Source organism: Martes martes (genome assembly GCF_963455335.1).
Source record: "Martes martes genome assembly, chromosome: 7".
Lineage (NCBI taxonomy): Eukaryota > Metazoa > Chordata > Mammalia > Carnivora > Mustelidae > Martes > Martes martes.
The window spans coordinates 70066449-70311729 of record NC_137894.1 but is presented as its reverse complement, the minus strand read 5'-3'; the positions used below and the strand labels follow the sequence as shown (position 1 = coordinate 70311729).

General features: G+C 40.0%; 2 protein-coding genes, 1 long non-coding RNA gene and 1 pseudogene across 7 annotated transcripts; 2 read left to right on the top strand and 2 right to left on the bottom strand.

The window, feature by feature from the left end:
• Positions 1-7654: 7654 nt before the first annotated feature.
• On the top strand, positions 7655-27623 carry ARPP19 (cAMP regulated phosphoprotein 19). Of its 2 annotated transcripts, XM_080808333.1 has the most exons (4): positions 7655-7745; positions 7955-8009; positions 20232-20354; positions 25107-27623. In XM_080808333.1, exons 2-4 carry the CDS (start codon positions 7965-7967, stop codon positions 25275-25277), a joined length of 339 nt encoding a protein of 112 aa, XP_080664459.1. In that variant the 5' UTR covers positions 7655-7745; positions 7955-7964; the 3' UTR covers positions 25278-27623. The 2 variants fall into 2 exon arrangements, with proteins under 2 accessions (XP_080664459.1, XP_080664460.1); XM_080808334.1 differs by lacking the exon at positions 7655-7745 and having other exon boundaries at positions 7754-8009.
• Positions 27624-33301: 5678 nt separating this feature from the next.
• On the bottom strand, positions 33302-33773 carry LOC308345817 (ubiquitin-ribosomal protein eS31 fusion protein-like; annotated as a pseudogene). The gene has a single exon. The product of its transcript is annotated as a ubiquitin-ribosomal protein eS31 fusion protein-like (transcript).
• Positions 33774-45428: 11655 nt separating this feature from the next.
• MYO5A (myosin VA) lies at positions 45429-225888 on the top strand. The gene is made up of 41 exons (XM_080808332.1): positions 45429-45543; positions 104935-105045; positions 108476-108647; positions 110615-110759; positions 126960-127116; positions 131719-131862; positions 134549-134630; positions 134955-135062; positions 137082-137188; positions 143477-143742; positions 144489-144570; positions 148971-149111; positions 151160-151285; positions 152471-152554; positions 157067-157228; positions 158408-158505; positions 160462-160548; positions 160637-160745; positions 163513-163724; positions 164613-164769; positions 168207-168446; positions 169471-169719; positions 171850-171943; positions 174235-174383; positions 178831-178944; positions 186534-186677; positions 187121-187174; positions 191150-191377; positions 196058-196158; positions 199724-199804; positions 201615-201813; positions 204131-204205; positions 205461-205554; positions 211381-211527; positions 214098-214252; positions 216261-216350; positions 218344-218494; positions 221032-221314; positions 222999-223173; positions 223857-223937; positions 224195-225888. The coding sequence occupies exons 1-41, from the start codon at positions 45517-45519 to the stop codon at positions 224345-224347; spliced, it is 5634 nt and encodes a 1877-aa protein (XP_080664458.1). The 5' UTR covers positions 45429-45516; the 3' UTR covers positions 224348-225888.
• Positions 190619-201760, bottom strand: LOC308345816. Of its 3 annotated transcripts, none has more exons than XR_013967109.1 (3): positions 201596-201759; positions 197355-197483; positions 190619-191158 (listed from the first exon to the last, which is right to left on the bottom strand). It is a non-coding gene; the product is annotated as an uncharacterized lncRNA (long non-coding RNA). The 3 variants fall into 3 exon arrangements; XR_013967110.1 differs by lacking the exons at positions 190619-191158; positions 201596-201759 and adding exons at positions 196144-196543; positions 200559-200629; XR_013967108.1 differs by lacking the exon at positions 190619-191158 and adding an exon at positions 196161-196543 and having other exon boundaries at positions 201596-201760.
• Positions 225889-245281: the final 19393 nt, after the last annotated feature.

The following is a 245281-nucleotide window of genomic DNA, read 5'->3' as shown; positions in this document are numbered from 1 at the left end:
TGACACAGAGAGAGAGATCACAAGTAGGCAGAGAGGCAGGCAGAGAAAGAGGGGGAAGCAGGCTCCCCGCTGAGCAGAGAGCCCGATGTGGGGCTCGATCCCAGGACCCTGGGACCATGACCTGAGCCGAAGGCAGAGGCTTAACCCACTGAGCCACCCAGGCGCCCCTAAAAAGTTTTTTATTTACTTATTTTGGAGAGAGAATAAGCAGGGAGGAAGGGGAGAAGGGGAAGAGAGAGGGGGGCAGACCCCCTGCTGAGCAGGAAGCCCAATATTGCTCAGTCCCAGGACCCGGAGATCATGGCCCGAGCCAAAGGCAGATGCTTAACCGACTGAGCCACCCAGGCACCCCCAAATTTATCACTTTCTTGCTCAGGGTCACAATGGAAGGAAGGCATTTGGCAACTAGGAAAACTCCTAAGCAAGGGAACTTGGCTGAATGCAGCAAAAGCCCTCCCTCCATCCCCCTTAGAAAAGTGGTTTTAGATGTTTGTACACTGACAGTGGACAATAGGAGATCAGACAACAAGGCACAGATAAAATACCAACAGGGCACCTTGGCCCAGTTGGTTAAGCATCTGCCTATTGGTTTCAACACTGTTCATGATTTCATGAGGCTTAGGTCAGGATCTCATGGGTTGAGAGATTGAGCCCCTCACTGGGCCCTGTGCTCAGCAGGGAGTCTGAAGATTCTCTCCCTCTGCCTCTCCCGCTACACATGAGTGCACATGCTCACTCGCTTTCAAATAAATCTTTAAAATAAAATACCAGCTAAGAGAAAAGGCTATTGGTATTCCATAAAGCTTAAAAAAAAAAAAAAGTTGTCAATGGCACAAATTTGTGAAGATTTATTCTTAATTTTCAGACCATGGAAGCAACATGGAATTAGGACCCAGAACATTTGGATTGTAGTCCCAGCTCTAATAGTATCTAATAGGACTGACTCCAGGAATTCTCTAAACTTTTTCTGGATCTGTGTGATTGAGAAAATGGGGTGAGAATATTGATAATATGCCTGCTTATATTCTGTCATCTGATTGTTGGAATCAGTATTCTAATATATATATCTTGATTTCTTACACATTGACCTAAGTAAATATTGGTAATTCTATATAAAACCTGGAAAAAAAAAGCATTTAAACCATCAAAATACCTTTTTAAAAATTGTTATTGTTTCTTTGACCTCTCCAGTAATCCAAAAATTAGTGATGTATTTTGTATGCAGGTGTCTTTTTACATGGATACCTCACTGTAACCTTTCTAGAATTATTTCTAATAACATGGTTTTCCATGTTTCTGGGCATTTTTTTCCTTTTGTAAGGAAAAAAGAGAGAGAGTGTGTGTGTGTGAGAGAGCAGGAGGGAGAGTGAGAAGCAGACTCCCCGCTGAGAAGGGAGCCCCATGTGGGGCTCAATCCCAGGACCCTGGGATCATGACCCGAGCCAAAGGCAGATGCTTGATCAGCTGAGTCACTCGGGTTCCCCTTTACAGGCATTTTAAAGAAAATTTTAAGATGACTGAAACATCTGGGTGCATCCTGTGCTCTTGCTGGCAAGTTTGTGCAAGGGAAACGTACCGAAATTTTGTCCCTCTTTTTAGGACCTCTTAGGCCTACATTGTTTTTTCCAATTGAGATATGATCACCCAGCACCTGTCTGCTCTCAACTTGCCCTGGCACTATGTCTAACGTAATAGTTGTTTTCCCACCCTTCTGTCACAAGCCGAGACTTGACCACACTTCCCATGTCATGCCTCTTCGTATTGACAGATCTTGTCACTAGATTGAGTGTTGGCATGCAGGTAAAGCTACCAGCAGGCAACCAGTTCACCTGTGCTAGATAATAGAGATCTCTTCACTTAACTGCAGGATTACTGGGCAGTTTTGCAGACTAACAAAATTAGTCATTCTGTAATTTGCTTTACAAAGAAACTCCAGGAGCACCTGGGTGGCTCAGTCAGTTAAGTGCCAACCCCTGGTTTTGGCTCAAGTCATGATTTAGGATCGTGGAATCAAGCCCCCTGGAGCCCATGTCAGGCTCCAACACTCAGCAGATAGTCTGCATAAGAGTCTCTCCCTATCCCTCTGCCCCTCCCTCTTCAAGATAATATCTTTTTTAAAAAAGATATTATTTATTTGAGAGAGAGAGCACACAAGGCGGGGGGTGGGGACAGGAAGAAGCAGAATCCCTGCTGAGCAGGGAGTCTGACTGGGAGAAGGGGGGCTCAATCCCAGACCATGGTATCATGACTCGAGCTAAAGACAGATGCTTAACCAACTGAGCCACCCAGGTGTTCCACAAGATAAATCTTAAAAAACAAACAAACAAAAAAACCCCCGCCAGGTCACAAACAACCTGCACAAAGTCAGGAAATTTTCTCATGAAATGAGAGTAAGTGATGAAATGGGGATTGAATAGAAAGCATCCAAAAGAAGATTCCCTTCTGGGGCCCCTGGGTGGCTCAGTTAAGTGTCTACCTTCAGAGGTCATGATCTCAGAGTCCTGGGGTCAAGCCCCATGTCAGGGCTCCCTGCTTAGCGGGGAGCCTGCTTCTGCCTTTCCCTCTGACACTTTCCCACCCCACTCCTACCCACTATCCCCAACTCCTGCTCTCTCTCAAATAAAAATCTTTAAAAAATAAAAATAAAAAGATTCCCTCCTGCCATTTCCCCCCACCAGGACTTTGTCATTCCCAGAACGAAAGGAAAACCTTTTTCTTTCAAGGCTTCATTCTAAGGATTCCCACTCTTTGCTAATTAGTTTTGTGAATGAAGCAGTGACTTTTTCAAACTTAAAAGATTCATGCAGTACATGTTCATTATCAGATTTTTTCACACTACTTAATTATGTAAAATAACTATGTAAGCCCCTTTCTCTGTTCACCCTTTCAGCTATAACTTTATAGAGGTGGTCACGTGAAATTTTGGTATTTGACACTCATGGTCTATTAGACCTAGGAATACAGTGTCAGTCTAGATGGGAAGAAGGCTTTTCATCATGGTAGGAATTCATTCTCAATTCCTAAAATTATATATGCATTGGAATTGGCCCATTCTACTCCATCATGGATTATCTATGAGAAAGATATCCTCTCTAAAAATTTTTATTGTAGTAGTTTGTGAGATACGTATTTTAAACTTGGACCCTGGGAGGAGGAAGAGAACATATGAATGCCTACTATGAATGTACCAGTCAGTGTAAACAATTTATATGTTATTTAACACTTAAAGCCATACTGCAGAGAGTATAAATCTATTCTATAATGAAAGAAAAGGAAACTTGAAGAGCCTGCCCAAGGTCTCACTGTCAGAAGACTCAGGATTCAAATCTGAGAAAGCTTAAGTCTTTTCCGTTCTACTACACTGGAATTTTGCCTCTTTCTTCATTCTTTTTCCACTAAAAATTACGGTCTGGCATAAAATAATATGTTCATCAGGGCGCCTGGGTGGCTCAGTGGGTTAGGGCCTCTGCCTTCGGCTTGGGTCATGATCCCAGGGTCCTGGGATCAAGTCCTGCATTGGGCTCTCTGCTCAGCGGGGAGCCTGCTTCCTCCTCTCCCCCTCTCTGCCTGCCTCTCTGCCTACTTGTGATCTCTATCTGTCACAAATAAAAACTTAAAAAATATATATATACTTTCATCAATATTCTTGGCATTAAAGTTTATAAGTTGTGTGTGATGAGTGAGATATATAAGGCAATGCCTATTGATCATTAGGGAAAAAAGACTTAAAAAAAAAAAGTTTTGGGACTCCTGGGTGGCTCAGTCATTAAGCATCTGCCTTTGGCTCAGGTCATGATATTAGGGACCTGGGATCGAGCTCTGCATTGGGCTTCCCGCTTGGCAGGAAGCCTTCTTCTCCATCTCCCACCCCCTCTGCTTGTGTTCCTTCTCTTGCTGTCTCTCTCTGTCAAATAAATAAATAAAATCTTTTAAAAAAAGGACTTTAGGAAGGAATGTCCTAAAGCTACTCAGAGGCCATTCAACTTAGTATACAGTCAGAAAGCATGCAAATAAAGTTGAGGGAAATTTTAGAAACACACTGTGGTAAATATTTTAAAAGATTTTATTTTTGAGAGAGAGAGCAGGTTGGGGGGTTGGAGGAGTAGAGGGAAAGGGAGAGAGAGAATCTCAAGCAGCCTCCATGCTGAGTGAGCAGCGGAGAGCCCGATGTGGGGCTCAATCCCACGACCCCAAAATCAAGAGTTAGGTGCCCAAACAACTGAGCCACCCAGGCACCTCATTTTAAGAAATTTTAAAGGTTTTAAGTTTGTGGTGTCTCTTCCAGACCCCACCGTTCACCATTCTTTTCAACTCATTCAAAATTTTCCTGTTTGTACTTTTAATTCATATAAAGAAGTGGCATCCACCAATTTCTAGGTTCCATTTCTGACACTGAAGTTTTTGAAACTGCTCTCTCTTTACAGTTAACTGACCTTACTCAGGTAATGTTTGTTCCCTGGGCTTAGCTCACAGAAGTCACCATTTATATTCAGGGTTTTGGCTTTCTTTATCTCACTTGGCTTCCTGAGTTGATCTTCCAGACTCTTCCTCTATCTCCTTTCATAAATGTATTCTGTTCTTGGGGTGCCTGGCTGGCTCAATCGGTGGAGTGTGCAACTCTTGATATTGGGGTTTTGAGTTTGAGCCCCACATTGGGTATAGAGATTACTTAAAAATAAAATCTTTTTAAAAAGTAAACTGGTGCCGCTGCCACTGCAACTAAGATGGCCAGGAGACTCAGTCTTCCTCAATGATGCTTGGACCAGGGGGCCAGTGCTGGTGGCGTCCTTCACCATGGCAGGCGGGCACACTACAATTCTGCCCACCCTCATCCCCTTCACCAGAAACAACACCATGATCAACCAGGCCACACCCTACAACTATCCAGTGCCCCCTCTGAGATGATGGGGACATACCTGACATGCCCAGGTCTCTAGTTTGGAATGGCTGAAGAAATTGTGAGCCGCTCTGGTGGCATGGAGAAGGCTCCTTCCCCTGTGGACAATACAAATGTGAAAAGCTACTCCAGGGGGAAAAATGTATTCTGTTCTTGATACTTGCTACAATATCAGCAATGATGCAGGTGGATTTCCTCTTTCAGATGCTTGAGGAATGGTTGGGGTGGGACATTATCTCCTTTACTGCTATAAACTCTTGAGCTAGGGCACCTACACCTCTAAAAGACCACTGATCTTTTTTAAGCATTTATACACCTGCCAAGTTTCAAGCCTGAAAAGTCTTGTGCATGTGTGGATCAGAACCACCAGGGGGAGCTTTGGTTAAACAAAAATACTTGAAACTTGCTCCATACCTAATGAAAATCTGTTAATAGGGTTTCTCAGTGATTCTAGTCCCTGTGGCTAATTTAATTAAAATTAAATAAAATTCAAAATTCAGTTTCTCAGTTGCACTAGTCACGTCTCAAATGATTGGTAGTCAAATCAGAGTCATTGTTCTTTGTTTTTTGTATTTTTTAGATGGGGGATAGTGGCAGAGGGAGAGAGAGAATCTTAAGTAGGCATCATGAGCTGAGCAGAAATCAAGAATTGAACACTTTGGGACACTTGGATGGCACAGTCAATTAAGCATCTGCCTTCAGCTCAGGTCATGATCCCAGAGTCCCAGGACTGAGTCCAGGGGTTAAGCCCTGCCTGGGGATCCCTGCTTAATGGAGAGTCTACTTCTCCCTCTGCCCCTCATCTTGCACAATGCACGCACTCTCTCTCAAGTAAATTAAAAAAAAAAAAAAAAAAAAGGAGTCAGACAACTTAACCTCCTGAGCCACCCAGGCGCCCCTGTTCCTTGTTTTTTGTTTTTGTTTCTGTTTTTAATGTATGCTCTATGTCCAGCATGGAGCCCAACACAGGGCTTGAACTCATGACCATGAGATCAAGACCTGAGCTGAGATCAAGAGTTGGAGGCTCAACCAACTGAAACACCCAGGCGCTCCTGACTAGTGACAATTGTATTGGGTAGCACAGATACAGAGTTAGTTCCATCATCATAGAAAGTTCTATTGGACAGCACTGGCCTGGAATATATAGATAGCACCTAAAGCTATGAAGTAGAAGTGATCTGGAGAGTGTAAAACTTGAAAAAGAAGGGGATCCAAGGACAGAACTGTTAGAATCCTCCAATTAAGAGAAAGGTAAAGACTCAACAAAGGAGATTAAGAAGGAATGGCCAGAGAAGTAGAAGAGAATAAAAGAGTAGTATCCTAGAGGTTGTTGTTGATCAGAGTGTGATTTTAAACATTAAGGTACATGGTTAAGGATGCCAAAGAGTGATACCTGGGGAAGGATGGCTTCTCAGTTCTCCACAATGTGGCACTGACCTTTGTAAATTTCCCATTGACCAAAGTCTGCCTCCCAGAAATCCAAACTTGCCCTCATGTGTGTGTCACTATCTTTCAGAAAGAGAATCTCTTTATCCAAGATCCCACATACTTCTTTTTTTATATATGTGGTCTCAGATTTTAACTCAAGCTCACAAATACATTGATACAAGATATATTCCAGAATGCTAATTTATTAATGAAAATACAACTGTTGGATGCTTCACTTAGCTTAACTAGTGCATTATCCTTTCTTCCTATAGCTCTGTAGGAAAGAAAGGCAAATTTTCAGTAAGTTACTTTGCAATTATGGAATGAGAACCAATAGTTGATCTTAAGAAGTTTCTCAGTTGGCCCAGCTCAAAACACTCTCAAAGGATATCTTCCTCAAAGAGCTGGCGTCTTAAACTCTTGTGTTCTAAGTACTTGCTTGCCTGACAAACATCTTCCTTCTTTTCTCTGAAAAGACTGCAGTATAAGATTTTGTTTCTCCGGTTGCAATCCCAGTGCAATTCTCCCTGTGTGAGATTCTTCCTAGGAAACTCTGAACGTTTTAATGGTTTCCAAACTCCCGCAGAATTGCATTCATTATCTGTTGCTGTCTACTAGTTTAACTCTTAGATGGCAACCTGATTTCCAGGTTTCTGAGAGACACTTCACGGGAATGACCCTGTATAGTATTGCCGGTAGCTATTCAGATGTCAATTAGAATGAGGATTAAAGGTAAAGTCAACAGATACGGTAATTAAGAAAGTCATGGATGAGTTTGGTGCCAGGGGTTTCAGTAAAGTTGTGGGAGTGGACTCCCGGGAGTAGACAAATAAATGTAATTTTAAATCCTTCATTAGATATTTATTGAACATCTAGGACATGCTGGGCTCTGGGAGTAAAATATGAGCAACTGTGGACGAGGTCCCTGCCCTGATGCGACTTCTCTGAGCAGGAAAAGTGACATCAATAGAGTAATCATAACAATTAATGTCTAATGATACAGTGTGTGTTGCTGGGGAGCTATACAGAGATGTGACCCGACCTCGTGTTGGCTCGGAAAAAGCACGAGGCGATGACGCAGAAGGGGGGATGTGAAGGATGAATATGGTTAAGTAGGCAAAGCGGAGCGGGGAGAGACTTGTGAAAGAAAGCAGCACAGAGCTCTGGAGCGCCCAAAAGAAAATACGCATGGCTACAGTGCGGAGAGCGAGTAAGAGAGTCGGAGCGGGCGAGTCCGGAAAAGTCGAAATAACAAAGCTTCTGCAACAGGCCGAAAAGGGTGGGGAGTGGTGGCTCCACTTATAAACTACAATTCCCAGGAAGCATCGGGCCCGACGGATGTGAGGTGAGGCGCGAGCCGCGACCTTTGAAGGAAGAGAGGAAGTGCTTCGGCGTCGCAGAGCCGGAGGAGAGGGGTCAGGTAGGTAGGGGCGCGGCGCGGGAGGGGCGGCCGGCCCGGGCAGGTCGCAGTCGCGGGCTGCCGAGCGCGGCGAGGCTCCGTGTCGTCATAAGGCGGCGGCCATTTTCGCGGGAGCTCGGAGAGCGGGGACGGGCGGGCCTGAGGCGGTGCGGCGGCCGGGCGGCCTCGGCCACCCGGAAATCGCATCTTCTCCCGGCATCTCGTTGCAGAGGGAGCAGTATGTCCGCGGAAGTCCCTGAGGCAGCCTCCGCGGAGGAGCAGAAGGTGAGTGAGTGTGCACGGGGAGCGGCGCCGGCGGCTCGGGAGGCCCAGAGGCGAGGTTGCCCGGGGCTGGGCCTGCCGGGCGGCCTGCTCCCGCCGCGTGCGGGAGGAGCGTCCGGAGTGGGCTCGGGGCGCCAGGTGCGGAGAGCGGGAGGAGTCGGTGCTCCTCGGCCTGCCCGGCTGTGCTCTCTCCCACGTCGGCTGCCCACGGGAGCTGTGGTACCTGCGCCAGTGTGGTGGAAGTTTGAACACTGGCCACGTCCTCGCTGAGGCCAGCCTCTCCTAGCGCTTCGGTGTGTCGCGGTTTTTCTTAGGCGCGACTACACAGACGAGCAGTTTCTGGGCGTGGAACCCAAGTTTCTCCGTGAGCTTCACTTTGCGTAGGAAGTTTTATTTCTCCCTGGGAGAACTAACTCTCCAACTGCTGGTATTGTCTGCATGCTTTTAACTCGTAAGGCGGCGTCTCGTGTTGGGACGGTGAGGTAGACCCGGGCGGGCATTTTAGTTCCAGTCTTTGTCGGCCTTGTAACCTTGATCGGTTGCTCAGCTCGTTAGTTTTCAGTTTCATCGGTAAAGTAAGAATAATCGTACTTCCTGTGGTTGTTGTGAGGCTTAAAGGAGGTAGGTAACAAAGATTTGGCGCCGGCTCTGCGCAGAAATGTGAGCCACTGGCATCTGCATGTGGCACGGGACTGAAAATCAAAAGCTTGGATTTTAAAAGATTCTTACCAACTGGGTTGGTCTGGATTTTCGTAGAAACAGGAATGTTTTGTAAACTCACTTGCAATATTGAAGGAAAATATGCCACAAATCAGTATAATTCAAATTATGAATATTAAGCCTTTCTTTTTTATCTATGCTAGTTCTTAACCTCTTCCACTGTCATTATTTCTGCTGCCCTACCCTCCTAGGTACTTGTAGCCGGCCTGCAAAGGCCCATGATATCTTGTTTCTTAAATTGTTTATGGAAAGTTACCAGCACTTTTTCTTGAAAAATCAGAGGGCGTTATCATAAAAAGATTTGGCCTAATGCTTGGACTTTGTAAGGGCTTCTGCTTAATGTTACACCCATGATCCTAATCAGGTTGGAAATTTGATTTAGTGTATTAGTGTTCTAAACCCATGCAGTATGTTCTTAATCATACTAATTTTTCTTCAGTTGGATGGTTTTGTTATATTGTAAATATTTTTTAAAAAGAAAATAATACCATAAGTAATAGGCCAGGTTACGATGTTGTTCAGAAATATTCCAATGAAAATTATGTTGGAAATTTTTTACACTTAACAAAACATGGCAAAAAAAATATGTATCTCTTCTTTCACGCAAAAAAAATATATATATAGCTGAAAGATTACAGTCTTAACTGTAACAAGAAATGTTATTAACTGAAAAATATTTATCGTGCTGTTCATAATTGGTTGGGATTTCAGAACTCAGAAAAAAAATACAAACTGTCTGTGCTGTCTTGTTCTAAACACTGAAATCAACCTCAGTTTTGACCTCTCATGTACAGTAGTGTGCTATGTAATTTTCTTTTATGAGATTTGTTAGTGTGCTGCCAGAGTGTAAAGTGTTGATTTCTATAGTGTAAATGCTTTTACTTGGAACAGCCTAATATTCTGTCCCTGACAGTATTAAACATGTCTTGAATGTTTTTTCTTCATGAATATCTACATTAAAAATTTAATTCAAGTCCTTTGGTTTTAGGGCTGCTGTCATTAATACCAAAGTGTGTGGGTAATGTAGTGTCCCTTCTTGAATTAGGGATTGGCTGTAGATGTTAAGTGCCGGTAGCATGGATACCATCCCTAAACATGAGGAGAATGTGCAGAGTCACTTCTGTGTTCATATGGGCCAAATCACCTGTTTCTTCCACTTGGAAGAATAGTTAGATGACCTAAAAAATTGGATTGTTCTCTAGGTACCCAGTTGACCTTTCAATTAAAGTCAAAGTATTCAGCTAAAATACTTTTTTAGTTTTATGACATATTAGCCTATTGCCTCTGAAAAATTAAGATAAAGAGATGAGCCTGTATGGAGTAAAAGCTAAGTCACTGTTTCTCTGAGTGCTCCTTGTTACGCGAAGAAAACTGTATAGACCACTGGTTTTTATTGGGATATTAATTAAATATGTAAAACATGAAAATAAGTATAAACATCTGTCTCTTTAACATTCCTTTAAAATTAAAGTTGGCATCTGAAAGACTCAGTTGGTGGAGAATGTAGCCTTTGATCTCGGGGTCGTGATTTGGAGCCCCACACTGGACGTAGAAATTACTTTAAATTTTTTTTAAATTAAAACAATTAAGTACAGACAAAATTTTTGTAAATTATTAATTCATTGTGGCATAGTATTTTGCTGAAAGGAAACTTCCAATGTATTGGGAATGTGGTAGCAATTCTTAAAGTGCAGGAACTCTTTGAGTATGGCAAGTTAATGCTCCCCTGGTCATATGATACTCGGTTCTCCTTTTTAAAGACTAATCTGTGTGATCATTTAACCCTCAGGTTAGAAAAATTACATTTTAAATTCAGCTCTGTTCTTTTTTCATCTTGACAGAGTACTGCTTAGTCTCATCATAAATGAAAGCTCAGATGAAACTCATGTAGCACTTAGATATGAGATGGCAATTCAGATGTGCTAGTGTATGGTTATATATTTTTTCTTCTAGATTATCACTGAAGTGAAAACAAAATATTAAAAAAATTTAGCAGAGACCTCTTAGATCTGTCACCTGTGAATTCCACTTTGAATAACACTAAGCGCAGTCAACTGGTATGCGCTCTTGTCCTCTGGTGAGAAGAGGCATGTGGAGACTTAAAACATGTAATTCTGTTTTCATTGTGAGCGTCTTAAGCAGGGACCCTCCTTTATTTTTTCTCCCATAGTATCTGTCTTACCTGATTCATTCCATTCATTTCATTTTTCAGAAAATGTTGGTTGAATGAATATTCTCAGAAATTTTCAGTTGAAACCATTGTCAAAGTACTTTATCAGTACAGATGACAATGTTTGTACTGCAATTTAAAAAGGGGAGAGATAGACTATAGTCATATAAAAGCCTTTGTTTAAACCCACTTAAGAAATCTGAATGAAAGTAGAGGAGAGTGTGTGTGCGTGTGTGTGTACACACATATATATATATTATATACTATGGTCTTTAAGTTTTTTATAAAAGATCTCAATAGCAGGTTTTCTAGAGATTTTATTACAAGAGTCATCAAATTAAGTTAGGTGTTTTGGAGGAAGCTAACTCAAGTAGAGCTCTCAATTAAAATATTTTTGTCAGTTTCTTTCCTTTTTTTTTTTTTTTTAAGATTTATTTATTTATTTCAGCGAGAGAGGGAACACAAGCAGGCCTCCTACTGAGCAAGGAGCCCATGTGGGACTTGATCCCAGGACCCTGGGATCACGACCTGAGCCTAAGGCAGAAGCTTAACAACTGAGCCACTCAGGCACCCCCTTTTGTTTTGTCAGTTTAAAAGATAATGTTTGGCTGGGACACCTGGGTGGCTCAGTCGGTTAAGCATCTACCTTTGGCTCAGGTCATGATCCCCAGAGTCCTGGAATCAAGTCCCACATGGGCTCTTTGCTCAGCGGGGAGCCTGCGTCTCCCTCTTCTGCCACTCCCCTTGCTTGTGCTCCCTTGCTTGCTCTCTGACAAATAAATAAATAAAATCTGTAAAAAATAAATAAATAAATAAAAGGTAATGCTTGGTGCTTTTGCAGGTAGAAGAAAAGGAAGAGAAATGTTGCATAAATTACTTCCATGTTACCATTAAAGAGTGGATACAAATTGCTTTCCTATTTTCCCAGTTTTTAAGGAATTGGCATTAACACTGGCATTTTCTGGGTCTATCTTAACACTTCGTTTGGTAACTAAAAAACTCAAGCTGGGATGCCTGCGTGGCACAGTGGGTTAAAGCCTCTGCCTTCAGCTCAGGTTGTGATCCCAGGGTCCTGGAATCGAGCCCCGCATAGGGCTCTCTGCTCAGCAGGGAGTCGGCTTCCTCCCATCACTCTGTCTACTTGTGATTTCTGTCTGTGAAATAAATAAATAAAATCTTAAAAAAAAAACCAACAACAAAACTCAAGCTAAACTAAAAAACTTTTTTTTTTTTTTTTTTTTTAAACAGAGAGAGATCACAAGTAGGTAGTGAGGCAGGCAGAGAGATGGCGGGGTGTGTGGGGGGAAGTAGGCTCCCTGCTGAGCAGAGAGCCCGATGTGGGACTTGATCCCAGGACCCTGAGATCACGACCCAAGCCAAAGGCAGAGGCTTTTTTTAAAGATTTTATTTATTGAACAAAGATCACAAGTAGGCAGAGAGGCAGGCAGAGAGAGGAGGAAGCAGGCTGCCCGCTGAGCAGAGAGCCTGATGCGGGGCTCAATCCCAGGACCCTGGGATCATGACCTGAGCCGAAAGCAGAGGCTTTAACCCACTGAGCCACCCAGGTACCCCAAAAACTCGTATTTTTAATTTTTAATTTTTAAATTACAACCTGCTGGTCTGCTTTGTGTGCAACCCTTGATTCTTAGCAATCTAGAGGCAAACCTCAGAAAAGTTTAAAACCTATCTCTTTGCTATCTTAGCAAGTGTACATACAACAGTGTTTTAGGCTTGTCTCTGTTGTTAGATTTTTAATCCTGAACCTGTGCTACTATAACATGAAATGTTTCAAAGATAAGATGATGCTTGCACAGGGGCCATGCTAATCTTCTCTGTATCGTTCCAATTTTAGTATATGTGCTGCCTAAGCGAGCACCAAAGATAAGATGATGGTGAAACTGTCAGGTGTTACAAAGTTTCTTAGTTTTAGTGAAACAATTGGAGTACACTGTGTTCATTCAGTAGGTTTTTATTGAATGCCTGTTAAATGCCAGGCAATGTGCAAGTAGTAAGGACTTAATTGGACCACAGTATTTTTCCCTAGAGGTTGATAACAGTACTGATACTTTCTTGGCAATATCCCGGAGGATTTGTTGGCTTTCATTAATCTTTTCTATTTATTCATCAGTCAGTACATCAGTGAACATATTGCTGAGCAGTTAGAGAACTTGCTTAGAGTGATCAGATTTTTATTGCTGATCTTGCTGTGTAATGTTGCTGAAGGCTATAAAGTGGTATCAATCATTCAGATTTATTAGCAGTCCGTGGCAGTCTACATAATCCCTAACTCAATGTTCTTTTCTCTGTATGTTTTTATACTTTATGCCCTGCCTACTTACAAAAAGGGTATCTAATGTATTTCAATAGACTAGTTCACAAAAATTCAGGTGCCTAACAATATTAGGCTGTGTGCTAGATATAGCGTATACAGTGAAGATAAATTTATGTACTTGTCGAGGATAACCCTCATTTAAAATATTGTTTTTAGGTAATTTTTTGGTACATGATAAGCCTATATCTTTGTTACGATAATCCTGGGTTTCTGGTTTCCTGGTTTGTAGCTAGAGTAAATGTTCCAGAAATCTAATGGTCCTTCTGAACTTCTCCCCACCGAAGGTATTATCAGCATAGAAACCACTTAGGTGAGTGAATCCACTCACATACTGGCATCTGTTCTATAAAGTAGTAAAATTGCTGTATGACATGAAAGTTTCTTGGAGGATAAAATTTTGAAAACATATTTGAATTTTTAAAAATATTTCTTGATTAAGCCTATCATTCCCCTGTTTTGTTGATCCTCTCTATTGTATCTTTTTTTAAATCTCATTAATTTCTGCTTTTTATTTTCTCCTATTCTGTTTGGGTTCCCTTCTTTGTTTTCTGTAGTTGGATACATAGCTCATTGGATTTTCGTTTTTTCTTTAAATATAAGCCCTTTTAGAGACCTTTGTTGTATCCTCCACAAGTTTGGTTAGTACAGAATTTTTATTATCAGTGAGTTCCCTGTGGTTTTTTTAGTTCCCATTATTTTTTTAACCATCAGTTATTTCTTTAATGTGCTTTTTAAAGTTTATACACTTTGCAGTTTTAATGAGTTAAGGTATTTTAGTAATGTATGTTTTTTAAGTATTTTATTTGTTTATTTGACAGAGATCACAGGCAGAGAGGCAGGCAGAGAGGGGGAAGCAGGCTCCCTGCTGAGCAGAGAGCCTGATGTGGGGCTCCATCCCAGGACCCTGGGATCATGACCTGAGCGAAGGCAGAGGTTTAACCCACTAAGCCACCCAGGTGCCCCTTAGTAATGTATTTTAATTTCCAAATAGTAGGGCTATATAAATTTTTTTATTACTGACTTTTAATTTTATGAATTATAGTCATAGATGGTGATCTGGATGAAAATGGTTTAGACTTGCTTTATAGCCTAGTACTTTGTCAGTTTTTCTATTTGTGCTTGAGAAGAACACATATTTCCTAGCTATTGGGTACAGAAGCAAAATCTGGTATCTTGACTGCTTTTTCTTTTTCACCTGTCAGTTACTGAGGAAGGTGTGTTAAAATCTCCTCTGCTGATAGACGTGTCAGTTGTTACTATAATTGTCAATTTTTGCTTTATATATTTTGAGGCTTTTTTTTTTTAAGATTTTATTTTTAAGTAATCTCTACACCCATCATGGGGCTTGAACCCACAACCCTCAGATCAAGAGTCACATGCTCTACCAACTGAGCCAACCAGGCTCCCCTTTTGTTTTGTTTTTAACCTGATACATTAAGACATTGAAATTTGAAAAGGTAATGTGTCAATTATATCTCCACAAAGTTGGGGGGAAGTTACTAAAGTGACTTGTCAGTATACATGAATGTATGCCAATTTTTTTGCTATTACTTCCTAAATCTCTAGCCTTTTTCAAGATTTATTTTCATTCTAGCCAAAATAAATGTTTAGGAAGTACTTTAGAGGATGTCCAGAAACAGGGAATCACCAAATTTTATGTGCCCTTTTGCATTTTTTTAACATGACCATAGGGATGAATTGCTTATTTTATGTAATATTATCAAAACCACTTTGGGTATTTAAAACAGAAAGGGATGTGATGTAGGGAATTAGGATACAAATTATTAGAGGAAGGGTGAAGGAATAAAGAGGGAAGATGATGATGTTTCTTGAGGGGAGGAATTGCAGAAAGCTGTTGACTCTGCACAAGTGAGCACTATTCTGAGCCCAGCATCCTCTATGTATACTCTCATGTGGCAGCTTCAGTAGCACCTGATTATCAGCTTGATGTCCCTCTGCAGGAACTCCTGGGCTACTGCTCATCTTCACATTGTTGGTGGCCCATCACCAGGAAGAGTGAATTCTTTCTCCCCTGCCTTTTAATCAGGTGTAGGTGTCATTGGGAGAACCTAGTAGGAATTCAGCTGGGTAATGTAGCTTCAGGCTTCTAACTGGTGATTTAGGGGATTGTTTTAAAGAAGGGTAAGTGTGGGGGCGCCTGGGTGGCTCACTGGGTTAATCCTCTGCCCTCAGCTCAGGTTGTGATCTCAGGGTCCTGGGATCACAACCTGAGCTGAAGGATCGTGCCCTGTATTAGGCTCTGTGCTCAGCGGGGAGCCTGCTTCCCCTTTTCTGCTGGCCTCTCTGCCTACTTGTGATCTCTCTCTCTGTCAAGTAAATAAATAAAATCTTTAAAAAAAGGGGGGGGTTAAGTGTGAGCTGAATGCCAGTAGACATAGTCTGCCACCTGACGTATTTTTTATACTTAATACTACAAAGCCCAGGCATTTCAACTTCCTTATCAGTAAGGTCCCATAACTCTACATTTCCAAAAAGTTAAGAATGTTTCTGTGTGATCCATGAAAAGTATCCTAGATGTCTTTATGGTATGAACTATGTTTTTAAAATGTAGCTTTGGTCGTATTTTTCCCCCTTTTGGTGTTAAATGCAGCTGAAATTCTGAGACACTTGTTCTTGTGCTATGTATTTGGCCAGAAAGTTAAAGAATTAATTGTTTATCTAGGACATACTATAAATCCATTCTAAACCTAAATGGTATTTTTTTTCTGTAGATGCTGTTGCCCAAAACATTTTTTATAGTAAACTATTTTGATTTTATTGAACGTGCTTAATATTATATAAATATATACGTGAATATATTCCTTATTTAGAAAATAAGGGAATGCCAGGTACAGTGTTATATTGTATACAACTTTCTTGCCTTCTCCTGTGAAGGAAAACTGCAGAAACACTAGAAATTAGGGAAAGTTGCTACCTCTATACCAGAAACTTTACGGAATTTCTCTTACAAATAGAGAACTGATAATTCAACTCAAACAAAGGAAGTGGAGAGCCCAAGAAAGCTGGATGGTTTTTAGTGGAAATGTAGAGGACTTTGTTAACACCCTTTAATTAGAATGTGTGAGGACTCAAAGGCTATGATCAAGTTATGTCCTTTTCAACTAACATCCAAATTTAATGCTAACCAGTTTAAAAAACAACTGTATAGGGGAACCCAAGAATAGGTTCTTTCTCCCAGTTCCCCTAAGTAGCACTATTGTCAGTACAGCTGCACCTATAGGAGATGCCTACAGTGACGGCTGAGCCACTGAAGAGAAATTCCAGCCCATCTTTCTGCAATAAACTGGTAATCTTAAATTTATATTTCTTTAGTGTTTGTGATGAATACAGTATAGTCCTACCTTATATAGTGGTTAGATTCTAAAGTTAGTAAGGCGGGAATCGCATATAACTAAAATCACCCTTGAAAAACCCCGGTGAAGTCATAATCATAGTGGAGACAGTTCCATCAATTCTCAATAGGATGAGTAGTCACTTTTTTAATCTAGTGGTTGAACAGATGTCTGGGCTGATTCTTCTGTTAATTGACAGCTTCTGTATTGTAGGGGCTGAGTTTTAAAATACTAGAGTGATAAACAAAACATTGATTCTGAAATTCTTAAATTCTGAAAGGAACCCAGGATTGAGATCATCATGGGAATAGCAGGTTTGCATCACACACCTTACACTTGAGCTCTCTCTGGGGCATACTCTTCTTGAATGGAATGACTGGCAGAATCACTGATACTATTTAGAGTCTCTGTCTCTGGCTGAACACACGTAGTTGAATTTTGTGTATATCAAGTGAGTGATGTGACCAGTTAAAGAGACTGAAAATATAAATAGATGCATGAAACTGTAGCATAAAAGGAAGGTAGAACACTTGGAGCCAAAGGGAGCATCCATACAAAGGAAGCCCCATAGAAAAAGTATGTTTGACAGTAGCAGCAGCTTTAATCTCAAAATACTGCAAGACTGAAAATGAGAAGATGTACTAACACATGAGGAAGCTAGTCAAGATGAAGGAAATATTGACAACGTATAAGCTGAACAGAGCTGATTATAAAGCGTGTATGAATATAATTTTAAGGAAAATGCATCCAAAAATCATAAGTCATTTTGGGCATAAATGATTTGCTGGCTGTACAGGAACAGGAGGCTTGGCATTTATGGATAATCATTCATTTTTGACATTCATAAATAATCTGGAAAAATTGAGATATGCAGAGGTATGTGATTTTGCCTAGCTGGTATGCAGAAATGAGTCCATTAGCTGGAAGGTGCCTTTTGCCATTGCCCAGCATTGTCTATCAGGGAAACTTTGTTTTTCTTGATTCATTCTTCTTCAGTACTTACCATAAAGTGATAAACACTGTTCCCCTATAAAATATGGCTCTTGGAAAGAAAGTAGACTGTATCAAAACTGGTGTTAAAAGTCAGTAGGCTTGAGTGGATTCCTCCTTTCGGTCCTGCTGCCCTAATCTGCAGGCGGGTACCAGATACATTTGGAAGAGGTTATATAGAGGAGTTGAGAAGAGGAGAAAGAATAAGGGGAAGAGACAGGACCTTTTTCAAAGTTTCAAATAGTTTCTGTTGACCATAAAAGGATGGTTAGGACACTGCAGTCACTCCAGAGTCTATAGATGGGATCTTGGGAAAACTGACAAAAGTCAATGCAAGAAAAAAGTCCCTTCTTAAATGCCAGTGGTATGAGCAATCATACTGTATAGAGACCTAATGTAGGAGGTATACCACCATGTCCTGAAATAAGACATGACTTTTGAAAGGACTGACTTATTCCCAGGACTGAGACGGATTCAGTGTGTTATGGGATAACTCAGTTTTTGGACTGTGAAACTTCTTGGGAAAGTTTCAGTTGGGGGAATGACAGGGTTTAGGACATGCTACCCCAAAATATGGCAGCTTATGATTTTGGATATTATAAGCTAAAGGAATTTGAGAACTGGTATATGCAGGAAGGACTTCTTGACCTTCCCCTGAAGCGGGTCATAAGATCCTCAAATGAGAGGTGCTGCCTTCCCCTATAATCCGAGAGAGAGGGACACTGGTGTTTTCTTCCATTTACCACTTTCATCTCATATTCCTTTTTGTCCTGTTGTTGTTGTTTTTTCATTTTCTCTGTACTTTTGATTAAACCTAATATAAAAATCAGGTTTAACCATATCTTTGGTCTTCAGCCTTACGAAGCCTCTTGTATGGCATAAAATTTGTATTAAGTAAATGTTATGCTTTTCAAAAAAAAAAAAAAAAGTGATAGGCTTAGAGGCACCTGGCTGGTTCAGTTGGAAGAGCATGCAACTCTTAATCTTGGAGTAATGAGTTTGAGCCCCATGTTGGTTGTAGAGCTTTCTTTAAAAAAAAAAAAAAAAGGGACACCTGGGTGGCTCAGTTAGTTGAGCCGCTGTATTCGGCTCAGGTCATGATCCCAGCATCCTGGGATCGAGTCCCACATTGGGCTCCTTGCTCAGCAGGGAGCCTGCTTCTCCCTCTGCCTCTGCCTGCCACTCTGTCTGTCTGTGCTCACTCTGACAAATAAATAAATAAAATCTTAAAAAATAAAAAAAAAAAAGCACCTGGGTGGCTCAGTTGGTTAAGTGCCTGACCAGCTCAGGTCATGATCTCAGGGTCCTAGGACTGGCCCTGTGTCAGGCTCTCTGTTAAGTAGGGAGGGGGAGTCTGCCTTTGCCTCTTACCACTCCTCCTTTGCCTCTTACCACTCCTCGCTTGCTCGCTCTCAAATATATAAGATCTTTTAAAGGGAAAATTGAATAGTCTTAAAATACTGACAGTCATTAGGTCAGAAAATACATTTTTTTTTCTAAAGATTTTATTTATTTATGCGACAGACAGAGATCACAAGCAGGCAGAGAAACAGGCAGAGAGAGAGAGAGGAGGAAGCAGGCTTCCTGCTGAGCAGAGAGCCGATGCGGGGCTCGATCCCAGGACCCTGGGACCATGACCTGAGCCGAAGGCAGAGGCTTTAACCCACTGAGCCACCCAGGTGCCCCACAGAAAATACATTTTGATACATTAAAGAATGGGACCTTTGGCATGAGCAGTATTTGTCATCAAATATGGGGGGAATTTTAGGGAATAATATACACTGATATGAAGGTTGACAAATACTTTTTTTTTTTAAGGATTTTATTTATTCATCTGTCAGAGAGAGAGAAAGTGCACAAGCAGGCAGAGTGGCAGGCAGAGGCAGGGAGAGAAGCAGGCTCCCTGTTGAAAAGGAGCCCAATGTGGGACATCATTGATCCCAGGATCCTGGGATCATGACCTGAGTCAAAGGCAGCCGCCCAATGGACTGGGATCCTGACAAAGATGTTTTTCTTTAAAAATACAAGACTGGGTGCCTGGCTCAGTTGGTGGAGCATGTGACTCTTGATCTCAGGGCTGTGAGCTTGAGCCCCATGTTAGGTGTAGAGATTACGTAAGAGAAATAAAATCTTTAAAAAAAATAAAAGTACCAAGGTCTTCTATATTGAGTTAGGGAAAATCTGCTGGTAAGTAAGCTGTTGTTAATTCCTGTTAAAGAATCTCAGAGCTTCCAGTCATACATGAATTTGGATTAACAGGAGATCATCTTTTTTCTTTTTTTTTTTTGTATTTTAACAGTATTAAGATGGTTCTCTAAATATAGGCAAGGAGCTGATGAGTTCCATGGAAGGTGACTAACTATAAATGTATTATACATGACTAGAAAGTAATGGCAAGCAAGACTTCAGAGCTGAGTTATCTTGATATTTTTATCCAGTGTGTGGGGTGTACACATGCATCACAGCTATAATAGAGCTATCACATGGATCATTTGAAAAACAAGACAGAGATGTTTTAAAAGCTTCTGTGCTTGATTTCTTAGTCAGATGCTGCATTATTTGACACTCGACAACTAAAGTCAGGATCCACATATTAAAAGGTGAATTATTTTAAATAAGTGGATTATAATAGACAAGTAATTTATTTTAAATTATTTCAGGAAATGGAAGATAAAGTGACTAGTCCAGAGAAAGCTGAAGAAGCAAAATTAAAAGCAAGGTATCCTCATCTGGGACAAAAGCCTGGAGGTTCAGATTTCTTAAGGAAACGATTACAGAAAGGGGTAAGTTCTCATGTGTAATCTTCAAATGCTTAAACCCTGTGAACGCAGTGTAATTGCAATTATGAAATGCGTGTCTATGTATATGTAACTCTGTACCTTACCAGATATAGCTGTATAGAGAGAGATATAATTTTTCTAATATTTTATATTGTTCATTGTATAAATATGTATGATAAGAATGAACAGCACATCACTTTAAACTGTTCCAAGCATGTAGAAAGTATAGATAATATAGCAGAACCCATGTACTCACCACCCAGATTTAGTATGTTAATGTTAATAGTTTAATCTTTGTAAGAAAGAAAATGTTGTAGATAATGGTTGAAACTTGCCCACGTGTGTGTGTGTATATATATATCCTTTCCCCCTTCTTTCCAAAAGCTGGTATATATCCTCTGCTCATATTTTTTTTAACTTTTACCTGTAGACTGAAAATATTTTTTATTTTTATTTGGATGAAATGGTCACTTTTATAAAAGCAGAGCTTATTATTTCCTTTACATAATACATTTTAACAGAGTTACTCTAAATTCAATTTATACATGGTAATTTTAATAGTTCATATTAATGAAAACATTTTTCAAAATCTTACCAATTCTTGGGGCGCCTGGGTGGCTCAGTGGGTTAAAGCCTCTGCCTTCGGCTCAGGTCATGATCCCAGGGTCCTGGGATCGAGCCCCGCATCGGGCTTTCTGCTTAGCAGGGAGCCTGCTTCTTCCTCTCTCTCTGCATGCTTCTCTGCCTGCTTGTGATCTCTGTCTGTCAAATAAATAAAATCTTTTAAAAAAAAAAAACAAAAAACTTACCAATTCTTTGTGTGGTGGAAACCATTATTGTTTAATAATAAGATCTGAATTGAGATAATGCTATTTGTTCATTCCTTAGGTTTTCTTTTCTAACCACTTTGTAAAAAATTAAAGGACTCCATCTTTGGTTTAAGTACATTTAAATGATTTACCACACATGGACACCCGGGTGGCTCAGACAGTTAAACGTCTGCCTTTGGGTCAGGTCATGATCTCCGGGTCCTGAGATTGAGCCCCAACTGGGGCTTCTGGCTAGCTCAGCAGGGAGCCAGCTCCCTCTCCCTCTGCCTCTCTGCCTGCTTGTGTGCGCTCTCTGTCTCTCTTGCTCTCAAATGAATAAATAAAATCTTTAAAATAAAATAAAATTAAATAAATGCTTTACCACACAGAGAAGAGGGAAAGATGAAGGAATTTATTAATTGAATCAGGTGTCAGATCATGTTTTTCCCTTAATAAATACCTTGAACATACTGGTATCTGCTGTTTGGTTAAAAACACATGTCCATATGTATGTGTATAGGTATTGGCTATAGTTATATATGGATTATTTTCTCAAATCAAACTGCAAAAGGATATTTTTTTCCAGCTTTATTGAGATGTTATTGATATAAAACATTGTGTAAGTTTAAGGTGTACACCATGATGATTTGATACACATACATGTTATGAAATGCTTACCACTAAGGTTAGTTAACACATCCCTTACCTCACATAATTACCATTTTGTTGTTATGGTGAAAACATTAAAGCTTTACTCTTCATAGAAATTGTCAAGTATACAACTTACTGTACATTAGATCCCTGGAACTTACTCATCTTATAATTGAACGTTTGTGCCTTCTAACCAGTATCTCCCTATTTCCCCCACCCCTTAGCCCTGGCAACCACATTCTGCCGTTTCTATGATTTTAATGTTTTTAGATTCCACATGTAAGTGAAATCATATACTCTTTTTCTTTATACCAAGAGAGTATGGTAGTGTGGCACCTGGCTGGCTCAGTCAGTAGAACATGACTCTTGATCTCCAGGTCTTGAGTTCCAGCCCCATGTTGGGGGTAGAGGTTACCAAATAAATAAAAAATAAAACTCACCTAATAAAAATTCTAACAAAATTAAAAATAAATAAATAAAAACTTATTTTTGAAAGTGATAAAATACAGAATTTTTTTGTTTTATATGAAAGAATAATGTTCACATCTTTGAAATACTAGGGTGGAAGGTAGGAATTAAACCAAATATATAAAGACATAAAACCTCTAAGGGACACCTGGGTGGTTCAGTCAGTTAAGCGGCTGCCTTCCGGCTCAGGTCATGGTCCTGGGGTCCTGGGATTGAGTACTGCATCAGACTTCCTGCTCAGTGGGGAGCCTGCTTCTCCCTCTCTTCCCTGCTCACGTTCTCTCTCACTCTGTCTGTTGCTGTCTCTCTCTTTCTCAAATAAATAAAATCTTTTTAAAAAATAAAAGCATTATTACAGAGATAGTGTAATGTAGGGAATAAATAGAAAAGCAGAATGAGAAACATGTTCGTTACGAATATAGCTATATGGAATGTATTTATATCAAGTCTAATTTTGAAATGGTTGACTGATGTGGTTTAGTTATGAAATAAATTATGTAATCATCTCTTAAATTATTAATTAGATTTGATTACTGAGTGTTTAGGAAACTTTTTTCCTTTGCTGATCTCCAGCATAATTTATTCTGACAAGCTTTTTTCCAGCGTTTGGGCTGTTGTCTTTGTAATTTTTCCCTAGTTCCAACTATTTATGGCTTTTTAAGAATCTTCAAGTCAGAATTCATAAACATTGTATCTTGTAGTCGGTATTATAAATAGTTGGGAAAGAAAAAATGCTGCTTGAATCAAGAAATAATTATATAGAATTTGAGAAGGGAACTCTTGAATGATCTTGCGTTATACCAAATGTCAATGAATAACCACATATTAAGGAAATGAAGTCTTTTTTTTTTTTAATTTTATTTATTTATTTGACAGATCTCAAGTAGGCAGAGACACAGGCAGAGAGAGAGGAGGAAGCAGGCTCCCCACTGAGCAGAGTGCCTGATGCGGGGCTCAATCCCAGGACCCTGGGATCATGAGCTGAGCCGAAGGCAGAGGTTTTAACCCACTGAGCCACCCAGGTGCCCCTGGGAAATGAAGTCTTATATTCAGCTGTATCATTTCTTACTTTTTTAAAAGGGTTTTTGTTTGTTTGTTTGTTTTAAAGATATCTGGATCACAGGGTCTTGGGTTTTAGTTTTTAAGTTACCTCAGTATCTTTAAACAGTTTGTTCTTCATTTGGGAGGGTTTATTACTGTACTTGTTAATGTCATTACATCCATTTTAGGCTTTTCACCGTGTGGGTTGTATATTGTTACATATAGACTGTTAAAGCTGGGAGGGATATCAAGGAGCAGTCTGGCCCATATTTTTTCATATTTGTGGAGTTTGTGAAGCCCCAGAAAAACTTGAGGATTCAGTTTTTGTTGTTGTTTAAGATTTTACTTATTTATTTATTTGAAAGAGAAAGCATGCATCGGGGGAGAAGGAGAAGTCCAAGCAGACTCTACACTGAGCACAGAGCCTGACATGGCACTCCATCTCACAACCCTAGATCATGACCTGAGCCGAAATCAAGAGTCAGACGCCTAGTCCACTGAGCCACCCAGGCACCCCAAAGATTCCGTTTTGAGAAAAATGACCTTAAAAGTTAATTTGTCGGGAAGCCTTAGCATTGAGTGTCCTGGGAAAAGGTCTCAGTGGTTGCATCCCTCAAGGGACTATTCTTTGATAAGCCAGATCAGGCCTAAAGCCAGAGGGCTTCACTAAGCTGTGAATTCTCATCTACTTTATTTACCACAGAGCTATCTCTGAAGTCTCGGAGAATTTTTTTTTCTCCCTTCACCTTTTGTCCATGAGGCCATCATCTCATTTCTGGATTATCCCCTCCTGCCTACCCTAGAAAGGTTAGGTTACCCTCCTTTGGGCACTCACAGCACCTTATGTACTAAAAACAGTATAATGGTTGGAATCTTTGTTGTGCATCTTTGTATCTTTTCCAGGACTCACACGGTGCCTTAAGAGGCACTCAGTAAAGGTAGGTTAAACATGATAGATGGAAGTCAGAACCCAGGCAGATTTGTCTGTTTTTACTCTGAAACAGGTAACTCATGTAGATCAGCTATATTAAGGTTGATCTTTAGCTCTCCCTGCAATTTCTATTTCAGTGATAAAGGGTATCATTATTAACTTACTCATCCCTTCACTAAAAGTGATAGTTGTACTTATACAGTGTCTTAAGTGAAAAACAGGTGTAGGATAGGGATGTACAGTTTAAGTGGTAATTTCTAAAGAGTTTATTTCTTCTGTTACCCTAGCATTTATATATATATTTTAAAGATTTTATTTATTTATTTGACAGACAGAGATCACAAGTAGGCAGAGAGGCAGGCAGAGAGAGAGGAGGAAGCAGGCTCCCTGCTGAGCAGAGAGCCCGACGTGGGGCTTGATCCCAGGACTCTGGGATCGTGACCTTAGCCGAAGGCAGAGGTTTTAACCCACCAAGCCACCGAGGTGCCCCCCTAGCATTTATATTTTAACCTTACTTTTGATTTTAGTGAACTGCTCTAATTCAAATAACTGATTTTAAATCCTTGCAGAAATGTTCATCCTAGATATCAGGAACTCTAATGGTTTTAATAGTACAAGGTTAATTGAAAGTGTGGCACATTCTAAATGCAAGTTGGTGATTAAGTGTTTTTATTTTCAAAATAATTTAAGCAAAAATTTCAGTCTGGTTTTTCTGCTAGTACAAGAAAGCTTTGCTATTTCATCTATATTAATGTTGTTTAAATTTTTTTAGATTAACTTATTTTATCTACATGTTAAATCGGTGTGGTTGCATATGTAAGTTTTAAATCCAGTCTCAATTTTTTTTTCTTGTAGCAAAAATATTTTGATTCTGGGGATTACAACATGGCTAAAGCAAAAATGAAGAACAAGCAGCTTCCTACTGCAGCTCCGGATAAGACAGAGGTCACTGGTGACCACATTCCCACTCCACAGGACCTTCCTCAACGGAAACCATCCCTTGTTGCTAGCAAGCTGGCTGGCTGATTAAAAGAGCTGAACTGCATGAATCTTCTAATTCCCATTATTTCTCCTTAATATGTTACTTCTCTGCTTTTTATTTCCTTTCATTCACTAAGTCATTTGAGAATGACAGCTTTGCAGGTAGCGGTAGTGTGTGCTGCTATTATAAGGGAATATTCGTGTGTAGAGTTTTGATTAGTTTTAACAGTGCACTGATAAAGAGAACATGTTAGAGCATCATAAAGTAATCTACTTGAAAATAATTGTATATATTACCTAACTTCTAGTATAGGACTGATTCAACAAGTAACAAGCAAGTTTTACAATTGTAATCTTTTGGCTTTCTTTAATTCATCTTAATTATAGCTTTGTATGTTACTCTTATTTAATATAACCTTTATTGTATTGATTTCTTCTGTATTTTCCTTTTGGATTTTGTAAAACAGAAGTTTAAGACCACAAGTTGGAAAGAAGGTCACATTCTTCAAACAAAAATAGATGGGGTTCTGAAAGATTTGTTTCTCTGTGCTTGAACTTGAATGGCCTTAAACCTGTTTCAGCTTTAACAATAGAATTTTACTTGGGCAATATTTGCCCATTCTCGTGTAACTTATGTGACTCTAGTGCTTAACAGCTGCCGTTGAAGCTAGTATTCTTACTCAGTTCTGTAGTGTTAGAATATCTTTTGTTGAAGATGTGAATGAAGTGTGCATGTGCATCGACTGTTGAATTCACTTTTGTGCCATTTTTGTAAATACAATAGTTTTGCACAACCTCTCACAAATGTCTGTATTAATTTCACATATTAAAAAGTAGATGATGTGCCAACCAGAAGCACAAGAGTTCCTACACAAAACTCTGTATGTCATTAGAGCTTTTGTATAGTAAGAGTAGTTTACAATCTTGGGCTTATAGAATACCAAACAAATCTTTGCTTAGTCTGTCATAGACTTAAGCTTTTTCATTTGTTATTAATATCCATACATTCAGTGGCCTTGTGCAGATATGATATGTTGCTTAGGCATATCTTTTGTCCTATGCAGAACATTTCATTTTGACTTTTATGAAAATTGCAATTCATGTAATTTATATAAACTTTTTTAATGTAGAAACTTTTTACTTCCACAGTCAATTTGGGGACACTAGAATAAAAGGCTTCGATACTCTGCCTCCTATGGCCCCTCCCTCCTTTTTTTCTTGCTTCTTTGACTCAAATCGTGCTCTGCTGTGCTGTTTAATCTGTTCAGAAGCATAGGTATATATCCTCACTCTTGAAATTTGCTCTGCTGAATGCTATATTTTATAACAGAATGATGTTTTTCTTATAATTTCTCAGTTGTTAATTAACCACTCTTAATCCTGTATTATTACTAATATTTGACACTTGTTTAAATAAAAGGAACTTTATACTGAAACAAATACTTGAGAAGACTGGCCCAGGAACCCGTGTCAGGCTGAGATGAATTCTGGTAAATAATTTTAAGTAAGCTAAGTGAATTATACTTGTGACACTTAGAGTCATTTATGTGGTAGGTGGAACATACTCATACTAAAATATTTAGATATTTTACTTCTATAGAGTCACTTTAATAATCAATTTAATTTTACTTGTGGTTTATCTAGTTAGTAAGAATCTTAATTAACAGACTTTAGTGGGATACATTTACTGCTCTTTTAAGAGCCCTTCCCATAGGTGATACAATGCTATAGCATGACAGTGAAGATCAGTAACTGGAGATGATAGTATTTTTTTCTTTATCTTTGACTTGCCTCCCCTCTTGTTTGATCCAGGCATCTTTTCTAGATCTTGGCTCCATCTGTATACTTGCTTTCCTGTAACCCCAAATCATTATAAATGGTGCCTTGAACATAGCACCTGCACTTAAAGGCTGCCTAGTGCTCTACAGGCTTGCTGATTATCTTCCTGTTCCACCCACCCCAAAAGGCAGAAAAGCAATGAAATCAATAATGTAGTTTATAATTTTAAGGATCAGTTATATATAAATATATTTGTGATGGGAGCAAGTAGATGATTCCACAATATATATATAATCATTATAGGATCCATTTAAGAATTAGGAAATACCCCAAAGTAGAATTTCTATGTCTAGTCTTTTTTTGGTGAATATTTGCAAGCTGTCAACATTAAATTTACACATCAAAGACGATTAATCTAAAAGATCACAGAGACCATGTTTTTCTTGACCATGCTAGGACTCCTGCTGTAGTTTACAACAAGTGATATAACCTTTAAGTTTTATTTGTAAAATACAATGCTGATATTTAACCTACCTCAAAACTTGTTGAGGATCTGTGAAATACTGAGTAAGTGCCCAAAATAAAATACTGTTGATTGTCTTTTTATTAAAAGTAAGTTTCCTCATTAAACCAGCCTGCCTTCTATAAAGTCACAGTGCTTAAAATCTCAGGATTTTCCATTAGGGAAAGACCTGTCAATAAGAATTTTTAGGTATAATTGCTTAGCCTCCATTATTGGTGCTTGGGATACAGAGGTTTTTAATTTTTCTATTTTTTGTTCTGCCTCAAGTCTCAGTTTATTGAAGACATATTTTTGCACTGTTTCACCATTGCTTGAATGAAGATGTTGAATAGATGAGTTTAATTCTTCATTTCTCTAATTTGAGAGTTGTGGTTTGAAAAATGGCTGATTTTAATTGTCTTGTTTATTATAAATGAATGTTGGAGTGAACTGAAGTTCAGGGTAACAAATATTTCATGAAAATTGGCTAAAGTCTGAAATAAATTACCTGTTTGATGTCCAGTAGCTCCTACATTGGTAGAGCATTTTGAGAAACATTTCATTTTTGAAGGCTACATCTGACTAAAACAATTACAGTTCTTGGCATGTTGGGATAGTAAGAATTACTGGATTGTTTTGATGAACTGGCAGCAGGATGTTTGCAGTCTATTTACAAGTTAATTCAATACTCATGTGCTGCTGACCTAAAAATAAGTCAACTATTCATCAAGGCAGGCCGGGTAAGGCCTTTCTATTTGTTTTTACTTCAAAAGTTGGAATTAGTTGCTTTTTACTTGATGTAACAAAACCATACCTCTAAATATTTATGGATACTTCGTACTGAATCAGCTGTGTATTCTTTTTCAATCCGAATCAGTGACGTTTTAGCAAAGCTGAAATGTAATCTCTACTTAAATTGTGCTGTAAATTTGGTGTTTGGTGATCCAGGGGCAGGTAGCCTATAGGAAGAGTACACCTGAGTGGCAACAAAAAGTAAGTTTTTCTGGTGGCCTTTTCACACTCCCCAGCCTTTACACATTTCTTGTACTTTTCATTTTCCTTTTTCACCTCCTTTTACTTCACCTCCCCCATCCTTGCTTACTTCTTAAGCCTCCAGATGGCATTCATTAAATGATGTTTAAGGCTGATGAATTATCAGCCTTGAATATCCTTCTCAGTATGTCACATTTAGGACACATTTTTAATTTTCTAAAACACTATCCTAGTCTGGATGACTAAATTGAGCCACTGTCCCAACTCTGCAACTCAGCATGCACTGCCATTTCCCCCCCCCCCACCCGCCCTCGCCCACCCACCCATATCCTTTCTTCCCCTGACTCCCCACCACACCTTATAAAATTGGGATCAAATAAACCTCATTCTGGTTGTTAATCTAAGGATTTAAGAACACCAACTTTAATACTGTTTTACTAGTTTGGCCTTTAAAGTAGGTAGACTTAATGGGTTTTATTTTGCAAATTGCTGGTAGTCATGAAACCATTTATGTATGTTTGTATTATGTTACTATCAACCAAATAGCATTTGGAAGAAACACCTAATTTCTTTAATAAGCCCTCAGATCTGTTACTGCATCTCTCATTTGTGATGCAATAGAACACTTTGCCTGTATTAAAGGGCCAAGAGTAAATGCTTTTGTTGAACATGTCTATAGAGTTGGCAGTTAATGCTGAAATTTGTCAAATAGCCCTTCCAAATTATACTTGTGAAATATACAAAAAAATAAATTGATCTACTTAATTTCTATTCACTTAATTTGCAGTTTTTGTCTTATTTAAATTTAATGTTTTTCAGAATATTTTCTGAAGATACTGTTAGGTTTCAGTTATTACTGTATGTAAAAAGAATTTTCTGTTCAGTCTTTTAACTTCATGTATGCTGATGAGATCCTAGCAATCTTATATTTGTAAAGGCTTTGTGATTAAGGTAACATTAAATGGTTGCATATTTTGAGTCTTCATCTCATTTATAAAGCACTCTAGTACCATATGTCAGAAATGGATGAGACAAGGAGCTTACATTCTGAGAAATTATATAATACTTAATGCAAGGTAGAAGATGTTACATTCCTTATGAGAGATAGAAATAAAGTTCCAGTAAGTCTAAAGGAATGAATTATTCAATTTAGGGGATAAGTGGGATGAGTGGTAGAGGAAGGACTTTTGAGAGGTGGGTTGCTGAGGGCATGGTGGGAGGCAAGGGAGATAGAAGAGCGTTCTAGTAGAAGGATTCTTATTTTCAAATAGGCAAGGACTTGGGAAAATGTGGACTGATAAAGGAAGTTTCGTTGGAGAGTATAGCCCTGTGAAGGAAGGAACTCTTGATTTTTCTCCTTAACATTGTCCTTTCTTCCTAGCCTTTAATTCAGTAAATGATATACCACTATGCATTTACCCACTCAGATACTCAAACCAACCTTGGAGTCGTACTTGATTCCTTAAAGGCAGTGACCAACAGCCACCAAAATATACTGAATTTGTTGATCTCTCCCATTGCTGGCCCCATTCCCCAAGCCACTAATATTTCTTAGCTGGACACTTGGCTGTGGTTCCTAACACACTACTTTCCACTCCTGTTACCTCTCCATGTTGTGCTCCCTTCCATCCCCCACGTCTCCCTGCTTCCATTCTTTTTTTTTTTTTTTTTTTTTTTGACAGGCAGAGATCACAAATAGGCAGAGAGAGAGGGGGAAGCGGGCTCCCTGCTGAGCACAGAGCTTGATGTGGGACTTGATCCCAGGACCCTGAGATCATGACCTGAGCCGAAGGCAGAGGCTTAACCCACTGAGCCACCCAGGGGCTCCCTTGCTTCTATTCTTAAAACAATTTAAAAATGTTCCAAACTTAATTCTGCCTGTATTTGATATATTTCTTTTCCATTAGACATTTCCCCTGATTCATAGCTTGGTTGACTCTTAACTCATTCTGATCTTGGTTCAACTTTTAACTTCCTTATAGGGAGATCTAATTAGTTACTGTATCCCTAGTAGTTTATACATACTCAAATGCTTATTGAATGAATAAAATGAAATGTAATATTAGGTTGGACATGTAATTGGGAAACCAGATTAAGGACATGGATGCAGGGAAAATACAGTCTCAGCTGTGCCTAGCCATTCCTTCACTGAGGTAGATCTTTATACTTTGTTCTCTGAATGAGGAAGTGTCAAAGTGTTATAAACCCTCACATCACTGAAATTGGTATACCTGATTTCCCATAGCAAGGGTGGGTTAGGTAGGTGTTCACTGCTTCTCTGCTCTTGGCTTGAGATCAGAACCTTGCAGGCATTCTCCATGTGATATCCAAGGCTCTTTACTGCCCTATTACCAACAGCAGGCTAATTAGTGTATTGTAGACTTACTGTAAACTAATGTTTCCAACGAAACATCTTTCTCTACAGATGTAAGATTGACCCTTGAATAATGCAGGGATTAAGATGCCCGACCCCCTGCACAGTAGAAAATCCACAAACTTTTGACGTCAAAATATAACTACTAATTAACTGTAATTTTTTTTTTAAGATTTATTTTTATGGGATGCCTGGCTGGTTCAGTTGGTTAAGAACCTTTCACTCAGGTAATGATCCCAGGGTCCTGGGATCCAACCCTGCTCAGCAGGGAATGTGTTTCTCCGCCTCCCCTCCCCTCCCCCTGCTCATGCTCTCTCGCTCTCTCAAATAAATAAAATCTTCTAAAAATTTATAAAGGGTTTATTTGACAGAGGGAGTGGGGAGGGGCAGAGGGGAGAGTCCTGAAGCAGACTCCCCACTGATTGTGAAGCCCCCTGCAGAGCTCCATCCCAGAACCCTGAGACCATGACGTGAGCCAAGCCGAAATCAAGAGTTGGCTCCTCAACTGACTGAGTCACCCAGGGGCCCCAAATTAAGCCTACTTTTGACTAGAAACCTTCCTGATAACAGTTGATACACATTTTGTATGTTATGTGTACTACATACATTATTCTTAGAGTAAGGGGAAAGAAATTGTTTTTAAAATCATAAAGAAAATACATTTATAGTACTATGTTGAAAAAGTTCACATATATAGAAGTGGACCTGTGCAGTTCAAACCTGTGTTCAAGGATAAGGGTTACTGCAGAAATGATCACTGTAGAGCAGTCATATTTTAATTTAAGGATGAATATCAGAGGCAGATACACCAGTGGGCGGCTTTCTGCCAGGCTATGCTAAGTTACAGAACACAAGGGGCACCTGGGTGACTCTGTCAGCTAAGTATCTAACTTTGGCTCAGGTCATGACCTGAGGGTCCTGGGACTGAACATCACCCACCACCCCCACCCCAAGGCTCTACACTGGGCATAGATATAATAAAAGGATAAAGTGTGGAGTTTAGCAGAGCAGTGAGAGTGGGACCTGAGGAAAGGCTGATAGACAAGGAAATTTGTAGGTCTGGTCACTTAACAACAGTTTCAGTAGAGAAGGTATGTATCCACATGGGGCTGAGGAATAGAAGAGTCATGAGTTAGTGGTAAGGGTGTGGTTCTTTTGAGAGATTGTGAAGCATGTGAAAGAAGGTACTATTTTTGGATTTGCTTTTAACTGGAGGAAAGATATGAGTTTGGTTACAGGCAAAACAAAAAGAAAAATCAAAGATGTAGAGGAGGCAAAAAGGCAAGAACTAGGATGAAGAGCATGGCTGAAGACATCCTTGACATGTCTTTTCAGAGTCAGGTGGGTAAAGGGACTCAAGTTCAGGTGGGTAAAGGGACACTAGAGGAGTTGGCTCACCAAATGACCTTAGTCCCATTCATGAGAGGTGGTGAGGTCTTTTTTCTGGGGGGTATGAGAGAAGAGGATGGAAGTTTGAGACCCAGAAGGGTCTTTACAACTTCGTAAAAGCATATATGTATATTACTACAGATCTAGAAAGGATCTAGAAATTTAAAAGTGGTTTCATTGGGGTCATTGCTTAAATTTGTAACTTCTTTAAGAGAACCAAATGGAGCAAATGCTATCAAGCAGGGCATCAATCATAGGATAAAAATAGGGAAAAGAGCGATAGAAGGAAAATTTGGTTCTAGACTGTTATTAGATTTCTCTTTCTATTCCTTTTTAAATTTTTTAAATTTTATTTTTATTTATTTGTGTATGTATATTTATTTTTTAGTTCATGTCTTTTTTTTAATTTTTAAATTTTTATTAACATATAATGTATTATTAGCCCCAGGGGTACAGGTCTATGAATCGCCAGGTTTACACACTTCACAGTACTCACCATAGCACATACCCTCCCCAATGTCCATTACCCAACCACCCTCTCCCTACCCCCCCACACCCAGCAACCCTCAGTTTGTTTTGTGAGATTAAGAGTCTCTCATGGTTTGTCTCCCTCCCAATCCCATCTTGTTTCATTTTTTCCTACCTTAGCCCCCAAACCCTGCACGTTGCCTCTCAAATTCTTCATATTAGGGAGATCATATGATAATTGTCTTTCTCTCATTGACTTATTTCACTCAGCATAATACCTTCTAGTTCCATCCACGTCACAAATGGCAGGATTTCATTTCTTTTGATGGCTGCATAGTATTCCATTGTATATATGTATACCACATCTTCTTTATCCATTCATCTGTTGATGGACATCTAGGTTCTTTCCGTAGTTTGGCTGTTGTGGACATCGCTGCTATAAACATTCAGGTGCACGAGCCCCTTCGGATCACTACATTTGTATCTTTAGGGTAAATACCAAGTAGTGCGATTGCTGGGTCATAGGGTAGCTCTAGTTCATGTCTTTTATTAACCTATATACAATTATTTGTCTTCCGGTTTGTTGAAGCAATACGATGGACAACATTTGCCACAGTAACATCCGTCCAAGTGGCTAGCCATAAAAACTCCAGCACCACTTTCATCTGAAGGGCACTCCCCATGAAGGCAACTGATTTTGGCATTCTTATCCTCCTGGTAGTATTTCAGGACAGCCTGTTTAATCTTCTTTCTCTTACGTTTATTCTTCTTAGGAGTGGTAGAAGACTTCTTCCTTTTCTTAGCACCACCACGAAGTCTCAACACAGATGAAGAGTGGATCCTTTCTAAATGTTACATATCGTCAGATAAAGTACATCCATTTTCCAGTTGTTTGCCAGCAAAGATTAGTCTCTGCTGATCAAGAGGAATTCCTTCCTTACCCTGACTCTTCGCCTTTACATTTTCTATTGTACCTGAGGGTTCAACCTCGATGGCAATTGTCTTCCCCGGTAAGGGTTTTCATGAAAATCTGCATCTTGGTGGCAATTCCACCTGAGGTCTGGAGGAAGAGGAGGGACAGACTTGGGGACATACGAGAAGGCGTTGGGTAGGCCGGTGGCCAGAGAGAGGCCCAAGAGCACACAGTCCAGTTTTTCTTTTTTTAAATTAAAGTTATGCTTGTATGTGATTCTGAAGTCAAGTAGTATAGAAAGGACATGAAAAACTAAGAATCACAATATAGACCTCTACCAGCAAGTTTAGCTCCCCAGCGGGAGAACTACTTGAAACACTCAGATTTATCTGTTTGCTGGCAGTTCCCTCCATACCTCTCAACGGTATGTTTATATCACCGTTTCTTGATTTATTTTTTTTTAAGATTTTATTTATTTATTTGACAGGCAGAGATTACAAGTAGGCAGAAGCAAAAAAAAAAAAAAAAAAAAAAAAAGCAGGCTCCCTGCAGAGCAGAGAGCCCGATGCGGGGCTTGATCCCAGAACCCTGGGATCATGACCTTGAGCCGAAGGCAGAGGCTTTAACCCACTGAGCCACCCACGTGCCCCCGTTTCTTGATTTCTTAATTTTAGGTGTAAATTAATAGTTTTCAAGACTGATAAAGATTTGGTTTATGCTTCCCACCCTCCTTTGAGGATTATAATATCACTACTCTTGATTCCTTTATACACTTCCTTTACAATGTCTAATAATATTTTTTTACTTTTTCTTTCTTTTCTTCCTTCTTTCTCTTTCTTTCTTTCTTTCTTTTATGTATTTCACACACAGCAGGATCCCTTCTTGGGGCTCAATTCCAGTATACTGGGATCATGAACTGAGCCGAAGGCAGACGGTTAAATGACTGAGCCACCTAGGTGTCCCAGCCTTAATTTCTTATAATGGCTGTCAACGGTAATTCTTGTCTCTCTGGTAGGTAATATGACAATATTAATGCCCCATCTTTCCTCTTCACTATCCTTCCACTGTCCGTCTTTTGTCATCTGTGTTCTTATAGTTACATTGTCAAAGTTGATTACATTTGCATTCTTTTTTATTACTACTGTTAATAGTTAGCTTTATTGATCGATACAATTCAATGCAGATCACAGTTTATACTAGGATCACATTTCTTTATTTAGTATTTTGTTTTTCTTGATTTTTTAAAAAGATTTTAATTATTTATTTGACAGACATCACAAGTAGGCAGAGAGGCAGGCAGCTAGAGAAGGGGAAGCAGTAGTTGTTTGTCTCTCTTTTTCTCATTTCTTGATTCTCCTGCATTTGGTCTTCTATATCATTAATTCTCTCCTGCTTCATTTATCCTAGCAGTTTGAGCCTCTATTTTTTATTGCACCTCATTAACAGTCTTTTTGATTTCCACTTGGTTAAATTTTATTTCTTCAGAAAGGATTCTATAGTATTTTCTATGCTTTTTTCAAGCTCAGCTAGTATCTTTTTAATCATCATTCTGAACTGTAGTTCTGACATCTTACTAATGCCCGTATTGACTAGGTCCCTGACAGTTGGTACTGCCTCTTATTCTTTTGTTTTTTTTGAGGTGAGTTTTTCCTTTTTGTCATTTTGCCCAGAGAAGAATAGATGAATGAGAGAACAAAATGCTAAAATGGTAAGAACGACCCCAGAAAAATATACACTAAATAAATCAGAAGAGACTCAAAACCAGGGAAAAAAAGAGAGGAAAAAAAATGATCAGGCTGGTGAATAGAACAGAGCCCACACAATGGATTTTGGGTGTATTTTGGTCTGTTAGAAGAAACTGCCTCCCGAAATTTTAAAGAAAGAAAAACATACATGTACAAAAATAAGGGTAAATACAATGAAGGGATGGAATAGGATTGTAAAAATGAAATTTTTAAAATTAATTTATTTTAATAAACATATAATGTATTTTTATCCCCAGGGGTACAGGTCTGTGAATCGCCAGGTTTACACATTTCACAGCACTCATCATAGCACATACCCTCCCCAATGTCCATATCCCCACCACCCTCTCCCCAGCAACCCTCAGTCTGTTTTTTGAGATTGAGTCTTTTATGGTTTATCTCCCTCCCAATCCCATCTTCTTTCATTTTTTCTTTTCCTACCTCCCCCAACCCCCCCACATTGCATTTCCACTTCTTCATATCAAAGAGATCATATGATAGTTGTCTTTCTCCGATTGACTTATTTCGCTAAGCATAATACCCTCTAGTAAAAATGAAAATTAAGAAAGAGTTTGAAAAAGGAATTGATAAGTTGGTTCAAAAAGGAAAGAAGAAAAAATTTTTTTAATTAGAAAAAAATTAAGAAAATTTGAAAAAGTAACTTTGAAAGACTAAAGAATCATGGGGGGAAAGCCATGAATTCTATGTGCTGTATTCCCCTTGCACTGGAGTTTTGCAGTGCTCGTTGATCAGTAACCTAGGTCTTGGCTGGATGTTCTTGCTGGTCTTCTGGAGGAGAGGCCTGATGCAGTGATTCTCAACTGTCTTTGCCCGAGTTGGAACTGCACCACCTTGCCAGGGGCCAGGCAAAGCAATCTGCTAGGGTTTACTTTTGTAGCTTTTGTTCCCTGTAAGCTTTCCCTATAGATTTTGAGGATAAGAGTGAAAATGGCAGCCTCCCAATCTCTGGCCCTGGAGCAGCCGAGAGCTAGGGCCCCACTCCTCAGTGAGCCCTCAGAGAAAACCAGTCAATCACGCATTTCTCCTTGGTCTCTGGCCCCGCTCCATGCTCACCCAGCCTTTCTGTCTCCAGCACACGGCCCCAAGTGGAGTCTCCAAACCCGCCAGATTCCTACACCGTGCTCCCGTGCTGCTGCTCCTATGGGAGAACGGGGAATGTCCCTGCATCTGCCCCTTGTTGGGCCCCTATCCCAACTGTGCCACAGATCCCAGTTTATGGCAACCTCAAGCTGAGGGCCCACTACTGGGCTTGTGTTTGCAGCCGGCTTCCCTGCTCCAATACCTAGGAGTTCTGCCACACTCAGGCACCCCTGGTCTTTCTGGCAACCCAAGGGTCATGAGACCACACTGTCCCTGTGAGGATTCCACCCCTGCTTAGCTGCCTGAGTGATGTCCCTCACCAGAGCAGACTTCTGAAAGTTCTGATTTTGGGCTCCATTGCTCTATCACTTGCCAGTAGCCGGCTGATGGAGGCTCCCTCCCCCTGGGTCTGTCTTCCCATATAGCACCTGGGACTCACTTCTCCTCACATCCTACCTTCCAGAAGTGGTTGCTTTTCTGTTCATAGAATTGCTGCTATTTTCTTCGATCTCCTATTGAGTTTGTAGGTGTTCAGAATGGTTTAATAAATGTCTAGCTGAATTCCTGGGGCCAGACAAAATTAGGTCTCCCAGTCCTCCATCATCTTGCTAGCCCTCCAGATAGTAGTTTCTAATACTATTCTCCAATGAAAGGAACCAGAGCTTCTCAGAAAAATGGCTAATTCTAGGACTGGAGAGAAAATATACAAGATGAATCAGTAGCATCTTGTAGTGCTAGAAAGTGAGGAGGTGCTTTGAAAAAAAAAGCGAAACAACAACAACAACAAAACCCACACACAATTATGGAGGTTTGTGTCAAAAGGACACAGGAACCAACTGAAAGCTCCCAGTGGCCAAAGCTTGATCAATTTGAGCGACAAAATTAAGAGGTATTAGATTATAACCCGGAGTATAAAGTAAGTATCCATGAGTTCATGGTGATATAAATGATTGAATGAATAAGTGGGGAAGGTGAGACAAATTGACCATGCAAAAGAATTCCAAATTTATGTAAGTACTCTGTCCTCAAGAAGGTGCCACATAACTTCCCACTCCTGAAGTATGGGCTCTATAGAGTGACTTCATTCAAGAGTATGGAAAGGGGGGGCGCCTGGGTGGCTCAGTGGTTTAAGCCTCTGCCTTTGGCTCAGGTCGTGATCTCAGGGTCCTGGGATCGAGCCCCACATCGGGCTCTCTGCTCAGCAGGAGCCTGCTTCCCCCTCTCTCTGCCTAGCTCTGATTTCTCTCTGTCAAATAAATAAAATTAAAAAAAAAAAAAGAGTATGGAAAGGGGTCTGTGTGTTAGTTTGCTAGGGCGGCCATAACAACGTACCACAGACTGCATGGCTCAACAACAGATATTTATTTTTTCACAGTTCTGGAGGTTTGAAGTCCGAGATCAAAGTATTGGCAAGTGTGGTTTCTTCTGAGACCGCTCTCCTTGTCCTGCAGCTGTGTGTCTCCTCTGTCTTCACATGGTCTTCTCTCTGCACATGTTTGTGCTCTAATCTCCTCTTCTAAAGACACCAGACCTTGGATTAAGACCCAACTGACCACATTTTAATTTAATTACCTACTTAAAGACACTCTCAAGATATAGTTACATTCTGAGTTACTGAGGGTTAGAGCTCAAGGTAAGAATTTTGAGTAGATACAATTCAGCCTGTAACAGGGAAAAGAGTAATTTTACAATGGAAACACTCGGCAAACACTACCTCAGCCAGATGATCTAGGTCAACAAACAGGGAAGTCACATTGACACTGTGTCCCTTGATTTGATGTAATGAAAATGGCACCTTACCTCATAAACCCCCCGGTCTAATCAAGACAAATCCTGAGGGATATTCTGCAGAGTGCTTGACCTGCACCACTCAAAATTGTCATCAAAAAAGGAAAGGGAAGAACTGATAGTAAGAAGATCTGAATGAGATAATTAAATGTAATACAGGATCCTTGAACAGAAAAGGAAATGAGAAAAAAAAAAAAAGAAAGAAAGAAAAGGAAATGAGGTAAAAACTAAGAACATCTGGGGGCGCCTGGGTAGCTCAGTAGGTTAAGCCTCTGCCTTCGGCTCAGGTCATGATCTCAGGGTCCTGGGATTGAGCCCCGCCTCGGGCTCTCTGCTCAGCGGGGAGCCTGCTTCCCCCTCCCCCTCTGCCTGCCTCTCTGCCTGCTTGTGATCACTCTCTCTGTGTCAAATAAATAAAATCTTTAAAAAAAAAAACAAAAACTAAGGGCATCTGAATAAAGTATGGACTTCAGTTAATGATAATATGTCAGTATTCGTTCATTAGTTACAACAAATATACTATATTAAGATGTCAGTAATAAGACAAAAAGGTTGCAGGGTGTTTTAACCTGTTTAGGCTACTATAACAAAATACCATAGACTGGATGGCTTATCGACAGAAATTTCTCACAATTCCGGAGTCTGAGAAACCCAAGTGCTGGCACATTGGGTGTCTGGTGAGAGCACACTTCCTCACAGGTGTCTCTCATCTCACTGTATCTTCACAGGGTAGAAAGGTGGGAGGGATCTCTCTGGGGTCTCTTTCATAAGGGCACTAATGCCATTCATGAGGGCTCCACCCTCAAGACCTAATCACCTTCCAAAGGCCCCACCTCTAATACCATAACCTTGGGGGGTTAGGATTTCAACATATGAATTAGGCAGGGATAGGTGACTGGGGCTGGGAATGGGAGGGTGGCAGGGGCATAAATATTCAGTCCACTGAGCAAGGTATGTAAGAATGCTGTATTATCTTTGCAATTTTTTCTATAAATCTAAAACTTTTAAAATTTTAAGTTTATTCAAAAACAAAAACAAAAACAAAAACAAGATAAAAGAAGGCTCACATGGGCTACATAGCTTAGTGCCATTAGAACTAGAACCAGAATCAAGGTCATTTGAATCTAAGTCATTTTCACTTCCACCAACTACCACATGGAAGTCAGGTGTGTGTCTGGTTGTTGAAGGTGCAGGGTGAAAGTGGCTAGTAAGTACTTAAATTCAAGTAATTCAGGGAGAGCAGAGCAATATAAAGCAAGTGAGTGCTATGGATATGAGCAGAAAGTTCTTTATGATCCAGAACATCAACTGATGGGGGAATCAGGTACCAAAGAACCAACCATAGAGATGCAGAAACTGCTCAAAAGCTGGTGATTAGGGCACAGGCAGAAGACTGGGAACGAAGGGCCAGAGATCATATAGATATTTTAGGACATACAAGATTAGAATCTAGAATTAGAGTAATAGGTACTGGGATTAAAATAATTGTACCTTTTGAGTTAAGGACTATATTTTTAATCCTTGCCCTGGGAGCCTTAAAGTGTGGCTAGGCCTAAACTCACAGGTGGGAGGGAGCTAGGTAAACTGGCTGGAGTTGGAGAAGCAAAAGGGTGGGGAGTCAGTAGTTCTTGATGCCTGCCTTCCATCTTTCAAAAGACTTTAAGGTCAGTCTTACTCTATCTTTTTTTTTTTTTTTTTTTTTTTTTTTTTTTAAGATTTATTTACTTGAGGGGGGCAGGGAGGGACCAAGGAAGAGGAAGAGAGAGACTCAGCGCAGAGCCCAATGTGGACCTCGACCTCACAACCCTGAGATCATGACCCGAGCCAAAACCAAGAGTCAGTCACTTACTGGACTGAGCCCCCAGGAGCCCCAGTCTTACTCTATTCTTAACTTTGGCTTTTCTGTTTCCTAGCCTAGTTCCCTCATGCTGTTCCCTTATATATCCTTTGATAATAAATGGCCTCCCCGGGGCACCTGAGTGGCTCAGTTGGTTCAGCGTCTGCCTTCATCTGAGGTCATGATCCTGGAGTCCTGGGATGGAGCCCCGCATTGGGCTCCCTGCTTGGCAGGGAGTCTGCTTATCCCTCTGCCTGCTGCTCCCCATGCTTGTGCGTGTGCTTTCTCTCTCTCTCTCGCACATTCCATCTCAAATAAGTAAATAAAATCTTTTAAAAAAATAAATAAGTGGCCTCCCATACATAACATTATTTAGATCTTTCTAACCCTATTTAGGGTTCTTCCCCACCCACTCAAATGTCACTCTTGCCTAGTATCTAATCCTCTGAAATACTAAATATTAGGATATGTAAATGCCAACTAATTAACCAGGAACAGTGCTTTGCCTCTGCCTCTAGAATTGGACTAATCTTTTTTTTTTTAAAGATTTTATTTATTTGACAGAGATCACAAGTAGGCAGAGAGGCAGGCAGAGAGAGAGGAAGAAGCAGGCTCCCTGCCGAGCAGAGAGCCTGATGCGGGGCTCGATACCAGGACCCTCGGATCGTGACCCGAGCCGAAGGCAGAGGCTTTAACCCGCTGAGCCACCCAGGTGCCCCTAGAATTGTGCTAATCTTAAAGAATTAGAATCAGTAATGACCATGCAGCATGGACTGCCCCTTCCCCTACTCCTGCAGCTACTCATTACAGTGCTCTCCTAGGGCAAGGATCATATTTCATTCATTTCTATCTTTATTATCTCAAGTGCTAGCACAAATAGACCCTCCAAAAAGTAATTTTTTTTCAATGTGAATAAAGCAGTGGACACCCTACTAAAATTGCTGACATGTTTAGTTTTAGTTTAGTTTTTCTCCATTGCCCACAGTTATGGGCTGAATTGTGTCCCCCCTCTCCATCCCCAAAAGATGCTTAAATCCTTCCCACCCCCAGTACCTGTGAATGAAACCTTAATAGGAAATAAGGTCTTTGTAGATGATCATGTTAGAATGAGGTCATTAGGGTGGCCCTAATCCAACATGACTGTATCCTTTTAAAAGGGCAAAATTTATGGGTGCCTCGGTGGCTCAGCTGTTGGGCATCTGCCTTCAGCTCAGGTCATGATCACAGTGTCCTGGGATCGAGCCTCATATTGGGCTCCCTGCTCACTGGGGAGCCTGCTTCTCCCTTTCCAGATCCCCCGTGCTTGTGTTCTCTCTCTTGCTAACTCTCTGTCATAAATAAATAAAATCTTTTTTTTTTTTTTTTAAAGATTTTATTTATTTATTTGACAGACAGAGATCACAAATAGGCAGAGAGGCAGGCAGAGAGAAAGGGGGAAGCATGCTCCCCGCTGAGCAGAGAGCCCGATGTGGGGCTCGATCCCGGGACCCTGGGATCATGACCTGAGCCAAAGGCAGACACTTAACAACTGAGCCACCCTGGTGCCCCAAAATCTTTTTTTTTTTTTTAAGATTTTGTTTATTTATTTGACAGAGAGAGAGATCACAAGTAGGCAGAGAGAAAGAGAGGAGGAAGCAGGCTCCCTTCCAAGCAGAGAGCCTGATGCGGGACTCGATCCCAGGACTCTGAGATCATGACCTGAGCCGAAGGCAGAGGCTTAACCCACTGAGCCACCCAGGTACCCCAATAAATAAAATCTTAAAAAAAAAAAATATATATATATATATATGTATGAGCACCACACACACACACACACACACACACACGAGAAAGGGTGATATTTAGACACAGGCACGCATGCACACAGGGAGAATGCCAGGGGAAGACAAAGACCAAGACTGGGGCGGGCAACAGAATCCAATGAATGCCAAAGATTGTTAGCAAACAATTCGGATGTAGGAAAGAGGCCTGGAACAGAGTGTCCCTCCCAGCTTCCAGAAGAAACCAACAGTGCCAACACTTTGATCTGAGACTGCTAGCCTCCAGATCATATGGCACATTACAGTTTAAGCCATAGTGTGTGGTACCTTATTGCAGCAGCCCCAGCAAATGAATACTTGTCATCTTTACCTTCTACCTTTACAATTGTCTCCCTGATTAGAATGTAGGCTCCATGAGGTCAGAGATTTTATCTGTTGTTCATTCACAAATCCTCAGCACGCAAAACAGTTTCTGGTACATCAAAACTCTCAATATTGGTTACAAAAAAAATACCCATGAATGCTTTGGAGGAGAGGGATTTTTCACATTAGCTTGGACATTGTTTTTATTTGAAGATAACCTACATGAAAATGTTCCCAATTATAAAGTGATAATTGAGAACTTTATTGACTTAAAGACAATGACATCTGGCTACTCTTTGGGAGGGGGACATCCTAAATCCTGGAGAGTTGTAACTATTGCTGGTTTCCATACTTCACTAATGACAAATTGCTTGGGACTGTGAATATACATGGTTAAGGTAAGGGAGGCAGCCATCAGGGTTCCTTGTCACTTTTTTGTTGTTGTTGTTATGTGTGTGTGTGTTTTCTTAAGATTTTATTTATTTATTTGACAGAGAGATACACAGTGAGAGAGGGAACACAGTCAGGGGGAGTGGGGGAGGGAGAAGCAGGCTTCCTGCTGAGCAGGGAGCTGATGTGGGGCTCGATCTCAGGACTCTGGGATCATGACCTGAGCTGAAGGCAGAGGCTTAATGACTGAGCTACCCCGGTGTCCCTTGGTTTATTTTTTAAGTCTATTCTTTTTCTGAATGAGGTAAAGTCAAGTCAAGGGTAGAGAATCCTTCTCCTCTTCTTCATCCCTACTACTTTTCTCCTACTATGGCCTACTTTTTTATCCTCCTACTTTTTCTTCCGGTCCAAAAAAAAAAAAAAAAAAAAGTCACTGATATCCATAAGACACTTTTTAAAAACTTTTTGTCCAAATAGGGGAAGTAAAAGTTTTCCTTAACTCTCTAAAGGTCCCTGGCTTGGTCTGAAAATTAAACTGACAAAGATAGATTAAAAGGAGAAGCAACATATATATTTATATTGTTTTATTGTGACACAGGAACATTCATAATGAAATGAATACCCAGAGAAATGACAAAATCTGCTTGCTTGTACATTGGGTTAAACAAAGAGAGGCAATTGTGGAAAAGTGACTAAACTATGTGGGCAGGAGAAGGGAAGATAAGAATTATTTTAACAAATGTCTGTTGGTATAGAATTCTTTTGATCTCAGCTTCTCCTTGATGATAACAATGTTACTTTCCTTCTGGTATAGGGAAGACATCATTCATTTCCTGCTTTTAAGAAAAAGAAGGAAATCACAGTGTTTTTTTCTTGTATTTGCTGTTTTTCAAGTCCTCCAAACTCTATGCCAAAGCAGTACACCCTGGGGTGTATGCCCTGAACTCGTTCACCAGCATTTCCCAACAGTCCTGAGAGGTAAGAATTATCTGAGGGTGAGAAAGCAGTGGTTACCACCTTACACAAGGCTTGAAGAAATTATAAGAGGTAGAATTCAAGCCTCCAAAATCTCAATCCAGTGTTCTTTTGTTGTACTGGTCATAGCTGCACATTTCCCCTTTTTATGTCTGGACAAAGAAAGGGTGGGACCCCAAAACATGAAAGAGATGTGATTTTAGAATTGGAGGGAACAGAAAGAATTCTTTGGGTCTTTGGACTCTGTAGCCATAACCAATGGCATCTCTGAGGGGATTGTGGGCAGTGAGCAAGAGAAGGACAGGCTTGAATTCCAGGGAATGAGGACTGGTGCCAAGTGTCCCCACCCCCCATAGCAATGGTCTTCTTTCACATACACATGCAGGATACACACACAACCAAGGGGCCAGTGTTGAGGCCAGTCTTGATAGAAACCATCCCAGATTGCCAGGAAGGGCACTTGAGAGTTCAAAGAAATAAGAGGCTAAGATGAACAAAACATGGAGTTTAGTCAACCAGGAGTGAAAGTATGGCGGGTGCAGAGCAGGTAGAAGGTGAAGATAGGATGGGGTCAGAGGTGGAAAGACCACATTCTTGAGCTTGATGTGCAAGGATAAAGGTGAGCAGATTGAATGCCACTCCTGAGACTACTTTGACCTTTTCTTTCTTTCTTTTCTTTTTCTTTCTTTCTTTCTTTTTTTTTTTTTTTTTAAGATTTTATTTATTTGAGAGAGAGAGCGTGAGCAGGGAGGAGAGGCATGAGGGGGAGAGAGAGAAGGCGAGGCAGACTCCCCACTGAGCAGGGAGCCCACCGCTTAACTCGATCCCAGGACCCTGAGATCATGACCTGAGCCGAAGGCAGTTGCATAATCTACAGAATTCATTCGCAGTATGGACTTTCCACAAAAGTCCTCTGCAATTTTCGGGTGGCTTCTGGATAGCTTCCATGGCACCATGGAATCGATCATCACTCAGAACAGGAGGAGGAAGAGGACTGGGGCAGTAGGGTAGTGGTATACGTTTGCAGACATATAGGTCTAGGAGAGGTGGGCGCCTGGGTTCCCCCCCTAGGGGCATCTTGTTTTAGATGCCCAGGTTTTTAGGGTGAATTTGGTGATCTTCTATCTCAGATTACTGGTCCTCACTGCTCAGCTCCCAGACCGCTGCTCCTAACAGGATTCTTCTGGAGTTCTAGGCTGTTCTATTGACTTGAAAGAAGACTTCTCCCAAACCCTTTCCCTAGAAATGCTCAGAAGAAGAGGAAAAGCAGCTGGAGACTCCCAGTGATTTACCTGGACACGCGCAGTGCCACCAGCTATCGCCGCCCCTCTCGGTGGCTGGGCCGTACTGCGCAGTCCAGGGCTCGCTTAGGGGAGAGGGGCGTCCGGGGTGTGATGCGCCCCCCGGGCAGGTGTGCCGCGCAAAATAGGTCGGGGGGGCGGGCTTCGGAGCCTCGGCGGCGGCCGAGCACGCGGGCAGGCGAAGGATGCTCGGGGCCGGCCGCCGAGGGGAGGCCGCGTGCGCCGGCGAGCGCCGGGGGCAGCCGCGGGGGTAGCGCCGGAGCGCAGCCTCCTCCCGCTCCCACAATGCACAGGGCGGCGGCGGCGGCGGCAGCGGCGGCAGCATCACCGGCCGCCCAGGCGGCTGCGGCGGCGACCCCGAGGACCCCGGGCACGCGGAGCGCTCGCGCCTGCTCGCGGCGCGCGGGGCAGTGATGGCCAGGCCCCCGCGGGCCGCCCGCGCCTGAGGCGCCCAGCCCCGCCCCGCCCGGCGCCCCCGCCCCTCCCGGCCCTGCCCCGCTCCCTGCCGGCGGCTGCCTGGGCGCTTCCTAGTCGGCGCGGGCGGCCGCCCAGGCGAGGTGCGGCCTCCGCTCAGGCGGGGGGGCGTCGGCGCCGCGGGGCCCCGCCATGGCCGCGTCCGAGCTCTACACAAAGGTGAGGCGGGCGGTGCCGTGGGGAGGGGGCCGCGCGGCCGGGCGCCGCCGGCTGTCAGGCTGGGGCGGGGCGGGGCGGGGGCGCGAGGGCCCCTCGGCCGCAGCACCCCGGTCCCCCGCGTTTCGAAATCCCCAGCCCGGCCCGCCTGCCGCAGAGGCGCCTTCCTCTTTCGGGCGACGGCGGCGGAGGGCGGCCTGCCTCGGGGGGCCTCTGGGGCCGCTGCCCCGCTCCCCGGGCGGGCGGCTCGGCGGGTTTCCGACTGGGAAGGGGGCCTGGGTCAGGGCTGCCCCGCCCGCCGGCTGGGTTTGGGAGAAATCCTGGCCGCGGGAGATGCTCGATCGGCGCGATGAGACGGTCCCTCCCGTGGGGACGGGCGCTTGGAATAACGCCTTGTGCTGGTATGCGGTGCCACTTCTGCCACCAGCCAGCCTTTCCGTGCGGCTGTTGGGAACCCTGCAAACGGCCGCCAGCCGCTTCTCACCTTCAGCCGCCGCGTTTCAGATGGCTTCCCGGGGGTGGCAAGCCCTTGGGGAGGATGCAGCCGGCTGGATGCGAGATGATTCACGGGCTGGGTTGGTCGGCTCTCGTTGGTCCCCGGGAGTTGCTACCTACGTGTAATCCCTCCGAGCCTTGTTACACTCCATGCCTTCCCCGTCCGCTGGGGCGAGCCTTTTCCTTCAGGGTTTAGTGTAAGGACAGCGGCAGCCTTTTCTCTCTTACACCGACATTCGTATTTTCTGGGTCTGCTAATCTTTGCACGAATGGCCTATTTTGGAGAACTGTCCCTTTGAAGACTTCTGAACATTTGGCTTGGGCAGCGGGTGGTGCTCTGTGAATGTGTGTCGTCATGGCACTTTATACTATAACTCACTGTACGTAGGTGTTTTGCCAACTATTAATTACCTTCAGTTCCAGTTAACAGAATGGGCTTAACTTTCCAAGTTCGTGTTAGCCGCAGAATCTCCATTTAGGATCTTAGAATCATTGTTTCCAAATGTGACCCAAGTAAGCCCAGGACCCAAGTTGCAGCATGTTTTTAGAAGTGTGGACCTGCCATCAAGAGACCTGGATTCTAGCCCAGGCCTTTTCACTTACTGTATGACCTTGGGCAAGTCACTTAACTTCTTTTGTTCAGTTGTCTCTTATCTGTAAGTGGAGTTAATTATACCCGCTCTGCATCTTTCAAGGCTCTTGTGAGGATCAAACCTAGGAATTAGATGGGAAAGCTTTTGTAACCCATGAATTTCTCAAGAAATGGGTATAGGATTAATTTTACCATGAGAGGAGGGAGTGTGCATAGAACATTCTTTAGGACGCCTTTCTAGCCACAGACTTAAAATACTGCACAATTGGAACTTCTCTCTAAACCTGGTCATTTTCTTAGGCATTGTAGGTCTCTAATGTATGAATGAATGTAATTGGAAACTGATTTGGCTGCTTTATTAATAAACATTAATACAGTGCTAACTATGTGCCAGGTACTACTCTAAGTGCTTTACAAATATTAACTCAGTTAATCCTCATAATGATGGTATGAAGTGGGTACTGAGAAATATCAGAGGAATTTTCCTATGAAGAGATACAGGTCTGTAAACATTCCTTAGTTACTTTGTATAGCCCTCCATTCTATACTGTGCACAGTGAGGAGTCCCTCCCTGAGTTGTCTGACTAATTGTAGACTGCTTAACTAGAGACTGATTGGATAATAAATTGTTCTTGGTCTTGGATCAGCTTTTTTCTCCCAAGATAATTTTTCAGAAAAAAATTTTTAAAAAAATAGTATGATTTTTAGGGGCATCTGGGTGGCTCAGTGGGTTAAGCCTCTGCGTTCAGCTCAGGTCATGATTTCAGGGTCCTGGGATCGAGCCCCGCATCAGGCTCTCTGCTTGGAGCTTGCTTTCCTCTCTCTCTCTGCCTGCTGCTCTGCCTTCTTGTGATCTCTCTCTGTCAAATAAATAAATAAAATTTAAAAAAATACTATGATTTTTAAATCTCAAGGTTTTGGCTTTTGGTCATAGCTTCATCACACGCTCCTAAAATTCACCATGTAGTCATTGTAAAGACAGGCTGGTTTAGACATCAAGAGTAAGTTGAGCTTAAATTGCCTTTTAAATACATTTATGCCCAAGTATATTCTAGTGTCTTGGCTATTTGTTGACTTAATTCTTTTTGTGAATGGGCCTTCGCTTAATGGTGGGTTAAAATATTTTTTGAGGACTTCCCGGGTACTAGGTACTCTCCTTAATATTGAGAGGTTCTAACAATGAACAAGACACAGCCCTTTCCCTCAAAGGACTCACAGTCTGTTTTTTATTTTCTTGACCTACTTTGAATATCTGGGAGCTTAAATAACCTGTTGTTACCTCCACAGCAGGCAGACAGCTGGTGTGATATTTATAAGTAGAAATTAGGGAGTGGGTCGGGACATGGGGAAGGTTGGAATGATTCTAGAGGTAAAAGCTTGGGTAGTGATTACTAGAGGAAGAGGGAAATCATTAGAAGTTAAATCAATGGATAAACACAAGGACTTTTTTCCTCACAGGGGATTATGGGGAAGGAAGTTCTGGAGTAGATTACAAGGAAAGATGTATTAGTGACATGTCATAATTATGGTATTCAACATAGTGGTTAAATCTGAAAAGTACCCTTTTAAAAAATGTCATTCAGAGCTTAAAGGCAGATTTTGATGTGTGATACAGATCAGCTCCCATTACCGTGAAAGGAAAGAGACCATTCAGTTTATTTGTAGCTAAAATGATAATGGTTTTGTCACAGTACTTTATCAGGGCTTCCATTTTGTAAATTTTTCCAGCAGTATAAACATTTTAAGGGCAATAACTAGGTTCCTAGGATATAACATTTCTGGAAACTAACATTTTGGTTAAAATATGTTTGTTGGTTTTTAAAGTAAAGGCTTTATTAAGACGTAATTTACATACCATGCCCTTCCCAACTTAAAGTTTATAGTTCAGTGGTTTTTAGTATATTCACAGAGTTGTGGGCCAATTTGTTTTTAGATCCACCTGGCTTGTTCCCAAAAGAATTGAAAGTGGCTAAGATCTCACTGCTTTTGATTTTGAAAATATTTGCTAGTCTTGACTTGCCAGTGGCTATCTGAATTATAATGTCACCCATAGATGCTTTCAGTAACTTCAGAGGATTCAGCATTTGTGGAGGAGAGTTGGAATGATAGTCCTCCTTACATGAACTTCCCAAACATGGATAACATACTACAGAATGGCCAAGATTACCTGAAGTTGTTTAATTAGGAGTCCCACTGTGTATCAGGATGCTGAGTTTTGTAACTGTACAAAAACTGCTAAAACCCCTGCTCAAGAAGCCATGTAAACTTTCGTAGATGAGACAGCAGTTTAGGCCAATAGATTGTATATCTGTACTCTTCCTTTCCTACCATATTCCTTCATACCTACTGAAGCCACATGGCCTAGATTTTTTCTGGGAAAGTTCCTGTTTTATGTTCTGTGCCTCTTCCCCTTTACCATCAATCCTGGAAATTCTTAAATTTTCGTCTTGAAAGTACATTTTTCAGACTGCTTTCAACATCTGAAAGCAGGACAGAAACCTCATCTCTGATCATGTGCCAGATTTGGGGTTTAGTAAGTACATTTGATTACTCAAGTATCCTGTCATGCCTCTTCTATCTGTATTTCCTCCTGATGTCCCTAATAGTCTGTCTCCTGTAAATAATGGTTTAGGATGACTAGTCTCCTTGTAGGAATGAAGTAGGGTATAAAGAAGTGATTAAACAAGTAAGCACGTTTCCAGGCAGGTTGAACAGGATGAGTAATAGAGAGGAGAGCTGGGAGCCAAGGGAAACCAAAGAAACTGCTGCAGGAAACAGAATAGGAAATGATGTCCGGTAGACTGAGGCACAGGCAGATGGTAAGGGAAGGAAGGGGACCAATTTGGGAGACAGGTCTCTATGATGGATGAGGTATAGGGTGGGAAGGAGAGGGAACAGTGTAAGTTAACACCAGTAGCTCTAGCTTTGGAAACTGGAAGTTAATTCCCATTATACCATGAATTTTTGCGGACTGTGGAACTTGTAAGCTACTCAGAAATACTTCAGACTGCTTGAGCAAAGAAGAAAGCTCATGACTTCCTCTTGAAATTTGTTACTGTCTCTTGAAGTGTGAATGTCTGGTATATTGCCCAGTGGGTAAAAGAGTACAAAGAGGTTTTAATTTTCATGAGGCTACCAGAAAAACATTTTAAATCTTCCTGGTGCTTTTAACTGTTCAAAGTAGGGAAACTAGGGTCTGTGAATGGGGTTTCTGGGATTTAGCTACAACCTCCAAAGGGTTGGGGCAGGGTGGTGGGGGCACTATAGGAAAGTGTGGGAGAGGAGAGAAAACCCCTCTTACCTTACATCTTATCTCAGAAGGTAATTTAGCTTCTTTGTTTTTAACTTTATAATGGATTTCGCCTCCATTGGGAGAATCTAGGGGCACATGGCCCACCAGAGGATAGACTGATTTTTTTTGTCTCCACTTTTGGCATTTCCTAATGGAGTGTAAGATATTCTCAGAAGTAGAAACTCCTGGGTGATCTATGGAATAAGGCCTGGCCCTAGGTAGAACATCATGTGGGCAACCCCACTCCTCCCATCCTATCCCCGGGTGACATGTCTTCTTTCCGTAATGTCTTTCCAGACCTTTAGCATTTGTCTCCCTGGGGAGTTAGTCTTCTCCTTTCCTTCCAGCTTTCTCTCTCTATAATAAACTTAGGTAATAATTTATATGTAATAAAATCCACTCATTTCAACTGTGTAGTTCAGCAAGTTTTTGCTTTTTTGTGTTTTTTTTTTTTTAATCCAGTCTCTGTGGGGCAAAGTGCCATACCAGTTTTGCTTTTTTAAGATTTTATTTATTTATTTGACAGAGAGCGAGAGAGGAAACACAAGCAGGGGCAGTGGGAGAGGGAGAAGCAGGCCTCCCACTGAGCAGGGAGCCCAATGCGGGTTTTGATTCCAGGACCCTGGGATCATGACCTGAGCTGAAGTCAGATGCTTAATGACTGAGGTGCCCCTAGTTCAGTGAGTTTTGACAAATATATTCTGTCATGTAACTACTACCATAAGCAAGAATTAGAACATTTTCATCATCCTCAGGAGTTTCTTATGCTAAACTTCTTCTCTTTCCCAGTTTATTCTTTGTATAGCTAAAATGATAATTTTTAAAAAATATTTTATTTATTTGACAGAGATCACAAGTAGGCAGAGAAGCAGGCAGAGAGAGAGGAGGAAGCAGGCTCCCCGCTGAGCAGAGAGCCGGATGCGGGGCTTGATCCCAGGACCCTGGGATCATGACCTGAGCCGAAGGCAGAGGCTTTAACCCACTGAGCCACCCAGGCGCCCCTAAAATGATAATTTTTAAAATAAAATCCAGTTTACTAGAGTTGTGCTTAGCCATTGGGACAGCAGGAAGAATTATTTGTCTGTTTTTAAAATATATATTGTGGTTTCACCTTAACCCAACCAGTAGAGATACTTTTTAAAAAAAATTTATTTATTTATTTTAATAAACATATAATGTATTTTTATCCCCAGGGGTACAGGTCTGTGCATCGCCAGGTTTACACATTTCACAGCACTCATCATAGCACATACCCTCCCCAATGTCCGTATCCCCACCACCCTCCCCCGGCCCCCCTCCCCCCAGCAACCCTCAGTCTGTTTTTTGAGATTGAGTCTTTTATGGTTTATCTCCCTCCCAATCCCATCTTCTTTCATTTTTTCTTTTCCTACCTGCCCCCAACCCCCAACCAGTAGAGATACTTAATGTAGAGGACTGAGCTGGGGTGTCGCTCCTGTGGAGTTTCATTCACAGTGGGAGGTGAGAGTGGATGGCAGAGGTATTTAGGTGGTTTATTTCATCTTTGCTTCACATGCTTACCCCTGTGTCTGCCTTTGATGCCTTGGGTCCTTAGGTCCTTAGTGTGCTAAAATGCCCTTTGGTCAATTGTCCTGTTCTGTCTGCCTTGGTTGTAATGTCATTCTGGGTTTGTGGTGGTAACAGATTTTTAAGCTGCAGAAACTTATCCCTGGCTTTTTCTCCATTTCTCTTCGAGGCCCTCCTCAGCTGGAAGTCCCTTAAACCAGCAGCCATTAGCATTAAACATCTCCCTGTACAATAGAGGCTTTTTGCCAATTGTGGAACTTAGGGATGGTATGATTATGTTTTGGTTTCAAAATAATGGCTCCAAACTTGGTTAAAATCCAGGGGGAAGTACATCTATCTACAACTTTTGGCCCAATGTGCTGCTATGGCCAAAAACATGAACACATTACTGAACTGGAGGGAGGCCGGACACTAAAAAGATAAGTTTTGTCTCTCCTTAGTCACTCATACAGAAACTTGCATTTTCCATCGGACAGCCTCTCCTTTGCTCTTCTGCCTGCTGCTCCCTTTTTGCAGTGTAGTCAATAAACTAGCTCCTTTAAAAAGAAAACAAACAAAACAAAACAAAACAAACTTGCATTTTCCTGGCCAGGAATCCTCTGTGGATGGTTGGGGTTTCTACTTCTTGATAAAAACACACTGAAACTAAAGGAATTTCAGAATGGGAGAAATAAAATGATTGTGGCAGTAAAGTAGGTAGATTAGAAAGGCAGAACTCTTTAATTTAAAAAGGTGAAGGTGGAAATTGGGGAAGTATTTGACATCAAGAATAACAAGTTTGTAACATCAGACCTCAGTAGGGATACTTGTTAGATCTTGAAATAAATGTGTCATTTAAAATGAATTTCTTCTTTAAACATTAAGTTTATATTTATGAAACTTATTACCTCAAGTTATGCTGACAGCTAAGACGTAGTAGATTAAAAAAAAAGGGTCTGGATAATTCATGCATCATAGTTCTGAGATACCGACTTAACAAACATCTCTTTGGCAGTGTTAAACAGTTTACCAGCCAGAGCTGTTTCAGTTGGAAGTAACAAACACAACTCAAAGCTAAAAAGGATTTTATTTGCTTCTATGACCTGGACGCGCATGCCCATGGATTCAAGGCCAGAAAATGGTCTCTGAGGCTCTATGTCACTGGCTTTCATGTCAAATTGTGCTGTCTACCATTGGTTTCATCCACATGACAGCTCTTTTCATGGTGAAAAAGATGGTCAGTGGCACCTGCAGATCACATGATCTTCCAGTTCTGGGGCTGGAGGAAGTCTGGTAAAAGAACTCTGGTTGCCTTTGCTAGGGGTCATGTGCCCTCTCCTTTCACTGTGCTGTGTAAGGGGCGGCGGGGGATATTATGCATAGTCAAGCTCATCTCAAAGATCAGGCGGAGGACAGGACATCATAATTGATAGCTCCACTCAGACCTGGTGGGGTGGCTGAAAGCTGTTGCCCATCAGAAAGAATGGTTAATATCCACCATGAATAAGTTACCAAAAATACAAAGCAATTGAATTCTGCCCCTCCTTTTGCATGACGAGAAGGACATTGGAAATCTCTCCCTCCCCTGCTCCCGCAAACCATAGAATCATTTTGAATTAAAAAAAAAAAAAAGCCATGGAGAATCCATATAAGCAAATGTTACTGAAATCATATCAGAGATTGAAGATTTGAAAAGTATTTTTCATTTAGTCTTGATCAGGGGGTTATGAACCCTATGTCTTCTTCCGTTCTGATCTTTTTCTGCCATATATCCTTAGTGTTTTATTTCCCCTCATTTCCTTCATGTTTTTGTTTGAACACATTATTCTTTTCCCCCATTTCCATCTACAGATAAGTTGTAAAATTTGTTATTCCTGTTTTATTCATTTCCAGTGTTCTTTTTCTGCTTTCTTGCCTTCTACACTGTTGTCTGCTCCTAGACACCCTACTCCTATATTTAATCTACTCACCCTAATGCTCTGTTGTGCTTTGTTATACCCAATACGCACGCGTGCATGTGTGCACACGCACACACCCCTAAAATGGGATAAAATAAATTCTTATGAAGTGAATTGTTATTTAGTGACTTCTTAGATTAAGGAGGGAACTTGATTTCCTCAAATCCTTGTACTTTTGCTTTACCACTCCCTGAATCTGACATCACAATAGGAAGTAACTTCTCATGAGTTTACATAAATTATTTTCTGTGTATCGAAATATCTATATGTCTTAAGCAAACATTTTTGTGTTAAACTACACTTAGACTAGACTAGACTAGTTAGACTAGACTAGTTAGAACTTAGTTTTGCATATTTTATTTTGTATATACTGGAGTATATACAATAAGGGGACCAGCTATTTCTTTAAGGATATGACCTCACTTTAAAACATTTTTGTAGCAGTCCTTAAAAAACTTTTACCCAGAATTAGTCTCTATATGCTCAAGCTGAGAAAAATCTTACTTCTGATTTGACAAGCGTCATGCTCATGCTGGGAACAGAAGTCCTGGAGATGTTTTTCATAAAATCAGGACATCTGTATTTTAATATGGAATTTGGGTCAAAACCTGGATTAAATGTTTATCAAGTCAGAATATATAGATAGATAGATAGCTCTGTCTCTTTCTATGTGTGTGTGTGTATATATATATATATATATATATATATATATATATCTTAGTATAGAAGTAAAAAGTTAAACCCACTAGAGTTAATATTGTATTTTTAACCCATTCTTCCTGTTCTTACTAATATTTTTTCATCTTAGACCAAAATTTCTCAATTTATGCGCTATTGCCATAGTAGGCTAGATAATCCTTCCTTTCTGTGGGCTTTTCCTGTGTATTGTAGGATTTTTAGCCAAATCCCTAACCTTTATCTGCTAGACCCAGTAACATCTCTCACCCCCAGTTGTAATAACCAATCCATATGGTCTACAGACATTGCCAAATATCCCCAGGGTGGGGGTCAAATCCGGCCCCCCTCTGCCCCACTCGAGAACCTCTGCCCTAGACCTTAAGGCTTAGACTAGGGTAAGAAAAAGTGGGAAAGAGTTAGAAATAGAAGCAGAAATTTTTTGGAAGAAACTTTTAGGGGTGCCTGTGTGGTTCAGTCGTTCAGCGTCTGCCTTAGGCTCCGGTCATGATCCCAGGGCTCTAGGATATAGACCTCCATTGGGCTCCCTGCTCAGCAGGAGGCCTGGTTCTCCCTCTCCCACTCTCCATGCTTGTGTTCCCTCTCTCGCTGTGTCTCTGTCAGAAAAATGAATAAAATCTTAAAAAAAAACTTTTAAAAAATAACTTTTTGGTAATTTTTTTTCTGCTTAGAGAAATCGTGTATCTCAGACAATTCTGAAAATACAGAAACATAATAAAGAAAATTAAAAAAAGAAAAAGAAAATTAGAAATAAACTAATAATACCCAGAGATAATAATTGTTCATTATTAATTTATTTCCTTAAGTCTTTCATCTATATTGATACAGTAATTTTTAAGATTTTTTTAACTTAATACACATTGTGAGAATTTTTATATTATTAAACATTCATTGAGAATATTTTTAGTGGTTGGATAATATTCCATCACCTGGATGTACCCTAATTTATTTACTGCTGGGCATTTTCACTATTATAAGATAGGTACTATGGTGAGCATCTTTATACATAAATCTTTGAATTAGTTTTAGTCAATTTTATATTCTAAGTCTCTTTGACAAGTGTTGATACTTACGTTTATGCTGGGGTAGGGTATTCACATTTATTTCGTTTTAAAAATAGCATTTTTTATGTACATTGCTTCAGGGCTAGGATGACCAGATGTCCTGCTTATGTGAGATGCTTTCTGCCATCCAGTGCCTTTATTGTGTTTTGAGAAATGTTCTTAGATAGAAATATATAAATTTACTTCAAAAACCTGACCTTTTGGAAAGCTAAACTATTTCCTTTTCTTGATCATTTTCCTCATTGTTACTCTTATTCATTGTTTCTCCCTGACTTGGGGGGAATCTAGGCCAGATAGAATTATTAAATTAGAGAGAATTAAACCAACCAACCATGAAGCCATTGTCTTAAGGGCATAAGCAAAATACCATTATAACTTGGAAATTACCTGGAAATATGTTATCATTTTATTGTAGACAACATGTGCTCCTAGTTAGAACAAATTACCATTTGTCAGAGGCTGAGTATGTTTTCAGGGGATAGTCAAGAACCTGAGAGATCTTCAGCATCAATTCCTGCTGTAAAGCAAGTAGAATGGAGCAAAATACACCCAGTGTTAAAGATAGCACCCTGGAATGGAATCTTTATAACACTCAGAAGGTATCTAGGGGCTTGTGGGGGAGGGGGGCTGTGAGTCATTGCTGTGTACTGCAGCCTTCTTAAGGACCGGTAGCCACAAATGTGGTTGAAAGTTGATGGTGTGTAAACTTAGATATTGAAGCTATAGGAAACCGAGTAGAAGTTGGAAGTTTCTTTGCTTTCTTTCTCTATGAAAACCTTGATTTTTACCTTCTTTAGTTGTCATTTGTTTTCTTCTAAGAACCGTGGCTTGCGTAAACGCACAACTCCATAGCAGTACAATGATCAAATAATAATGGCTGGTGTTTACCCAGGTCTCACTGTGGACCAGACACTTCTGAGAATTTGGTTACAACTGTTTCCGTCCTTGGCTTCCGCCTCTCCCAGTGCCTGAAAGAGCCGCGGTGTATCCCAGCTGTCAAGCATGGACTCTTTACTTAGTGTTTGCATTCAGGTTTGAATCCTGGATTTGCTCTTTGCTTTCTGTGTGACCTTGACCAAAGTACTTAACTTTCCTGTGCCTCAATTTCCTCCTTTTTGAATGAGAATAATAATACTCAGCCCACGTGGTTTTAATGGTGACTAAATTTTTTAATATATATAAAAATGCGTAGAATGGTAACTGATGCATACTACAGCCTTAACTGTTGTCTCTTGTTATTGCTGCTCTTTGGTTATAACTATTGTTCTTTCTCTCTGGCCACTTGGTCTTCTTCATAAACTCAGCTGCCTCTTCTAACCTCCCGGATATTGGTGCTCCTAGGTTCTGCCCTTCACCTACCCTCCCTCCCACTGTGGCCTGATCTGCTCCTGAAAAGTTAGGTATGAACCTGTGTTGATGACTTCCAGATCTCTGTTTCCCACCTCCTTGTTCTCCTCACAAACCTAAATCCCTGCCACAGCTCCCTGTGGGCATCTTTACAGGCCCCTCAAACCTAGCATATTCGACGTTAAACTTGTCATCTCCTCCCTTCCTCTTTCTTCCTCTCTACCCTACTTCTTCGTGTCTTACTTTCCTCATCTAGAAGATGGGATTATAGTAATACTGACTGTGTAGAGTTGTTAAGGGGATTTAAGTGACATAGTTCATGCATAGCACCTAAAATAATGCCTGGTACACATTTGAGAAATGTTAGCCACTATAATTGTTACTATTTGTATTCCCTGTCTGGTGAATGGCATCAACATCCATCCATGTACCCAGACCAAAAACTTAAAATTGTCTTGATTTCCCCCTTCAGCCAAACACACCCCCGACCTCACCGCCCCCCCCCCCGCCCCCGCCCCGCCCATCACTTACCATTTCCTGGTACTATCCTTATTTTGTTTGGACCCTTTTTATTTCTTCATTGGATCCTGTAACAACACCATAAGCAGTTTTTGGTCTTATCTTCTATAATCTGTTTTTTGTTCTGTTACCAGAGTTATCTTTATGTAAGGAGCATATCTGATCATGCCACTCTCTGACTTAAATTCCTCAGTAATTCCCTATAGGATTGTCTTGAGAATAAATATATTAGTGTAGTGCTTTCCAAACTTTTGTGTCCATCTGAAATCACCTAGGAATCTTGTCAAAATGGAGGTTCTGATGTAGGTCTGTGATGGGGCCTCAAGACTTTCTAACAACTTCTGGGTGAAACCAGTGTTGCCAGATTGAGGACCACACCTGGAGTAGTGAGACCATGATACACTGGCCTTTTCCTAATCTGCCTTCACCCTGGGCCAGTCTCCTGTCTCATTTTCAGTCTTGGCATTCAGGTCTTCACTTTAAGTCAAGAGCTCTCCAGGTTGCCTTCTTCCTGCTTTGCTGCATTCCCCGTACCTGGCTTTTCTCCACTGTTCATGAATTATGTCTTTCAGGTCCTAGTCTGTCTAAGATGTTCCTGAGTGTTCTTATAGAACACTCTGTCTACATCTGTCCTGACACAACACTGCATTGCAGACGTTTTTCTCCTGAGGCGGGGGAAATCTCACATTTGTTTTGTTTCAGTAACAACTTCATTGAGATATCATTCACATACATTACAATTCATTCATTTAAAATGTGTAATTCAGTGGTTTTCATGTTTTTTGACCTAGCATGTGGACTAGTGTTTAGTACATAGTGAGTAACACCTCCATGATTGAATGAATGAATGAACTAGAAGGCATTAAAGTACCATTGAAAAATTTTCTCCAGATCTTCCTCTTCTTATCTATAATTTTGGGCTTTAACATTTCAGCATTCAAGGGGCACCTGGGTGGCTCAGTGGGTTAAGCCTCTGCCTTCGGCTCAGGTCGTGATCTTAGGGTCCTGGGATCGAGCCCCACGTCGGGCTCCCTGCTCCCTGCTTCCCCCACCCTCTCTCTCTGCTTGCCTCTCTGCCTACTTGTGATCTCTGTCTGTCAATTAAAAAAAAAAATTATTAAAAAAAATTTTAAAAAACTCAGCATTCAAGTCATCTTATTTATTCAACAGTAAGTCTTCCTGAGCTTCTTTCTTTCACCTCCCTTTTTGGCACCAGGGTGGCAATCATTCTCTTGGCCAGTTTTAATGCATCATTATAGATCACTTTCCTGAATTCTTCAGTGCTTCCAATTCTCTTTTCCACCTCAGGCTGTAGTGAGCAATACTGAGCCAAAACACAGATCTTAACACACTGCTCTCTCCAGCTTAAAATCTCTGGCTGGTCCATAGCCCCTTATCCCCTGCCCTATTTATTTACTGTAGAATCAACTCATTCCTTATCTTGACATTTAAGACTCTTGATTTTTTTCTAACCCTATTCTCTTGGCTTGATCTTTCACAACATGGGTTTCCCAGACTTTATATATAGCAATCATCTGTAATTTTAAAATGTAAATTTCTGAAGGGCACCTGGGTGATGCACTCAGTTAAGCATCAGACTCTTGATTTCTGCTCATGTCATGATCTCAGGATTGTGCGATTGAGCCCCAAGTCAGGCTCCATGCTCAGCGGGGAGTCTGCTTGAGTTTCCCTCTCTCTCACTTCCTCTGTACCCACCCCCCCATAAGAAATAAATAAATAAAAAAGAATAAGTAAATTCCCGAGTCTTGCTTCCAGAGACTCTGAGTCAGTAGGTTTGGGAGCCCCAGGAATTTGCATTTTTTTTTTTTAAAGATTTATTTATTTATTTGTCAGAGAGAGCGAGAGAGTGAGAGCGAGCACAGGCAGACAGAGTGAGAAGCAGGCTCCCTGCCGAGCAAGGAGCCCGATTCGATCCCAGGACGCCGGGATCATGACCTGAGCGGAAGGCAGCTGCTTAACCAACTGAGCCACCCAGGCGTCCCAGGAATTTGCATTTTTAAACTAATCTCTTGAAGGATTCTGATGCAGATGGTGTGTAGAATTCCACTATGGGACATAGAACCAACCTTGCTCCTTGAGCCTGTGTTCCAGCTTTCCTTGACTTGGACTTTGTCTACCATATTTCCCTCTTATCAGAATCCCCCAACTAATAAATACTCAGTAAGAGTTAGCTGATTTATTTATTTTATTTTATTTATTTATTTATTTTTAGATTTTATTTTTTTATTTGACAGACAGAGATTACAAGTAGGCAGAGAGGCAGGGAGAGAGGGAAGAAGGGAAGCAGGCTCCCGGCCGAGCAGAGCCCGATGCGGGCCTTGATCCCAGGACCCTGGGATCGTGACCTGAGCCGAAGGCAGAGGCTTTAACCTACTGAGCCACCCAAGCACCCAAGTTAGCTGATTTAAACTATTTGTTCAGTGATGGTGGTGGTGGTGAGTCTTTTTAAAATTATAAGACTATATTACTGTAGATACATTGTGGGCCATTTTTCCCCTGGCTATCCTTAATGTTTCACTTTTAATAGAATATGTGAGAAAACCTGGCACATGGAAGTGACCCAGTAAATCTTTTTGCTATTTTTAAAGGCGACTGGAAAAACTGTCTCTCTTATATTAAAACTAAATTGAGAATCTTCTATGGTGAAAGATGTTCCATTACCTTTACTAATAATAGATGTGAAATAGTATAAGAAATGACTTGCAAAATTACTTTGGGAACTATTTTCCTTTTAAAAAATTCTTTTTAAAAACTATAAAAATAATAAATATTCAGTGCAAATCTTTGGAGAATTCAGAAATACAAAAGAGAATTGCATGTAATTGCATTGTCCTCACATATATATATATATATTTTTAAGATTTTATTTATTTATTTGATAGACAGAGATCACAAGCAGAGATCACAAGCAGGCAGAGAGAGAGGAGGAAACAGGCTCCCCGCTGAGCAGAGGACCCAATGCGGGGCTAGATCCCAGGACCCTGGGATCATGACCTGAGCTGAAAGCAGAGGCTTTAACCCACTGAGCCACCAGGCGCCCCTGTCCTCACATATTCTTAATATTTTGATGTATGTCCTTCTATTTTTTCCCTATGTGTATTTTCTCCAACAAAATGGTTTATTTTGTGCATACTATTCTGTAGCAAGATTTTTTTTTCTCAAAGTAGTTTATTAGGAACATTTTCCATGTCAATACATATTCTTCTACAGTATCTTTTTAATGGATTCAGAATTTTATATTGCATAAGTCAGTCATATATTAGTCAACTAGTCCCACTGTGGTAATTTCCAATTTTTTGACAGTTTACATTTAAATTGAAGAGAACCAAAAGCCTTTGTGTGTTCCTTTAAAAAGAAATCAATAGTAGTTAGTGAATTTGATTATAATTAACAGAACATCTCATTTTCCTACATAATAATATTGGTACAAAAACTTGGTGATTATCATATCAATGTTAAGGGGATTATTCTTATTGTAAGAGTTTAAAAGGACTAAAAAAAAAAAAAAAGAAAGAAAGAAAAAAAAACCCAAACCCATAGGAATATCAAAGCACTCAGGAATAAATTCTTAAACATTTGAGATCTCAGAGTGTGCCAGCCACAACATCCCACTGGAAGGAAATTCCCCGGACTATGGATGTAGACAGATTCAGGTTATTAGTCAGTGGGCTAGGTGAATAGAGCTGTAGGTTAGCTCCCTTCCTCAGCCAGAATTTTGGAAGCCATATCATAGGTGGGATGAATTGTAATGTAATCTACACATTGATATAGTTGCTTTTTCTTGTTAATCAAGGAGACTATCCCTGATAATAAAAGCCATTCAGGATTTGTTAAGCTTCTACATCCATATTTAATGGCAGGATAGACAAGTTACTCAGAAACTGTTGACTGTAGAAATGAAAATGTTGGTTTAGGTTAAAGGGAGAAGAAGTATAGCAAAGGTTCTTATTCAAGAAAAAACGTATTTACTCAATCAAGAGAAGTAATGTGGGAAACAATCTCTGAGACATTAGATTGAGCTCTTAAAAGCTCTGAAAAGGAGTCTTTTCGTTACCGTATTTCAGTTAAGTCCCCTTGGTTTACAAATACTATAATTAAATGTGTCTTAGAATGAGCTTCTTTCTTAAATGTTTGGGATATTGACCAGGGATCCTTAGGGGCCCAGTTCTCGAGATACCCAGTCCCCTGGGGCAGAGGTAGCACCTCCTTGGTCCAAGGGTTTTCTGAGTCTGTGTCAGGAACAGTGCCTTAGTCCTAGAATAATCAGTGGACCATACGGAATTTCCTTTTCTATCACTGCCTGCTGGAGTTTGAGATCTAGTTTGTCTTCGGAGCTGGAGCCTCCAATGTGGTGCGTTTAACAAGGATCGGGACAAAACCTGTCATGTGCAGCTTACCTGGTGAGAGCAAGGATTGGGATGTGTTGTCTGAGTTGATGAAAATCTATGTGTTGGGGACATTTAAGTCATTATCAATTTAGCAGATCTGTAAGACTTAGTTGTGATTGTACCATTCTGTATATTAAAACTAGATTCTTAAAATAATAATGTTCATAAGGTCAATCATCTCCTGTATTATTTTTATTTTTTTAAAAGATTTTATTTATTTATATGGCAGACAGAGATCACAATCAGGCAGAGAGGCAGACAGAGAGAGAGGAGGAAGCAGGCTCCCCTCTGAGCAGAGAGCCCAGTGCAGGGCTCGATCCCAGGGTCCTGGGATCGTGACCTGGGCTGAAGGCAGAGGCTTTAACCCACTGAGCCACCCAGGCGCCCCAATCTCCTGTATTCTTATTTGGCTTGTTTGTCTATTGGTTGTTTTTTCAGGATTTTGTTAAGTTAACTGTCTCAGATTATGGTGAAATTTAATAAATCTGAATGAGTAGTGGCCAAATTATTTTAAAATATTTGGGTGAAACAGATGGAGAGGTACCACTATATATGATTACAGCTTGAAAATGTCTACTGTTGGGCAGCAATTAAGGTTTTATAACTATGAAATTACATAGATTGAGTTTATTTAGAATGTGGTCAATTTATAGACCAACACGGTCTCAAGAAGAGCCCTGCAAGTGCTTTTGGGCATGCTTTACACTTTAGTCAACTCAGTTCCTCTGGCTTTCATTCTTCCTTGCCATAGCACAGTGACATCAGATGCAGCTGGAGCTTAAAGAAGAAGGGTCATGTTAATTAATTCCAGTGAAACAAAAACTGCCTCAAATAATTAATGGAATAACAGTCTCTTTAAAAGACTTCAGAGCTTTTTTTTGTGGGGGGGCTTCCCTCCTCCCCCCCCCCCCCCCCGCCCTGGGACTAGAGAAGGAGAATGGCACAGATTGTTCACTTGAGATCATTCTAAGCTATTGATGTGTCTTACAGCCCTCATCTGATGTTTCTGATTTCAATATGAATTATTCAGCCCATGTAGTGATTTTTTCTTATTTTCTCTTTAGGCTCTCTGACTTCAATTACAGCTTTCAAGAGAGCAACCCCATGAACTTTGACTTTGTCGGAATCTAAAAATGCTCTCCATTTTATTATTTTATTTATGGTTGTCATATTTCAGTTTAAATACAGTTGACCTAGCAAGTAAAAATTTGTGTGTACAAGTAGGGTGGCAAATACCAGGTCAGGCCACCTGACCTGCTGGGTTATTGGAGGGAAGAAGAGGTTATGTATGTTCCCATCACTGTTTTCTTCAGTTGATCTTGCCATTATGAGTTTTGATTTTGTTTGTTTGTTTGTTTATTTGTTTGTTTGCTTTTTATCTCCCAGATAGTTAAGGAAAAAGGGATTAGTGGACAGAGATAGCCAGAGTTAGGGAAAACCAGGTCAGGAAGTAAGTAGGAAGATCCTTTCCCATATGTGATTGTCTTTGTTTTCCAATCCAACATTAGAAGTTTTCATCTTGTGACCTAACCTTCAAGGACACCGCCTTCAAGCAAACTAGAAAGTTTAAACTACTTATAATTTTAGTACGTAAAAAGGGAGTAAGAGGAGATTAACATATATGATGTATGGTTTTTTTGACAAATAAAAAGGTCTAGATTTTATTATGTGTTGAAAATATGCTCAGGATCTTATGCATGTTTAGGAACTTAGTTTCTCAAAGCATGATAATAAAGATGTAAAGAAAAAGAAAGGAAACAAAAATGTAAAAAAAAAAAAAACAGGTGGGGGGGGCAAGAAAAAGAAAGGCTAAAAAAGGGGTGGTTTGTGATGGGGAGATTTGGGTATGAATTACCTGGATGTGTATTACCATGTATGTGTGGGGCAAACAGGGTTCTGTCCTAGGAAGGGAAATAGCCCAATAACTCAGGGAACCAATGACTTGTCTATGAATAATATTGGCCATTGTGCTATAGAGGTGGGAAACTCAGAGTAGGTGAGACACAGGAGGCATTAGAATAAACAGGTTGCATATAGATGTATGGTTATATTTTTGCTTTAGTCTTTTGTACTTTATTTTTGTGTTGTGATGTCTATTTTTGTTGGTTGTTCTCTTAAGTCAGTTGTAATTTTTATCTAAGATTTCTGAAACTAGCTACAAAATCTGTATTATCTGACTTTTTAGGTTTTTGAAAAATGTGATTGAAATGGCTTTACCATGTAGGTGTTTGTGTGAACCACATATACTGGGAAAAGAAAATAGAGAAAAGACTATTTATATCATATGTAAACAGGAGTTAAACTTCATGCTCAGAGGCAGCAGGGGGGTTGGTGGCTTCAATGAAGAAAAGTGAGAGTTTCAGATTTCATCTTGACTGGAGAGGTTTTTGGTGCCAAGGGTCGCCATGTCCGAGAAAAAGCAGCTGGGGTAGACTTGGGTCTCTTAGAGGCAGACAACAAGTTTGAGGAGTTCTCAAGGAAGACTCGGCTGCTTTAGATAAAGATGAAGATGCACACATCTGGGAGGATAATTGGAATGATGACAACATAAAGGATGACTTCATCCAGTCAGTTACAAGCTGAACTAGAGAAACATGGTTAAAAGGTGGAGATGTCATGGCATCCAGAAGAAGGGTTGAAGCAATCTAACCTTGAACTGTTTACTAAATTCTAGGACAGAGAACCCCGGATGAGAAACTTAAAACAATATGATTATTTCATTACCTGCTTGGATTTATTTTTGTTTTTGTAACACAAAAAAATGAATGATCTAAAAAAAAACAAGTTAAACTTCATGAATCCAAATGATTAAATAACAAGTACATAAAATGAATGGGAAATACTTGAGAACAAATAAAAAGTAGCAAATAATAATGTGATATGGTTAAAAGCATGATCTCCTGTTTTAGGCTTAGCTTCTTCCTGTGTGATCTGGCAAATTAGTGAATGTACTGCCCTCATAGGGCAGCTGAGAGGTTATATGTATATATGAATGTAAATCACACACATATATGTGTAAAGCACTTAGTTTACTACTTGGCACATTGTAATGGAATCTGTGAATATTAAGTCTTTTTAAAAAATTATTTATTTATTTTCAGCGTAACAGTATTCATTGTTTTTTTGTGAATATTAAGTCTTAGCTGGTATTATTGGCTTGTCTATTTTTTTTTTAAGAGCGAGAGAAAGTGTGTGGGGGGGAGCAGGGGGGGTACACGGGCAGAGGGAGAAGGAGAAAAAGGATCCCAACCAGTCTCTATGTTTAGTGCAGAGCCTGAAACGAGGCTTGAACTCACAACCCTGAGATCAGGACCTGAGCCGACATCAAGAGTCCGATGCTTAACCAACTGAGCCATCCAGGCACCCCTATTGGCTTGTCTATTTTAAATGATTTGTAAAGATTCACTGGCTTAAAAAAGAAAATTGTCATAATAGATCTCTCCTTATTATACTCTTTATGCTTTAGGAGGGTTTCAAGACATGAATTATGAATACTAGTACAATTTTCCCCTTACTTTAGATAGGGTTTGGCTAACGATTCTCTTTCACATACAGTTTGTCTGTATCTCCACGTTGTCAGCATCATCTGCCATGGCTTTCCCAGTCCCTTCTAAATTTCTCCATCAGTATTCTCAACCTTTTTTTCCTGCTGGAAAGAGAAACTTATTCTAAATAAGGGCTATTAAAGGTCCTGCACCCTTTGTAATTAATTGGATAGCTAGCACTTTATGCATAATATAAACATGCATCATAAACTATTGATTGAATCTCAAAAGCCAGCCCCAATCCCTTTTCTTTTGCCAGTAGGGAGGTTTATAAGACAAACATTCCCTTTTCTCGTTTTTTTTTAAATTATTTTTTATATTTTATTTTATTTTTATTTGACAGAGAGAGATCACAAGTAGGCAGAGAGGCAGAGAGAGAGAGAGGAGGAAGCAGACTCCCCCAAGGCAGAGAGCCCGATGCGGGACTTGATCCCAGGACCCTGAGATCATGACCTGAGCCGAAAGCAGAGGCTTTAACCCACGGAGCCACCCAGGCGCCCATCGTTTGTTTTTGTTTTTTTTTTTTGTTTTTTTTAGATTTTATTTATGTATTTGAGAGAGAGAGACAGTGAGAGAGAGCACAAGCAGGGAGGAGAGGGAGAAGCATGTTCCTGGTGAGCTCCTAGGACTCTGAGATCATGACATGAGTTGAAGGCAGACGCTTAACTGACTGAGCCACACAGGAGACCCACACTTTTCTCACTTTTGTTGGAAGTTGGAGCTAGTTGTATAATTCAGTTCTGGCTAATTTGTTATAACCAGAAATTTTTTTCGAGGGCCTCTACAAGAAAAAAAATTGCTTTTCTGTTAGAAGGAAAAAGCAAGAGAACAGTTTGGATGCATATCCTTTTCTTTATTCCGTTCTGAAAAACAGACTATGATGTACGGCGCTGTGGCGGCAAAGTTGCAATCATGAGGCAACATGCTTGAGAATGAAGTTAATAAGCTGAGATGGTGCAGCAGAAAGATGAAGAGTCTGTGTTCTTAATGTTATTATCGAGCTGTCAGAACAACCCTGAGAAAACCTGCTCTGGAATTCTTGTTTCATACATTATTAAAGTCCTACCAGTTTAAGCTACTTAGTTAGATTTTCTGTTCCTTGTAGCTGAAAGCATTCCCAACTTAAACAAGTTGTACAGCTTTAATGTGAATAAAGGTAACATAAATTTGGGAGACATTTATCTAATCTCTACAGGGTTACTTACACACAAAATAAATGCAGGTAACATGGGAATATGACTGAATCCAAGAGGTGAAACATCTTTTGACATTGCAAACCGGGGTAGTAATATCAAATAATCTAGTCCTAGTCATAATTTTTAGGTTGTATGGCTACCTCCGGAGTCATTTCCCACATTTTCTTTTTTTTAACTTTTTCTTTTTAAAGATTATTTATTTATTTATTTGACAGACAAAGATCACAAGTAGGCAGAGAGGCAGGCAGAGAGAGGAGGAAGCAGGCTCCCCGCCGAGCAGAGAGCACAACGCGGGGTTCGATCCCAGGACCCTGGGACCATGACCCAAGCCAAAGGCAGAGGCTTTAACCCACTGAGCCACACAGGCGCCCCATTTTTTAAAAATTATTTTTATATTAACATATAATACATTATTTGTTTCAGGGGTACAGGTCTGTGATTCGTTAGTCTTACAGAATTCACAGCACTCACCATAGCACATACCCTCCCCAATGTCCATTACCCTTTCCCACATTTTCTGTGGCTTTTCAAAGTCTTGCTTTCCTGAGGCTTAGAATCCTAAACATGACAGAGGCAAGGACTGAAGTTTGAGTAAGAAGGGAAAAGCTGGGTCTGAGTAAAGGTAATCCAGCCTGTCTTGTTCCTCGGGTGTCTTGAAGATCAGCATTCAAGAATTTCAGTGGGAGAAGAAGAGAACTAGACATTGAAAGAGAAGAAGCCTCTGCAGCCGTCGCTGCCTTGAAGGCCTAGAAAATGAAAAGCCCCTTCTTCACCTTTGGGGTTCACTTCTACTTGTTCTCTCAACCTTTACATGCACTTTATGGTAAAACCACCCTAACCAGATGCTTCACCAAGTCTTTCTAAAATTTAGGTTATCTAGTGGCATTAAGATTTTTGGTAAGTTTGTCCTTTTGATGTGAACACTTGAAGTGGAGGTAGTCAAGGAAGGGAATACGTATGAGAAACTACAGAGAACTCCTGCGGAAAAAAGTAGTTAGACGATTAAGAAAATTTGATCATCTAATGAGATGAGCATGAGTGATATTTTCCACTGAGGCTGTATCATTTGCTGAGACTCCCAAGTCCATGCCTCTTTTGGATCTTTTAAAAGCTAATCATAAAAGAAAACACTAACTCTTTGTGTAACTGAGGAAATAAATAAGCCAAAATATTGTCTAGCAATGGCACAATGAGAGAATTATGTTTTGAACGGAGGCTGACACATGTAACCCCTATACATGCTCTTCTGTCTCTTACATGGACGGGCTGGCATGGCAGCTTCGCTGTTCTCTCATTCGATGCTTTGGAAATGGCTGGCCTAATTGACCACATATTTCTGTAGATGCAGCATGACCAGAGGATATGTTATTTCTGGTACAGGGTGAGAAAGAGCTTGCACAAGCACTGTGGGCAGGTGTGAGAGGGCTGTAGTCACTGTACTGTTAGATCTAGACCTTACGTAGAAGAGACACAGAGTAACCACAGGCTTGGCCTCCCACTCAGTCCTCATTCTCTTGGTCAATATTAGACTTTGTGCTTTTGATCTTACCAGAATCCATTCTGTCTGGTTTTCTGTGAATTTAAAAAAAATTCAGTTTTAGATTACATATATAAATTCTTTCTTGATTGCTATTATAAAAGATAACAGCATTTCATATTGACGTGAATAGAGGTACTAGATATAGTATTAAATAAAAAAACCAAAATGCAATATATGTGCATGGATGTGTGTGTATATGCCTGTGTTCTGGAAGAGTTTATCCTAGACTGTGTAGATTGTTGGAAACAGTTATTTCTAGAGGTGTAATTATGGGAGACTTTTCTCTTTCTAATCTATCCATATCTATAATATTTAGATTTTTATATTCAGTATGTTTCTTTTGTAATTAGAGAAAACAAACATTTTCTTTCTTTTTTTTAAGTAGTGTAAACATAAATGTTTCAAAGAACATTTTTCAAGTTAAGAAAAGGTGTCTGATGATGTACGTGTATATATAACATATTAAAATAATTTATAATATATCTTAACATTGTTCTGTGCTTTCAGAACTGAGATGTCTCATTCCTGATCCTTTCTTAGTGTTGGAATTAGCATTTTGGATTCGATTTGAACTGAGCACATTTTCCAGGTGTGGGGAGAGAAGGAGGAAGTCTGCCTATGCAGTTTGATTTGGAGGGTATTGAGAGGATTTACAAATAAAAGAAAATCCACAAAGAGCTCTCCCAACTCCATAAACTAACAAGCAACTTGATTAAAAAATAGGCAAAGGATTTGAATAGGCATTTCTCTAAAAAAGATACACAAATGGCCAGTAAACATATGAAAATATATTCAACATTATTAATCATTAGGGAAATACAAATCGAAATCACACTAAGATAATACCTCACATCCGTTAGGATTTCTGTTATCAAAACAAAAACAGAAAATAGCAAGTATTGTTGGAGAGGATACGGACAAATTAGAACCCTTACACACTCTGGATGAGAATCTAAAATAGTGTGGCTGCTATGAAAAACTGTATGATAGTTCCTCAGAAACATTAAGCATAGAATTACCATACAATCTACTAATTCCACTTGATACATAATGAAGGGAATTGAAAACAAGATCTTAGAGAGATATTTGTACACTGTTGAGCAGAGAGCGTGATGCCGGGCTCGATCCCAGGACCCTGAGACCATGACCTGAGCCAAAGGCAGAGGCTTTAACCCAGAGCCACCCAGGCGCCCCAAGAATATAAACAATTTGAACTCCTCTGCAGCAACAACAAAATTAAATGCTGTAAATGACATCTATGTACAGTCTTTAAAATTTGTTGAGACTTGCCATCCCACCCCCCACTGTACCTGCCACTGGTTACTTATAAGGCTTTTCTCTTTGTTTTTAGTTTTCTGTGTTTGTTTGGCTTTACTGTGATGTATCTACACATAGTTTTCTTTTCATTTAGTCTTTCCTGGGTCCTTAGAACGTCTTGCTCTAGCTTAATGTTTTTCATCTGTTTTGGAAATTATTTGGCCAGTATCTCCTCAGATACTAGGTCTGTCCTATTCTCTCTGTCCTTCTGAGACTCAGTTACATGTAAGTTGGACAATTTCAGTTTATTCTGTATGTCTCTGATTCTCTTCTCTATTACTTTTTCTGGTTTGGCTCAATATAGTTATTTTCTGCTGATCTTTCACTTCGCAAGTCCTCTCTTCTGCTGTGTCTAGTCCTCTAGTTCATCTACTGAATTCTTTAATTTTAGTTATTGTATTGTATTTTAAAAATTCTACTTGCCTTTTTAAAAAAATTCAAATTCTTTGGAAAAATTATCAACTATTTGCATATCTTAAACATAGTTTAAGGTTTTTTTTATTGAGGTATAATTAACTTATAACAGTTTCACATGTACAGCATAATGATTCAATATTTGTATATATTGGTAAATGACCACCACAGTAGTCTAGTTAACCTCCATCACTAAGTGCAGTTACAATTTGTTTCTTGTGATGAGGACTTTTTTTAAAGATTTTATTTGTTTATTTGATAGAGACACAGCAAGAGAGGGAACATAGCCCTGGAAGAGGGAGAGGGAGAAGCAGGCTTCCCACGGAGCCGGGAGTCTGATAAGGGGCTTGATCCCAGGAACCTAGGATCATGACCCATGACCTGAGCCGAAGGCAAACGCTTAACGACTGAGCCACCCAGGCGCCTCATGATGAGGACTTCTAAGATCCTCTCTCAGCATCTTTCAAATATGCAATATAATATTAACTTAGTCACTATGCTGTACATTATATCCCCATGACGTATTTATTTTGTAACTGTAAGTTTGTACCTTTTGATCCCCTTCACCCATTTTACTCCCCCTCACACTCCCTTGAGGCAACCACCAATCTATTCTCTGTATTTATGAGCTTGGTTTTCAGTCATAGTTCTCATAAAGTTTCTGTTTGATCACTGCAGTATCTGGATCCCTGGTGGATCCTTTCCTATTGTCTATTCTGTTGGTTTTTGGTTATTTCATCTTTTTTTTTCCATTGGCATGTCTACTAATTTTTTGTTGAATGAAGCATATTCTATATGAAAAATTATAGAGGATCTGGATGATATCTTCTTGTAGAAATGATTTAATTTTCTCCTGGCAGCCAGACTGATAGCCTTGTCCAGTTAGGGATTTAAGATGTTTCACTGTTTCAGGCTTTGTAAGGGTAGGCTTGGCTTGAATCTTAGCATATACTGTTTTAAGGATATCGAATGAAAGCTGGGATATATCCCCCATACCTTTTTTCCTTCCTAGCCCTGAACTCCAATTTTTGTTTCCTCACCACTTGGGATGACATGATTTCATTTTAAATGTTCATCTTCTTACTGGTTGTTTTCTGCTTGGTTTCTCAGCCACTTTTCCTGCACATCTATAATTTAGAAACTGACAAAATTCTCCAAAGGGAGATTGTGAGCAACTACTTCTTTTTCTCCAAAATCCTGGCCCCCTCTAATCTTGGAGGTCAGGGCTGCTGGTATAGCCAAGTTTTGTCTTTTCAAACCTGTGAGACTGCCACAAATTCTCGGTCAAGACACAAAACTCAGCCTCTACACCCAACAGTTTGAACTGGCAATGGCCTGAGGGAAAGGAGTAGTAACAAATGGAGGGCTTATCTAGGTGCATTTCCCTTTCCTCTGGGATCTTGGCCCCTCAAATCATGATTCTTTAGTTGCTCTCCAGCACCTTTAATCTGCATTTAAATTTTTTTATTATATTTTTAAGATTTTATTTATTAATTTGACAGAGAGAGCATAAGCACAGGGAGTGGCAGGCAGCGGGAGAAGCAGTTTCCCCACTGAGCAGGGAGCCTGACCTGGGGATCATGACTTGATCGGGAGGCAGATGCTCAATCAGCTGAGCTACCCAGGCCCCCGTTTAGTCTACATTTTATCCAGCTTTCTTGGTTGTTCTCAGTGCAAATGTTATTCTGATGCAAGTTACTTCATCTTATTTAGAACCAGAAGTCAGGGGCACCTGGGTGGCTCAGTGGGTTAAAGCCTCTGCCTTCGGCTCAGGTCATTGATCCCAGGTCCTGGGATCGAGCCCCTGCATCGGGCTGTCTGCTTAGCAGGGAGCCTGCTTCCTCCTCTCTCTCTCTGCCTGCTTCTCCGCCTACTTGTGATCTCTGTCTGTCAAATAAATAAATAAAAAATTTAAAAAAAAATGGTTTAGAACCAGAAGTCATTTGGTAATCTATTTTATAAGTATATAAGTACTAATTAATCTTATGCAGATGCAGGAATTTTTCAGATGGCTCAATATAAACTTTTTAAAATCATTTTTAAAGAACCATTCTGGTAGGTAAAATGACGATTTTTAAAAACTTTATTTCAGGGGTCTTATCAATCATTCCAAGGATGTATAACCCAGCAGATGTGTGTGTGGTTGTAAAGTAAACCCTAAAATAGGTTTCCCATTTTTTAAGGTGGACTCCTTTTTTCTTATATTTTTGGAATTTTCACATTTTTGTTGCTTGTATGGCATGCAAAATGAAAACCTAATTTTGGCTAGTAATCAGTTTATGATGTGTTTATGAAAAAGTTGCTTTGCTTTTTAAAATTATTTATTTTAAGATTTTTTAAAAAATTTATTTGACAGAGAGAGACAGAGAGAGAGAGAGAGAGAGAGAGAACACAAGCAGGGGGAGTGGGAGAGGAAAAAGCAGGCTTCCCACAGAGCACAGAGCCTGATATGGGGCCCGATCCCAGGACGCCCGGATTATGACCTGAGCCAAAGGCTGACGCTGAACGACTGAGCCACCAAGGCGCCCCGTTTTGCTTTTTAAAAATAATAATGTGTCTAAGAGATCAATTTGCATTTGTTTTAATTTTAAAACTAACCAAACCTGGGGCGCCTGGGTGGCTCAGTCATTCAACATCTGCCTTTGGCTTGGGTCATGATCCCAAAGTCCTGGGATTGAGTCCCACATTAGGCTCCCTGTTCCGCGGGAAGCCTACTTCTCCCTCTCCCATTCCCCCTACTTGTGTTCCCTCTCTCACTGTTTTTCTCTCTGTCAAATAAATAAATAAAATTAAAAACAAAAACAAAAAAACTAACCAAACCTTAGCTAACGTGTGTGTGTGTATGTGTGTGTGTGTGTGTGTGTGTATTTCTGTAACTAAATTTTCTATATACTAAGTTACTTCCATTAAGCAAATTTATTTTATATTATAAGTATACTGGCTATAAATCCTTTAAAATCTTTACTAAAAATAGGGTTGAGGCACCTGGGTGGCTCGGTCAGTTAAGCCTCTGCCTTTGGCTCAGGTCATGATCTCAGGGTCTTGGGATTGAGCCCCTTCTTGGGCTCTCTGCTCAATAGGGAGTCTGCTTCTCCCTCTCCCTCTGCCCCTCCCCCTGCTTGTGTGTGTGTGCTTGAGCTCTCTCTCTCTCAAATATATACATAAAATCTTAAAAAAAAAATAAAAAAGTTCTAACTGGGGCACCTGGCTGGCTCAGTCAGAAGAGCATGGGACTCTTGGTCTCAGAATCATGAGTTTGAGCCCCACATGGGGTGTAGAGATTACTTAAATAAGTAAAAATTTAAAAAAAGAACAGAGTATAACTCATTTTTTATTTGGAAAATATGGAAGACCCTGGTGAAGAATTTAAAACTAAATAAATAAACAGCTATTCTCCAAAGACAACAAATGGTAGCTTTTGGGTGTAGTTTCTGTTGCAGACACTGTACTGTACTGCCCTGATCTGTCTTGCTACTGTAAGGTTGTTGGGAACCCCCTCAGGTTAAAAAAGCCATTTGCCTAAAGACATACTCTTTGTTAGGGCAGCCTGTGTCCAATGATTAATTGATGCAGGGTGTAAACACCCAGCCTCATTGTGCCATTTCAGTTTTGTAGCTCTGTGTGAAGTTGACTGAGGTCTTCGTTAGGTCTGCATCGTAGTTCAGCTTCTCCTGTGCCCAGTCCTGTTTTCTCCCCATCCTCCTATAGCTGTAGATCCCAAGAGCACTCCCTGATAAAGTGCCTTCTTACTAATCTCCATCTCAGAGCATGCTTTCTGGAGAAATCAAACCGTGACAGTTCCTTTCTAGCCTTTTCTATTTTTTTTTTTTTAAAGATTTAATTTATTTATTTGACAGAGATCACAAGTAGGCAGAGAGGCAGGCAGAGCAGTGGGGGACGGGGTGGGGAAGCAGGCTCCCTGCGGGGCAGAGAGCCCGATGCGGGGCTCGATCCCAGGATCCTGAGACCATGACCTGATCTGAAGGCAGAGGCTTAACCCACTGAGCCACCCAGGCACCCCGTTTTTTAATATAGTCAAGATTATTTTATATAATGCATTTCTCATCTATTTATGCAGTGCTTTTCACTATTTATGGCATAATTATTTTTTATTATTTAAAATTGTTTATTTTTCAGATTATGATATGGATTAGACAGTTTATTTAACCTTTGCTTTATCACTGCATATGTAAGTTATTTCTACAGTTTGAGTATTATAAATAATGTTTTGAATATTCAATATATTTTTGTATTTGTTTTGGACTATGTTCATAGAATCGATTCCTAAAGATAGAATTGCTGAATATGGGAGCGCCTGGGTGGCTCAGTGGGTTAAAGCCTCTGCCTTCGGCTCAGGTCATGATCCCAGGGTCCTGGGATCGAGCCCCGCGTCGGGCTCTCTGCTCGGCGGGGAGCCTGCTTCCTCCTCTCTCTCTGCCTGCCTCTCTGCCTACTTGTGATCTCTGTCTGTCAAATAAATAAATAAAATCTTTAAAAAAAAAAAAAAAAAAAAAAAGAATTGCTGAATATTTTTAAGGTACTTAAAAAATATATGTAATGCTAAATTGCTTTCCAGAAAGGCTATACCTGTTTATACTCCCATCAGCAGTATATCAGTGTCCTTCCTGAAGTGTTCCATTAGTGTAAGTATTATTGCTCCTTCCCAAAGAGATGATATTGAATATAACTTAAACTCTTATGAGTAATAGGTCATCATAATAAATGTGACTAATAGTGCAAATAGTACTTTGATGTTCTCATAGTCTACTAAGGTGTGTAGGATATTTGCCCATATGCTAATACATATTACCTCAAGTCAAAAGTTTTAAAGGGCCTGCATTGTTCATTATGAGACTATAAAATCTTATTTTTTGCTACTCTCTAGTTCCTAGAATTTTTGCAGCTTCTCTTCTGCAATGAATACTCTTTGGAGGGTCTTCCTAGGTTGGGGGGAACCTTCTTTCGTCTTCAGCGATTTTGTATAACTTGATACCCTCTCTTGCCTCAGCCACATGCAGCTAGACCAGGGGTGGCAACACCTCCTACTCTGGCCATTCCATGTCCATTTCCTGGAAGTTTCCCAGAGGAGGGCAGCTCACTCACTGTGGTTAGACCTATAGACGTGAAGCTTGGGAGCTACATGGTGGGCATCTTTCATCAGTCATGGGGCCCAGAAAGCAGAGGTTGCAGATATGAACGGAGGAGCAGAGATAAGAAACTGAGAGGGATTGATTAGCTTCCCGAGCCCTGCTTCCAGTTTTGTCTGAAGGCTTATTCCTGTCCTTAGGCTTCCTGAAGAGCTCCATATCCTTAAAATCCTCCTCATCTGCCTAAGTTAACTCAAATTAGTTTGTTACTTAGGACATTACTTACCTGTCTTTAAACTGATGTGAACTTGGAACAGATAAAATTGTAAAGTAAGACTACAGGTAGAGTCTGAATGAAAACTTAAGGGATTCTCCTTCAAGTAAAGCTTTAGCGGATGCAAGAATTTCTTCTCTTTTGAACACTCAGAGGCTATTTTTGCCTTTTATTCTGGATAGTGTTCTGGATAGTTGTATTTTAGCTACTTTGTAAATCAATTTAAATTTTTTAGTACTTTAGGCAGAAATGTATTTTTTATACATAGAGCTCAAGAGGGATTATTGGCGAACCCTGGCTTTTGTAAATAGCATAAGGAATACTGACTTGCCAGTTGGATTTTATTGAGCGCTATGTAATTGTCAACATTTAACATTTATTTAAAAGTCTCTAAATAGTTGGTTTTCTAGGTATTGAAGTGCTCAGGTAGATAAGTTCAGCTGAGTCGTTAATACTTGCCCAGAGCTTGGCACCTGGATAACATTACAAGAAGTAACATTCTATCTTTTATTTAATCAGGGTAAGTTTTGTCTTTTTTTTTTTTTTTTAAGATTTTATTTATTTATTTGACAGACAGAGATCACAAGTAGGCAGAGAGGCAGGCAGAGAGAGAGAGAGAGGGAAGCAGGCTCCCTGCCAAGCAGAAAGCCCGATGTGGGGCTCGATCCCAGGACCCTGGGATCATGACCTGAGCTGAAGGCAGAGGCTTTAGCCCACTGAGCCACCCAGGCGCCCCTAATCAGGGTAAGTTTTGTCTTGACAACAGTTATCTGGAAGGAATTCTGACCCAATACTGCAGTGTATTGTAACTCACTGCTAGGTGATGGTGTGCTTTATACAGTTGATAAGCTTTTCCATTGGTAGGAAAGCTTTGAGAGGGTTAGTACAGAATCAGGGAGACCTTTGGCCCTTTCCTTGTTCATTTGTAGGTTTTCTTCTTTTTTTTTTTTTTAAAGTTTATTTATTTAAGTAATTTCTACACCCAGCATGGGGCTTGAACTCATGACTCTGAGATCAAGAGTTGCATGCACTTCCAACTGAGCCAGCCAGGTGCCCCTGTAGGCTTTGTTCTGGTCCCCAGCCCAGAGATTTCATTTTATGTTTTCGGTAGTACTAGTATTTGGATTATAGTGTGGATGCATTAGTGGAAAGCCATTCCTACTAATCGGGAATGTTTTATTGATGATGAGTCATTGAAGGTGAGTAAAATGTCTTTTGTTTGGAAACCAGGGATGGCACCACTTAGTGATGAATGCATGTTTTCATCATATGAGAAAGGGAATTTATATGAGTGTGTTTTGCTGATTTGGGCTGGTCCTCCCTGCCTCATTCTGTTCTATTACAGGTTGAGCTGTCATATTGTGGGTGTTGGAGCAAGGGGCCAGTCAGTGAAACTTGTTATGGTAGTAGTTCACCATTAGGCGTCTGGTTATTTTTTCCAACCTTACATAATGCAAGCTAAAACTAGTTTCATTAAATTGTGTTACAAATAATTTATTATTAAATACAGACTATTTGTAGTTTTAGTGGAAAGGATATATTTTTACCCATATTTCCTCCCACCTCCTGCATACCCCACCTAAGTAAACCAAAATTTAATGATGTCTGTCGAGGCTGTGTAGCGGTGAGTCAGAATGCTCAATATCTCTGGGGTTTGGAACTATTGCAAAGGTTTTAGTCACTCTGAGGAGCATAATGTTTTCCAGAGATAATATTTAAGTAAATAGCATGTTTAACTGCTAAAGAACACATTTTTGAAATGGAAGAAACATTCTCCATTCTTTGCTAATGTGTTATAGGAAAGAGTGACTACATATTCACTTTATGGCTCAGTAATTAAAGATTAAAATTATAAGAAATCTGACCTGCAGACTGTATAGATTAAGATCGTTTGCCAGCCACTTAATTGGTGGCTACAATTAAATCACTCTCAAAATTTTGGCTCTGATATATAGTTTGCCTTGGACAAGAGGCAACCCTTTTTGTCCCTTTCTCCCAAAACATGTTAATTGACTCTTGTGTCAGGGTTCAAAGCCTATTCACATGTGACCTGGGATAAGCTGTCTTCCCTCAGAGCTTGGTAGCAGCCCAAGGGTTCTACAAGCTCCAGTTCTCATCCCATCTCATTTTCTTGATTCAGAGCCTAAGCATTGGTTATGAGTTTTCTTCTATTATTAAAACCAAATGCAGCTTTTTCTTATGGAAAAATCTAAAACATATACTAAAGTAGGAAAAACAGTACAGTAAGTTCCTGCATGTCCGTCCTTCCAGCTTCAACCACTGAATTCATGGCTAATCTATCCACGCCCAGTTCTGCCCTCCTATATTATTTTGAAGGAAATCCTGGTCATTTTGTCATTTCATCCCATGTATTTCAGTGTGTATCTGTGCAGAGAAGAGTGATCATATCAGGCCTGACTGCTTTTCTTTGAAAAGTCTGCTTAAAGTCTGGCCCTTGGCTGGCATCTAGGAACTTAGATTTCAGGAGGATTCTCTCACCACCTTAATTGTTAGCAGCTCATTATGCCTTGGTTTTGTGTACAAAAAGCAGCCGAACAGCTCCTTTCCTTCTGGGAGTCTATAATGTTGGTACATGGTAGGCAGAGAGGGTTCGTGTAACCAGCCCCCAATAAAATGTTGGGCACGGAGACTCTAATGAGTGTCTCTGGTAGATGACATTTTAGAACTCATTGTTGAGGAAGTTAAGCACATCCTGTGTGACTCCACCGGGAGCTTGCACCTGGTTTCCTCTAGACTTCACCCTATGTACCTTTTCCCTTTGCTAATTTTGCTCTGTGTCCTTTTGCTGTAATAAATCCTAGCCATGCATACAGTATATATTGAGTTCTAAGAAACTTCTCTAGATCACTGAACCTGGGAGGGGTCATGGAGATCTTTGAAACAATATCTCTAACACAAGCACTTAAAATATCCACAGTACCATTTTATATATAAAAATGTTCATAATCATTCCTTGATATCACATTCAAGTCAGTTTGCTTTTCCAGTTGTATCATAAATATTATAATCTTTCTTAGTTTGTTTGAATCAAGGTTTAGATATTGCAGTTTGTTGGTGTTTCTCTAAATCTCAATTTATAGGCTCCCTCTCCATCTCTTTTTCTTTTTCCCTTGAAATATATTTGTTGAAGAAATTGAGTCATTTGTCCTATAGAATTTCCCACAGTCTGGTTTTTGCTGATTATATTGCCATGGTGTGGTTTAATGTGTTCTTCTGTCAATTGGTACTTGAATCTAGAGACTTTTTGTATGAATTTTTGATCACCAAGGCCTTCATGTGCCCTGAGGCTATGCCTTAATTTCCATTTGATTAATGTTTGCTGTGTACTTTGAGGTACTTGGATGAAAGAGTTCTAACAGAAAATATCTTTGTTTTCGTTAGCATGAGACTAGATCTTTTGACACTTGGAGCCTGACTCACTGTCTTTAGAGGAATCCAGTTAAAAGTATATGGCTTAGTGTTCTTTACCTGTCTTTCAGGTATTAAACCTGGCAGAGTTCCCTGAGCTAAAGCTGACTTTAATTATCTAGGGCCTGTACAGTTCTATGCTGACCAGATATTATGTGTAGGTGGAAATGTAGTTTTAAAAAGTGTATCTTACTATTTTTTTAGGGCCCTGAAACTTAAAATAGAAAACATCAGAACCCGGTATGCCTGGGTGGCTCTGCTAGTTGTAACAGTGTCTGCCTTTGGCTCAGGTCATGATCCCAGCGTCCTGGGATCAAGTCCCACATTGGGTTTCTTGCTCAGTGGGGAGCCTGCTTGTCCCTCTGCCTGCCTCTCCCCCTTGTGCTCTCTCTCTCTCCACACTCTCTTTTGGACAAATAAATAAATAAAATCTTTAAAAAAAAGAGAAGAAAATATCAGAACCCTACTAAAATCTGTAAACTCCAACATGTAGTAATTTGCTATGCAACAGAATCCTTTAGTATCTCAGTAACTAAGTTCTAATTAATGGGTAATTAAGTTCTTCTCCAACTCTGTAGGAATAATCTGACAGCAAGGTTCCATTGTAATTATCATCTTTGGAGATATGCCTTTTTGAAATGACTATGTGTTTGGGCATTTAATAAATATTTAGAATACAGAGATATACTTAAAAAATTTTTTATTTTTAATAAAATACAACATAAAATGCCCCATCTTAACTGTACAGTTCAGTAATTTTAAGTACGTTCATATTGTGCAACCAATTCCTGGAACTCTTTTCATCTTGCAAAACTGAAACTCTCTACCCATTAAACAACAACTCCCTGTGTCCTCCTCCTGACCCTGGCAACCACTTTTCTACTTTCTGTCTATGAATTTGGCTACTCTAGGTACCTCATGTAAGTGGAATCATAACAGCATTTGTCTCTTTGGCTTATTTCACTTAGCATAATACCCTCAAGGTTCATCCATATTGTAGCATGTTTTAGAATTTTCTTCCTTTTCAAGGTTGAGTAATATTCTACTGTATGTATACACACATTTTGTTTATCCATTCATCTGTTGATGGATATTTGGATTCCTTCCACCTTTTGGATATTATGAATAATGTTGCTATAAACATGAATGTACAAATATCTCTTAGAGACCCTGATTTCAATTCTTTTGGGTATATATTGTTTCTGGATTAGATGGTAACTCTATGTTTAATTTTTTTAAAGATATTCCATACTTTTTTTCCATCATAGCTGGAAATTTTACGTTCTCACCAACAGTGCACAGGTGGTCCAGTTTCTCCACATCTTCTCCAACACTTGTTGTTTTATGGTTTTTGATAGTAGGCATCCTAATGAAAGTGAAGTAGTATCTCATTGTGGGTTTGATTTGCATTTCCCTAATGATTAATGGTGTTTAGCATCTTTTCATGTGCTTGTTGGCCATTTATATATCTGGTTTGGAGAAATGTTTATTCAAGTCCTTTGCCCATTTTTAGTCACATTGTTTCTTTTTGTTGGTATTGAATTGTAGGAGTTCTCTATATATTCAGGGTGTTAAGCCCTTATCAGATATATGATTTGCAAATATTTTCTCTCATGCTCTAGGTTGCCTTTTCACTCTTGATCATGTACTTTGATGCATAGAAGTTTTTAATTTTGTTGTCCAATTTATTTTTTTCTTCTGTTGCCTGTGCTTTTGGTGTCATATCCAGGGAATCATTGTCAAATCCAGTGTCAGGAATCTTTTCTCCTGTGTTTTCTCCTAAAATTTTTATTGTTTTATATTACATTTAGATCTTTGATTCATTTTGAATTTATTCTTAGATGTGATGTAAGGTTAGAGACTGACTTCACTCCCTGCAGTTACACTTTTGCACTTTGGTTTAATGACACATGAGCACATTATCTTGAAGGTCGGGGGTAGGTCTCTCAAGGTAGTTACACTATTGACAACTGATTGCTGTGGGAAACTTGCCTTAATGCTCCTCCTGTGGGCAGTTGTTACTGACCTGTCTCATTTTTCCCCAAAGAATCTTTCTGAGTTTTAAGAAAGTAAAAATAAATTTAAAATAAATTGTTAAATAATACTTAATATTTATTAAATTGTAATATTTGTAATTTTTAGTTAGACTCTTAAACTTTTTTTTTTTAAGATTTTATTTATTTATTTGCCAGAGAGAGAGAGAGAGAGAGAGAGAGTGAGCACAGGCAGACAGAGTGGCAGAGGGAGAAGCAGGCTCCCTGCGGAGCAAGGAGCCCGATGTGGGATTCGATCCCAGGATGGTGGGATCATGACCTGAGCTGAAGGCAGCCGCTCAACCAACTGAGCCACCCAGGCGTCCCGACTCTTAAACTTTTTATTATAAAAACTTTTCAAACATAAACAAAGAAAAGAGAATAGTATAACAAATTCCCAAGCACAGAGTTTCAACAAATGTCAGCATTTTGCACATTTTTCTTCATTTATTATCTTTCCCAACTGTTTTTCTTTCTGGAGTATTTTAAGGCCAATCCAATTATTTTATCATTTCATTACTTTAATATGCTTAATGTAAACATACTGATTTCTGATCAGATACGTAGTATGTTAAAGTGTACTTTTCCTGTACTTTATAATAGGATACTTGCATAGTTGACCCTTAAGCAATGTGGGGGTTAGTGTCACTGACAGTCCACACAGTCAAAAATCCAAGAATAACTTTTGCCTCCCCCAAAACTTAGAGGCTAATAGCCTACCGTTGACCAGATGCCTTACCAATAAACAGTTGATTAACACATATTTTGTATGTTTTATGTATTATATAATGTATTCTTCAGTAAAATAAACTAGAGAAAAGAAAATATTCTTAAGAAAATCATAAGAAGTGGGTCGCCTGGGTGGTTCAGTGGGTTAAAGCCTCTGCCTTGGGCTCTGGTCATGATCCCAGGCTCCTGGGATCTGCTCTCATCGTGCTCACTGCTCAGCAGGGAGCCTGCTTCCTCCTCTCTCTCTGCCTGCCTCTCTGCCTACTTGTGATCTCTGTCTGTCAAGTAAATAAAATCTTTAAAAAAAAATCATAAGAGAAAAAATATTTTTTTGAAGAGAAAATATATTTACAGTACTGTATTTATTGGCAAAAATCCATATATAAGTGAACCTTTGCAGTTCAAATCTGTTTTGTTCAAGGGTCAACTGTATAATCAATTTGTATTGTTTCAAGTCCTTGGCCTAGGATCAGCAGCATAATTTTGATATTTGAAATTGCTTTAGAGTTTTTTAATTTTGCATATTTACTCTGTGGCATTTCTTTGATCATATCTGCATTTAATATACTGCTGAAGTCTCAGGAACGCAGACTTAAGTTATAGCATTGCTCTTTTGGAAAAACTGCTTTTACAGTTCTGCATGTTAGATTGTGGTTTCTAAGAACTTATTATTTACAGATACCAACTACATATATTTATTAACTGCTATAATGAGAGCTCACAGAAAAGATAACAAAAATATGCTGCTTCTTTTTTTCTTTCTCCCTCAGTGTTTTGAGTCCTAGTGGACATTATGTAATAAGACCAACAACCTTTATTCTTTCAATTCTTTATTCTTTCAATTCAATAACCATTATTCTTTCAAACTCTTTTCTTTTTTTTTCTTTTTTTAAGATTTATTTATATATTTATTTGACAGACAGAGATCACAAGTAGGCAGAGAGACAGGCAGAGAGGGAGGAAGGGAAGCAGGCTCCCCACTGAGCAGAGAGCCCAATGTGGGGCTCGATCCCAGGACCCTGAGATCACGACCTGAGCCGAAGGCAGAGGCTTTAACCCACTGAGCCACCCAGGTGCCGCTGCTTTTTTTTTTTTTCAAACTGGAGAATTTAATGAAGTTCAGTAAAGTGGGGATTTTTTTGATATAGAGGAAGCACTATGTGGAAGTTAAGAATTCAGAAACATATGACCATTGAAATGAAAGATAATCAGAGACCTTAACAACAGTTAGAGTTTTCTTCTTAGTCCCTGTATTGCCTGATTGCCCAGTGCTACTGGAACCTGAAGGTGGGCTCCAGATAGGTCATCTCCTCAAGCTGTTTGAAGTAGGGTTGTTGGGTAATTTGGGGGGATAAGTTTGAGTGAGGCCAGACGTTTTGAGAGCTCTTGCTGGATTAAGTAAGTTAGTCCCTTCAATCCAGGACATATTAAAACTATATGTATGGTCTGGATTCCCAAGAATGATGAATGATAATGCAAAATCGAAATTGGGAAAAACTAGGTGTAAGACCTATTTTAGCCTGCTGCTCCATACATGCCTCAGATAGTTTTGTGTCTTTTAACCTATTTCTCCTCTGTGAGAGCCTCAAAATTTTTATTATTGAGGTAAAAACTCCCATCGTAGTCTTCTTTAAAGGTATTTAAGAAGCATTCATACATGACACAAATACTAACATAATACTTTTCTAAGAAAGCCCACATCCCCATGCTGACATTTCAAATTCTGAATGTCTTCTACTTCACCCACATGCCTAAAAGGGTTTATCTTTGTTGGGAATCTTCCACAGAGCCTCAGTTGTGGACATCTGATGATTCCATGCGCATGATGGCCGCCAAATGTGCACACTTGGCCTTTAGAACTGGCCCCCACTCCTCTTAGCCTTTTAGTAAAGCAACAAGGGAGAAAGTATACTTCTCTTTTTCAACATCATCCTTATTTTTGTCTGTGCTGTGTATCATTTCCTTTTTTCTCTTGTTTTTGGAGAATTTTATCTAAGTTACTATTTGAAAAAAATCTGTAAAAGACTTCATTTGTTTTCAACTAGAAAAGAATTTCATGATTTATTAATGGGTCTGATCTCTTTAAAAATATGAAGAAAATTAAACTATACAGAGAGAATGCCTCTCAGAAGGTGACATTTGAGCTGAGGTTGGATAAGAAAGCTACTAACAATGCTGTGTAATGGAGAGAGAACCAAAGTTGGTCTAGACATTCTTGGGTCAGGTCCTGGCTCCTCCACTTAAAAGCCATTGTCATCTGGGCCAAGCTATCTTACCTCACCCAACCTCAGTTTTTTTTTTTTCAATCTGTAAGACAGGGGTAACAATGCCCCTGGGCAAAATGGACCTTGGTTTTTTGACCTCTTTGACCTTGATCAGGAAAAGAGGCCTGGACCTGGGAAGGAATAGATCATACAGTGGCCTCCTTTTTCCACTCCCTCCCTTACTCCCACCCCAACTTTAACACAGAACCTTATTCACAGAGGGACTCAATGAATACATATAGAGTTAAAATTTCATTTGAAAATGAATAGAAAAGGGATGCCTGGGTGGCTCAGTCAGTTAAGTGTCTGCCTTTAGCTTCCGTCATGATCTCAGGGTCTTGGGATTGAGTCCCGCATCAGACTTCTTGCTCGGTGGAGAGCCTGCTTCTCCGTCTGCCTGCTCTGCCTGCCGCTCCCTCTGCTTGTGCTCTTTCTCTCTCTTTGACAAATAAATAAATAAAATCTTTAAAGAAAAAAAAGAAAAGAAAAAATGAATAGAAAAAAAAATGAAAAGCAATTTACCATAAAAATGTTGATAAGACTATATCCTCTTGTCTATTTTTACAAACTTGTTAATTTAATTTTTTTTCGATTTTTAAAATTTATTTGAGGGAGAGAGAGAGCATAAGCAGGGAAGAGAGGGAGAAGCAGGAGCTCTATCCAAGGACCCTGAGATCATGACCTGAGCTGAAGGAAGCCGCATCACTGACTGAGCCACTCAGGGGCCCCTCCTCTTTGTTTGTTTAAGACCCCTCCTTGTCTGTTTATGATGACAATGATCAATTTAAAATAATTTTATGTAGCTACTTAATACTAGGCTCTTGAAATCATTTCTGAGGTTCAGCCCAAAGGATTTTCTGTAGTGTTTTCAAAAGAACAACATTCAGAGCTGACAAATAGATTTGCTTGTTGTTATGGAAAATATTTAAGAAATTTAAATATTATTATCATAATGCTAAAAAAAAGGACAACAATCTTTATTCTTCTATGTTAAAGTTGTGGGGCTTTTTCTACTAAGAATTTTTATTATTTTTTGTGTGTTTATTTCACCATTCCACTTCCTGGTTTTGGTGTGTAAAATTACGTTCATATAGTAGAAGCATGTTAGTACCCATGGAAGGGGTTACTCAATAACTCTAAAAAGAGAGACAGTGTAAATGGTACACTGATTTACTTTTTTCTTTTTATATCATTTTAGTACATTGTTCAGTACTACCTAGGGTAAGAATTCCTAAAAAGACACCTCGTTATTCAAGAATTCAGTATCTCATGATCTGATCGGAGGTTTCATGTGGGAGGGGCAGAGGAAGAAGGAGAGAGAATCCCAGACAGGTGCCATGCTCAGGGCCGAGCCTGATGTGGGGTTATATCTCATGACCATGAGATCACGAACTGAGGCAAAATCAAGAGCTGGATGCTTAGCCCACTGAGCCATCCAGCCGCCCCTAGAGATCAGCTAATTTCTTTTAAACTAGCTACTTAACTCATGTGACAAAACTTGAACTCTCTAGGAGTTCCCTTAATTCCAATAGTATTTGAAAATGTGCTCTATGTCAAAAACTAAAGATGTACTATATGTTGGCTAATGGAACATAATAAAAAAAAAGTGCTCGATTGTGTTCAAATTCAACACCCAAAACATTTTTTGGCATTGAAATGATTCATCACCTGACAACCTTTGTTCACATAGCCAACTCTATTTTATTCTTTTTTTTTTTTTAAAGATCAGTGTTTTGTCATTACTGATCGTTAGTAGAGGAGGAGTCATTTAAAGTATTAGGAACTTGTATGTCAGTTGAAGACTGATTAGAAATAAAGATCATTTTTAGTGATGGGTATTTCTTAGCTGAGAAGAGTTCTGTAATTATTCAACTCAGTCTCTTTATTATGATCACTCAAAAAGAACAGATAGTTTAATCAATTAAAAAAAGACTATTAAATCAGAAAGTATATGGAGAAATAAGGATATAACTGCAATTTTCGTTTCTATCTACAAAGTTGTTTATTAATTTAGGAATATAAAAATACACTGTATTCTGTGGCATCTCTTATAATGACCACTTTGGAATATTTAAATCTGCAAAAGTCTGTGAAAATTGAAACAGTGGTCAGAGTTAAAGCTTACCTCCTGCCCATCTTTTTCTGGTAATAGAAAGAGCTAGGAGAATACAAGGCCTTTCCCCTGAATATTCACCTCTTCCCTCCCCAGGTATGGAAACAGGGGCATGTGTGAGTGTGTCTGTATGTGTGTGTTCTACTGTAGCTCCACAACTAACTACTCTTGTGTTCCAGTTCTTTGAATTCTAATTCAACTATACTTTTGAGGAAAGTGTAATGTGCGGAAAGGAGGCACACATACAAAATGTTCAACTTCTTATAATTGTTGTAGAATACTTTTGATTCTGCTTGTATAGTTATTTAGTCATTTAGTGAATGAATCTAATCAGTTTAATTTTTATTAAAATGCAGTGTTAAGGGTTAGCAACCTGTTCCCCTAGCTCACATGTCTGTGTGTCAGAGCTCAACAGTCCCCTTATATACTAAAACTGTTGAAGAGAGGTTTAAAACGTAGCCTCTCTAGTTCTGACTGACTTCCTAGGGTGGCTTCCCCATGCTTCTCCTGTTTGGGAGAGGGCTGCCCACAGTTGCTTTCAGAAGAGATTAATACCACCAGAAGCAAGGCTTTTGGTCAGGACTGCTCATTTCTGGAGTGTGACATTAGTCATTTTTCCAATTACTGTGTTGTGATGCTTAAAGTTGAAGAACCACAGTTAAGGTTATGATGAGGATGTGGACACAGCCATAAGCTAAGGAAAAGTTTCATCAGGTCTGGGAATGGGCCTTCAGATCCTTGCTGCTGTGTCTTTTAAGGTCATTTGCTCAATTAAAATGCCTTCAGAACCTAGAATATTGGGTGGGGGGCAGATGTTTTTCTAAGTTATGGGATTAGAGTAAGTGGGAAGAAGTGCTGGGTGCTGAGGATGGATTTTTTAAAATATTTTATTTATTTATTTGACAAACAGAGATCACAAGTAGGCAGAGAGGGGGGTGGGAAGCAGGCTCCCTGCTGAGCAGGAAGCCCAATTTGGGGCTCGATCCCAGGACCCTGAGATCATGACCTGAGCTGAAGGCAGAGGCTTAACCCACTGAGCCACCCAGGCACCCCCTAAGGATGGATTTTTCAGGATCGTCTAGGTGTTTCTTGACTGCTAAAGGCCTCACACACATTGCTTTTTCTATTATTAAGTCTCTGATGCCACCCAGATGTTACTTTTTCCATTTCCTACTCCCGAGACTTCTGCCAGGGCATTGCCATCATCAGTGTATCATAAATGAATTCACAGTGCTTACCACACCCACAGTCTCCTCAAAGGGTAACTTTAGCCCTCCCCACCACCCAGCACTCTGGACTCCTGCTGAGAACCAGATGATCCAGCCCTTCTGGGCAAGCTGACTGGGTCAGGGGAGGCCCTGACCCCAGGCTAGCTCACTCACAGGCTGGCCAGGGTCTTATGATGTTGTCTCATCTCAAAAGTTCAGTCTGAACAGAGGCAGTAGTATTTAACTGAGCCATTCAGATATTCTGTTTTGGGAATTGCAACTGAGAAGGATAGAAAAGATAAAACAGAGAAGAATGGTATAGACATGTGGTGGTACCATTGCAGTGGTCCGTCAGAAATGCTACAGATCCTGGGGTCCCCTGAGGGCTCATTTGGTTAAGTTCAGGTTATGATCTCAGGGTCCTGTGATCAAAGGAGTCTGCTTCTCCCTCTCACTCTCCTTCTGCCCCTTCCACTGCTTGTGCTTTCTCTATCAAATAAATAAATAAAAAATATTTTTTAAAAAATGCTGCAGACCCCTGTTGTTGAGCTTCCTGGGCCTGCCTTGGAATCAGCTATGCTTCAGTACTGGCCTCTATGAAACTCACCCTTTCTCTGGTTCCTTATTCTTTGGTTTCCACTGTGTTCTTTTTTATTTTTTTATTTAAAAAAAAAATTTTTTTTTTAGGATTTTATTTATTTATTTGACAGAGAGAGATCACAAGCAGATGAAGAGGCAGGCAGAGAGAGAGGAGGAAGCAGGCTCCCTGCTGAGCAGAGAGCCCGATGCGGGGCTCGATCCCAGGACCCTGGGATCATGACCTGAGCCGAAGGCAGAGGCTTTAACCCACTGAGCCACCCAGGTGCCCCTCCACTGTGTTCTTAATATATGCTCTTCCTATCCTTCACTTGAATGAGCTTAAGTGACTCTCAACCCCTTATAATTACAAGCCCTTCAATGCCTGAAGAAGCAAAAAAATGGTGGGCAATTTAGGGACATCATGGATCAGAGCCACAGCTCCGGAGTAGGGGATCAGCAACTTGGGACTCAGTCTCCCAGTTATGAGCTGCTTCAACTTCTGTATAATAGACAAGTTTGGGGGTTTTTTGGACAAATTTCATTAAAAAACAACACAAAACCCCAGATTTTATCATTTAGAGCAGTTTTAGGTTCACAGCAGACTTGAGTAGAAAGTACAGAGAGTTCCCATATATCCTTGTCCCCATACATACACAGCCTTTTTATTTAAAAAATATACTATGAACAACAACAACAACAAAATCAAAGATAAATTTCACCTTGTTGAGTTGTTTTGGATGTTAGTGTATTGAAAGGTTTTTATTTTTCTTCCTCTCTTGTTAACTTCACTGCTTCTATATTCTTATACTTATTGAAACTCCACCCTGATTTAGAGTCCTGTGTGTTTCAGTATGGAATTGTTAGGGTATGGCTCGTGTTGACTTCCTTCCCTCTCAGCTCTGGGTACCCTCTTTCCTTTTCAGCAGTAGCAAAGAACTCGAGCCCACACACAAAAGACAACTATTAAGGATATGAGTTCTACTCTTTTCCAGTTCAGTTTCCTCCACGTGATGCCATGAAGAAAGGCAGGCAGAGTCATAGACCCTTGGCTTATTTATGTTGGTTGTGTCTAGGCCAGTGGCAGAAAAAAGTGATGGTTGCTATATCCAAGAAGCTCACAGGTTCTGAACAACCCCCTTTTATCTTTCTCCATATGATCTTTGCCTGTGTCTTCTGTGCAGACACACCCTGGGTCTTCCCTTTATTGTGGTCATGGGAATATCAAAACTGTCCAGCCATTTCCTCTTTAGGATGCCTGTATTTCCAAGTAACATGCTGAGTGAGCCATGTTTTTGCTGACTGTGTCATGTCCTTATAATTCTACTGATGTATTATATTTTGTTTCTGCTAACAAAATTAATATATAAAATATGCCCAACATGCATAATTGCATACTTATACCTTTTTCTTGATGAAAGTTCTAGACAATTCCTTCATCAAGTACTTCTTACACACCTACTATGTGCCAGGACTTTCATGATCTGAGGTCTGGGTATCTCTCTGGTTTCCTCTCATTTCTTGTTACAGTGATTCTAAACTGCTTGTATTCCTCACAAATATTTCATTATCTTGTCTTCATTCACCCCTTTGGTCTCTGTGTAGAACATGCTTCCCCCATTTGCCTGGCTAACTCCTATTCATGTTACCTATTTATGTTCCCCCTCCTTTGGAAAGCCTCTCTGTGCTCTCTTTGCGCAGGCTGGGTGATGTTTGCCTCCTCTGGGCTCCCCCACCACCTTGTGCATACCTTCACTTACCATGTCATAGTAAGTATCTTTACATACTTTATCTAAACAGATAAATCTGTTTAGTCACACGTAAAGGAAACTATGGTTTGGCACTTTGTAGCTCTGTGGATTTTGATTGTGCTGGAGGCACAGCTAAGGATCGAAGCTAAGGCGAAATGAAGCTAAGGAGAGTATTTTCCTGTGGGCCTCACTGTACCAGTCTCCAGCCTTTACTCTGTCTGCAAGGGGAAGGGTGTGGGAAACTGAGCTGTGCAGTAATGAAGTATAGTTTTCGCTGAGTCTTGATTTTGCTTTCCTTACACCATTTGTGCAGCTGTACAATTTCTTACAGATCTATTAAGTCTGACTCAGAGAGAGAAAGAGAGAGAGAGATTTCAGTGACAAGGAGAGCCAGAGGAAGGGGGAGGGGACACAGGTGGAGAGCAGGAGGGCTGGGGGTAGAGAGACAGAGAGAGAGAGCGTGCGCACGCAAGAGCGAGCCCACGAGTGAGAGAATGCTTACACTGAGCCACTGAGAGACCGAGAGGCAGAGAGGGGCCGAGCCAGAGGAAGCAGAGAGACTCTCAGATCCTGAGGCTCAGGGCATTCTGGGTCTGGTGTTGGGTCTGGTCTGAGCCAGCTTTGCAGTCTAGATGTATTGTCCTTGGGGTTTTAAGTTTGCTTATGAATGAGATGTTTGGATCAAATAATCTTTAACTTCTCTCTGGTTCTAAAATTCCACACTTTGTTTGTGGTTTGAAATAGCTAGGGGTTTTCCTGAATTCTGCAGGTGTTTCCTGGGTGAGTTAAAAGCTGAATATAAATAAATCAAATTGTAGATGGTCTAGGTGAAGTTCTTTGAGTTTTAGCTGAAGACTCTGCAGTTGTTTGATAATCAAGTTTCCATGGTGATTAGTATTTAGTTCTTATTTCTTCCTTCACACATGAAAAACAAAATAGACATGCTATAAAAGATTAAGAGAACTCATTTTTTTTCCTGTCATAATCACTATTAATTCCTAGAATCAACTCTGATTGTATGGAGATAAGCCTCATTTATATAAAATAACAAATTTTGGGAGTGCCTGGCTGGCTCAGTCAGAAGAGTGTGAATCTTGATCTAGGGGTTGTGAGTTTGAGTTCTCTGATGGGTGCAGAGATTACGTAAATCTAAATAAACAAACAAACAAATAAATAAATAAAATGACAAATTTCAACTAAGTGCCTAACTTTTTTGAAAAGACTTTATTTATTTTTTTAAAAAGATTTTTATTTATTTATTTGAGAGATAGAGATAGCGTGAGGGAGAGATCATGAACAGGGGCCTGACCAGGGAGCAGGGAGCCTGATTCCAGACTTGTTCCCAGGACCCTGGGATCATGACTTGAGCTGAAGGCAGAGCCACTGAGCCACCCAGGAGCCTGAAAAGACTTTATTTATTTTTTAAAAGATTTTATTTTATTTATTTGACACAGAGAGAGATCACAAGTAGGCCGAGTAGCAGGCAGAGAGAGAGGGGGAAGCAGGCTTCCTGCTGAGCAGAGAGCCCGATGCGGGGCTTGATCCCAGGACCCTGGGATCATGACCTGAGCCAAAGGGAGAGGCTTAACCCACTGTGCCCCAAGACTTTATTTTTTTAAGAGCGGTTTAAGGTTCACAGCAAAATTGAGGGAGAGATACAAAGATTACTCATATGCTCCCAGCCCCCCAAACATGTATAGCCTCCCCCAATATCAACTTCCCCCACCAGAGGGCAAATGAGGTACCTACATTGATACTTCATAATTATCCAAAGCCCATAGTTTACATTGTAGTTCACCCTTGGTGTTATACATTCTGTAGGTGTGGACAGATGTGTGTGACGTGTAGCCATTGTTGTATCACACAGAGTTTTTTCACTGCCCTACGAATCACCTGTGTTCTGCTTGTTCATCTCTTCCCCACTCCCACCCCATCTATCACTGATATTTTTATTGTCTCTGTCCATACTCTTGTCTTTTCCAGGATGTCCTATAGTTGGAATCGTATAGTATGTAGCCTTTTCAGATTGTTCCATGTGTTTTCATGGCTTGATATCTCATCTCTGTTTAGCACTGAATAGTATTCCATTGTCTGGATGTACCACAGTTTATTTATTCATTCACCTACTGAAGAGCATCTTGGTTGATTCCAAGTTTTGGCAATTATGAATAAAGCTGCTGTAAACATCTGTGCTTTTGTGTAGACCTGAGTTTTCAACCCCTTTGTGCAAATACAGGGTTTGTGATTGCTGGATCATATGGTAAGAATATATTTGGGTTTGTATGAGACCACCAGATTGACTTCTGAAATGGCTGTACCATTTTGCATTTCCACAAGCAATGAGTGAGAGTTTCTGTTGCTTCTCATCCTTGACTATGTTCTGAATTTTGGCCATTCTAATAGGTATATAGTGGTACCTCTTTGATGTCTTAATTTGCATTTTCCTGATGATATGTGATGTGGAGCATCTTTTCATATACTTATTTGCATTTGTAAATCTTCTTTGGAGAGGTGTCTTTTAAGATCTTTGGTCCATTTTTTTATCATGTTGGTTGTTTCTTACTGTTGGGTTTTAAAAATTCTTTGTCTGTTTTGGATAATAATCCTTTATCCAATGTGTCTTTTGCAAATATTTTCTCGCAATCCAATTTCTTACTGTTGGGTTTTAAAAATTCTTTGTCTATTTTGGGTAATAATCCTTTATCTGATGTGTCTTTTGCAAATATTTTCTTGCAATCCAATTTGTCTTCTTATTCTGTTGACGTTCTCTTTCACACAGCAGAAGTTTTTATTTTTAATGAAGTCCAACTTATCAATTATTCATTTCATGGGTCATGCCTTTGGTATAGTGTCTAAAAAGATACCACCATACCGAGTCATCTAGATTTTCTCCTGTGTTATTATCTTCCAGGAGTTTGGAATTTTGTGCTTTACATTTTAGATCTGTGATCCATTTGAGTTTATTTTTCTGAAGGTGTAAGGTCTGTGTCTGGATTCTGTTGTTTGGGGGAGTTTTGTCTGTTTGTTTGCTTGCTTATTTTGTATGTGGATGTCCAGTTATTCTAACACCATTTATTGAAAAGACTGTCTTGACTCTATTGTATTACCACTGTCTTGTTCTTTGTTAAAGATCAGTTGACTCTATTTATGTGGATCTATTTCTGGCTTCTCTGTTCTGTCCCATTGATCTTTTTGTTTATTTTATTATTATTATTATTTTTTACCAATATCACACTATCTTGATTACTATAGCTTTATAGTAAGTCTTGAAGTCAGATAGTATTAGCCCTTCAACTTTGTTCTTCAAGATTGTGTTGGCTCTCGTGGGTCTTTTGCCTCTTCATATAAACTTTAGAACCATTTTGTCGATATCCATAAAATAATTTGCTGGGCTTTTGATTGGAATTGCATTAAATCTGTAGATCAAATTGGGAAGAACCGGCATTTTGACAATATTTAGTCTTCCTAATCATGAACATGTAATACCTCTCTATCTATTTAGTTCTTCTTTGATTTTATTCACCAGAGTTTTGTAGTTTTCCTCATATAAATCTCATATATGTCTTGTTAGATTTATACCTCAATATTTCATTTTGGGAGGGGTTATTTTATTTTATTTTAAAGATTTTATTTATTTATTTGACAGAGAGATAGATCACAAGTAGGCAGAGAGGCAGGCAAAGAGAAAGGGGGAAGCAGGCTCCTTGCCGAGGAGGAAGCCCCATGTGGGGCTCGATCCCAGGACCGTGAGATCATGACCCAAGCTGAAGGCAGAAGCTCAACCCACTGAGCCACCCAGGGGCCCCTCATTTGGGGGGGGGGGTTAAAGTAAATGGTATTGCATTTATAATTTCAAATTCCACTTGTTCGTTGCTGGAGGTAGCTTTTTATATAGTGTGCTTAATGTCTTATCCATAATTATACAGACATACACATACTATTCATTCTTATGCCAGGCTGTGCTGGATGATAGAGATGATACAATACACAAAAAGAGACATGATGTAGCTTACCAGGGGGAGAGAGAAAAATGTCAAGTCCTACCTGTACTGAGTGCTGTAAAGGCACACAGAGCAATGGGAGCTAATCAATGAGGGACACTTTTCAGAAAAAGACCAAGTTGATGTTTGAAAGAAGCCTAGTTGTTAATCAGGGGAGGGGGGAGAATTCTAAGCAGGGGGCACAGATTGTGAGAAGTCTTTTGATGAAAAGAGAGAGTCTGGCATCTTTGAAGAACTGAAAGAAACAAGTGGAGCTGGACCACGAAAAAGCAAAGAAGGAGTGTGGGGAGAGATAAAGCTGGAGAGGAGGGCAGGGGTTGCGCCCCAGCAGACCAAGGCTAGGTGGGCTTTGGGGACCTGGGTAGAGGAGACAGTGTGGGGTTAGAACAGTCACTTTCAGAGACCGCTACATAAGCTTCACTTCCATCACAGGTGTGAACAGGTGGCTTTCTTTCACAGCTCTGTCCTACAAAGAAAGTTTCCTATCTCTTCACGAGTGCACACACAGACTAATGGGGAAGAGCAAAGTTACACTGAGATAGAGTCCTGGGCAGGGCCAGACCTGCTGTCCAGCTCTGCTCTCCCTTCCCCAGAAAGGTCTCAACAACGGGTGTCACTCATTCATGACTAGGCAAAACGGTCAATGCTCAGATGCTGTGGACTTTCAGCATTGGTCACAAAGAGTGTAAACCCTGAACGCACATCTGTGGTGTCAAGCTGCTCCACTATTGGGATATATGAATATACATTGAACAGATTTAACCACAAAATGATGCTGTTTCACAACTTGCCTTTTTTCAATTAACAGAATCTTTCTATGTCAGTACACATAGACCTACTTTATTCTTTTTTAGTATTCCACTTAAAGATGCACCTTAATCTGTTAATTATATATTACTGTAGTTTTATTAACCCTTTAACTAATATAGATGTATACTAACCTTTGTGTCATTTCTAAATTTTCACTTTTACAGACAATGCTGCAGAACAACTTTGGAAAGAATTATTTGTATTTTCTAGTATCTCATGGGGCAAATTTCTAGATAGAGATTTTCTGAGTCATGGATATGCTTTTTTTTTTTTTTTAAACTTTTGGTTTTATCAAAAAAGTAGCACTTACAAAAAATGTAAAATATAGAAATACATAAAGTGCAAGATCAGAAGTCTTCCTTTCTCCCAGTTTGGTATGCATCCCTGAAATATATATTTTACATTGTAAAAGAAGTTATCAAATTTCTGTTTAAAAACCTTGTGCCTATTAAAAAAACAAAAACAAACATTGTGCCTATTTATCTTATCACCAATGCATGAAAACACCTGATTATCTCCTTTCTTCCCAATCCATATTATTATCAAATTCAATACATGAAATTTTAAATTGTGTTTTAAATTTGCATTTTTTAAAGTAATAATGTGATTAAACATCTTTTCTTATGTTTAATTTTTTTTAGTGGTGCTTTGGTGATTTTTTTCCCCTAAGATTTTATTTATTTATTTGACAGAGAGAGAGTGAGAGAGGGAACACAAGCAGGGGGAATGGGAGAGGGAGGAGCAGGCTGAGCAGGGAGCCTGATGCAGGGCTAGATACCAGGACCCTAGGATCATGACCTGAGCTGAAGGCAGATGCTCAACAACTGAGCCACGAGGCATCCTGCCTATTTTTTTCTTTTGCCTGTTTTGCTATGGGGTTGTTTGTCTTTTTCTTATTTAATTTGTAAGAGTTCTTTATACATTAAGAGGATTAGTTTGTTACAGATTTTTTGGGGCCAGTTTGCATTTTGACTTGGTTCATGATGCATTTTGCCACCCAGAAGTTTTTAAATTTTCTGTAAACATCTTTTGGGCCGGCCTTTATTCCAAATATAGGGCCTAGGTCAACTTTTATACCTGCTTTTTTCCAACTAAAATTGAGCTAAAAGGATACTTAATAAAAAAAAGGAGGGGCTGATGGAATAAGGAGGCAGCCTGGAACCCCAGAGTAAACATTTGTGTTCTTTTCCTTAGGTGACCCAACCAGCCTGCAAGGTATCCATTTGCCCTCTCAGAGTTTGCTCACTACAAGGTCGACCCACCCCCTTGCTCCTACCCTCTCCCCGTTTCTTACTCCCAAGGCTCTTATTTCCAGGGCAAGAATCTCCCCTCTTGCTCCCATCATTCATGAGGCAATACCAGCTGAACTGCCCTCCCAGCCCCTGCTCTTAGGGAAAGCTGACTCCCAGTCCCTTCAAAGCAACCCCCATTTGTCTAGTATGAATGACATTTTGGGAGCAGTTATGTGTATACTAGATAAATCCAGTCTACAGGCAAAATGTGAATGATAGTAGTATATGCATAATTGGGGGAGGGGAGAACAACTAATCACAAGCAGAAGTAGTACAAGATGTGCTTTTTTTTTTTAAGATTTTTTAAAATTTGTTTATTTGACAGACAGAGATCTCAAGTAGGCAGAGAGGCAGGCAGAGAGAGGGGGGGAAGCAGGCTCCCTGCTGGGCAGAGAGCCCAATGTGGGACTTGATCCCCGGACCCTGAGATCATGACCTGAGCCGAAGGCAGAGGCTTTAACCCACTCAGCCACCCAGACACCCCTTGACTGGCTTTCTATATAACATCTTTCACATTTCAAATCTGTGGAAGGTCTGTGGCTCCTAAGGACTCATCTATTCATTTATTCATTCTCTTGACAGATGTCTCTTGAGAGACATCTTAGCACCAGTGCTAACCGCTGGGCCACATATGGAGGTGATGCCAGTGGATAAGTCACAGATCTTGTCCTCAAGAAGGTCACAATCTAGTTAAAGAGATGGGCATGTGAAAAGATAATAATAATCAAATGTGGCAAGGACATAGACAGAGATAAAAACCAGATTTGTGGATGGTCCAAGCAGGAGCCCCTGCTTCCTGGAAGTCATAACACTGAAACTGTTTTTAAACTGCATTGTATTTTTAAAGTTCTGTCTTAATCAATAAAAGCTACAAAAGTTTCTTTTTGACAAAGTCTTTATAATTAGAAGAAAAAAGTGCAGAGACATAAAAAAGAGGAGGAGATATGAGTAAGAGCAATGTATATAATAATGATCTAATGTTATTTACTCCATTTTGACATGCACAATTTTTTTTTTACATTAAGAATGCATCTTGTCATTGGTGGTGTCTTAGACTGGATGAAATTGGACCTTCATTTATTCAATAGATAGTTGTTGGGCATCTGTTACAGATCAGACACTATATTTAGGCTTGGGTATCAGTTTGGAGCAATATAAACACGGTCCCTGTCCTCATAGTCTTTATAGTGAAGAAAATGTACAGGATTATATGAGAAAAACATAGCAGAGGGGCTCAATTTAGATAGAAAGGTCAGGGAGGGTCTTCCCAAAAAATAGATATTCAAGCTGAGATGTGAAAGATAAGTAAGAATCAGTCATACAGCCAGTTAGGCTAAGGGTCCCAAGCCAAGGGAAGCATGAAGGAAGGTCTTGAGGCTTGAGGCCACATGACTTGTTCAAGTAGTTGAAGAAAAACCAGTGCAAATGGTCCTTGGTAGAGTGGAGAGAAGGGCTAAGCAATGGGGTAGTGGAAACTCTCCTGAGATGTGGGTGGTTCTCCAAAAATTACAGGTGCCCAGTAATGCAAGACCCTAGAGTCTTATATGAATGCTTTATCCTGAGTTATTAAGGGTTTTTAAAAAATATTTTAATTATTATTTATTTGACAGACAGAGATCACAAGTAGGCAGAGAGGCAGGCAGAGAGAGAGGAGGAAGCAGGATCCCCACGAAACAGAGAGCCTGATGCGGGGCTGTATCCCAGGACCTTGGGACCACAACTTGAGCCGAAGGCAGAGGCTTTAACCCGCTGAGCCACCCAGGTGCCCCCTGAGTTATTAAGGGTTTTAAGCAAGGGTGAGACATCAGCAGATTTTTCCATTTCAAAACAACCACTCTGACTGCTGAATTGGAAATGCGGAAGAGAGCTTGATAGAGAGCTATTTCTAGCATCAGGGTAAGAGATGATGGTGCTAGGACTTGGGTGTTGGCAGTGGAGGTGGGGAGAGATGGAATGAAGGTAGTTGTATGTTAGAGGTAGGACTTCATGATAGATTTGATATGAGAGTATAGGAGACTATCAGTTTTCTCCCAGGAGCAGCTAATTAGCTGGGTGGAGATGCCTGTCTGTTACTGAAATGGGGATACTGCAGGAAGGACAGATTTAACAGCATGTGGAAACAAAGACTTCTATTTTGGGCTTATTAAATTTAAGATGCCTATGAGATTTCTAAATAGAAATCTTAGGGCGCCTGGGTGGCTCAGTGGGTTAAAGCCTCTGCCTTCGGCTCAGGTCATGATCCCAGGGTCCTGGATCGAGCCCCGCATGGGGTTCTCTGCTTGGCGGGGAGCCTGCTTCCTCCTCTCTCTGCCTGTCTCTCTGCCTACTTGTGATCTCTGTCTGTCAAATTAAAAAAAAAAAAATCTTAAATAGAAATCTTAGATAGTTATATGGGTTTGTAGATCTGGAGTTCAATGGAAAGATCTGGAGTAGAGATAGAAATTTGGGGAAATTTTGCATAGAAACTCATGCATAGGTGGAATACTGGGTAAATATAAAAATAATAGTAGTGATAGTAATATTAATATTAATGAAGATGCCTGATGCTTATGTACTGCCTTCTATGGACTAAGCACTGTTCTGAATACTTTACATATATTAACAGGTCTAATCCTTATGATAACTCCATTTAGTAGGCATTATTACTACTCTCATTGTCAATGAGGCACAAGAAAGCCTCAGAGCTAGTACATAACAAAACCCAAACAGTCTGGTCCTAAAGCCTGACTGTTAGAAGAGAGAACAGAACCACCTCAGGGATCTGGGCAGTTCCAACATTTAGAGGGAGGACAGAGAAGGAGGATCTTGCACAAGAAATTGAAAAGGAGTGATAGAGAGTGATTTGAGGGAACCGTGAGGATGGGATGTCTCAGAAACCGGGCAAAAAATGTTCCGGGTAGACACCTAGGTCAGTGTCAAAACCTGCTGAAAGGTGGGCACTTAGAGGACACATAGCCATTAAATGGGTGATGAGGATGGGGAAGGGGTTTCCCAGACTTGGGGATAACAGGAGTAAAAGAGGTAGATACGGAAGAGCCACATGGTGTTTGCAGTTGTTAGAGGGTGAAGGACAAGTCAGGAATGGTGAGAAATTAGCCTGAAAAAGTTGGCAGGGGCCAGATCATGAAAGACTTGTAATGTGTCCCAGGTTAGCATCAGACCATGATCTTAGCCAGAAGTGTCTATCCCCAAAGCTGGGAGCAAAACAAAGGGAGCTACCAGTTCCTAATGGGAGGGAACTACATCCTGATGTCTGCTTATCTATATTGTCTCATACAGTATATATGTTGTCTGATTCATTCAAGACTTACCATGTTGGGACATTTTATTTGAGATTTAAAAATTACCCATAACTTCTTTCAGCACCAAATCATTGATCAGAATGATAGATATTCTGTGTATATAGATATGTGTATATAGATGTATATATGTGTATATAGATAGACAACTATCTATATACAGAGGCCTGTACATAGTTACCATGACCGTGTACCCTGTTCTCTAAATTGGGAGCAAGTGTTAAAAATGGTAGGAAGGTGTGAGGTTTGCTTAACTGGGCAACTTTGGCCACAATGAGGAGAAAGCATTTAATTTGGATTATGTTGGTCTTATTCTTCCTCATTCTTCCTAAGCATCTTGAAGTTCAGGGTCATCCTGGGTTTGAATCTTGTCTCTGTTCATTTATTAGCTGAGTGATTTGGGGGCCAGTTATTTAACCTCTCTCAGGCTGTTTGTTGAATGAAGAACCTCTTTAATAATAATGATTATAAAGAGTATTGCAAGAATTAAGTAAAAGACAGAAAAGTGAAACAAAGCCTAGGGAAACAAAGGCCTTGTGATGAAGATGATCAATATGGTTCCTTTCTTTGTTGGTGATTATGTTTTACCTTTGATTATTTTACTTGTTTAAAATTTTGTAATTTATCCTCAAGTACCACTAGCTAATTATAGATGGAAATAGTCATTTTTCTTGATGTGCATATAAAGACTGTGCTTGTAAAGTGAAACCTAGTTCCAAAAATAGTCTTTACAGCAATGTTAAAGAATGGCAGTGTCTAAAAATATTCATTCCAAAGCTCTGCCATCTTCATATAAAATTCTAGAGAAGTAGGATTATTTAACTTTTGCTCATATCCAATAATTTGAAGAGTTTTTATTTTTTTCAAAAGTTTCAAATAATTTCAATGCCTGCTAGAAGCTGACAAATTCAGTTTACTTTTAAATCATGCACATTTGGGGGCATCTGGGTGACTCAGTTGGCTAAGCATCTGCCTTTGACTCAGGTCATGTCCCCAGGGTCCTGAGGTGAGTCCCACTTTGGGCTCCTTGCTCAGAGGGGAGCCTGCATCTTCCTCTCCCTCTGCCTGCTGCTCCTCCTGCATGTGCTCCCTTGCTCTCTCACATGCTCTCTCACATGCTCTCTCTCTATCTGACAAATAAATAAATAAAATCTTAAAAAAATAAACATGAATTTTGAAGGGATGGAGACATGGGTTTGTGTTGTGTGGGAGAGGGAAGAATATTTCATTACTTCTCTACTCCCTACATGTATGTCTTTTTTCCTTCTATCACACCATGATTTCCTATGTAGCTGAGCCATCTAATGTTGCTTACATCTTTCTCTATTTCTGGAAATTATAGACCTTTGCAGAAGATTCTGAGAGCCTCTTTCCCATACTTCTTTTAGTGTGCCCTCTTAGAGTATAATGTATGAGGCCAAGAACACTTACCTAACAGAGGTTCATGCACAAATTATTATAGACAGGCCCTATGTTAAGTGCTGAAGAGACAAGGATAAAGAAGATAGACTGCTACCCCCAAGTGTATATATATACACTTCACAGTTGCTGAAGGGATATTAGGCACACAAAGTTTTCATTTAGTGGGATGAGAATTCTAGTGAAGATTTTATGAGGTAATGGGGACCTTGAGAATGGAGTGCCAAATGATGAGGAAAGAAAGGCTTCTAAGGAGGAGGTGGTACTTTAACACAGATATGAAGGATAAACAGGAATCTATTGGTTGAAAAAGGGAGGGATTGTGTTCCAGAAGTATATATTTATTTCCTCCATCGGGAACACAATCTATATACATAGATATGTATATATAATATATGCATGTGTGTATGTGTAATATATATATATATGTATATGTATATGTGTATATGTGCATTATGTGCTTTAAGGTAGTAGTTCCTGATCTTTTCTTACACCAAAATATGTCATAAGGTTTATTGAATTACTTGGAACCATATAGAGCATCAGTGTTACTATCAGGATTCCGAGGAGGGGTTGTTGATAATTCAGAATTTTTCTCCTGCTTCAGTGCATGTCCTAGGACACTTACTGTTTATCAAAACCTTGTTTGAATTGTCACATAAAGCATTCACTTTTTAAAATTTTATTTATGTATTTGACAGAGAGAGAGAGAGAGATCACAAGCAGGTAGAGAGGCAGGCAGAGAGAGGAGGAAGCAGGCTCCCTGCTGAGCAGAGAGCCCAATGCAGGACTCAACCCCAGGACCCTGAGACCATGACCTGAGCTGAAGGCAGAGGCTTAACCCACTGAGCCACCCAGGTGCCCCTAAAGCATTCATCTTTGCAAACATGCAGGAACCAAGGCAGATTCTATGTTGCCAAGCTGCTTGTGACTTAATAGGGGAGCTAGGAAAGATGTGCACATGTGCTGTATGAAAAGTGAGTAAGAGATGTGGGAGTTTGGGGGAGGGGAGAGAATCACATGGGTCAGATTTTTTTGGGACTCAGGGATTGGTCATTTACTCAGTGCTGTCAGTCTTGTTCCCAAACTGTCTGAGGCTTCAGAAAAACTGCTCATGGTGCCCACACCTCAGAGCTCCTTGACTGACAAGTGCAAGTTAGCAAAATTTCTAGTGAGTCATCTGCATTAATCAAGAACATCTTGAATGTTGTCATTGTGAGAGGATACAAAAAGAAAGATGACTGGTGCCTCCTTACATGTACAGAGATGGGTGTAATCCGAAGAAGGTAGGAGGGCCATGCTAGGCTGAACCAGCTCTGTTTGTGCCCCTTTCGGGAAGTACCAGTGCAAGCCTGTCTCCCAAACCTACCTTTCCAGGGCTCTGGCATTAGACCATGTCATTATTACCTCATCATTGCCAGGCAGGCCTTATTAAACTGTACTGTAGACAGACAGATGGTTTTTATTTCCCTTGTAAGCTATTACACAACTTAACTCTGTGCTAGCATTATTTACTAGATTTTGCCTGTTATCATAATATTTAGCTCATCTCCATTTTGTCCTTACTCTCCTTTCTCATCAGGAGTTCCTTTGAATTGTCCTGAATCTTCTTTCATGTGTTTACATTGTAATGTTAGCTATTTTAAGCCTGTTTATGTTTCCTTCATCTCCCACAGTTTTTTTGGCTGTAGTCACAGTACCTCAGACCCCAAATCCTTGCTTTCCCTTCTGGTTTCTACAGCAGTTAACTCTGTCGACCACTTCACAGATCTCTCTTCTTTTGGCCTCTGACTCCTTCCCCATTTTTAGTGTGCTTTGTGGACTCAGGGAAAATCCTGAAGTAGACCTGTGATGTGCCTCTGCACCTCTCGGCCCAGTTCTCCCACCTTTTCTCCATACCTTGTCCTACCTTTATCTTAGATTACATCAACACAGTTGTGCTGCTCACCCACCATGGGTAAGGGAGTTGACCAACCTTGGAGAGGATTCCCGGGTGCCTTTAAGGAGTATATAGTCTGGCGTGGGAGGTAGATAGATCTGTAAATAGCTAAAATAAGGTCTGAGGTATCCTAAATGTGATACTCAAGAGACAAAATTGGAGTAGTGTGAGTAGGAGAAAAGAATGAGGAGCATTGCCGGAAAGTCTCACCCTCTACTAGCTAATTATGAGACCGCAGCCTTGCATGGCATTGGACCCTCCCTTGTCTTGCTGGGAGCTGTGTCCCTTCTGATTCACTCTTTTGCTAACTGCTTCTGTTTTCCCTGGGAAATGCTGAGCAGACGTAGTGGGTATGTGTGTCCACCCCTGTTTCTGATTCCTGCCTGACCCTTGCTGTTGTGTTCCATTTCCAGGTTTCTCTTATGATCTTGGGGCCTTGTCTTGCCACTGCAGTCTTCCTGCAGTCTCCCCACGGGATGTGGCTGGACAAGTTCAGTCCTCTTTCTTGGGGCTGCTGTGTGTGTTCTCACTGGGGGCCTAGAGTAAAAGAAGAAAGTAGGGTTGGAGGTGACAGAGGCGATAGGAAGGGCATTGTCAGATTGGAATTTCTCTCGGTTGCAGCAACTAAGATATATATATATATATATATATATATATATATATATACACACATACATACACACACACACACACACACACACACACACACACACTTCCCAGACTGACCCAGTTCCGGTAGGGTTGTTTTTGCACAGTCACCAATCTCATCGGTTAGGATGGAAAAGAACCATAAAAAGACAATGGTAATAATAGACTGAGTTCTGACCTATTTCTCCTTGGACACTTTCCCAAGAGACAGAGATAGGATAATGGGGGATTTGGTTGTCAGGATGATGTTTGGTGTTTAAATACCTTGCCTGTGGTGAGTGTAAGGTCCGTAGCCCCCCTGTACTATCTGTAAGTGTTGTTAACTCCCTGCTCTTGGAAATCTAGCCTTTGGCAAAGTATGCACTCAGGGGGCTGAGTGCATATCACTGATGCAAATCACAGGAAGGTGCATATTTCTAGATTTAGTTAAAAATCTCCTCCTGTTCAGAGCAGGTCAGTCATGCTTCTACAAACTCACGTAGATCCATTTTGCTTTTTTGTGCTTTCATCAGTCAGGGTAGTAGGTCATTTCATGACTCTGAATCTCACATATCTCTTCTGGAACCAGTAGACCTTTCCAGAGAAAGTTGTAGAAATACTGGCTCTCTAAAGTGAGCTTCAGAGTGGGAGCAGTTGGTACACAGAAATGTTTATTGAATGAATAACAGTTTAGTAAACGTTTGTAAAGCCTTAGTAGCCTCTAGTAAATTTACTGACAGCTGTTACTCAGTTTGTGGACTGTGTAACTGGGAAGAAAGTAATAAAACAAATTTCAGTGACATATTTACAAATAATATTAGCAATCATTTTTTTTTTAAGATTTTATTTATTTATTTGACAAACAGAGATCACAAGTAGGCAGAGAGACAGGCAGAGAGAGTGGGGGAATCAGGCTTCCTGCCAAGCAGGGAGCCCTACGCCGTACTCGATCCCAGGACCCTGAGATCATGACCCGAGCCAAAGGCAGAGGCTTAACACACTGAGCCACCCAGGTGGCCCCTAGCAATCATTTCTTATGGAATATACACTTGGTAGCAATCTCAACCTGTACTTACCTATTTGTTTATGCTTTTCACAAAGTTTCTATGTATGAAAGCCCTTGAGATGATATAAGTGAGTACTGCTGTCATCCCATTTTACAGATGCCTGAAATAAAGGCTAAGATGACTGTAAGGTAGTCCTGGGATTAGAACTCATAACCTAGTTCAGTACTCTTTCCTTTGCAAACCGTTAAGACAAAAGGTTTTCATGAATCTGTAATAATAAGAGAAAAGTAAAACAATGACACATTTTTTAAACCATTTTACTTTTATTCAATTTATGCCCTTTATGCTGAGATTCTTTCATTAAATACTAAGTGCCCAGCTGTGAACCAGCTATGTCCACAGGTACTTAATACAGTGTTGAACAAGGCAGACGTGGAGTGTATTCTAATGGAGGAGGAGAAATAATAAATAAGTAAACAAGCAATCACATAATAGTAAGTTCAGGTAGTAATACGAGCTTGAAGAAAAGAAAGCAGAGAAAGGCTGGTGGTGGTATTATTTTTATATGTGATATATTCCTGAAAATGAACATCAAAGTTTAATGTACATAAAGGGAGATTCCTTCCTGAGGAACCCAAGCAATCATAAAACATTTCTTCAGTGTGGTGTTTGGAGGACTCATTCATGTTAACATATATTTTTCTTTTTCTTCAAAATTGACCTAAAGTCCAAAATTGTCTTAAGTCCAGAAGTGTCTGGTTGAGGCTAAAGATCTGCTGCTTCGGGATCCCCTAATGACTGATTACCAGAACTTTCATGATATTGAGGCTCTGAGAGCCAACTTATTGTTGGTCCAATATACCATTTTCACTCATCTTTATTTAACAATGAAGACAAATTACTAGACAACAATGCTTTCTTAATTTTTTTCTTTTTAATTAACAACAGAGCTTTCCTCAGAGAAAATTCCAGATGCCCCGTCTATAAAGCTACTGTGGCTCCAAGCTACAAGCTTACTCTCCTCTTTTCCACACCTTAATGGCCCCTGAGGAATTCACAAAATCTTTGCAGAACACAGGATGAAAACCACAATCAAAGATTAAAATTGTAAATCCTATCATAAAAAGATAGCTGTATTGTTGAAGCTGGCAGAGCCACCATATCAAGCTTCACAATCATGTTTTGAGATTTTTGAAAGTCCATATTCAATGAAAAAATAGATTTATATGTATAATTTTACCTAAAATTACATCCCTGGGTGGCATTTACTATATAAAGCAAATTCAAACTTTAATTGTAGCTGTTTATTCAGAGCATACTTTCCCCTCCAATTTTGTTGAGATATAATTGATATATGGCACTATATATGTTTAAGGTATACAATAGAATGATTTTATTTACATGTACATTATTACAATACAGAGCATGCTTTTTATATAATGTGGGCATGATGGTACTACTGGGACTGAAATACTTTTGTGCAACTATTAATTTAAAAAGTAAATTTCATATTGGCCAAGATTTATTCTTTTATAAATTGTTTCATCATAAATAAATCATGATGTGTTAACATATTATTGTAAATGAATTGATTTGCTAGTTTAATTTTTTGTTTATTTGTCTTCTAGTTTGCCAGAGTTTGGATACCTGATCCTGAGGAAGTTTGGAAGTCAGCAGAGCTGCTCAAAGATTATAAACCAGGAGATAAAGTCCTCCTGCTTCACCTTGAGGAAGGAAAGGTAAAAATTTTGCTTTTATTTGTTGTTATTGGCATAAAGTGAAGTGAATTCAAAAGTGTGAGTTTGCTCTGACATATCTGACTTCATTTGGAAGTTAAAATTTTGAATTAATCTAATATTTTCACTTACTAAATTTAAAAAAATAACAAAAGAGCAAACTCAGTTTTCTATCCCAATGGGTTAATGAAAATGTCAGAACTTTAAAAATCCAGTATTTTGGGCTATGAATTTGTTATGATTAGGTTTAGATTCACTTCTAATCCTCCCAAAGATGTGCCTGTTTACTTTGCTTAGGCTAGCATTAACTTCATGGTAACTAAGAGAACATTGCTTAAAGAGCCAGTCTGAGATTTGATATTTACTGGACCTAATCATTTGAAAAATGTTTACTGACAAAGTATTACATATAAAACAGTTTGTTAGCAGTCAGAAAAACACAAAACCAATTGCTTCCCTATACTTTCCTGTCTGCATTCATTGCATGGATAGACACGTCCTAGTTCTACCTATTTGACCTCTCCATGGCATTTGATAAGGCATGTCACACTGTTTTTTTCAAACACCTATGTGACATTAGTTTTCCTTATATAACTTGTAGTCTAGCCAGGGAAACTAGATACAAATACATGAAAAGTTACATAAAGCATAGAATCTAAAGAGTAGTTCAACACCACGATGTTAAAGATATCAAAAGGTTATGACGAACTATTACCAAATGAGTAGTGCTACCTGGGAGTTAGCATGTATTGAACACTTACTTTGTGCCAGACATAGTTCTAAGTGTTTTACTTGCTGTAACTCATTTAATCCTCACAACAATCCTATGAAGTGGGGCTGTTGTTATTACCACTTTATGGATAAAGAAACTAGAGCTCAGAGGGATTGTTCAAGATTATACAGGTATTAAGGGATGAAGCTTGGATTTTAAGCCAGAAAATTTGTCTTCATGATTTGTGATCACAACCACTCGCTATGTTGTAAAGATAGTAATGACTTTAGGATGCCTAAGGGGGAAATTTCATTATGGGTTGCTTTGTCAGGGAAGGAGTTGAGGAGGAAGAAGAATTTTAACTAACCTTAAAGGTAGGATAAAATTTGGATTGACAAGGAGAAAGGGGTAGACCCTATGAGCAGCAGAACATATTTTGGTGTTAGTGAATATAACAAGTTGATTGGAGCAGAGATTTAGAAAGATGTGTGTTCTAGTTCTAGGCTCACATATTAAAGTTTCTGCTATATAGCATGTTAAGAAGTGGCAAAAGGTGCACTCTGACATCAGTGTTAGGTAAGAGAAATAGATATATTTATGAATAGTGCGACATGATATAACAAGTAAAAGCCAGGAACAGAAGTAGAACAGAGTGAGGAGTGGACAGACGGGTGAAGGTAACGGATTGGGAGGCATGGTGTAAAGAACAAATAGATGAGGGGAAGGGCATTTCAGGAATCCAGAAAAGCCCATGCAAAGGCAGGGAGGTGTGCACAATAACGTGCATTTGGGGAACTAAACAAGTTCCATGTTGTTAGAATGTGAAGTAAGAGTACAGGACTGGCAAGAGGATGGGGGCTGGGACCACATCACAGATGGCCTGATTATCATCCTAAAACTTTAGGACATCAAGTGATATGTGATGGGGAGTGATTGTAGTATTTTTAAACAGAGAAAGGATGCTGAATTTGTGTTTTAGAAAAGACTCATTGGTGGCGGTACAGAGGATGAATTTCAAGAGAGCAAAACAGAGGCAAGTTTAGTTGGAAAGAAGGCAGGGAAGAACTGGGCCATATTAGAGGAGGGCCTTGAGTGCCAAATTTAAAGAATTCAACTACTCACAGCATTAGACACTGTGAGCTATATTTTCTCAGGTTAATTCTCACAGCAACCCTGCAGATTGGTAGGTAATATAACTATTTTCCAAATAAGGAAGCCAGTGCCCAGAGACATTAAGTAGTTCTGCCTGAGATTGCATAGCCAGAAGTGGCTTTTATGTAATACAGGGATCAGTGCAAGGACATTACATCCATAATAAACAGACAGGGAGAGGTCAAGGAGCAGAGGGTAAATTCTTCTCCATTTAGCATAGTTCCTTCCAACCTATTTTGAATATATGACATCCGTTTATCTCTGCAATGTTAAGAAAAGTGGCTTTTTACAAAACCAGCTAGTCCTTTTCTACAGTTACATTTCATTTTTTTGCCTTTTTACTTGTAATATGTTATTGTCCTTAATGCCTCTTTGAGTGATAATTTGTATGCTTGGCTTTGCCATAAAGCCATAATTCCTTGGTTTTAAAGTGAGTAGTACTTATTAAATTTGTAAGCCAATCAACCTCATTAAAGAAAATCAAATGAAAACTAAGGACTGTCTTTCCAAAATATAATACACATATGTGTATATATTTACACATATGAATATACACATTTACACTTAATTTCAGGGGATTCTTGGACCTCTCAGCGTTCAGGGGTTCCCAGGTACTTCTACATGCCATGCATTGCCTCATTTAATTTTTTTAAAAGATTTTTTATTTATTTATGACAGAGAGAGATAACAGAGAGAGGAAACACAAGCATGGGGAAGCTGGAGAGGGAGAGGCAGGATCCCCACTGAGCAGGGAGCCTGATATGGGACTCGATTCCAGGACACTGGGATCATGACCTGAGCTGAAGGCAGATGCTTAACGACTGAGTCTCCCAGGCACCCTGCCTCGTTTCATTTTTATCACACCCCTGCGAGCTACTTTTATTATGCCCTTTCTACCAATGAAGGATTCACATTGAATAACTTATCCAAGACCACAAAAGAAGTACCATTTTCAGGATTTAAACCCAGGTTGATCTGGCTCTAGAGCCAAGCTCTTAACCATTCTTTATTGTTCATTCACTTATCACAGGTGAAGGGAGAGAGAGAGAAATGTTATTTAAAGATTAAAAACTTCTGGTTCAGGGGTATCTGGGTGGCTTAGTCCGTTAAGCATCCTACTCTTGATCTCAACTTGGATCTTAATCTCAGGGTCATGAGTTCAATCCCAGCGTGAAGCCTACTTTAAAAAAAAAAAAATTAAAAACCAAAACTTCTGGTTCAGTAATTGGGTTAAAAAAGTCTAAACTTAGTTCTGAAACCAATGATACATTATATGTTAATTAATTGAATTTAAATTTTAAAAATGGGAAAAATGAAAAAAAATTTTTAAATGTCTAAACTTCTCAAACTGTATTACAAAAATTCTTAATATTTGTATTAATTTGTTAATACATCTAGTGAAAAAAGAAAACCATTTCCACCAGTTTCTGTGGCTTTTGAAGGTGTCAGGAAAAGAATGCACTTAATAGCTGAGAAGCATATCAGGAATAGGAAATAAGCAAAATGTATGGACCTGTTTTACTTTTATTGCTATGATTTATCCAGATTCTATATCTTGTGTACTTTCAGGATTTGGAATATCGTCTAGATCCAAAGACCAAGGAACTGCCTCACTTGAGAAACCCTGACATACTTGTGGGTGAAAATGACCTCACAGCCCTCAGCTATCTTCATGAGCCTGCTGTGCTCCACAATCTCAGAGTCCGCTTTATTGACTCCAAACTTATTTATACATATTGTGGTAAGTGTGCCTTGCTGTCTGAGTGGACCGTGAACTCCTTCCTCTGATAGACATAGCCACGGAATTACTGTGCATGGGGAAAGAAGGCTGCAGTTGGGTTTCCTGCTAGAGAGAGAATCACTAAAGAGTTATCAAACAAGATTTACCATGTTCATTAGCTAGTTGCATTTTGTGCTAAATATGCTCTTTTGTGAACTTACATAATTTTGCTCAGGAAAAAAAAAAAAAAAAGAACTGAACTGGGTCCATCTTTTAAGATTTTCTTCCTCCCAAAGAAGTCATTTGACAATTCAGTGACCGGTTTGCCAGTGACTTTCATCTCGTACAAGGACTGCTACTCAAGAAGAGTAGATGTCCAAAGTGCGGGTTCAAGAAGTTCAGTGTTCTCTTGTTCTCAGTGCAGGACTGAGGACTCTAGGTAACTGTTCTTGCCTGATGTGCTGGCCTGGGCCCATGTTTGTTGCAGTATTAGCTGCCAGTGACTCAGCTCAGGATTCTTTTTCTTTCTCTTAGATATAAAGCACCAGGTACTTTGGGATTTTTCCCCTTTTACTTCTTTTGTCTCTCTTTCTCTCTCTCTCTATTTTTTTTCTAAATCTTATTTTCTACCTTGTCCCTGGCTCTTTTCTCTATTGACCTCTTATCTTTCTTTCCCTGATAACTCTCTTCTGGGCTCTGGTCTAGGATTTCATTCATTTTCTTCTAAGTCTGTTTGCTTGGGTGACCAACTCAGCACGCATCATTTCTTCCTTATTCCCCTGCTTTGGATAGAGACAGCTATCTTCTCTTCATAAAGGAATTTATACCTCTTGCGTCCTTGATACTAACTCTTTTTCTTCCTTATCTATGAACCAAATACTTCTGTTTCTCAATTTTCGTTTTTCCATTTATCTTTTTCTTGCATGTATGTTACCTCCTTGGTGAAGCCTCCCACGCTTGTCTTATCTAAATCATAAACCCCTACTCCACTCCTTAGTTTCCATCTTCTTTCTCTGTTTAATTTTTCTCCTTTTTCCTTTCTACTATCTAACCTGTGATATTTATTTTTTCTTGTTAATTGTCTGAATTTCCCACTAGAATATAAGATCTATGAGAATAAAGCTTTGTCTTTTTTTGTTTGCTGTTATAAACCTAGCACTCAGAAAAGACTTGAGACATACTTGGAGCTGAATAAATATTTGTTGATTGAAGGACTTCATTAAGTCAGTATACACCAACTATAAACTTTAAAGACATACAAAAAAGTATAAAAAAGGAAAAATAATTACGTATAATTCACTATTGAAAAATAACCAGTATTATGTTGATATCTCCTATATGTGTGTATATGTGAGAAAGTATAAATAGATATGAAATTGGAATTAATCTGTATATAGTTTTGTGTCATCTTTTGCTATGACACTTAATATTCTCTAATAAAAATTAATTTGTGGTGGTAGCATAATAGTCTGTCATATGAATGTAACAAAATATTTCGCTACTCTTCCTTTGTTATATATTTTGTTTGTTTCTACTTTTCACTCTTGTGAATAATATTATGATAAACATCTTTATGAAAAAAAACCTTTGCTTGAATGTCTGATTATTTCATTTGGATAAATTTCTAGTAGTAAATTTTTTATTTTATTTTATTTTATTGAATATTTTTAGTATTTATTGAATATTGAATGTTGAATATTTTCAATTATTGAATATTGAATATTGAAATATTATGAAAATATTTAAAGTTCTTTTAACATTGCCATAGTTTTTATTTTTAATAGCTTAATGTTTTAAAATGGAGTTTTAGTTAGGTCTAGGTATAACAGGCTCAGAGCAAAGGCTATGGTATATTTTGATCTTTAACAATTTGTTAGTTCAAGATTAACTGAAATTGAAATTTGTGTTGACTGTGATTCTCACTTTACCAAGTTTATATGTCCATTAGTATATCATTAACTTCTTTTGCTTTTTTACCCCTCCCCCAGGTATAGTCCTAGTAGCTATAAATCCTTATGAACAGCTGCCTATTTATGGAGAAGATATTATTAATGCATATAGTGGTCAGAATATGGGTGACATGGATCCGCATATCTTTGCAGTAGCTGAAGAAGCTTACAAGCAAATGGCCAGGTTGGTGAAAGCTCTATTTTTTTCATGATTCTTACTAGATATGATTGTTTCTTCTCTGCCAAGTCATAGATATTTTAAAATATAGTGAAGAGGGGCACCTGGGTGGCTCAGTGGGTTAAGCCTCTGCCTTCGGCTCAGGTCATGATCCCAGGGTCCTGGGATCGAGCCCCGCATCGGGCTCTCTGCTCAGCGGGGAGCCTGCTTCCCCCTCTCTCTCTCTCTGCCTGCCTCTCTGCCTACTTGTGATCTCTGTCTGTTTAAAAAAAAAAAAAAATATATATATATATATATATATACACACATATATATATAGTGAAGAGCAGCTGGTAAATTATTATTAAATAAGCAGCCTTGACTATTTCAAATGGTCTACATTATTATTTTAAAAACCTCGTATTTATAAAAGGACATACAGTCTTAAAAACTGCCTTTGGGGTTGCTGGGGTTGAGGGGAGTAGGGAGAGGGTGGTGGGGTTATGGACACTGGGGAGGGTATGTGCTATGGTGAGTGCTGTGAAGTGTGTAAACCTGGCGATTCATAGACCTGTACCCCTGGGGCTAATAATACATTATATGTTAATAAAAAAATTAAAAAATTAAAAAAAAAACCAACTGCCTTTGGAATCTCCTCCTGCTGCTGTGACTATGGGAGGACAGATGCTATGTTTACAGAGGAGAGGATCGAGGATGGGTGGTGTGAAGTCATGAGCCCACTATCCTTCAGCTAATGAGTGGCAGACTAGAAAGAAAAGGCCTGAGAAGAAGATGAAATCTGTCTGTATCTTAGAGAATTAAATACCAAGGAAACTGTAAATTTAATGTTACTCTTATGTTCTAGAGACCAGTGATCCTGAACAGCATCCGTAAAATGTCTTTAATATTAACCATGGAAACCTAACATTTTGAAAGTAGAAAACCAGAGGAAAAAAAGCTACTTTCAAGACTAGTTGTGCTGTTAATAATGTAATATAATGAAAATCAAAACCATGGATCTATAGAATAGTATACATTTAACTCATTGCTCCAGTCTTCAGGTACGAACCAGCATACTATAAATATGCTGTGGGAAACCCTGAAGCAATTTATGAAGTGGAGAGAAAAAAAATACTGCGGAGGTTTTATTTTCTCCTTTCCAAGCAAGGAGGGTGTTTGTTTGACATAATTGGGCCAGCACATAACAGAATTTTAGAAATATTTCCCTGCCAGAGTCCATAGAAGTCATTATGCCCTTTTATTAATGAAATATTATTGTTCTAATAATCGTTAAGACTTATTAAGTACTCTCTCTGTGCAAGGCACTGTTTAATTGCCTTCCATTTTGTTAAGTAATTTTATCCTCCTAACAAACTGTTGAGGTTGGAGTTATTATTAATCTTCATTTTACAACTGAGAAAACTTAAGCACTTGAGAAGTTATTTAACTTTCCTAAGGCCACATAACTAGGAAGACTAACTTTCAAATTCCATTGGTCTAACACTATAAAATATTATCATATTAAATATAAAATGACTAAATATAGTTTTGTAGTACATAATATGCTGTATTATAGCAGATTCTGTTATAAAATGGAAATAAGTGTTAAAAGTGTAAGAAAGGGGGGTGCCTGGGTGGCTCAGTGGGTTGATGCCTCTGCCTTCGGCTCAGGTTGTGGTCTCGGGGTCCTGGGATCGAGCCCCGCATTGGGCTCTCTGCTCGGCAGGGAGCCTGCTTCCTCCTCTCTCTCTGCCTGCCTCTCTGCCTACTTGTGATCTCTCTCTCTCTGTCAAATAAATAAATAAAATCTTAAAAAAAAAAGTGTAAGAAAGGTTACATTTTTTTTTAAAGGATTTATTTATTTGAGAGAGAGAGTTGGGTGCATGCGAGTGGCGGGAAGGGGCAGAGGGAGAGAATCTTGAAGCAAACCCTCTGCTGAGCACGGAGCTCTATGGGGGGGTCTCAATCCCACAACCCACGAGATCATGTCCTGAGCCAAACTGAGAGTCGGCCACTCAACTTGCTGAGCCTCCCAGGTGCCCCAGAAATGTTATTTTTTTTTTTAAAGCTTTTAAATTCCATCTATCAGCACAATTTTTTCCCTAAAATGAGAAAAGCCCACCAGTATTTGACGTGTATGGCACTGGAGCATTCGATAAAATGTTAGCACCACACAAGTACAGCCAGAGAACTACTAGGCTGAGAGGGAATTGCAGGGAGTGCCAGGACCTAAAAATTGTCTCTGAAAAATGTTATACTGCTCCTAGAGAATGATATGACTTCTTTAAAAAAACTAATTTTAAATACGAAAGTTTGGTTCTTAGCATTTTGTGAGAGAAACCCAAGAATAGCGTTAGATTTATGTGAGTATTTCTGGCTTTTAAACCCTGGATTTACTCTGGTTTCCTAACCCCCCCCCCCGCCCACCCCCCGAATTATTCCTGTGACTCAGCCCGTCAATGCGATTACTGCAGGTTTGCCTGCTGCTTTCCCCTTTGCTCAGTTCTGTTTCTGAGCCAGTTTTAAAATATGCTCCTAAGTCCACCATGTATATGAGTAAATCTGTGCACATAAGATGTGCTGCAGCCGCTAAACAGACCATGGCTCTTAGGCATACAGTGGGAGCTAGATATTGCAGGATCTTTCTTACCATCTTTTCCTTACTGAGTGGAGATGTGCTGTATTCACCACATGTGAGACCTGGTACCCTTAGAGGCCCCTACAACTTCAGGGAAGGTAATAGCTACTTGTTCAGTAGACCTTTACTGAACACCACCAACACACTGTCCCAGGCATGGGGGACACAACAGACAGGTGAGACAAATAGACAAAAATTCTTACCCTCCTGAAGTGAGGCATGATAAACAATAAAAGTAAATAAGATACACAGTTTGTCACATTAATAAGTGCTTTTCGGGAAAATAAAGTTAGAGAAGTAGATAATGTTAGGTGGGCCAAAGGGCATATGTGCTAGGCTCAGGGAAAGCCTCCTTGTAAAGCTGTCTCCTCCCCCACCTTTTTTCTTTCAAACATAAAAAAAAACTCTTGAACTTAAGTGTGGAAAAACAGTGCACAGAGGTACCATATACCCTACATCCAGCTGTAGTAAATAATTGAAACAAGGAAATTCACATTGATATAGTACTATTAAGTAGTCTAAAAATCTTGATCACATTCATCATTTCCCCTCTGATGTCCTTTTTCTGGTCTAGGATCCAATCTAGAATCATACATTGCACCTAGTTCTGTCTCCTTAGGCTCCTCCTATCTAGGACCATCTCTTAGTCCTCTTTCCTTTCATGGCTTTGACACTTTGGAAGAATGCTGGCCAGCTATCTTGTAGACCCTGAGGACACAGCAATAGAAGAATTAGGCAAAACAGACTGCGAAAATCCTTCCCCTTCTGAAAGTTTAAGGTTTTCTCTGGATTAGATCGAAGCTAGCCATACATTTGGGGCAGGAACCTCACAGAAGTGGTATGCCCTTCATCATAGAGAGGAGACACAAGTTGCCAGTTACTGGGGATGTTAAGTCTGATCGCTTGGTTATGGTGGTATCTACCAGATTTCTCTACTATAATTACTTATTTTAAACTTTGAAATTAGTAAGTATATTATAGGAAAATACTTTGAGACTGTGCAAATATCCTGTTTCTCATCATACTTTCACTTTACTAATTTTAACATCTATTGACATTGCTAGGTCAAAATCTAGGTGTAAATGTAGTTTGTAGGTATTACCAAATTCCCTCTAGAAGATTTGTACTGGTTTGTATTTCTGCCAAAAATGTTCAAGAGTCCCTGCTTCCCTATAGCCTCATCAACAAAAAATGTGTAGTCTTTCTTTTTAGTTCTTCACTATCCACTGGTATCTCAATGTTGTTTTCATTTGTATTTCTTTAAATATGAGTGAGTTTACATCTTTACATGTGTTTAAGAGACTTTTTATTGATGTATTTTTTTCTTTGCTTATGTGGTAAACTGTCCATTCATGTCTGTTTCAATTTTTCTATTGTGTTTTTAGTCCTTTGATCCTCAATTTTAAGCATTTTTAAAAATACGTTATAGATATTAGCCCTTTGCCTATGGTATATATTGCAAATACTCCCCATCCCACTTATAAGTTTTCTTTTGATTTTGTTTATGCTGTTTTTTTCCCATGCAAAATAATCAGTCTTTTTTTTTTTTTATTGCTCTGGATTTTGAGTCATTGTTAAATGCCTTTCCCTATACCAGGATAAAAGAGAAATTCATCCATGTTTTCTTTCTTTCTTTCTTTTTTTATTTTTTTTAAGATTTTTTATTTATTCATTTGTCAGAGAGAGTGAGCACAGGCAGACAGAGAGGCAGGCAGAGGCAGAGGGAAAAGCAGGCTCCCCGCTGAGCAAGGAGCCCGATGCGGGACTAGATCCCAAGACCCTGGGATCATGACCCGAGCCAAAGGCAGCTGCTTTAACCAACTGAGTCACCCAGGTGTCCCTCTTTCTTTCTTTTTTTAAAAGATTTTATTTATTTGACAGAGAGTGACACAGCAAGAGAGGGAACACAAGCAGGGGGAGCAGGAGAGGGAGAAGCAGGCTTCCCATCGAGCAGGGAGCCTGATGTGGGACTCAATCCCAGGACTCTGGGATCATGACCTGAGCTGAAGGCAGATGCTTAATAACTAAACCACACAGGCGCCCCTCATCCATGTTTTCTCCTAGTCTTTGTATTGTTTTATAATGTACCTTTAGATCCCTGATTCAATTGAAGTTTATTCTTTTGTATGATATGAGATATGGATCTAAATTTATCTTTTTTCCAAATGGCTACCTGGTTATCCCAGCATCACTTATTAAGAAACCCATTTTGCTCCAGTTCTTTCAGATGCCATTTAGCATATCCTAGGTTTTCTTATGTTTTTGGATCAATTTCTTCTCTCTGTTCTTTTCACCTCCCTTTATCTATTCGTGTCCCAGTACCATACTGTTTTAATTATAGTGGCCCTGTAGTTTTTTGTTTGTTTGTTTGTTTTAAATGGGCTTCAAGCCCAATGTGGGGCTTGAACTCATGACCCTGAGATCAAGACCTGAGCTGAGATCAAGAGTCAGGCACTTAATCAACTGAGCCACCCGGGCACCCCTTCGTAATATTTTTTAATGTTTGGTATCATTAAACCCTCTCATAGTTTGTCCTTTTCATTATTTTCCTGGCTATCCTTAGATGTTTGTTTTTCCATATACACTTTGGTATCAACTTATCTACTTCCATAAAAAATAAAGCTGTCTTTTGAGTAATTACACAAAGGAAAAGATAGAGCACACCATTCACATATCTGAGGAAGAATATTCCAGGCAGAGAGATCATCAACTGCAAGGACCCTACAAGGCCATGTGGGGTATTGTAGCAAATTTGACTTCTTCTCTGGGTGTGAGTTTTGAGCAGAGGAATGGCCTGCAGCTATGATAAAAATCAACCATAGATTGCTGCCAAAAATGCATATCCTGAATCTAATTGGGAAGAAACACCAGAAAAACTGAAAATGGAGGGACATTCTCCAAAATAACTGTATATACTCTTCAAAATTATGAAGATCGAAAAAGTCAAAGAAAGGCTGAGGAACTGTTTAGGATTAAAGGAGATGAGCATTATATGCTAGTTAAGTGCAATGAATATTCTGAATTGAATCCTTGGTGACTGGGGAGGAAAGGTAACTATGTAGGGAACAACATTGCTGGATGGTTGATAAAATTAGAGTATAGACCGTAGACTAAATACTACTACTATATCAATACTACATTTCACAATTTTGATTATTGTAGATAAGTAAAAGCCTGTCACTGTTCTGAGGAAGTATATTACTCTAAATTATATAGGAGGCATCATGTCTGTAACCCACTCTTAAATATTTCAGAAAATATTAAAATAAAAGAAACAGACAGGTTAATAAAACAAACAGGCAAAACCTAAACAATTGGTGAATTTGAGTAAAGCGTATATGGGAGTTCATTTTATTAGCTTTGCAATTTTCCACATGTTTGAAATAGTATCAAAACTAGTTAGAGAAACAAGCAAAAATTAAAAGAACAGTTGGTGTTGGGACACGGGTAGAATCCAGAAGACTAGTTAGGAGATTTTTGTATTGATCCAAGCAAGAAATAATGATAATCTAGTTAAAGAAGATATTTATGGAGAAGGTAAAAGTGAATGGATGGATTCTGGATGTATTTTTATTTTTTAAGATTTTATCTACTTATTTGTCAGAGAGAGGGCACAAGCAGGGGGAGCATAAGGCAGAGGGAGCCTGATGTGGAACTTGATCCCTGGATCCTGGGATCATGACCCGAGCTGAGGGCAGACGCTCAATTGATAGAGCCACCCAGGTGTCTCTCTGGATGTATTTTTAAGAAAGAATGGACAAAGACTTCCTTATGTGAGGCTATGAGAGAAAGAGAGGAGTCTGGGATGGTGGCAAGGTATTTGGTCCAAGCACCTGAAAGGTGGGAGTTGCCATTTACTGAGACAGAGGATATTGAAGGAAGAGCAGGCTGTATATGTGGAGTGGGAGCATGGGAGGAGGAAGGGTTGGAGTTTTATTTTTGATATCTATCCTCCAAACAAAGCTGACAGAAGTGTTTCTTCCCCAGTAGCTATATGTCCAATGAGAGTAGCAATAACCAGGATGCTTGACTCGGGACTCCTTTCTAAGCATGTCCCTTATAGAGAAGAGTGTCCTCATAGAACACCTTCAGAGTCAGGCCTCTTACTTTAATAGTCTTGTTGACTTACAGAAGAGAAAATGTCAGTGGACTTCTCTGTTTTTCTTCTTATATTCTTGTGTCCCATTTATATCAGTCTTTTCTCATGCTGGAACTGATTGCTCTTTGGTAACTAAATGACAATATTACTTTCCTTAAAACTAAAGCTTTTTTTCTTTTGTTTCCTTAAAACCAGTATTTCTTAAATAATTTAATGTGGTATTTTTTTTTCCAATTGGGAATGGTAAATAAATTTTTTCTACTAAGTTTCGTTTATGGGTTTACTTGAAATAAATTAGATACTTACATATATGACCTTGGTGTAATGAAAAAGTTATCTGTATGAATCACAACTGCATCAGTAAATAACTACACAAGGTTAAATCTCCTTGTCTGCCTTGGTCTCAGTTTTATTGCCGACACAATGGAACAGTTTCACTGGCTGGTTTACCTGGACACTTAACGCTGTTGTGTGGTGTGCACTTGTTACCTTTCTGTTCCATGGAGACCAATTAATAAGCATGTTGCTCTTCCTAGTGGAGAGCAGACTGGTAAGGAGCTGTGTAGCAGAGCAGAAGGAGCATGCTATACTTTCTTCTTGGAAACCAGGGGATGCGGTATGTGACGTCATTCATAGAGCCCTGCTCTAAACTTAGATAACCCGTCTAACTAATAGTAAATAGTATATTTTCCATAAAACGGAAAAAATAATGTCTGTCGTGCTTACTTCAAAGGTGAAAATTATCTTAAATGATAAACATAAAAGCACTCTGAATAGCGTAACAGAGAGAGTTACTGAATCACTATGTTGTATACCTGAAACTAAGGTAACATTGTAGGTCAACTATACCTCAATAAAAATGTTAAAAATACACTCTTTTAAAAATGTTAAGTATTGCAGTATAGGCGTCACTGTCATCAAGTCTTCATCACTATGGCGTTTTATGTCTCCATTCTCTTCTCATCCACTTCAGCCTCTCATCTAGTTGATTACTCTTGACTGTTCACTGCTAGGCCTTTTCTGAGGGTGGCTCCTTCTTTCACATGGCTGGGAGTCTGCATGCATCGCTGTCCAGAGCTCCTGAGGGCTGGTATTATAAAAGCTCCCCTGATACCAATAGTGACTCGGCTGCCCTGTGGTACCAAGTATCCCATTTATGCAAATAGCCTTGAAGTAATATATGCTATATGATGAGGAATCTCATGTATGATCTATAAAGGTGGATTAACTTACATTAATTAATAGATGCCATGTTTCAATGCCTGCTGTGTCCAAGCATGGTGTCAGGCGTGTTTCCTCTAATCTTCCTCATATCCCTGGGAGCAGGCATCATCACCCCTGCTTTACAGGTGAGGAAACTGAGGAAAATAACTTGTCAGACTATCATGCTAATAAACAGCATCTGGAAGTGGAGATGTGGTTCTCGCTTTGAGACCCCAAAGCTTTTATCCTTTGTCATTTCATTTTCTTACTTTCAGCTACACTCCCCTCTTCTTAACACATCTATTCCCTCAAACTAACATTGCATATTTGTATTTGTGCACATTTTAATCAGTCTAGAATATCCTTTTCTGTGCTTCTTCATCTGCCTGATTTTTATGTATTTTTCATGATCCCACCCAGGTTTTAGTTTGAGACTAGCTTAGTGCCTGGTATATGATTGCTCTTCAGGATTCTTTACCTATAAATGTGGCACTTAGTGGGCACTAGTTACCCCATAAGGCTGTGGAAGGAATAAAATACGGGTACTATGAGTCTATAAAAGTCACAAACATATGTAACTGCATATTTCTGTTATGGCCTCGTTATGTTAATCTTATAGGCTCTGGAGTGATGTCACAGAGAAGTCAGTTTGACCAGAGAGGATCTTAATGCGATGTGAGTGGTTCCTCAGTAGGAACTGACTGACCTTAGTACGTATCTCTAGGGAACATTTCTTTCCATTTCCTGAATAGTGTCTCTGCCTCTCTAAAGCACAGTTTTCACCAGTCTGCCTGCACATCTTTTTAGAGGAAATATTTCACTTCAAAAATAATACTAAATATTGTCATTGTGAAGTCATTGTCTGATGTCACCTTTAGAATTTAAATCTTTTCTTCTTGAATGGATGGAGCAAGGGAGTATAATGCTAATTGAAATAAGTCAGAGAAAGACAATTGCTATATGCTTTCACTCATATGTGGAATTTAAGAAACAAAACAAACAAACAAAGGGAAAAAAATAAGAGAGAGATAGACAAAGCACGAAACAGACTCTTTTTAACTATAGAGAACAAACTGATGGTTACCAGAGGGGAGGTGGGTGGGGGTTGGGTGAAGTGGGTGATGGGGTGGAGGAGGGCACTTGTGGTGAGCACCAGATGATGTTACAGAATTGTTGAATCACTGTATTGTATAGCTGGAACTAATATAACACTGTATGTTAACTAACTGGAATTAAAATAAAAACTAAAAAAAAAAAGTTTTCTCGAGATTCATCAAAACCAGAAATCATGAAAACACAGAGCATAGCAGCTTGATTTTGATGAGTGATAATGATGTAGAAAAATTTAACAGCTCTTAACAAGAGAGATAGGGATTAGAGTCTCAAGTAAAGCCACGTAATCACAGTAAAGGCACGGCATTGGAAGAAAGCTTTATATCACATGAACTTAGTATTTTCTCTTTTTAACAAGGGCTCAGATAAGGGAGAAACAATTAGATTGATTGCCTGAAAAAAAGTAAAACTTGAGATTTTGTTTCATGCACACATGTTCACTTATAAGCTAAAAATTAGATGTAAGTGCTTGTATACTTAACTGAGGTAAACAGCAATACCCAGTGGTTATCAGAGAGTCAATATCAACATGGGTGGAAATATTAAATTGTGTTCCATATGAGTCAGGCCTGAGGTTGGCATTACTTAGTTTAGTCTTGAGTGATCAGGATGTGACTGAAAAGTATGCTCATTAAATTTGCAGAGAACAAGTTGATGGTCTTAGAAAATACGAGTAATATTCAGTATGACCATGATAGACTAGAGAGATTACATTTTTTTAAAGGATAAAGTTCAGAAGGAAAGTCTGTATACACCTGATGTAAAATGAAAACTGAGTAGTTATAAGAAAAGGCTGGACAGACCAATTAGATACAGATATACTGAATAAAAGGACCGAAGACCAACGAAGGAAATGGATTAAAGTTAAACTCTTGTCTTTCATCAACCCAGAGTGGATATTCTGTTCTTGAATAAATTTTTCCTGAGGTTTCAGGTGCCACTACATAGTTTCATTCCCATTGCATCTTCCCATACAACCTAGTTTTCTCCTAATCATCATGTGAAAGTTAATGAAAGCATCACCTTTTTAAGAAAGCATTTCCTGACATCCCCTCCTCTCATCTCCCACCACTTCCATCCAGGGTGGTATCCTGGGTAGACCTCCTTGTTAAAATGGAGTGAAGTAATGAAGTGCTTCATTTTAACTATACTTTCAGTCTCTCTCAAAAGGCTATGATCCCAGAATCTTTTATCTTCACAAAATGATTGGCACATTGTGACTGCTCATTACATGTTTGTTGAATAAATGAATGAAGCAGTATTTTTAGGTGGGGGCTTTTAGTTCACTTTAGAGCCTCTGGAACCACCATTGATAAAACAGGTCAGAAGAGCTTACCTCCAAAGGCACCCAGTACCCAGATATTTAGGGTTACCCTAGAGTCCCTTGAGAAAACTGGCCAAGCCAGAAATCATAAATCTTTGCTTCATGTGTCCTTTAGACAGTCCAGATTGATCTGACTTTGATGAAGAGTGGAGAATCTCTGTTCTTTAATGTGTTTTTTTCAGGGTTTTGAAGTGATATCTTCCAAAGTAGAAAAAACTTTCTTGTAATAAAGAACAGGAACACTTGAAGGATTATAAATACTGGCTGATAAGATACGCAAAATTTCAAAGAACAGTAAATTACTATTTATACGTATATATAACCACATAAAGCGTATAGCTCAAATGACTAGAAGAGGGTAGACTCTGGTATTCACCTTGAACCATAAAATTTTTTAATTTTTATTTTTTTAATTCAAGTATGATTAACATACAGTGTTAGGTTAGTTTTAAATTTGCAATATAATGATTCAGCAATTCTATACTTTACTCAGTGCTCATCAGGATAAGTGTGCTCTTAATCCCCTTCGCTTATCCCCCCCACCTTGCCTCTGGTAACCACCAGTTTGTTCTTTGTATTTAAAAGTCTGCTTTTCTGTTTGTCTTTTTTCCTTTGTTCATTAATTTTGTTTCTTAAATTCCACACATGAATGAAATCGTGGTATTTGTCTTTCTTTGACTGACTTATTTCACTTAGTATTATACCTTCTAGGTCTATCCATGTTGTTGCAAATGGCAAGATCTCATTCTTATGGCTGAGTCACATATCATTGTGTCTATATACTGTATTTTTATTCATTCATCTGTGGGTGGACATTTGGGTTGCTTCCATATGTTGGCTATTATAAATAATGCTACAGTAAGCATAGGAGTGACTCTCTCTCTCCCTCTTTCTCTTCAAATTAGTTTTTTAAATTTTCTTTGGCTAAATACCCAGTAGTAGAATTACTAGATCATAGGGTAATTATCTTTAACTTTCTGAGGAACCTCCATACTGTTTTCCACAGTGGCTGCACCAGCTTGCATTCCCATCAACAGTACATAAGGGTTCCTCTTTATCCACATCCTCACCAACACTTATTTCTTCATTTTTGATTTTAGCCATTTTGACAGGTGTGAGGTGATAGCTCATTGTAGTTTTGATTTACATTTCCCTGATGATGAGTGGTGTTGAGCATCTTTTCACGTGTCTGTTGACCATCTGGATGTCTTCTTTGAGAAAATGTTTGTTCATGACTTATGCCCATTTAAAAATTGAATTATTTGGGGTTTTTTGGTGTTGAGTTGTGTTAAGTTCTTTAAATAGTTTCAATATTAATCTCTTATTGGATATATCATTTGCAAATCTCTTCATTCAGTAGGTTGTCTTTTTTGTTTTGTTGTGCATAAGTTTTTTTTTTAATAAATAAAAATAGTTTAACATTGCTTTTGTTTCCCCTGCCAAAGGAGACATATCTAGAAGAATGTTTTTACAGCTGATGTCAAATTGCCTATGTTTTCTTCCAGGAATTTTATGTTTTCAGGTCTCAAAATTAGGTCTTTAGTCCATTTTAGGTTTCTTTTTGTGTAGGGGATAAGCAAGTGCGAACCATAAAATTTTTATCCCTGATGTTTTTGTCTGTTTTCTCCTCATCTCTATCCTACCCTTCTTGTTTTTCCTTTTGTGTGTCTTTATTATCTGTTATGCTTCTCTCGTCTCTGTCTTCTCTCCTACCTATGTCTACTCTTATTCTGTCTTTTTGTCATTTCTTCCTATGGCCACATAAAACTGAAAAACATTTTAAAATTGTACCTACTATACCTATTTTATAAAGATTTCTACTTCCTGCATTTAATTAAAAAAAAGGTGATTTGATTATTTTACATTTTTACTCTTTGTAGCCATTTATTGATTTTGGTCATCTCAGATTCAGGGGCCCTCCAGAGAAGAAATGTTGCCCATTTTAAATGTGGCCACTCAAGACCATCTGAGTCCCTGTAGGCCTGTCCTCTTCCAATTGTCCTTGGTCCCAAGAGTTTACCCTGGCTTAGACTGCAAGCTGTTGTCCATCCAGCATCTGAAAAACAACTCCAGAGTTAGACTTTTAGATTATAGTACTTAAGAATTTGAGAAGGACTTTGGGTACTTTTTAACCTTAAAGATGAGAAAACTGTGGACCAGAGAGGTCATGCAATTGCTCAAAGCTGCGTAGCTGGTATATGACAGATCTAGGTTTAGAGCCTTGATGCAGAGGAGCTTTTATGTAATGGAAGACTGGTGCTTGTTTATATATTGGAAGCTCTGCTAAGCTTGGGAAAGATGGGAAGACTCTGCCAAGAAGTCAGGAAATATTTAAAAAAAATAACAAAGTCCCTTAAAAGATTTAAAAACGGGGTGCCTGGGTGGCTCAGTGGGTTAAAGCCTCTGCCTTCGGCTCGGGTCATGATCCCGGGGTCCTGGGATCGAGCCCGCATCGGGCTCTCTGCTCAGCAGGGAGCCTGCTTCCTCCTCTCTCTCTCTGCCTGCCTCTCTGCCTACTTGTAATATCTGCCTGTCAAATAAATAAATAAAATCTTTAAAAAAAAAAAAAGATTTAAAAACTGTTGATCCTAGATCCTAGAAAAGAAAATGTATATGGCATGTGCTTGATATCCTATGTACGTAGTTGTACAAGCCTCTGATTCATTTGAACAATCCTTGATCTTATTTCCTTTAATATTTTTCTTCTTCCCTATATTATAGGAAAGAGCTATATGAATTTTTAGATTTTTTGATACAATATTTTGATATTAAGACTTGAAATAACCTTTCAAAAATGGTACAGTTTAAATAGCAGTTCCCACTAATATTTTCATCAGACCAGTGGAAACCTCCCCACCTCGTTTGCTGTTGGAAGGAGTGGTGTCACACAGGGTGCAGTGACAGCTGATCATGCACAAGTTAGGAAAAGGTCATTTTTCTAATCATATTGTAGAAGGGAATAAAAAAACTGTCGATACAGTACCTTGATTAATGTATAGAAAAAGGTGAATTCGGGGCGCCTGGGTGGCTCCGTGGGTTAAAGCCTTTGCCTTCGGCTCAGGTCATGATCCCAGGGTCCTGGGATCGAGCCCCGCATCGGGCTCTCTGCTCAGAAGGGAGCCCGCTTCCTCCTCTCTCTCTCTCTGCCTGCCTCTCTGCCTACTTGTGATCTCTGTCTTTCAAATAAATAAATAAAATCTTAAAAAAAAAGAAAAAGGTGAATTCTGAGGATGTTTTAAATGACTAAAAGAAAGGACAGTGGTGCCACGGTGAGAACTGTTTTATTAGATGATTTAAGTTTTGATCAGCAATGAATGAATGGAGGCAATGGGAGTGTCCAGTTCTGTCTAGAAATTCAAATAAAAAGAAAATGAGATGGTGGGTATGAGGTTCAATGATGTTTCATGAAAGCAGGGATTATGTGCCAGCTTGTACTATAAAACTTAAACATTCCTTAGTGTCACCTAGGTCCTCCTGCTTTTCCCCACAACATGGGAGTCAGAGTGTCAGGAACAAGTTGCTATACTCCCACTGTATTTTTCAAGGTCTATAAAATAAGACAGCTACCCTCATTTCTCAAAGGAGAAAGAAACTTTTCCTTGAAAAAGTCCTAAATTTCTACTTTGGAAATTTATTGCCCAGTACTGTGGCTTCTACCACTTTGGTGTCTCTTAAAGCTCTCTACCTCTCTCAGTCAGGACAGCCACAACCTCTGTTCACACTTCCATAATTTTTCATCTGGACTCTCACCATTCATACTACACATTGCTGCCAGAGTGATTTTTAGTAGTTGGATTATTTTTTTTTTAAGATTTTATTTATTTATTTGACAGACAGAGATCACAAGTAGGCAGAGAAGCAGGCAGAGAGAGGAGGAAGCAGGCTCCCCGCTGAGCAGAGAGCCCGATGCGGGGCTCAATCCCAGGACCCTGAGATCATGACCTGAGCCGAAGGCAGAGGCTTTAACCCACTGAGCCACCCAGGCGCCCCAGTAGTTGGATTATTTCGTTTTCTGTTTAATGGCACTCCAATACCTTTAGGTAAACTTCAGATTCCTTAACATCTCACGTAAGAACTCTATGGTCAGTTTCTTGGTCATCTCTACAATCTTAGCCATAATTACTCCCTGTTCCAGCCAAACTGAACTATTTGCTTTTTCCTAACTTCTCATGCATCTGAGCTTTCATTTATCTTATCTCCTTTCCCTGGAATGTTTGCTTTCTCACTTCTGCATCCCTTGCCTCCTTTTTCCTAGTTATCTTTTTAGACTTTGTTCTGGTATCTTCTTCAGGGAGCCTCTCCTGATCACCTCTTCCTCCTTTCAGTGCCCCATCCCATGTATTATAATCTCAAATTACAGTCTGTTTTTCCTGTTAGACCATTACCCACTTGAGGACACAAATCACAGCTTATTTAATTTGTAACCCTAGTGTTTAATACAGTGTTTGGCATGTAGTAGGTATTTGATAAATATTTGTTGGCTAAATAAGTCTCTTTTAAAAGATAAAAAGATCATCTTCCGTAGTAGAATAACTTCCCCATCTTGTGGCCTTACAGGATAGTTCCACTAAAAATGTTTGAAGTCATCCTGATCCAGTCCCTTTGTAAATTAAGAGCACAAATAATACCACATTTGGTATTATAAAAATACCTTGTTCAGTTTTTTAAAAAATGTTATTTATTTATTTGACAGAGAGACACTGTAAGAGAAGGAACACAAGCAGGGGAGTGGGAGAGGGAGAAGCAGACTCCCCACTGAGCAGGGAGCCCAAAGTGGGGCTATATCCCAGAACCCTGGGACCATGACCTGAGCCAAAGGCGGATGCTTAACTGACTGAGCCACCCAGGTGGTCCTTGTTCAGTTATTTTGATGAAAAGTTAATTGCTGGTTCCATCTTAAGAAGTGGAATTTTCTACTTCTGTCCTAGTAGAAATCATCATCAAAGCAGAGAGATTTAGGGGCGCCTGGGTGGCTCAGTAGGTTACGTGTCTGCCTTCAGCTCAGGTCATGATCCCAGGGTCCTGGGGTTGAACTCTGAGAGGGGAGCCAGTTTCTCCCTCTCCCTCTACCCCCCTCTTGTGCTTGCTTTGTCTCTTTAGTGCTCACTCTCTCTCTCAAATAAATAAATAAAATCTTTAAAAGAAATAAGCAGAAAGATTTATTCTTAGATTAGGTTGTTCATTGAATTTCTTTTTACTTATAAGAAATACACATTTATTGAGCATTTGTGCTGTGTCAGGCTTTGTACTAGGTGCTGGATATTAAAGATAAAGATGACTTAGGTTTTTATCCTCAAAGAAATGATAGTCTTTGTCTGACATATCTGAAGAAGTCAGCCAACAAATTAAAGAACTGTTTCTTCTCTCCTGAGAAGAAACTTTCAGTAGGAACTGGAGTTTGTGGAACACATTATATAGGGACTGTTAACTACTAGACAATTTGTAATTTTAATTAAATAGGATTTTCTTCTAAATTCCCCTGCTGTGACTCCTTCTTCTTCTGAGGTGGTTGGCAGCAATAATGTAATATACCAGAATTATTGTCTAGAAATTAAATAATGTGCTTGAGATCTGTTCACACAAATATCAGAGACCCTCTAACACAGATTCATCCTTAGATGTGATGGTACCTAATATGATGCTTGATATTCTCTTCTCCCTCTCTGTTCATTGCTAGTTTGTAAGTAGTTATTTTTATTAGGAAATATCATTCTTACGTTCCTTCCCGCGTTGCTGCATGTATGAACCAGAAGAGATTCACCATGGCTTGCTGATGAGAACACAGAGGATATAATGCTAGTCCCATTCAGGAGCAGGCAGCACTGTTAGTTACTCTTCTTTGTTTTACAGAGATGAACGAAATCAGTCCATCATCGTAAGTGGAGAGTCAGGGGCAGGAAAAACAGTCTCAGCTAAGTATGCCATGCGATACTTTGCAACCGTGAGTGGTTCTGCCAGTGAAGCCAACGTTGAGGAGAAGGTCTTGGCCTCCAACCCCATCATGGAGGTAAGGCAGCAGTGGCCTTGGCCTTCTTACTATATTCTCTTAAGAAACCTGCTGAAAAAAGTATCAAAAGAGCACCTGTCAGAAAGTCTGGGCTGTCCCAGCCACTAGAAGTAAGAAAATACTTTTCCATGTATTAGTAAGAAGAGCTCTACGAAAAGTAGAAAGTCAGGAAGGTAGCCATTTGAATAAAACCCAGCTATGGAAGTGTCTACTTTATTCCATAGTCCTGCATTTTTAACCTACTGCTGACTTGTTGCCGCTAAATAACTGGCAGTGGTACTTCATTTTCTAAATTTCTATTCTCCTAGAAATTTATTGGTCCTTGTACTAGGAGTATGTTTTTCATTTCCCCCCATTTCTGAAGTTCATAGGATTTACTATACCCAAGCATGCCACATTTCATTTTCGGTATTTAGTACAACCTGTTTAGCTGTAAGTTTCTATTTTTTTCCCCCAGATGTGAACTACAAGCTTAAATCATGATTATAAACATTTTTCTTCTTGTTTCTGTGAAGCACAATACACAGCTTTAGGTTAGAAAAAGAAATTTGGTAGCTATAAATTCCTAAGAAAGGAAGGAGTACAGAAGGATGTCCTTTCAAAAGCAAAATATGTCTACAAAGTGGAAAGGTTCATGCCAAAGAAAGTGGACCTGTTTGTGTGAGACTTTGAGTATTTCAGGATTTGTAGCTAGAGAATTATTTGTCTATTAATACAACTTTAGGGAAGTCGGATTTTTGTTAAGTAGTCCCATTGAATGGAAAACTCTAATTCTCATTACTAATGGGGGGAAATTATTTTGGACAGGGAGAAAAAACCTCTCTTATTAAAAATTCAAGTCAGCATTTTTTATTCCTGTTTTTTCCCTTTGTCAAGCCTTATTTGTCACCCAAACACAGACGGAGTTTAGAACTGGCCTGGTGCACCTGTGGTACAAGTGGTTGTTGCAATAATCAGTCCAGAGGTAATTGTGCCTGGTTTGCAGTGCTGTGTGTGACACTTGGGAACAGGATGTTGTACCCCAGCCTGCGGGGCTGCCCTCCAGAGCAGGAGGACCTCTGTCCTTGGGACCAAGAGGACAGGATGTGCTGGGGGAGTTACAAGGCTGCCTGGACTAGGTACACTGTGCAGCGAGAACTGGAGAAGTTTTCTGAAATAGCACAGACAGGGTGGTGGGGGGGTGGGATGACAGAGATGTGTGCCAGAAAGACTAGTAAAGATTTTAAGCAAATATTAAGATTTTGAAAGATTTTAAGCTACAGATAGAATGCTGGATGCCATTGTTAATATTGGGGAAATATAATCCATAGAGCCAGTTTTGGGTTTTGGGTCGGAAAACAACAGGGTTTTGCTTTGCTTCCTACCATTGGTTTGACTGTTTTTGGTCACAACAACAAATTCTGTGTAGTTTGGCAGCAGTTTATTTCATTCTTAATCCCTAAAGTTAGAATATCGCAGTCTAGATTGTGATGGCATCAGGGAATCCCATCTCTTCTAGGCTGGACCATATAATAATGTAAGTCTGGGATGAACCTTCTAGAATATGTCTAGAATACTTTATGATCTTGCTATATTCTCATTCAAAAAATAGCTACATTGGTTTTTCTATAAAACAGATTTGTGTTAGTAGGAGAAATTAAAATGGCCATAGATCCTACCTTGTTTTTTTAAAAGATTTTATTTATTTATTTGACAGAGAGAGACACAGAGAGAAAGGGAACACAAGCAGGAGGAGTAGGAGAGGGAGAAGCAGGCTTCCTGCCTAGCAGGGAGCCCGAGGCGGGGCTCGATCCCAGGACCCTGGGATGAGGAGCTGAGCTGAAGGCAGATGCTTAATGACTGAGCCACCCAGGTGCCCCAAGATCCTAGTTTTTAATATGTAGTTATAAAGAATTTAGTTTATTTGCTGGGATGAGCAAAAAAAGATAAAACCATCAGTTATAATTAGCTACTCCCTTCTATATTGTTATGTAGTTTTTCTGTGGGAAATTGGATTAAGAAAATTTGACAGAGAACTAACTCAATGACTACAAATGAGGGCATCCCAGTTTGAAAGATGAAAATGGAATCTGCGACTGAAGAATGGTGACAAAGGGTTTGCAGTCATAGGAAGAAGACATAGATGAAATACTGAGTATGTGGCCTAGAAGGTCTGTAACATTAAACTTGCCCCAAGACTGTGTTTCTCTCTGAGTCCTTTACTGCCATGTTAAGAATGGCATGGCTGGGTCTCCAGCAATCTGAAACCCCTCCCCGGATAATGAGCATCTCACACAGTTAATGTCACGTCCTAGTGGCTAATGGGATTTGCACGTGATCCTTTAGAAAGAACCTCCTCATCCTCAGATAGACTCCTTTTGCAAAATATGAATGATGCACAGATAAATGATTCTTTTTTGCTCATTTTATCATGTTTTCTTTTTTTCCTTTTCCTCCAGGAAATTTTAATCCTAAGATGGGGACAGGGAAAGATTCTTGGGGGGCATAGTGAGTCTTAATAGTTCTTTTACATCTTTAATAAGCATAGTTAAAGATTTTCATCTCCTTTTAGTAAAGAAGAATAAGTCGCTGAACACTTCACTGAAATCAGTAGTAAAATCAAGACCGCAAAGCCTTTTTTCATTAACAATTTCTTGCTAATTAAAATGATAACAGCATCAGGGAAGCCTGTTGAAAATATAGTACTTAGAAGGCAGAGGGAGCAATTAGGAGAAAAGGACAAAAAGTATAGTTTATATATAGAACCTTCTTTCCTTATCAGGTTCAAGGCTTATAATCATGTGGTTCTACTTTTGTCAAGGACCGTAGGGCTCATCTATCCTAGTCAGTTCACGCTTGGAGGCACTACTGCTCCTCAGAGGATTAAATGTTGGAAAGTTGGTGGGAGGGCCTGGTCTAATACCCAGGTCTTCAGACTTCTATTTCATTTACTCCTTCTGTACTTCTTTGCTCTATGTTTAATTTTGTTCTATGTTTAAATACCTTTTACTCAAAGACAGAGGGAAGGGGTCTGTTTCAACCTGACCTTGCTTCTCACAAGGGTAGTATTGTTTTGGCAGCTCAGCCCCTTAGACATGTACTCTGAGTCGCTAGGAGAGAGATGGCATATGGAAGGAAGATGGGGTGTGGTCAGGGAAGGAGGAGAAGCTGTGGACCCTCTTTGCCAGCTTGCTTAGTTGTTGGCGGGAAGGGGCTTGGGACAGTGCCTGGTAAACACTCCGTGGCTATCACTGTCACTGCCACAATCACCACATCTTTTTCATCTGCTCTTTGATGGAATGTTCTGTGTTGAAAGAAAATCCTGCATTTATCATTAATTTCCTTTTCTAAATAAAATAAAAACAATTGGAATATATGGAGACTTTTTGTTGTACTTTTTGTCATATTAAGAAGGGGAATATCTAAGTAAATGTATTGTTCAATTGACCTAGGCTACACTAGATTACTCCTATTACTTTGCTGGGAAGATAGCTTTCTGTCATTCTTTCCCTTTAAAATGTTATTCTGAAATATAGCAGTGTTCTCATTGCCAAAGCAAAATAGGACAGTACCTGCCCTGTGTTTCCGAGAGTGAAATGCGCCTTCTTTGATTGATCAGAGAATCTGATGTGTTGATTTTTTTGTGGTTGTGTTATTACTGTTTTCATCATTTGTATTTGTATTGCTTTGTTAACACTCCAGAACATTTTCATGTCTTTCTCTCTGCTGTGGTTTCAGTCTACTAATCCTGATCCTCTCAGGTTTTGTACAAGTAAATTTTAGTAATCTTACATAAAATATTTTATTAAATATTTAATGCATGCATTATGTGAACACTTGATTCTCTACCTACACCATGTTTTTTGCTTTGCCTTGGAAGAAAAATTTCTAGAAGCATGTTACCTAAGTTAGAAAGTAGTACATATATTATCTTAATTTTTTTAAATTATATAAAAAATTAGCAGAAAGTTACAGTCTCTGAATTCTATGGCAGATGTTTTACAAGTTAGATACAGCTATCAAAATCCAAGGGCAAATTTTACTATGTCTGCTTTCTGAAAATGACTTTGAATTGAATGGGTGATTACTAAGATTGTGCTAAAAACCAGTCCAACTGGGCCTTTGTTGTCACAGGATAGGAGGAGGATAGAAACTTTTAGCTAAAGAGACTCAACACCAGAGCAATATTTCCCTAAAAATATTAATTTGCCTTAACCAGCTCATTTACATAAAACAGACTAAATTTTCGGGAAACCCAAACCCTAGTGTGCTTTTACAGCCTCCAGTCCCATCCGATTCTTTCTTTGTTGAACTGAATGAGTGTGTTCCGATAGCACAAATGGTGTGAAAGTCTCCCAGCTGCTGGGCTCAGGTTTGCTGTTCCTGAAGATAATTTGTGTGAGAATAAGGAGGCAGATCTGAACTATTAGTCGGTATCTGTGTGGTTGTGCACTGGGCAAAGCATACACTGGTACTTGCAGGGGCAAAATCAGTTCTTTTCTTAAAAGAATCAGTTTTAAAGTGTTGTGTTATACTCTGTCCTATCTCTCCCTGAACAGACTCTGTAAATGTCATGTCATGAACTGTACTTCTAAGATACTATTTTTTCCCCTTGCTTCTTAGTCCATTGGAAATGCTAAGACAACCCGGAATGATAACAGCAGCCGTTTTGGGAAGTATATTGAAATTGGTTTTGATAAGAGATACCGAATCATTGGTGCCAATATGAGAACTTACCTTTTAGAGAAATCCAGAGTGGTATTCCAGGTAAGGCAGGCAGCTGCATGTGTAAATTTTTGTTAGATTGCCATATAATTCTAGAGCTCATGCTTGCTGGTATGCATTTTATTTGCAGATACTCTTGAGCATATTATGACAGTATTACTACAAACCGCATTTGGGCTGAAATATGTAAAATGGTACCTGTCAGAGGCAGGGCAAACCCATTAGACTAATAATCTGTGGGACTGGGCGCTGGTTTAGGTTTAATGGTTTAGACTTTTTCCTGCAGATGGTTGTAGCTTAATTAAAAAGAGGTGCTATTAGTTTTTTTTTTTTTAAGATTTTATTTTTTTCTTTCAGAGAGAGAGAATGTGTGCATAAGTGGGGGGAGGGGCAGAGGGAGAGAGAAAATCCCAAGCGGACTCCCTGCTGAGCACAAGCTGACATGGGGCTCCATCCCATTACCCTGAGATCATGACCTGAGCTGAAGCCGAGAGTCAGGCGCCTAACTGACTGCGCCACCCAGGTGCCCAAGAGGTGTTACTAGTTTACTCTCAAGTCTCTTATTTCCCAGTTGATAGGGAAGACATTGGGTTATGTTTTCAGTGAGTTACAGTTTGAACCTAGTTCCTTGTCCTCTTTTCTTCCTTCTCCTCTCTTAGAATATGGTATTGTTTAAATAGAATAATGAAGGCTAAGAAATCTTTACTAGACATAAGCCCCTTTTGGGGATCAGACCTGACCTTGAGGCCACACTGTGATTTAGTCAGCTGAATACACTGCAGAATTCAAGGATATGATGGTGGAGTATGAGGATTCAGTTTTGTATGAACAGTGTTATTACAGCTGCATTTCTAAAGTATGTATGTGGAAAAAGGACTGTCAGGAAATACCAAGAAATTATGTTAAAATTATACATTATTTATTTTCTGTTATGTAAAATATTTTATTAATGTTAAAATGTATAAATTAAAATGATGTAGATGATGCAGTGTATTTGTGGATTTCTTACAAACAACTGCAGGAGATGATCTGGTCTGACATATGGCAAAGATAGAATATTCTTTTTTTTTTTTTTAAAGATTTTATTTATTTATTTGACAGACAGAGAGCACAAGTAGGCAGAGAGGCAGGAAGGGAAGCAGGCTCCCTGCTGAGCAGAGAGCCTGATGCGGGGCTCGATCCCAGGACCCTGGGATCATGACCTGAGCCGAAGGCAGAGGCTTTAACCCACTGAGCCACCCAGGCACCCCTAGAATATTCTTTTTCATTTAAAGTGTTAGGAAGACCATGAGCCTGAGAGGTACTGTGAGAAGATATTGAGTACACATTTACCCCTTTTTCCAAAAGTAGATTGGTCCTATGAAAACTTCTGTAAGCTGGGGGTGCCTGGGTGGCTCAGTGGGTTAAAGCCTCTGCCTTCGGCTCAGGTCATGGTCCCAGGGTCCTGGGATCAAGCCCCACATCAGGATCTCTGCTCAGCGGGGAGCCTGCTTCCTCCTCTCTCTCTCTCTCTCTGCCTGCCTCTCTACCTACTTGAGATCTCTGTCAAATAAATAAAATCTTAAAAAAAAAAAAAAAGAAAACTTCTGTAAGCTGAAATGGTATCAAGTGAAGAAAAAATTACCATTAATTTATATGGAAAAATTTCTGAGCATCCCCAGACCCCAAAAATAACCTCTCTTCGGCTTTTCTGATACCTTAGGACACATGCTAGCAGATGCACAGAATAAATCGAGATAAAGCGCAGATGCTCACAGACACAGTTCAAAGCTATGGCAGCTCAATGCCAAGATGCTGAGTGTAGTTCCCGTGTAAAGAGCTTGGTGGTTCCACGCTCGCTGCTGGGGGAGTGCGGCCTCTGTAATGGCTCACCGCAAAGTAACTGCTAAACACCAGTTTTCGCTTTTCTGTAAAAGAGCCTCTTTGGATTTCCTTTGGTTAGCAAAACAGGTGCTAATGTAGGCATTTTGCAAAAATGAAGTGGTGTAGTGCGAACTTTAGAAAAGCAGGGGATACCTATACTTCAAAAACAGGGTTTTAGTTTTCCCCAAAGGCAATGATCTCTTACGACAGCGGCATACACCAAACTGTTCTCTACTTCAAAAAGCACCATTATCAGATATTTTTTGTTGACTGTGACCAACAGATACACATTCATACATATAGGCACATGACTGATAAATCATGAGATTTAATAATCATAAATCTATATTAGGAAATTTAGGTATAAGGACAACTTATTACACTGAGATAATTAAATATTAAAATTTCATTTTATGGGGGTGCCTTGGTGGCTCAGTAGTTTAAGTGTCTGACCCTTGTTTTCAGCTCGGATCATGATCTCAAGGTTATGGGATAGGGACCTGATCAGGCTCTGTGCTCAGTGGGGAGTCTGCTTGAGATTCTCTCCCTCTGCCCTACCCACTGCTCTCTTTCTTTCTCAAATAAATAAATCTTAAAAAAAATTGGGAGCACCTGGGTGGCTCGGATGGTTAAGTGTCTGCCTTCAGCTCAAGTCATGATCTTCAGGTCCTGGCATCGGGCCCTGTGTTGGTATGCCGGCTCAGTTGGGGTATTCTTCTCCCTCTGCTTCTCCCGCTGCTTGGGCTCTGTCTCTCTCTCAAATCATCATCATCATAATAAAAATCTTTAAAAATTTTATTTTATGATTAAATTTTCAGAGTTTTAGGTTAAAATGCTATAATTGAAAACTCTTCTTATTTCAAAGGCAGAAGAGGAGAGAAACTATCATATCTTCTACCAGCTTTGTGCTTCAGCAAAGTTACCTGAATTTAAAATGCTGCGATTAGGTACGGATATGGTATTAGATATATTGTTCTGGTATTGTTTTTCCATTTATTCCTGCGTCCATAAACTTATTATAGGAGATTATCTAATACTAAAATATTTATGAATAAAATGATAGGAAGTCTGCAGTTGGCTTCACGATAACCTGGGGATGGGGAAGGGGTGAAGTAGGATGGGCCTTGAGTGGATACCTATTTAAGATGAGTGATGAGTCCACAGGCAGTCCACTTAACTGGGCTATCACTGCCTCTGCTTTAGAGTGGACATAAGGGTAGGATTCAAGGCATCTTCATAGGCTGCAAATCTTTTATTTTCATTCGTTGCAGGAAATGCAAATAACTTTCATTACACGAAGCAAGGTGGCAGTCCTGTGATTGAAGGAGTTGATGATACCAAGGAGATGGCACATACCAGGCAGGCCTGCACTCTGCTAGGTAATATAATTTTATTTTTGAGCTCTTAGGAGCAGTAGTTCTCTGATTCAAGCAGACTTTGTTTGGAATATTGGCTTAGCTTTGTATTAGGTGGTGAGTGTTGTTGGGAGATTTAACAATTGTTCCTTATAAAATAACTTGGGGCAGCAAATGAGCTCAAGGTTTTTTTTTTTGGTGATGGGAACTATTCTAAAATCAGATTGTAGTAATGGTAATGACTAACTGTAATTCTTTGTTTTAATTTTCACAAAATCTGAAACCTAAAGCTAAATGAGATGAGTTCCTGAACAAGTTCAAGTTCACATTTTGTAGGGTTTTGGTTGTTTTGTTTGTCTCGCCCTTTTTTTTTTTTTTGGTCGTTTGTGTTTGGGAAATGTGGTTGAGCTGGTATGGTGACAAACATTGTATTGCAAGTAGACTATTCCACTGTTTAAAACATGGCTCAAATGTCGCTGTCTTGTTTCTGAGATTTGAAAAATATGGGGTCTACATGCAAGTAAATTAACCTTTAGAACTGCAATGTACAACTTTTAGTGGTGAATTATTTATTTTAAAAACCTCAAAATATAAAATGACTATATATATAAATAAATATATAAATATATATAAATATATATTTATATGTATATATATGGTATATATACCATATATATGGTATATATATGGTATATATATTTATATATACTTATATATATTTATTTATATATGGTATATATATGTGTATATATACACATATATACATATATGTGTATATATGTATACATATACATATACACACATATATATGTGTATATATACACATATATATACCATATATAAATAAATATATATAAAAATATATATAAATAAATAAAAATAAATAAAATGACTATATATATAAATATATATATATAAAATGACTATATATATAAATGACTAAAATCATGTGTTGGTATTTTGATGAGTACTATGAGGTGAGTTAATTTAATTTAAAAGCATTGCTAATCAGAGTATGGTCTGCAAGACCATAGTGAAGCTTGCAAAAATTCAGAAACTCAAGCCCCATCTTAGACCTACTGAAACAGATCTGCACGTTAACAAGATCCATTGGTGATTCATATGCACATTAAAGTTTGAAAAATACTGCTATAATTTTAGGGCTAAATCTATTTGTAAATAGAAAATTGCAAATTTATAAAAGTCATAATTAGGAGATAGTAAAAATATTCATTATAAGGTCAACTCTCAATTACCCTGTGTATGATTACATATTTGAAAATAATTTTACTATTTTTACTTCTATATAATTATATATAATATTCAGGAAATTCTTACCTTATTGAAAAATGAAGCCAGATCTGATAAAACGCCAAAGCTATACAGCTTTCTCATTCTGCCTTATCCATCAGTTGCTACTCTAATGCTGCATTTCAAATTCCCTCATCAAGCTGGGTACAACATGGGCCCAAACACTTCTCATCTTGGGATCTCTTTAACTTATACTCTGTAGTTAGAAGGAGTAATTAAAATAATCTGACTTAAAATAGCCTTATTGGGCTACAACTTGCACTTGGGAGTAGAGAAAATAGAAAAGGTAATAATGTTAATAAAATACTTAAATCCAGGGTATGATGGCGATGATAATTTGTTTAGCATTTACCACGTGTCCCGTAGTGTGCTAAGTATACTACACGACTACATGCATTTTCTCATTTAATGCTCATGGATTCCCTTTGAGGTAGTCACAACTATTTCCATATCTCACATGAAAAAACAGAAACATAGAAGTGTGATGTTACATGCCCACGTGACATGGCAGGTCAGGAGCAACACCTGCCCTTGAGCCAGTTCTCACTCCACAGCCCGTGCTCTCAACCGTGATGCTACACTGTGTTATATGTTGATGTCAGCAAAGATGAAAGTGTGGTTAACCATGACATGTGACCATCTGCACCTTTGGCAATATTCAAGGGTTAAAAATAGGCTTAATATTGGCTGTTGCAATAGTTTATTCTCACTTGTTCATTTACTCTATTTCAGGAATTAGTGAGTCTTATCAGATGGGAATTTTCCGAATACTTGCTGGCATCCTTCACTTAGGCAATGTTGCATTTACATCTCGGGATTCAGACAGCTGCACGATACCTGTAAGTTCAGAATATGCTTAGTGTGATAGCAGTTTCTTTGTGTTTCAGTTTTGTTAATTCTTAATGGAAACAGTATATTTGAAGTCTCTATTATCATTATCAGAGAGATAAATTATCCCAAGTAGAATCGTAAACTGAAGGTAAGAAATATGGATGCTAATTCCTTGTGCACAGTGATTGTGTGTGTTAGGGGTAGGGAAGAGGAGAGAACTTGGATACATGTCTGGTCCATATGAACAGAGGTGGGAAGTATTAGTATTCAGTGTGAAAGTTGGACTGGGGATGTCTAGGGAGAGGGATTCATTTGGCCCATGGTACAAATACCAATAATTAAAAACTTTATGTCTTCAGCTGTGGAGTTGTAATATAGTTTAAAGGTTATTGAAACAACTATTAGCAGTGATTACTCCTATGAAGAGGAACTAGATGGCTGGGAGACTGAATGTCTTCACTAGGATTTGCATATTCTTTCACACATAGTGATAACTGCACACTGAGAATTAAAACCCAATTCCATATGTGGAAGTGTTTGTTTAAATTGGAACAAAACCTGGTAGTCTCAGGTTGTCCTCATTGGGCATTTATGATTTGCAGTATTTTCTGATCACCACCATCAAATATAACTCATGCGCATGTGTGCGCACACACACAGTTTTGGGTACTTTTTAACTTTATTAGAATGGAGGAAGTTTTAATATAATTAATTCTTTTTCCATCCTGCTTCCTCAATACTGTGATAGGACACAATCTGAAGATTTATGTTTCACTCTTCAGATACCCAAGTTGATATTAGCAAATCTACATGTAGATTAATTCATGATTTAAATTTGCGTAAATAAGACGTTAGTTTTGAAATATATGTTTCTCTGTCTCTGCTTCAATTCAGTCCCTACTTTACTGTTTAATCATGCTTTGTTTTTTTTGGTGAGTTGCTTACACTTCTCTGAACTTCTGTTTCCTCATCTGTAAAGTGAGACTTTCTTTTCCAGCAATTTTCGACTGGGTGCTCTGATTGATCTTCATACTGGATAAACCATATATATATATATATTTTTTTAAGATTTTATTTTTAAGTAATCTCTGCACCTAGCGTGGAGCTTGAACTCACAACTCCCAAGATCAAGAGTCTCATGTTCCACTGACTGAGTCAGCCAGATGCCCCACAATAAATTATATATATTTTTTAAAATTAATAAATATATAAAATTTACTCAGAGACCAGAAACTAAGTGAAAATAGAAGCTATGAGAAAGAAGTAGAATCCTGGAATTAGGGCTCATCTTGAGGGCATTTACTGAAGCCAAGTGACCATGAGCTTTAGTTTTCCTAGCCAAGTAGAGTGCTAAAAATAAAAGACAAAGCCCAGGACTCATATAAACAGGGGAACTCCTGCCTAAAGCTGAGGCCCTAAATGGGAAACTAGTAATAAACTTGCCCACCACCTACTTGAAGAGTACAAAGAAAAGTTGATCTGGCTTGAGCAAACCTTGGTGCTATGTGTAGGAGAAAATAGTTCCTAAAATTTTATGGCAATGAACTGACCCTCACAGTTACTCCCAGACTGATTTTGTAGTTCCCAGAAAGCTAAATACAGAAAACTTAGCTGAAATTGGTCCTGGATTGGTGATGCCTTAGATGCCTGTCAGAAGCAAATATAAATCTATAAATCTACTTTGGATAATCCAAGTCTCAATAGAGTCCCATGAGAAAATTTACGACAAATAATTGGTTCATAGTCAGAAATCACAAATTCCACAAAGAAACAAAATAGAAGGAGCTAGGTGAAACAACAGATAAGAGTCAAACCCATTAAGAATGCTGAAAGAAATTAATAGCAAATCTGACATAACTGAGGAGAGAAGAGATGAGCTAGAAGAAAGATGTGAAGATATTACCCAAAATGCAAGACAGGACCCAGAGATGGAGCGCTTAAAACAGAGGAGAGGTGAAAGATAGAATAATAAAATCTAATTTTAATCCAATGAGAATTTGTAGAGGGGGGAAAAAAAGAAAGAAAGAGGCAGACATAACATTTGAAAGATAATTATTCACAAATTTCAGAAATTGTGAAAATGACTCTAAACCTCAGATAAGGAAAGTCCACAAAATCCTAATTAGGGTAAATAAAAAGAAATCCACCTAAGGCACACCATAATGATACCAAAGGCAGAGAGAAAAATCTTAAAACAGGCAGAGAGGTAAGACATAACTACTTTTGAAGAAATAACAGTTAAACCATTAGCTCACTTCTCAACTACAATAGAAGCTAGAAAACACTATCTTCAGTGCTCTAGAGTGAATAACTATTAACTTAGAATTGTATATCCCATAAAAAGATCTTTCCAGAATGAGGGAAGAATAGAAGTGTTTTCAGACAAATAGAAATTGGGAGATTTTGTCACCAAGAGGCCGTCACTAAAGGAAGTATTAAAGGACCTGGTTTAGGTAGAAGGAAAGTGACCCAAGATAGATCTAAAAGTACAGAATGAATGGTGGATCAAGAAACTAGGAAAGCACATGCCAATATAGAAAATATTTCATTAATTAAAACAATAATAATTATGAATAGTATATTGGGCCAGAAAAGACAGAACTCCCCACAAAATAGTTAGTTACAAAGGGAAAATAGCCATTTTACAGTGGAGAAACTTGGCAGGCATTCCCTTAATCAGGTGACTGCAATTCACAGGACCAGTGGAAAAACCAATCAACATCACAGAACTTCTTTTTTTGTACTTGTTGCTGTTGTTTGCTTTTAAAAAGCCTTTAAAGGGCACCTGGGTGGCTCAGTTGGTTAAGCAACTGCCTTCGGCTCAGGTCATGAACCAATCGATCCAGTCCCTGGGTCCAGTCCCTGGTTCCGAGAGAGAGAGAGAGAGAGAGAGAGAGAGAGATCCTCCACTGAGCAGGGAGCCGATGCGGGGCTCGATCCCAGGACCCTGGAACATGACCTGAGCAGAAGGCAGACGCTTAACCAACTGAACCACCCAGACGCCCTCTTACTCTCTCTCTTAAGTAAATAAATCTTTAAAAAAAAAATGTAAAAAGCCTTTAAGGATATTTCTTTATTGGGCTCCCTGCTCAGCAGGAAGCCTCCTTCCCCCCAACCCCCACTTCCCCATGCTTGTGTTCCCTCTCTCACTGTATCTCTCTCTGTCAAATGAATAAATAAAATCTTAAAAAAAAAAAAAAGAAATTTCTTTATTTCTCTGGTTTGTAGCTTATAGTGAACATGTTTTTTTTTTTTTCAGGTTTTTAATTTTAACTCCAGTATAGTTACCATACAGTGTAAGATTATTTTCAGGTATGCAGTATAGTGTCCAGCACTTCCATACAACACCCGCTGCTCATCACAAGTGCCTCCTTCATCCCCACCACCTGTTTCACCCCCCTCCACCTTCCCTCTGGTAACATCAGTTTGTTCTTAATAGTTAAGAGTCTGTTTCTTGGGCTTTTTCCATAGTGTGGCTATTGTTAATAATACTGCAATAAATATGGGAGTGCTTACACCCCTTCGAATTAGGGTTTTTGCATTTTGGGGGTAAATACTCAGGAGTGCGATTACTGGATCATCGGGTAGTTCTGTTTTTAACTTTTTCCAGAGTGTTTTGTGGAAACTTAACTTTTTCCATACTGTTTTCCAGAGTGGCCACACAAGTTTGCATTCCCACCGGCAATGCACAAGGGGTCTTTTTTCCTCCACATCCTTACCAACACTTGTTGTTTCTTGTGTTTTTGATTTGAGCTATTCTGGCAGGTGTGCAGTGATATCTCATTGTAGTTTTGATTTGCATTTCCCTGGTGATGAGTGATAGTAAGCATGTTTTCATGTGGGTGTTGGCCATCTGGATGTCTTCTTTAGAGAAATGACTGTTGAACATTAAATAACTTCTGATGTGGTGAACTGAGAGCACAACATCACTTCTCTGGTATTCCTGCTGAGAAGGCATGACCCAAATCTAATCATGAGGCAGCGTCATGCAGAAGGACCTACATTAAAAAAGGTCAAGGTCAAAAAAACAAACAAAAAGAGTGAAGACCTATTGAGATTAAAGGAAGCTAGTGAAACATGGCAACTAAATTCAGTGTATGACCTTAGACTGGATCCTGGACTGCAAAAATATCTCCCCCACTCCTGTGCAGAGACTGATTAGATCAGCCAGAAAAAAAATTGGATTGGATCTGTAGGTTAGATAATAGAGTTGTGTCATTGCTAATTTTCTAATTTTCTTGATGATATCATAGTTATATAAGACAATGTCTTTGGTTTTTAGGAGTTGCACCCTGAAAATATTTAGAACTAAAATGGCATCATGCATGGAACTTTTCTCAAAGGTTTTTGTTGTTTTATTTTTTTCTTCCCACTCAAAGGTTCTGAAAAATTAATGTGTATGTACATGTATGTGGAGGAGAGAGAATGATACAAGCAAATGTGTAAAATGATAATATTTAGGGAATCTGGGTGAAGGAAATTCTTTGTACAGCTCTTGAAGCTTTTCTCTTAGTCTAAAATTAGTTTAGAAAAAAAGTTAAAGAGCATCATCAGCCCGTGTTCCCCCTAAAAACATGGAACTAGAGTACTAGATAACAACTGGATAACTGGTTTAGGAATTCAGCTGAATACTTTTGAAATAAGCATCCCCAAAACATAAAGGTACAGAAAGTTTGAAAATAAAAAGTTTAGAGAAGACATATCATAATAACTAAAAAAAACCCTGGCAGAGGTCGATATTCGACAAAATAGTTTGGGACCAAAGCAATACTAAAGGTAAATAGAGTACTATGTAATAATAGGGGTTTTATTCATCAGGAAGATGTAACGCTTTTGAACTTTCATGTACTTAATGGCATAGACTTAATATATATAAAGCAAAAATCAACAGAAACCAAAAGAAGAAATAGTTCTATCGTAATGAGAGATTATTGACTTTTCTCAGATAAAGAGAAGAGGTAAATGAAGAAGTCTAAAAATCAGTAAAGTTACAGAAAATTTGAGCAAAAAATTACAGCCGTGATCTAATAGTATGGTCATGTCGTTCAAATAGAATATGTTTAGAAAGTACTAATGTCAAATCACACATATTTATATGAATGAAATTAGCTGCTTATTTAAGGGACATATAGCATGCTGTTGGTAATGATGCTAATTTGTATCTGAAGTGACCACTCGGGAGGAGGGGAGGTGAAGGAAGGAAGGGACTGCTTCAGTGGGAAGGGTCAGGAGGTGAGGATGCCAAGACCCCCAGGTTCTAATGACAACAGTGACATACATTGGCCATGTGATGTTTGATAAGCTCTTGGATTTCACTCAAAGATAGCGATGTTCATCCTGCTTATTCCCCAGGAATGTCATCAGAGTCAACTGAAACTTGTGAGTGAAGATGTTCACAAATGTAGTGCACTTGTGTAGATTAAACTAAACAAGGTTTTATTGAATGTCTACTCAAATCAAGGCCTATCGAAGACCTTGTAGGGGATAGAGATATATGTCATTCGTATGTCCTATGAATAACTCTCAAGTTATCTGTCTTATACCCTTCAGTGACTTCCCTTTGCTCTCAGGATAAAGAGCAGCCATGGTATAGCCTCTGCCTGTCTCTCTGGCTTCATCTCAGATATTTTCTCCCTCACTCAGCTTTAGTCTCTCATACTATAGTTTTCTCCCACCACAGGACTTGTGTACCAGCTATGCCCTCAGCTTGAAGACACTTTCTTTCCCCTTTCACTGAGTTAATACTTTCCCATTCTTCAAATCTCAACTCTGTTTCTCAAGACAACTGGCGCTTGCCTCCTGAGTGGAGTGTAGTCCTTTCACATGGAATCGTAGGATAGCACCCTTGTTCTCTGCAGTAATTTTACATTTTAGGGAGCAGTCGTTTGACTAATATCCATTTCTCCTAGTGACTGTAAGTTCTAGGAAGATAGGGGCCATGTCTGGTTTTATTTACTGGCATGTCGTAGGTATTAAGTAAATACTTGTTGACAAGCTGACAGATCTGATCAACTGACTGAATGAAGGTGCCCGAAGACAGATACAAACAAATACAGTGAAGAGAAAGGAAGATGTAGCATGCGAAATGAGCCCTGGAAGAGATCGTAAAATGCTCTCTAGATGCTAGTCTAATGGATGACTAAGATTATTATCACTGATGAGGTTGATCTGGGTGATCTGGGTGTTCATTATAACAAAGAAATTGCTGGGTTTTATTTGTTACTTCTTTGTGTTCTTTTAGTAAATTCTTATTTGATTGATTTGGTCATAGGAAATAACCCACTCTCTTTTATCAGCCCAAGCATGAACCTCTCAGCATCTTCTCTGACCTTATGGGCATAGACTATGAGGAGATGTGTCACTGGCTCTGCCATCGGAAACTGGCTACCGCCACAGAGACATACATCAAGCCCATCTCTAAGCTGCAGGCCACGAATGCCCGTGATGCTTTGGCCAAGCACATTTATGCCAAGCTCTTTAGCTGGATCGTAGATCATGTCAATCAGGCCCTTCATTCTGCTGTCAAACAGCACTCTTTTATTGGAGTGCTGGACATATATGGGTAAGTGTATTTGGCTTAATGGTCTGTCACAGAGCATTTCTTTCTAGAGATTATTTCATTTGCTAGTTTGCCTTCTCTGGGTGCCCTCCTTTAAAGATTTTATTTATTTGAAAGAGAGAGTGAGAGAGAACATGAGCAGGGGGAGGGGCGGAGGGAGAAGCAGACTCCCAGGTGAGCAGGGAGCCCAATGCAGGACTCTATCCCAGGGCTCTGGGATCATGACCTGAGCTGAAAGCAGATGCTTAACTGACTGAGCCACCCAGGCGCCCCTCTGGGTACCCTCATTTAGCTGTTAATACAGTTCTATACATTTGTGCTTTTTGATGCCTAATTTTAAAAATTATCTTATATAGTTTTTCAAAAGAACCTATGAGATCTCTATTCTCAGTTCCCTTTTACGTGAATATAGACCCTGAATCTATAAATTGACAAGAGCAGTAGCTTTATCATAATTATGATTGTTTCCCACCTTGGGATGAATTAGCCCTCAAAAACTCATACTGTTGAACATTGCTGCATGCTGGAGCCTTCAAAAAAAGTCTTTCTGCTACATGACTGATGCCTATCTGTTGGGTGTAGATTCCATGTTACTGACTTATAAACCTTTATCTTCACTGATGTGGAAAAGAGGTTTCAGAATGTTGGGAAATTTCCCATTTCTTTCTTTCTAATGGGCACATTTTGAATATTTTAAAAAGCTGTTTGTTTCTTTTTCTCCTCTTAACATACTGTTTTTCATTTTACAGATTTGAAACATTTGAGATAAATAGTTTTGAACAGTTTTGCATAAATTATGCAAATGAAAAACTACAGCAACAATTCAATATGGTAAGAATTTTCTTTCTTAACTAATATTCTACTATAAATTCTCTTGAATTCCTACTCTGTGTTTCAAGTCTGGTTTCTGAAATGAGACTGTAAATTGCAATTATTATGTGGGATTTAGAACAACTGAGCTGTTGAGGAACTTATGATTGATAAATGAGTGCAGTGTTAAAGAAATGTGTATGGCCCGGGTTACAACCTGAGAATAGTAAAAATTGGGTCAAAATAAATTGAGTGATGGAAACAGGAAGTGTGTTAGGTGGTAACATGGGCAGTTTGAAGTTTTGAGCCCAGGATATCCTTCAGTGTGTTGTTCCCGTGGAGTGAAGACTATCATAACTCCTACTTGCTGTATCCTGAGGATGCCAGTGTGAGAAATCAGCACACACTATTTTCTACATATTTTTTTACATATTTTCAACAATCTGAGACATCCATCACAACAATGGCAATGGGAATATTTTGAGAATGGCTCTTGTCCAGTTGTAGTATCAAATATCATCAAGTATTATCACACTATTGGGGAATTTAAAGGTGTTTAAAAATGAGGGGCAGTAGATTGTAATAGTGAAGATCACAGACCTCCAAAGTAAACTGCTTGGGTTGGAATCCCATTCTGCTTTGATTATTCATGGGACCTTGGGCAGGGTAATTGACCCTCCTGGGCCCTAGTCTCCTCATCTGTATAAAGGGGATAATGATAGTACGTACTGCATATGGTTGCATAGATTGAATGAGTTAGAATATGTAAAGTTATCAACATGGACCAGGCACAGTTCTAAGTGCAGGATTAGGGATGGTTATTAGTACTGATGAAAGAGGTTGTTAAAAATGAGTTGCCTAAAAAGCAAAACAAAAAAACAAAGAGGTCACTCATAAGAGTTGAAGATGGAAGAGCTGAAGGACAGGAAAAGAGTCCTTAGTATCCTCATTTTATAAAAAGAGAGGACAAAAGGCATGGTCTCTAGTTAATGAACAAAAAATAGAAGTTTAAAGGTATTGTTTTAAGTTATAGAATTAGTAAAAATCAAAAGAAGAACTAAAAATAGTAATATTGGGAGGACAAGGGACGGGCAGTAGAGAGGTGGTATATATGAATTTGACCACATTTGCCTCTTCAAGAAATCAATAGATGATATTTACAATGAATACATAAGAAAATAGTAGATAAACATATCCTTTAGAGGTAAGTATCAGAAGAAATAACTAAGGAAGTTAAAAATGGCTTCCTCCAGAGAGTGAGACTGGATTGAAGGGTGGGACAAGAGATTCTTGCTTGTCATCATCAAACCCTTAGACTGTTTGATTTTTTAAAAATATTGTGTATACTCTGATGAAAATTTAGACCATCTTTATTTATCAAGTTAAGCTGCTTAGCACAGTGAAATAATGCAAAGGTGATCTTCAAGCCTTAAGCTTATGACTGTTTCCATAAGAATGTTATTGGTGTCCTTTTCATCTTTGCTTAAGAAACATTAATAAAAACCTGTCAGAGACTAAACTGAGCATTATCTTTTCTCAAGGTTTTACTGAGTTTCTTAATACTTTAATCAGAGCCACAGCCTCTGCTCTTTCCTAGTGTATTTTGGCACAAGATGACTATAAATGTAAGGAACCAACCCTGGTCTCACTAGGGACTGGCTCATTTGTCTATTTGACAAGGACCCCATGTCTTTGCATGTGTGTTTCTGACTCTCTCGTTTCTCTTTCTCTTTCCCTCTGTTGCTGTCAATCTGTTTCTCCTCTCTCTCTCTCTCTCTCTCTCTCTCGCACGCGCGCGTGCGCACACACACACACACACACACACACACTCACACTCTATGCTGCATCTTAGCTTCTCTATGCACAGCTGCTCCACTCCCTCTTACTATCAGATGACTTCTTCTTCCCTTCTCTTCTGCGTATATTTTCTCAGGGTTTCTGTTTCCTCAGTCACTTCAAGCTCCCTCTGAACCCAGCAGTGGTTGGATTGCCCCTCTCATCCTTTTTCTTTTTCTTTTTTTTTTTTCCTGGAGAGAGAGGGAGATGGGGGGAGGGGAGGAGGCAGAGGAGAGAGAGAGAGAGAGAATCCCAAGTAGGCTCCATGCCCTGCATAGAGCACAACACAGGGCTTGATCCCAAAACCCAGAGATCATGACCTGAGCTGCAATCAAGATTTGGATGCTTAACCAACTGAGCCATCCAGGCACCCCTTTCCTCTCATCCTCTTAACTTGCCTTTTCCCCATTCATTTTGAATCAGCTTTAGCTTGGACTGTTGATTGCCCATTTCTAAATTCTTATACCCAACAAAGAGAATCTGATTAACTTCATTCATTTTTCCACCAGAGATCTCTAGCAGTTGACCAGCTGTGACTAGGAACATAGGGTTTCACAGTAAAGAACCTGGTTGTTTTGGGCCACCCTTGGCAGGGATTATGAGTGGGGCAGTGGGCATGAGAAATACAGTGATTGGCATATTTAGAGATCGCGGGCATTACATATTGACTAAGGATCTCTTGCCACGTTGAACCTCATGCCCACATTGTCTTTTTGACAACTGAGTATCCAAGATTTTTGAGGCCTCATGGACTTTTCCAAACTAGGCATAGAAATGTGTATAAGAAACAAGCTCTAGGGGCACCTGGGTGGCTCAGTGGGTTAAGCCGCTGCCTTCAGCTCAGGTCATGATCTCAGGGTCCTGGGATTGAGTCCCGCGCCGGGCTCTCTGCTCGGCGGGGAGCCTGCTTCCCTCTCTCTTTGCCTGCCTATCTGCCTACTTGTGATCTCTTTCTCTGTCAAATAAATAAATAAATAAATCTTAAAAAAAAAAAAGAAACAAGCTCGATTTAAAATTTGGAGCAGTGTTTCTGTTGTCAGTGTGGAGACTGCATATAAATTATTGAATAAAAAAAAGAACAGAGCTCATTCCTTATCGGTGCCATCAGTCAGGGCATCCTGCTAACACATGGTGTCCCATTTGCCTTCTCATTCATCATAAGAGCAGAAGAAATTTTACTTTCTGATCAACATGACATAAATATTCATATGGGTGACCACTTTGTTTTTTTTTAATTATTAAAGCTTATTGCAGCTGGTAAATGCTGCAAATGAGCCAAGAGGGACATTATAATAAAGGTAGAATAAAGTAAGAAAGTTCTAAGTGCACAAGGAGCATGTGTATCAGAAATCTTGGTGACACCTAAGTTTCATGGGGATTAGGGGTCTAGAAAATATGTGTTGTCTGGTCAAAGCCAGAGGAGGCTATCCTTTCCAGAAAAAGGACCAAAATGTCTGAGAGAAGAAGGGACACAAAAGAGATAAAAGAAAGCAGAAATCCCCAAGAACATTGAGTAGAGGTCATTAACGTCTTATAGACACTAGAAGTTATGGATTGCTGTATTGGTTGGGCAGCCTGAAGCAAGAACGGGGATTGGATTGCCCTTCCATCTAGACTAACTTAACATCCATTCATCTGCAGAGCTCCTGTCACAGAGCCTGTCTTCAGAGAAGCCTTCCCTCACTACCCTGTATCCAAACTAGATAAAGACTCTTATTCTCATAGCTTACATTACTTTCCTCTGTAACATTTCTATGTTTGTGATTCCTTGTGGTTACTTGATTTCTGTCTGTTTTTCCCACTAAGTTTCCAAACTCCCTGAGGGCAGAACCCACATCTACTTTGTTAATGGTGTGCAGTGACTGGCACATAGTAGACGGTCAATACATATTTTTGCTTAAATGAGTGACTGGAGATGAGAAGCAATGTGGAGGATGGTGGTTGAAGCATTTAGCAGAAGGAGCAGTGGATTGATCCTTGTCACAGCTGCTTGCAGTATTGGATGTAGAATTCACAAAATTGAGCTGTAGATTCCCTGACTGTGGAAAATGATGGAGGCAGACACAAACACTGTTACCTAACTCTGAGGCACGTGAACTTCAACATCACTGTCCCTTAAGAGAATTACTTTGCTGTGCTGCAAGCATCACCTGGCAGGGTTCAGTAGTCTAGAGGGCATCTGCTCTGCATAGTTCAAGGCCAGCTAAGGCATTGTTAGCAGCACTGTACAATAATTTGAGGCCAAAAAGTATATTGTACAGTGTTGGTTGTATACATATTTAAAAAAAATCGAAAAGACTGCTACATTGTCAGCTGTTTTAACACACCCACACACATAGATTTACTTGTTTACCAAGAATCCTGTGTAGCTGAGGCTTTGCTATCTGTGACTTTTATTTGCTTCTTATATCACTCTCTGTGTGTAAAACATGTTTCTCCCACAAGATTATTATTGCTGGAAGCCATGGACTATCTCATATTGTGTTCATATCCTCTTAGAGTGTTTTCTATAAATGTCATTTCTTGACTAACATTACTTGTAATGATACAGTACTGCCAGTTTTGTTTTTTCTTTTTCATTTCAGCATGTCTTCAAATTAGAACAGGAAGAATATATGAAGGAACAAATTCCCTGGACACTCATAGATTTTTATGATAATCAGCCTTGCATTAATCTTATAGAATCTAAACTGGGCATTCTAGATTTGCTGGATGAAGAATGCAAGGTAAATATGATTTTCTGACATACCTAGTCTATCAAGAGACATGTCAAGGTCAGAGATAAGTGGGTTTAAGCACAGATTCATTGGTATACCATGAGGTGCCAGTGTGGCCACAAATAAGAGGTCACCCTACTTGCATTCTGAAGGGTCACTAGACCCAGAGGGTTCTACATACAATCAAAACTGGGATAATTTGGGAGTGCCTGGGTGGCTCAGTTTGTTGAGTGGCCGACTCTTGATTGGTGTCCTGGGTTTGAGCCCCGCATTGGGGCTCTGTGCTCAGCAGGAAGTCTGCTTGAGATTCTCTCTCTCCCCCTCTGCTCCTCCCCCCACTTGCACTCTCACTCTCTCTCTAAAATACATAAATAAATCTTTTTAAAAATCTTGAAGAAAAAAAAAACTTGGAGAATTTCCTTTCTCTTTTCAGCTGCTTCTCAGTTATGTAAAAAATTGATGTTAGACACAAATGCTTACCAGTTTGGTACTCTTTTGTTCAGTGATATGACATATTTAAAGAAATGCAAGAAATTGTACAAAAGATATTTTAAATAATAGTCTTAAATATCTGTGATTTTAAAATTGACTGCTTGTTCTTTATTATTGATATATATGGTAGAAAGGGACTTTTAGTTTTAATATTTGAAGACCCAGCATGCTGGGAAAATAATGGATCTCTGGCTTTACTGCTGAGTGATCTTAGACAAATAACATATCCTTTCTCTTAACTCCTCTTTAGCTTGAATGCCATAAATTATAATGCCATAAATTACCATAGATTGATCCTCCTAAGTATCAGATTTCCTACAACATTAAGAATGAGTATAATGCTCAGTTTCACTTGAAATTAAATAAAATGCATATCAAACCAAAAATGGGATACTGCATTTTACCTATCAGACAGGCAAGTTGTTTTTTCTTTTAAGGTTTTATTTATTTATTTTGTGAGAGAGAGAGAGAGAGAATGCATGTGAACTGGGGGAGGGGCAGAGGGAGAGAGAGAGAATCTCAAGCAGACTTCCCACTGAGCAGGGACCCTAACACAGGGCTCAATCCTAGGACTACTGAGATCATGACCTGAGCCAAAATCAGGAGTCAGATGCTTAACCCACTGAGCCACCCAGGTGCTCCAGATAGGTGAGTTTAAATTTGATAATACCATTCATTGATGGTAGGATGTGAGTTAATACAGCACATTTTTGAGGGAATTTGACAATATTTTTCAAAATTATAAAATTTTAGACCCAACAGTGGGTCCAAAATTACCTTTGGGCCCAACAGTGGAATTGCTGGAATTCTCCCTATGAATATACTTGCAAAAGTATCCAAGGTATATATGTAAAAGAAGCAATTGTGGCCATTTTTATAATAACAGAAAATGGGTAACAACCTAATGGTCATGAATACAAGAATGCTATTATTAAGAAGAAGAAAAATGCAAAGATTTTATAGAATGATTCTATTTGTGTGCATACCTTTAGACAGATAAAATTGGTGGAAATGATGAAAAGAAATTACTCTTCATTTTAAACCTTTATGAATTATGAAAATATTTCACTCTGTGCATATGTTACCTTTATTTAACAAATTTTTAAAAATACCTGATATGGAGCACCTGGCAGGCTTAGTCACTAGAGCATGTGACTCTTGATCTCATGGGGGTCATGAGTTCAAGCTCCACAGTGGAGCTTACCTAAAATTAAAAAAAAACATGAAATCATAATAGTTCCTATTTATTTATGAGGCTCTTGTTGTTTTAAAAGCTGATAGAATATTTATTTGATGATTCCTGGTATAGACAGATTGAGTTGCCCAAAGATTGGGCCGAGTCACCCATGAAAAAGTCTCAGTCATTGCTTTCCTTTGGTAATTAATTTTCGTCATCTAACAGAGTAATGTGGAAGGAATGAGTTCCTACTGAATAGAAAAGTTGTTAGAAGAGCCAAAAAATGGTCTCTTGGTTGATAACTCAGAAGAGTCTTATAACAATATTCTCCTTATTTTGTTTTTGCTGTTTTTTTTTTTTTTCCTTTTCTTTTCCACCCTGAATGTAGATGCCCAAAGGCACAGATGACACTTGGGCCCAAAAATTGTACAACACACATTTGAACAAATGTGCGCTCTTTGAAAAGCCCCGTCTATCAAACAAAGCTTTCATCATCCAACATTTTGCTGACAAAGTAAGGAAACTTTATTATCTTTTTTCTTTTTGAATATTTAAGTTCAAAGAGGAAAAAAATCGATGTCTAGAGATATCATTTTTATCTTTGCTGAAACTTGCATTCTTTAGTGTCTTATAGGAAAAGTATTTTTCAGTGTTGCTTGGGTGGTTTTCTCTTCCTTTCCATTCCTATAAATGGAATTATATTATGAAATAAATATGAGCCTACAATCCTGTATAATTCTGAAATCCAAGAAACTCTGAAAACTAAAAAGCCTTTTTATAATTCATTTTATGTCTAGACCTGATCTCTGACTTGAAGTAACATGAGGTTATGTATAGTCTTTATTTATCTCAGTTAGGCTGGATATTTACATACTTCAGTGTAGAAATGTTAATGTGTTTGATTATATGTTGCTGCCTCCGACTGCTGAAAACCTTAGAGGGATCAGAATAGAGACTGTGATTGAGTCAGTGGGTTCCTGCTAACAGGGCATGTGGACCTACTGCTTCATGAGTTCAGTAGTGTGCTCAGAAAATCAGGAGCGATGAGGCTAAATTACATTTAAAGGATAGGTAGGGTTAGGGGAGTAAGCTTCCTGGGGTCTCCTTCAGGAATTGAGGGTCTTCTAAGTCTTCTTAGTCCTAGCTGGAAACCTAGGAATGTCTTTACGTTACCTAAGGACTTTGTGTTATAACCTGGGGAGCAACTTGAGTAGTAGATGCCTAAAGTCACTGGAGTTTTGGAAGCAGGAACAGTCTGTTCTTGAGTAGTTCCCTTTGCCAAATCGTACAGTGTTTACCCAGTTGTCTCCCCAGAGAACTATCCCTCCAGGATGGTGATCACAGTCACAAGAAGGTCCATTGGCTTAGCTGTGAAGGAGCCCTCTTGCGCCAGCATGAGTGAGAAGAGTCAACTTCTTATGAGTCTTCCTACCTGTGAATTGGGAGGATCTTTTAAACCATAACTAGTTAGCACTACCACTGTTCCCTAGGAAAAACAGTATTTGAGGAGTTTTGCTCTAGAGTTAACATACTTCTTCCCAAGAATGGTACTGGTTTCTTAGACTAAAACTGATAACCAGTTTGCTGAGAACCAGTCATATAGCCTGAACCTAATAAATGTTTTTGTGGTTGATGATTATAATATCTGTTCAAAAAAAAAAAATCTGTTAGTTAAGAAGATTTTTGCATGTGTTTCCAGGTGGAATACCAGTGTGAAGGCTTTCTGGAAAAGAATAAAGACACTGTTTTTGAAGAACAAATTAAAGTTCTGAAATCCAGCAAGGTAACAATGTATAGGCTTTCTACAATCAGGATATATTCAATAGTGTTAATTACTTAAGCATTAGTTTTTTGTTTTTTTAAACATTAGTTTTTTTTAACAATAGTGATTTTTCTAACAAAATCAGCTTTACTGTTAGTTTTTAATTTATCAAATAAATAATAGTGGGTGTCGGGTTTCTCTTCAGATTGTATAAATCTTTTGCCTTTTAAACGCCTTACAAATGTTAACTCATGTCATTTTTATAATGAGGTGATATAATCATTACTCCCATTTTACAGATGAGGGAACTGAAGCACAGAGATTTCATAGCTAATGTGTGTGTGTGTTTTTTTTTAAGATTTTATTTACTTATTTGACAGACAGAGATCACAAGTAGGCAGAGAGGCAGCCAGAGAGAGAGGAAGGGAAGCAGGCTCCCTGCTGAGCAGAGAGCCTGATGCGGGGCTCCATCCCAGGACCCTGGGATCACGACCCGAGCTGAATGCAGAGGATTAACCCACTGAGCTACCCAGGCGCCCCATAGCTAATGTGTTTTTAAGCAAAATTAAAACACAGGCTGTCTGGCTCAGAGTCTGCTCTTAACCACTATGCAGTGTTGTCGTTCAGGTTTTGTTTTTGTTGTTGTTGTTGTTTAGATTTTGTTTATTTATTTGACTGAGAGAGACACAGTGAGAAAGGGAACACAAGTAGGGGGAGTGGGAGAGGGAGAACCAGGCTCCCTGCGGAGCAGGGACCCTGACTTGGGGCTCGATCCCAGGACCCTGAGATCATGACCTGAGCCCAAGGCAGATGCTTAACGACTGAGCCACGCAGGCTCCCCTGTTGTCTTTCAGTTTTATGTGAAATTATTGTCTGCACAGTGGTTCTAGACTCTATTGTGCCTTTGTGAGAGATTATGAAAGAAAATGGGTTTTTTATTATATAATTTTATTATGTATGTATGTATTTTTAAGGAATCATTTATTTATTTTAGAAAGAGAGAGAGCACTAGTGGGTTTGGGGGCAGAGAGAGAGAGAGACAAGCAGACTCCACAATGAGTGAGGAGCATGACTCAGGGCTCCATCCCAGGACCTTTAGATCATGACTGGAGCTGAAATCAAGAGTCAGATGATCAACCTACTGAGCCAACAGGCACCCTGCTGTATCATTTTAAAGGGATGCACTGGAAACATGGTCTTATGCACTCAAAATAATTGAAAGTAAACTTAGTTTAGCAAAATGAATATTCAAATATTCGTTAAAAAATAAATTATTCATGTGAATCTTTTAGACTACCAACCAGCACTTTTGTTTCCCTCGTTTATTCTAAGAGAGTCTTTTTAAATTCTGAGGGAATATTCTATAAACATTTTAAAATTTTAATTCAGTTAATTAACATATAATGTATTATGGATTTCAGAGGTACAGGCCTGTGATTCATCAGTCTTATATAGCACCCAGTGCTCATTACATCACATGCCCTACTTAATATCCATCACCCAGCCACCCCTTCCCTCCATCCCACTGCCCTCCAGCAACCTTCATTTTGTTTCCTATGTTTAAGAGTCTCTTATGGTTTATTTCTGTCTCTGGTTTCATCTTTTTTATTTTTTCCTCTCTTTCTCTATGATCTTCTGCCTGCTTCTTAAATTCCACATATCAGTGAGATCATATGATAATTGTCTTTCTCTGATTGACTTATTCACTTAGCATAATACCCTGTAATTCCATCCATGTCATTGCAAATGGTGTGATTTTATTTTTTTTGATGACTGAATAATATTCCATTGTGTATGTATAGATATATATGTGTGTATACACACACACACATATCTTTTTTATCCATTCACCTGTCGATAGACACCTGGGCTCTTTCCATAGTTTGGCTATCGTGGACATTGCTGCTATAAACATTGGAGTGCATGTGCCCACTACATTTGTATCTTTGGGCAGATATCCAGTAGTGTAATTGCTGGGTCGTAAGGTAGCCTATTTTCTTTTTTTTTTTTTTAAGGTTTTATTTATTTATTTGACAGACAGAAATCACAAGTAGGCATAGCAGCAGGCAGAGAGAGAAGGGGAAGCAGGCTCCCTGCTGAGCAGAGAGCCCGATGCGGGGCTTGATCCCAGGACCCTGGGATCATGACCAGAGCCGAAGGCAGAGGCTTTAACCCACTGAGCCACCCAGGCACCCCTATTTTCTTTTTTTTAAAATTTTTTTAAAAGATTTTATTTATTTACTTGACAGACAGAGATCACAAGTAGGCAGAGAGGCAGGCAGAGAGAGAGGAAGGGAAGCAGGCTCCCTGCCGAGCGGAGAGCCCGATGCAGGGCTCAATCCCAGGACCCTGAGATCATGACCTGAGCCAAAGGCAGAGGTTTAACCCACTGAGCCACCCAGGTGCCCCAAGGTAGCCTATTTTCAACTTTTTGAGGAGCTCCATACAGTTTTCCAGAGTGGCTGCACCAGCTTGCATTCCCACCAACAGTGTAGGAGGGTTCCCCTTTCTCCACATCCTTCCCAACTCCTGTCATTTCCAGACTTGTTAATTTTAGCCATTCTGACTGGTGTGAGGTGGTATCTCACTGTGGTTTTGATTTGTATTTCTCTGATGCCGAGTGATATTGAGCATTTTTTCATGTATCTGTTAATACTAAGTTCTAGTTTTAACCCTCGGAAAAATAATGACTCTATGTGTCTGTAAAAAAGTCAGTTTTTCACTTATACTTTTAAGCACTGGGGATTAATGCTTTATAGCTTATAGGACTGATGTATAAGAGAAAAGTCTCTCACAGTGGCAATCCCTGATTACTATTCAGTTACATTTCAAATAATTTCTATTTATGAATAGTGATGAAAACCATAAAATTCTAATGTCACTACTCTGCCTAGGTAATTTAGATTAAATGGAACATTCAAAGGTTCTTATTGGCCAGGTACCCGTAATCATTCATGTCTTTCTTCTGACTAACTTTTCTGATTGGCTGGTGGGTCCTTAATTATCAGAAGGTATCGGTGGGTTCTGAGGAGTCATTGAGAGTAATTGCAGTGTATGTAGCTTTGTTGTAGCTGGAGCTGGAAGATGGCGCACGATACACATACCTTGGGTTTTCAAATCAAATCTATTAGAGACTCTTATTTTTCCTGTTTGGAATGTAGCTTTAACATTGTAATACAAGATAGTGGTGCAACATGTTTTCCTCTTTATAGCCAGCCCTTTAAAAGGGATGAAGAGATTCATTTGTGTAGCAAGCAACCATTATTGGTATGTTTTGTATAACAATTTGTTTTATACATTGTGAGTTATTTCCTAAATTACCCTTATGATTAAATACACATTAAGAGCAAATGAAATTCTCTGATTTTGCTTTTTAACGGAAGAACTCTCCTAAGAAAATTATTTCTTCTGGAGATACTCTGAAATTATTAGACAAATAATTGGTAGTTGCTATTATAATTTGAAGGGTTTATTTAATGTGGAATGTGTGACTGTTGTAAAGATATATGCATATGTCATGGTGTTCCTGTAGGTTAGTTTGAAATCTCTTTCATGCCATAAAATGTCTCCCTTCCATACTAACTAATACCATCTATCCACTTGTTAAATGCCAGATCTTATAATAATCATTCATAGTGCAAACCTGGTACCTCACAAAATTGATTGCAGAAATTATGCAATCAAGTTATTAATCCCTTGAAAACAAATATAAAAGATTACAGGACAAGGGCAGAGTTTTTAATTTTTTCCATATAACTCTGTGTTGTTTTCCATAACATTAACTCTGTTAATGTTTTCCTTATAATTCTGTGTTGTTGATTGTATTGGAGAACTAGTTCGTCATAGCGTTCTTGCTATTTTCAGTGAGTTTGTTTAGCTGGTACTCACCATTTGAGTTAGTAGGTAGACAAATGAAGGATGATAGAACATTTTGTGGAACTGAAGTAATTAGATAGGACTTCCAGTTAGTATTTTGCTCATAAAATAATTATAGGTCAAGGCCAGCAGTATGTTGGTAGTGGCCATTTTCTGTAGATTAGGATTTCAAGAGTTAAGGGAGTCGTTTTGACTTTGTTTCCCCCAAACATGGTCATAGAATCACTGCATTTTTTTCCTCCTATATTTTTGTTGCGTTGGTATCACCTTCCTCTCATGTCTTTGTTTCCTAACGCAGATATTGATTGTTTCTGGAATGAGACTTTGAAAGGGGTTACTGAAGGAAGGGAAGCCCTATGGATTCCAAGTCTTCTGTGAAGGTTTACACTTGAGTTTATTTATTTATTTATTTTTAAAGATTTTAATGATTTGACGGAGAGAAACAGCGAGAGAGAGAGAACACCAGCAGGGGAAGCAGGAGAGGGAGAGGCAAGCTCCCCACCGAGCAGCGAGTAGAGAGCCCGATGTGGGGCTTGATCCCAGGACGTGAGGATCATGACCTGAACCGAAGGCAGACGCTTAACGACTGAGCCACACAGGCACCCCTACACTTGAGATTATTTAAAGTATAATTATCTTTTATTGTTTCTGGCTCAGTTTAAGATGCTACCAGAATTATTTCAAGATGATGAGAAGGCCATCAGTCCAACGTCAGCCACCTCATCAGGACGCACACCCCTCACCCGCGCTCCAGCAAAGCCCACCAAAGGCAGACCCGGCCAGACAGCCAAAGAGCACAAGAAAACAGTTGGGCACCAGGTGAGTTCAGGGAACTGCCATTGCAGGGCTCCTTCCCCTCAAGCTCAGTTGAAGCCCCAGGTTTTCCTCTGTCAGCCCCCCAGATGGGGTCCTCAGGTGGGGAGAGGCTAGAGCTCTTACTATGAGAATATGTAACACCATTCCCTAGTGTTCCTCTCCACCCAGCTTTAGACCCATGACTCTGCTTAAGCCTTTCCCAAAATAATTTCCTCTAGGTCTTGATTCTTATAGTACATATCCTCCCTGGCAGACCACTGCTGCCCTTGGTTTGTCCTCTGGTTGTTTCCTCTCTGGATTTGTACAGAGCAACAGCTCCCTCGGTGCTGGAGCAGAGCCCTCTCCTTTCTTTGAAGTCCTCGGCTCTGTGGGCCTTGGGAAATATTGCACTCGCGCATAGTGCCTGAACAAGGCTGGGGCTTGGGACAAGAAGCCAGTCAGAGGGGGGAACCGTGTGCCCAGGTGAAATAGGAAGCAGGGCCTGACACAGGTGCAGAGCCTCTAGGCTTGACCTTGTGTCCCTGATGGTAGCCCCATGCTGGCTGTCCTCTCCCATCCTCCCACTCATTACCTGCACTCTTGGAAGTCACCTGCTACTTCTTTGGTCTCTTGTGGCAGAATTACCAGTGTGCATGATAAGTGGACTTAATATTCTTCAAGTAAGGTTATATTTTTAGTCAAAATTTTGAGTTCACAACAGGAAGCTACAGGAGCCTATGTTAAAGGAGAGGGGTGAGCTCTGATGTAAATGATGGACTTTGGGGGACTGTGATTTGTCAGAGCAGGTTCACCAATTTTAACAAATGTGCCACTCTGTTGGGGGTACTGATAATGGGGGAGTTGGTACCTGCAAGGGGGCAGGGGCTTATGGAAAAATCTTTCTTCAGTTAATGTTGCTGTGAACCTAAAACATCTCTAAGAAGATAAGTCTGTGGAAAGGGGTGGCTGGGAAAACTGGTGGGAGGAGAACAAATGTATATTTAGTAGAATAAGCATATAAATGGCAGAATTTAAGCAGATTTTAACCTAAAGCCCCGCTTCTGAGTCTGGGTCAAGTTCATAGGAGGCAAAATCATTTCCAAATCTCCAGTAGTGTCATTGGAAAAAATTTATTAATTGTTTTTACAATATCGATTTTGATAAAACCTTGATGACCCTTTTTTGTTTTGTTTTTTTGTATAGTTCCGAAACTCCCTTCACCTGCTAATGGAGACCCTCAATGCCACTACCCCTCACTATGTGCGCTGCATTAAGCCCAATGACTTCAAGTTTCCATTCACGTAAGTGTTTCTCAACTACTGAATTAGAAAGCATCCAAGTCTTATAAGGATTCCCATACTGACAGAAGGAAAAAAATATTTGGGTAAATCTTCATGTTTTGTAGAGGGAAATCACTAGTTAATAGATATTTTGGGGATTTTTTTGTTGTTGTTGTTTTAGTTTTCATTTCCTTTGGAGAATATGATAATAAAATAGCAGCTGGCCTTTTGAAGATTTTTAAAAGTTGAGGTCAACCAGGCATTTCTAGTTTGACTTTCTGTTTTAAATCTACTTTAATTCAAGATCTTTCTGGGTTTTTGCTTATTTGGGCACTAGTTAAAACCAGAGCCCTGTGGAATAAGGCTGCCTTGGTAAAGGTTCACAGTTCTCTCTGCTACTTTCCAGCTGTTGAAACCCTCAGAGTCTGTCTACTATTAACAACTGTCTTGCCCTACATCAAATATCATGTATGAGGGGGAAGTTTTTTTTTTTTCCCTCAAAATGGACATTTTTCTCTAATTTTAAAAGTAATGCACATGCTTTGTAAAAACAGTTTTTAAAAAATATAAAATAGCATAAAAAATTGAAAAACGTTCATGATACACTGAGATGACTGGTATTAACTCACATACATCCTTCTTGACCAACCAACATCCTTTCCTTCCCTGCTGTGGTATGTGAGTATTGTGTGTGTGTGAGAGAGAGAGACACTAATCAGAGGGGCTTGTGCTGTAATTGTGGTTTTGTGCCTGCTTTTAACTTAATAAATTGTGGATGCTTTACAAGTTAGTAAATAAAAATCCACATCATCATTTTAATGACTACATAGTTCTCATTGTATAGATATGCCATCATTTATTTAAATTATTCCCTAAATGATGACCATTAAGGTTATTCCCACTATGATATGATAAATATATTTTGCCAAACATTCTTGTATATTTGCCTAATTATCTTCTTAGGATAATCTATTCCTAGAAGGGGAATTTGTAGGTCAGATTAGGCGCATTTACCAAAGGTTGTAACTCCCGCTCCCACTGCATAGAGAATGAGGGCTTATTTTCCTACACCCTGCCAACCCTGCCCTCTGAGATTCTGCCTTAGATGCAGGGGCAGTTATGAAAGACTTATATCCTCCTGATTGCCAAGAAGCCCTTTCTGGAGGCAATGGGAGGCAGAAAAAGCTGCCACCATCTGGGCCACTCTCCTGGACAACCTTAGGGGCCATTACATTCCATCAGACAACCCCATCTCCAACGGCCAACAGAATACTTGAGAGGACCGCACAGCACAATGCTCGGATAGGGTGCTCAGGGCTTAACTGGGGGAGTACAAGGAGTGATCATTCAGCAGGGGCAGGCCTTGCTACTTCCTCTCTTAGTGTCAGTGTAATGTTCAGATACCATTTGTCTAGAGTAAAATAAACATAAAGTATATAAGATATAGTACAAAATGAAAATAATTGTTATTGATGTAGACACTATAAATCCTTTGTATTACCCACAGATTTGAATAGAACTTTTAGAACAGCAATATTAAAAAAAAAAATAATTGGATGAGGTGTATTTAATTTGTTCTTGGAGAAATCTCCAGAGTTGGCCAGTCTTTATTCTAAGGAAGCTATATATGGTGAGCTAAAGAAACTAGAGAACAGCTCACCACAGCGAGCCATTTAATAAATAAGAGCAAAGTACTGAGGAGTTTTAGGGTTCTTAAAATATGCCCAGTGGTATTTGTTACAGGTGTGTGGTGTGAACTACAGATCCTATTTATGGCTCTGCTCTTTATTTTACTGCTAATTGTCTCCTCCCCCTAGAGTTTGCCATTGTGATCCCCACTCCAACTTTTGAATGCTTTCTTTTTAAATTTCTCCATTTGGCTTCTTACAAAAGAGTTTGCTCTCTGGGCTGAGGAGGGTAATTTGTGGCTGCAGCCAAGCTTCTTTGTGTGTCACTGATGTTCCCTTTTACACGTAGGTTTGATGAGAAGAGGGCGGTGCAGCAGCTGAGAGCATGTGGTGTCCTGGAAACCATCCGCATCAGTGCAGCGGGCTTCCCCTCTCGGTGAGCGCGGTCGGTTTCATATGGAAGGGACCCTCTGGGAGAGAGTCTTACCTCTTCCGGTAAGCTGATAGGAGTTGTTTTCATACAGGTGGACCTACCAAGAATTTTTCAGCCGCTACCGTGTCCTAATGAAGCAAAAGGATGTGCTGAGTGACAGAAAGCAAACATGCAAGAATGTGTTAGAGAAACTGATACTGGTAAGAAGGATTTTCATTTATCTTCATCTGAACAGATATTGACCAAGGGCCTTGTGATTGTAAGGTTTGACAGCCCTGGGAAATCCAAATACCACTAATCCAGATTATTTGGAGTTGGGAGGGTGGGGGGCACACTGTCTCAGAGGTCAAGGCTCACTGTGCCTAAGATGCTAGACCTAGTGAGGGGGATGGTATACTGTCAGGAAACAGGATGGTGAGGTCTGGAGAGGTCTGGACCAAGCTTGAGACACACACCTTTTAGAGTTTGATCATTATCAATAAAAGTTTATCTCATACTTATTTATGGAAGATATCAGGCCAGATACTGTGTGATTAAGAAAAAGCAAGTCTTGTCCTAAGATAACATAGTCTGTTTTGGAAATTCATGCATTTTAGAGATAAGTATAGTATGCCTTAGTGTCTATCAAATACTAAAGAAGTCACAGGAAGGCAAAGCCACACATACTGTGGGAAGGAGGAACAATTTCATGGAAGAGGCATGTTTTGAGTTAGGCCCTGAAGAATTGGTAAGATTGTATAAAACCAGAAGGACATCCTAATAAGGAACAAGGTGTGAAGAAGTAGGAAAACATAGCATTTGCTCATAAAACGGTAAAGTGCTTTTTTGCTGTTGTTTTGTTTCATTTTGTTTTGTTTCAGTGTAAGATTGATACATGGAACAGTAGGGATTTGGCTAAGAAATATAGGTTGGTGTTTGAAAAGTCTTGTATGCCAAACTAGGGAGTTCTCAAACTTGCATCAGAGTCACCTGGATGGCTTGTTAAACTACAGATTGCTGAGATCTAGACTGCAGAATTTTTGATTCAGTAGGTCTGGGATGGGCCCAGTAATATGCATTTCTAACAAGTTCCCACATGATGCTGATGCTGGTCTAAGGACTCCATTTTGAGAACAGGTACTCTAGTTCATGAAGAGCTTAAGATTCATGAAAGGTTTTTAAAGATTTTATTTATTTATTTATTTAACAGAGATGGGGAGGGGGAGAGAGAGAGAGAGAGAACACAAGCAGGGGGAGTGGAAGAGGGAACAGCAGGCTCCCCACCAAGCAAGGAACCCAATGCGGGGCTTGGTCCCAGGATCCGGGGATCATGACCCCAGCCGAAGGCTGTTGCTTAATGACTAAGCCACCCAGGCGCCCCATGAAAGGTTTTTTTAAAAAATATTTTCATTTGTTTTATACAAGTTTGAATGGATTACCTCACTTTGAGGTAATTAGTCCTAATTACTGACTATTAACTAAATGTATTATCTCTTCTTTGGTAATGATAACTTTTGTTTTCCTTTGGAAGAACTAAGGCCACTTTCTTAGTAATATGTAAAAGGAATCATGTTTTTGGGTTTGGACCAACTCCTTTCTAACCTAGGTTCAGATGGGAATGGAGAGCAGAAAGTAGGAACAATCCTACACCCAGACCATGATGTCCCCAGACCACACCAGGTCTGGCTCAGGGCTGTGCAGGGCGGTGTGCAGAGGAGGCTGCCGATAGAGGGGAACAGGGGTGGAGTGGGGAAGCTGAGATGGGGCAGGGAGAAGGAGAGGGGAACCGCCTTCTAGTCCTGCTTCTGTCTCCAGCTATGCTTCCTATGTAAGCTTTATGCATTTAAATTAAAATAATTTTAGATGTTTTAGGTATATATGGGGATTTCTGATTTTCTGGGTTTACATACAAGATAGGATGTTTACACTGTTTACACCTGTTTACACTGAAAAGTGATTTTCTTTGTTTTGCCTTATCAGATCATGGTAGTGATTACTATCAATAAATTCCACTCTTCTTTTGACATGAGCATGGTTAATAAGCTACATCCTTCTAGATAAGGTGGATAAGAATGTGGTAGACAAAAAATAGCATGTGTGTCTGTGTTTACTGCTCCGCTCTGCTTGTAATCCAAAGTCGATGAGCGATACAAGTGATTATGTTCTTTTATAAAAGGAGTTTTAAAATTTGTAGAAGGATTTTAGATACATTTATAGGATTGTGTTTGTTTTCAGATACTGTTGATTAAAGACAACAGATAGGGGCGCCTGGGTGGCTCAGTGGGTTAAAGCCTCTGCCTTCGGCTCAGGTCATGATCCCAGGGTCCTGGGATCAAGCCCCGCATCGGGCTCTCTGCTGAGTGGGGAGCCTGCTTTCCCCCTCTCTCTCTGCCTGCCTCTCTGCCTACTTGTGATCTCTGTCTGTCAAATAAATAAATAAAATCTTTAAAAAAAAAAAAAAAAAGACAACAGATAACTGTTGCAAATTTAACTCTTTATATGCATATGCCAAGTTTTTATTGTTTAATTCTTATTTTGCGTACGTGGCTTCCTGCCTTATTCTTCATGCTGGTATTTTTGTCCCTTCAGCTTTCTCATGGAACATACAGCCTGATGTAATGCTTACAGCCCGAGTCAGTCAGAGCGAGTGTCAGCGTCTCCATTTCCTTGAGATATTTAAAAATGCAAACACTCAAATTGCCTATAACCCACAACCAAGTATTTGGCCAGAGATAATAATTCCAGGTAGAATGATTCTGGAAAATAATTCTTAAACTACAGTTTTCCTTAAAATCCCTTTTATTTGCTTGACTTGCATAGGATAAAAAAATCTGGCTCCATTAGTTAATGGCGATATAGCCCAAGTTTTAGCTACTAGATTCATCCCTTTACTGATTCTGCTTTTAGACATATCTTTTTCTCTTTTAGAAATTCATTTATATGGTCATCATTTCTACTTCTGAGTATACATTTTCTTCCACAAAACAGGACAAGGACAAATACCAGTTTGGTAAGACAAAGATCTTTTTCCGTGCTGGTCAAGTGGCCTATCTAGAAAAACTGAGAGCAGACAAACTGCGGGCAGCCTGCATCCGGATCCAGAAGACTATCCGAGGCTGGCTGCTGCGAAAGAAGTACCTGCGCATGCGCAAGGCGGCCATCACGGTGCAGAGACACGTGCGAGGCTACCAGGCCCGATGGTAGGTCTCTGGGTCACCCCTCCAGCCTAACTCATAGCTGCAGACCTCGGACAGCCTACCTGGTTCCTTGTCCAACCGAGAACAGTTTTCAGGGGTCTTCATGTTTGAAAGGCAACACCCCACCTCTTCCTAGTTTCAGAAAAGGACAGATTTACTCACTAGACAGTTAAATACCCTTACAAGTGATTTAGATTCATCATCAAAAAAATTACAAACTACGCCTACTCGCGTCCTCAAATTTTTTTTTTCTTTTTACTTTTATGTGGGCTTGAAAAAATCATCTGTAAATTAACACAGTCATGAATATGTGCTGGTTAACAATGATTCCACTGAAGAGTTTTCAGCAGCAATTAACTGAGGAGATCTGGAGGAGAATGAGACCTGAGTGTGATTTATGTATGGGGTAATTTTAATTTAGAACTATCAGTAGAGATGAATTAATGGCGAAGAACTTATGCTCAAACAGGTAGATGAGGGAGAAACATCACACATTAGCAATGGCTAGATGTAAGAAAGCTGGTGGTGATCAGTATGGAATTACTGTGGAGAGCCAGTCAGCTGTGTAAAGGGGATATAGCCTGGGGTAATGAGCACTGTCCTAGAAATAGAGAAGCTTTCTGAGCTTCACTTTCTTTACTGTAATATTGGGGAATGTGGGACATCCTACTTTTCTGGGTTAGGGAAGACTCAAATCAGATAATGAATGCAAAACTATTTGGAGGAACTATAAATTGCCCTACAAATAAATGATTTAACATGTATAATAGTAGAATAATAACAATGGAGGTACTACTTATTCTGCTGAAGTTATTGGTGCTTTAAGTCTGTACAGAATGTAGTCTGGGTTTGTCTGATTACTGACTGTGCACCTCTCTTTTCTTTGGCCAGCTATGCTAAGTTCCTGCGCAGAACCAAGGCAGCAACCATTATTCAGAAGTACTGGCGCATGTATATAGTCCGCAGGAGATACAAGATAAGACGATCAGCCACTATTGTTCTTCAGTCTTATTTGCGAGGTTACTTGGCCAGAAATAGATATCGCAAGGTGAGACATTACTTCTAACTTTGTTTATTCATTCCATTAACATTAATCCAATTCCATATCTGTACAAAATACCACAGGGGTTCCTGTGCACATAGAAACTGAATGGAGATAACTGACAATTGAAATATATTTTTAAATATTAAATAAGTACATATATTTATTTATTTTTAAATTTTAGAAGTAACATATAATGTATTGTTGGTTTCAGAGAAACAGGCCTGTGATTCTTCAGGCTTACTTAACACCCAGTGTTCATTACAACACATACCCTCCCCAGTGTCCATTACCCAGTTACACCATCCATCACCACTCCCTCCCCTCCAACAATCCTCAGTTTGTTTTCTGAGATTCAGAGTCTCTTATGGTTTGCCTCCCTATCCGGTTTTGTCCTGTTTCAAAGTACATGTATTTGTTAATAGGATAGTGGAAAAAATACCTTCCCTTTCCCCCTTTATCTGAGTAATTTGAAAAAAAAAGTAACCAAACTGGTTACCTGTGGCTGCTATGATAAGTTACCAAAAGCTTGGTGGCTTAAAACAACAGAAATGTGTTCTCCCAGAGTCCTGAGACTAGAAGTCTAAAATCAGTATCAATGGGCCAAAATCAAGACGTCAGCAGGGCTGTACTTCCTCCAGAGGCTCTAGCAGAGACTCTGTCTCTTGCCTCTTCCAGCTTCTGCCAGGTCACCGCCACTGTCCCTTGTGTTTGTGGCCGCATCACTCCAACTTCTGCCTCCATCCTCACATCATCTTCTCCTCTGTGTGTCTAACTTTGCTTCTCTTATCTGTTTCTTCTGAGAATGCTCGTGATGGATTTGAGGCCCACCTGGATAATCCACGATAATCCCCCCATCTCAAGACCCTTACTTTTTTAAAAAAGATTCTATTTATTTGAGAGAGATGGAGTGCGAGAGAGAGCACAGGAGCAGGGGGAGGGAGAGCGACAAGCCGGCTCCATGCTCAGCATGGAGCCCGAAAGCAGGTCTCGATCCCGCAGCCCTGATCTCACAACCCTGAGATCATGACCTGAGCTGAAATCAAGAGTTGGAAGCCCAACTGGCTGAGCCACCTGGGTGCCCTAAGACCCTTAATTTAGTCACATCTGCAAAGACCATTTTCCCCAAACAAGGTAATCTTTACAGGTTCCAGGGATGAGGACCTGATGTCCCTGGGGGCCTTTATTCAGCTGACTATGATGAGCTTTGAATAGGTAGAATATCTGACAGAGGGGTAGAAGATTGTACCAAGAATGAAACAGCCTTAGAAGAATTTAACATGGTGAAAAGGAAATAAATTACATTAATGTGGTTAAAAGTTGTATTGACTAGAATATGATGCTCCAGCAATTTTGACAAATAATCATTATATCTCGTAATAACCAACCTGACTAGATAATGGATCACCAGATTAATCTTAGTTCTTACCTCTGACAGTATATGATCTAATTGATGGAAGGTTTTTATCTCTCTCATTTTGGCAAGGTTTTGAGCTTGGCTTTAAGGTATATTCTCAATAAGCCGGAAATACAGTCTGGATCTCAGAGCTCAGTGGCATTTACCATTAGAAGGAACATCAGTAGAATGATTGGAAGGACATGTCTCTGGTCACAAGTAGTGCATGGGTTTGTCCAGGTCCTATTTATGTGTTTATCTTACTTTCTTATTGTGAAATAATTTTATACAGCAAAGAAAAATGGGAAGTTAATGAGGCTTGAATGAACAAAACACATATAGCTGTGTTTTGAAGAAAATTTGAAGACAGCTACTACTACACACCTTCTGGAGCTCTTTCTCTACAGGCATGAGCTTTCGGGGAGGGGTAAAGCCTTATTAAACTTGACGTTTTAGGTACAACAAACTGGTTGCCCTCCTGAGATGTTACCCCTACCTGAGATGTTTTCCTCAGGAACATCTGAACTGGGTTGTGAGGCCTTTGGTGTAGCAGAGGCAGGCTCTGGCCAGCTCAGCTCCCAGTGTGACTGGACACGGTGGGGGTGGCACATTAGAGGCTAGCTCACATACAGGCCAGTAGCACCCCATCAGTGCTCCTTCTAGCTCTGTCCAGTCTGAGCTTCCCCTTCGTGGGATTTGGGCATCTGAAAGGGAGAGCAGGTGCCATTTAATTTCTCTGACTCACTGATGGGCATGAGATTGAGAGTGGAAGCTCTAATTATATACTGTTTCTGTTTGGCTGAAATTTCAGAAATGGACCAATGTCCGAAGTAACATGAAGAGAAGGAAATGGCATAGGAAAATTGGCATTAATAGCTTTGCCACTGTGTACTGAGTTTTAAAGTCTGAAAGTCTGAAAACCTTCAGTTTCTGTCATGGAGTCATATACATTTCATCACTAGTCATCCAGATAAGACAAGGGGCTCCCTTGGGATCGTGATGCTCAGTGAGAGCTCGGTCCACCGGCCTCACTGGAGCTTGATACACACTGACTGGCTGACTGAGCGGAGACTGAAGCCTGCCGTGGCATTAGGAGAACAGCCGGAAAGGGCAGACTTCAGGTGCCAAAAGGACTGTTAAGATCTCCAACAGACCTATGATCTTTTTGTATTTAAAACTTAGCCACTTATTTCTTAAATGTATTCTCTAGAATGTTACATTATTTCTCTGTTAATCTAAAAACCGGAGCTATGCTTCTACTCTTTTATTAAACTACTCTCTATTGAGTAGTTTTAGAGAGTTTTACATATAAAAAGTTTCACGATACATTATATATATACATTTAAATATCAGTTGTATCACACAGGTTATTGCATAAAATCATAGACTTAGAGGAACCTCAAGGTTTTGCTAATTTAACCTTTCTTAAAGTTCAAGAATTTTTTTAAATTTGAGAATTGTTTATCATTTCCTGGAAATTGTTTAGACAGTCCCTACTTGATGGTCTTTACTGACAAATTCATCTCATAAGGCAACTTTGTTATTATAAGTTGTTTATAAGTTTAGGGGAATATCTTTTCTTTTTTTTTTCTTTTAGAAAATACAATAGAAAATCAAAATTAAGATTAGTTCACTTAATCTTTTATTTTCCTTTTAAAGCTCCATCCCTACCACCTTTGAATTTCATAAGTGGATTCCTGCTACATTTGAAATAGCAATGGGAAATCCTCACTAAAATGGCTTTCCTCATATGTGGCAAACAAGAGTGTCATTTTTTGTTGTTGTTGTTTCTGGGGGGAAAGGTGAATAAATCAGTAATAAACTTTGTAGTACCCCTTGTGTCAGCTTCTGTGCTGAGATTACTGGTCATGCCTCGTGTCTTCAAGCATAGGTTTGTGATATGTAAAATCCAGACAGTCCAATACAATGTTTGTATCCTTCCCTTCGGGTGGCATCTGGCTTCTCAGCCTGACGTAGCTGGGTTGATACGTTGAACCTCTAGTCTGGTCCAGGGTCGGACATTACCTGGATTTCCCTTTCTCTGCAGATGCTCCGTGAGCACAAAGCAGTTATCATTCAGAAGTGGGTGCGGGGCTGGCTGGCTCGCATGCACTACAGGAGGAGCACGCAAGCCATCATCTACCTCCAGTGCTGCTTCCGGCGGATGATGGCCAAGCGCGAGCTGAAGAAGCTCAAGATCGAGGCCCGCTCCGTGGAGCGCTACAAGAAGCTGCACATCGGCATGGAGAACAAGATCATGCAGCTGCAGCGCAAAGTGGATGAGCAGGTATGTCTTCCTCGGGACCCCGGGGCGGGGGGCTGCCTAAGGGGGCGCCATGGAATGTGGTCAGCAGTGTCTCCCCTTGGCTTCACTTTTCAGTTGAAGCAAAAAAGGTAAAATAATAATGACAGTAATGTCGTTATGGAAAGAGTGACAAGCTCATAGGTAAGACTATATCTGCAAGGACGAAGGGAGGAAATTATTCTGAGAACACAGCCAGATATACAACATTCCAAACCTTTATGATTAAGAGTCGTATTGTACTTTGTACTTTATAAATCTCTTTCATCATTATCGTTCATCTGCATAAATTTTAAGGTTCTTTTATAGTTGAGTTGTTTAGCATTGAGATATTGTACAAGATGCAGAAAGATGTCCGTTCTCCTGAGTAATGTACAGTCTATTTGCAGGGATAAAATTTGATTTACTAGAGATAGTTACCAAGTAATATTTTAGCACATTCAAATGATATAATAGTAATTAGTAATACATAAATACCGAGGAGGGCAAAAAAACAAAACAAACAAACAAAAAAAAATGCAGCAAACAGAATAAAGTGAGATTCATCAGGGAGAAGGAGGAATTCACCTGAGTGGGAAGTGTTTTGAGGTAATAAAGAGATTTGTAAATAACTTGTGATTTTGAGCCCATTTTATCATTTTTCTGAATCACCTGCCTAGCATATGGCTTTCAGTAGGACACTGATTTATATTCAAAAGCAAGTATAGATTTTTCTATTTCTGGTTTAAGAGTCAGGAAATTAAGAATTTACTGTGGTAACTCACCCTGTGATCATGAGAAAATCACATCTGTGTTGCTCATGATGTAAAACAGAATTAATTCTGCCTGTTCTCTCTTTGTATCACTTCAAGAGGTATTGATTATAAAGGTTGTGGTTAGTATTTTGGTTAGGTACATTATCAATGCTAGGGTGATAGAGCATGAATATGATGAATAAATACGGTTTTCTTAAAATACACTTGATGATATATATACTTACTTATTGTTACTTATACGTGTGTATAAAAAGAACAAAGACTACAAATGCCTCATGGAGAAACTGACCAATCTGGAAGGAATATACACCTCTGAGACTGAGAAACTACGAAGTGACTTAGAGCGTCTCCAGCTAAGTGAGGAGGAAGCCAAGATTGCTACCGGACGGGTCCTCAGTCTGCAGGAGGAAATTGCCAAGCTCCGGAAAGACCTGGAACAAACTCAGTCGGAGAAGAAATCCATTGAGGAGCGTGCAGATAGATACAAACAGGAAACCGAGCAGGTGGGAACTAATTTTCATATCTCCATCTACTCTTTTCACAAAGGAAATGTGTTGTCGTCATGACCTGGCCATGTGGCCCAAGGTTGATTTCAGTTGAAGGTGAAGTAAAAATGTCAGTGAAGTAAAAATGTTGTTCACTGTTCATTATTGGTGTTCTCCAAGCATGTCTCCCACTCAGTGGATGAGTAGTTGTAGGTCTTTTAGTAGAACCTTTTGACTCTAGTAAGAAGAATTCTCTAAGAAGAGAATTAATGGCCAAGAACGTACTCCATACTCTTCTTTTTTAAATACAAAGTTCTGGGTGAAGTGTAGGCTCCTTTTTCTCCAAAAGGATTAGCATGATTAAGAAGCTAATCAAGCAGTGAAATGTCGCTAGCTGATAGTAGAAATTTTCTGGAAACCTGTAAGGCTGTGTGAGAAGTCTCGGTGGGAAAAGTCCAAATGTCTGCACACTGACTGTAGCCAGGAGCCGGGATGCAGATAGAAGAGCAACAACAGTGCTTGTGGACTGGTGCTTTTACTTACAAGTTTATATCAATGTTTGTATCAAAGCTTCATTAAATACAGAAAACATTACGATTCTCAAGCAGCAATGCAATGTATTGTTTAAACAAAATCAAAGCACCTCAACATAAAGCTTACTTGAAAAAAATGATAGATTTTCATAAATTCCACTAGAATTACCATCTTTAAATTAAAACAGAGTTGACTGTTGTTGGCTGTAACTATTGGCAAGACTCTCAATTTCCTGTGCTTTTTCTGTACTGACTTCTGAATAGATTTTTTTAAAGATTTTATTTGTTTGAGAGAGTGCATGCATGGGATGGGTTAAGGGGCAGAGGGAGAGAGAGAGAGAGAAACAGACTCCCCGCTGAGCATGGAGCCTGACTCAGGGCTCAATCTCACAACCCTGAGATCACAACCTGAGACCAAACTGAGAGTCCGACTCTGCACCTGCTGCACCACCCAAGCGCCCCGTACTGCCTTCTGAATATTAATAGGGCTCTCTTTCTCTGTCTCTGACCTCCTGAAAACTTTCTCTTTATAATTAAAGCTATTGCTTTAACATGTGACTCTTGATCTCAGGGTCACAGTTTGAACCCCACCTTGGGCATAGAGTTTACTTTAAAAAGAGTGGAAGAAAGGAAGGGATGGAGGGAGGAAAAAAAGCAAGCTATTACTTAAGGAGTTCCTTGAATGTATGCTTAGAGAAAGGAATTCAGATTTTACTCCACACAAGCACACATTTATGTCAAAGATGAACTAAGTAAACTATAAACTTTGCAAAGTTTACCTTTGGTTTTAATTTTTGCTTCCTGGGAATCCTTATCCAACTGGGAACTAGAAAGTGAAAGGTCAATGTGTTTTGTGTGTAGGGTGTGTATGTGTGTGTGTGTGTGTTGGGGGGCAAAATATATATACACGTAACATAAAATTTACCATTTTGACCATTTTTAAGTGTACAGTTTTGTGACATTTAAGTACTTTCACACTGTTGCAAGGTCAGTGCTTAAACATGGAATAAAAGGACTAGTTTGCAACCCTGTAAAACTCTTAAGAGGAGATGAAAGGGAAATTCTCTTTTGCAAGACAGACAGCGGGGAGCTTCAGAAGGAATCCAGTGAATTCCAGAACCAAAATGCCCTTCATATCTTTCTTAACCTCCTTAATCTCTCTTAATACCTGAATCATGAGTACGCCTAAGCTTTTGTTAGGCTTTTGAGGTGAGAAGGCATTTTCATTCTTTCAAGAGCAAATCCTTACTAGGTGCCAGACAGTTGCTAAATGCTCAAGGTACAAAGTGAAACAACAGCAATTATCTCCATTCTCCAGGAATTGCTGGTCTATTAGGGAAGTAAAAGTAAATCATTTCTAAGGGCTATAACAAGGCACATCCAAGGCACATCAGGGTCCTGTAGGAGAGACACCTAATTGCAAGGAGTTTCCAGGAAGGCTCTCTGGAGGGATTAATGCTTGAGCCAAGTTAAAAAAAGTGGCTAGATGGACCTAGGCAAAGAAATGAGGTGCAGAGATGTGACGGTAAAGAGGGCCTGTGGTGTGGTCTTTACGTTCAGTATGGGGCGTTCTCTGTCTACTGCAGCCATCTGAGTTGATTGTTTTATTTTATAGCTGGTATCAAGTCTGAAGGAAGAAAATATTTTGCTGAAGCAGGAAAAAGAGGCCCTCAATCATCTTATCGTGGAGCAGGCTAAGGAGATGACAGGTAAGACTCATGTGGGTATAACTCGCCGTACTCCAGTCAAGTTCGGATCAAAGTTTTATATGTTACAATTTTGTTACAACTACAATGTGTTAAAAAGTTGAGATTGTCATCATTAAATTTAAGAAGTTCCAAGAGGCAAGCACTGTAAATATTTTGGTTGATTTAGTTGGTGAACTTGTATCTGGTCTTTCTATGCACACGTGTGAATTCATGTATGGTCAGTATCCTATGTAATTTTTTTTAAGAATTAATTTTGTTCTGCATGTCTGATTTATTAGTTATGACTTATAGGATTCTATTGAATTAGGAAGAAATTGTGAGCTAACATGTGTGTGTGTCTACATGTATTTATTTATTTTTTGCTAAACCAATGGATATTATTCTCCCAAGATCAATTACTCTTTTCCACCTAAAAAAAAAAAAAAAAAGCAACTCTAATTTTTTGAATAGAGAACTAACTAGGTGTGAACATTTATTCTATTAGCTATTTGTGAGATAGGTAAGAATGATGGTAATTTACAAGGAGTCTACATGTATATAAATGTGGGCTAAGAAGATAAGGATTGAAGCTATAGAAATTGGTGGGGGAGACAGAGTGAAAGAGATGGATTGGAGTGAGGATATAGTAAATGAAGAGAATCACCAGAATGTTATCCTTTTTCATGTGGTATTCAAAAAAGGAATAACAGTTTTCTAAAGTATTGAGATGATGTATTTTGACAATAATGGTGTATTATTACTGATGAGGAAACTGAGGGAGAAAAGTACCTATTTATGAGTAAAATTAATGAGATCAGTTGTTAGAGTGTTAAATTTTAGATGTCAGCTAGGATGTGCTGAAAACAAATTGAGATTAAAGATTAGAGACAGGAAGAAATAGGCCTTAAGGTATCCATTAAAGCTATGATGATAAGAGAACCCCTTGTGCTTTTCCTCCCACTACGTCTTCCCTCTCAGTTAAAGGGCGTATTGTAAAGGAAAGAGAACAAATCTGGAATTAAGCCTTATAGGATGACCACAAGTAAAGGATAAGGTGAAGAAAAGAAACTAGAAAAGAAAGTTGATAGGGGATATTAAAAACAGTCACTAAAGACATAGAAAGAAGGCTGCTAGGATGCAGAATGTGATGGAAAGATCCAGAATGATAAGAATACTTGAAACTGGATGAGATGAACAAAGAACTAACATGAGATTTGCCTAGGGAAGATTTCTTGGTAGCCTTAGGCAGCTTCTGCAAATTGATAAGAATAAAAGGAAATTTATGGAATGTGATAGGGAGGAGAAATTCTTTCATTCCTTCACTCACACATTATTAAAGCCCTACACTAGGGAAGTACTGTGGTGGACACCAGGTAAGCAGTTGTGACAAGACGCTTGCAGCCCTCGCCCTTACGGAGCTACAAGAGAAAGAAATGGTGAAGCAGTTGGAGCAGGCAGGGCAGGCTAAGATTTAACCATGAAACATGAGAATAAAATGGGCTATGTAAATGTTAGGAAGCTTAATATTTATAAATGTGACTGGTTGGCTTCTTTAGGTAAAACATACAGCTGAGATCTGAGGCTGTTTACTTTGCTTTATCTGCAGTCAGGAGCTCATCTCCTATCTCCAGATGACGTCCCAGGCAAATGTGAGCCACTAGCAACAGAGACAGCAGAGCAGGGTTGTAAATGGAAAGGTCGAGGTACCCCCGGCAAGACACAAGAGATGTGACACAGATGGCCAGGCATGGGGGTCTTATCTGGTTAGAAATGGGGGAGTGAGAGGACTGTGGAGGGTCAACATGCTGGAAATATTGTAAGATCTCAGCCTAGAGAGTGAGGTTAGCAGAGCGTTGACATAGGACATTGGCAGCTGGGTTTGCTGAGAAGTCACCACTTCCTCACCACTTCCTCACCTTCCTCAGAGGAGTATCTCTGACTTTTTGACAGAGTACACTAATTTGGACAAAAGAATTTTATGATAGCCTGAAACAGAATATTGGAATAAAGAATGCTTTAGTTACTAAACAATGCCTGATGAAATTTTATCAAGGATGTGCTATAACCAGTGAATGATCTAGTGGCACTGAATCCTTAGTACATGGAAGAACTCAGTAGATGATTGTTGTTATTCACAAACTATTTTTTTTTGTCATATTTGCTCTTTCCCTACATTCACTAAGATACTCTTCATAGTTCGTGGTGCTAGAAGTAAAACACTTTGCAGAGAAACTGGAAGTCAGTGAACATGTTTGTCCTCTTGAATTCTGGAGAGCCATCTTTGTTATACTTTCCCCTCTTCTTTCTTTCAGAGACTATGGAGAAGAAGTTAGTAGAAGAAACGAAACAACTGGAACTCGATCTTAATGATGAAAGGCTGAGATACCAGAACCTTCTGAATGAGTTCAGTCGCTTAGAAGAACGATATGATGACCTCAAGGAAGAGATGACTCTGATGGTGGTGAGTCGAACTCTTGCTTTTTTGAAAATGAAAATATTTAAGCACATACAAAAGCAGATAGAACAGTGGGATGAATCCCATGTACTTCATGTACTCATGATCCAATTCCAAAGTGGTCAACACATTTCTACCCCTACTCTATCCCTCCTTTGCACATTGTCCAGTGGTTTGAGTTGTTGTAAAGCAAATCCTGCAAATCATCTAACTTTATTTGTGAATACTTTGTAAAGTCAAACACTTTAAAGACTGGGCCATACACTTTGTCATATATATTGGGTGACTTCATGTAAAATTTTCATATAAAACAAATATTTATATAATTGAGTATTCACTGGGTTTTGTTGTGATTGCAAAGATAGATTCCTACAAAAAGAAAATTCAGTCTCTATTTTTATAAATTATCTATTTCAAGAACTCTTCTCCATCTACCACCATACCTCTTGTACTTTTAATAGTTCTACACAGCCTCTCTGTTCTACTTATCCTACTGTCAGGAGACAAAGTGTTCCCTAGCTCTCTTGTTCCTTGTAAGTATCAGCCTTGAAGGTAACCTCCATGGTACAAATGGCTAGAAATGCTCTGAAATATCTCTTATAAAAACAGGATAATTTGAGATCTGTGGCATAGAATATTTGCTTCAAATTTTGCTTCTATCTGGATCCTCTGACAACGTTTTTAAAAATGTAACATTTAAAAAGTCAAAATGAAGGAGATTATGTAACACAAATGAAATCAATTTGTCACTTGGAAGAGAGAAAACCTGGTCTCAAAGAGGTTAAAAAGCTAATTTAAATGCCACAGTTGGACTGTTATTTCAAACCTTGCTACTCTATCGGTAGTGATGATTTATAGGTGACAAAGCGACATTAGAAATAAGAGTAGGTCACTGTTACTCTTACTGACAAACCAGAAGGACAAATCAGTAGGTCTTGTCTTCCTTGATCTCCTTGCTGCACTTGGCCTTGTTGAAATCTTTCCTCCTTCACGTTCTCCCATTTTTAGCTTTCTTTGGAGTCCTTTTCTTCTGTATTGGAATATCATGCTCCCCAGAGTTCCATTCTTGGATGTATTTTAATTCTATTTAATGAATAACTATGCCAACATTTGTGGTGAATTTATGCTTTGATTATAGTTAGAGCTAAGTTTCGTGTCCTACAAGGTATTTTGAGAGCCACTAGTTACTTGGGATATTAAAAAGCGGCATTGGGAAAAGAAATGATCAGGATCATATAAATGTAGGAATCACTAGTTGAAACAAAGAGATTGTTTTTCCTACAGAATTTCCTGGATTCTTTAATACTGCATGCCTGGTTAAAAAAAAAAATACCGCATTCCTTGGGAACCTCAGAAAATAAAATGAGAGAAGCATGTGCCATATAGTCATCACTTTCTGAGCACATTCTGGGAAATATCTGTGAGGTTAATGGGTCTCCTCCTTAGAGAGGTAGCCGTGTCTAGAAAAGACCCTCCAGCAGTAATGGCCATCCTCCAGCAACTTAGCAGGGCTGTTCTTTCCCACTGGGCAAGTCTCTGCCTGCTAGCCATTCTGTTCCCAGCAATGTTGTGGAAAAAAGATGTAATCAAGTTCTGGGTGCAACTCAGCGGCTTGATTTCTGATTTCTCAGCCTATAATCCTCTCCCCGGTGTGCCTGTGACTCATTGTCATTCCCCTTGGTTGACAAAATGGGCAGAGGGAGGGAAAAGGAAAATAGCAGAGGAAGGAAGATCAGAGTCTGCTTGCTTCCTCCTCAGCTCTTTAGTAGGTCTCCTTTCCCAGCTCCAGACGCAGCCAAGATTGCAGTCTTTGAAGAAGACATTTGCCAAGAATTGCAGAGAATTAAAAAATGAACTTTATAATTTAGGATTAATTAAATAATAGCAATATCTTATTTTAATGTGTAGATAGAAACTTCACAACTGACAGATGCGTACTTGGCTCATATTTCCTTGATGCTGCTCTGCAGATGGAGCGCTCACGGCCACAGTGCTTAGGAAGCCTTAGTAGTAAACGGAGTCCTCAAATGGATGGCAGGAGACTTTGGGGAGGGGAACTGATGGACTGCCGCAGGACCTCTGGGGATCTGTGTAGTAATACAGGGGCCAGAGTTCACGCTGCCGATTACCAGGGTCTAGATTTGTTGGCCCTGATACCTGGAAGTGCTGTAGGATTTCCCTCCAGGAACAATCAGTTGTAGAGTAGAGGCAAGGAAGAAGACTAAATCCAGGGCCAAGGAGATTCAAGCAGACACTGAAAGAGCAATGAGGCAGTGGAACGCAGGCTTGTGAAGTGTTGCACGATTCATCCCCAGTAAGGAGGGAGTCCAGCGTGTCAACAATGGGGTCATTAACCTTGACAGACAGAGTAAAACAGATTCAAGAAAAGAAGGAATTGTTGGAGACATGACAGATTAAAAGAGGACATAGGAGATACAGATCTTGAAGGAGCACTTGATGATCAAGTAGGATGTTTGTCCTTGTAATTGAACAGCATATGGGTTAAAAACGTGGGGAACAAGGCCAGGCATAGGGGAGTTGTCATCTTACTGCAGGGTCCTAACAGTGATGGAGCATCTGTTCACATGAGTTGAATCCTTGTTATATGCCAAGCAGTATGCTAACTCTTTACTTGCACTGTCCTATTAAATCTTCACATAAACCCTATTAGGCAGATAATACTATTATTTACCTTTTCCTGATGATGAAAGTGAGGCCTGGAGAAGCTGGGCAAGAGGCACATAAATGGCAGACCTGGAATTCCTACCCAGCTCCCTCTTACTTCAGACCCAGAGCATTTAACCACTGCCTTGTATCCAGAAGTTACATTAAATAGCAAATATTCAGTGTTGCCTCTATTCATACCTTAAGGTATTTGTTGTTTAGTGACATGCACCTGAGGGAAAATAGAGGTCTCACTCATCTTTAATAAGCTTATTAAAAAACCTTTGTCCAGGTATTTCTGAGGACCTATCTGTTTCTCTTAATGATACCACTAATTTATTAATATTCACCTTCCCATACAACTGTTGGCTAGGAAATTTGTGTGAGGTTGTTTGTGTACATACACAGTAAATCCAAGTGCCTTTGACTTTATGTGGGGTGACTGTCCCTTTTAGTGTGTACCCTAGCTTCTAGGTAGTTTCAGAAGTTCTGGGGTTCTTGGGTCTTCCTTATGCACTAGATTACAGGTTGGGGTGGCAGGCTTTCATCTGGCCCTGGATGCTGGCTTTCCTTTGGTCATATGGATTGCTCTGCTTTGTAAGCTAGACATGGGAGAGAAAGAGGCAGAGAAACTCTTTGGGACTCCATCTCTTCCTGTGGCTGGGGGGAAGAGTAAAGGAAATTGGACAGGTCAGAAAAGCTTCCAGAGGTCCTTCTGAAGCTCCCAGAGCCAATAACCCTGAGAGATGCAGGTCACTGAAACTTTCCACCTCTTCTGCTGGAGGCACCCTAGGAGTGAGGGGCACAAAATCCAGCCTTTTTATCACTTCTCTCTTCAAGTCATTCTCTAACCCCCTCTCCTACAGAGAGGGCAGACTGCAATTGTTTAACTTCTCTGTTTTCCCTAAGCATTCTGAATGCTAATCTCATAGGTACCACATGTCATAGAAATGTCACCTGGACTCCTGAATTAATAACCCCAGGATGTCAGAGGGTTCCTGGAGCAGCTTTCTTACCTCTCCTGCATGGCTCATCCTTCCCACTGCCAAATCCTGAGATTCAACTTCATACACAAAAGTGACAGAAATTATAGTCACCTATGTAGAACCCCTCTCCTTTTTTCCATTTGTGCTCAAATACAATGCAGTAAAAAGGATGATGCTATCATTAAACATATTTCATGAACTTTTTACTAAGTTTTATTTAATTGCAACACTGAAGACAGTGTTTGATTGCTGAGGCATTATACCTACACTTCACCCAGTGTGACTGGCCACTCACAACTTAAGAAATCCAAAGCAGGGGCTCCTGGGTGGCTCAGTGGGTTAAGCATCTGACTTTGGTTCAGGTCATGATCTCAGGGTCCTGGGATCGAGCCCTGTGTCAGGCTCCCTGCTCAGCAAGGAGTCTGCTTCCCCCTCTCTCTCTGCCCTTAATCCTGCTCATGTGTCTCCTCTCTCTCTCTCTCTCTCTCAAATAAATAAATAAATGAAATTTAAAAACAAAACAAATAACCCAAAGGGGACTCTGCTAATAATCATAGATGATTTTTGTTTGAGCATTTGGTTTTGTGACTTTTCTTGTCGTGCCATGCTGGTGCATCTTTCTCTCTGAGGAGCTCAGAAAGTGACCCTTTTGTGAGGGTTTGTTAAGGACAACACGGAACGCACTGGACGTGAGAACAGCAAGTCAGTGAGTGGGGGTTAGAACCAAGTTGAGGTGGGTGCTGTTTTACTATAACTGGTTTAATTATATTATGTTAACTATATGTGGTTTATCTGCCTTGCAGAATGTGCCCAAGCCTGGACACAAGAGAACAGACTCCACCCATAGCAGCAATGAGTCCGAATACACCTTTAGCTCTGAAATTGCAGAAACCGAAGATATGCCATTGAGGACAGAGGTACATTTTAGATATTTGTCACTACAAGTAGATATGACCATGCTGTTCAGAACAGAGCTCATTTGCCTATAAATGTAACAGTTGTTTCAAACTCTTTATATTTCATAAGTGATCAATAGGTGCTTAATTAGCTTATTATTACTTATATTTTCTTATATCTACATATATACTTATTATAGATTTTTTGGATCAATAGACATTTTAATTTTTAATGTAATTCTGAGAACCAGATTTTCACTTTTATAGTTTTAACATACCCCATTAAAAAAAACACAGCCTGTTATGAATTTCAGATTGAGGCAGATTATTTTAATAATGTCTTTTGTCCTTGAATATTATAAATAATCAATGCCCAAGAGTTTAGCAAGACTGCTGCCTCTGTTTGATGAAAGTTTTTACCAATGTAATTTTTGTCCACAAAAATGTAAGAAAATAGCTCATAAATCTGCCTTAGTGTTTGTGTTATGTGGTATGAAACCAAAATAGCACATTACTGTAACTCCAGGAGTACAGTGACTTTAAGTTAGATTGTTCCCAAACCAATTCTCAGATCTTCTTTTCAAACATGCTATTAGTTTCACTAACGCGTAATTCAGGCACTACTCTTCTACTTTTATATCATATTCTGAGAAAATGGCCAAGTCAGAAATAGACTGCTTCTGGCAGAACAGCCGAAGAAAACTGAATGATTCTTTTCTTTCTTGTCTTAGTTTTACTCAGGAATGAAGAGTTTCTGCCATCTCGTTCTGTTCATTTTTAGGAAAAGTATCATATAGTTGGAATCGTACATACAAGAACCCTAAGTTAACTTATCCAAGGTCACAGCGTGTAAGTAGCTGAGCCAGTATTCTAACCGAGGCTGTTTGAAGCCTCATGCTCTGTCTGCTTCCTCGCATCCGGTCATTTTACACTGTGGTTCTCTAGTCCGTTTCTCTCTGTAGCTAACGTTAGCTTGCAGACCACTGATAGAGCAGGATGGCCACTGTACAGTGGGATAGAGGTAGTGCCAGTCATTCACTGCTGTGTAACAAACCATCCCAAACTTCAGTGGTTTCAAACCATAGCAATTTATTCATGTTCACACTCTGAATTCTGACTGGATGGTTCTCCTGCACCTCCCTGCATCCCAGCCCAAGGAAGAGGACCTTGGGCCTCTGCAAGCAACTTCTCTGTTCGGTGGCATGGTGAATGCGCTCAGACAGTATAAGAGCAAAAGATGCCAGGTCTTGTGGGGCCAGGCCCAGAACCAGCTCTGTGTCAGTTCTGCCACGTTCTAAGTCATAGCAAATTACCAGGCCAGCCTAGACTCCACGGAAAGGGAGTAGACCTCATTTCTTGATAGGAGAAAAGACATTTGCGTTGAGAGCAATCCCTGGTAACTATCTTTGGAGACCACCACAAAGTTAGACTTTGAAGGTTTCAGAATTACAACCTCTAGTGGATTTAGAGCCTCCAGTGGATCTGACAGTTTTAGGATTTCGTCCAGCGGGTCTTCATGGGATTCTCACTCCCAGCAGTCCGAGGGAAGTATGTCTACACACTGTCGGTGCCAGTGTAACACAGCTTGAGCAGCTCCTGCTAGGGCCCGGAAAGCCGTGACAGAAAGGCTGTGTCTGCTGCAGGTTATTTTGTATTAAAATCAGGACAAAGAGACTTCTTATTGATAGGTTTGATTGAGGACATTACATTTTTAACATCAAAAACTCTTCTGTGCTTTACCTAATTTTTACTAGTAATTGTATTTGTCAGTGTCTCTACTCTTTTCAAGTTTGTCCAAATTCTTAGATTTGAGGGGAGAGTTAACCTTCTTGTTTCTAATTCTCACCCATATTTCTGCTGATGTTTTCTCAAATTAAGAGTTAGTTTAGGGGCACCTGGGTTGCTTAGTTGGTTAAGCATCCAACACTTGATCTCTGCTCAGGTCTGATCTCGAGACTGTGGTTCAAGCCCCAAGATGGGCCCCACTCTGGGCATAGAAACTACTTAAAAAAAAAAAAAGAGTTAGCTTAGAGTGGGATTCAGTATATCGCTCATCTCTTTTGAATAATGAAGGGTGAACTGTGCCTTAGAGGTCACAGACAGGTCTGGAGTGTTGTGTATTGTGCTTCACATGCACTAACCATCAGCAGTGGGTCATACACCTGGAAGTCTCTCAGGAATGGGAAAGGCTTTTCACTGAACGAGTCGTTTTCCTCCTTGTGACTAAGTGCATGTATCTGAAATGTGGCCAGCTCTGGTTAGAAGGTTGTCTTGACCACTGGACAGACTATCATAACTCTCCTCCTTGGAACTGAGTCTGTAACCTGAGCCTCAGTCGCTCTGTGTCTGTGAAATGAGAGGCTGTGATTATTATCTGACTTCAGAGTGCTGTTTTGAAGGTCGAGATAATTCCTATAAAGTACATATAACAGTGTTTGATACATAGTAAGTGTCCAATAAATCCATGTTTTTGTTCTAATAAACAGGTTTCCAGAGATTGTCCTATAATTTTGGCTGGGTGTGGTCAGGACCAGAAAGATAAAAATCTGTAAAACTGATAATAGAAACAGAGAAATTGATTATCAGAAGGGAAGTTGGGTGGGAGAGCAGTATCAGAGTAAGACTGTGGCTGTGAACTTGCACTTCTGATTCCTTTTGACTTCCAGGTGTGTGTTTCTTCCTGCAAGTGCTTCTGCAATAGCCAGGTTTACAGATTGCCCCTAACAAAGTAAAGGAGCACCTCCTACTTTGTGTAGTATTCCCAAGTAGCTCCTTCAGAATCTGGTGCCAGGAAAATAATGGGCTTCCTCTTGGTTATGAGTTGATTTTTTTTTTTTAATTTAAAATAGGAGTTTTTTGGAACACAGAATTCCAATCTCAGACATGTAGTGATAGCAAAATTGGGTATAAAAAAGAACTGATGTCTTTCTAGCTTTGACAAACCTGTGATTTGTTGTTCACAAGTCAGACTGGCACCAGCATGGCAGTTTCCCTCTGGAGAAGTCACCTACGAGCTCCACCTGCTGTGCAGCCCTCCCATGCCCACAGCACCTTCAGGGTCCAGAGTCACATTCTTTTGGAAGCTTTGCTTCTCTCTGCTCTGTCATGCACCTTTCTTAGTAGCCATCAGCTCATTATCCCAGCTCTGCTTCTGCCCCTGAGCTTCCTCACACCCATGAAGGCCAGGGAAAGGGGCACCACAACCTTCTCAGCTGTTGTTAACAGTAATTCCAGAAAGATTGCAGATCTATGCTGGTAGTTTTGTGAATACATTCTCTTGTTTTCTGGATTTTCCTCAGATGAGAGACCAGGATTTTTTAGCTTCACTCTCTTAGAAAAGGACGGATGATAAAGTCCCTTCTTCTTTTCTTCTTCTTCTTCTTCTTTTTTTTTTAAGGACTTAATTAATTTATTTGACAGAGAGAGAAATCACAAGTAGGCAGAGAGGCAGACAGTGGGTGTGTTAGGGGGGAAAGCAGGCTCCCTGTTGAGCAGAGAGCCCGACCTAGGGCTCAATCCCAGAACCCTGAGATCATGACCTGAACTAAAGGCAGAGGCTTAACCCACTGACCCCCAGGTGCCCCGATAAAGTCCCTTCAAAGGAAGGAAAGGAAAGCAAAACCCCAGAAACTTCTCTGAGCCAGATGGCCCTATCTTCGTTCTTGCTCATGTGGCACGGAGAAGACCAATGCTGTCTCTCTGACTAGATACATCATTACAGATAAGAATGGACACCATGCAGAGCACTCTTAAATTGTTACCGGTCCTTATGCCTAAGCAATTTTGCAGTTGTCAGATATTATTTTTTTATTCTTCCATCTCTGTAGAATTTTGTTTTTATCTAGCAGTCACCTAATTCTTTATGCAGTATTTGCTAATATCTAAAAAGTTACCCCATCCCATTTTTAAGTTAAAAAAAATTTTTTTCTTTTTTAGAGAGAGAATGAGTGAACACCAGTCTGGGCAGGGTGGGGGGAAGAGGGAGAGAGAGAAAGAATCATAAGCAGGCTCCACACCCAACATGGAGCCCAACACCCCAGCTCAATCTCACGACCCTGAGATCTTATGATCTAAGCCAAAATCAAGAGTTGGACATTTAAACTACCGAGCCATGCAGGCGCCCCACCCTGATCCATTTAAATGAGAAAATTCCTTTTAAACAAAAATGCCCATTCAAGATTGATAGGGATGATTCCCAAATGGTGATATTTTAAGTACAATGAAGGAAGTTAGGAGGTGAAGTCTTATATTACAGTGTGAAGAAAAATAAAGTAATTAAAATTTTCAGGGACATATTCATTAATGGATGAACAAACATTAAAAACACATGAATGGAATGTTTACATTGTAAATAAGCTAAAATACAAGTATTTGTGGGATGTATAGAAATGAATTTTTATAAGAATGAAATCTATAGGGCGCCTGGGTAGCTCAGTGGGTTAAGCCGCTGCCTTCGGCTCAGGTCGTGATCTCAGGGTCCTGGGATTGAGTCCCGTATTGGGCTCTCTGCTTGGCGGGGAGTCTGCTTCCCTCTTTCTCTCTGTCTGCCTCTCTGCCTACTTGTGATCTCTGTCTGTCAAATAAATAAATAAATAAATCTTAAAAAAAAAAATTTAAAAAAAAAAGAATGAAATCTATAGTAATTTCACGTTCAGGCAGGGTATTATGTCTGTTCTGTCAGTCAGGACAGACTTTTTTCTTTTTTTTTTTTCAAATGTCATATTAGTTACCATACAGTAGTCCGGACAGACTTTATGTAGAAGATCATATATCTAAACTTTTTCTTATTCTTGAACATTATAGGACTGGATACTTAGAAAAGGTCAAAGTCTATCTAGTTTGTGGGCAAATGACCTGATATCCTACAGATAAATGCCCCACTTCTTAGTTTAACTGATTCTCCTTCGATGTTTTCTTAAAACGAGAGTAACATTTAATTTGGCACTCCTAAGAATTCACAAAAGATAGCCAGGCTCCTGGGTGGCTCAGTCGTTAAGCTTCTGCCTTCAGCTCAGGTCATGATCCCAGAGTTCTGGGATTGAGCCCTGCATCTGGCTCGATGCTCAGCAGGAGCCTGCTTCACCCTTTCCCACCCCCTCTGCTTGTGTTCCCTCTCTTGCTCTCTCTCTGTCAAATAAATACATAAAAATCTTTAAAAAAAACCCCTAAAGATAGCTAATAAATATAAAAAAGAATTCAACTTCAATAAAAGGCAAAGAAATGTAAATTGAAACTATAATTAAATATACTTTTGGTCTATCAATTAAGCCATTTAAAAAAATTCAAAACAATCATTGTTGTAGGCAAGGTGGTGGTTGCTTGATGGAAGTGTAAACTAATTTAGCAGACTGAAAAACATTAATATTTAGGTATATATCACTAGGATATTTATTTTAGTATATTTCAATAGCAAAAAATTAGAAACAACTTCAGTGTCTATCAGTAAGATAGGTAATAGCTAAGCAAATGATGGTACACATGTTAGTATAGCTATTAAAAATTATGGTTTCAAAAAAATAAATAAAAATAAAAATTATGGTTTCAAATACATCATAAATTTGGAAAACATTGGTGGTACAATGCCAAATTTAGAAGACAATACAAAATTATAATGAAAATACTCCAATTACTTAAATCTAAAGAAAAAAGACTAGACAAAAATTATAGGTTTTCTCTGGAGTTGTGATTATGGCTTTATTTTTCTTCTTTGTACTTATTTCCTTAACTTTCTATAAAAGTTTATTTTGGGGGCTGCCTGGGTGGCTCAGTTGGTTAAGTGTCCAACTCTTAATTTCAGCTCAGGTCATGATATCAGAGTTGTGAGATCGGGCCCCACATTGGGCTCCACATTGGATATGGGGGCTGCTTAAGATTCCCCCCCCTCCGCCGTTCCTCCTCCCCTCTCTTAAAAAGAAAAAAAAATTTATTTTGCTTTTGTATCTGAAAAAAGTCTTTTAAAAAATTGACAATTTGACGTATAAGACACACTAATCAGTTAAGAATTATACTTTGACTGGGACACCTGGGTGGTTCAGTTGGTTAAGTGTCTGCCTTCCACCTAGGTCATGATCCCAGGGTCCTAGGATTGAGTCCTGCATCCAGCTCCTTGCTCAATGGTGAACCTGCTTCTCCCTCTGCCTGTGGGTCCCCCTGCTTGTACTTTCGTTCTCTCTCTCTTTCTCTGAAAAATAAGTAACATGTAAAAAAAAAGAATTATACTTTGTCCATCTAATTCAGTTATTGTCACTGTTCTCTCTCTTTCTAACAAAAAGAGGCAAAGAGACTCTTTATCATCTCCATTAAATCTAATGACACAGTTCTTTCTCTTCTTACCTCATAAAAGTTCAAACCCGAAGTCAACAAGGTAGAACACTTTTGTCAGTCTCAGAACTTCCATGATGGTGGTTACTCTTTCCATTTGTTCAGCTTTAATTAGTCTATCTTTATTTACACTAGTAGCTCTCACTGTGATTCTTTTCTAGAAGCAACTGACATACTTTTCAGATGCTCCTAGGTTATCTTTCACTTTATTAACCTTTATTAATGTTTTAGTTTTCCAGTTTCCTCTGTGTGATCTCAATATATTTATGCTGGCACTTCACCATTTCAAAAATCATTTTTCCTGAATAGAAAAGTAGTCCATGCTCATTGTAAACAATTCAAATATAGAATGTGTAAAGGAGAAAATGAAACTTTCCCATAGTACCTCCCATTCCCCAAGATAACCACTGATGGCCTTCTAGATTTCTGTATGCCATGTTCTAGGTATATTTAACTGTCATGTGCAGGGACATTTGGGTGGCTCAGTTGGTAAAGTCACTGCCTTTGGCTCAGGTCATGATCCCAGGGTGCTGGAATCGAGCCCCAGGTTGGGCTTCCTGCTCAGTAGGAAGTCTGCTTCTCCGTCTCCCTCTGCCTGCTGCTCCCCTGCTTGTGCTCTCTCTCTGTCAAATAATAAATAAGGTCTTTAAAAAAATTTTTTTTAAAGTCACATGCATTTGATTTTTAACAAAAATAAGATCATAATATAAATAGTGGCTAGCAACTTGTGTATTCCACTTAATAATTTTATCTAGGACATATTTATGCATTCATATATATCTATTTCCATTTTTAACAGCTATAAAATATTTTAGTTTGATTACACTATAGTTTAAGCACTCTTCTATTGATGACTGACATGTGGGTTTTTTCCAGTTTTTTACAATTATAAAAAATGTTGCAATGAACATCTTTTTCCATACATTCTTGTGTACTTATGTAAGAATTTTTGTAGGATAGTTCTTAAATGTATATTGTTAGGTTAAAGGGTATACACTTTTAAATTTTAATAAATACAGCTAACTTGCCCTTTTAAAAGGCCTACTTATGCTTCCACACGTATTATCTAAGACACTGTTACTTACACATGGCACTATTGATCTTTGCCAATCTGACAGGGGAAAAGTAGCACCTCACTGTTTAATTTGCATACCTCTACTCATTAGCTGTGTGTGTGGACATGTCATTCTTTTGCCATGTATATTTCTTCCGTAAGCTAGCCTGTCTTTCTATTGCTCTGGTCATTATTTCCGCATTGGCTTGACCATCTTCTGATTTCTGGGGTTTAGGAGCCAAGTGAGAAGAAGGTGCCTCTGGACATGTCACTGTTCCTCAAGCTTCAGAAGAGGGTCACAGAGCTGGAGCAGGAGAAGCAGGTGATGCAGGATGAGCTGGACCGCAAGGAGGAGCAGGTGCTGCGCAGCAAAGCCAAGGTGCGCGAAGCCCCACCCCAAGGCCACCTGCAGACTCAGCTCTGGGCGGGGCTTGTCCTGCAGCTCAGCCCACAAGTACTTTATCCATGCAGCGTTTGATTCGTGTTGCCAGGGCTAAATTCTCCTCACTGTTTTCTTTAGAGCAAAGAAACACTCTGAGTGAAAATGTGACAGTTAGGGGTGCCGGGTGGCTCAGTGGGTTAAGCCTCTGCCTTTGGCTCATGTCATGATCTCAGGGTCCTGGGATCGAGCCCTGCATCGGGATCCCAGCTCAGCGGGGATCCTGCTTCCCCCTCTCCCTCTGCCTGCCTCTCTGCCTACTTGTGATCTCTCTCTCTCTCTCTGTTAAATAAATAAATAAATAAGTAAAATCTTTTTTTAAAAAGTGACAATTGAAGTATAACTACTTATTTACAAAGTTTTTAACTCTACACTTTCCCTAGGAAGAAGAAAGACCACAAATTAGAGGTGCAGAACTGGAATATGAGTCACTCAAGGTAATGGAAGTTTCTGCCCAAGGCTTCGAATATCTTGTTTTAGCAAGCGACCTGCTCAGAGTTTCTCTCTTTCACAGAGAACATCCTTAAGAGCACCCAAGATTCTAGCTTCACCCTTATTCAGGCGTTACTTCTAGGCTCGTGTTGTTTCTTTTTGTAGAACCTCTTCCATATAAGCTTGAGTTCAGTCCAAGCAGAAACGGAAGCAGTGGCCACCATTTGAGGCTATAGAACGTAGTAAAGGACGTTGCTTCTAGTGACAGACTGCCTGGGTTCAGATGCTAGATCTGCCATTATATGGCTGTAAGCAAGTTATGTATCTTTTCTGTGCCCCAGTTTTCTCATCTATGAAATGGGGATAATGATACTGTTTATAAGACTGTCATGAGGATTATATAAAGTATTTCATATCAACTGCTTAGAATAATGCCAAGCATGTAGTAAGTACCCAGCAAATGTTGGCTGCGATCATTATGCTCATCATTTTTAAATGCCTTTACTGTACATATCAGCTCTAATTCTTTTTTTAAAAATTAATATATAATGTATTATTAGTCCCAGGAATACAGGTCTGTGACTTGTCAGGCTTACACACTTCACAGCACTCCATAGCACATACTATCCCCAATGTCCATAACCCAGCCACCCTCTCCCCACATCCCTCCCCCCGGCAACCTAATTCTTACAGTAATCCTGCAAGTCAGTATTTTAGTTCTCATTTTACAGATAAGGAAATTGAGGTTAAGAGATACAAGTAACTTCCCTAAGATCACCCAACTAGAAACTGACAGGAACAGGATATGAACATACATATCTTTGGCACATATTGTTTAGAGTACACTCTAACCACCAAACCCCACTGAAACTATGTACTTATAGAGAAAGATAGCTAGGTATTAGTTTGCTAGGTATAGAGTGAGATGTATTCTAACTTATTTTTTAGCAACTGTTGGGAGGAGAAAGATGAGGGTAGAGAATTGTCTCCTTAATGGTTGAAGGCAAAGGCTATCTAGCCGGTACTATGTGTCCCAGAGCAGCTGAACATGGGAAAGACTCTGATTAGGAAGGAACAGGAGTTCCTGGAATACAAAGCATCTTAGGTAACCCAAGAGTTGAGGTATCAAACAAACAAACAAGAGCCCATTCCTGGGTACAGAATAGGTTGTGGACACCTGGCAGGCTCAGTTGGTAAGGCATGTGACTCTTGATCTTAGGGTCGTAAGTTCAAGCCTCACGGTGGGCGTAGAGTTTACTTTAAAATATAAATAAATTAAATAAATAAAAATAAAATCAGGATAGATTGTTCTTCACTAGGCTTCTTCCTTTGCTCTCCAGAATTAGAACTTTTTGAGCCCTGTGAAGTTTGAGCTATCAGGTTATCAGCTAGCAAGACACCTCCAGCTTTAAAAGTTTTCTAGGTTGTTAATTAAATTATTAGTTTTAAATTTATCTTTCTCAGACATTTTCTGCTTGTGTTTATTTTTTACTGTTTTCTCCTTTTGCAAACTATAGTCTAGAACAGCTAGAAAACTACAGTGAGTTATTATGATTATAACCAAACCTAAGAGTTAGAAAAGCCACAAAATAGTGTAAGGAAACTCATTATTTTAAAGCACTTATGTGTATTTAAGAATTCTTACGGTCCCACTGAACTGTTGTGAGGATGTTTGTATTATTTTTTTCTCAGTAATATTACTTCAAGTCTAGTCCTGACACATTGTTTCCTAATAGTGTGACATGGAACATAATTTACATTAATAGGGCCCTGTCTTCTGTGGATTTGCCACTTCCCATGGTCTGGAACTGCAGATTATGGCTTCCTTTTGAGGCTGAGTGGCATTGGCATAGAGAATGCCTGTCCTCCATGCTCTCTAACCCACAGTTCCTTTATCAACCCCTTCCCTTGAAGATAGTTAGAACTCTTCATTTAATAAATTTAATAAACACTTGACTAATAATACGTCATATTTACTTTACAGTTTGAAAAGTTTTTCCTACACTTTATCTTATTTAGTCATTGTCACAACTTGTGAGATAAGTTATTTCCTTTTTAAAGATTATTAAACTGAGGCTTAGAACAGTTAAGAGATTTACTATCAACTTGTAGAGTCTGGTCTTGAATCTAGGTCTCCAGACAGAAGGAAACTTTCTAAACACCCCAAGTTCCTATCGTCATTTGTTTGAAAATCAATTTTTACCCCCCCAAACACTATTTTAAAATATCCTGATGAGCCCTTCACCCTCTAAATTATAACATGAATAAATCTATTGTTCCTTCAATAAAAGTACTGCTTAGGTAGTGATTATGCTTGCAGAGAAAGAAAAGGGTAGCAGCAAAGGGTCATCTCTTGTATTCTGTCTCTCTGTTGCCTTTTGTACCCTTTGTCTAGAGGAGCAGCTCATGCTATGGGTCATACAAGACAAGGATCAGATGGGATGGGATGGCACAGGCAAACAGAATGGGAGTAGTATTGTCATCTCCAGCACTTTTCCGTCTGCCTGTCTCACACAAAAATGGACAAATAAAGACATTCTTTGTAGTATGTTAGAAATTGAAGCCCAGATTGGGGGCCGGGGGGCAAGTCAGAGTTGCCAAGTATTAGCTCAGTATTTCTCAAAATGTGGTCCCTGGGCTAGCAGCATCAACATCACCTGGTAACTTATTGGAAATGCACATTTTTGGGCCTCATACCAGACTTCTTGAATCAGAAACTCTGGGGGTTGGGCCATGCCATCTGCCCTCCAGGTGACTCTGCTGCACTTTAAAGTTTGGGGAACCCTGCATCGGAGCTCAGTGTCCAAGTAAAGACGTTCATGTTTTTTGTTGCAGAAGTGAGCAATACAAATCGGATTACTAGTTGGTGGGAGACTGGCGAAAGGAGAGATCCTTTATTTTCACATAAGAACAGATTACTTCGTGAAAGTAATTATTATTCTTACACTAGAAAAAGAAACTACAGATAGTTTTATGTAAACTGTTGAGAGTTCTGGTATGGTGCTCTAAACCCAAGGTGGCTTCTCTGTTAAGAAACAATAAAATATTTTATCTTTTATATGTAGAAGTGTCTCACTTCTACTATCATAAGGCCTTGTGGAACGTGCTAAACAAGGCAGCATGGAGCTTTCAAATGCCTGTCTGCTTCACCCTTCCCCAGCCAGTACCCTGAGATATTTGTATTTTGGTGTCAGAACTCTATTCTGGGTTCCCATGGCCGCTGTTTGAGCAGAGTATACAGAGGGCAGTGCGAACTGGTGACAGGAGGATGGCTGGTAGAATGTGAAAGTATGGAAGGGGTAAGGATAAGTATGGCCATCTGGATGACACAAGGAGCCCATCCTTTCCTCCCACCTCCCAAGATGACTTCTGTCAGCAACTTCACAAGCCTGTCATACACGTGTCAGAGTAGTTTGAAAAATACACTGGTTATCATCAAAACGCTAAATGGAATTGTATTAGTTTAATGATATGGTAATTTTTTTATTCAAAGTTACAAGTCCAAGATTTCAGTGGTCTTTCTATTCTGTTTTACAAAGGAAATAAAAGGATGCTATTCAAGATTTCAGGGTTCTGCTCATTTGAGCCATTCAGTAGAAACCACCTGACCAGCTGAACTCTCATACTTGCCCTTATATTTACCTGCAAACAAAACCTGGGCTTCTGAGGACTGGGCTGAACTCTCCCCTTGGGACTCAGCAATCTATCCAGGCCTGTGACCACACCCAAGGCAAGCCCGGAATAAATGTGACTCTGGAATTTGGGTTGATGAGCAAACTGCCATTCACCTTGCTCTACGGCACCTGATGTCAGCTTTCTTAATTTGCAGAACAGAGTTCCCATTACAGCCTGGGAAGCCGTTCACCACGGTAGCTCTGATAGTCTTTTCCAGCACAACTCTACCATCTTGAGGGTACATGAGTATTCCAATGTAAAGTTGAGGATAACAGCAGTGAACTATTCTTTGTCTCTTCATACAGCGTCAAGAGCTGGAATCAGAAAATAAAAAACTGAAAAATGAGCTAAATGAGCTACGCAAGGCCCTTAGTGAGAAAAGTGCCCCAGAGGTGACTGCTCCAGGCGCACCAGCCTACCGTGTCCTCATGGAGCAGCTGACCTCTGTGAGTGAGGAGCTTGATGTCCGCAAGGAGGAAGTCCTCATCTTGAGGTCTCAACTGGTGAGCCAGAAGGAGGCCATCCAACCCAAGGTAAGCATGAGCAAGTGACCAAAGTGAGTGTCTGGGGACTGGCCTCTTTCTTTTTATCCTTTCCCTCCAATTTATAATGATGCAAACACGAGCATTTTTAATCTAATTAGCATTTAGTCTAAGGGATATTGTCATTTAAAAAAAATCTCAGTGTTGCTTTAAAACTGTTGCAAAATCCAATTATAGTGAGCAAAATATAAATGAAATCCCAGATGATCTTCCAAGTGTCATATCTCACTCATGAGCAAAGAGCTTTTAAAATTCATCTTTAAGTAGTACTCTGGCCATGATAAATTTTCATCAGAAGTAAAATTCGGGGGGGGCGCCTTGGTGGCTTAGTCGTTAAATATCTGCCTTTGGCTCAGGTCATGATCCCAGGGTCCTGGGATTGAGCCCCGCATCGGGCTCCCTGCTCTGCAGGAAGCTGCTTCTCCCTGTCCCACTCCCCTTGCTTCTGTTCCCTCTCTCGCTGTGTCTCTCTCTCTCTCTCTGTCAAACAAACAAATAAATAAATAATTTTTATTTATTTTTTTTTTTAAGTAAAATTCAGTTTCCTGGCCGGCTCAGTCAGAAGAGCATGTGATTCTTGATCTCGGTTTCATGAGTTTAAGGCCCATGTTAGGTGTACAGATTACTTAAATGAATAAATCAAATACATACTTTTTTAAAAAAGCAAAATACTGTTAAGTACAAATATCCATAAATTGTCTTGCTATGGGAAGGCATTAAATATGACTTTAAAATTACTTGTTGAAAATAGCCCATTTAAAAAAAATAGCCCATTTAACCGGAAAGATAACATATAAAAGGGTTAGAAATGAGATCAATGAGTAGAAGTTTCATGGAGATGATTTCTGCTGACTTTAGGGAGTTCTGCCTAAAAGAGGGAGCTAACCCAATTGGGGAGGGGCTGTGTGTAGTGATTCAACAGAAAGGAACCCATGCCAGAAGGTAGAGATGGCCCTCCAAAGTCCTTCCTGCATTCACGTATGAGACCCAGCACTGTCATGTATTGGTAAAAAATGGGCCTTTTTGTCATTTGCCATCAGAGGGACTCTGGGTAATCATCTTAAAGCCTGGCCTGTGTCCCTGCCCATGTTCATGCAGCAAACAAAGTGTTACCAAGAATTAGACAATCAAGTATCCCAGCTGCATGACATACCATATAAAAAGTGACTATGATACCTAATGAACTGGAAGATCTGAGAGTACTTCTCTTAGAAATGGTAGTTCTGCCTGTGGTTAAAATGCTGAAACTGTGTGCAACATTTGGATTTGAGAACAGCAGCTCATATCTGAGATCAACACTGATCCAGAAAATATCAAATTCTGAAAACAAGATATTTGTGACTAAGCTTGGAAGGGAAAAAACATCCCAGGAATTAGTGGAGTTACATAAAGGAATGGACTTTCTTATTTTAAAACAAATCTCAAACCCATTCAGTCTGAAATGAGAAGATTCTGAAAGGGGAATCTCTCCTTGGCCTGGCCCTGTACATGTCTCCTTCCCCAAGGCTGTTTCAGTTTGATTCCCATGACTACCACTGTGGTTGGGCCTTGAGATCGGTCAGCATACCAGCTGGAGCAGAGTCCAAAACTCACGATTCCTTTCTCTGGTTCCCTTGTGACAAAGTGGTATTCTCACAAGAAACTTGAGTTAAAGTTAAAGTTAAGGGAAAGGAAAAGAAAAATGAACCAAGGGGCATAAAAACAATCCAGCTAACAGAGCACATAGCTCTGGTATCACATGTTCTCACTCACCCAGCTCACAACCAGCTGGTCTCTAGCCCCTAAAATGGACTGGTCCTGTCTCACCAACACCCCTGCTCTCCAACTTGTTCTTTGCTAAGAAAAAGGCCCATGACACAGATGGAGACCTTTCAAACCCATGGCTGTCTGTCCTACTCAGCTTCCAGTCCAAGACACTCATCCTTGCACAACTCCTTTGCAGGGCAGTAGTGAGTGACGCCCAGTGAGGTAGGTGGTAATCCAGCCCAGCCAATCTAGTTCATCTGCTCTGCCTCTCTGAGTATTCTGGAAGGCTTCACTTGGACAAATGACCTCCTATCAGAGCTTTATTGTAACTCTCACACACCTAGGATAAGAATTTTATCCATATACATTAGCAGGAGGGTCATTTTCTCACATACTCACAAATTGGAAAAACCACAACAACTCAAAAAGAATTTCAAGCACTTGTTCTTGAAAATTAAGAATTATCACATAAATATTTATATTAATGTCTACCATATGCTGGTTCCATGAATGCTAATTTTGGGGTTCTTATGGTTTGCTTTTCTCTGTTATGATGGGGCTCATTGATGGGTTATTTATGGAACTAAAGGTTTATTGTTTTCTCCATTTGTTTTTTTGTGCTTGCTGACTTGTGATTTTCAGGATGACAAGGTAATTATAAAATTTTCCAAAAAAATTTAGTAAATACTTCTATTTAATCCTAAATTTTAGTTTATAAGTATTCACCCAAAATATGCAATTGATGCTTCTGGCCACCACGTCTATTTTGATATTTACAAGTTGATTTCCTATTTGAGCCCTCTCTGTGGCAGTGGAAAAATAATGGGTGTAGTAGGTTTCAGTTTGGATCACAGGGAGATCTCCATGATTTCTAATTCATAATCAGTTCTCTGACCCACTCTAGCGGTAATGGTAGGCCATCCACAAACATGGGGCCCCAGGATAAGAGTCCCTTAACTTGGAGCACACCCAAAAGCATAGCTGTCCCACACTTTTGTCGAGCAGCTGTGGATTTGTTGGCCAAGGGTGAGAAGGAGCCTCATGAGTAGAGAACACCCTTCCTGGGAAGGGTAGGATTTTCCTACATGGTGCAACCGTTTCTAAACTTCTGGTCACTGGCTTGGGGGAGACAGACTTTCAGCTGTGAGTTAGGAATGTCCTAGTGCTGGTGGTCCATGTCTGATCCCATGCCCCAACCACCAGTTCTTAGGTAAGGTAGGCAAAATGGGGAAACGGCTGGCTGCTTATCATCAGGAAAACAGCATATCAAGAAGCCCATTTTTCCTTTAGATTAGTTAATATAGGATCAAGTTACCTAATTTATTGAAAGTTCAAAAGTACATCATGTAGGTCTTCAGATATCAGAAAATACATACAACATTATTTAATATAGGGACTGGGTCTTTGAGAGTTGCTATTTAGATGTTAAAAATCTGAGTATGGTCCTTTGTAGAATAGAAAAATTTTCTTTCACAAAAAGAAAAAAAGTTTTCTATGAAAGATATACTAAAATATATATAAATCGTAGCTAAAGAAATGCTTCATGTGGTGCCTAGGGAAAGATTTTTAAAATTCAGTAAAATATAAGTTCTTGTTAATAGCTTTTATCAGATTATATTTGGTCTTCTCTGAGGATGCATTTATAAGCTCACAAAAAGACACTGTAAGGAGAAAAGTGGGATTTTTTTTTTTAAGTATGTTTCTTATCAAGAACTGGTCTTGAATTTATCTCAGAACTGGTCTGTAAGATCGTGTTTTTTGAAGTATATTCTATTAAGTTCATTGTGAGATCTGCCTTTGGAGCAAACATTGACTACCAGATCAGACATATACTATTTAGACAAATAGAATGGACTCTTGGGTTCTAACATGTATTATTCTCTAGAGGCTATTGAGCAGTAGTTCTTAGTCTGTTCTTGCCCTAGTTTAGGAGATACAGAGAGTAGCTGAGTAGAAGCAAGATTTGGAAATTATGTTGGTTGTCAGATTAGACCAAAAAGGAAAAATAAAAAAAGGAAGTAAAGATGTTAGCAGAAAAGTGCTTTTTATATAAAATCTTTGGTAATGCTGACCTGCCAGAAATGTATTTCAAAAACTTATGTGCCATGCTATAATGTAACAGAGAAGAAAGGGTTGAATAACGGCAGATGGTAGATATTTACAAGGAGCTAAATCCTTCCCGTTTATATATATCTAAATATGTGAGAAAAAACTTCTAATTTTGCTAAAGCATATCATCTACCTTTTTGTACTGAGTTTTTAATTGAATAATGAGCTTTATGTCAAACTTTACATTTGTTTTACTGGGGCATTTGTTTTATTGTAACTAGCTGGGAAGTAGTGGAAAGAAGAGCTTCTGTTCTTTGTTCATTCAGTAGTTGCTTGGTTTAGCCAGTTATTGTTCTAATGCTTTGTGTATACTTGGAAATATATCTGTATTTTTATATATGAAGTATATATACATATATTGTGTGTGTACATACACACACACACATAGATGCACACACACACGCACACACATTGAATTATATATATTATAATAGCATAGACCAATTATCAGACAAGGACACCAAGGGACTACTTACTTAATGGAATAGATAAATATTTGAAATAGATATATTTCACATAATGTAAAACACACACTGCCCATCAGTGATTTTATTTACAGGACAGTAGTACTCTAGAATCTCACCACCTTTATAGCAGAGCTGGAGGGATTTTCAAGGGAGGAACTGAAGGTGCCTCTTTCTCTTAACTGCCTATGCCCGACCCTCCCATAGAGTTGCACAGAGCTAGGCCGGTGCTCTGGTGGGACAGAGATGTGGAGGAATGCATAAACCCCCTATTCTGGAGGAAAAGAATTGTTGTCTGTGGTCCAGATTTTGAGCTGACTGTGTTAATGTGGAAATGTGTTTTCCTCTTCAGAACACAATGACAGATTCCACAATACTTTTGGAAGATGTACAGAAAATGAAAGATAAGGGTGAAATAGCCCAAGCATACATTGGTTTGAAAGAAACGAACAGGTAAGTCCATTCTCTTTTTATTTATTTTAGTTTAATCATAATCATGTATATCTTTAGACTTTAAGCCAGCCTCTTGTATAGTAAGTCAAAGTGTTTATGTATTGCTTTATTAGAGATCCGCTGACCTTGAGAGGGAATTCAAGGTTTCCAACATGTTCCCAGTTAAAATCTCATTTTTAATATAAGGTATCATTATTGATGAGAGTTGTCAGGGGGGATGTTGTTTACATCAAGGGATTATATTTCTGTTTATTTAGAGTCTCTGTCTTGAGAAGAAAACCATTGTCAAACTGTCTTGGGTAGTCACTTCCACTTTTTGTTCAGGATGGTTGGTTATTTGTGAATCCCAGTTGGTAGGGACAACTTTAGCTTTCAGTAATGAAATCTGGTAAGGAAAGAAGTAATGAAGTATCTGAAATCAACTCACTGTTGGCCATATCATTCTACAAGTGTACCATGACTTCTACGATGGGACCCTGACATTTAAGATCAAGTATTTGTCACATTTCCTAAGGTCTTCTGAGAAAAATCCTAAACCTAGTTTTATCCTATTTACTGTAAACACGAGTGAAGTTACAGACGGCACTTAGCTCAGTCACTGTACACCTAAGAGCTTCGGTAGGCTGACTGAGGGTGCAGGATTTGCACCTAAATAATGAAACTTTATCAAAGACTTTCTCTGTAGCTGAGATTATCACCAAGTGATGGCTTATCTCTGGAATTCCTTCAGTCTTCCTATCAAACCACTTCCCAACCGAGCCTCCCGTGCCTTTGGACTCTGAACTTACAGGCTACATGCTTAAGAAAACATGGCCAATGATGAGCACAGAGAAGGACAGTTCTGGGGATTTGTGTAGTTAGTGTGCGGTCTAAGTCTCCTGATGTGTAGTATCAGGACTGGTGTACAGAAATACATGTTGCCAAGCAACATGTAAGGTACTTATTATCTTGTTTTATGGATGAGAATGGAGAATGCTTAAAAAGTATTTGATTAACCTTTAATTTTAATTTATGATATAAATTATAAGCATATCTTCTATCTAAGAGTGTGTTAGTATAGGAAGAGCTCTATTACCCTGTCTATCCATGCACTCTACTCTTTAGTCACCAGATAATGGATCGCATACCTGTTTCATGCTCAGCCCTGTGTCACACACTGGGAATATAGCAGTAAGGAAGGTAAATGCACTTCTTACCTTCACAGAGTTTGTAGACCGTTGGGGAGGTAACCAAGACAATTTGGACTTCACTCCAATGACAGTCAAAGTTGTTGAAATGTTTTAAGTAGGAGAATGATATGATATTGGAATTTTAGGAAGCTGGACCTGAGAGAATAGATTATAGTAGAACAAGGTTGAAGGCGTAAAGACCAGTTGGGAAGCTCTTACTGTAATTGAATGACTAATTACAGTGACTTGACTTGGTTGGTGGCTGTTGAGATTGAGAGAAATGGGACACTTTGAAAGATACGTAAGATACCTAAGATGAGATCAGTAAGCCTTGTGGCTTGGATTTGTGAGTGAGGGATAGAGAATCCTAGAGGGTCTGTGGTGAATACTTGGTTGGATGTTGTAATACCGTTTCATGATCCTGGGTCTGCAGTGTGGGGAGGCACAGGGTGGAGATGATCAGTAGATTTATAAATAATGAATTCAAGGAGCTAGGAAGACATCTAAGGAGAGAAACCCATTAGGCAGTTGAACATCTAGATCTGGAATTGGAGAGGTATGTGGGTTGAGATATAAATTTTGAAGTCATCAGTGTATAATAATACAATTGAGACCATAAAAATAGATCAACTCTCCAGGAGGAGATGGTAAATAGGAGAACATTCTCTGGAATGTGCTTTCTGTACACATCATATTAACAAAAGTCTAGTAGGAAAAGTAAAATCCTGGGCTCTGGAGTCAGATAGGCCTGGTCTCTCCTACTCACCAATGTGTAGCCTCTAAGGTATCTTATTTCTAAACCTCAGTGTCTTCCTCTGCAGTGTGGCAAATAATACACAATGGGTTACTAGGAGAACTAAATGAAGTAAACCATGTGGAAGGGTGTGGAACAGTGTCTGATGGCAGATACTTAAAAATATTTTTATACCCCAGGCAAAAAAAAAACCTGTAATCAACTTTGTCACTATTATTTATTATTTATACATACTTTTTTAAGAGAGAATATGCACAAGAGAGTGAGAGCGAGTTGGGTAGGGGTAGGGGGCAGAAGGAGAGAGAGAATCTTAAGCAGGATCCGTGCCCGGTGCAGAACGTGGAGTCTGACACGGTGCTTGATCTCACGACCTTGAGATCATGACCTGAGCTGAAATCAAGAGTCAGGTTCTTAGCCAACTGAGCCACTCAGGGGCTGCTATACATGCTTTTAATAAAATGTGTCACATCTTTAATATTAAAGCAGGGGCACCTGGGTGGCTCAGTTGGTTAAGCGTCTGCCTTCAGCTCAGGTCGTGATTCCAGGGTCTTGGGATTGAATCCTGTTTCAGGCTCCCTGCTCAGTGGGGAGTCTATTTCTCCCTCTCCTTCCACCCCTCCCGTCGCTTGTGCTCTCTTTCTCTCTAGCATGCTATCTCTCTCTCTCTCTCTCAAATAAATAAATAAATCTTAAAAAAATAATGGTGTAAAAGCAGTTTCCCCAGATTTTAACATTAATTTTTGACGTGAAAAAATCTTAACAGTTGTGTCAAAAAGCTGAGAACTTTGGACTCATTCTTAATTATAAGTTACTCCTTTAAGAATTTCTTAAGACAGGGGCGCCTGGGTGGCTCAGTGGGTTAAAGCCTCTGCCTTCGGCCCAGGTCATGATCTTAGGGGGGCGCCTGGGTGGCTCAGTGGGTTAAAGCCTCTGCCTTCGGCCCAGGTCATGATCTTAGGGTCCTGGGATCGAGCCCAGGTCATGATCTTAGGGTCCTGGGATCGAGCCCCGCCTCGGGCTCCCTGCTCAGCGGGGAGCCTGCTTCCCCCTCTTTCTCTGCCTGCCCTCCTGCCTACTTGTGATCTCTCTGTCTCTGTGTCAAATAAATAAATTTAAAAAAAAATTTCTTAAAACAGTTTTAAAAGCGGGAAAGCAGATTTTATTAAGCAAAAACAAGTTCCTACTCAGAAGACTTAGAACTAAATTTTGACATGGATTGTGAAGAGTACCACATGAGGACAAACGCTGAAGTTTTCATTCTGTATGTGTATGACTGTCATGGTTGATCTCGGTCTCTAATAAGATAATATGTGATGTATAAGATCACTTTGCTAGCTGAATAAAATGTTAAAATGGAACCTCTTTCTCACCTTTTCAGTCATTTCTTATTCTTCAGGAAAAGTAGCTCTGGCTCCATGATTATTGTTTTACTTTCTATCCATTGATATGCGACGTTACATGTTACCCATTTTTAAAAAAATTAACCAAAAGTAATTTTTGTGATAATGTCTTAAACCCATGTGTAATTAATAAACCAGTCTTTCTGACTCAGTTGGAATACCATGTGCTGCTCCTGACCATCATCATCTCATGACCATCCTGTACCCTTGTGTTTTGCATTGTTGTTCCTTTTGCGTGGAAGACCCCCTGCTATGGACTGCCATGAGCTGAATGAGGATGGAGAGCTGTGGCTGGTTTATGAAGGCTTAAAACAAGCCAACAGGTTATATTTGTCTCCTCAAAATGGAATGTTATTAACTTGTTGTTTTTCTTACTAACAGTGGCCTTCTGACTTTAACTTCTATGTTTCTTCTGCTTTAATTGTCTTCCTGGGGGAATTTCAGTCAGCCCAACACCGCCTTAAAAACTTTCTCCACTAAGGGATGCAATTAGAGCTGAAATGGATGGATAGTGAATATAAGAGTTGCTGCCCGTGAGTGAAGGGTCTTCCCTTCACATACAGAAATTTCTGCATATCTCACTAGGAGTTGGAAAACAAAACAAAACAAAACAAAACCTTTCAAGGAGAGCCCAAACTGCAGTGGGAGAGATTAACACTGATTACTTAGTGGTTTCCTGTTTGGAATAATGACCAGTCTCAAGGACATGAGCACCCGTGGCAGTGAGCCTGCATCCTTATGCACAGCACTGTGCTGTCCAGCAGCAGTGTTGCACACCCAATTTGGCATTCTCTGTGATTACTGTGAAACTCAGATGTGTGAAACCACAAAACAGGAGGGTCTCCTGCGTTGCTGAAGTTCAAAATAATTAGCCGAACTCAACACGTTAAATGTGTTTAGGGGAAAGCAAATAAAATTGGAACAGCAACAGCTTTCTAACACAGACACTCATCTGCTCTCAGGATATTTGTATCTTTCAGATCTCATTAAAATACCATGTTAGTGATTAGTGATTAAAAATACCATGTTAGTGATCTCATTAAAATACCATGTTAGTTAGTTTTAAAAATACTTAACTGTTCAAGGGACTCCTCATTCTGCTTTGTTTGTTCTAATCACAAGCCATTGTCATTAACTCAGTAGTGTTTTCAGTTCACGTGCCCTTGGAATTTTATAATCGCTGAAATATTTTTAGTCTGCTGTTAACCGTTTACTTGCCATGGCGTCAGTAGCTTTTGCCCAGCAGTTGATAACAAAGGAGATAAGGATAAAATAACATCTTTCTTTTCTTCATGTTAGTTAATTCCTAACCGTAACTTTGTTTTGTGTTTGGAAAGGGGGTGAATATAGAAGTGGGGTGCATGGTGAAGGCAGGATGCTGTTTCTCCCTGGTATTCTCGCGCCGGCGCTCTGGTTTGCTTACAGGCACGGCTGACTTGTGTGCTTGCTGAGAGAAGCCATAACCGCTTTGTTTGTCCTATGAACATCTGTATTTTAAACCGTATCATGTTAGGATTCTGTTATTGATATGGAAGCTTACGGGGGAGAGAGAAAATGACAGATTTAAAATACATGTATATGAAATTTCAGAATGATCTGTCTGGGTTTGGGTAAATCTGTATATATTTCAGAGTCCCACTCCAGCCTTTCTGTCCTCCAGAGATAAGAGTAGAAAGTAGAAATGGGACCCTGGTCATACCCTCTGCCTGAGATAAGTAACACTGAAATTCTTAAAGACATATTTAATCAGATCAGGACTTTGTAATCTTGCTTGTCCTCTACTGTGCAGAGTTATTCTGTGGCAAATGTACTGTCTTTGCCAACTTAAATGCTAGTTTGTCATCATTCCTTATAAACTTTTCAAAAGAACCTAAACTTGACTGTCTCTTAGGGCCTTTGAGAATTGTTATATTTGTAGCATGGTCCACAATTCAGAAAGATACAGGAGGGTGATTCACTTCTTTCCATTGCTGGCCCTTGTTTGAGCTTCTTGGCTTTAACGAAGTCCGAAGTGGCACAAACACTAAAAATTCCCCGCTTTTCCCGCCCATGAGAGTGAGCCTCAAGCCTCACACCCAGCCAGCAGAGCCTCGCATGTCATCTCCCTTTCCTACCTGTGTGTCTTCTCCTCAGGCTCCTGGAATCCCAGCTGCAGTCCCAGAAGAGGAGCCACGAGAACGAGGCAGAAGCCCTTCGAGGGGAGATCCAGAGCCTGAAGGAGGAGAACAACCGGCAGCAGCAGCTGCTGGCCCAGAACCTGCAGCTGCCCCCAGAGGCCCGCATCGAGGCCAGCCTGCAGCACGAGATCACCAGGCTGACCAATGAGAACTTGGTAAGCAGAGGTGCTGGGGCCACACATCCCGCTGCTGGCGGTGCCTGGCCCTGCGGGACCATATCAGTTTCTTTTTGGTCAAACACATCTGTTTGGGCTGGGAAAAACTCGCTGCCCGACACTTGATACCCTTCTTCTCCAGTAGAGACAGAGTAAGGAAGATGTGATTACGTGGATAGAAACGAAAAAAGCACAGGTTGTGCACAGGTCATGTTTCTGACAGAAGGCTCTGGCACGTCTGGGAGGGCTCCGGAGATCTCCCTGCACTGTGTGCTGGTCTTTGTCATCCTGGAGAACTCAGGTGACCTGCTTCCTTCATGTCAGCGGCAGATTCTCTGCCATTGCAAGGAGGTTTGCTCTGAGATGGTCACAGTAGAGACCAGGGACAAGCTTTGTGGACCTTTGGTTTCCACGCAGCCACCGAGGCCCTTCCTGTTCTGTCTTCAGCAGGCGGGCAGGGGTTGCAGTGATGGGCAGGGAAGGTAGATGGCAGAACCATGCAGGGCTTTTGCTTGACGTTAGCCAGAGCTCCCAGGGCAGGGTGGAGGGACATTAGAATTTAAGTTTATACATTTTTTATTCTAACAGAAGTGCAGTGAATGAGATTTTTTTTTCCCCCTTGCCAGATTCTGAATGCTGGCCCAGAGTCCAAGTTATTTCTTCTTCCTTTTTTTTCTTTCTTTTACAGGAAGTATTTTCTAAAATATTTGTCACAAAATAACTTTTATTACAGATTTGTAAATCTACTTAAGTTTGATAAATACATTTATTACATTAAAAGTCATTGAAAAGTTATAATTCCACATTCCTATATAAAATCTATATTGTAGTGTCAGCCTGGTGTTGAGAAAAGCTATGTAGACGTGGTATTGAGTTGTTTTGTTTTGTTTTTTTAATTCAGGGTTTTAATTAACTTTAATAAAGCAGTTTGGATTTTCTCTGAAGATTTAACAATCTGAGTTACTATAATTAACTCCATTAGTGATCATTTACTAGTGTCATCTCTTCAACCACCTTTTGTATTGATTAGATGCAAAGCCGAAAAGTTTTCTTTTTCACCGTCTGTCCCTCTGAAGGCATCTTGCTATGTGGGGCTCCATTGTGGAAATGGGAGAAGCACGTGAGGACAAGTGTTAGATTCTTTCCAAAGTGACTGAAATACCACTAATTTGTGGGGGGAAATGTTTTGAATCATGAAATATTTTTGAAATGTCATTTTATTACTCTCAAGTATATTGTTGCTTAAGTTAAACTAACAGTGCTTTACTGCCTAAGAATTGATAAATATACTGAATTATAACAATTGATCAGTGTATAAATTCTGTGCTTATAAATGACTGTTCTAAAATACAAGGCGAAACTGTGAAATCGAGATGCTTCTGGATGGCAAATTCCCAATTGTTTCACTAAGTCAATTAATCATTTCTTTTGCAACCTTGTCTGCAGTATTAATTTTCTTGGCAGTTTTTCATAGCTAATACAACAGTAAGTTAAGCTCTCAGATTCTGTGGGGTAGAGTGTCGTTCATGAGTTTCTCTGAGTTTTAGAAAACCCTCTGCAGGTCAGCTGCTTCCCATACCTCCCTGACTACTAATTCTGGAGAGTGATTTCAAAGTTAAGTATAGGGAATAATGCACTTTTCAAAACCATTATATAGTTTCTCGGTCTTAATTGTGCATCTCTTTAGGAAACACTTGAGCAGAATAGTAAAGCCCAATGGACCCACGCTTAGTATTTTTGGAAACTCTACCCTGCATAACCCACTTACCCACCTACTTCCCAACATAAACATGAAGATGGCCTTTCTTCCTCCACCTGTGAACATGCTCCACAGGCCTCCCCCATGCTGCCTTGAGAGAAGCAAGACACACGGCTTCTCACCAGCCTTGCCAACTTCAGGCAAGAGCGCCAACATTGCTCTGATTCTCACTTCCATTTTATTTGTCTTTCTCATCCTTGTCACTGCTGCTAGCTGCAGAAAAAAAGTACAGCAACGTCTGAGCAGATCCAAGGAGTGAAATAACCAGCTTTCTTGGAGGAATAGGGGCCGTTGCTCTGTTTAACTGGCTAACTGATGGCGCCTGAGCCACAGCCTGTGAGCACATGAAAATATATGTGTATGTGTGTATCCATATAGAATTCAAATCCTCTGTCCTGGAAAGATCAGAAGGCAGTGGCCGATGACAAATCAGCCTTTTGAGTACATCTACTGTCATTATTTGTGTTGTAAAATATTTTTAAATTGATTTTGCTGAGAGGTCACATTCCCCTCAGAGACACAGAGAAAAACAAATATCCGTTGTGCCTGTTTTTTCAGTATTTTGAGGAATTATATGCAGATGACCCTAAGAAGTATCAGTCCTATCGGATTTCACTATACAAACGGATGATTGTATGTAAACTCAGAGTGCATTTCTGTTGTCTCCCTCGCTACCTGTAGCCTCTCTTACTGAAGAGCACACTGCTGCCCGCCCCTCCTCAGGAATCTCTTCAAACACTTTCACAAGACCTGTTTCTCCCCACAGCAGTCTTGTAGCCAGTGGTGTCACCTCTGTCAGTGTCCTGCGTCCACTGTCGCGTCGGGTTTGTTATTAACACGAGGCTTACAGTGTGATGGAAGCAAAATGGGATTTGAAAAACAAAGTCAAATCCCAGAAGCTCTATTGAACCCTCTGAAATGATAGCAGCTGTTCCCTTTGGATCCGTGGTCCAGTATCTAAATCTGCGCTGTCTGGACTGGAAAGTGAATGAGTATTTGTGTTTGCAGATGCTCTCCTTCACCACAGTGCAGATAACGACCACATACAGGCAGCACTGACTGACTTCCCTCCTGAGCTTGGAGTCTGCTGTTACCCACTCTCTTCTTATTTATTGATCTCTTAACATTGCCTGTGATTTGAGAATTCTTGATTAAATAGCCAGTCATTACAGACTTTTTTTTTAACCCTCTCCCTTTGAATGTACTGGGTTCTTTCTTTCTTTTTTTTGCATATATAGCATTTGGAATTGCCCTCTTTTTCCTCCATAAGCAAAATTATGTCGCCTGTGAATTTTTATGGGTGTGTTATGCTACCTGCTACTTGGACGTAGGTCAGCAGATCACTCTTTATCCTTTCTCGGTGGTTATTTTTTCAAGTTACCTTTTAATTCTCCAAGGCTCTTAAGTTATAGGACTCATGTCAGCCTCTCCAAAAGGTGGGTCTCCCACACGGGTGTCAGTCAAAATGCCCAACCTAAGTTCAGCCATCCTTAAAACTTCCCACAGAACTTTTTGAGTATCTATCAAAATTTATTTTGCCTCCTCCCCCTTGAGAGAAAGCATTCCACTAAAAAAAACAGTACATTTTACGAGCATTTAATTGTTTTACCCATATAGGAGTCTACTGGAAAAGACTCCCCAGCGAGCCCGCTATCCATCACGCTGTAAAAGATTTACTGTAGTGTGTATTTTAACATTTGGCTTTTATTGTAGCTGCGTTTCCATGCCTGCCAATTTTAGCCAGGTGGTGGCTCCACCAGCGAGCATTTCTGGAGCTTTTATGTAAAACTAACAGCGTTGTGCTTGTGATTTTGTGTCTGCTTTCCCTCTGTGCATTTTAGAAGGCCCATTTTGATCTTTCTGTTTTATTTCTCATTTTAATCTTTAGGATCTGATGGAACAACTTGAAAAACAAGATAAGACTGTTCGGAAACTGAAAAAACAACTGAAAGTATTTGCCAAAAAAATTGGTGAACTAGAAGGTATTTCAACATGTTTTTGTAACAATTGCCAAATCTTAATTTTGTTGTCTATACCAGTGGTCTGACAGGTTTGCATGCAAATATTATGATGATAAGGGCAAACCTAACCTCTGCGGAGTGGAAATTTCCATTGTTAAGGAGGGAAAAAATGTTCTTTGCGAAGAGAGAGAATTTACTCAACAAGATTCTAATGACTATCTTCTATGTGCTAGACGCTGTGCTTGGCAGTATAACACAGAGGTTAAGCACATGGGTTCTGGAACCAAAGTTCTTGGCTTCAACTCCCAGCTCTTCTATTAGTCATCTGATACTGGTTAAGTTACTGAACCTCTCTATGCTTCCGTTTCCCCAATTGTTAAATGGGAATGATCAATGTTAAATGGCGTTTACCTGACAGTTTGTAAGGAGGAAATGAATGAATGTGTGTAATGTATTTAATGTATTTCCTGACACATAGTAAATACTATATACAACTTAACTATTGTTATAATTAAAATTAGTATTATTACTAATTATCCTTAGTATTATTATATTATATTATGTATCCTTAGTAATATTATATTATTACTAATTATCCTTAGTATTAAGGATACTATCATGAGCAAGACAAAGTCTGTGTCCTCAAAGAATCTAATGGAGAAAAAAGAGAAACAAGAAAAAATGAATTATGATTATAAAGAAATAAGATTTTTTTAACATTTCATGATTTATATATGATGATGGGAAAACACCTTGAAAAAATGATCAAATATCAATTGTTATTGTATACAAATGAATTGTCTTTTAGATTAGTGTGTTCCTTCACTATTTACCTAGATGCTAGGGGTATAACAGTGAATGGAGATAAAGCCAGCTTTTAAGCTTAGTCCAACAATATTCTTTGTTCAAGAGACTTAGAGGCCCTCTTTGGAATTGCCTTCAACCTGTGCAGTTTTGATCAAAAGGGATACTGTGCGGTCTGACTACCCCCCGTTCTCTCAATGTCACTCAGAGCAGTCTGGAATGTTCAGAAGGGTCTCCCATGTTAACTCTGTGTGGTTTTCATTCTTCCAACATGCCAGGTCTCTCATAACTGTCCTTGCTGTTTGGTCTTCCTGCTTCTCTTGGTGAAGTCCTGCTCATCCTTTGGGACCAAAGTCATATGTCACATTCTCAAGAGCAGCCTCTCCTGATCACCCAGGCAGGCTTGATGGCTCTGGCCTCTGTGTACCACAATGGTTCACTTTTTTTGTGGTTTTCACTGTCACACTTTCAGTAATTTTTCTGTTTGAATCACTGGCTTTCTCTATGGACATGAGCTTCCTGAGCATAGGGGACCGCCTTTTATTTCTCCTTATTTTCATAGCACCTAGGAGCACCTAGTATAGTGTCTGATCTATCATAATCATTCCTTAAATGTTTGTTGAATGAATAAGTAAGTTCCAAAAATATTTAGAATGGCAACATAGATGTTTACTTTGAAGAGGATAATACCCTTTTGGATGTACAAATGCTGAAATATTTGTTTAGAAGTCAGACAGGTTACTTTGCAGTCATAATTTATTTATAAACCTTTAATATTACATGACTCATACATTACACTAAAATTTTGAACCTCCAAATCACGCACACATGGACTACAATGTCTATCAACAAAACTTTAAAAAAAATTTTATTTGGAAAACATTTCTGCTCTTAACCCTGCTTTAATTATGTCATGAGAGGATAATTAGACAACAGAGTGCCTGAACGGACTGATTTTAAGGATATGAATTAGTATATTATTTTTTAAATTTCTAAAGATTTTTTCTAATATATTAGTAAAATTTGGCTAATAGCAAAGCCGCTTATTATTTTCAGTTTTTATTCAACTTTCCTTAATATGTATATTTTAATTGAGATAGTTTACAATATTTCAAAATGTCAGCAGTTTTAAGCCATTATCGATCAGAAATCTATCTCATTAGTTAAACTACCCTGCTGGCTGTGTTCTCAAACCTATAAGTAGCATTTGAGAAGGCCCTTCATTGGTTAAACAAAAAAGACACCATATTCTTAAGAAAAGTTATATTTCAAATTAAATTACATGTATCTAAAGAATAAAATGAAATAGATGGATATGACTTGGGCTCATGCTGAGTACTCCTCCTCCAAATTAGAGACTAAAAGTAACAAGCTTGGGGCATCTGGGTGGCACAATCTGTTTGGCATCTGCCTTTGTTGGGTTATGATCCCAGAGTCCAGGGATGGAGCCCAGCATCGGGCTCCTTGCCCAAGGGGGAGCCTGCTTGTGCTCTCTCTGTCAAATAAATAAAATATTTAAATAAAATGAAATAAATAAAAACAAGTTCTTCTAACATTTTCTCTTACTATTTCTATATCCTCCATTATACAGAAAAAACAGGGAACTTTCCACAACAAAAGCACCTTTTAAAAACTAAAAGTTTTCTTATATATTTCTATAAATATAACATACTTTACATTCTTCTGGTTTAAAATAGCAAGATTCTTGCCTCCTCCTATGGGCTACCCTTACTTAAGGAGACTTTTTTTAAAAAGAAACTAATGAAGCCTGTTTTTAAAACGCCAACATACATCATTTTTAGCAGAAGTTATAAAGTGAAATGGAGAGCGTTTCAAAATTTGATCTGCTATGTGCTATATTTTAACCCAAGAGTGGGTGTTGCATCTCAACTTTCAAAGAGTCAGGGAATTTAGACCTAAACGAATTCTAGAAATCAGTTAATTATTTCGTGGGAGTAAAAAACAGAGGCCCAGAAACCATCAATTGACTGCCAAAGTCTCAGTCCGTAAGTAGCCAAACTGGAACTAGGGTCCATGCCTTCAAGGATCACCGACTTCTCTCTTTTGTGTCATAGTTTCCAACATAACCTCTTGACTTACAGGAATTTAGTCTACTGTCTCTATTAAACCTGGAATCAAGAACTTTCTGGTTCCAAAGTGAGGAAAAATAAATTTTAAAAAAGCTGTCCAATTTTCCTTCCTTTTCCAGGACAAAAAAATTCAGGAATATTTTCCCCTCAAGTATAAAGAATCCAGAAAATGAAAATAGGGATTGCTTCGGGTCTTTCTAAAAGAAAGCATATATTAGACGTAACATTGGACCAAATGATCCCCAAGATCTTACTAGTCTTTGAAAACTGGAATGTGGTCCTGGGTTCTTTCTTTCAGGCCTTATATTTTCCTGATGCTGCATACATGAAGGTTGACATTTTATTTTAATTAGTAGATGGCTTGCTACATAAGTAAGGTCATGTTGAGCTGACATCCATATTTTGTTTATGAATTTTTGTAAAGACTCACATCTCTGAGGAGAATTCAAAGGCGAGAGAAAATTTTAATGAAAGTAGGGCAATTTTTGTCTCTGACGTTTTTGTACAGAACCAAAAATATCTAGATTAGAGATTTTGCAAAAGGAAAGTGAAGCTTTCTTTTATTTACTTATTTATCTATTTATTTTAAAGATTTTATTTATTTATTTGACAGAGAGAGGGAGATCACAAGTAGACAGAGGCAGGCAGTGGGGGGGGGGGATGCAGGCTCCCCGCTGAGCAGAGAGCCCAATGTGGGACTCGATCCCAGGACCCTGAGATAATGACCTGAGCTGAAGGCAGAGGCTTAATACACTGAGCCACCCAGGTGCCCCTGAAGCTTTCTTTTAATAAGGGAAGTCTCCTAGTAAAAATATTTACCATATTTCATAAATTCTGAGGTACTCAAATTTTTACATTTTAACATCTTAAATTAGGTTGCGTCTTTCAAAGACTGTTGACGAGTTGCAGTTTAATTGGCAGTGTTTTTGCTTTTTTAGTGTTCTGTAAAATAATGGTATCTCTCACTATCAGTGGATGAAATCAGTAGGCTTAAAACATTCTCTTGGGGTTAGATAGAGCCCAAATATGTACCTTTATTGTTTTTTTATTATTTTTTTTATTTTAAAATATTTTTTAATTTATTTTTTTATTTTATTTATTTATTTATTTATTAGTTTGTTTTTTTTAAACATTTTTTTTTAAAGATTTTATTTATGTATTTGTCAGAGAGAGTGAGCACAGGCAGACAGAGAGGCAGGCAGAGGCAGAGGGAGAAGCAGGCTCCCCGCTGAGCAAGGAGCCCGATGTGGGACTTGATCCCAGGACCCCGGGATCATGACTCGAGCCGAGGGCAGCTGCTTAACCAACTGAGCCACCCAGGCATCCCGTACCTTTATTAAACGTAACATGTTGAGTCTGTTTCCCCTCACAGAATCATTTCTGTGGCTCAGAACGACTAGTACCACAGACAGCAGGGACTTTACTCTCTTGTACTTGACAAGTGGCAGATGCCACCATGGGCTGATTCTGAGATCCCCATGCCATTATGTATAAACCAACTCCAGAAGTAATCAGTATAACACTAAATGGCTTGAATCTCCTGTCTCCTGTATAGAGACATACATTTTACCATGCACATGAAGCACTAGATGCCACAGCCCTGACTTGTCCAGTCACAATATGGTCACTCTTTAGATAATACTGTTGACGGATGGTGGTGATTTTCCGCGCTGATAATCCTGGTGTGTGATGCTGCAGCCTGAGGTGGACGAGGGTGTCACTAGGCTGTCTCTTGGCCACATAAGCAAGAACACTGGCAGGTATTGGTGTTCTCTGTGATAACCTTGTCCTGTGGAACCGGCTTCCCACAACTAACACAGGAAATCACCCAGAGTGACGGGAAGTACTACTGATACCTTGGAGAATCAGCAAGGAGTTAAACATTCTAATGCTTCTGATCTGCTTTGTGTTTGTTTGACAACAGATTCAACTCAGTCTATCCCTAAGTAGATTCCTTAGCTGCCCCTCCCTGTAGATGAAAGAATAAAAAACCCTGCTTATTAGCATATATTTCCACAAACACCAAAATAACTCTGTGTTCCCTTCCCTCCCCTTGCATTTCCCATTTACTTCTCAATTTTGCAATGAAATTTGAGAACTTTTTCTTTTACTCCTTAGCGTTAACTCTTCTCTAGCACTTACCATTAACAATAGTGACCATTTTTATCATCTGAAAGGGCCATTAACCAGTGGTTGTACTTTAATGGTTACAACTTCATGGTAAGATGTCTAGCATTTGACTAAAAACAAACAAGCAAAAAACAGAATAATATTTAAGGAATCATATTAAATAGAAGTGTTTTATCTGCTCGAGATTTCTTTGGGAATAAAGGGTAGCAAAGGAAAGATAGGTTTTTGCCTCATGAGGCCTGTGTGAAAAGTGATGCAGTTCACATCAACTAGTGCAAAGAAATACCATTCTGCCAGCTCTCTTGATGTGGTTTGAACTGATTGCAATGATGCATTTGAAGTAAATGTTCTTTTTCTTTAATGACTGGATTCATAGAGCTAAATGTGAGAGGGAATCTTTGATGCTCTTGCTGCCTCTTTGTAGAATACTGGGTATTTTCCCCTTTTTTGACTTAAAGTCTTAATATCTTTAATCATTATGATGGTACTGCTGAGTTAACCAAAAAGTTAAACCGCTTACTTTGGGACATTTAATCTTACTACAAAGTAAACTTTATTACAAAAAAAAAAAGTTTTTGAATCAAGTAAGGTTCTTTGATGTTGATAATAACCAAGTATTAGTGGCTGTTGGAGTGACATTACCATATAATTTTGCCATCTATCCACCTAATTTTAGCAGAAAAGAGTATTTAAAGAGGAAATAATTAAGTGGCAAATATGACAAGTTTCTGTTGTTAAAGAATTCATTTAAAATTACTGGAATGTAGAATCCTTGTATCTTTTCTACCTGGAAAACATTTTCTTCTTTTTGCTTCTCATTAAGTGGGCCAGATGGAGAACATATCACCAGGACAGATCATTGATGAACCCATCCGTCCAGTCAACATTCCCAGGAAAGAAAAGGATTTCCAAGGAATGCTGGAATACAAGAAGGAGGATGAGCAAAAGCTTGTTAAGAACCTGATTTTGGGCAAGTATTTTCTGCATGGGATAGAAGGTCTTTCTGGTACATGTGTCATTAATGGAAAAGACTAGTCACTAATTTTTTAAATATTCAACACTGGTTAATTGCATCATCATTGAAGACTGTGCATTATCCTGTTGGAGTAATATCCTGACCATGTCATGCATTATATGTCAAACTTCAGGGAGACTTGCCTAGGATCTACCTATAAGGTCCTTTGAGTCCAGGCCTTCTTAGCTCTGGCTACAGATTAGAATATCTGGAGAAGCTTTTGAGAAGTATTCATGTATCATCCCTACCATAGACTCGTTACATCAGAATCTCTAGAGGGAAGAGCCTGGCCACGTCAAAAAAAAAAAAAAAAAATACACACACACACACACACACACACACACACACACAAGGGAACACAAGCAGGGCGGGTGAGAGAGGGAGAAGCAGGCTTCACGTTGAGCAGGGAGCCTGATGCAGGGCTCAATCCCAGGACGCTGAGGTCATGACCTGAACTGAAGGCAAACACTCAACAACTGAGCCACCCAGGTGCCCCCAAATACATTTTTTTTAATCTTGGAACACTGCATCAAAAACTAATGGTGTATTTTATGGTGACTAACATAACACAATAAAAAAAAAGAAAAGTCTTTCAGAGGATTCTGAAGTGTAGCCACAGTTGAATGCCACAGTTCTGGGCCATTTAACTTCCTGAGTTTCATTTTTTTCTTGCTTCCTTTCACAACTAAATATATTAAGTACAGCATTTTGGTAATAGGAAAGAAACAAAAGAATTAAGGGAAAGATTCCAGCCATGGAAGAAGACTGGGCTAATGAAATGGACATGGAAGAAACATTTTAGAGCAGTTTGGGTTAAGATGGGGTGTAAGCTTGTTGATTCTGCCAGAAGACTCTTTAAGGGAAGGTGGGAGTTAGGAGTGCACACAGCCTGAAAGCTGTGAACTAAAAAAGGGGAAAACCTCTCTGTTCAGCCTTTGCATAGCATTCCTCCTGGCAGGTGTGGGCTGACAGCAATGTAATTGGCAGTTATGCCTGATTTAATGTTCCCGGGGTTCATGGCATTAAGCCCAGTATTATATATAGGTGCAAAGGCACTGAAGTTTTAACATGATCTTCATTTAGCAAAAATGTTAAGAAGCCAGTGGTTTTTAAGCATAGAGTTAACAAAGTTTCATTAATTCAATAAACATTTAGTGAGCTTGTACCAAATGCTAAGCATTTTCTAGGTACTGGGTAATGAATAAAGTAATTCATAATCCCTATTCTCAAAGGTCTTACATTGGGGACTTGGGGAGAATAGAGAAAAAAAAATATATTATGGGGTCAAAGGGTAAAGAGTAAAGGCAAGTGTACTAGTTTATATGAAGTTGTCAGGGAAGTTCTCTTCCATAAGGTAATCTTTGGACAGAGATCAAAGGAAGTAAGGAAACAAGTCATACTGAAATCTGAGGAAAGAACATTTCAGGCAGAAAACAGTAAGTACCTAGGCCCTGGGGTGGGAGCATGCCTGACATGTTCAACCAACAGCAAGAAGACTCATGTTGAGTTCAATTAGATGAATGTCTTCTTGCAATTAGGATGAGAGGGAGAAATGTTACTAGAGCACAGTGAGCTGGGGAAGGGGAACAGGGCCAGACCATACAGATCATAGTGAAGATTTTTTATTTTATAAATGACTGAGAAGAGAAGCTACTTGGAAGATTTTCAGAACAAGAGTGGCATTTGTGTATAGAGTTACTCTGATCATTGTGTGAAAAAGGTACTACTGGAGAACAGGGGATGAATCAGGGAGGCAAGTCTGGAAGCCATCACCACAGCCCAAGAGAAGATGATGGTGGCCTATTGTAGCTAGTAGAGTAAGTAAGTTTCTGGATGTGTTTTATAGATAGAGCCAACAGGATTTATTGTTGGATTAGATGTGTGGTGTGAGAAAACAAAGGATTCAAAATATTGACAAAGCATATAACCTGAGAAACCAGAAGTCTGGAACAGCCTATTTCCTGAGAGGGACACAACTCCCAGAAGGGCAGGTTCCACAAGGAATCGCTGGTTTCATTTGGGATGGACTCAGTTTGACGTGTGTAAGCAGAGGTGTCGAGAAGGCAGTTGATACATGGAACTGGAGTTCAAGGAAGAAACCAGGGCGAGAGATATAAATTTAGAAGTTCTAAGATTCGTATGTCCCCACCCTTAACAATTTCTCCACTTGATGAACTATTAAAATACACTTTTTTTTTAAAGATTTTATTTATTTATTTGACAGAGAGAGATCACAGTAGACAGAGAGGCAGGCAGAGAGAGAGAGAGAGGGAAGCAGGCTCCCCGCTGAGCAGAGAGCCCGATGCGGGACTCGATCCCAGGACCCTGAGATCATGACCTGAGCCGAAGGCAGTGGCCCAACCCACTGAGCCACCCAGGAGCCCTAAAATACACTTTTTAAATGTGATCTCTTGACCCTGAATGATTGAATTCTTTCACAAGAATTGTGCTTTTATATCTCACAAAGCATTCCTCTTGAAGTCTTTCAATGTTATATAAGATTATTTGTCGTCATTTCCTTTCAGAACTGAAGCCACGTGGTGTGGCAGTCAACTTGATTCCAGGGTTACCAGCGTATATCCTGTTCATGTGTGTCCGACATGCTGACTATCTGAATGATGATCAGAAAGTAAGGTCGTTGCTAACATCAACAATTAACAGCATCAAAAAAGTATTAAAGGTCAGTTCATGTTCAACAAAATTCTCCTAGTGAACATTAATGACGACAGAATCTGCACCAGGGTCTTTTCCTTCCTTCCACTGGGGATAAGTGGCCCAATATGAACACTTTCCAGTCTTCACTGATAACTTCCACTGTAGGAAACAGTCTTTCTTGCAACATGTCTATATGCCTTCTTGTACAATGGAGCTCAGGTTGATGAGTAATCAAAATTAATTTGACGTAATTGCATTAAGTTGCACAGTAAATTAAGTGTCTTCATAAACAGAAATAGTCTCTTTTGAGATCTTACAAGTAAATTAAAAATATTTAGTGTGGTCCTTATATATAGGGAGTATGATGCTCTAGTTAAAAAGGTATTAAAGAAGTTCAATACGACATGGGTTGTTCATAAAGAAGATGTCTGATAAAACATTAAAATTTTTCTTCCAACTTTTCTTCCTGTTATTCTCCAATTCACCCTATAATTTCCTTGTTCCCTGAAATGCCTGGTTCCACGTGAGAAGCAACACGCAGATACTAAGCAGAGAGGAAAGACTTGGGAAAGGCAGCGGAATTATGTAATAGAGCAGAAAGCCCTGCCTAACTCAGTAATCACCGAGTCACCTTGCATAATCCTCCTCTTGCCTCTCTAGAAAAACAGTGAACATTATACTTAACTTTAACTCACGTGTTTCTGTGAGGAGCTAAGAGACTGTGCTCCAAGTACTTTGCTTTCTGATTATCTAACTGAAGTTGGATGAGAACCTTCAGAATGGAGCTAAGTGGCTGGTTAACATAGCCTGTGGACGCTCTCACATCTAAGGTGTCTTTCATGCACTGTTTTGTTTTAATTGTGGTAAAATATACGAGACATAAAATCTACCACTTAGCCATTTTTCAGTGCACTGTTCTGTGGCATTAAGTGTGTTCACGTTGTTGTGCAGCCGCTATCACTGCCCACCTGCGGAACTTTTCCTTCTTCCCCGCCTGAAGCTCTGTCCTTGTGAAACACAAGCCTCCCTGCAGCCCCTGGGAGCGAGCCTTTGACAAACACGGGTTCCCTGTCCCTCCTGGGCAGGTTTGGATGGAGTTAGCTTGTTACTGAAGCATGGAGCTTCTGAAGATTTAACATTTTTAAAAATTGATGAATGTCTTCTGATATAACTCACTTCATTTTTGGTGTATCGTTGCTATAGCCTGCGTTTAGCCTGCAAGTTTACTATCGTTGCTATAGCCTGCATTTAGCCTGCAAGTTTACTAATTTCTAAGTCAGCTCCTACAAACACAGCAAAACCGAATCATATTTTCGCCCTCTCATTCCTGATTGCATAAAGACATTTATCTAGTTTGACTATTTATCATACCAAATTGTTTAAAAATTTAAAAAGAGTGGGTACTAACATATAGCACCCTTATGATGCCATTCAGAATTGATGTGCGTTTGTCTCCGGTCCCAGTTTTGAACTGAAGTGTATTTGCCTCGAGTCCCTGTTCTGATTTAGCAGCCGGTTGTTAGACCCAGTCCTGATGTAGAACCATTCAGCTTCCCCTCTCTCCGATTCTGCACAGGGCTCCCTCTACCCCATTTCTCAGTCTCTGCTCTGGAGTTGTATCTTATTGTTGACCAAATTTGTAACCTAATCTGGGTTTCAGCACTTCATAGTCTGGGACATCCCTTTGTGCTTTCAGACCTTTCTGATACCCTGAGTAATCATGAGGGAAGTGAGTTGGGGTAAGCTGTGGTATGATGAATTTTTTTCTGCCGAAAGGGACTGCTAAACTAACATCACCTAAGTGGGCATCCTCTTCTAATGGCAAGAAAATAGATGCCAAGCAAAACAACAACCAAACAACAAACACAGGGTTGAAATTTTCTAGCAATGATGTAAGATTTACAATTGCAATGTGATTTATTTTTGTAATTATCATGTAACTGAAAAAAGTGGGCCTTCTGGTGTCTGCTCAGTTACTTTCAGGTTGCTATTTCCATAAGGAAAAGTGAATTTAGCCTTTTTCTCTCTTTCAGAAAAGAGGTGATGATTTTGAAACTGTCTCCTTCTGGCTCTCTAACACATGCCGATTTTTGCACTGTTTGAAACAGTACAGTGGAGAAGAGGTGAGGAAACCTTGATTACAAAACCCGCATGATGTACTTTCTTCTACCCTCTTTAAGGAAAAACTTAAAAGCATGAAACACTCAACCATTTGTTAATTTAAAGATTTTATTTATTTGAGAGAAAGAGAGCAAGTGAGAGAGAGAAAGCATGAGCAGGGGAAGGGGCAGAGAGAGAGGGAGAAGCAGTCTTCCTGCTGACCAGAGAGCCCGACATAAGACTCCATCCTAGGATCTTGAGATCATGACCCGAGCTGAAGGCAAATGCTTAACCACTGAGCCAGTCAGGCGCCCCCCAGTTGTTAATTTAGAAACCTGAATTCGGAGGTAGGTTGGAAGCTCATAGCTTTGTTTGATGTTCATTGTTTATGAAACAGTGAATTGGAGAGCAACATAGTTTCTTCCTCTGAGAGTTTGTATTATGAGAAAGCATAGCAGAAATAAAATGAGCATTAGTTAATGAATTGTTATGAGCAGTGAAACCTCTTGTCAGTATGTGGAAAGTGGACTTTTCAGGGACTGATATGAGAAATATTAAACAATTTAAAGAAATTCATCAATTTTGGCTTTCCATAATACATAAAAGGTGATCAAACTGAGGCATATTTCTTTAGATTGGTCCAAAAACCTATTCTGTTTTTATTTGCAGTGATATGTTCATCAGGTGTTTGATAGACTTCAAAACTATGTGATATATTAATAATTATTCTTTATTCAGATCTACTGAGTATATATCAGACAGCACTTCTATACACTCTGTTACTTAATTCTTATAGCATCTCTGTGAGGTAGGAATTACAACCCAGTTTTACAGATGAGAAAACTGAAGTTTGGCGATGTTCATCAACTTGCCCAGATCCTCTTAGTCAGAAGGAGCAGAGCTGGGGTTCTGGGGCCGCCAGGCTCTGCAGCCTGTGCCCCTACCCACTGCTGTCCATGCCTTCCATTTTTTGCCTGGAGTGCAGGCGGAGAAGCTGACCAGTAGTATTTTCTGGGCACCCAGATGCTAGGGCAGAGGGTTGTCCTGGAAAATGATGGAAAACATAAATACGAGTAAGATGCAGCCCCTGAGAAGGTGGGACAGATAGACTGGAATTCCTCTGAGGGGCCATCAGCTGTCCTGTCAGTCCCCACTTCTAGGCTATGTTGTCAGGTAGTCTGTAGGGAGGCTCGACTTCAGGTGGAATCCATCAAGCAGGCAATGTCTGACACATTACCTGCCTGTACAGTTGGTTTTCCATTTTAACTAATACCACCAAAAAATTCCATTCTGTGCTTGGACTGGAAATCATATATGGTTACCATGAAATATAATAAAGGGAAATTTTTTATTTATTCACCGATCTCAGTAGAAATTGGTCTGTTTTAAAAAGATTATGTATAGGGGCGCCTGGGTGGCTCAGTGGTTTAAGCCTCTGCCTTTGGCTCAGGTCATGATCTCAGGGTCCTGGGATCGAGCCCCGCATCGGGCTCTCTGCTCAGCAGGAGCCTGCTTCCCCCTCTCTCTGTCTGCCTCTCTGCCTAGCTCTGATTTCTCTCTGTCAAATAAATAAAATCTTTAAAAAAAAAAAAAAAAGATTATGTATGCCCTTCAGGTGCAGTATTTACAAATAAGACTCTGTTTAACAGAACTGAAGTTAAGAGGTTAGTACTTTAGATAATTCAGTGTTTGGCAGTAAATGTGTTGCATCATAAGTAAAAATACTCATTAATCTTTTTTCTAATTAAGTTCCCCCATCTTGTTTCACTGACATGGTTGTTGGAAAGGGTTAACCTCTAGCTTGCCAAGTGTAGATATTACTCAAAAGCTAATAAGTGGAGGGAGGATACGATGGAAACAAACACACAGAGCATTTGAGAATGACTGTGTGGCCTTCAAGAGTGGAACAGGTGGAAACTCTTCAGAGGGAGGACAGCAGGGGAATCTGATCGAACTGAGGTGTTAGAAGAGGCATTTTCTTTCATTGGTGTCAGTAACTTTGCTTTCTGGTTCTAGGGCTTTATGAAACACAACACATCTCGCCAGAATGAACACTGCCTCACCAATTTTGACCTGGCTGAATACCGGCAGGTGCTAAGTGACTTGGCTATTCAGATCTACCAGCAACTTGTGCGGGTGTTAGAGAATATCCTTCAGCCCATGATCGGTAAGGCGAGGGCAGGGTTGATGTCGAGGTCTGTCTGGCCCAGCGGCCACACTTGTTTGGAGGCCTGTCTTCACACAAACAGCATAAAGCAGTAAGACTCAATCCTGAACTTAGCTGAGTCATGCTGGAACCTCAGCCGTGACTAACTGGGATATGTCAGAATCACTGCTTCCACATGACTGAGGCAGCAGGATCTAGTGAATCTCCCCACTGGGTGGTGCCTGTCCCTTGAGACTGGGCTCTGCTCTAGACCCAGCGGTATACACATACCTTGTCCACTTTTCAAAAACACTTTAAACTTTGGCCCAAGAAACTGCTACCCAGGTCTTCCTCGGGGTCCACTTAAAACACAGGAGGCCGGGGAGAGTTTGCACTTTGGCTATTAGGCTTCAGTCAAAAGGCTGGGGCAACAAGAATAGGTCTCGGATGCTCAATGGTGAGTTACACATCTCAAGGCCCCTGTGGAATTGTCAAAGGCAGTTTTGTTTAAAGTAGTGGTCTCTCACTGATAAGTGACTGGGGTGTGCACAGTGGTGTTTTTGTATATGTGTACTTAACTAGGTGTGTGAGTCCGTGTACCTCTCTTTATATGCGTGTACTCAGTCTGGGTGTGTATTTATGTACTGTACTACATACATTCCTTTGGAATGTGTACCATATATGAAGTAGGAATTAGGAGGCATATATAAATTACAGGCGTTTAATTTTGAATGAACTGAATTAAATGTGTTTTAAGTTATCAAACTCATCTTTGGGCAAATTATCAGCAGCTTCTTTTTTTTTTCTTTTTTTAATATTTCACTTATTTGATGGTGAGAGGGAGACAGAGTGAGAGAACACAAGCAGAGGGGAGATTCAGAGGGAGAGGGAGAAACAAGCTCCCCAGTGAGCATGGAGCCCCATGCGGGACTCGATCCCAGGACCCTGGGATCATGACCTGAGCTGAAGGCAGACGCTTAACTGACCAAGCCACCCAGGTACCCCTATCAGCAGCTTTTTAAGACTACTCCCAGCTACCCTTTCTTTTCCCACACATGTGTTTTCTACATTTACACAACCTCATCATTGCCCTTAGTATTCTGTCTTCCATCGCACACTCACAGTTAACCAAGCAGAAACATGAAAAGCTGCGGAAGCCATGGGAGATGGCAGTGAGTTCCTCAGGAGGTGACATCTGGGGTGAGTTCTTCAGTTGTCCCCTGACAGTTGTGTATTCAAAGCAATGTCGGTTAGCTCAAATTTAAGAGACGACACAGATGCACAGAAGGTCAATTTCAGCCAGTGTTTCTTCTACTTTTGCCTATTTTTTTTGGCTAAACAGGAAGCTTACCTCTGAGATGTCCCACTTTAAGCCACCACGCCCATCTCCCAGGGATCTGATAGCAACCGCCAGAGTTTTGTGTCAGTGTGAGGTTCTGTGGAAACCGTGGTTAGCACTGTGAGCTATAAAAAGAATAAGACATATAAAGATGAACCAGGAGTGGCCCTTCTCTCAAGGGGCTGCCAGGCCAGGGGTGATCCCCCCACAACCATCCTAGAGGAGGCATAAGCCAAACACTGTGAGGCCGCAGTGGAGGAAGCAGCAATGACCCAGATTTGAGAAGACCAAGTCAGGGGAGGCTGACACTAACCCGAGTCCTCCCTGCTACTGCGAGAAGCTCCGGGCAAGGAAGGGGCCAACTTTCCAGCCCCACACAACCATGCCCTCCCAAGCTTCTCCACGACCACTGTCCAGGCTCCTGCTATTCTTGCTGCTTGGTTTGCCTGTGGGGCTCAGACATCCTTGGGGAATCTCTTCTCCTCTCTCTAATCGCTGTGTCTTTCTCAAAAACCCTTCCAAGGTATCATAAGCTTGGAGCGCCTGGGTGGCTCAATTGGTTAAGCATCTGCCTTCAGCTCAGGTTATGATCCCAGGGGCCTCATATCGAGTCCCACATCAGGCTCCTTGCTCAGTGGGGAGCCTGCCTCTCCCTCTGCCATTCCCCCGGCTTATGTTATCTGGCTCTCTTTCTCTTCGTCAAATAAATAAATAAATAAATTTTTAAAAAAGATTTTATTTATTTATTTGACAGAGAGAGACACAGCGAGAGAAGGAACACAAGAAGGGTGTAGTGGGAGAGGGAGAAGCGGGCTTCCCGCTGAGCAGGGAGCCCAATGTGGGGCTTGATTCCAGGACCCAGGAATTATGACCGGAGCCAAAGGCAGTTGCCTAAAAACTGAGCCATCCAGGTGCCCCAAATAAATAAAATCTTAAAAAAAAAATCACAAGCTTTTGCTAGTACAAGCTGGGCTGCTTTGTATTTTAGAAAATGCACCATTAAGATTTCTTAATTTCATGGGTAAATTTTTGCATTTAAGAATTATTCCTTCATTAAAGTTTAAAATCTGGAAGCCCTTTTTTGAAAGTTCTTTTTCCCCTCTTTTGATACTCAGAGCATTTTCCTAAATTGAATGTGTGAGAGTGCGTGCGTGCCTGTATTAGCTGGTGTGTGTGCACATGGACCAGGCATCCTCTAACACTTGAACTCCTCCTGCAGTCTCCGGCATGCTGGAACATGAAACCATTCAGGGCGTGTCTGGGGTGAAGCCCACAGGGCTTAGAAAGCGAACCTCCAGCATCGCGGACGAGGGCACCTACACACTGGATTCCATCCTCCGGCAGCTCAACTCCTTCCACTCGGTCCTGTGTCAGCACGGCATGGACCCTGAACTGATCAAGCAGGTGGTCAAGCAAATGTTCTACATCGTGGGGGCCGTCACTCTGAATAACCTCCTGCTGCGCAAGGACATGTGCTCCTGGAGTAAAGGCATGCAGATCAGGTGAGCAGAGGCCGGCTCCTGCCCTGTGTCTGGTCGGGGTGTCGGGGTCTGCTGCCACTAGCCACGCAGCCAGGGACAACACACAAGGAGCTGTTTTCTCTGGCCTGCCTGGACCGCTCCACTTTTGTGCATGACTGCTTCAGACTGTGCCTTTTAGCAGGTTCTCCCCTCCACTACCGGGGAACCCTGCTCCCCCAGGACACTGACTTGTTGGAGGGAATGGAGAGATGATAAAAAATACTTTGAGTACTTTGAGATGCTTCCTCATCTTTTGTGTGTGTTTTAATCGTACATAACAAAATGTCAAATTTTTTATAAGGAAAATTTCTAATGTTTGATTTATCTTAGAAATTTATTTTGACAAAATACCTTTTTGTACCATGGCAGCAAGAGCATGTCTAATAGATCTCTAACTGGAAATGTGCCCCTCTGTCTTTTAAGAAAGTGTAAACTCAGCTTTATGACCAGCTACCCCTCAGCACAAGCCATTATCTTAATAGAATTGATTTCTTTGCAAATAATTTGTTTTTGAAGATTTTATTTATTTATTTGAGAGCTAGAGAGAGCTAGTGAGAGATAGAGGTATGAGTAGGGGAGCAGCAGAGGGAGAGGGAGAAGGAGGCTCCCTGCTGAGCAGGTTGCCCAGCTTGGGGCTTGATCCCAGGATTCTGGGATCGTGACCTGAGCCAAAGACAAATGCTTAACCGACTGAGCCAATCAGGTGCCCCAGCAAATCATTTGTTTTAAAACAGAGGAGTCACCAAGAGAGGAAAATAGGATCTCTCCTACATAAGTCTTTAGTTAATCTCAGGAAACCTTGGCATTCTTTACAAATTTTCCATTCTGACACACATCCATTGGAGTTAACATTAAGAAGATAATGCCTTCATTCAGGTTGTAGAATTTACTTGTCTTTAAGCTTTGTTTATGTATTTCTCCATACATGTGAGGCACTGTCGTAATATCATACTGCCTCCTATTTGCCTGACTACAAAGTTCTGATCGTGTGTCTGTGTAGCATTTTAGCATGAGAACCACTGTCACCTGGTTGACCACTTCTTGAAACCTCAGCATCTGTGTGATTTCTACATCTCTTGCCACATCTGGGGTCTCTGTCTCTTCCAGTGCTCCCCCCTGCCCCCACTTACCTTCTCTCCTTCTATCCCTGGGCTTCTGTAGGCCACTACTCCGTCACCCAGGCTCTTCCCTAAAGAGGGCTGCGGCACAAGCTCTGTGTGAGAGCATCTTGTTTTTTGTAACTACCTTGGAATTTGACTGAAGGAGGAAAGGGTACTCAAAGGTTATCATTTCTCTCCTCTGACTTGTAAAAGAAGCTAGAAAGCCTTTTTTGGTCAGCTGTTTAATAAGAACACGGCCATGTAGGATGTTCTATTTTGTCTTTCAGCAAGTTTTATTTCATAATTTTTGCTGTAAGGCTCCATTTCTACCTTCCATTGAAGTTAATTATATTCTCTAATCATTTACTCTTACATAATTATGATTATAAACCTCATGGCTATAATAAAATTTTAAGCACAGCTGGTAAGATTTAAGAAAATTGAACAAAAATACTGCCTGTCATTTTAACTGAAATTCCTGACAAAGCTGTACATAAAAAATTAAGACATTTATGACAACATTCAGTAAAATTTGCATTCTCTCCCTCTCTCTCTTTTTGGCATAGGTACAATGTCAGTCAGCTGGAAGAATGGCTGCGCGACAAGAACCTGATGAATAGCGGGGCTAAGGAAACCCTGGAACCGCTCATTCAGGCTGCTCAGCTCTTGCAAGTGAAAAAGAAGACAGATGACGATGCGGAAGCCATTTGTTCCATGTGCAGTGCTCTAACTACTGCCCAGGTGAAGTGCCTCCCCCTGCTGAGAGATACTGTAGCAATCAGCAAGGGTGACACTTAGGGAAGTGAGGAGCCCCCCCAAGCCATCACTCTCGTCCCTGAGCTGGCTACACACGCCCCCCCAAGCCATCACTCTCGTCCCTGAGCTGGCTTCACGTGTGTCGGACAAGGCATTTGAGGACAGTGGCAACAGCACGAGGCAAGGCAAAGGCATAAACGAGCCCATTTTTCTTTTGCCAGTTATTTCTGTGTTGACTCCTGCACTTTCTTAATGTTCTTTACGTGTCTCGTAATGTAGGCATCTTACCTAGATTATACATAGACTTTGTATAGAAAGCAGCTGCATAGAAACAAGGGACACTATTAACGGTTGCCATTGGGTAGACTGAGATTGAGCAGGACCCTTTTCCTTTTCATGTTGTGTTCTTTTGTGTACTTTGGTTGTTTTTCCAAATTTATATTGCTTCTTAAAATATACAAATATTACATTAATACATTCTTATTTTAAAAATTCACATAGTAAAGTTAAATATGCTTTTAGACCAGCTCTCTCTCTCTCCCCTTATCCCAACCCAGCCCTGAGAAGAATTACAGACTTATTCATAGATTCTTTTACTTTTCCAGGTTATAAGGACCCAGTGTGTGTTTGATAATATGCTAAAAACTTTGATCATTTCATTCTCACAGATTGTCAAAGTGTTGAATTTGTATACTCCAGTTAATGAGTTTGAAGAAAGAGTCTCTGTATCGTTTATTCGTACCATACAGGTAAGATCTCCCAGGCTTTCTTTTTCTGTGATTCACAAACAGTTTTCTGAATGAAAATTTTACAGTTTATTGAGAGAAAATGTGTTTTATTATTGTGTTATCTCATTTTAACAGTGCATTCCCTTTTTGATAACAGCTTATTAGAGAAAGGAAACATTCTTTATTAGTTGAGGACTTCTTGATATATTTTTGGTGGGGGAAAAATCTTTATAGATTCAAAGAACTGACACTCTGTTTGTTGTTTTTTTAAATCTCAGATGCGTTTACGAGACAGGAAAGACTCGCCTCAGCTGCTCATGGATGCTAAACACATCTTTCCTGTCACCTTTCCTTTCAACCCATCCTCCCTCGCCCTGGAAACCATCCAGATTCCAGCCAGCCTGGGCCTGGGATTCATATCACGGGTCTGAAAGTGACGTGATGCCAAGGCAAACAGGGACAGTAAGAACCCATTATTTCCAGTGAGCTACTGAACAGACATTTTTAAAGAGACAGCACTACTTGTCTTTCCAATGATAGGTTATTAAGTGGAAATCTCCCTAAACACTTTTATCACCTGGGGAAGACCGATAGGCTTCTTTGTGCTGTGTCACCTTAATAGCAACACTCACCCTGGATCAGTTAGGTATCCCGAGGTACATGCAGGTGAATGACAGAAGGAAGGGGAAAAAAATTCTCCAGCTGCCAGCATTTACTTTCAGTCCTTAGCACTGCATCTGAGTGGTACGGTAAACATGTAAATTCCAGGTATGAGTGTTGTTAGGAAAGCACCTACAAGGAGCCTCCCCTGCACGGACCAGAAGAATTGAAAGAAAAATTGCCATTGAGTACATATCATATCAGTTCAGGAATCAGTTATGTTGATGTTGTCAAAGTGGATCAAAGAAATAAACTGGCAATATGTAAAGTACTTGTCAAGTAACTTCCTTCTATGTGTCCCTATGCTATAGAGATCTTAAGAGAATATTGGTTTGCCATATAGCATAGAAGTGCATTTGTACTGTAGTTTACTGAGCATTTTAAATTGCTGCTACATACTGTGTTCTTTAATATATAAGCGATATTCTCATTAGGCACTACAACAATAAGCTTCTCTTTTATCAACTCTGTTTACAATTCAATCAGATCAGTTTTAACTGGATTATGTGCAAACATATACAGATTCACCTGCACAAGTAGCAGACACTGGCAAGTCATGTAGAAATATGACAAAATGTTTGACATTTAGGGATAGGATTAGACAAAGTGGATGTTGTTGATGTCATTATTTATTCAGAATGTATTACATTGATGTGCTCATTAATTTTCCCTGGGTGGATATCACATCAGGGTACAGTGTTCTGTGAAGTGACTTATTTTTAGTTCCCAGGCCGGATTCCTGCACTGCATATTTTCAGTACTGACAGGTTTTTCTTTCTTCTTCTTAATTTATTAAGAATTAACCTCAGTCACTATCTAGAGAAGATTCAGATCTTGAAATCTTGATTATCCTATACATTATGCAAAAGAAGGTGTGTAATAAATAACTATGGTTCCATTTTTTTAAGCTTTGCAACTTCTATAAATGTTCTCAGTACCACTAGATACTTTAAGGAGCATCATATTAAGAATACTTTAAGACTTATATAAGAAATATATGAAGATTGCTAAATTTTACAGAGGGTATGTTTCAATAAGACCCAGATCCTGTAAGTTTCATTCTGAAATCCTAACTAAGCATCTTCTCAGTTTTTCCTGGAAATCCTAGACAGTGGGTCTTTCAGGTTGTGCAAGAACAAGTTCTTAGCTTTCATTAGAAACTCTGGTTCTGAATTATAAACATAGATTTATATAACTTAACTATTAGGTGGTCTATGAAAAATGACATCTTATTAAAACATGTACAATATTAATGGAAGTCAGTTTCAAATCATGATAAAGATTGTCATTAAAAGATTAACACTGTTAACTTATTTGGGCCTCACATTCCTCATTTATACAGTAAGAGGGTTGGACCTCCCCACATATGAAGTTTCTCTCCTCTCAGCACTCAGATCATAGAGAAACGAGGTGCAGTTACTCCGTGAATTTACCCTTGAATAGAAAGATCAGTGTTTGGTGCCTCTTAATCCTGGGGGATTAATTAAATGTAAAATCAAAAGTTGGTGTAGATATAACCTTTCTCAAATGTACATGATTTTTACATGCTTTTCGAAAGTGAATTAGTTTGGGTAATTTTTACTGAATCATGTACTGCTGTATTCAGGTTGGATACATTTATTTATTTGCAAATCAACCAAAAACACTACTGATTCCTTCAGGTTCTCTTAGTTTTCACCAGTTGTCAATGTGGTTTTCAATGAACAATGAGCTCTTGTAATCTTTTGGTTAGTACTAAATGTGCCAGAATACTGACTCATTGCATAGGGAAAATGCTTTAAAGAAAAAAAAATGCCACCACGGTGTAGGCGGTCCACCTTAGACCAGGAAATCCTCCCAGGTCCTTTCACAGCTTAGTCCCTGTGTAACATGTCTTGTGCACAACCTGCATCTTGTCAGGTCTTCGACAGCACACTGTAGCTTCTGCTGCCATCGCAGTCTTTATATCCTACCCCGACAGCTTGTAGCCTGAAACGTCTCTCTCTTGTCTCCTGCCTTTTTGCTGGAAAGTGCTAGAACCTCTGTTCCACACCTGGGCCAGAATCTCTCCTGTTCAGTGATGGTCACACGAAGATTCTACTGTTCCAGGCTCCACCTTCCTCTGAGGCCTACCCAGGACCCCAGATGGGGATCTGAATTAACTTCTCTTGGCAGCCTAGATATCTTTAGTCATAACAAGAATACCTTACAACCAGGGAACCGCAAGACCTGGTAAACGACTCTGTATGCTACTTTCTGGAGGACGAAACAGTAATCTGCTGACTAGGGGTTTCCTTTAGCACCTCTGAGGACAGCTCACCCTCTCTCCAATCAGCTTTCTCACCCAGCTTCAAACCTACCTTCCCCAGCCCTCCGCCCGCCCATTCCACCATTCACTCTTCCCCTTCTCTCAGCTGAGCCATGCATCACATCACCCGCCTGCTCACCGACTCTGACTACGTGGAAGGCAGTGAATGGTGTCAGTCCTCAGTTGCCCCCCTGGCCTCCCTTCAGGCTGATATTTGTTGTTCTCACTTCTCGGCAGCACATTCCTTAACATCATCTCTAATTTGCTTTTTCATATTTCCCCTGTGACACACAGTGGGAATTCAGAGAAAGATCTTGAAAGAACACGGTTCTGTCTTAATAGCTCCTTCTCAACAGTCTCCCCACTCACCTTACATACAGACTCTGCTCACATCTTGGAATGCAAGGCTGAAAAATGAACCATTGTCCTTGTAGCTTTTCTTAGGTTCAGACTTTGGTCTGCCTGACCTGAGCGTAACCAGAGAAGGGGGAAGGTAAGGTCCACAAAGCGATTGCTTTGAAAGTTTTGAAAAATCTCCATGTACCTGACATTTCTATCATCAAGTCCAAAAGTACAAAAAAGATCCATTCCAAAGCCTACCGAAAGGAAATTTGGGGATTCCAGTCAGTTTGTACAATTTGCTTTATTGCCTTTGTTTTAGTGGATAATTGAGAGTTGAGTTGGCTCTTTCTGGGTGAGTAATTTTGTGTTACAGAGATCAGATCTTCTAGTAACATGTGAGGACGGCTCTGAAAATATGGGAATTTCAGTGTAGTGATTGTGTTAAGAAACTACTCTCCTGGTATCTTAGGTAAAAGGGCACCTGTCCCATCCTGAGAAATGCTCACACAATATTCATATACCCACCTGCCCTCCTCTCTCTCTCCCCTGCTCCCTCCATCTCTGCCTGTCTCTCTCTTTCTCTCTCTCTCTCTCACACACACACACAGTCACTAGAATGTAGAGTTCCCCAGGAGCCATCATCAAGGGTCCTCTGGGGAGCTTCCACTGTTTAGGATGAAACAGAAAGCAAAAATGCATGTGTGACCCTGACATTCAAGTGCAGACCCAAACCTTGCACCTGGCTATGCTTTTCTTAGGTGCATGTCCTGTTACCTCATTGTATCCTCACAGCAGCGCTGGAAGGTCGGAAGGGTAGCTATGACCCACCGACCGACCGTCACTTGATGATGATAATTGGAGAAAGAGAAGGTCAGAGACTTGCTGAGGTCACACCACCCTCTGGTGGCACCCCTTTCCTGCTTGCAGCCGAGGCTGTGCAGTGGGCAGGTGGAGGCAGGAGACTGAAAAGTCTCCAGGGGACAGTCTGTTTCTCCCGGTACCCATGGGGTGCCCTGGGTCAACGAGAGGTGTTCTTTTTTCTTCTTCTCTTATCAGAATTGGCAACTGGCAGAACTGGGAACTGAGTAAGTGCCATGTGCCAGGTTCTTTGTGCTAACAAGATGAAGTGCCCAGAGCCTGGCGGCTTTCTTCTCTGCCGTTCCCCCCTACACCTAGGTTTGATTTTTCTGATGAGTCAGGGCTCCCCCGGAGGGTGCAACACCCTGCCTTTAGGTCTTTAATTCTCAGCAGGCTGTCTCAACCTGCCAGGAAGCTGAGCAAGCCTCCCCAAAGTTAAGAGGTAGGTCACTCTCCAAGCCCATTCAGAGCCACATTAGAGCCCCCAGGGGAGCTGTGCAGCCTGCAGCCAAGCCCCCAGGGTACCTTCGGAGGCCTGTCCCCAGGCAAGCCATATGCAAGTCCGTGTGTTTGAACGTTACCGTGTGTGCATGCTGCCAGCGTTGACTCCAGAGCTAGGAGGTGTGCTCCCTGCATGCGTGTTAGAGAGTCTCCGCATATGGCTGTGGCCTCTGCTCACGGAGAAGTGCGTCGTGATTTCTTCTCAGGCTGTGCTGTGAGGACCGCCTTAACCCCTTCTCCCTTTCCTCGAGAGCTGCCTTAAGTTCTCTGGAACTTCTCCTCTGTAAGGGATGGACTTACCTGGAGAGAACATCTGGCCATATTTCTCAAGGTTTTGTGAGGGTTTGGGTTGGGCGGGGCCTCCAACCATGAATTCCTTTCTCTCCTTCCTGCATGACTCTCCCTCCTGGGACTTTGCCTTCCTGTCTTTTCTGTTCTTTCCAAACAGGTACTACAACTCAGCACCAGTCTCAGAGCCGGTGAATGTGGGCCGAGAGAGTGGTCCTGAGTTTGGGGGGCTTTGTGTCAGAAGGAAGCAAATGAACATATGGAAGAAATAGCTAAGTTAGCTTCTTGGTAATGCTTTAATGGCATGTTTTCTCCCTGATCTTTTCTTAACACAGAGTAAAGGGTACAACTGTAAAACCTTCCATGGACATGCTTTAAAAAATTTTTTTTAGGAACCCTGTACTATATATAAAAGTTTGAATGAAAACAGAAGAGTTCTGTTAAGTTCTAATCCATTGTATTACCCCAAATTAAGTCAACCTGGAGTTATATACAGTAGATTTCTCATTAAATCAGGAACTGAAGGTACTCAATGAAATAGCTGCCAAGATGCATTTTATACATTTTTTTAATTTTCTAATTTGGTCTGGCGAAAATTGTCCATTAGCTTAACTTCATGAGTGTCATTAGCTTCCTAAAATGACTGAAAATGACTAACGTTTCCTCAATATTGTGATACAGCTTGAAATCTTTGAAAGAAACATGTTTCTCGAGTGGAAACTGGTATGTATAATTCAATGCTTGGTAGGTCAGTACATTTTCATGCATTTTTCAGTCAATAGTTTCAAATATCTTATTGTTACCATATGTTATAAAATTTTAGCCTACATTTCAGGCTCTCTGAATCACTTGAGCCATTTAATATTTTCCAACAAATGGTGACTTTTTCCTTTAAATGTGGATATGTGTGTTGTAATTTATGATTGCTGGTTATGTATTTTTGTGGACTCCTGGAGTAATGTTCACTTTTTTTGCGTCCTTGGAAAATTTATATTGCTCTACCAATGTTACACAGAAATGAGCTCATCATGACATTTAACATATTGTATTTGAATTGCTAATTCTAATTATTAATTTACTGTGAAACGGATGTGTCGTTTAACTATAATGAAACTGAACGTTGCAGTTTTTCAGATATTTTTCCTTGTTGGATCTGGAAAAGGGATTCCATTTTGATCTATGTCGAAAAACATGATACAGTTAATCCTTGAAAATATACGTCCATTAGGAAAGAAGCAGAAATACTAAGAAGTGAAACGCATTATCAAATAACTCTGGTTTTAAACTGAAACTGTCCCAGCATATCTCACATGGAATTTTAAAAAATTAAGTTAATAATTCACCTCATATCAACAAAAGCCTTTGAAACATGGGTTTCACCAGTTATCATCTAGTACTAAGATGAAAACCAAAACAATATCAGATTGACATTTACGCTCTAAATTTGTAGTTGTCTAATGTTGTCCTTAGTAAATGTGCGTCATTAATGCTGTATTCTCCTAGCTATTATAGAAAATTGTTCAAATAAAGATATGGAAATAAAAGATTTTTGTTAGTGTCATATAAATAAGCTCAAAGCACATGGAACATGGGACACACACCAACACAGAACAGCGTTCTGGGCTGCAAAACACACCTTTAATATTTGAGAGGACAGAAATCATACAGTGTCTGCTCTCAGATGACAATAGAATTAAACTACGTATAAATAACAGAAAAGTAGCTGATAAATCCCCAAATTTTCACTTTAACAACATACTTCTTAAGATTTTTTTTTTTTTACATTTATTTGAGAGAGAGAATGTGTGCATGAATAAGCAGTAGGAGCAGAGGGAGAGGAAGAAGCAGACTCCCCACTGAACAGGGAGCTGGACACAGCACTTGATCCCAGGACCCCAGAACCATGACCTGAGCCAAAGGCAGATACTTAACCGACTAAGCCACCAGTCACCCCTTAAACAACACACTTCTAACACATTCAAAGAAGAAATCTCAAGAGAATTTTAAAAATATTTGAAGTAGGGGCACCTGGGTTGCTCAGTGGGTTAAAGCCTCTGCCTTCGGCTCAGGTCTTGATCCCAGGGTCCTGGGATCGAGCCCCGCATCGGGCTCTCTGCTCGGCGGGGGGCCTGTTTCCCCCCCACTGCCTGCCTGTGATCTCTGTCAAATAAATAAATAAAATCTTAAAAAAAATATTTGAAGTAAATGAAAATGAAAATTTATCAAAACTTGTTGGGTGCAGTGAAAGCAGTGGTTAGAGGGATATTTTTATAGCATTGAGTGCATGCATTAGAAAAGAAGAAAGACCTATAAACAATCATCTAAGCTTCTACTTTAGGAAACTTAAAAAGGAAGAGAATATTAAATGCAAAGTAAGCAGAAGAAACAAAAATCGACAGAAATCAAAGACATTGAGGACAGAAAATCAATAAGAGAAAATGGATGAAACCAAAAGCTCATTCTTTAAAAATATCAATAAAATTGATAAGCCTCTAGCCAGGTTAACTGATGAAAAAAAGAAAGATGACCTACTGTAGCTTAGAAGTTGCTTGGGGCTGGGAGGAGTTCGTTTCGGGGAATTGAGAAGATGGAGCAATAACTGTGAGGCATGGAATTTCTTTTTGAGATGATGAAACTGTTTTAAAATTAACTGTGGTGGTAGTTTAATCTGTGAATCTACTAAAACCACTGAGTTGTATTCTTAAGATAGATGAAGTGTGTGTTATAAGGATTTTTTTTCAATAACTTTTTTTTAAGTAGATTTTTGACTTCTGGTATGACAGACTGAGAAGTTCAATAAATTCTCTCCTCCAAAAAAGGACAACACTGGACAGAAGTGTCAAAAACAACAATTTTAGGGCTCTAAAAATTGACAAACATCATACAACAAAATAGTAGTGTTTCTTCACGACAAGCCACTGACCTCTGAGTAAGAACAGCATTTGTCTGACAACATTGCTTGGGGCTGCACCCATCATCCTCCCCTCACCCAGCTCAGATAGCCTGCTAATTCCACCAGAGTCAGGTGAGCTATGAAAACCAGCAGCTTTGCCTTTGGAGGGGCTCCCTTGATTTGGAATGGAGTGCAGTAAAACCCCTCACCCAGCAGTAATGCTAGTAATCAGAACTGTGAGACAACACATCTCAGTTGTTTTAAGCCATCCAGTCTGTTGTACTTTGCTACAGCAGCCTTAGGAAAGTAATACAGTATTAATCTCAAGTATCTGTGATGAATTAAGATGCATATTTTCATCCCCAGAGGAATCACTAAAAAAGTAACTCAAGAAATACAGTTCTTTTAAAAAGTGGGAATTAAAATGGTGTGCACACATACACACAAACAAAAACAAAAACAACAGTAAAAAACCCACTATCACAAAAAATAAGGAGAAACAGAAACAAAAGATATAAGCCATATAGAAAATGAAATGACAGTCATAACTCCAATCATATCAACAATTATATTAAATGCAAATGGATTAAACACTTATATCAGAAGGCAGAGATCGTGAGGGATCGTACAACATACAGAGGGGCTAAGATTTAAAAACTAACAATATCAAATATTGATGAGGCTATTAAGCAACTGAATTCATACACTGTTTATAGAAGTAAATTGATACAATTTTTAATTTTTTAAGAGATTTTATTTTTAAGTAATCTCTACAACCCAATGTGGGTCTTGAACTTACAACCCCAAGATCAAAAGTCACATGCTCTACCAACTGAACCACCCAGGTGCCCCTAGATATTGCTATTTTTAAAAAATCAGATCAGCTGGCAATTTTTATTTTTAAAAAATAAAAGTTTAAAAAATTTTTTATTTAGGGAAAAAAGCAGCTAGACCTCTAGACTGGGAGAGGAAGAGGGAGAAACAGAGTCCCTGCAGGGGCTCCATCCCAAGACCCTGGGATCATGACCTGAGCCAAAGGCAGACACTTAACCAAATGAGCCACCCAGGTGCTCCTCTCCAACCCACTTTATGTCTTTTCTTTTTCTCTATGTCATTATTTTGGACAAGATGTACACAACATTGAATTCATCATAATCCTCTTTTTGTGGGACCTATCACTGTTGGTCTGTGCCAGGCCCTTAAAAATTTTTTTGGTTACTCCTTTTTCTTTATTGTCAATTTCATTTCCTTCAACTTCATAGATATTCACTCTTGCATAATTAATGGTGACTTTGTAATTTATCACCCACACTTTCATTTATATATACTTTTATCCATGAATGATACATAATATTGCAGGGTTTTTTTGCTAGTTTTAAAATATATGTAAAGACTTTTGCTATACATCCATTCAACATTGCTCTTTATATCTCTGAGTTCATACAAGTAGATCACATCCATTCCTGCTGACAGCTGTAGAGTATTATATATATACTATTTATTTATCTCCTATTGATGAATATTGGTGAGTATCTCCTTTAATATATAACTGTGTTATGATGAAGATTTATTTAACTGTCTTGTTCATGACTATGTGATAATTTGTCTGCCTAAACCTATTTTCAGTAAATATTCTCAGATTGCTGTCTAGAATGAAAATATCACTATAGTTCCCACCAGTTGTGTGAGCAAAAAGTGATTTTCTCACATCCAAGGCAGCATTTGTTGCTGTCCATCCCAAATATTTTTGCCAGTCTGATGACTATAAAGTGATATCTCCTTGTTTTCATTTGTATTTCTCTGGTTACTAATAAGGGTGACATCTCTTTATGTGTTAACCAGCTATTAGAGTGTTCTCATGTGCAAATTGCCTATTAATTTTCTTGGTCAATTTAAAAAATTGGACTTACTGTCTTTTTTAAACCAATTTACAGTAGTTTCAAATGTATCTTAGATTAATACTATAGATATTAATCATTTCTTGGTTGTTTAGGTTGCAAATGTATTTCCCAGGTTGTTGCCTTTCTCTAAGAATGGTGTTTTTCACTGAACCCAAATCTTTCCTTTTGATGACCTCAAATTCATCATTTTTTCTCCCTATGATTTTGCTACCTTGTATCTTAAGACATTCTTTCCTAACCTAGCATTTAAAAGCTGGTACCCTTCTTTTTTTTTCTTGAGAATGTTATGGTTTGGGATGCCTGGGTGGTTCAGTCGGTTAAGCATCTGCCTTTGCCTCAGGTCATGATCCCAGGATACTGGGATCAAGTCCCACATCAGGGCTCCTTGCTCAGCAGTCTGCTTCTTCCTCTGCCGACAAATAAATAAATAAAATCTTTTTTAAAAAAGCCCAGTGATTTAAAAAAAAAAAAAAAGAATATTATGGTTTTAGGAATGCCTGGGTGGCTCAGTAGGTTAAGCATCTGCCTTTGCCTCAGGTTATGATCTCAGAGTCCTGGGCTCAAGTCCCATGATCCGCTCTCTGCTCAGCAAGAAGTCTGCTTCTTCCTCTGCCTCTGCTTCTCTCCCCTCTCCTGGACTCTCTGTCTCTCAACAAACAAACAAACAAAAAACATTATGGTTTTACCTTTAAGTTTTGATCATGAATCTGTCTGGAATTTTTTTGGGGGGGATACAGCGTTTGTATAGATTTCCTTCCCCCACCACACACACAATGGGCCCATCTATTAAATAATCTTTTCTTTCCCACTCTGATCCTTAAGGCCACCATATAATATGGGGCCCTGCTGGTGGACTCCCTTCTGTCCCACTATTCTTTTCTCCATTCCCATGCCAGTGTCACACTGTTCTAATGATGATGGCTTTGTGATATCCTTTAATATATAGTAGGGCAAATCTCACCTCTTTGGTTTTTGTTTTGAAGATTGTCTTGGTTCTACATAAATTTTATTTCATATAAAATATAGAATCATTGCACAATTTTCCAAAAGTCCCCCTAGGATTTTTATTCCAATTACATTAGGCTTATACATTATATTATTAATCTGGATAGAATTGACACCTGTACAATTTTAAATATTTCCATCCATGAAAATGGCATTTACCCCCCATGGATTCAGGCCTTCTTTTTATGTCCTTGTAGAGAAATTTAAACATTTTCCCCACAAAGGCCAAGTGTATTTTTGTTAGTGTGATCTCCGGACACTTTATATGTCCATTGATGTGGTAAATGTCTTACTCTCCATCATACTTTCTATCGGATTTTCTGAATGATTATTCCTCACACAAAGGAAAATTACTCATTTTTATATTTGATTTTGAATATGGTCACTTGGCTGGACTCTCTTACCAGCTCTAACAATTTGTTGATTCTCTTGGACTTTCTGTGGCCATGATCATATCCTCTGCGCTTTCCACTAAACACGCTGCAAACTAAGGAAGCCAAAACTTGGACGGGGAGCGTCTCAGAACACACCTGTTTCCGGTCCCTGAGGGCGGGGGAATCCAGCCTGGGCGGACAGATCGGCACCCCCGCCAGGTGGACCCACTGGACGGCGCAGCGCTGGCGGGAGGAGGCTCGCTCCCTGCCCGCAGCCCCCGCCCCAGCCAATCGCGGCTCGGACCCGCCAGGCTGGCCGGGAACGACCAATCGGCGGCTGCTCTCCTCCCGAGGCCGCTACGCCCGGGGGAAGGTGAGTAGTCGGCCGCTGGAAAACTGCCCCGGCAAGATGGCCCAGCGCTGATTTACGCGCCGGCCGCGCTGACGGTCACTCGCCCCCGGGCCTCGGAGCCTCCCGCCCGGCCCCCGAGCCTCGAAGCTTCACGGCCCTCGAGCTGTCCTGGCCTGTCTCGCCCATGGCGGTGGCCGCGCTGTACACGCAGGTACCTAAGGGCGGTCCCGCGGGAGGGAAGGTGGCCGGCGCTAACGCTGACGGTACCTGGCACCCAGGCCACACCTGTGCACCTGGAGCGCTCGCCGCGAGGAAGCGCCGCGGAGGGCCTGGCGACCGGCAGCACCAGAGAGTCGCTCTCCGAGGGCTCTGGTCCCTGGACGCGGGGACGCACCCCCTGGGAGCCTGGGTCCGCTCGGGGTGGGAAGACCAAGTGCGAGGGGCTGCCCTCCCCGACCCGAGCTTCCCGGTGCCCAGGGATCGCGCCTCCTGTCCCCCGCGCCTCTCCGCCCCCTCCACCGGAGCCACAGGTGGAATCAGAGTTGCCCACGGGGACACAGAAATCTCAGACCCCGGCGATTACTAGTATCCATAATCTTCCTGACCCTCCTCGGAGCCCCTGAACAAGAAGCGTAGGACTACAGTATTCAGGATGCTTTCTAGAATTCCTGGGTCTTCAGAAGTGCCTGCACGTGCATTAAGTTCATCTCAAGTCCTAAGTGGCAGCTGCCTGGGCGTATGAGGCAAGCTTCACCCGTAGAGGTTGAGGGCTTCTGTGAATCCAGAGGTCACGGGGTCTTCAACTCACGCACATTGCTTTCCAATTTATAAAGCACCTTTCACGTACATGCTGATTCTGGGAGTCACTCTAGAGCATTTCTTGCAAACTATGTCTTCTCCAGGGCTGAGGGCTCCACCCGTTATTTAGAAAGATAGCGTTCTGGCACCCAGGATCTCCTGAGACGAGCTTGGCTAATTATTTGGATAAAAAATAATTTGAAATAAAAAATAATTTGAAAAAAAATTTTTTGAATAGTCATAAAGTCGGACCCTCACACCTCAGCGGAGTAGACTCTATGGTTGCTAGTATTCCGATGGCTAAGACTAGAATCTATCCACTTCCCCCTGACACATGCCCTCGGTTTATATTTTAAAAGACACTTTGCTATAGATAAAAACGATAGTTATAAATAATTGTTTCAATGGTTTTTTCTTCTACTTTGCTGAATTAATAATACAAGTACAAATCATCCAAACATTACTGTGCCCACTAACACATTTCCATTAACTAGAGTTCTAAATGGGCACTGTTTGAACCTCCACTATTCTAGAAGAGTTTACCGCTAAGCATGTGAGGCCTCATATATCCAGCAGGGCTTCTGAGATCCTCAGCTTACTGGAGGTAAAAGAAAATTTTGGAAAAAAGCAATGCTTGGAAGATATTTTGGAGTACAGAAAACTGTTGATTAACTTATTTTAGATAATTGTTTTTTTAGGAGCAAAAATACACAGGTGTAAGCTTCTGTATCATCAAGTGCCTTACACCACAAATATTTTTAAATACCAACTAGGTAGCAGGCATAATGTAGGAAAACTGATATGGAAGAGTTTTCTGGAGAAGAGCTTGGATGGACAGAGAATCTGAGATTCCCAGAGCCAGAAGGAGCCCTGAGGGCCGTCTCTTCTCACTTTGTATCCAAATAGACACCTTTGTCCCAAGGCTGCCTCTTCCTTTCCAGGTGTTTAGTCAGTCCCCATAGGGTCAATTGCAGAGGTGGGAAGTTTTTATAGCTGTCTGTTTAGGTTTTAGACAGCATGTTTGTTAATGAGTTTTCCCAAATGGAAACAAAATCTAAGCCCTCTCCCTTGCTTCCCCATCACTTCCAGCAACATTCCCCAAGTCTATGGATCTAGCCATTTGTCCTTGAAGGCCAGCACACAGGATTGGCCTAAGTCGACATTCGTAATGTCCGGGGAACTGTAAGGACCTATTTTATATTTTTATATTTTAGCAAGAGGATTTCATTGAGGTTAAACAAAAACCTTTTTGTTTAACCCTTGTACTGTCCCTGCTCCCCTTCCCCCAGGGGATTCACTTAAAAACAAGTCCGGGAAACCAGCTCTAGGTAACAATGCCCAGATACAAAGGTGGGTCAGGCCAGGTGGAGACATCCGATCAGTGGGGGGTTGCATACTGTCTCCCTAGCTACCAAGGAGTATGGGTCCCGCCCTTTGGGAACCCTTTTGGCGCCAATCCTAGTCAAGGTATAATAGGCTGATTCAAATGTCTAATAGGGTAAATTGTAATTCAGTTGGTCACCTAGCATCACTGTGGAGTTTCCTGTGTGTGTTACAATCTCGTTGGCCACCTGTGCCTGGCCAGGCCTGACCACGTGGCCTTTGCCCTTAAAAGCTAGTGTGTGAAACAGAGAAGGGTTGCCCTCTCTTGTTAGAGGTGCGTCCCCGAATGTTCAGTTAGATTCTTGATGCTTGGCGTGAAATAAAGCTTTGCTTGACCTTCGCTTTATATCAGTCTCGCTCCTTTAATCACGGACCCGTTATTGGGTCATAACAGGACCCTTGGCCATCTTTATGTCCCAGGAGTGCTGCTTCTCTGCACATTTTAAGCCACACAACATTTTAAAGCAGTCTGAATCCCATTTCTGCACCCAGCGGCAAATAGTGACACTGCAGCAGGGTGGCGGGGCGGAGGTGGCTCTCCGTGGGTGACAGCCATACCACCCCTGATCTGCAGGCTACCACGTTCACTCACATCACACTTCACACTGTTACCTGCCTGCCCCCTGTTGAATCTTCCTTCTGGCATATGCCTTGAAGACAGTATATTATCAGTCATAAAACATTTGTTTAGTACTTTCTGATTAAAACATTGTGCTTGGGGGAGGTTAGAAAGATTTTTTTTTTTTTAAGTGATAGAAATGAGAAATGTCGAATAATTCAGTGTGCTAAAGCCCTGCAGGGATGGAGTTGCCTGCTGGTGATAGAGCTAAGAGAGGGTCACGGTGGCTGAAGCGTTAGGTCAGAGCTTTATACTCTGGCGCAGATTTTGAGCATGGGAAGACGGGACCAGGGCTGTGTTTGAGGAAGTGGGGTATGCCAGCCGTACCCATGGGATTCAGGGGGCTGGATTTTCAGGTCATCCTACGTATCAGGGAGAGAATTAGGGCTGCCATATTGGACAGGGTGAATGGAGGCAGAATCCAGAGCGTGTGTGGAAGTAGGTGATGATAGGAATTGACTGGGTCTAGGGAGGAACCAGGGATGACGTGGATTTCAGGGTCTGGATGATTGAGAGCAGGGGGTGCCGTGAACACACTGAGGCCCACCAGGGGGAGGTGAGCTTAGGAAGTCAGGAGGCAGACTTTGTCCCTGAAGGGCTTGAGGCAATGAAGGGGTTTCCCGGGGCCAGTGCCCTGGGTAATTAGAGGCTGGTGGGGAGGTTGCACCAGAGTTTTCTGCCCCAAGGTAGGAATTGAAGTCCAGGCAGTGAGAGCCTTGCCAAGGGAGAGGAGAGAGCCAAGACAGTTCACAGAGGAACAAAACTATTCAGAGGGTGCCCAAGATGGAGCCGTGATAAGGAGGAGGAGGTGGGAGAGCTGGCTTGGGAGCCACAGGGAGAGAGGTTCTGAGAAAGAGGGGACTCCTGGGAGGAAGTGTGGTGAGAGTAGCAATTGCTACTGGAGGAAGTGTAAAATGACCCTTCTCTTTTCAAAAGCTATTTGGCAACAGGCCTTAGAAATGTTGAGAGCATTTCTCTTTGAGAGAAACCGGTTTGGCCGTTCACTCTTCGAACCCTCTGGAAGCCCCTGTCACTCTGAGACTCAGTGACCAGCCGCAAGGTCCTGCCTCTGCATCTCCCCACTGCTCAGCTCCTGCTCCACAAACTTCTGGCAGCCCTTGGTGCACTCCTGCCCATTCGACACTCTATGCCTTAGTTTGCAGGGCTCTCTCCGCCTGAAATGACTGCTTTGCTCAGCAGCGCCTCACCTTCCAAATTCAATTTGACAGTGCCTCCTCTCTCTCTCTCTCTCTCTTTTTTTTTTTTTGGTAGTTTCAGAGGTAGAATTTAGTGATTCTTAAGTTGCATGTAACACCCAGTGCTCATTATATCACGTGCCTCCTTAATGCCCATCACCCAGTTATCCCATCTCCACATCCCCCTCCTTTTCCAGCAACACTCAGTTTGTTTCCTACAGTTAAGAGTCTCTTACGGTTTGTCTCTCTCTCTCTGATTTCATTCTTCCCTCCCTTCCCCTATGATCCTCTGTCTTGTTTCTTAACTTCCACATATGAGTGAAATTATATGACGATTGTCTTTCCCTGATTGACTCATTTTGCTTAGCATAATACCCTCTGGTTCTATCTGTGTTGTTGCAAATGGTAAGATTTCAAAAAGAAATAAAAGGTATCCAAATCGGCAAAGAAGAAGTCACACTTTGGCTCTGCAGACAACATGATACGCTATGTTGAAAACCCCGAAGATTCCACCTAAAAATTGCTAGAACTCATTCAAGAATTCAGCACAGTGTCAGGGTATAAAATCATGCACAGAAATCAACTGCATTTCTATACACTAACAATGAGATAGAAGAAAGAGAAATTAAGGAATTGATCCTATACACAACTGCACCAAAGACTTTGAGATACCTAGGAAGAGTGTCTTCTGTGAGAAATCTTTACAACCAGCTCCGTTATCTGGGCACTTTTCACTTTGACTTGTAAGCACTCATTTTTTTTTTTTTTTTAGATTTTATTTATTTACTTGACAGAGAGAGAGACACAGTGAGAGAGGGAACACAAGCAGGGGGAGCCAGAGAGGGAATAGCAGGCTTCCTGCTGAGTAGCGAGCTGGAGGCAGGGCTCCATCCCAGGACCATGGGATCATGACCGGAGCCAAAGGCAGAAGTTCAACAACTGAGTCACCCAGGTGCCCACTCTTTTTTTTTTTCTTTAAGATTTTAATAATTTATTTGAGAGAGTGAGCATGTGCAGGGGGAGGGGTAGAAATAGTGGGAGAAGCAGACTCCCCGCTGAACAGGGAGCCCGATGTGGGACTTGATCCCAGGACCACGGGATCATGACCTGAGCCGAAGGCAGATGCTTAACTGACTGAGCCACCCAGGCCCCCAGCTTGTAAGTGCTTATTAACTCTATGTTCCCCTATTGACCGAGAGTTTCTAGAGAACAGGGAACGGTGGGTCTCAATAAGCATTTTGTGTGCATACATCCATGAGTTTTTCCGCTTTCAGAAAGAGCTGTGAGCATGAAGAAGATGATGGTTGCTTTTATCTTGCAGTCATGGAACACTTCTCATGTGTCAGATGCCATGCTCACTACTCTATGTGCCTTCTTTCATCTGAATCAACAATGTTATGTGTAGACGTTGTTATCCCAATTTTACAAATGGCTCAGATTGAGTAAATTGCCTAAAGTTGCATAGAAGTGGAGGAGGAGGCCGGATTAAAAACCTGTGTTCTTAACCACGTCGTTACAAATGGCAAGATTTCATTTCTTTTGATGGCTGCATAGTATTCCATTGCACATATATGCCACATCTTCTGTATCCATTCATCTGTTGATGGACATCAAAAACCTGTGTTCTTAATACCTTCCATTACCACAACTGTGGTTCCACCACTTTCACCATCTTCCTCCTCTTCTCCCCATTCTCTCAGAGGGCTCATGGGAAATCCATCCACTTCATAGCTGAGCATATGATCTATGTGTGTGTGGGCTTTGCTTTTTTTTTTTCTTCATCTAAGATATTGGTGAAAGTGGTAAATGGGTGGTGAGGCAGAGAGCTCTATGGCATGGCTCTAGAGATCTTTCTTAAATTGTTCTGACTCATTAATCAGGACTCAGGTTATAATTGGTTTTGCCACAGATTCACAATTATATTATCCTTCAGTCATCTATTTCTCTTGCTTCTGTATGAGGGACTCACAAGACATCTTCCAGAAGTTTTGCTGGAACTCAGACGTGCAAGGTCAGGAGAAGCAGTTCAGGGTCTCTAAAATAAGGTCAAATTTCAGTCTAATGGCTTTCCATTTGGCTATTTTAAGAAGCTTTTAGATTTCTATGTATCATTAACAACTCTGGAAAATTAGATTTATCCATTGTATTATATATGGGTACTTCAAAAGAGTAAAAAAAAAAAAGATGTAAAAACTAAAATACCAAGCTTAGTCTTTTTTTTTTTTTTTTAAGATTTTATTTATTTGACAGAGAGAGAAAGAGCACACACACTAGCAGAGGCAGAGGGAGAAGCAGGTGCCCCCCCACCCCAAGCAGGTAGCCTGATGCAGGACTCAGTCCCAGAACTCTGGGATCATGACCTGAGCTGAAGGCAGAGGCTCAGCCAACTGAGACACACAGGTGCCCCCAAAGCTTAGTCTTTAATTGCTGCAAATAAACTGGGAATTTGAATTTTTGTTCAGTAGATGTTTACGGAGTGGGGAAGTCATTGTGTCAGGTTCCAGAGTACAAAGACGAGACTCTTGAGGCTCAAGTGCCAGTGGAGAAGATGGGAAGCTACCCAGAAACCTGGGGAAGGCTCAGAGAGAGAGAGAGCTCTAAAGAAGAAACATTCAATCCTGTTTGGGGCAGAGGGTTGACAGGGTAAGTGCTGCCAAGGACAGGAGTTGTGAGCTGAATCTTTACGTCTCAGAGCAGTTTGCTCACTGGCAGCGAGAGGAGGAGTAGCACTGGCGGTAGAAGGAAGAGAGCCAAGGAAGGGCTTGGAATGTTCTAGAAACTGCTAGTGGTGACAGCTGGCAGAGGGTGGACTGAGGAGGAAGAGAAGCCTGAGTAGGAAGAGGGGCCAGGACAGTAGCTCCCCACGCCTGGCTGTTCATCAGAATCAACAAGGGAGGGGGGATTCTCAAAGCTTTCATCTTGTTGGACCCACCCATGGAAATTCTGATTCAGCTGTGCATGAGGGAATCTGTACATCCACAGAAACCTGGTGTTCTGCCTAGTTGAGGAAGCCCTTAGCAGACTGTGGCGTCTGTCAGGGGAAGATTGGTGGGGGCTGGGAGCGGGGAGTTGATCAATGGTTATGGCAGTCGGGGGGGTGGGGGGTGGATGGAACAGACAGGTGAGACTTGTTTAAGATGTAGGCTTTCTAGCACCTGAGGACCATTTGGTTGTTGGGGGTGGAAGGAGGGAAGGGGGTCCAGCACAGTCCCAAGTTTCTGACTAGACAGTCAAGAGAACTGAGGGGGATGAGTGGGTTTGGCGGGGTACGTAATGATCATTAGAGCTTGGAATTTGTGAGCGTCTGAGGACATTTAGGGGGTGGCATCTGGAGACCACTGGAAATGTGCTCTAGACCTGTTGAGAGATCTGGGCTGGAGGTCTCTGGTGGACAGGTACCAGGGCAGTTGCCAAAGCTGTGGGAGTGGAGGACACTCTAGAGAAAGCCTGTCAGGAGAGGGCCTGGGAAGGACACTGGGAGACAGAGGGGATGCTGGGGATCCTGGGAAGGGCTTGGAGGGACAAGGAAGGGGAGTAGAGGGAACATAGTGTCGCTGCTCTGGCCTGGTTGACTAAGAATGTGGAGATTCCCTTCCTGTCCAGAGAGCTGCTGGGAAGGAAGCTTGTGGTGTTCCCTATTCCATGTCAGGTCGTCAGTCCTTTTTGGGGCCAACAGCCGCAGATGCCTTCCAGTAGGCAGGCAAGGAGACAAGATGCCCTCTCCTCGGCTGAGCATGTGAGGTGGGGGATTCGGCATGTTCCCGGGGACGTATCACTTCCCAAGGGTCGTGCTCCTGAAGGCTTTCCCTCATTGTCACACCTCCCTTGGCTTGGAAGTTAGGGGACATATGGTCTCCCTCCATGGGAGAGTGTTTGCAGGCAGGACACGGAAGGTGGGCCCCCCTGCTCCCCGGCCCCATAGCAGGCCTGTCCCTGGCGGGCTTGGCAGAGGTCTGAGTCTGGAGGCTCCTGCTCCACAGGAAGGAGTCACACCGGGGAGGTCACATGAGAGCCGGTCGCATTGTTTGCACAGGCTGCTGTTTGTTTGCCTAAACGCTGCAAAGTGAGCTCTTCCTCCCGGTTAAAGCGTTAAGGCCTGGCTTTGTGGGTCAAAGAATGTGAGGAAGGAGGGAGGGACCCAAGGGTGTAACTGACATGGAACTGGGTAAACTTTGTCGTGTTTACTTACCAGGCTGGGTTGCAGCCACGGGGCCTTCAATGACTGGCAGCATTGCTTGGCGGAGGCACCAGGCCTGGCAGGTGTGGGCGGCCTGGGGAGTCAGGGGCCATCAAGACCATTTGTGTTTCCTCCACAAGAGAAGCAGACTTTTTGGTTCCAGGGTCCTAATACTGCCTTCCATTTAATACTGCTTTTGGCCAAGATAAGCTAGTGAAACTAATCAGCCTGTGCACTCTCAAGTAGATGGTTGCTGGTGAGAGCTCAAGATTCTTTTCTTTTCTTTCTTTTTTTTTTTTTTTTATATTTTTATTTATTTGAGAAACAAAGTGATCGGGAGGAAGGGCAGAGGGAGAGGGAGAAGCAGGCTCCCCTCTGAGCACGGAGCCCGAGGTGAGACGTGATCCCAAGACCTAGAGATCATGACCAGGGCTGAAGGCAGATACTTAACCGACTGAGCCACCCAGGTGCCCTGCCTGAGAGCTCGAGATTCTTCTGAAAGCCAGATCATATAATGAACTTTATATGAACTCATTCATATAATGAGTAGTTCAAAGGGGGAGTTGCAGGCCCTGGCTCCATGGAGTCCTGGCTTTCGTGACTTTGTGTAGTGTTTGGTGAATGACTGGCCTCCCTGAGCTTAGGGTTTGGGGTCCATAAAACAAAAGGCTTGGATTGGCTCAGTGACTTTAACATTCCTTCTCAGAACTCCCGGCTTCCGTGGGAGGATGCCGGGGATGTCAGCTGCGGCGCCCAGCTCAGACCCTCCTCGGGATGCCTCCGCTGTTCCTGTCTCACGTGGGAGGCTGGCCCCGTTTCATCTGAAGCAAAGGCTTCTGTGGCTTTAAAAAGAGCTTTGACGAACAACTTGGAGTAGATAATCTCCCAGGCCCTTTCAGTTCTAAAATTCTCTCTTGGCGGGGGTGCCTGGGTGGCTCAGTTGGTTGAGGGTCCAACTCTTGATCTCAGCTCAGGTCTTGATCTCAGGGTTGTGAGTCTGAGCCCTGTGTTGGGCTCCATGCTTGGCTTGGAGCCTACTTAAAAAAATAATAGAATGAGATGAAATAAAATTCTATAGTGGCCAACTCTTGATGCTTTGAGATACGCCATTAATGATTTCACTTACGAGGTTAGCAGTGTTTTTGATAGCAAACCCGAGGTAGGAAATGGTAGCATGTGGCAACAAGTATGTGTGGAGGGGGGTGGGTGGGTGTGCCTGTGTGTTTATGAGGATTCTGTCCACGTTTGCGTGGACATGTGTATCTGAGTGTGTATAATTGCCCTCCAGGTCATTCTTCCATTTTCTCTGTCCCTGTGTCTGAAATCTTACCCATCCTGTGACTCATTTCAGCAAGCTCCTGCAGGTTCCCGCCTAGCTGTCAAGAATTAAAGCAAACCAAATAAACTAGGGACTCAGGATCGATACCCAGCCACTGAGATACATATATATTTCTTTTCTTAAATAAGCCAATTTATTATTAACTAGTAGGTAAATGGATGTGCTCCCTAATCAACTTCGCCCCAGTCTAGTCCTGACATTCTGAAATTTGTTTCTTACTTTTCTTTATTTCTTCCAACATCAAATGATTTTTAGCATACAATAAAGTTGAAAGGACTTTATAGTGATCATCTGTCCTACCACCTGATTCTACCACGAACGTTTCACCATATGTTATATGTCTATCCATCTTCCTATCCTTCTGTCCAGTCCTCAGATCCTCTTACTTGTTG

Bases quoted from the DNA above. Each gene is read 5' to 3' on its own strand.
- ARPP19 (XM_080808333.1), top strand. From the start codon at position 7,965: ATGTCCGCGGAAGTCCCTGAGGCAGCCTCCGCGGAGGAGCAGAAG. The intron at 8,010-20,231 runs GTGAGTGAGTGT...AAATTATTTCAG, and splicing joins CCTCCGCGGAGGAGCAGAAG to GAAATGGAAGATAAAGTGAC. The intron at 20,355-25,106 runs GTAAGTTCTCAT...TTTTTCTTGTAG, and splicing joins GGAAACGATTACAGAAAGGG to CAAAAATATTTTGATTCTGG.
- MYO5A (XM_080808332.1), top strand. From the start codon at position 45,517: ATGGCCGCGTCCGAGCTCTACACAAAG. The intron at 187,175-191,149 runs GTAATGGAAGTT...CTCTTCATACAG, and splicing joins TGGAATATGAGTCACTCAAG to CGTCAAGAGCTGGAATCAGA. The intron at 221,315-222,998 runs GTGAGCAGAGGC...TTTTTGGCATAG, and splicing joins AGTAAAGGCATGCAGATCAG to GTACAATGTCAGTCAGCTGG.